General features: G+C 54.4%; 11 protein-coding genes and 1 pseudogene across 59 annotated transcripts; 7 read left to right on the top strand and 5 right to left on the bottom strand.

The window, feature by feature from the left end:
* The first annotated feature begins 3,656 nt into the window (after window positions 1-3,656).
* On the top strand, window positions 3,657-36,177 carry MYO15B (myosin XVB). Its single transcript, XM_089900122.1, has 64 exons — window positions 3,657-5,740; window positions 6,120-6,183; window positions 6,418-6,527; window positions 6,682-6,756; window positions 7,084-7,180; window positions 7,443-7,546; window positions 7,671-7,734; window positions 7,899-8,012; window positions 8,128-8,289; window positions 9,026-9,139; window positions 9,253-9,311; window positions 9,387-9,519; window positions 10,628-10,723; window positions 10,975-11,106; window positions 11,863-11,988; window positions 14,821-14,898; window positions 15,088-15,203; window positions 15,293-15,338; window positions 15,477-15,601; window positions 16,041-16,158; window positions 16,399-16,556; window positions 20,156-20,249; window positions 20,916-20,972; window positions 21,278-21,335; window positions 21,547-21,677; window positions 22,914-23,009; window positions 23,112-23,347; window positions 23,432-23,610; window positions 23,825-23,897; window positions 24,366-24,527; window positions 24,771-24,871; window positions 24,969-25,039; window positions 25,159-25,243; window positions 25,445-25,543; window positions 25,692-25,813; window positions 25,912-26,092; window positions 26,299-26,409; window positions 26,580-26,684; window positions 26,762-27,017; window positions 27,109-27,199; window positions 27,314-27,539; window positions 28,008-28,120; window positions 28,345-28,404; window positions 28,968-29,043; window positions 29,177-29,295; window positions 29,489-29,607; window positions 29,678-29,819; window positions 30,045-30,156; window positions 30,247-30,401; window positions 30,818-30,939; window positions 31,108-31,171; window positions 31,262-31,334; window positions 31,735-31,811; window positions 33,123-33,196; window positions 33,298-33,413; window positions 33,506-33,600; window positions 33,702-33,779; window positions 33,915-34,011; window positions 34,191-34,336; window positions 34,501-34,616; window positions 34,873-35,006; window positions 35,188-35,321; window positions 35,429-35,569; window positions 35,735-36,177. The coding sequence occupies exons 1-64, from the start codon at window positions 3,684-3,686 to the stop codon at window positions 35,792-35,794; spliced, it is 9,105 nt and encodes a 3,034-aa protein (XP_089756248.1). The 5' UTR covers window positions 3,657-3,683; the 3' UTR covers window positions 35,795-36,177.
* On the bottom strand, window positions 36,033-75,029 carry RECQL5 (RecQ like helicase 5). Of its 5 annotated transcripts, XM_022589594.3 has the most exons (20): window positions 74,071-75,029; window positions 73,432-73,568; window positions 72,469-72,590; window positions 70,357-70,875; window positions 69,657-69,762; window positions 69,007-69,118; window positions 67,450-67,612; window positions 58,728-58,807; window positions 40,555-40,773; window positions 40,204-40,303; window positions 40,033-40,069; window positions 39,854-39,912; window positions 39,693-39,766; window positions 39,239-39,332; window positions 38,847-38,981; window positions 37,976-38,517; window positions 37,724-37,817; window positions 37,301-37,519; window positions 37,004-37,073; window positions 36,084-36,915 (listed from the first exon to the last, which is right to left on the bottom strand). In XM_022589594.3, the coding sequence occupies exons 2-20, from the start codon at window positions 73,556-73,558 to the stop codon at window positions 36,815-36,817; spliced, it is 2,973 nt and encodes a 990-aa protein (XP_022445302.2). In that variant the 5' UTR covers window positions 73,559-73,568; window positions 74,071-75,029; the 3' UTR covers window positions 36,084-36,814. The 5 variants fall into 5 exon arrangements, with proteins under 5 accessions (XP_089756205.1, XP_022445302.2, XP_022445305.2 ...); XM_022589597.3 differs by lacking the exon at window positions 40,555-40,773; XM_022589596.3 differs by lacking the exon at window positions 37,301-37,519 and having other exon boundaries at window positions 74,071-75,028.
* On the top strand, window positions 42,890-50,053 carry SMIM5 (small integral membrane protein 5). 2 transcript variants are annotated; one of them, XM_022589605.3, is made up of 4 exons: window positions 42,890-43,199; window positions 46,904-47,744; window positions 48,771-49,005; window positions 49,451-50,053. In XM_022589605.3, the coding sequence occupies exons 2-4, from the start codon at window positions 47,529-47,531 to the stop codon at window positions 49,558-49,560; spliced, it is 561 nt and encodes a 186-aa protein (XP_022445313.1). In that variant the 5' UTR covers window positions 42,890-43,199; window positions 46,904-47,528; the 3' UTR covers window positions 49,561-50,053. The 2 variants fall into 2 exon arrangements, with proteins under 2 accessions (XP_022445313.1, XP_022445312.1); XM_022589604.3 differs by lacking the exon at window positions 42,890-43,199 and having other exon boundaries at window positions 46,412-47,744.
* ERLN (endoregulin) lies at window positions 54,848-56,256 on the top strand. Its single transcript, XM_089900120.1, has 2 exons — window positions 54,848-55,090; window positions 55,955-56,256. Exon 2 carries the CDS (start codon window positions 55,961-55,963, stop codon window positions 56,138-56,140), a length of 180 nt encoding a protein of 59 aa, XP_089756246.1. The 5' UTR covers window positions 54,848-55,090; window positions 55,955-55,960; the 3' UTR covers window positions 56,141-56,256.
* SAP30BP (SAP30 binding protein) lies at window positions 74,366-109,011 on the top strand. Of its 5 annotated transcripts, XM_089900111.1 has the most exons (12): window positions 74,440-74,527; window positions 75,386-75,463; window positions 75,974-76,083; window positions 78,516-78,563; window positions 95,161-95,203; window positions 101,050-101,138; window positions 103,246-103,337; window positions 104,167-104,227; window positions 104,609-104,660; window positions 106,057-106,115; window positions 106,927-107,011; window positions 107,281-109,011. In XM_089900111.1, the coding sequence occupies exons 2-12, from the start codon at window positions 75,454-75,456 to the stop codon at window positions 107,460-107,462; spliced, it is 831 nt and encodes a 276-aa protein (XP_089756237.1). In that variant the 5' UTR covers window positions 74,440-74,527; window positions 75,386-75,453; the 3' UTR covers window positions 107,463-109,011. The 5 variants fall into 5 exon arrangements, with proteins under 5 accessions (XP_022445309.1, XP_022445308.1, XP_089756237.1 ...); XM_022589600.3 differs by lacking the exon at window positions 75,386-75,463 and having other exon boundaries at window positions 74,378-74,527; XM_022589602.3 differs by lacking the exon at window positions 74,440-74,527 and having other exon boundaries at window positions 74,546-75,463.
* Window positions 78,572-83,254, top strand: LOC111182823 (deoxycytidylate deaminase pseudogene; annotated as a pseudogene).
* Window positions 109,012-118,645: 9,634 nt separating the features above from the next.
* Window positions 118,646-149,462, top strand: ITGB4 (integrin subunit beta 4). Of its 10 annotated transcripts, none has more exons than XM_089900046.1 (40): window positions 118,646-118,893; window positions 122,215-122,303; window positions 123,320-123,402; window positions 123,644-123,745; window positions 123,897-124,101; window positions 124,789-124,885; window positions 125,071-125,242; window positions 126,620-126,883; window positions 127,205-127,294; window positions 127,588-127,710; window positions 128,125-128,289; window positions 128,464-128,540; window positions 129,260-129,462; window positions 131,457-131,560; window positions 131,681-131,779; window positions 131,954-132,083; window positions 132,825-132,947; window positions 133,037-133,143; window positions 133,904-133,937; window positions 134,114-134,302; window positions 134,566-134,669; window positions 134,985-135,043; window positions 135,175-135,198; window positions 136,207-136,355; window positions 136,450-136,629; window positions 137,451-137,599; window positions 140,295-140,499; window positions 141,301-141,458; window positions 141,807-141,987; window positions 142,133-142,270; window positions 144,128-144,310; window positions 144,398-144,529; window positions 146,401-146,637; window positions 146,787-146,945; window positions 147,372-147,521; window positions 148,083-148,271; window positions 148,354-148,509; window positions 148,592-148,756; window positions 148,833-148,940; window positions 149,048-149,462. In XM_089900046.1, the coding sequence occupies exons 2-40, from the start codon at window positions 122,225-122,227 to the stop codon at window positions 149,185-149,187; spliced, it is 5,412 nt and encodes a 1,803-aa protein (XP_089756172.1). In that variant the 5' UTR covers window positions 118,646-118,893; window positions 122,215-122,224; the 3' UTR covers window positions 149,188-149,462. The 10 variants fall into 10 exon arrangements, with proteins under 10 accessions (XP_089756172.1, XP_022445294.2, XP_089756170.1 ...); XM_022589586.3 differs by having other exon boundaries at window positions 118,652-118,759; XM_089900052.1 differs by lacking the exons at window positions 118,646-118,893; window positions 146,787-146,945 and adding exons at window positions 145,667-145,885; window positions 146,295-146,306 and having other exon boundaries at window positions 122,173-122,303.
* GALK1 (galactokinase 1) lies at window positions 149,447-163,337 on the bottom strand. 6 transcript variants are annotated; one of them, XM_089900105.1, is made up of 8 exons: window positions 155,450-163,337; window positions 154,401-154,590; window positions 153,845-153,964; window positions 153,506-153,641; window positions 153,213-153,394; window positions 150,079-150,229; window positions 149,810-149,976; window positions 149,447-149,721 (listed from the first exon to the last, which is right to left on the bottom strand). In XM_089900105.1, the coding sequence occupies exons 1-8, from the start codon at window positions 155,726-155,728 to the stop codon at window positions 149,453-149,455; spliced, it is 1,494 nt and encodes a 497-aa protein (XP_089756231.1). In that variant the 5' UTR covers window positions 155,729-163,337; the 3' UTR covers window positions 149,447-149,452. The 6 variants fall into 6 exon arrangements, with proteins under 6 accessions (XP_089756231.1, XP_022445298.1, XP_089756232.1 ...); XM_022589590.3 differs by lacking the exon at window positions 155,450-163,337 and adding an exon at window positions 155,276-155,441; XM_089900107.1 differs by having other exon boundaries at window positions 149,572-149,721; window positions 149,814-149,976.
* Window positions 163,338-164,288: 951 nt separating this feature from the next.
* Window positions 164,289-166,087, bottom strand: H3-3B (H3.3 histone B). The gene is made up of 4 exons (XM_022589585.3): window positions 165,959-166,087; window positions 165,361-165,498; window positions 165,088-165,241; window positions 164,289-164,995 (listed from the first exon to the last, which is right to left on the bottom strand). Exons 2-4 carry the CDS (start codon window positions 165,486-165,488, stop codon window positions 164,867-164,869), a joined length of 411 nt encoding a protein of 136 aa, XP_022445293.1. The 5' UTR covers window positions 165,489-165,498; window positions 165,959-166,087; the 3' UTR covers window positions 164,289-164,866.
* Window positions 166,088-169,406: 3,319 nt separating this feature from the next.
* UNK (unk zinc finger) lies at window positions 169,407-203,612 on the top strand. Of its 13 annotated transcripts, XM_089900083.1 has the most exons (18): window positions 169,909-171,823; window positions 173,877-174,133; window positions 174,423-174,588; window positions 174,714-174,816; window positions 189,324-189,533; window positions 190,597-190,773; window positions 190,914-191,044; window positions 191,618-191,753; window positions 192,303-192,420; window positions 193,423-193,507; window positions 194,719-194,861; window positions 195,272-195,472; window positions 196,046-196,111; window positions 196,571-196,745; window positions 197,638-198,063; window positions 200,240-200,421; window positions 201,044-201,301; window positions 202,135-203,612. In XM_089900083.1, the coding sequence occupies exons 4-18, from the start codon at window positions 174,758-174,760 to the stop codon at window positions 202,288-202,290; spliced, it is 2,523 nt and encodes an 840-aa protein (XP_089756209.1). In that variant the 5' UTR covers window positions 169,909-171,823; window positions 173,877-174,133; window positions 174,423-174,588; window positions 174,714-174,757; the 3' UTR covers window positions 202,291-203,612. The 13 variants fall into 13 exon arrangements, with proteins under 13 accessions (XP_022445289.1, XP_089756215.1, XP_089756217.1 ...); XM_089900084.1 differs by lacking the exon at window positions 174,423-174,588; XM_089900087.1 differs by lacking the exon at window positions 174,714-174,816.
* Window positions 196,702-220,272, bottom strand: UNC13D (unc-13 homolog D). 11 transcript variants are annotated; one of them, XM_089900063.1, is made up of 33 exons: window positions 219,956-220,054; window positions 219,683-219,838; window positions 218,918-218,953; window positions 218,603-218,710; window positions 218,445-218,528; window positions 218,289-218,355; window positions 217,882-218,062; window positions 217,437-217,481; window positions 217,239-217,307; window positions 216,986-217,055; window positions 216,693-216,797; window positions 216,518-216,610; window positions 216,340-216,443; window positions 214,987-215,104; window positions 214,756-214,880; window positions 214,526-214,616; window positions 214,396-214,452; window positions 214,212-214,309; window positions 214,055-214,106; window positions 213,822-213,952; window positions 213,614-213,734; window positions 213,110-213,253; window positions 212,845-212,943; window positions 212,524-212,730; window positions 212,275-212,343; window positions 211,162-211,241; window positions 208,014-208,188; window positions 207,868-207,939; window positions 207,250-207,333; window positions 207,034-207,154; window positions 206,697-206,820; window positions 206,047-206,243; window positions 196,702-199,464 (listed from the first exon to the last, which is right to left on the bottom strand). In XM_089900063.1, exons 2-33 carry the CDS (start codon window positions 219,797-219,799, stop codon window positions 199,451-199,453), a joined length of 3,258 nt encoding a protein of 1,085 aa, XP_089756189.1. In that variant the 5' UTR covers window positions 219,800-219,838; window positions 219,956-220,054; the 3' UTR covers window positions 196,702-199,450. The 11 variants fall into 11 exon arrangements, with proteins under 11 accessions (XP_089756189.1, XP_089756191.1, XP_089756190.1 ...); XM_022589577.3 differs by lacking the exon at window positions 196,702-199,464 and adding an exon at window positions 204,655-205,357 and having other exon boundaries at window positions 208,014-208,119; window positions 218,445-218,504; window positions 219,956-220,272; XM_022589574.3 differs by lacking the exon at window positions 196,702-199,464 and adding an exon at window positions 204,655-205,357.
* An 844-nt stretch (window positions 220,273-221,116) lies between these two features.
* Window positions 221,117-229,048, bottom strand: WBP2 (WW domain binding protein 2). 4 transcript variants are annotated; one of them, XM_022589583.2, is made up of 8 exons: window positions 228,906-229,041; window positions 226,538-226,646; window positions 225,180-225,315; window positions 224,247-224,339; window positions 223,218-223,352; window positions 222,899-223,021; window positions 222,372-222,448; window positions 221,117-222,237 (listed from the first exon to the last, which is right to left on the bottom strand). In XM_022589583.2, the coding sequence occupies exons 1-8, from the start codon at window positions 228,962-228,964 to the stop codon at window positions 222,184-222,186; spliced, it is 786 nt and encodes a 261-aa protein (XP_022445291.1). In that variant the 5' UTR covers window positions 228,965-229,041; the 3' UTR covers window positions 221,117-222,183. The 4 variants fall into 4 exon arrangements, with proteins under 4 accessions (XP_022445291.1, XP_089756238.1, XP_022445292.1 ...); XM_089900112.1 differs by lacking the exon at window positions 228,906-229,041 and adding an exon at window positions 227,808-228,579; XM_022589584.3 differs by lacking the exon at window positions 228,906-229,041 and adding an exon at window positions 227,189-227,750.
* Between the last annotated feature and the right edge of the window lie 4,826 nt (window positions 229,049-233,874).

Below are 233,874 nucleotides of genomic sequence, written 5' to 3'. Positions count from 1 at the left end.
CCCGGGCTTCCCTGGTGGCGCAGTGGTTAAGAATCCACCTGCCAATGCAGGAGATATGGGTTTGAGCCCTGGTTCGGGAAGATCCCACATGCCGTGGAGCAACTGAGCCCGTGCACCACAACTAGTGAGCCTGTGCTCTAGAGCCCGCAAGCCACAACTAGTGAGCCCACATGCCACAACTACTGAAGCCTGCGTGCCTATAGCCCATGCTCTGCACCAAGAGAAGCCACGACAATGAGAAGCCCGCGCACCGCAACGGAAAGTAGCCCCTGCTAGCCACTAGAGAAAGCCCGCGTGCAGCAATGAAGACCCAATGTAGCCAATAAATTAATTAATTAAAGAAAAAGAATAGCGGGACCCTTGAATTGGGTCCCCAATTTCTCACTTACTGGCTGTGTGTCTTTAAGCCACTTACCCTCTCAGAGCCGTTTCCCCATCTGTGAAATGAGACCATATCTCCTTCCTAGGGTTTTGGGGGGTTTGAATGAAATGAAGCTGGGGAAGAGAACTGAGACTCAGAGGATCAGAAGTGGCCACGCCCACGGAGCTGAGTGAGATCCGAGCTCTGTCCTGGATCAACCAGAGGGAGAGGAGGGCAGGGGAGAAGGTAGGAGATTAGAGACAGGTGTGGAGCTCTCCCTCTGCCCCCAGAGCTCACAGGACACATTGTAATGGGCTGGACAAATGGAAGTTCTGTGTGTAGCTGATGGTAGCTCCTCACACATGTTCTTTTGCCAGGTCTTGGGAGCCAGACTGCCTGAGTGGGCACCCCACTTCTTTTTTTTATATATATAATAATATATTTATTTTTGGCCACGCTGTGCAGCTTGTGGGATCTTAGTTCCCCAACCAGGGATTGAACCCAGGCCCTCAGCAGTGAAAGCAGAGAGTCCTAACCACTGGCCTGCCAGGGAATTCCTGGCATTCCAGTTCTGACACTCAGCTGTGTGCCTCAGTCTTATCATCCATAAAATGGGAATCCTTATAGCACCAACCTCTTAGAGTGCTTTCAAGAATTAAGTGAATTCAGGGAATTCCCTGGCGGTCCAGTGGTTAGGACTCCGTGCTTTCACTGCTGAGGGCCTGGGTTCAATCCCTGGCTGGGGAACTAAGATCCCACAGGCCGCAGGGCGTGGCCAAAAGAAAAAAAAAAAATTAAGTGTAGTACTTAGAACAGTACCGAGCACATCATCATTATTATTAGTCCAGGGCAAACCAGTGAGCTCTTTCTCTGTGTTACCTTTTAAATTATAAAACGCATACAGAATAGCACAAGTCATAGGAGTACAACCCGATAAACCTCCACCAACTGAACAAACAGTATCACCCATGGAGGCTCCCTTGTGACCCTTCTAGTCACTACCAACCTCCCACCCCCCACCCCAGGCACCACTCTATAACTAGCTCAGTTTGCTCTTTTCGTACTTTATGTAAATAGAATCATACAGTGACTCTATAGCTCTTTCTGGCTTCTTCACTCACCATTGCGTTTGTGAAATAACCCGTGTGTGTTGCTGACAGTGCTGTGTAATCACCCATGGTGTGAGCACATCACCCCACTTCCTGCTTTCTGCAGGTGAAACGAGCCCTATGAGTCTCATCGCCCTTTGCCTTGGTCAGTATTGGTGGTGGGGAAGCACAGCTTACAGACTTTCACAAAGACACCAGTTTTATGAGCTACATGGTAACTGATGTTACCCATGAGCTTGTGTTCCTTTGGGACAGTTGCTTCCTTCACTAGAAGGCTGCTTCCTTGGCAAAGGCCAAGTCACTTTCAACTCCTTGCTCAAACCAGGCCTCTGGGCTGTGAGTGGCCCTCCTGGGTAACGTGAGTGCTTGCAGCCGCTCCACCCAGGTCTGAGGCTGGCTCCAGGAGATGTGCAGAGAGGTGGGTACAAGGCAGGTACAAGCCAACTGGAGAGCATACCAAGGAAAGGGCCACAATCTGGAATGTTACCTCCCCCACTCTGATTCTGGGCGGGGCTGCTGGTGAGGAGAGGCCAGAGTGAGTGGTCAGCAGGGGCACGGAGCCCTGCGGGGCAGGTCACAGGCCCTGGCTGGAGATCTCATCTGACTCCATCTTGGGTGCCCCGGAGCCCTGGGGCCATCCAAAAAGGGCTCATGAATCCTGCCTGGGTTTAACTACAGTATAACCATCAAGAAACAGATCCGCATCAATACAAAGATGGGTAAAGAATGAGAAAAGACAGGTCTCAGGAAAAAAAAAAAAAAAGGCTGTAAGATGGAGGAAAGCTGCTTATTCTCACAGAGAAATGAATTTAAAAGACACTGAGATTTGTCACGTTTCAGAGTGGCAAAAATGTTAGGTAACACCATGCCTCAGTGCCATGTTAAAATGGGTGGTCTCCTATCTTGTTTGTGGGAGTGTAAATTGATACAGCCTCCATGGAGGAAATTTTGGAGCACTCCAAATTACAAATACACATACCCTATGGCCCAGCAATTCTACTTCTAGGAATTGATTCTGCTTGGACACAGGTGGAGTCAATGTTGTTTGTAACTGAAGCAAAAGCTGAGATGAAGGCATCCTCCGTTTCAGACATAAAAGTCTGTTAGCCTAAAGCAATTTTAAAAAGTCAGTTATTTTACCAGGAAAACAGGTTTATTACAACACAGGATAGCAACTATGGCCAGCAACACGCAACCCTGCTAAAGCAAAGGAGAGGAAGCTTTTTTATAGAGGAGAAGGGGAAGTTGGGAAAGGCTGTTATAAACAAAAAGACCATTGGAGGAAATTGGGAATTTGAAGCACAGTGGCTTTTCATTGTCTTAGTTTGACAGTTTCTCATTGGCTGAGCTGTGCCAGGCAAGGAGAAAATCTTTTTTCCTCCAGCTGGCTGTAGTACAAAGTACATTTCTTTCCCTTGGGATCTGCATTGAGGTGGAGGGGTAAGCGTGTAAGAGCTCCCCCTTCTGGCCTCTGGACTCCATTTTAGTAAGGTTTCCCTTGATTAATTTTCACACTATCAATAAAGAATTGGTTAAACTATGGCACGTTCATTTGCTGGATTATTATGCAGTTGTAAAAAGAAAAGAAGATCATTATGCACTATTATGAAATCTCCAAGTTAATCTGTTAGATTGGAAAAAGCAGAGTGGAGAGCCATGAGCTAGAAAAGCTTCCACCTGTGCTCAAAGGGAAAAAGAATACTTGCTTTTCTGTGCGTGGATAGCTCTTGAAGGCAATACAAGAAATGGGTAACCTGGACTTCCCTGGTGGCGCAGTGGTTAAGAATCCGCCTGCCAATGCAGGGAGGAGGACGGATTCCCCTAGAGACCCCAGGACGAGGAGGACGGTTCTTTTGGCACCCCTTCACGCCCTGCTGAAGAAGCAGTGAGGCGGGAGCAGAGCATGGGCCCCCTTGATTTGGCGTGGTGCCAGGCTGACCTGGCCGGCAGCAACTCCAGGCGGCACGGTTGCCCTGTCCACGGCCTTTGTCCGCAGTTGCAGCTCCTCTTTCCTGGGTGGCCTCCACTCTATTGTTGGCCGAGGAGGTCAGGACCCGCAGCCACCTGCATTATTGATGCTCACGCATAAAGCGGGAGATGCGGGGGCGGGTAGATTGAGCCTGTAGCCGCAACCTGTGATGTGCTGCCGAGGGCACCTGCGGGCAGCCAGCTCCTAGGGAAGAGGACAGGAAGGAGACGCCGGGAAACAAACCATGGTCAGGAGCAAGGGCAAAACGCCCCAGCGGCCGGAGGGACCCGGGAGGCCGACCTCCGGGGAGCAGGAATCCGGGTCGGCCAGCGCGGACAGCGCGCCCAGCCGGGAGCGCCGACAGGGCCGCGGTAAAGCCCACGGGGCAAGACCACTCTTGGATCCCTGCACCGCGGGGGGCCAGGAGACCCCCGGTGGCCGCAGGAAGCCCACCGTAGGGGAGAACGGCGACTGCAGACGGCCAGAGGCTGGGCCGCCACCGGAGGCTGCGGGGAGACGAGGCAGCGCTTGGCGTCGGGGATGCGGGCCTAAGGAGAACCACAAGCCTGGGGACGGCCGTGGGGGGCGCCTGGAGGAGAAGGGTCTCCTCGGAGGAGGAAGGACACGCGGGCGCGACCGCCGCAGGAGAGGAGGAAAAGGGCGGGGACGCTCGGTTCAGCGGGGCCACCAAGAGACCCGCAGCCTCAATGGGGACACGTCTGATGGAGACGGGGCCAGCTCCTGCCCGGACAGCGAAGCCCGCGAGGCCCTGGAGAGCGGCAGCCAGAGCGGTGGGGCCCCAGAGCGGCGGCCCAACTCGGAGCAAACGGACATGGGCTCGGGAAGCACCCAAACCGGTCCGGAGTCAGCGCTGGAGGCGCCGAGAGAACGCCCGAGCAGCGACGGCCTGGGCAGCGACGGCAGAGGCGGTGACAAGCCCCCCGCCGGGCCCCGGAGCCCGGAAAAATCGTCGGGGGCGAGGCCCCAGGGAGAAACCGAGGATTCCGAGACTGACACAGACTTGAGTCTGGAGGGAGCCGGGCCTGGACGGAGCCTACGGGCAGCCCCAGGAACGACAAGCGGGTCCACTGAGGCCGAAGAGGCTGAACCGGCCAGTAAAGCCGCGGCCTCCAGTCCCCTCGAGGGCAGCCGCGCGTGCGTTCCCCGGAGCTCGCGGGCTTCTCGAGATCCCAGGCGGGCCCGGGACGCGAGAAACAGTGGGGTGCAGCCCGAGGCTGAGCTGAGGGGCCCCCAGGCCGTTAGAGCCGAGGCCTCGACCGCCCGGGGTCAGCGTACCCAGGTCGGAGAGGGGGTGGGGAAGGTGCAAGAGGAGGAGGGCGTGAGCGAAGCGGGGGCTGGAGGAGAAGGGTCCAGGGACCCAGCGCCGCTGGTCGCCCTGGTGGCGCCCGGCAGGCTTCGCGCGAGGCCCCCGCCAGGGCCCGCTCCCCAGGCCGCGGGTCCCTGCCGCTCGGGCCTCAAGGACCGGCTCCTGCGGGTGGCACGGGGCCTGGGCCTCCTGCGGTGGCTGCAGCTCCGGCCGCGGGCGGGCGAGGCGCGGGCGGCGGGCGAGGGGCGGGGCCGCGGGCCGGGGCTGAGCCGCGGTCTAGAGCTGAGCCTGGCGGGCGTAGCTGGGCTGGGCGGGCGACCGAGGGCTCCCCCTGGTGGCGGCTCGAGTTCCCCTCAGGTTGCGGAAAGGCCAGCCCCCGACGACCCTTCTGAGGACGCGGACCCGACTCCAGATCCCAAGTTTGCGGTCATGTTCCCCAGGATCCACAGGGCAGGGAGGACCTCGAGCAGCCAGAGCTCAGAGGAAGCGTCCGCGGACGCCCCCGCTGGGGAGGGGCACTTTTCGTCTTGTGCGGGGGCTTCAGGGGACAGTGAGGGGCGCAGGGCGAGTGGAGAAGGGGTGGCCGGGCGCTGCCACGGCTCTCTCGGCCCGACTCCCTCCGACGAGCCCCCACTCGAGAGAGGCTCCAGCAGCGAAGCGGAGCCGGAGACCTTGGGAGCCGAGGCTCCGGTGCACTGGGCACAGGGCGAGGACCCCCGGGAGGACCCTGGGTTTGGCACCGAAGCACTGCTGCCCCGACTCATCTTGGAGACCCGCCTGCGGCGGGAGAGGAGCCCGAGCCCCTGCAGGTTCCTTAGGGATCGATGGGAGCCGGAGGATGAGACCGAGGAGGCGCTGGAGAAGGACCTGGAGCTGAGCCTCGGGCCGGGCCTGGAGGCGCCGCCCTTTCCCGGCGCCGAGGACAGGAGCCTGGGGGAAGGCCTGGAAGACACCGAGGACCTGGCCCGGCTGCGGTGAGCGGGCGCGGTCCCAAACCTGCCATGCCTGGGTCACACTTACTCGTATCCCATCCTACCCCCGTTCTTTTATGAATTGTATCCTTACATGGGATTTTGCCACACAAGGTTGTCTGGTTGGAAGGGGCAGGTGAGGGGTGAGAATCAGGTGCTCCTTCCTTCTCTAATTGGCACAAAGCTTCCCTCTGGGTCAGCAGCCTGGTCCTGCTTGTAGCGCCCACGGCGCTGGTAATTTGCTTAGCAGCCGGACCCCTGTATTATGGACCAGCTCGGAGAGGGTGCATGACTTGGTGGAAGTGTCTCTGCAGCCAGTAGCAGCGCTAACCCAGGATCTTCTGCCCCCAACTCCCTGCTTCTCCACCCTGCTTCCCTACAGGCCGGTGTGCGACAGCTCCGTGCTGCTGTGCCTCAAGAAGAGGTTTTACCTGGGCCGAATCTATGTACGGGAGACCCAAGAGGGGATGGTGGGCTGGGATTCCCTTTCCTCAGGGATCAGAGGGCCCTCCGGGCACCCCTGGAGAGCTTTCCCCTCCATCTTTCTCCTCCCTGGGCTGGGTGCTGAACCCTCTCTGGGGTCCTGCAGAGCGGGGAGGGGCCGGGGGCATCAGAGCTCCACTCTATTTGCATCACCTGCTCCCTCCATGTTCTGATGAGAGCTTCCACTTTCCTCCCAGACCTTTGGGGGGCCCCTCCTGCTCGCTCTGAACCCCCGCCGGCCCCTGCCTCTCTTCTCACCTGAGGTCCTGGCCAGCTACCACCCTAGGAAGACCCCTAACACCACCCCGTACGTGAATTTGCCCCACCAGCCCTCTGCTCACCCCCAGCATGTCCCATTGACTGAGGTCCAGGGCATGGCAGGCACGACCTGCCTACGCCCAGGAGGCCCCAGATGCCCATCTCTGGTAACCTTCTCATCTGCTTCCACCCTCCTCCCCCAGACACATCTTTGCCATCGTGGCAGCAGCCTATAGCCTGTCTCAGAGCACTGGGCAGGGCACCTGCATCCTCCTGGGGTGAGTGGTGGCTGCCCTGCTTGGCTGAACCTTCAGGCCACACTGAAGGCCAGGAGGAAGGGGATGTGAGGTCTGCATTTGAAACTGCCTGTCTGGTCCACTGCTGGGCAACAGCTCTGGACTTCCTAAGACTGTGCCCCTTGAACGAGGCATCTTGGGGACTTTTTTCTGTTTGGTCTCTACGCCCCAGGTCTATGTTTCTGCATTTCTGGGAGTCTCCTTTAGGGCAGGTATCACTTCCAGGTGGGCATATCCCCACTTTCGGGCTCAATGGGATTGTCCTATGTGCCCCTTCCTGGAGACCCTGCCAGCCTGTGCCTCCTGCAGTGGGCACAGTGGCTCTGGGAAGACAGAAGCTTCCAGAAAGATTGTGCAGTTCCTAAGCAGCCTGGAGCAGGGGCAGACAAGGGACAGAGGATGTCAGGTGAGGGGCAGCTCGCCATTTCCCAGGGATCCAAGAGGGACCATGCTACTCCTGTGGGCCAGAAGGGTGGTCTTCAGGCCTCTGGCTTCCCCTCGGGGGCATCCCCAGGCATTGCCTACTGCGGGGGCAGGGAGGGCTGGGGTGACTGACCCCTCCGTGGGCCAACAGAGCTGCCAGGGACATAGTGTCCTCGGCCGGGATGCCTGATCGGTGGGCACCACTGCTGCTACCAGGGGTACTTGAATGCCCCTCCCCCATCCAGCTGGACGACGTGCTGCCCATGCTCAGCAGCTTTGGCCACGCCAAGACAGTCCTCAACGCCAACGCCAGCCGCTTTGGCCAGGTCTTAGGCCTCTGCCTGAAGCAGTGAGTGACGGGGGTCCAGGTGGGCAGGGTCACCCATGATCAGTTTCCCTTACTGGGAAGCTGAGACTGCTGCCCTTGGGCCCAGCCCACGGTGGGTCCCTCACTGAGTGTCCTGTGTCCACAGAGGGGTCATCCTGGGAGCCTCTGTGTCACATTATCTGCTTGAGACCTCGAGGGTGGTGTTTCAGGTATGACCTGGCCCGCTGCTCCCAGAGCGGGAAAGAGGGAGGGGCCGCTGTGAGCGGCTGTGGTCCCTCAGCCCCCAAGCCTGCCTTCCCCAGGACTTGTCCTTGCTCCCCTGGGGCACAGGACCAGGCCGTTGCTCCCCCTAAGCCAGTCCTTCTCCCCTGAGGCCCAGGCTGAGCGGAGCTTCCATGTTTTTTATGAGCTGCTGGCGGGGCTGGACCCCATGGAACGGGAACGGCTCTCCCTACAGGGGCCGGAGACCTACTACTACCTCAACCAGGTGGGGGAAGGCCCCCTCGGTGCTGGACAACGGGGCCTGCCCAGGGGAGGGTCTGAGGAGAGGGAAGCTGCGGGTGGCCAGACTCCTCACCCCTCACCCCTGCTGTGCTCTGCAGGGCCGGGCCTGCAGGCTCCGGGGCAAGGAGGATGCCCAGGACTTCACAGGACTGGTGAAGGCCCTGCAGGTGCTGGGCTTGTGCACCGAGGAGTTGACTGCCGTCTGGGCTGTGCTGGCCTCTGTCCTGCAGCTGGGCAACATCTGCCTCTCCTCTTCAGAGGTGAGCTCCCTCTGAGACACTGGATTGGTGGTGGCTTGTTTGCATCATCACGAGGGCAGAAATAACAATGCCAAACACTTGTGTCTAGGAGACAGTAAGGCCCCGGGCCACCGTCAGGGCCTCACCACTGCCCCAGAAGGCAGATGAACTCCCATCGTACAGATGAGAAAACTGAAACCAGGGTCTTCTGCATCTATACCGATCCTGTCCCACTAAACTGCCACCCTAAGGAGGATGCTTGGCATTAATTGAGCAGCTATTATGTACCTGGCACTGTGTAGATCACTCTACATATATTTTCTTTTTTTTTTTTTTTTCTTTTGGCCACACCGCGCAGCTTGCGGGATCTTAGTTCCCTGACCAGGGATTGAACCCGGGCCCCCGGCAGTGAATGTGCCGAGTCCTATAACCGCTGGACCGCTGAGGAATTCCCTGCATATATTTTCTAATTCATTGCTCCTGAGAACACCATAACATAAAAATTGTTGTTTCGCCTTTAACAATAAGACGGTGGAGACTCGGAGAAGGAAAGAGACTTGTCAGGGCCGCCAGTTAGTGGAGAGGTAAAGTCAGGATTCACACTCAGGCCCTCAGACTCCGGAGCCAGCTCCTACCTGCCCAGATCTACCTTTGGGTAACAGGGCACCTTGCCAGGCAAAGCAAGGCCCTGCCCCTGCCCCATGGGAAACAGCCAGTCCACAAGCAGAGCTCTCCCTGCCCCCTCCCGCCTGTCCAGAGGGAGTCACAGGAGGTGGCTGCCGTGTCCAGCTGGGCTGAGATCCACACAGCAGCCCGGTTGCTGCGGGTGCCGCCCGAGCGCCTGGAGGGGGCTGTCACCAGGAGGGTCATGGTGAGCTCGGGGGTCCTGGGGAGGCGGGGGCCTGACCAGTCCACCCGAAGGCTTGGGGAGCACTAGTGTGGGCCTTGGGCCTGACGTACCACATGCACATCCTCTGCCCTCAGGAGACGCCCTATGGCCGGGTCTCGAGATCCCTGCCCGTGGAAAGTGCCATCAATGCCAGGTGGCCCTGGGGACAGGAGAGAGCTGTGAGCAGGCCTGGCCCCTGCTGCACGAGGCTCACTCCCCATGCCCACAGGGACGCCCTGGCCAAGGCCCTGTACTCGCGGCTCTTCACCTGGCTTCTGAGGAGAACCAATGTGCGGCTGGCACCCCCCGGGGAGGGAGGCAGCGTGGTCACTGTCACTGTCGTCGATGTCTACGGCTTTGAGGTCACCCCTGGGGGCGGGGCCCAGGACGGGGTGCCCACCTCATCCTGGTTATTTCTGGGGACCCCAGCAGCTTCCCTTTGTGGGGGCGCTCGTGCGCTGCTTGCCTTTCTGACCATAAGATGGTCCACGAGACAGCTGCGTGCTCCATAGGTACAGCCATCTGCCCTGTCCAGCCCTGACGTCGGCTCTGGAGAGTTCTGCCTGCTTGGCCTTGCAGAGTCTCACAGGAGCCCTTAAGACAATGAAATACCCTCGGATGGGTCAGCCTCGCCTGCTGTGTACCCAGAGGAGAGGGAAGAGAGGGAATCCCCCAAATCACACTGAGTTTTTCATAAGCTCTTCACCCCTTTCCAGAACATCCTGTTTCCTCAAGGCAGGGAGGAGGGGCGAGAGCAAGAGGAGGTGGCCCCCACCTCAGTCCTTGGATGGGCACTGTGCCCAGTCCCCTGCTCTCTCCTCCTCTCCAGTGTGTCCTTGGTGACTATCCGCTCTCTGAGGAGGGGATGACCGTTGCCCGTGTGTGTGTGTGTGCGCGCGCATGTACGCACATGCGTGCTCTTGTGTGTATTTTAGAACATGTCAAAACTGTGCAAAGCTACACGAAGCGGGGGCTCTGCTGGGCTTACTAGGAAAGTGCTGAGGGGCACAGAGGAAGGAGCCTGTAATTCCAACAGGAGGGATGCTGGAAGGCTTCTTGGAGGCGGCAGCCTGGAGCTCTGCTTACGAGGATGTGGCATTCTGATAGCCAGCGAGTTAGGCTGTAGCAAGAGGTGTCTTCTAGACCACAGGATGGCTATGATCAGAGGCCCGAAGGCTCACAGTGGTGCTAAGGCAGAAGGCAGGGGTGTGGGTTGTTGGAGGGAGGAAGCATGATCGAGGCTGGGACTGGGCTGAGGCGGCCTGCATGCTGTGTCAGGATCTTTGGTCTTGTCCCTGGAGGAGGAAGCATCAGCCCTAGGGCACCACTCCCGCCTAGTGCTGGGGAGAATGGGGGCAGCTGTGGGAGGGGGATGAAGGGAACCAGGCCTGTGTGCTAGACCCCCGACAAGCTGCCCTGTGCCCCCACCTCGTGTGGGTGCCCACCTCACTGCCCACGCGCCCCTCCCAGGCACTGCGGGTCAACGGCCTGGAGCAGCTGTGCAACAATCTCGCCAGCGAGCGCCTGCAGCTCTTCTCTAGCCAGATGCTTCTGGCCCAGGAGGAGGTATGGGGAGCTGGGCATGGAGGTGGCAGGGGGACACCCAGCTGTTTCCCAGAACAGAGGCCATCCCTGGTAAAGAGAAGGTACTACACCGAGAGCTCTGCCCCAAAGCCCCCTTGCTATGGGCCGTCTCAGTCCTTCTGAGGCTCAGTTTACTCATCTGTAAAGTGGGAGGGCCATCCTTGCTCTGGCTCAGATGAGGTCCCCCCATGAACATGGATGGTCTCTGTAAACTAAATGCTGGCTGTTCCCAGGAGGAGTGTCGGAGGGAGTTGTTGCCCTGGGTGCCCATCCCCCAGCCTCCACAGGAGTCCTGCTTGGATCTCCTGGTAGACCAGCCCCACAGCCTCCTGAATATCCTGGATGCCCAGACATGGCTGTCCCAGGTGAGCCCTCAGTGTCGGGGACAAGGAGTGGGGGCCCTGGTGGCCAGGCCAGAGCCAGCAGGAACTCCCAGGGTAGCAATAAAGTGCTGAGGTCCTGGGACCCTGCCCACAGGCCCTCAGCGCAGCTTGGGAAAGCAGTGGCCAAACTGGCTTCAAATCCTGTCTCTGGGTGATCCTGAGTGAGATTCCCGACTTCTCCAAGAGTCCTCCTGCAGAAGGGGGAAAATTGTGCCTGAGGGTTAGGGTGGTGGGGACTGTGCAGGCCCCATGAGGGGCTTGTGAGGGTTTCCCCAAGTATTTGTTGTTATAAGTTCCTTAGCACTATAAAATAATCTCTTACCGGATGGCTTTTTAAAAGTATCTTTGAAAGACTTGTTCAGAAACACATGTAACTGTGAGACCAGACTCCCAGGAATGATTGCTAAATCTGCCTTAAAGTTCCCCTAGCCCCATTTCTTTTAAATGATTTCATCAAGGGTCCTCTAAGCCGCCAAATCTTATTGACTGAGGTATACAAGGCTACTGTGTTTTTTCTCAAATGGGAACCAATTGTTCAAAATAGTCCCTGGGATAGAAGCTGTGCCCTTTATAAGTACTCAGATGTGGAGTGACTCTTCCTGAAAAAGAAGTTTGGGGACCAAAACCAAAGCTCACCTTCTGTTCAGTGCATGTGGTTTTGGGGGGCAGGGAAGGGAAGCACAGTCCCAGCAGGGGAATGGCACCTGCAAAGGCCTGAGAAGCTCTTCCTCTTCTCAGGCCACGGACCACACCTTCCTGCAGAAGTGCCACTACTACCACGGCGACCACCCGCATTACACCAAGCCCCAGCTGCCCCTTCCCATCTTCACTGTGCGTCATTACGCTGGGACCGTCACCTACCAGGTATCAGGGTGAATCAGTGAGGGCAATGTGACCCTGGGGAGTCACCTGACGGGTGAGAGGGGTAGATGTGGGGAGGCCCCTTCCAAGGCTTGGCCATCTGTCCCCACCTGGCCCCTTGGCCTCACCTAGTGCATGACTTACTGAGTTCTGGGTGGGCATTATGGGGTGGGGAGGGTCAAGGCCTTGGGACCCTCCAGTCCAAGAGGGGCAGAGTGTATGCATGGGACGTGGCTCTGATAACCTCAGGCAGTCTACTTCTCCTTCTGAGCCTCCATTTCCTCATCTGTAAAAGGGGAATGGGAGTCCAGCCTATAGCATTGTCCTGAGGATTAATGCAATTACATGGAAATGGCGGGTCAGGTGCCTGGCAGATACTAGGTGCTCACTGAAGGGATTCTCCTCTCCCCTTTATGAGTTTCATGACTACTGCACACCTACCCAGGAGGAGAGCTGCTGAAGGGAGGGGGCCTGGTTTAAAGGCTAGGACCAGGTGACTGGTTTGAGGTGGGGCAAGTCAGGTAAGGCTTCCTGGAGGAGGTGACATGCTCTGGTTGTAGAAGAAAACATACAAACTACACAGGAGTTATCCACACGTGAAACACAAGGAGTATATGTCAATTATACCTCAAAAAAAAATCACATCTAAAAGAAAAAAGGAAGAAACAGAAGGAGATTGACTAAAGAAAACTATAAAATTGTATTGAAGGTCACAAAAGAAGACTTAAAAATGGAGGGAAAAGCCACATTCCTGTTGGGGAGCCCTATAATGTTCACTCTTTCCCAGTTAATCTAGAAAAGTCATGTAATTCCAGACAATACTCCAATGGGGCTTTTATGAGAGAAGGAGAGGTGGATTTTAACAAAATTATTCTGAAGTATTATATGGAAAATAAATGCATAAGAATAGCTAATAAGATATAAAAAGCAAATGATTATGGAGGAATTTGCTCTATGAGATATTAAAACATATTTTAAAGCTCTAGCAATTAAAAGAGTATGGTATTGATAAGGAGCAGACCCATCAATGAGACAGAAGTGAAAACCCAATAAACAGACCCAAAAGTGTAACAAAGAACTGGGTATGTGACAAAGACGGCCTTTAAAAAAATGTGGTAAAGTATACACAACATAAAACTTCCCATTCTAACCATTTTTAAGTGTACATTTCAGTGTCTTTACATTCACAATGTTTTGTAACCTTCACTGCTATCCATTTCCAGTACTTTTTCATTATCCCAAACAGAAACAAGTTACCCATTAAACATTAAGCTGCAATTCCCCCTTCCTCAGACTCTGGCAATATCTAATCTACTTTCTGTATCTATAAATTTGCCTATTCTTATGTAAGTGGAATCAGAACACACACACACACACAATCCTTATGTGTCTGACTCATTGCATTAAGCATAATGCTTCCAAGGTTCATCCATGTTGTAGCATGTGTCAGAATTTCCTTCCTTTTTATGGCTGAATAATATTCCGTTGTATGTATAGACCACATTTTGTTTATCCATTCATCTGCTGATGGACATGAATTGTTTCCACCTTTTTGGCTATTGTGAATAATGCTGCTGTGAACATGGGTGTACAAGTAACTGTTTGAGTCGCTGCTTTCAATTCTTTTAGGTATCTGCCTAAGAGTAGGTTTGCTGGGTCATATGGTAATGCTATGTTTACCTTTTTGAGGAGCCACCAAACTATTCCTCAGTGATTGCACCATTTTATAGTCCCACCAGCAATGTACTGGGGGTTCCAGTTTTTCTACATCCTTGCAAATACTTGTTATTTTCCATTTTTGAAAATTATAGTCATCCTAGTGGGTGTGAAGTGGTATCTCATTGGGTTTTTTTGTTTTTTTTTTCATTGTGGTTTTGATTTGCATTTCTCTAATGACTAACGATGTCAAGCATCTTTTCATGTGCTTCTTGGCCATTTGTGTATCTTTGGAGAAATATCTATTCAAGTCCTTTGCCCATTTTTGAATTGAGTTGGTTTGGGGTTTATTTATTTATTTTTGGCTGCCTTGGGTCTTCGTTGCCACACGCAGGCTTTCTCTAGTTGCAGCGAGCAGGGGGCTACTCTTCATTGCGGTGCACGGCCTTCTCATTTTGGTGGCTTCTCTTGTTGCGGAGCACGGGCTCTAGGTGTGTGGGCTTCAGTAGTTGTGGCATGTGGGCTCAGTAGTTGTGGTGCATGGGCTTAGTTGCTATGCGGCATGTGGGGTCTTCCTGGACCAGGGATCGAACCAGTGCCCCCCGCATTGGCAGGCGGATCCTTAACCACTGTGCCACCAGGGAAGTCCTGAATTGAGTTGTTTTATTTTTTTGTTGTTGTTAAGTTGTAGGAGTTCTTTACATAATCTGCATATTAACCCACTATATGTGATATTTTCTCCCATTTTGTAGGCTGTCTTTTCACCCTCTTAGTACCACAAAAGTTTTTCATTTTAATGAAATCCAGTTTATCTATTTTTCCTTTGTTGCCTGTGCTTTTAGTGTCATATTCAGGAAATCATTGCCAAGTCCAATGTCATGAAGCTTTCTCCCTTTGTTTTCTTCTAAGAGTTTTATAGTTTCAGGTCTTACATCTGGGTCTTTGATCCATTCATTTTGAGTTAATTTTGGTACGTGGTGTGAGATGAGTCCAACTTCAAAGGGGGCCTTTGTAAGACATTTTTTTTTAATGAAGTATAGTTGATTTACAGTGTTGTGTCAAAGGTGGCCTTATAACTCAGAGGGGAGAGGCTGGATTATTTTGCAAAGGGACTGGCTTCCACACCCAGCCTTCTCTCCTTGGCTTCCCCTCCCCCCACCCCCACATTATCTCTTGCAGGTTCACAAGTTTTTAAACAGAAACCAGGATCATCTTGACCCTGCTGTGGTGGAAATGCTTGCCCAGAGCCAGCTCCAGGTGCCCCTGCCAGCCGCCCTGTCCCCCCATTCTGCCCTCTCCACCCTGACAGCCTTGCCCAAGGAGCTGGTCTTCAAGCCCCTGGCAACCTGAACCTTTGGCCGGCCCACCCTGGCTCCCCGGGGGTTGGGGTGAGGGGCAGGCTGGACAGGCCCAGGTGAGCTGGCTTGGCCCCCTCTCACCCCACAGCTGGTGGGTAGCCTGTTCCAGGAAGCAGAGCCCGAGTCTGGGGACGGACCAGGCAAACCCACGCTGACCTCTCGCTTCCAGCATTCCCTGGGGGACCTCCTAGCCCGGCTGGGCAGGTGAGAATAGGGCCCCCCACACTCAACCCCAGGGAGTTTGAATGGAGGGGCCAGTCTGTGCTCAAGTGACCGCCCCTTCCACCCACCAGGAGCCATGTCTATTTCATCCAGTGCCTCAACCCCAACCCGGGAAAGGTGAGCTCTCCCAGCACCTGGCGCCAGAGCCCTCCCACCCCTGCCCGCCCCCCTCAGCCCTCCTCAGCCCTGCCCCACCTTCCCCACAGCTCTGAGCCCCTCAATTCAGCTCTCCTTGGCTCTGCCCCGTGGCCACAGCTTCCGGGCCTCTTTGATGTGGGTCACGTGGCAGAGCAACTGCGCCAGGCGGGCATCCTGGAGGCTGTGTGTACCCGCAGCGCCAACTTCCCCGTTCGCGTGCCTTTCCAGGCCTTCCTGGCCAGGTAGGGGCCCAGGATGCGGGCAGCCCCGGGGCGCAGGCACCTCAGGGCCAGGGCTCACTAGGAAGGCCCCCTGGAGTGGCTGGCGGACCTGGGGCTTTTTCGGGAGCGGGGGATGGACACACTTTCCCAGGGACCCTGGGCCTGACGTCCAACCCGCCCTCCTTCCTTTCTCTCTGTCTCTCCTTCTCTTCCTCCATCTGCGTCTCCTTTCACTGTTCGTCACCCACACACCTCTCCACGGCTCTGTGCATTCACCTGCCCCTTGTCCTCTCAGCAAAACTCTCCTTAGTGCCTGGCACATAGTAGGTGCTTTCCAAATCATTGTTGAATTACTTATAGACTGAATAGACCCCAAGGGATTCAGGGGTCAAATGAGCGTGGAGGGAGGTCCCTGCTGTGCTTGTTCCGACCTCCGCAAGGTTCTCCGTCCTTGGGGCAGGTTCCGGGCCCTGGGGACAGAGGGACAGGAAGAGCTCTCTGACCGGGAAAGATGTGGCGCCATCCTGAACCAGGTGTTTGGGGCTGAGTCGCCCCTCTGTCACCTGGGAGCCACCCAGGTGGGTGGTGTGTATGAGCAGGGAAGCAGCAGGTATGGCTGGAAAGTGGGAGGAACATTTTGGGACCAACTCATGATTTGGTGGTCCTTCTGGGTGGTGGGGAGATGGAGTGGGCCGGGTGTCCCGGGCACCCCAGTAGAATCAATAGTTTGGCAGAAAGGAGGAGGCTGAGGCCTCGGGAGAAGGGCAGGGTGGTCTCCAGCCACCTGGCCTGCCCCCAGCCCAAACCTCTGCCCCCAGGTGCTACTGCGGGAGCTGGGCTGGCAGCAGCTGGAGCGGCACCGGGCCCAGCAGCGCGCCCAGGCCCTGCTCACCCTGCACCGAGGCCTCTGCACCAGCCTCTCCTGTCAACGCCTTCGCCTCCTACCACGGATTCGCGTGCGTGGGCTCCAGGCCAGGTGTGCAGAGTGGGGCGAGACTGTAGGCCTCCTCACGGTGGTGGGGCAGGGTCGGGGGGGCGTAGGGCCTCAAGGCTAGTCTGCCTGCTTCCCATCAGCACCGGACTCTCCTTGCTGGCATCCCCACCATGCCGTCTCTGCTTGAATACCCCCAGCCACGAGAAGCTCATTACCTGATAGGCCAGTCAAACCTGCGGTCTTGACTCCTTGACTGTTCTTTTTTCTAATCTGTTCTCCACTCTGCAGCAAGAATACTCTTTTAAAAGCGTGAATCAGGTTGTGTGAGGCCCTGCCTACTTCTCCAGCCTCGATGTAGGCCGGACTTTTACACTCCAGGCTCTTTGGGCTTCGTGGTCCTATGATGCTCCCCTCACCCTTCTCGCCTCATTAGCTCCATCCCCACTCACCCTTCACTGCCCGTCTTCACTCATCCATCCAACAGCTGTTGGTTGACCATCTTCTCCATCTACCCTGGGCCAGGTGCTGGCAACACAGGGAGGAAGGTGCCAGCATCTTCACACAGGCACAGAGATGGTGCCTTCCAGGCTAGCTGGGGAGTCAAATGCAGACAGTAAACCAGCTTCCAGTCGCCCCAAAGGGGATTGTTTAAGGACTGAGAACAAAATGAAGGCAGTACCATGGACACCAGGGAAGCCTCGGAGAAGGGGGCACCCGTCACCACTATATGTTTCCAAAACGTTTTCATCACCAGCGGGAACTCTATACCCATTCAGCAATGATGCCTCCCTCTCCCTTCCCTCCCGCCCCCGGTAACCTCCAGTATGCTTTCCATTGCTTTGAATTTGCCTATTCTAGATATGCCGTCTAAGTTGACTCATAGAAATTCCTTTTACATTACTGCACTAAGCATAGCGTTTTCAGGGTTCGTCCCTGTCGTAACATGTGTCAGAACTTCATGTCTTTTTTATGGCTGAAAATTGTTCCATTGTGTGGATGGACCGCATTTTGTTTATCCACTTATCTGTCAGTGGGTTGTTTCTACCTTTTGGCTTATTGTGAATAAGGCTGCTATCAACACAAGTGTACAAGTAACTGTTCAAGTTTCTGCTTTTGGTTCTTTTGGGTCTCTATCTGGGAGTGGAAATCCTGAGTTATACAGTAACTCTGTCTTTACCTTTTTGAGGAATTGCCAAACTGTTTTCCACAGCGGCTGAACCATTTTATATTCCTACCAGCAATGTGTGAAGGTCCCAGTTTCTCTGCATCTTTGCCAATACTTGTTATTTTCTGCTTTTTAAATGATAGCCATCCTAGTGGGTGTGAGGTGGTATCTCATTGTGGTTTTGATTTGCATTTCTTTAATGACTAATGATGTTGAGCATCTTTTCATGTACTTCTTGGCCATTTGTGTATCTCTTTGGAGAAATATCTATTCAAGTCCTCTGCCTGCTTTTTTTTTTCTATGGGAATTTATTTATTTATTTATTTTTGGCTGTGTCGAGTCTTCGTTGCTGTGCGTGGGCTTTCTCTAGTTGCGGTGAGCAGGGGCTGCTCTTCGTTGCGGTGCGCGGGCTTCTCATTGCGGTGGCTTCTCTTGTTGCGGAGCACGGGCTCTAGGTGCGTGGGCTTCAGTAGTTGTGGCACACGGTCTCAGTAGTTGTGGCTTGCGGTCTCAGTAGTTGTGGCTTGTGGGCTCTAGAGCGCAGGCTCAGTAGTTGTGGTGCACAGGCTTAGTTGCTCCGCAGCATGTGGGATCTTCCCGGACCAGGGCTCGAACCCTTGTCCCCTGCGTTGGCAGGCGATTTCTTAACCACTATGCCACCAGGGAAGTCCCCCTCTGCCTGCTTTTTAATTGGGTTGTTTTTTTTTTCATTGAGTTGTAGGAGTTCTTTATATGTTCTGGATATTAAACCTTTATCAAATGTGTGATTTGCAAGTAGTCTCCCATTACGTGGGTTGTCTTTTCATTCTCTTTTTTAAATTAAAATTTTAAAATTTATTTAATTTATTATTCATTTTTGGCTGCATTGGGTCTTCGTTGCTGCACATGGGCTTTCTCTAGTTGCGGCAAGCGAGGGCGACTCTTTGTTGTGGTGTGCTGGCTTCTCATTGCGGTGGCTTGTCGTGTTGTGGAGCATGGGCTCTAGGCACGCGGGCTTCAGTGATTGTGGCATGTGGGCTGAGTAGTTTCGGCTCACGGGCTCTAGAGCATAGGCCCAGTAATTGTGGTGCACAGGCTTAGCTGCTCCACAGCATGTGGGATCTTCCCGGACCAGGGCTCGAACCCATGTCCCTTGCATTGGCAAGTGGATTCCCAACCACTGCGTCACCAGGGAAGCCCTCTTTTCATTCTCTTGAAAGTGTCCTTTTATGTACAAAAGCTATAGATTTATTTATGTTTTTATTGAAGTATAGTGATTTACGATGTTTCAGTTGTACAGCAAAATGATTCAGTTACAAATATATACATACATACATAATACATATATATACGCTTTTTCAGATTTTTTTCCATTATAGGTAATTACAAGATATTAAATATAGTTCCCTGTGCTATACAGTAGACCCTTGTTTATCTATGTTATGTCTAGTAGTATATATAGATTTATTTTTAAATATTTATCATGCTCAGGGCTCCTTCATTGAGGAGTCTGGTCTTTCTTATATCTGGAAAATTCTCAAAGATATTGTCTCTTCCGGGATCTCCTGTTAGACTTCCAGTGAATGTTATTTTTTCATTTTTTAGAAGCTCTGCTTCTTAAGTAATAATATGCCAGACTCTATTCATTTCATCTTATCGTGGGGCAGGCATTACAATACTTCTCAATTTAGAGATGATGAAAATAAAACACAGAGGTAAAGTAGGGAATTCCCTGGCGGTCCAGTGGTTAGGACTCAGCGCGCGCTTTCTTTCTTTCTTTTTTTTTTTTTAATAAATTTATTTATTTATTTATTTTTGGCTGTGTTGGGTCTTCCTTGCTGCATGCGGGCTTTCTCTAGCTGCGGCGAGCAGGGGCTACTCTTCCTTGTGGTGTGCAGGCTTCTCATTACGGTGGCTTCTCTTGTCACGGAGCACGGGCTCTAGGCACACGGGCTTCAGTAGTTGTGGCTTGTGGGCTCTAGAGTACAGGCTCAGTAGTTGTGGCGCACAGGCTTAGTTGCTCCGCGGCATGTGGGGTCATCCCGGACTAGGGCTCGAACCTGTGTCCCCCGCATTGGCAGGCGGATTCTTGACCACTGCGCCACTAGGGAAGTCCACGACTCAGCGCTTTCACTGCCAGGGCCGGGTTTGATCCCTGGTTGGGGAACTCAGATTCCACATGCCATGCGGCGTGGCCAAAAAACAAAAGCAGATAAACCCCAGAGAGGTAAAGTAACTTATCCAAGACCGCAGTGACTAAACGGTAGGGGAACGAGCCTGGGTGGTCGGCGCCAGAGTCCCAGATCTTGATCCTCGGACACAGCAGCATCTCAGTTTACCTGCTGGTCTTTCGAAGTGTCGCGTCCTTTCCCTGTTGCTTCCCTTCGGCAGCCGGGGGCTTCACTGGGGTCCGATTTTACATTCATGTCTTGGCTTGGAGGATTCAGGTATCGGCTGTGAGTTTGGACTCCTCACCAACCCCCTTCCCGGCCTCCAGGAAGTGGTACCTCCAGCGGCGGGCAGCTCTGGGGCAGCTGAACACCATCCTGCTGGCGGGCCGGCGCCTGCTCTGGAGACAGCGGAGAGGGCAGGTGAAGCACATGGATGGGTCCTGCCCAGGGCAGCTCAGGGGAGAAGCCAGGCAGCCTTGCCGGCCACGTTGGCCAAATCCCGACAGTGTCCACCCTCCAAGTGTAGCCCCACGAGGACCGAGGCCTCGGAGACCATTGCTGGTGGAGCTCCTTCCATCCCCCTCTGCCTGGCCAGGGTAGCCTGGGGCCTCCAGGAGGCTGTCGCCTTCCTTCATGCCTGCCCACTGCCAGGGCCTGACTCTCCCCTGCTGGCTGGGGGTGCCTCCCATCCCCTCCAGGCCTCCCTTGGACTGTTCCCCTCTTGCCCTGTGACTCCAATCTGAGGGCCATAAAACAGCTCAAAGGTCAATGCCCACGTACTGCCCCACTCTCTGGCCCCTCCCTGGCTGGACTTTGTCCCTTGGGACCATTCCTTCCCTTCTTCCCTCCTCTTCCCGGTGCCCTGGCAGACGGGCAGAGACAGCCACAGCGCTAAGGCTAGTGAGGGCTCTGGAGGGCTGGGGGCAGACAGCTGGCCCCCTGGGTCTGCACCCCTTCCTCCACTGGTGTGGGGTCCTCCTGGGAGGAGGAGGGGGCAGCTGCACTGCTGAGCGGGGGAGGGGCCTCTAGGGAGCTCCTGGTGGCACCTCACGGGGGCATCGTCTCCTCCTGCATCTCCCCCAACAGCTTGGGCATCGGTGCAGCTGGCACAGCGTCGGGGCCTCCAAGAAGGGGCCAAGCATGGTAGGTGGCCTGGAAGCTGGAGGGTGTCTGCCGGGTTGTGAGCCTGCTGAACCTGGCCTGGCTTGAGGGGGAGCGTGGGGTTCCAGGGGTGCCGAGATGGGTCCTGTCCCTCAGGCCCATCCATTGTCCCCCAAGAAGAGGCCTGGGGTGCTCTTGGTTTCCCTCTGGGGGCTTTATTTGTTTGAGTGTCCAGGACTAGAATCCTTGGTCTTTGGAGGGGAAGCTTACAGCCCTGGGGGTGAGGAGGGCCCCTGGGTTCCTATGCCCCTTCCCTTAGTTCCTGGTCAATTGCTCCTCCCTGCTAGGAGCTGGGGCACTTGGAGATCCCGGCTGAGCTGGCTGTCATGCTGAAGACAGCGGAAGGTGAGTCCTGATGGGCGTCGCTCTTGCCATGACCCCCTCCTGGGCGGAGGCTCTGTCCCTGTGGTCCCTCCCTCTGATGCTCTGGGTCCCCCCAGCTCACTGCCCGGCTCCCTCTGCACTGGAGCTGGGGGCTGATGCTGAGAGGTGGAGGCGGCGCCAGAGCCAGGCGCCTTACCTGGGCGTTTCTGGGCTGCCGCCTACGTCATCCCAGGCTGTCAGCACACCCTGGCCGAGAACATCACCGAGGCCATGCCCCCGGAAGTTCCCGCACGGCCCAGCCTGACCCTCCCACCCGACATCGACCAATTCCCCTTCTCCAGCTTCATCTCCATCGGCTTTCAGGTGGGCCCCCAGGCCTTAGCTCTACACAGCTGATGCCCACGTCTGCCCAGACGTTAGCCCCCGTCAGGCAGAAGCTGTGTCTGTCCTTCTGTCTCCAGTCCCCTCCTCCCTCTCCTGTTGCGGGGCTGTGGATGCAACTGCGTTGCTCGGAAACCGTTGAACCTAAACGTGTTGCTGGTTACTTATCTGCAGTGCCACACCTTTGTTACACCTGTGGCACTGCCCTGCCATTGAAGCCATGTCGTTAAAGCATGTTGAATGACAAGGCAAAGTGTCCAGCAAAAGCGGGATTCAAAACTGCACGTAGAGTACGATCCCAATTTTGTAAACAGGGAGGGTGGGGAGATGACGTGTGTACCTACACGTAGAAAGTAAGATTAGAAACAAAGAGGCGAAAATGTTAACTGTGGTTTTATCTGGCAGTGGAATGTTAATGGTGGTTTTTATTCTTCACCCTTTTCCGTGTTTTCTGAGTTTTCCGCATGCACGAGCTTTAGTTTTCTAATCAGAAGGAGTGATTGAGAGGTTTTTTTTCTTAATATTTATTTATTTATTTGGCTGCGCCAGGTCTTAGCTGCGGCACACGGGATCTTCGTTGCCTGTGCAGGATCTTTAGTTGCAGCATGCGGGACCCCTTTTAGTTGTGGCATGCAGGATCTAGTTCCCTGACCAGGGATCAAACCCCAGCCCCCTGCATTGGGAGCGTGGGACTTTTAACCGCTGGACCACCAGGGAAGTCCCAAGATGTATTTTTCTTTTAATAAATTTATTTATTTATTTATTTTTGGCTGCATTGGGTCTTTGTTGCTGCACGCAGCTTTCTCTATTTGCGGTGAGCGGGGGCTACTCTTCGTTGCGGTGTGCGGGCTTCTCATTGCGGTGGCTTCTCTTGTTGCGGAGCACGGGCTCTAGGCACGCGGGCTTCAGTAGTTGTGGCTCGCGGGCTCTAGAGAGCGCAGGCTCAGCAGTTGTGGTGCACAGACTTAGCTGCTCCGCGGCATGTGGGATCTTCCCTGACCACGGCTCGAACCCATGTCTCCTACACTGGCAGGCGAGTTCTTAACCACTGCGCCACCAGGGAAGCCCCCCGAGATGTATTTTTAAGATGGTTTTCCTCACCGGCCCCTCTTCCTCTCGCGGGGCGCGTGCCCCCTTGGGGCTCCCCCGCGGCTGTGTCTGGCAGGTCAGCACACAACAGCCCCTGCTCAGGCACTGTGTCGCCCTCCTTCCCTGCAGGAGCCATCCCTGCCCAGACCTGGGCAGCTGCTGACCAAACCCCTGACCCGGCTGGACAGTGAGAACCCTCAGCATGCCCTGGATATCAACAAGGTGGTGAGTGACACACTGGGGAGGGGCAGGGTGGGCCCGTGCAAGGGGTGCTGGCCGGGCACCGGGAGCCCCCACGCCCTGCCTCCCCTCGCTCTGTGCTTGTAGATGCTGCGGTTCCTGGGGGACGCGTCCCTGGAGCCCTGGCAGGAGCGGACCATGGGCCAGTACCTGGTGCGGCAGGGGCAGCGCCGGCCAGGGCTGCGCAACGAGCTCTTCAGTCAGCTCGCAGCCCAGCTCTGGCACCAGCCGGACGAGCAGCAGAGGCAGCGCGGCTGGGCCCTCCTGGCTGTTCTGCTCGGTGCCTTCCCCCCGGTGTCCACCCTGCAGAAGCCGCTGCTCAAGTAAGGGCCCCGGCAGACGGGGGCCCCATGGGTGTGCTCAGCGGGCCACCCCATACCCACGGCAGCCCTGTGCTGTGCCCGCAGATTCGTGTCCGACCAGGCCCCCGGGGGCATGGCAGCACTGTGCCAGCACAGGCTGCTGGGAGCCCTGCAGCAGACGCAGCGGGCCCCTGGGTCCGAGCGGGCCCACCCACCCACCCAGCTCGAGTGGACGGCCGGATGGAGGCAGGGCCGCATGGCGCTGGATGTCTTCACCTTCACCGGTGACGCCTGCCTCCTCTCGGGCCTCCCCAGGCCCACGCTGCAGCCTGCCCGGCACTCTCGCCCTCCCTCGACCCCCTTCCCTCCTCAGCCCTCCCCATGTGACCCTGACCTCCCTGCTCTCCTGCTTTCGGAACCGCCACGGGACAGTATTCCCTTCCCGTCCGGGTGGACCCTGCTGTCCCTCACTCTTGCCCCTACCCCTCGTCCCTGCAGAGGAGTGCTTCTCGGCCGAGGTGGAGTCCTGGACCACAGGGGAGCAACTCGCCGGGCGGATTCTGCAGAGCAGGTGTGCGGGGCCTGGGATGGGCGAGCGCAGCCCACACTGGCCATTGTCCTGTCCACCTCCTGGTTTTCCTCATGCTCCCAGCCCGCTCTCCCGCCAAGCACCTCCTGCGGCTGCTCCAAGGCCAAAACCTGCTCCCCGGGGGGCGGGATGGGGGCGAGGGGTCGGGGTAGGTGGGCAGGGTCCAGACAGTAGATTCAAGACGGAGAGCAAGTAGAGAGTATACCTGCTGGATCTGGTCCAGATTCTCATCAAATTGAATGAACAAATGCATCAGAGCCACTGTAGAAGTAGAGGGCTGTGAGTTGCAGATAAAGTAGAGGGCTGTGAGTTGCATTGGGTCCTCAGCCAGGTTCCTGTCCCCTTCCACAACCCCCTCCCCCCAGCCCACCCTCAGGTCCTTGTCCCTTCCGGATGGTCGTCCGCCTGCCTGGCTGACCACCCTCTGCTCCATGCCCTTGTCTCACCCAGAGGCCTGGATCCGCCCCCGCGTGGCTGGTCTGTGTCACTGCACTCTAAGGACTCCTGGCAGGACTTGGCTGGCTGCGACTTCGTGTTGGACCTGATCGGCCGGACCGAGGATCTGGGGGACCCGGCCGGTCCCCACAGCTACCCAATCGCCCCCCGTGGCTTGTAGGTGCCACCCACAGCACCCCTGGCCTGCTCCTGTCCCTATCCTGTCGTAGGTGACCCCCTCAGCCACCCTGTCATCCGCGGAGGTTCACAGGTGCTGCCACAGGCCCAGCCCGCCCGCCCGCCCCCAAGCCTCCGCCCACTGCAGGGGGATGACCCCTACAGCAGCTTCTACACCTTGCCTCAACCTGGGAACCCCCCCGGCCAGGCCACCTCCTCAGCTGGGCCCACTGTCTCCTGCAGAGCCGAGGACATCCCCCCGGCCCCTGGCATCCAGGCCCTCTCACTGCCCCCAGGTCCCCCTCCAGGCCCAGCCCCAACTCTGCCCAGCAGGGGTCGCACAGGTAAGGCTGGGAGTGGGCACACTGAGGTTGGCAGAGCGCTGGGAATGGGCGTGCCAGAAGTCCCACGCCCCAGGCAGGTGACAGTAACCCTCCACAGGTGACTCCCGGACCTCAGGGAGTCTGGATGGCTTCCTGGACCACCTCTTGTCCCCGTGCCTCAGCGTGAGTGTCCTGCACGCAGACCCCACCCCACTGCTGCCCCTACGCCCCTGGGGCCTCTGCTGCCCCTCCCATCCCTCCTAGGGCTCTAGCTCTGACCTTGGGACCTGTGACTTTTGTTCCTTCAGGATCTGGAGCAAGGCAGGGCTCTGAGTGGCCGCATGAAGGGAGGGGGCGCCATGGGGCCCATGCAGCAAGGCAGCTATCCCGTGGGTGAGTGTGGGGCTGAGCACCCATCCAGGGCCTCCCTGCCCAGCAACACAGGCAAGCACGGCCTGGGATCCCCACGCAGCTGCAATCAGAGCTCTGGCCAGCACCCTGGTGGCCCGTACTCTTCTCTTTGCCTGGGGCTAAAGGGAGGCTGTCTGTGGGCCCAAGTAGGGACCGACCTGGGGGGGGGCCCTGTTCCCTCAGTGTACTCAGGGATGATGCAGATGCCCGGATACCAGCCAGCCATGATGCCTGCACCCGTGCCCATGATGCCAGCAATGGGGGCGGTCCCTGCCATGCCAGGTAAGGCTGGACTATAGCCACTGTGTCCCTTCTCAGGTAGGGACTAGAGGAGGGAGGGTGTTGCCTGGGGCCTAGAGGGCACAGTGGGCAGAGGGCTGGGAGCTCAGCCATGGCGCTCGTCCACCCTGACTGCCTGCCATACTCGCAGCCGTTGTGGTGCCACCACAGCCGCAGCCACAGCCACAGCCACAGCCCCTGCTTCCCAGCATGGACGCGAGGCAGCTGGCAGTCCAGCAGCAGAACTTCATCAACCAGCAGGCGCTGATCCTGGTGAGGATGGGCAGGGCCCATGGATTGCCTAGTGGTTACAGACCTGTGGGGCGAGGCTAGGCCAGCTCTTACCTGGCACACCACCCTTCCTCCGTCAGGCCCAGCAGATGACCACCCAGGCCATGACCTTGTCCCTTGAGCAGCAGGCAAAGCAGCGCCAGAGCCAGCCCCTGGAGCATCATGCCCAGGCCCAGGCCCCTGGAGCTGCCTCCCTGACTCCACCCCCAGCCATCACCCCCAAGCCCAAGAAGACACCCACCCCCCAGAAGGAGCCAGAGCGTGACCTGGAACTGGTAGGTGCCTGCCTGAGGGTGAAGAGCCGAGGCCAGGCAGGTGGCAGGGCTGGGGTGGGGCAGCAGGCTCCAAGGCCACAGAAGTGGGAGACATGGCGTGGGGTGTGCGGGAAGATGCAGAAAAGATGCTGCCAGGCTCCAGCCCCACGGATCCGGGTGGGTTTGCTCTGTGAGTGGCAACTTGTCTGGCAGGGCAGCTCCTTCTCTTTCCCCTCCTGCCACAGGAGACCTCACAGAAGGCTGAAGACAGGCCCCGGCGGCCCAAGAGCTTCCAGCAGAAACGGGACTATTTCCAGAAGTTGGGTGAGGGCCCTTGGGGTGGCAATTCCACACAAAAACTCAGCCACCGCCCCATCCTGGCCAGGGGACGGCGGGGTGTACTCTGTTCCTCTAGGTCAGTGTGGCCTGTCCAGGAGCCCAGACGGGCGGGCCAGGTGGAGAGTAATAGCGAGGGCCATCTGTGGCATTTACAGGGCAGCAGCAGATCAAGGTGGAGACGATGAGGCCTCCGGCCAAGGTGAAGATCCCCCAGGGGGAGGAGCAGGAGGAGGAGCCGGAAGAAGAGGAACCGAGAGCAGGTGGTGGGGAGCGGGGTGGGGGGGCAGGCTTTGTGGTTCTGCACAGGGTCTCACATCTTTCCTCTCTTTCTGGTCAGTGCCGTCACCTCCTCCTCCCCCAGTAGTGAAAAAGCCACTGACACGAGATGGGGCCAAAGCTGCACAGGAGGCTGAGGCTGAGCCAGCCACAGAGGCAGGGCCTGGCGGTGGTCGCCGGCCGGCAGAGGGCAGAGCCATGGTGCGTAGCTCGGACCCTGAGCCCCGGCAGGCGGAGCCCAGCAGGGAGATCCGCGACATCATCCGCATATGCCAGAGCCGCCCAGGCCCCGTGCCCGTGCCCGCGCAGCCGCCCAGGTGCGCCCCGGCGGTGGGGAGGGGGAGCACGGCCGGGACTGCCCGCTGCCCAGCGTCACCGTGTGGACTCCTGGTCTCTTCCTTCTCTCAGGAAGCCCCCCCAGATCTTCCTGAAGAAAAACAACCCTAAGGATGAGGCTCTGGCTAAGCTGGGGATCAGTGGTGCCTCCTCGCTGCCCTCGGTGAGGCCCCGTCCTGACCAGAGCGCGCTGCTCCGTGCCAGAGCCCTCCTGAGGCTCCCCGGGGGAGACCTGGCCGCTAGTCACAGCCTGGGTGTATTCTCCGTGCCTCCCCAGACGCAGACGCTGTCCCCCAGCCCAGGGAAGGGCACCCCACCAGCTGTGGCCCCTCGACCCGAGGGCCAGCCACGGCGTGTGCCCTCCAACTCCATCAAGGAGAAGCAGGGGCCCCTTCAAGAGCTGTTTGGCCAGAACCCACCCACTGCCCAGAGACCCCCCCCTCCGCCAGCACCTCCACTGCCTCCACCCTTGGACCCAGCGACCCCTCCAGCTGAGCCGCACAGTGAGAAACCCCATATCCCCGGGCGGTGGGCTTTGTGGGGGGCGGGGGCAGGATTCCCAAGGGCCTCTCAGCGCTCACGGTCGAGGTCAGCTGCTCGCACTTCCGGACTTTGGAGCCGTGGGTGAGGAGCCCCAGCTTCCGCGTTCCTGCGGGGGGGGGGGAGGGCGCGGGCACCCCTGGGGCCTGTCTGGCACGGAGGGACCGTCACGGGGCGTGGGCCTCGTCAGGAGTTTAGTGACCCCGTTGACGTAGTCGGGGGGGCCCACGCACGTCAGGGACAGTGGGGAACGTGGGAAGCTGGAGATGGAGGCCGGCGATGGGACGGAGCGGGGGGAGGGAGGCAGCGGAGGTGGACTGAGCTGGGCCACGTGGGGCCCTAGTGGGCCGAGGGTCTTCTCTCTCCGTGCCTGCATCATTCCGGCTTGGGCAGCTCCTCGCCTGATGCCCTTCGGCCCCTCTATCCGCCAGGCTTTGTGGAGCCCATGGGGGACCAGGGGATCTCCACCCAGCTGCTCGTGCCCTCGGGCAGCGTGTGCTTCTCCTACGCCAGCGCCCCCTGGAGGTTGTTCCTGCGCAAGGAGGTGGGCGCGAGGGCGGGCCGCAGCCTGGCCTCCCTGGGTGGGGGACGGGGCGCTGGCTGTAGGGGCGCCAGCCTGGGGCCCCAGCATCTCCTCTCCACACACAGACACTGGGGGCTGCTTCCCCAGCCCCACCTCCTCCGGCCCGGGAGGCAGAGGTGGGGCGGGAGGGGGGCTGGCGGGGGCACTGTCCGGGCGCACTCTCACACGCCCCTGCCCTCGCCCAGGTGTTCTACCCCCGGGAGAACTTCAGCCACCCCTACTGCCTCAGGCTCCTCTGTGAGCAGGTGAGAGCCCAGCCCACCTGGGACCTGTACAGGCAGACCGCCCGCACCCCAGGCAGGAGAGCAGCCCCGCTTGCGGGACGCTGGTGTGTTTCAAGCCCTGCCTTCATTTATTTAATCCTCCCAACATCCCTCAGAATAAGGGCCATTTTTGACTTATGACGAGGATTAAAAATAAAGCATATACAGCACCCAACACAGGCCTGGCACACAGCAGGTGCTCGCTCGTGCTTGTCCCTTTGCCACCTCTAGATGCTCCCAATGCTTGTGTCTGTTCTCCCCGGTTCTACAGTAGCTGCCCCCCCTCCCCCTCCCCCAAGTCCCGTGTTCCTTCAGGGAAGCTTATCTCAGCTGACAGAGGAGCAGCAGCCCGACTAGTGCCGGCAGCTTGGGGGAGGCAGGTGGGAGCTCCGGGTGGACGTGGCCCTGGGCTTGGAAGGCCAGGCATCCCTCCCTGCTCCACCCACGTGCCTATGGGGCTCTCCAGCTTTTCCTCCATGCGTGGCTGCTTCTGGGGTGGGCTGTGGCCTCAGGACCTGGTGGTGACCGCCTGGCTTTGCCCCCAGATCCTGAGGGACACCTTTGCGGAGTCCTGCATCCGGATCTCCCAGGACGAGAGGCACAGGATGAAAGACCTGCTGCGTAGGGTGCAGGGACCCTGGAGTCAGGGAGCCGGAGTGCTGGGGGTTGGGCCTGCCCAGAGGGAGGGAGTAGACTCTGGGGTCCCCGCTGTGAGGGAGCCTGAGGACGGCCTGGGGCCATTTCTGCCCAACAGGAGACCTGGAGGTGGGCCTGGACTCCCTGGACACAGCTGAGGACAGTGTCAAGAAGCGCATCGTGGTGGCCGCCAGGGACAACTGGGCCAATTACTTCTCCCGCATCTTCCCCGTCTCGGTCAGTGAGGCTGGGGATGGCAGCGCCCAGGGCTGGAGGCCAGCTTGGCCTTCCGCAGCAGGATTAGAGCTGGGGGTGGGCTGGGCCCCAGTGGAACCAACGAAGAATAGCACTGGCCTGAGCAGCCCCAGGGTGTCTTGGCCGGCGGCGGGGAGCCCGGAGCCTGTCCGTGAGCCAACCACCTTCCGGGCAGGGCGAGGGTGGCAGCGACGTGCAGCTGCTGGCCGTGTCCCACCGGGGGCTGAGACTGCTCAAGGTGACCCAAGGCCCCAGCTTCCACCCCGACCAGCTGAAGACTCTCCGCTCGTACAGGTGAGCCTGGGCTGGGGTGTGGCGTGGGCCGGCGAGACGGCGCCCAGCTCACGCCCCACCCTCTGCACAGCTTTGCTGAGGTACTGGGTGTGGAGTGCCGGGCTGGCTCCGCCCTGGAGCTGTCACTGAAGAGGGAACAGCTGCTGCTACACACAGTGCGGGCGGGAGCCATCAAGGCCATGGTTGAGCTGCTCCTGAGCGAGCTCAGGAAGGCAAGTGCGGGCCGGCAGGGCGCCGGGCGGGGGGCCTCCAACACCGCTGCGTCGCACCCCGTCTGGTTTGCCTGGACTCGGGGCCGTCAGCCAAGCTCCTTCAAGCTGCCTGGGGTGGGGCTGGAACTTGGGGGCGCTTGGTGGAGAGTGACGCCAACGGGGGAGCAGGTGGGACGGGCAGGACGGAGTCATAAGCAGGCTGGCCGCTCACCCGCCCGCCTGCAGGACTCTGGCTACGTCATTGCCCTGCGAAGCTACCTCACTGACGACCACAGCCTCCTCAGCTTCCAACGGGGGGACCTCATCAAGCTGTTGCCGGTGGCCACTCTGGAACCAGGTATCCCCGGGGCAAGCAGGGCGGCTGGCACCCGGTGGGTGGGCAGAGGGCCCAGGAGGGTGAGGCACCGTCCTTGGATGTTTCCCCCAGGCTGGCAGTTTGGCTCCACCGGGGGCCGATCCGGACTCTTTCCTGCTGACATAGTGCAGCCGGCTGCTGCTCCGGACTTTTCCTTCTCGATGGAGCAGAGGAATGGCTGGCACAAGAGTCAGCTGCAGCACAGAGAGTGGGATAAAGCGTCGGAGGTGAGGAAGACGGGAGACGCCGAGGCGAGGCCTAACTAGGAGTCGAGGAAAGAACGGGCTCGACTGCCCCAGAGCGGCGGAGGGCCACCCCACGCCTGGTGGGCAGCGCTTGGTCTGATGCCGCCTCTCTGCCCGCTCCCGATGTCTTGTCCTGTCTCCCCAGCAGGGCTGGGCAGTCTGCCTCTCGTGTGGCCCTCGTGGTAGCTAGCTCAGCGCCACCTGGAAGGTGCTCAATAAACAGCTCTTGACTGTCCCGGCTTCTGGTGGTGTGCTCACCGCAGCTACTCTGCCTGCTTCTCTTGGGCTGGGCTGGGCTGGGGCGGGGGCTTGGGCAGGGCCGCTGGACAGGCCAGGCGACACTCGGGTGGCGCTAGGTCTCCTGTGCTCCTAAGTTCTCCACCCACCCCTGGAGCCAGGCACACAGTGACAACTTGGCCACCAGCCCGTCCCCGTCTGTGGCCTGCGTCACCCTGCCCACAGACTCCGACTACACCATGCAGGAATTTGCCCTGCGCTACTTCCGGAAGCCCCAGACTCTGTGAGTGCCCTGGGCCTGCCCCATGCCCGCCCATCCTCAGTGTCCCTGAAGTGGGACACTCCCTGCTCAGAGCCACCGGGCCAGGGCTCTTAGCACCCTCCCTACCCAGCCTGGGATGGGGGTGGGAGGGCTGAGCAAGCGGGGCTGTCCTCCCCTCCGCCCCCTCAGGCTGGGCCAGACAGGTGAAGATGCCGAGAGGAAGGCCATGGCCAGCCTGGTGCAGTACAGCAAGGTAAGGGGGACGGTGGGGAGGAGCCGGGACAGCAGACCTGGCCCCTGGCCCCCATGGCCCCAGACCCACAGGCAGCCTCTTTGGCCGCAGGCTCCCATCCAGGCATCACTCATCAGTGTCAGTGACGAGGACGTGAACAGGCGGGCTGTGGGAAGCTTCCAGGGTAAGTAGCCACGGTGTCCTGGGTCGCCATGTCTGCAGTGCCCGGGACCCAGGCACCTGGTCGCCTTCTGTCCTTGAGTTCGCCGACTCGGGGAAGCTCACCGGTGGCTCCTATACCACATGGCCCTCACCCACTTCTACTCATGCCCAGGGGGCTGTGGGTTGTGTGGAGTCTGGGCTGGAAGGCAGCGGTGGGTCTGACTTGCTATGCGCTTGGTGTAGCCCTGGGTGGCCACAGGATCTCTCTGAACCCTGTCTCCTCATCGGTACAGCTGAGACTGCTGCTCCGCCTGGCTCACACGCATTCTGAGAGCAAGGCATGAGATGGCCCTGCACAGCGACAGCACGAGCCGGGGCCAGGCCCCCAGCCCAGCTCACCGTGCTTTTCATCCTGCCCGCAGCTCTGATGCAGTTTATGGGGGACCAGTCCAAGCCCCGGGGCAAGAACGACCTGGATCTCCTCTACGGGCTGCTGAAGGTAGGAAAGTGAGCCGGAAGCTGTGGGGAGTCAGTGAGCCCTGAGGGCCCCTTCCTGTCCTCCTGCCTGGGCCTCCATGGGACCCCCTGTCCCCTGGTCACTATACATTCAACGCATCCAAAATTAGTTATCGAGCACCTACGTGCTGGCGGCAGGGCAGTGAACCAAGCAGGCCGAGTCCCTGCAGAGCTTGCAGCCTGGTTAGAGGAGACACTCGGTAAACCCTGAGGCAACGTGTCCAGTGCAAAGAGTGCTGTGGAGTGATAAAGCAGGGGAGGGGCTGCTTCAGTGCAGAAGGCTTGGTGACAAGGTGACCCTGGAGCAGAGACCTGAAGAAGGCCAGGGAGTGAGGCACGTATGCATGGGGGCAGGGCATGGGGGCACGCACGCAGGCAGAGGCGGGGGTGAGCCTCAGCCCCAGCAGGGCCAGTGTGGCTGGAGCCCAGTGAGCAAGGGGGAGAGTGGAGGCGAGGACCAGGAGGGACAGAGGGTCCGGGTCACGGGAGGCCTTGTGGTCCACTGTCAGGACTTGGATTTTTCGAGATCTGGGAAAACACTGGAGGGTTTTGAGGAGAGACGCGGCTTACATTTCGTGGGGTCGCTCTGGCGGTCGTTTGCGATTCTGGGAGTTTAAGGGCAAGGAGAGGGTTCCTGCCACGATCCCAGGTGAGACGTGGCTGGCCCAGGCCCAGAGGCAGCAGCAGAGGGGAGAAGAAGGACCCCAAGCAGCAGGGCTAGCTGTGAAGTGCACATGGGTGTGAGAGCGAGGGGCCGAGGGGGACACGGGGGCCTAGGCCAGAGCAATGCTGGTCACCACAAGGAAGCCTGAGTGAGGATGGGGCCGGCCTGGTGGAGGAATCTGTTTGGGATGCGTGAAGTCTGAAGTCCCAGTCTGCCAAGTGGAAGGTCTGGGCTTCATGGGAGAAGTCTGGGCTGGAGGCAGGCACCGGGAGTCATCAGCAGACAGAGGCCCAAGGGCACTGCAGCCCTTAGGAGTCAGGGAGATGAGGGGGGTCAGCAGAGAGGACTAAGACAGAGGGACCAGAGAAAGAGGACAGGGCCGAGCACGGCCTGGAAGCGGGGAAAGACGGCGACTTACTGAGTGGCCAGCTGTGCAGATGCTATTAAAAGCCGAGTGAAACCAAGACCGAGAGACGACGGTGGGCTGTCACCCTGACTTGGCCCCCAGCCCACGGCCACTGGCAGGACTTCTCCGACTTCAGATCCCACGCCATCCCTCACTCCACCGCACTGCACTGCACTGCAGCTCTGCCCCCGACCCGCTGCCCCCTGCCCTTCCTCTCCCCACAGCTGTGCCAGGAGGAGAACCTCAGGGATGAGATTTACTGCCAGGCCATGAAGCAGATCACAGGACACCCCCGGCCGTGAGAGTGGGGGACGGGCGGGGGTCGGTCGTGGGCCTCTCGGGGGCGGCCCAAAGTGCTGCTGCCCGGCCGGCCCAAAGCCCAGGCTCTCTGCCCTGCAGGAGACTCTGCGCTCGAGGGTGGACCTTCCTCAGCCTCCTCACAGGCTACTTTCCCCCATCAACCTTGCTGATGCCCTACGTGACCAAGTTTCTGCAGCACTCGGCCCTGAGCCAAGGTGCCAGTGGGAGGGGCTTCCAGGCTGGGGTCTCGGCTGCTTGGGGAGGGGTTTGGGGATGCTCATGACCCCAGCCTGGCTCCTCTCTGCAGAGCTGGCCCGGCGCTGCCAGGGGCACCTCCAGCACACAGTCAAGTACGGGGGTCGCCGGCAGCTGCCCTCCCCAGGCGAAATGCAGGCTTTCCTGGTACAGGGGGTGCAGGCGGCTGGGTGTTCTGGGACTCCCTCTGGGTGGGGGAGCCGGGGCCTCTGCCCACTGGGGGGCTGACCCCGTACCTGCTTTAGCAGAAAGGACAAGTAGTCCACCTGCTCCTAATTCACCTGCCCGGGGGTGTGGAGTACAAGACCAACACCCACACTTTCACGGTGAGCACAGGGACACAGAGGAGGGGCTGGGGAGACCCAGGGAAGCCGTGGGCATCAGTTCTGGGGACATCCCTCCCCTGCTGCAGCCTCCTTCCCTCCCCAGCACCCCCGTCACGGCCCTGTCCGCATGTCCAGGTGGCAGCAGAAGTGCTGGAGGAGATGTGTGGGCAGATGGGCATCACGGACCCCCATGAAGTGCAGGAATTTGCCCTCTTCCTCATCAAAGGGGAAGGTAGGCCACCTGGCCTGGGGAGGAAGCGTGGCCCGGCTGGACTCAGGGACGTGGCCTTGCCTGCCAAGTCCGCTCTTCTGGCCACGGGGGAGGCAGCTCCCACACTGGGGCTGGCAGGGTCGTGGGCGGGGCTGGCCCCGGGCGGCAGGGCAGGCTGTGGACCCAGGCTCCCCGCGCAGGCCAGCTGGTGCGGCCCCTGTGGCCCCGGGAGTACCTCAACAGCGAGGTGGTGGGTCTGGACGTGAGCCTGCACAGCCGGCGGCTCGGCTGGGAGACCCCGCTGCACTTCGATAATCCCACCTACGTCAGCACCCACTACCGCCAGGTCAGCCCCACTCGGCCCCGCGCTGCTGCGCCGCTGGTGGTTGGAACCTAGGCTGCAGCTTGAGGGAGAGTCCCTCCCTGGGTGGGGGGAGGGCTTGAGGCCCAGGAGCCACCCACTAGGTGGGGCTTTGGGGCACAGCTGCCCCCTCACTGCTCCCCCCTCAGGTGCTGCAGGACTACCTGCAGGGGAAGCTGCTGGTCAGCGCCCAGGAAGATGCCCGACTTGCCAGGCTGGCTGCCTTGCAGCACCTCAGCAGGAACCACGAGGAGCCCCCCTCCGAGTGAGTGTGAACACAGCCCTCACGCCTGTCACCCCACCACCCCTACCCCCTCCTCCAAGGTCAAGGCCACTTGTACCCTTTGTGGCCCTAACCAAATGGGGGCTGGGTACACCTGCCCACCCCTCCACGCTCCTCAAGGGCAGAACCCATGCCTCATTCATGTGTCTGGATCCCCGGTCTCACCCACGGTAGCCACTGGTTCATCTACTTAGCACCTGCTGTATGCCCGGCTTTGACTGACCAGGCTGTGTCCTAGGCAAGACCTACTGGCTTACTTGCCGAAGCAGCTGCAATGTCAGATGAACGTGGCCGCTGTGAAGAGGCTGATGGGCCAGGAGCTGTGGCAGTTGCGAGGATGCAGCTCTCAGGAAGCGCAGATCAGCTTCATAGGTGGGTCCGGGGCTAGGGGGCAGCTGGGGCAGAGGCGGGAGCCCCAGCAAGGAAGGGGTGAGGGTGGAGGGGCTGAGGAAGCTCTCCACCTGCCCTGCCCTCTCCTCTGTCCTGGGGGCAAAGTCCGGCAGGTCCCAGGGCCCCAGCGGTCAGAACTCCTGCTCTGCCCCTCCATCCGCAGAGGCCGCGAGTGAGCTGCCCCTCTTTGGCCACACTGTCTACATGGTGCCGAGAGCGAGCAAGCCGGCCCTGCCCAGCCCTGGCCTGCTGGGGCTGAACCGCCAGCACCTCATCCTCGTGGACCCCAGCTCTCAGGTGGGCCAGGCTCCTGGGCCACTTGCCTCCCACCACCTACAGCGACCCCTCCCCCAGAGGGACCAAGCTCCGCTATCTCTCCCCCTGTCCCCCCTCCCCGCCCCCAGGAACTGTGCTACTCCATCGCCCTGAGGGACCTGCAGCGGCTCCGCGTGCTGAGCCCACTGGGGCCTGAGGACTCCCTTGGCCTGGAACTCAACTATGGCTCGGCTGACAACCCCCAGACCATCTGGTTTGAGCTGCCGCAGGTGCGTGGCCTCTGCGCCCTGAGAAGGTGGCAGGCGCCTCACCCAGGCCTGGTGTGCCCGAGAGCGGGCCCAGGCCTCTGCCCACTGCTCCGGCGTGGTGGGGCTGGGGGCAGAGGCAGGGGGCTGGCTGGGGAGCCCTGGCCTCACATGCCTGTGCCCGCACAGGCCCAGGAGCTGAAGCACACCATCACCTTCCTGCTGGACCGCAACTCTCCTTCCACTTAGTGGCCGGCCTTCACCCAAGAGGAGTGGCGGAGGGGCAGAGACGAGGACAGGAAGCCTCTCTGGCCAAGTATCACCCGGACAGTCTCCTTTGGGTGCTGTCAGGCCAGTCTGGCCTGGACTTCACCGCTTGGTTCTGGAACCTGCTGCCGCACAGCCCAGCTGGCCCACGGGGAGGGGCTGCTATAGCGACTTCAACTGGGAGTCATGAGACTCCCTCCGGGGTGGGCCTGGGCCTGAGCCTGGGGTGGGCGCTGCAGGAACTCGGCTTGGGCGTCCGATGTTGCCCAGTCCGGGGGAGATGCCCACCTGGGCCCTGGCCCGACACGAGCATGAGCCCAGCCCTGGGAGCAGCAGTTGCTGAGGAAATAAAACTCCTGAGAGAACAGGGCTGTGTGCGTGTGCATGAGAGCCAACAGGACTTTATTCCCCTGGTAACTGTCGAAGCCCCGCCTGGCCTTCCCGGCCAGGGGCGCTGAGGGAGCAGGGCCTGGCTGCTGCCGGTCTTCCCATGAGCTCTGCACCTGGGCCGGGCTGGAGGCTGGCATCGCGAGGGAAGACGGTGGTGGGGGCGGACCTGGGACCAGCCCAAGCTCTTTCTGAGTAGGCCCCAAGGCCTCGGACTGGTGGGCCTCACCCCCGGCTGAAAACATGCTAAGTACACGAGGTGGAGGGACCTTCCTTCCTTCTGTTCCTCTGGCAGCAGCCACACCACCTGTCACTTTCTGATCTGTGGATCTGGCCCAGAAAACCCAGCCACGAGGGCCGGGGAGGCAGGGAGGCTAGGAGAAAGAGGACCTCAGGCTTCGCGAGCAAAGAGAAAAGTGGGCTGACCTCTGACCTTGATTTGGGAGGTGTCCAGGCCCATTTCCAAAGCAAGGCATGGCTGGAAGGGGGAAGAGCCTGAGAGCAGACGATGTCCCAGCAGCAGCAGGCCGCCCACCTTCCCCGTTACTGAGCGAGGCCCGGGCTGGGCTGCGGTGGAGTCCGGGGAGGACACCGGCCCCGTCGGGCAGCTCTCGGTCATCTCTGCAGGCCACACAGGCCGTGCCAGTCAGCTTCACTCTCGCACCGGGCTCGGCCGTGGAAAAACTGCTTGATGACGTTCTGGGCCTCTTCCTTCACTGGATTCGGGATGGGGGAGCGTGAGAGCCAGTCTCCCCACTACAGGGCCCCCACAAGCACCTCCCGGCCGGTGACGCAGGCACTCACCGCTCCTTCCCGGAGACAGATTCTGGGTCAGCGAGTGTGAGAGGTGGCGGGCAAAGGCTTTAAACAGCTCCTGGGGACAGAGAGTGGAGAGGAGCAGAGAGCACAGAACCTAACCCTGCTCTGAGCGACCCACAGCTGTGACCCAAGAGTGAGGCAGACCCAGGGAGCGGGCAGCGGGCCTCTGGACTGGCCTGCTTCCGCCCTGCTTTTCACTGGGGCTCACGCTCCCTACCCACCCACGCACTGCACCCAAGTGCCCCAGGCTCAGAGAAGAACAGGCCCATGCACCTACCCTACCTTGGACGCAAACTTGCCCTCCTTGTAGAAGGGGGTCAGACACTTGACCACGATGTTCGCAGCCTCCTTCAGCGAGATGCCAGGAGCCAAGAGCTGGCAGGAGCCTTGGGGCTTCAAGCTGCCCTGATCGCTGGCTGAGACGCTGCCCTTGGTCTCAGCTAAGATGGAGACCTTGGCTGAGGGGCATGGCCTCTTCTGAGCCTGGCTCTCTGGGTTCTCCTGGGCAGGGCCACAGTGGAGGGTCGCTCTTGGGCTCCCTGTTACTGGCCCCTCCCCTCCTGGAAGACTGCGCCTCAGCACCTCCTGGCTCCCTCTAGCCCAGCCCATCTGCCCTGGGATGTGGAAAGAAGACATGATTTTCCCAAACCCCTACCCAGAGCAGACACCAGCCTGGTAGACAGGTATCTTCCTCCCTCTCAGTACCTGCTGGGGTCTGGGCCGCTTGCCTCTCTGTGCCTCCTTTGTGGGGGTTGGCTGGCCTTCTGGGGGCCTCTGGTCTCTAAGCAGCAGGCAGGCACTGGCCGGAAGGGAGAGCAGGCGTCAGAGCTCCAGATGCCAGCCGCGCCCTCAGCCCAGGTGGCCCAGTGAAGCCCATCATGGGAACAGGCCCCGAGTTTCAGAGGCCCAGTTAGCAGAGGGGATTCTAGAGGATTCCAGGACTGCCCATGACCTCACCTTGGCCCCTCCTCGGAGCACTCCTCGGTCTGGGGGTGGGCAGCCAAATGTCCCATGGCTCCATCCTCCTCCCCTGTGCACTTCTCTGGGGCCGTCAGGGGTCCCCGCGCCCCGTCACGGGAAGGGCTGGCACCTTCTGCCCCTGGGGCTGAAGTGAGCGGAGGAGAGCTCTCGGTCCTTTGGTAGAAGAAGCGGGCGATGTTCTGGGAGTCCTTGAGGGCTGCTGCGGCCAGGAGTTGCTGCTTCTTGCCAACCCGGGCCTTGGCAGTAGGACTGCCCGGAGAAGGGCCTTTTGCCTTCTTCTCGGGGGAGGGCGCCCCACAATGAGCACCGCTCCCGGGGGCCTCTGCTCTGGGCCTAGGGAGGGGCTCAGCGCGGTCCTCATCCTGGCGGCCACGGGGCTGGCCGGGCGGCTCCTGCTCGCCTCCTTGCACCGGCCGGGGGTCTTGCTCCTTGAGCCGCGTCTTCTCCATCAGCTGAGGGGCCGTCTGGAACGTGCAGGAGCCCTTCGGGAAACCAGCTCCCACCCGCTTGGGTTTGAGCTGTGAGGAGGAGAGAGGCTTCTGACCCCAGGTGCCTCCAGGGCACTCTCTAGAGGGCCCAGGGATGGCCGCATGGGTGGGGCTCCTGGGAGTGGGGGCGGGAAAAGCTGGGCGGGACAAGGCTTGGGGGTTGGGCTGGCGAGGCAGGCGCTGTGGGGGGCTGCAGAGGCGTAGCTGGCAGAGTACGGAAGCGCGAAGGCCTGCCCTGGGGCGCCATAGGGCCAGGGCTGTGATGCCAGGAGAGCAAGGACTATGCCCTCGCTGAGGGCAAGGGGCCGTGGCGCCTTTCCTGGACCCAGGTTTGGGGGGGACACCAGGACGCCACTCACCGAGTACACCTGGGAGGCCGGCCGGATGTCATACTCGGTGGGCTCTGGGGGCTCGGCCTGGGCGCTGCAGCTCCTGGCACCACCTCCCACATCGTAGAGCTGCCCATCCTTGGAGGCTTTGTGGATCTCAGCCACCTGGGGCAGGGACAGGTGGGAACGCCATGGTCGGCACCCCTAGCTCCCAACAGCCCCCAGCCCAGGCTTCTCACGAGTGGGTTCCGCAGCACCTGGGCACTAGACAAGTTCTAGTCCACACGGGGTTGGCTAGAAATACTTCCAGCCGGGAAAGGAGGGAAGTCGGGCTCCCCCGGGAATAAGCGCGCCCTGTGTGGCAGGCTGCCTCTCCCACCCAGAGCCCGGAGCACGCCCCACCCACCCCACCCAGTGCCCACCTTCTTCAGCACGCTGGCCTTGTACAGGTTGGCCACCTTGGCATTTCGGAATGTCTCGTGTTCCAGCTCCACTGCCTTGGCCTGGAGGTCAGATCTGAGGGTAGGAACGAGGTTAAGGTGTCAGGTAGACCTGAGGCCCCCTCCCTGTTAGATCCCCCCTGGGGACCCTGGAGATGGCTTCAGGAACGGCCTGGCAGGAACGGCCTTGGGCACAGGGATTCCGACCTGGACTGTCTGGGCCCCCTGTGGTTTACTGTCCCTCAGCAGCTCCTGGCAGCCCCTCGCTTGTGGCCAAGCCTGCCCCTGGTGAGGCTGTGGAGACTCACACCCCCTGGGAATAAGATGAGTCCCAATTTGGGGAGGGGTGCCCAAATAAGCCAGGGGGGCTGGGGTTCCTGCGGCCTCCAAAGGAACAGGAGCCCGGGGACCGCTCCTTGGCCCTGACGACACTCACCCATCAGTGGAACCTGCGGCCTGGCGGTTGTTGCTCAGAGCCTCCTCCAGGAGCCCCAGGCAGTGCTCACGGGCCTGCACAGGGGAGGGAAGTTGGTCAAACAGTCTCAGGTTGGGGGGGGATCCTGGGGGGGCAGGTGTGACGAGCTGCCCACCTCTTACCTTCACAGTGAGTCTGGGGATCTTCCTACTAGAAGCCTCTTTCAGGGGACAGTCTGCATCTGGGGGGAGCAGAGGCAAGTCCTTCCACTCTACTTTCTGCTCTCTGGCATCCCCAACCCCTCAGTGAGGCATCCTCCACCATACCCCGAGACCAGCCCAGGGGGCATCTCTGTACTGACCTGGAGGTACGAATTCTTCTATCTTGGGGTCTTTGCCCTGGAAGATGACATGAGGGCCCGTAAGGCATCCTGCCCCGCAGCAAGACAGCTCCCAGTCCAGCCCCAGGGAAGGGGCTGAGAGGGTGTGAGCAGGGGGCCACCTGGAGCCCACTGAGCCCCCATCCCCTTCACCTTGCGCAGGCGCATCTGCTTCTGGTAGAAGAGATTCCATTCCCGCTTGTGGGCCTCGTCTCTGCCCTCATCCCCACTGCCTTCAGAACCTTCGTTGTACCTAGGAGACAGGCTGGGCATGAGCAGTCCTGGGTCTGGGCTCTGCCCTCCTGTCACGTGTCTGCTGGGACAGTGATGTCTCTGAGGCCCTGGCAGCTCATGGGCAACATCGAAGTCCTGGCCCCAGTGTGGCCCTCAGGGCCGGGGGGTGGACTACGGCACTGTGTCGCCTCTGGTCTGGCCTTAGCATCAGGGAGAGAATGCCAGACTATTTCCAGTGGGTTGGGGGCCCCTGGCCTCATGGCCCCTCACCTGCTAAAGCCCCCATAACCCCTGCGGCCTCCCTCATACAGCTCAGGGTCAAAGCCGTTCCCCTGGGAGGGCCCAATGGAGGTCTTGCTCCAGCTGCAGCTTTGCTCCAAAGCGTCCAGCTGCTTCCGCACAGCTGCAGGGTTCTGGCAGTGGTCACAGCCTTTGGTGCAGGCGGGGGGCGCATCCCCGAAGTACTTAGCAATGGCAGCGTGGCGGCACCTGGAGCAGGCAGCATAACACAGGCAAGGGGTGAGGGACCCACGTCGGCCAGCGTTCGTTCACCCGATCCCGAAACTCTGGTTGAGCACAGCTACATGTCTGGCACTGTGGTAGGCATCTCATGCGAGTCTCACAAGGCATCGCTGGGGTGCCCATTTTACAGATGAGGGCAGTGAGCTGAGAGCTTTCTCAAAGTCATGGAACACACGTATCCAGAGGAGCCAGGCCACGGACCCCATTCTGTCCTGCTTCCCTATCGAGTGCTCCTCCGGGCCCCAGCCCACTCTCCATCCTTCGGCAATGGGGCACCCTGGAGGAAGCACGGACTCTGGGTGCAGACGCTGACTCTGCTGCTGAGGCTGTGTCCTTGGGGACAGCATCTGACCTCCTGAAGCCTACGCACTCCTGCCTACAAGCCGGTGCAAGAGAAGCACTGGCCCCTTGGGCTGCATAAGGGCCAGGATGACGCTCTGAAGTGAGCTGCACAGTGCCCAGGACACGGCTCTTATTATCACTCTTCACTTTTTTCTGACGGGGAGGGAGGGAGAGAACAGCAGGAAGTGGCCCTACCCCACCTCAGCACTCTGCTCTACTTCTGTCTCCTGGTGACCTCTTCCTTGTTGTCCCCAACAAGCCTGTGTGTACCCAGCCCAGTGTACACAGCCCAGGACCGGGGGGACTGCCTGAGAGCAGGAACTGGGCAGCTCAGGGCCGGCACCGTAGAGCCGGCACTGGTGAGGGCAGCGAGGAGAGGCAGCCGTGGCCGGAGTCTTCCTCGTCGTACCTTCCAGGCTGGAAGAATGAACCCCCCCAGGCTGGGGGCACAGTCGGTCACCGGGGCAGATGCAGAGGCCCGGGGGGCCACAGTTCTATCAGGGCTGTTACAAACAGCCATTCCTGCAGCAGGAATGTGGCACGGGGTGGGGGAACCCGAGGGGAGATGCCAGAGCAGAGGTAGGGCTGTCTAGTCACCACATCCCAAAGACAAGAAGAGTGGGTGTCACTGCTCTAACCAGAACACCTATCAACGTGAGCACTGCCTGGGGCTGCAAGAAACACTCTGAGGAGCCAGGACCCCGAGGGCCAGCCTCCAGGAATGACAACAGGTTGCGACACAGCCCCCAGGAAGCGCGGGCTGGCTGCCTTGTTTAGCTGAGAGAACGGCTGGAGCCGGCAAGGAGGGCATGGAGGCCACCAGAGGGCGCTATTCCCGTCACACCCAAAACCGATGTGTAACTCATTCCATGGCTCAAGCCTGTGCGACCGCACAGTGGCTGCCTGTCCGGCCTCTGGGAGGCTCTGGCATCCAAGTGGTGCGGCCACAAGGCTGGCTTCCTTCCCCCCGCGCCTCCCCCAAGCCCCAACTCACTGGCGTTTTGTGCTCACACTCAAAGGGCTCCATTGACAGCTCGCAGATGCGGGCTGGGGTCGGCTCCTGTCCTGCTCCGGGCACAGCCTGGTCTGCTGGGGTGGCACGACCAGCCAAATGTCAAAGCAGCCAGCCCCTGGGCTCTGGAGCCCGGCCCGGACAGCCGGGCCCGGAGTGTGGAGACAGCCCCAGCCGACACTCTTTGGCAAGAACGAGATCAGCAGTGTCCTCTCTCCTCCTCCCGGGGCCGCCCCCAGGAACAGGCTAAGGCCAGGCCACTCCCAAGTCACTCGGGACTCCCAAGTTCTTCCCCAAGATGCCTCCCCAGAGGGCTGACTGCTTGGGTGGTCCAGCAGCTCCCTCACTATTTACTTTCCTTCCCAGGAGAAAACAGGAACCTGCCAGGGAGTCGCCTGAGGGACAGGTTGGGGGTTGAGGGACATGGGCCCAAAGGTGCTCCTGAGGGCGGGGCGGGAGGCAAAGAACTGGGAGGGGTTCAGGCCCCCTCCCTCGCTCCCTCCCTCCTGACTCCACCACTCAGGTGGAACCTCCCAGGGGTCATCTTTGCCAGGGAACATGAGAGCCGACCTCCTCTTTCATCAGCTCACAGCCCAGGCCCAGCCCACACCCGCCAGGAGGGAGGAGAGAAGAGGAGGAGGAACAGAGGAGGGCCGTGCAGACCTTCGGGGCAGGGAGCAGGCAGGAACCTGCAGCTGCAGGACCAGTTCCCAGCAGGGATTCCCTCGCCTGCGGGGGCAGCGGTGGCACTGGCTCCCTACTTCGGCAGCCGCCCCATGTAATGTGACACTTGAATCTCCAGGACGACCAACAACAAAAAAGCTAAGGCCGAGACAGCAGCTGGCTGTCAGCAGCCAGGAGCTCCGCTGCGCTGAGCAGAGGCACCCGGGGAGCAGCCGCGGGTCAGGAAAGAGGCGTCCGCAAAGGAAGGAAGAGGTGTGAGCCCCGCTGGAGAGGAGGCCGGAGGAGAGGCACGCGGAGGCTGCTGGGCTCCCCAGCGCCTGCGGCTGCCCCCCAACCCCAGCACCTGAGCTCCCAGGTGAGTGGCTCCGCTCACAGATGAGGCGGGGACGAAGGGAAGGGAGCCGCCAGGGTCCCCTGTCTCAAGGGTGGAGGGCCACAATCTACCACAAGCACGGAGAGGAGGGTCCTGGGTGACACGCTTGGTTGTAGTCTCTGGAGAGCCTCCCTTTTGAACTCAAGCTCCCCCTTCTCTTGCTGGGACCCAGCATGGGGCACAGGCCGAGGCTGCAGCCCTCTGCTGGCTTGCTGAGCAGGCAGAGGGGCCTGGAGTGCCTGCTTACTCGGCAAGTTAGTTTAAGCTTTTCCTATGCAGGGGGCTTAAACGAGGGATTTGGCTGGCCTGGCCTAGGGGAGAACCATCGCCTGCCCACTGAGCCTCCCTTTTTCCGGGGATCAAGTCCCTGCTTTCTCCCAGGCAAGGAGGCTCAGGGCAGGGTCTGCCCGGCCACCTCGCACCTCCCAGGATGCGAACCTGTGGCAGCTCCGCCCCTTGTGTCCTGGACAAAGGCAGCAGCCGCTACCTCTTACGGGGGGGGGGGGGGGGGGTCTTGGAGTTCTCAGCTCGGAGCCAGGCCCGGGTGCTCCTCCCTGGGCCCATAGAGATCCCCAGGATCCCCCAAATCTCCCCGAATGCCAGGCCAGAAGCATGAGGGCCCTAAACCCAGGGTGGGGGGGAAGTGAGGCTTGGGGAGGGACTGCCCCGCCCCGTACTTGGCCCTCCGCCGCCATCAGAATGCTGATAGTTCTCGGCGCACTGAGATCAGCTCCCGTGGGCAGGGCCCCGAGAGTCTCGAGTCGAGGCTGGCTGCTTACCCCTCCTGCCTCCCTGTCCTCACACCAGCGTTACAGTCCCCTTCCCCAGCCCCCCAGATGTTCTCCCCAAAGCGAACAAGCTAGTATCTACTTAGAAAAACAACCACCCAGGTTAAAGTGGAAACCAGGGATCAGTCGACGTGTTCTTGGCTCGGCAGAGGCTGTGGGATTTGGTCTGGGTTGGTGGCTGGGGAGACTAAAAGCCCGGCAGCGATGAGCAGTGATGGCACAGAGGGGACAGACGCCGGGTAAGGGAGGGACGCAGTGATGAGCCCATGGCTACCCCTGCCGACTCTTATCTGTAAGACGGCCCAGGCAGGCAGGGATCAGAGTCCCTAGATACAGAGGACACAGGTGGATGGGGACCCCCAAACACAATCCCTGAGCGGGGACAGAAGGGTGATGCCCAGCTTCTGGGGCTGCAGGAGGAATCAGCGGCAGCAGGAAGTGCCTCCTCCTGTCCTGGAGAAGCTAAGGGGCTGCTGAGGGTTCAAGTGTCATTGGACCCCACTGGAAGGCGAGGCCAAGGCAGAAAGCGCAGCGCACAGTGGGCATCTCTGCCTTGCTGGTTAGGCCACCGGACCCCGCAAGACTCCCCCAACCTTCAGTTATGCCTCATTCTAGTTCTTTCTCGAACAAGACGTTGCCCAGGGGGCAGGGGTGGCTGAAACCCACCTTGACAAAATAACAGGGCAAGGCAAGAAGCCCTTGGGCCCTGAGCCATCAACACACCCTTATCAGACAGCACACATCCGCTGCCTGGGCTCTCCCCACGCAGCTGCATCTGGAGTTGGAGTGTCAGTTCTGCAAAGAGGAAACAGGGACGCTTCAGTACCAAGTGGCAGTTGTTGGGCCGGCAAGCGGCCTGCCTGCTCTGTTGCAAGGTTCTCTGTGCCAGGAGATGCCACACAAAGGCATGTTTTCTAGTCCCTCCAGCTCTGCCAGCCTTCCCTTCAGCCCGGCTCACCTTCCCCCTCCACTGGCTGCCACTCCAGCCGGGGAGCACCCTCCGAAGGTGCCGAGAAGGGCCGTGCAGGCAGCCAGGCCAGGGGAAGCCACCAGTTGCTCTGGCTGCTTCTAACCGAGGTGCTACCGAGCATGGGGTTGGGGGAGATCCTCATTCACAGGCAGAAAGTACAGTTTGGGAAGGAGTGTGGTGGAACCGAGATAGAAAGACTGGAAAAATATAGAGATTTACCAGTAGCCCCACTGGGCTTCCCTGCCTTCCGCTCTCCAAACCTGGGAAGGTTAAGAAAACAAGAGGCAGCCAGCTTTAGGATGCCCACCCTCCCTGGGCCACAGCTGGGAACACTCAGGGCTCCCTACAACGCAACAGCTGGGGCACAGGCCTCACGGTCACCTGACGATGGCTGGTTATATCGGGCACCAGGCGTCAGGCACCCCTTGGCCTCGCTTTAAATAGCGTGCTGGAAAGCCCGCCTGGGACCTGCTGGAATGTGCCTCCGCCCTCTTAGGAGAACAGGCCCCTCCCAGCCCCCCACAGTCCCACTCCTTAGGAGCACTAAGGCTCCTCTGCTCAAGGCCAAGCTGGAAATGATAAAATAGCAACTGAAAAGCAAAGGGGGCTTCAGCCTTTGGGGCAGAACAGCCGTGTCCAGCAGCCCCACTCCTGCAGACAGGATGCAGTGAGCAGCCCTGGGGCCAATCCAAGTCCCTAGAGGCCTTGGCTGTCCACGTCCGTGGCCCGCTGGAGTGGACCGACACTCTTCCCAGAGCGGGGCCCGGGTCCCCTGGGCGTGAGTCTGCAGCTTTCAGACTTCCTAACCCTGGAGGACGGCTGACTTTAGAGGCGAAGCTCCGGATCAACAGGCCCCGCCTTTCCGGCACAGCAGTTCAGCCCGGCCCCACCTTCCCCCTCCCTGCTCTGGAGATCACGCCCCAACTGACCAGGGTCTCCACGCAACCTCTCACTCACAAGCGGAGGCGCGACCCTCTGCAATCCCTCCTGGGTCTTTGGGCGTGGGGGGCACAGGTGAAAAAGCCCCCCGCCGACCCGCTCGCCTCCGCCTTCTCTCTGTCTCTGATGGCTACATTAGGCAGTGCAGGCCCTGGGCCAATCAGGCTGAAAAAGCCAGGCCAAGTAGCCGAAGAGGGGAGGGGAAAGCAGCCCAGCTCCTGAGCCCCGGGCAAGCTCCCCCTCGGCTTCGGTCAGCCCACCGGTCCCTCGGTCCCTCCTCCAGGAATGGGACCAGCGGGTGGGCTCCCATCCTCCTGGAAACCCGGGGAGCGAGATGCCCGGAGGCCCCAGAACAAGGGAGGGGACCACCTTCCTGTGCACACCTGCTCCACTGGTCAGTGGGAGGAGGTCTGTTCGGTGTGACCTGAGGAGAGGGGTCTTATGCTCGGGAAGGAGTTCACGAGCCTGAGACAGAAAGACTCGCAAGATCTGCCTTTGGTGACAAGTCACAGGAGGTTCTCAAAGAGCAAGTGTGGCCTGGTGAGTGATGAAAGATGTTTTCCAGACTCCCGTGTGGGGTGGGGCTGATCACGCAGAGCCCTGGTCCCTGTGCTGAGCCCATCGCATGGGCCAGGCCCTCTGTGGGCTGCTCCTGGGCCGACTTATCTTGCCCGTCGAAGAGGAGGCTGCCTGAGACAGGCGCCCATGGAGGGATGGCGGAGGCAGCGCTGCCAGGCCCCACTCCTGCAGTGTGACCGTGAAGTCCCTTCCTCTCTCCGGTCTCAGTGTCCCCATATGCAAAAGAAAGGAGGCAGGAGTGGATGACCCATGGCATTCTAGAATTCTATGCCTCCTAGTACATTGGAAAACTGGGATCCTGATCTCCTTTGTAGCAACGTGCAGACCCTGGGGTGGGGCATGGGAGAAGCTGGGAGGCTCTAATTTCAGGAGCCTCCCCCTTTGACAGGAGACCATCTAATCCTCCACAGAGCCATCACCTGCCTGCTACCCCCCATCATCACTTAAAACATAGCCCCCCCATCTCCAGCCGGCCCCCCACCACTCTCCTTCACCTCACACACCACAAACATCCCAGGCATGAAGGACACAGACAAAACTCCCCAAAGGTGTTGGAGGAAGGTCACTGACAGTGAATGTGTGGGGGTGTGACCACCCCCCAAGGCCGCCTGGCCTCTGCTGCGCTGGCCGGACCCCGCCCAGAGGGGAATCACATGGGCTGGGTACTCCCGGAGCCCGGCCCTGTGCTCAACCCTCCCGACAGCCTCGAGAGACGGGCACCTCATCTTCATGGAAAACGAGAAAAGGAACAGACTCAGAGAGACGGAGCCACTCCCGTGTCACAAAAGCAGGAAGAAGGCTGGCAGTATTCAAACCCAGGATGATTTGAATGCTATTCTATGGGGGCGGCCCCCTGACCCGACGAGGGCAGTTATCCTGTGGGGAAGGAGATGCAGGAGGAATCCGCGCTGGCCGTCCAGGCCCTGGAGGACCGTGAGGCAGAAGAGGGCGGAATTGGCCTGAGTGACCACAGGTGGGACTGACGAGGTCACCAGGCGATCCCATCTTCTAACGATCAGAGCTGCCCAAGAAGGAATGGGCCGGGCTGGGCCGCAGGGGGGCTCCCCACTCGAGCAAAGGCCGCATGCCAGAGGGAGGGCAGGGAGCCAAGTGCGGCGCAGAGGACTCGAGCGGATGACCTTCAAGGCGGCTCTAAGGACGCTACGCTGTGATGGCGGCGCCAGGAGTGACCGGCCTCACAGACCGCAGCCACCTGGGGGCGAATGTGCCTGGCTGAGGGACGAGGCGGAGGTAATGAGAGCTTACAGTCTGGCTCAGGCCCCTGGCCGCCTGCAGCCCTGCCCTGGCTAAGAGCTGCCTCGGGGAACAGGCTGATTCTGGGTTGGCACAGGCTGTCCCTGATCCCTCTCTGAAGAGGCGCTGGCTCCCTCGTGCCCACCGGGGAGACGGAAGGGGAAAGAAGGTCTGTGGCATAATGTGTTCTGACTCACTGACCCGGCCTGGACCTTCACCTTCGGCCCCTTGGGCACGACAGACAGGAGGAGGCTCTCGGTCCTGGGGCCTGTAGGCTCAGTTGCCCCTCACCTGGGGCCAGGGGCAGGGGGTGTTGGGGGGAGGGGGGAGCGGAGGGGACTCTCTTGGTCAGCCAGAGAGGCAGGTCCAAGCCAGCAAGAGAGGGAGGCTAAACGCCCCCTGGGACACCTGGTCCCATCCTGAGAGAGGACCCCTTGGGGAAAACTAGAAGGACACGGTGTCGCCTCCACCTTCTCACAGGAAGACACGGTATGAGTAAAGAAATGAGGCTGGTGGGAGAGGTGGGGGGCCCCAGGGGGGCTCAGACCACTGCCCCCAGTCAGCTCTCAACTACGGCCGACCCCGGCCAGAAGCCCCCATAAGCCTGCTCTCGGAAGAAGCCAACCTTTCTGTCCCCACATATGATGAAAAGCAAGGGTGCCAGGCTGGCATCCTGGAGCCCCATGTCCCCACCAGGGAGGCACTCAGGGGCCGCCAGGGGAGCCATGCCCATCCGAGGCACCCTGGCAACACCTAGGAGTGGCGTCTAAGACAAAGGAGCATGCAGTCTCCTTCACGGTCAGCAACCGTGGCTGACCTCGGCCGGCTGGCAGACCCCTCCTGCGGCAGGGCCTCAGGCTCACTGTCATCCCCAGCTTCCCTCGCCCGAGCAGTGCCAGCTAGGTGGGGGCTGAGAGCCACAGCGGAGCGGTAAGCAAGGGGCCCTGCCGGCTCCCTGCCTCCCTCGTGAGCTGTGAGCCACCAGGGCTGTGAGGGGTGAGACCTGACAAACTCGTTCTGCAGGCTGGGGTAGGTGAGAGGGCAGATTCTCTGGAGGCAGCTCCGTGGGGACTCCAGGTCCTCTCCCTGCTCTGCAGCTCAGGAGGAACCCCGGCAGGGACCCGGCACAACATGGCAGCCTCCAACCTTGCGCTGGAGATGCGCTCCATAGGCGAGAGGCTGCTGTACAAGCTGCAGACACTGCCCCAGGCCGAGCCCGTGGAGATCGTGGCCTTCTCGGTCCTTGTCATTTTCACAGGTAAGCTGCGGCTCCCAGAGTCTCCTCAGCGCCCATGGCTCTTCCTGGCATCCAGGAGAGACGAGACCATGGTACCAGCCACGGGGCTGGCAGAGGTGGCTGGGTGGTCCCCCAGACAGAGGAGAAGCAGATGTCCCCTGGGGGAAGCCAGGGGATCCCCCCTAATCCTGACATGCTGCTCTAGGAAACAGGTGTGCTGGGCACCAGGGCCCAGAGGTGCCTCCGGCACCCCAACCCACAGATGGAGGGAGCAAAGCTCCGGGGGCTGGCATGGGGACTAGTCACACCTCTTCCCAGACTCTCGGGTATTTCTGACCACTAAACCAGGGCTTTGGTGAAGGTCCTCCAGGCCCCCAGAGGGGCCTCTTTGGAAGTATGGCGGGCGTTCTTTTCCTCCTCGCCTCTGAGTTTCCGGCGCTCTCTGCTCTCTCCCCCAACCCCCCAGCCACTGTGCTGCTGCTGCTGCTGATGGCCGTCGGCTACTGTTGCTGCCAGTGCTGCCGCCCTAAGCGGGGAGGCAGGAGGGCCCTGGTGGGACCCACGACCCCACCGTGAGGGCCAGGGCGGCGGCCGAGGAGGAGCCGGAGAGGAGACCGCCAAAGCCATGACCCAGGGCGTCAGCCTGGCCCTGCAGCCCTCAACCCTCAAGACAAAGATCCACGGGCCCAGCCCTGGCCTAGCCCAGGAACCCAGACACTGACTGAGAGCTGGAGCCTCGTCAAGGAAATAAGGGCTGTGCCGGCCACAAAACTCTCACCTGACAGTGAACACAGGGTGCCGAGGAGGACTCGACTGTTTCTAAGACAGAAAACCACCGGGGGTTCTGTGCCTACCTGCGCTTTCTAACAAAACACAGAAGTGGGGTCCCCACACCTGGAGAACAGCCCGCACGTGTGGGGAGCTGGCTCAAGGCTCCCACGCCAAAGAGGAGCAGGCCAATCGGAGAGGGGCTTTGCGCAGCAGCTCCTGAGTCCCAAGCTCCCCCCAGAGCACGGACACGTCTGTGTTCCATTCCAGTATTTGCCTGTTTCTTTCCCAGTAAAAGCTTTCTGGTTATGTGTTTCTGTGGTGCCAGACTCCCTGGGCTGGGTTACGTGCATCAGGTGGGCAGCGTGCCAGAATCCCAGGGACATGGCCAGTGACCGTCCCTGCCAGGCCTCTGCTCTCCCTGTGCTCTCGGAAGCTGGAAAAACATGCAGGCAGGAATGCCACGCGAGAGGGAAGGCTGCAGAACCAGGGGAGGGCTGCGGCGCCGTTCCTGCCGAGCACCAGCTGCTAACAAGCTCCGCCCTCCCCAGACGCCTGCTCGGCAGTGGCGGAGGCTGCGTCTGCCCCAGGCAGGTGCCGGGCTCAGGAATGCCACGCCACAGTCACCACTGCTATTAACCACAGCCAGCACACCCCGTCCTACCAGGCTCAGGCCACTGGGTCTTCCCAAACTTCTGCAATAAGAGAGGTGAGGCCCCTACTATTGTCCATAACCTGCATCCTGACGGCTCCGTCCTTTCCCCAACGTGTGCCGGACTGTCTGCATTCAAATCCTCACGCTCCCACCCCCGCCAGCTACAAAACCGGAGGTCAGTGACTCAACCTCTTCAAGCCATATTTCCTCCCCTGTGAAATGGGGCTAATCCTGGTCCCCACCTCCTGGGCTAAGCCTGTGAGGATAAACTGAGATGACCTTGGCACAGTGCTGGGCATATCCTAAGACCTCCACTGATATGAAGCATCATTATCTGTCCCTCTAAATAGGGCGCCAAGCCAGAGCAATGTGGCCTCATTTCAAAAACTGGGCCTGCTGACATGCAACACTGCCTGGCCTCTTTCCCTTCAGTTTACTTTCTCTCCCACAGAACTTTCCAGGTAGAGCTACAAAGCCAGGAACGAGGGCAGGGGAGGCAGAGGCCCACGCGGTACCCGCCCCGACACACACATACAACCCTGGTCCGCCGGGGCCATAAAGAAGTCTGCGTTTTTTATACGCCTCTGTCATCTTGGCCTATGCAGCCCATGCTCTGCCTGCCTTGAGGCAGAGCTCCATCTACTCAGAAAACAGGGAGTGGAGAGGGGATGCCAGCCCTGCCACTCCCCTGCGGCCCCACCATCTCCAGCTGACAGGCAGGCAGGAGAAGCTCTCTCTCTGGTTGGTTTCACTTCCTGGTGCCCAGGGACTTCTCTGACGGGTTTGGTTTGGGTTGAAGACCCAGAGAAGAGTGCTTCCATAGAAAATAAAAGAAATTCAAGAATCTGTCTGTACTCTCTACCACACCCACCACACCACAAAAGAATGGGACTCGGAAAAATAATGATAACCATAATAATACTTGCAACAATGGTGAGGATAAAGATGTAACTAAAATTCACTGAGGACTCGTCCCCGCTCAGGCAGTGTCTTAAGCATTTTGATGCAGATAAATTCATTTAGTCATGATGACCACCTCAATGCCAAATGTACCATTATTATCACCATTTTAAAGATGAGGAAATAGGTAACTTCCCTAAATTTGACCAGCTGAAAAGTGGCAGAGCCAGCCTCTGGGCACCCCCCACCTGGCTCCAGAGCCCCTGCTCACCACACCCGGGGCCCCAGGCCTCCAGCTGTAGTACTGATAAGGCTCTCACTCCATTACCCACCACCTACAATACCAACCCTAGATCCCAAACAGCCGCACCCCAAACTCTTCTCAAAGTAACCTCCCTATAAGCGGGTGTGCCCTAAGAGTTAAGAGCTGGGGTGGGGCCCAGCTATGTCTCCCACCCAGAAGAAAAACAGAGGGAGGGTGGGAGGATGTGAAGCCCCGCCCTTGCCAGTCCCAGCACCAACAGCTGGAGGGTCCCAAGGAAGCCCTCAGTTCAGGAGAAGCTCCAACGGTGCAGCAGCCTGATCCTCGTGTGACTTTTCCCTACGTGAGTTACATCAGCATCAAGAACATCCTTCCTCAGTGTGGCTGAGGCTGAACATCTTTTCTAGAAAAGATTCAGGCTCCCTGGTCCAGCTGCCAAGAAGTCGGCAGACCTGGGCACCGACAGGTTGACAGGAGGTTCATTCGCGTTCTCCTCCTCCAGGCCAGGCAGTACTTAACTGCTGACCCCAAATAAGATTCTGTCCCTCCCCTTGGAGGGCTTACGGGGGCACGCTGAGCCCCGCCACCAATGGCTCCCCTCCTGAAGTTGTCACGCCAGGTCCCAGGCAGGCTCCAATCCCACTCGGATCAACCAACCAGATCTGCCCCAGCACAAGAGCAGCCTGACGTACTCTGGCCGGTCCTCTGGGAAAGATGGGCATGGAGAGGAGGCAGCAATTCCCCCATCACGGCAAAGAATAAACAGGTACAGCAAGGCAGGTGGTGACCATGGAAGGGGCGGCCATCAGGCCGTCTGAGCCCCAGAGAACATCTGGCTGACTCTGGCCGCCACACCTCTCTGTTCCCACCGCCATGCCACCCTGGAACAAGCTACCAGCAGCGCCTGCCTGCAGTCACTGCCACAGCGTCCCAGCCGGTCTCTCAACTGTGGTCTCTCGGTCCCTCACGAGGGTTTCACTCTACACCTCAGATCTGTGCAGTTTACTGTACATATGTTATGCCTTATTAGAAACTACAGTAAAGCCACCAGTGCAAGAATCTTAATAGCAAAACTTGGCAGAGCAGACAAAACAGTTTTCTCCTGTTTTCCCAAACATTAACATTTGAAAGCAATCTACAGATAACAATCTTCAATACGACATATTTGCTTGTGGGTAATAACAAATTGCAGACCATAAAAAACTGAGGACAGGGTGTTCCCTGGTGGCCTAGTGGTTAGGATTCTGGGCTTCCACTGCCATGCCCCGGGTTCAATCCCTGGTCAGGGAACTGAGATCCCTCAAGCTGCATGGCAATAACAAGATAATAATTAAAAAAATAAAAGTTAAAAAAAAAAACTGAAGACAAATTAATTTTGTCCTTAGGAAAAGTCTCCTCGCTCTCCTTGGGAACCGGTTGCCTACCCTGGAACACTGTCTCCACATTCTAACTCCTACGTCGGCTTCCCATCTCAACTTCAACATCGCTCCTCCCAGGGGAGTCTCCTCAGGCCCCAGGCCAGACTATGCCATGGGCACCAACAGCATTCTCTACCTCTTCACATCACATCATTCCCTTCGTGGTGATCATTTCAGAAGGATTTTCCGATCAGGGCCGGAAGTTAATTGAAAAAGTCAATTAAAGCAACGTTTGTGTACCCGAGACGTACGTTCTCTACACCTCTCATTTGAAATGGAAACATACAGACGCACATTCCTTGGTCAATCTTTTTGATGCAGGGCCGAGGTCTTTTCTCCAAGTGTGGGTTTGCCGACCAGAGTTCCTGAATTGTCTATTTGCTAATTTTGATTTCTTTAAGGCAGAATAAGAACTTGAAGACATCTGCAAGGAAACCTGAGTGTGAAATACTTCTGCATTTTTAGGAAATGTTTACAGTTGCCCTGTCCACATCTATTTTTGACAGGAACAGCTGGGTCTAAACCCCAAAGCAGTAACTTCTTAGCTGTGTGACCTTGGGTAAGTTACTAAACCTCTCTGTGCCTGTTCCCCAGCTGTAAAACTGGGGTTTCAGCTATTATCACCACTTCATTTTTATGTAATGTTAAGTGCAATTATGTAATTACAAGTACAACTGCCACAAAACAGGTTTGGGAACAAGCAGCTGACGCTTAATAAGCATCCAACTAAGCTAATGGAGCGGAAGTCCGAGGGTGTGCTGAGACCAGCCTGCTGGCTCTGAGCATTCAGCAGGCCAAGGACATTAGTCAGAGTGTTTTACAGAAGGAAATGCGAAGCGGCACGTAAGCCAAGGTCAATTAAGCCAGGATAGTTAAGAAGGACTTCAAGGAACTTTCCCATCATCTCCTCCAGCCCCCGGCTGCATGTCAGAATCCCACGATGATGGCTTCCCTGGTGCCGCAGTGGTTAAGAATCCACCTGCCAATGCAGGTGGATTCTCAAACACATGTTTGAGCCCTGGTCCAGGAAGATCCCACCTGCCACGGAGCAACTAAGCCCGTGCACCACAACTACTGAGCCTGAGCTCTAGAGCCTGCGAGCCACAACTACTGAGCCTGCCTATCACAACTGCCGAAGCCTGCGTGCCTAAAGCCCGCACTCCACAACAAGAGAAGCCACCGCAATGAGAAAGCCGCGCACCGCAACGAAGTGTAGCTCCCACTCGCCACTAGAGAAAGCCCGCGCGCAGCAACAAAGACCCAATGCAGCCAAAAATTAAAATAATAAATTAAATAAATTAAAAAAAACACACTAAATTGAAAAAAAAAAGGAGAATCACCCGACAAGGTTTACCAAGCACAGGGCTCTGACATGCCCAGAGGCTGATCTCTGTGCTACCAGGTGGGGCCTGGGCACCGGCATTCAGAAAAGCTCCCGGATGATTGGAACAGGCAGGGTTGAGGACTGGTACCCTATAATGTAACCCCTGGGAGGGCAGGGCCTGCCTCTCTCGCTCACGACTGGACACACAGCACCTGGTGCAGTTCTTGGCCACCGTGGGCACTCGACTCCTGTCTTTCAAGGATGGAATGGCAGCCACCAGGTTCCACGAGAAGGGACACAGGCCCCACTCCTGCTTCCCGGCTGCCCCATCACACCAGGGGGTGGGAACCCACACGAAGCAGCTGCGGCCGGGCCTAAGCGGCACACAAAGACACCAAGGGGGAAGCTGGGCCTCCACAGGAGCCTGGGGCCTCAATGGTGATAAACACGCACATGCTGGTTCCAGGAGGTGCCAGCTGGAGCTGTGGTTAATCATCAACCCGGCGCCACAGGAAGTGAGCGGCCATGCGTGGCAGCCCCAGCCCTGGGGCCTCCCGACCTCTGGGCAGGTCCTTTCAGTAGACGGGTCATCCGGACTGAGAGGAGGGGCAGGACCCAGCCACAGGTGAGGTGGACGGGAGGCCTGGGGCAAGGGCCCCGGATCCAGTCTCTTCCCCCACCCACCCCAAGTCTGACCTCTCTCAGCCAGGACACCTCAACCCACGCCCCTGAGCAGCCCCCCAAAACAGCATCACAAAAGGGCAGAACGCGGCAGAGGGGTAAGTGTGAAAGGCTGAAAGAGAACGCGGTTGCTAGGCAATGGGCCCTAGCCCACCTTTGTTTGCTCTGGTGACAGCAAGCAGGTCTGGTCGGGGGCAGTCAGCAATGCGGCCACCTTTTCCTCCCAAGAGTTGCTTCTCTGAGTCACAGTGCAGCTCTGGTCACCTGGCGGCTTCTTCAGCTCAGGCCCCCAAGGCGTGGGGCCTGAAGGATTACCCTGACCTGCCTGCCCTCGCTTAGGACACAGGAGTACAAACAGCAGACCCCGGTAATGGCTCCTTCCTTCTCCGCCTTTACTCCCTTCAACTGGCTACAGACTCACAGCCTGCCCATCTCAGCTGTGTTTCAAGATTAGTTAGTCCTTCTGTTTTCACCTGCCTCTAAGGAAGCCTACAGAGGCCTCAGCTTGAGACCATCCACTCCTGGGCTCCTGTGCTGATCCCTCAAAATGCTTCCCAAATGTTTGGCAACCGAGGCAGGAAAACCCAGGAAGGGTCTAGAGCGCTGCTTTTTAGATCCTGGCTGAGCAGTTCTCAGGGATGGGAGACAAAGTCCTGCTCACAGCAGGGCTGTTCAGGAAAGGACTGGAGAAGCCAGAGGCAGCCTCCAGGAAGAACTCAAGGGACCCCCCTCTCTTGGTGCCAGTCCCTGCTTTTGCTTCTACACAGGAAGAAAGCCCATTTGTTGCTTGCTGGAGGCATTGAGCCCAATGACCCACCATCCCTTCAATGCCTGCTAGCTACAGAGGTGGCCGCCGTTCTCTGAGATCGCACCAGAGGGTGAAGTTGGGGGCAGGGAGTAGCACCTGGGACAGGGCCTTGGAGAAGCCCCTGCACTCAGGGCCTCTGTCCCCACTTTTCCAGGTTCACATGGACAGACTACTAGCAAAACGCACCTGGAAGGATGAGTTCTGGCAGAACCCCTTCGACCAGGGGGGCCTGGTAGTGATCTGCTTGTTCATCATTACGGTCCTGTTTCTCATCTTGTTTGCTATTGTGTTTGGTTTACTCCCCGCACTCGACAGGGTCAACGAGTATGAAGAGTCGTGACCTGACTTTCTGTGGGCCAAGAAGGGGGCCACTGTTATACACTCTCAAAACGCCATGTACCTTTTCTCCAAAGCCCTTCTAACAGTCTGGAATTATACAGTTTTCATGTGATTATCTGATAAGTGCCTGTCTTCCCCACTGGTCCAAGCAACAAAAAGCAGGGGCTGGGTCTCTTTCTGTTCCCAATTGTACCCCCTTTTCTGATGTGCCCTCGCACAGAGTCAGTATCAATCAATATTTGCTGGTTGAATAAATGAATGAATGAACGAATGAGCAAATGAATGGATAAACAGAGGGATGCTGGGCCATTGGCTCCCCCAGCGTGGAGACCCCAGGAGTTGACAGAGCCCAGTACAATCTAGGCCTAAACCAAAGCTGTTTTTCCCATCTCAGGGTCCAGAGGCCTCTAGGCTGGAGGAAGGTTGCTTTGAACCTAATTACTGTTCCTTTTACACACAAAGATAAATTTGGCCCTGTCATAAATAATCAAATGCATTTCATGGCCACGCTCAGAGAAAGGAGCTGCACGCAAAGAAGAGAGGAAGCCATCTGGACGCCCCACGCTGGCCTCATTCATGTGACCCAAGTGTCTTTTCTCTTGGTCCCAGAGATGCCCAGGTATCCCTCACAGGGTCCCCCAGCCCCCATGCACCCCAGACCCTACAACACAGCCCTTGTAGAAATGTCCCCGCCTCTGCCAAAGCCATCAAGCAGGGCTGTCCCTCGCTGCCAAGTGCCCTCCCTTTGCAAACAGCTGCTTCAACGTCAACCTCAAACCAGGCTATTCTTAGAAAAAGGGCAAGTATCTGGTGAGGAAGGGGCTTTGCCTTCGTGTTATATGCCATTTATGCAATGAAGAAACATTCCTTTCTACTCAAAGAGCAACTTCAAATCCAGCCATACCAGCTGCGTTCACTCCGTCCCAGGGCCTGGAAGTCCTGGAATCTGACGCCCTCATGTGTAGCAAATGAGATAGAAGAGATGAGGCTGCACACGGGGCAACAGGAGGCCCACTGATGCCCAGACCCCTGACACTCTAACAGGCCCCAGCTCTCTGGTATGAGACAGAAAGCAGAGGGCCCTGGGAGGACCTGTCCTCTTGCCGGGTGAGTTGCTGCAGCCCAGAGGGATACAGCAGAGCTAAGCTTCCAGATAGCTCCACAGAGCCTCATACTCACCCCAAACAAGAGTCCAGCCAGGGTGACTTCAAGCAGAGGGGACTCTGACAACTAGCAAGGACATTGAGCCCTTTCATGACAAGCGCTTTACTCAAGGAACCAAAGAAGGCCTAATTTAGCAACTCACTATGTTAGTGCCTGAAAGGGCTCTGGTTGCAATGTCTGTGGGCAAGGGTGCCAATCACCTCTGCTGGGCGTGGTCTTGCCACAGAGGCCAAATGAGACATGGCAGCTTAGAGAAGGAAGTAGCTTCAGCCTAGGAGCCACAGACTTGGTGAATAGGAGGGGGTGGGAATCAGAACACATGGCCCAAATAAGTGCCTCTCTGGTTTCCAGAAGAAAGCCCCAAACATCTGGTGGGCACCACCAGTACCATGCACCTAATCAACTCCATGCTTCAAGAATCCAGTCTTGCAAAAACCAAGATAGCATGTGTGTATGAAAATGTGCATATCGCTGAAAAAACTGGGAAATGGGGGATTAGTGGCATCCATGAAGGATCTTAGTTCCCCGACTAGGGATTGAACCCCGGCCCTCGGCAGTGAAAGCACCGAGTCCTAACCACTGGACCGCCAGGGAACTCCCAACCACGACCTCTCTGGACAGTGGTCTGTTCATCTCTTAAGTCTGAAGCAATCAATTCTGCCTCATCTACCTTACAGGGTTGTCCAACGAGATCTGACCAGTGAGAGCAGAGGAATCAAAGAGGTTTTTCGAGCAAAGGGCTACACAAATGCAAGTGCTCCGAGCTTGTCCAGAATGCTCTGGATGTCCCTCATACAGTGCGCCCACAGCTGCTCGTGCCCAGGGCTCTCCCAGCCACAGTCTGCCTGTCACTGAGCAGCTAGCAGGCTCTTTCATGGCCCCCACCACCAGCAGATTCAGATCAAATAGATAAGTGGGTTCCGAGTAGGCAGGCTGGTGTTATGTTAGAAAAGTTGATTTCTCTCCAAGCACATTACCGCCCCTGCCCTCCCAAGACATAAACTGGGCCACATGTCTCTGCTTGGGTCTGGGATGAGAGTGGCTACTCCACAAGTGAAGCAGTGGTACAGCGCACTGGCACATTATCACCACAATGCCAATGGATCAGAACTGGTCACATCTCTCGGAACTGAGTCACCCATGGTGCCAGCCACTCAGAAGTGGGTGGAGTGGGATGGGTAGATGACCACCCAAAATACTCAACGAATCCTCACAGTGCCAGAGTTTCTGGGGCCTTCCACAGAAAGGTGGGAGGGTACCAACTTCCATGCTCCGACAGGAAATATTCCCACACGATGGCTTTCAGCAGGCAGGGGTCCCTTGGTGGCCCAAGAACTGTCCTATGTTAGCTTGTTAACTAGCAGTGCTGGGAGAGGAAAAGATCTCACTAACACTTGTTTCCACACACAAGATAAGTCACTCACCCCAATTCTTCACAGAAGGCCACCAGGGCATCAAAGGCCAAGACAGCAGCTTTATCGGATGCTTTGTTCCCTCTCTTTTCCTGGAGACAAGAAACGACCATTCAGTAAAAGTCTTACATAGTTGGACTACCCTGTAGCCCAACAAATGGTGAGAGAGAAAAATATCAAATGACACTAATAAAGCCATTCACAAAACAGAGTCCCCACACCTGACCATGCATCGGAATCACCTGGGTAACTTTAAAAGACCTGAGGCCCAATTCAGCAAGACTAATGAATTGAACTTTCTGAACCTGGAGCTCCAGGGAGTTTATATTTTCAAAAAGCTGCTCAGGTGATTCTCATGCAAAGGGCCCGGGGAATGGCATTTGGGAATCACTGTATAATATGACCTAATTTAATAGGGGTTGAATACATACATGAGTGTGTGAAGGAACATACTAACCTGTATGTGTGGAAGGACATGCGCTAAACGCTGACAGTCATTACTTCTGAGTGTTGGGATTATACGTTATTTGCCTCTTGGTACATGGCTATTTGTTAAATTTTCCTTTTAAAAAACTGTGAAGGGACTTCCCTGGCGGTCCAGTGGTTAAGACTTCGCCTTCCAATGCAGGGGTTGCGGGTTCGATCCCTGGTCGGGGAGCTAAGATCCCACATGCCTCGCAACCAAAATAGCAAAACGTAAAACAGAAGCAATATTGTAACAAATTCAATAAAGACTTTAAAAATGGTCCACATCAAAAAAAAAAAATCTTTAAAAAAAATTGTGAAAAAATTTAAAATACAGAAGAGCCAAGAAAATATAGCAGACACTAATACCCAAGACATTCTCTATTCTTTCTGCTTCTGGAAGTTGAATGGTTCCCATCTCCCGAACACACAAATCCACATACTTCCTCTACTTCCATTCTCCCAATATATTTATATCACGATTTCTTATTACATCACAATTTCCCTTAAGGTGATTCTTCAGAGCTAACCGCGTGATTATATTTTTACTATTTCCCATGATCACATATCCTTCAACAACGTTGTTTCTCCTGAAATTAACAGCTGACCTGTTTTTTCATTTCCTTAGATTTCAGTGCATCACGAATACCCCCCCCAAATGTTCTGATGTAATGAAAAATTCACTTCGGGAAGCGGGGGCCAATGATGGCAAGGTCCACTTTTATCTTTGGAAACGTCCTTCCTGGTGCCTTCCATCCCCATGTTCGACCTGGGCCTCTGCTCTCCAGGCCTGGTGCACAGCCGAGACTACCCTTCACTCTCGTCCTAGGACACTCCCTTTGCCTCGCTCCTGGGTCAGGTCTCCATCTTCCTTTCCTAGTTGACAGCCTCTGCAGTGGAGAACATCCTTTAGTAGCTTCTCCAAAGGAGAAAGTTTCTTAAAATCGTCTGTCTGAAAATGTCTTTATCCTACTTTCACACTAACTGATTGGCTGGGTAGGAAATTCTAGATGGGATGGTTTATTTAGCATTTGGAAGCACTGTTTCTCGTTTCGAATATTACAATGGTGAAAACTGGTGCTCTTTGGACTCCCCGTCCTCCATGTAACACCTCTCTGGAAGCTTTCTGGATCACCTCTTTTTTATTTATTTTTTATTAAAAAATTTTTTTTTCACTGCATTGGGTCTTCATTGCCGTGCACAGGCTTTCTCAAGTTGCAGTGAGTGGGGGCTACCCTTCATTGCAGTGCACGGGCTTTTCATTGCGGTGGCTTCTCTTGTTGCAGAGCACAGGCTCCAGGCACATGGGCTTCAGTAGCTGTGGCACGCGGGCTCAGTAGTTGTGGCACACGGGCTTAGTCACTCTGCGGCATGTGGGATCTTCCCGGACCAGGGCTTGAACCCGTGTCCCCTGCATTGGCAGGTGGATTCTTAACCACTGTGCCACCAGGGAAGCCCCTGGATCATCTCTTTATCTCAAATGATCTCAAATGTCTCAATGATGAGCCCAGTGTGAGTTCTTGTAATTCACTGTGTTAGTAAGTTTTAAATAAATACCTTATACGTAATCACCTTACCGAAATCTTTTCCTTGTCTAATTTGAACTTCAGACAAGTTAATCACACTCCCTTAGGTCATGGCAAACTATCATCCTTGGTCCTCGCAAGACCCCTTCATTCCCAATCACTACTTGCATCCACCTTCTCTCCCGTCATTCAAATTTACTCATTTATTCAATAAACACTTATTAAGCACTAAACTACATTCCCAGCACTGAGCTAGGCATTTATTACAGCTACACAGGAAAGGTTCCTGCTGTCATGGAACTTACATTTCAATATAGCAAACCTATAAAGTGAAACAGTAATAAATATGATTTTTATAAAAAGGAAGATACGAGATTTCCTGGGCCCCCAGCTATGCCTATTACCCTATGGGGAGTATTTACTATCATTTCTTCTTCACTCCCTATTACTAGATATTTAGTTTGTTTCCGATTTTCTGTCCTCATGATCAATTCTACCATTCAAGCCCTTGAGCACATAAACTTACGCACTGCCACTTTTATTTACTTATTTATTTTTGGCTGCATTTTTTGGTCTTCTTTGCTGTATGCAGGCTTTCTCGAGTTGCAGCGAGCGGGGGCTACTCTTCATTGCAGTGCGTGGGCTTCTCATTGCGGTGGCTTCTCTTGTTGCGGAGCACAGGCTCTAGGGTGCGTGGGCTCAGTAGCTGTGGCACATGGGCTTAGTTACTCTGTGGCATGTGGGATCTACCCGGACCAGGGACTGAACCCACGTCCCCTGCATTGGCAGGCTGATTCTTAACCACTGCACCCCCAGGCAAGTCCCCACTGCCACTCTTATTTCAGGTGATTTGGTTCCAGAAATAGGATATCGAGGTCAAAGGGTATCTGCATTTTAAAATTTAAATAGATATTGCTAGATTGCTTCCCCACAAAAGACTGTAACCCTGCATTTTTCTCTTGGCGAAGTGTAGGCACTCTTTCCTTCACGTGCCCACTAGCAACAGGAGTTTGAGCTCTTTTACACACGTGTCAAATCATTTTACTTTAATTTGCATTTACCTGATTACTACCTAATTTGAACATCTTTAGACGAGCCATTTGGATGAGCTTTTCTGGGAACTTTCCTTTCATATCCTTTGTTTTTCTTGTCAGTTGGTGAAAACTCTCTATTTATTCTCAACTTTAACCTTTTGTTTGCGTTTTATATTAAATATTTTTCCAGATCTACAGTCTATTTGTTTACGGTATCTTTCACCACGTATATTTTTTCCATAGGTTCAGGATTTATAGAAACTTAAGATTTTTTATATATTCAAATATTTGGTTTTTTAAAAGACAGCTTTCTGGATTTTTAATTTTCATTACAAAAATATCTTCACCATCTCTCCAGCCCTAGGTGGCACACTGGACTAAATTTTGTTTCGTTTTTACATGAGGTCCTTAATCTGTCTTTTATATAAGGTGTCAAATGGGGCACTTTTATTTTATTCCTGCTGTGTCAGCACCAGCTATTAGACAATTCATTCTTTTCCCATTAAACTGAATTATCAGCTTCATCAATATTAAACGATGTATTCTAGGACCTTTCTTTTCTCTTTTGGTTTGTTTGTTCTTTGAATTTATTTTTTATACAGCAGGTTCTTATCTATTTTATACATATTAGTGTATACATGTCAATCCCAATCTCCCAATTCATCCCACCACCATCCCCCCTGCTACTTTCCCCCCTTGGTGTCCATACGTTTGTTCTCTACATCTGTGTCTCTATTTCTGCCTTGCAAACCAGTTCATCTGTACCATTTTTATAATAAAGCGGTGTTGAATTTTGTCAAAAGCTTTTTCTGCATCTATTGAGATGATCATACGGTTATTCTTCAGTTTGTTAATAAGGTGTATCACATTGATTGCTTTGCATATATTGAAGAATCCTTGCATCCCTGAGATAAATCCCACTTGATCATGGTGTACGATTCTTTTAATGTGTTGCTGGATTCTGTTTGCTAGTATTTTGTTGAGAATTTTTGCATCTATGTTCATCAGTGATGCTGGTCTGTAATTTTCTTTTTTTGTGACATCTTTGTCTGGTTTTGGTATCAGGGTGATGGTGGCCTCGTAGAATGAGTTTGGGAGTGTTCCTCTGCAATTTTTGGGAAGAGTTTGAGAAGGATGGGTGTTAGCTCTTCTCTAAATGTTTGAAAGAAATCACCTGTGAAGCCATCCAGTCCTGGACTTTTGTTTGTGGGAAGATTTTTGTTGCTGTTGTTGGAAGATTTTTAATCACAGTTTCAATTTTATTACTTGTGCTTGGTCTGTTCATATTTTCTATTTCTCCCTGGTTCAGTCTTGGAAGGTTATACCTTTCCAAGAATTTGTCCATTTCTTCCAGGTTGTCCATTTTATTGGCATAGAGTTGTAGTAGCCTCTTATGATGCTTTGTATTTCTGCAGTGTCCATTGTAAATTCTCCTTTCTTATTCTAATTTTATCAATTTGAGTCCTCTCCCTCTTTTTCTTGAAGAGTGTGGCTAAAGGTTTATCAATTTTGTTTATCTTCTCAAAAAACCAGCTTTTATTTTTATTTTTTAATTTATTTATTTATTGGCTGTGTTGGGTCTTTCGTTGCTGCAAGCGGGCTTTCTCTAATTGCGGCGAGCGCGGGCTACCCTTCGCTGCGATGCACGGGCTTCTCATTGTGGTGGCTCCTCTCGTTGTGGAGCATGGCTCTTGGCATGCAGGCTTCAGTAGTTGCAGCACATGGGCTCAGTAGTTGTGGCGCATGGGCTTAGTTGCTCCGCGGCACGTGGGATCTTCCTGGACCAGGGCTCGAACCCGTGTCCCCTGCATTGGCAGGCAGATTCCTAACCATTGCGCCACCAGGGAAGCCCCAGCTTTTAGTTTTATTGATCTTTGCTACTGTTTTCTTTGTTTCTATTTCATTTATTTCTGCTCTGATCTTTTGATTTCTTTTCTCCTACTAACTTTGGGTTTTGTTTGTTCCTCTTTCTCTAGTTACTTTAGGTGTAAGGTTAGATTGTTTATTTGAGATTTTTCTTGTTTCTTGAGGTAGGACTGTATTGCTATAAACTTCCCTCTTAGAACTGCTTTTGCTGCATCCCATAGGTTTTTTTTTTTTTTGCGGTACGCGGGCGTCTCACTGTTGTGGCCTCTCCCGTTGTGGAACACAAGCTCCAGACGCACAGGCTCAGCGGCCACGGCTCACGGGCCCAGCCGCTCTGCGGCATGCGGGATCCTCCCGGACCAGGGCACGAACCCGTGTCCCCTGCATCGGCAGGCGGACTCTCAACCACTGCGCCACCAGGGAAGCCCCCATAGGTTTTTGATCATCGTGTTTTCCTTGTCATTTGTTTCTAGGTATTTTCTGATTTCCTCTTTGACTTCTTCAGTGATCTCTTGGTTATTTAGTGACATATTATTTAGCCTCCATGTGTTTGTGTTTTTTACGTTTTTTCCCCTGTAACTGATTTCTAATCTCATAGTGTTGTGGTCAGAAAAGGTGCTTGATACGATTTCAATTTTCTTAAATTTACCGAGGCTTGATTTGTGACCCAAGATGTGATCTATCTTGGAGAATGTTCCGTGTGCACTTGAGAAGAAAGTGTAATCTGCTGTTTTCAGATGGAATGTCCTATAAATATCAATTAAATCTATCTGGTCTATTGTGTCACTTAAAGGTTGTGTTTCCTCATTAATTTTCTGTCTGGATGATCTGTCCACTGGTGTAAGTGAGGTGTTAAAGTCCCCCACTATTATTGTGTTACTGTCAATTTCCTCTTTTACAGCTGTTAGCATTTGCCTTATGAATTGAGGTGCTCCTATGTTGGGTACATATACCTTGATCATTATGCAGTGTCCTTCATTGTCTCTTGTAACATTCTTTAAAGTCTATTTTATCTAATATGAGTATTGGTACTCCAGCTTTCTTTTGATTTCCATTTGCATGGAATATCTTTTTCCATCCCCTCACTTTCAATCTGTATGTGTCCCTAGGTCTGAAGTGGGTCTCTTGTAGACAGCATATATATGGGTCTTGTTTTTGTATCCATTCAGCAAGCCTGTGTCTTTTGTTGAAGCATTTAACCCGTTGACATTTAAGGTAATTATCGATATGTATGTTCCTATTACCATTTTCTTAATTGTTTTGGGTTTGTTTTTGTAGGTCCTTTTCTTCTCTTGTGTTTCCCACTTAGAGAAGTTCCTTTAGCATTTGTTGTAGAGCTGGTTTGGTAGTGCTGAATTCTCTTAGCTTTTGCTTGTCTGTAAAGCTTTTGATTTCTCCATCGAACCTGAATGAGATCCTTGCTGGGTAGAGTAATCTTGGTTGTAGGTTCTTCCCTTTCATTACTTTAAATATATCGTGCCACTCCCTTCTGGCTTGTAGAGTTTCTGCTGAGAAATCAGCTGTTAACCTTATGGGTGTTCCCTTGTATGTTATTTGTTTTCTCTAGGACTTATTTCTAGGACTTATTAATTCTCTCTTATTAATTCTCTCATCTGTTCCAATGACTGTTACTGTATTACATGGATTTGTTCGGGGTAGCAGCACAGCATATTCTGATGCTGGGTTAAGCACACCCCTTTCATCATTCTCCTTTTTCATACTTTTCCTGGCTGTTCTTGAGCACTTATTCTTGCACATAAATTCTAAGATTCTACTTCCCAATAGAAGTCTTTTGGGATTTCAATTGGGACTTCATGAAATACTTATATTAACTTTGAGGAGAAAAGACAGTTTTAAGTCTTCCCAATCACTTTTGTATCTGTACAGAGTTTGTTTTCTTTCAATGAGGTTTTAGTTTTCTCATCTAAATCAGTGGCTCTCATCCCTGGCTGCATATTAACATCAACTGGGGAGGTTTTAAAAAAATTCTCTTGATAAGAACCTGTAACATTTACTTCTAGGTATTTTATAAGTTTTATTCTTGCAAATTAAACATGTTTTCATTTCTATTCCTAGGTATTTACAGTAATGTTTCTCTTATGTTCAGCCATCTTGCCAAGTTTTCTTATGAATCCTAGTAGATTTCTAGTAGAGTCTTTGGGGTTTTCTAGGCAGACATTTGTTAAAATTTCTATCTGCTGGTGTCTTCTCTCCTTGTCCCTGTGAGTTTATATACTTTTCATCCTTTTATCGTCCTTTTGGTGGGGATCAGGAATAAGCCCTCGTGTTCAATCTTTCTTATAAGGAAAAGTTGATGTGCATCCTTTTGCAACGTCACACATTATGTTTTGGGGGGGGTTAATCCATGTTGATTCATGTAGAGTTACTGCTTCATTTTTAACTGCTCTGGACCATTCGACTGTGTGACTAGCCCACTGTTTACTTACCCCACACCCCACAGAGGAAGGGTTTTATTTCCCCACTATGTTGCTGCAGCCAACATCCCTGTATACCCTCGTACAGTCCATCATGTGCACTGACACCCTGTCTACCTAGATGTGGAACTGCTGAGTCGCAGTGCACCAGGCCCCTCCACGTACACGTGTCACCTCGTCTCTCTTCAAAGAAGCCGTTCTAGCTTATAATCCTGACCATGTCATGAGCTGCCCTCTCCCCACATCCTTGCCAACAGTGACTATGAAGATGTTTTACACTTTGGCCAGTCTGATGGGTATAAAATGACAGCTTGTCATCTGATTTGCATTTCTCTGATTCCTAAGTGAGGCTGAGCATCTCTTTGTATGTTTTTTTTTTCTCTTTGTATGTTTATTAGATATTCTGGCTTCCCCTTCTGTGAAATCCATCCTTTTTGCTATGTAGCTGTTTGCCTTTTACTGTTTTACCTGCAGGAGTTCTATACAGCCAGCCAATGATGTCTATCATGATGAAATCCCCAAATGGCTCATTTTTTCACTTTGTTTATGGTGTCTGTCACTATAAAGAAATTTTTAGCTCGAATTTAGTCTCAAACAGATCAAGTCTTCTTTGATGATTTCTGCTTTTAAAAATCTTGACATAGGGACTTCCCTGGTGGTCCAGTGGGTAAGACTCTGTGCTTCCAATGCAGGGGGCCCAGGTTCAATCCCTGGTCAGGGAACTAGATCCTGCACATATGCCACAACTAAGAGCTCACATGCCGCAATGAAGATTCCACATGCTGCAACTAAGACCGGTGCAGCCAAAATAAATAAATTAATTAAAAAAAAAAAATCTTGACATACTCTTCCCTTCCTCAAGGCCATGAAATATTTTCTCCCCAGTTTTACAGTTTTTTGAGGTCTTTAATCCACCTGTAATTCATATGTATATGGCATGGGAGGTAGCGTTCTATTTTATCTTTTTCTAGAATAAATTATTCAACAGTTCGTCGTTTTCCTGTTGATTTCTAATGCCACCTATCATACACCAAGTTCTGTTATATTCCTGAGTCTGTGTCTAGGTTCTCTACAAAGAATATGCAACCAGTTTTTAAAAAGGGCTAAAATCAAAGAACTTACAACAATATGGGAAAATGCTTATGCAACAATGCTAATTTAAATCAAGGCAGGATTGATCTTGACTATGTAAAATAACACACACACAACAGACTGTACGAAGATCAATTAAGTATAAAGAAAAAAGTCTAACCTAGTTATAAGCTATCCACCAACACCCCATTCCCCACCTTGCTATATACCTTCTAGCCTCAGGAGCACCCCTCCAGATTACAGAAGCTCCATCTGGGTTCGGAAATTGCAGAGCGGTGGGTTCGGACAAGAAGGGCTCCTACTGCCCAGGACTTACCTGGAGTTTTGCTACTTCCTTCCTGATCAGGAAGCTGACTTGGTCCCGGTCATTCCTAGAGTAATACAGACGGCACCAGGAAGGCTTTCCGTCTCTGCCCGCCCGGCCAGACTCCTGGTAGTACCCAGCCATAGACTTGGCAATATTCCAGTGGGCGACAAACCTGTAAGATCCAAGGGTCAAGCAGCATGAGATGTGGCAGAAAAGCTGAGGGGAGAAGTGACTCCCAGTCAGCGGAGCAGGGGTCTCCACAGGGACCAGGAGTAGGAGGCTGGCAGGCAGAGAGGCAGAGATAGGCCCCAGAGTAAGCATGGCTAGGACCCTGCAGTCCTTCAGCAGGCCTTCTCGCCATGGAGCAGCTCATGGAAAAACTAGCGGACTTAATGAAACAAGGTTAGGACACTTATGAGCTGGGTAAGTCCTTTATAACATCTTTGAAGTGGAAAAAGGATAATACTTATGAAGTACCTACTATGAGCCAGTGTATATATTTGTCTTGTTAAATCATTACAGTGGGGCTTCCCTGGTGGCGCAGTGGTTGAGAGTCCGCCTGCCGATGCAGGGGACACGGGTTTGTGCCCCGGTCTGGGAAGATCCCACATGCCGCTAGGCCCGTGAGCCATGGCCGCTGAGCCTGCGCGTCCAGAGCCTGTGCTCCGCAACTGGAGAGGCCACAACAGTGACAGGCCCGCGTACCGCAAAAAAAAAAAAAAATCATTACAGTCACCATCATGTGAGGTAGTCTCATTTTATAGACAATGAATGTGGGATTCAGAGAGGTAAATTTGTACAAGGGGACAGCAGAGCTAGGATTTGAGCCTAGGAGTGTCTGACTCCAAAGTTGATCCGTTATAAGACACAGCTGACCCAGGAGTCAAACCCTGATTCCAAAGTCCAAGTTATCTCAAGTATAGTTCACAGTCTAATTCCTACCCTGACCAACTCAGGGTCACTATGAGGCTTAACAAGACCACGTATGCAAAAGTGCTCTGTAAATCACACAAGGCATTACTGTTGGTGTTAATCAGAGCAAAGGGCTTCAGGCTGCAGCCCAAAATGTCTCCGGAAGGTCAAGCATGCCTGGAGGTAAAAGACTTCCCAACAGTGGCCAGTGTGGGGCTAGGAGGCTGGGATGTACCCATCTCTTCTGGACTGTCCAGTAAACAGTAACAAGGAGTGACGGTAACGAGATCTTTGCCTTCAGTTTTGCACAGGGAGCAGTTTTAAGATAGTTCATTCCACCCCCTCACAGGCTCCAGATGCTAAGGTGGGAGTGAGTGGGGCTGTGTTAAAGGGTGAGCCTGATGGTCTGCATGCTGCCCCCTCTTCTGGGGGATGGAAGAACCGTGCTGTGCCATCACCAGGGAGCAGAGGAACTGTGCACAGAACCTGTCAGCGTTTGGACTATGTACCAGGGACTCTATCCTGGGGCCTCCTTCCCCTCTGGCCCTAGAAGGACACACAGACCTGGCTCCCCAGACAGAGCACCAGGAGGCCCACCCCACCCCCCCGGAGCCAGGCCCCAACTGGCAAAGTCAGACAAGAACAAGGGCTCACCTGACATTGGCTTTGTCCACTCCCATTCCAAAACTAATAGTTGCAACAATTACAGGGACCTTCTCCTCCATCCACTCGTTCTGCACCAGCGTTCTTTCAGGAGCCTTCAGTCCTAGAAAAGAGGGGAAGGTGAAGAAGGGAACTTGCATTTCCCTTGGGTTTCCCCTGAGGTCTACCTTGGGTCTGACGCTGTGCTGGGCACAGTACACACACTGAATCCATCACTTACCAGCTGTATGACCTCAGGCCAGGCACTTAACCCACCAAGCCTGAGCCAGTAAACATAGAGACCCAGGCCTGTGTGTGGCACAGAGCACTCCATAAATGTGACAGCCAGGATTCAAACCCAAGTCCATTGGCCTCCAGAGCCTGTGCTCTTTCCATGATACCAGTACCTGGGCTAAAACACTCATCACCTGCTGCTGGGTGGCCACAGGGTGACAATAAGAATTCAGGAGTCACAATTCCCCTTTTAGATCTCATTTGGGTCTAGACTCCTTTCTGTGAATTTAAGTGAATCACTTTAGCTCTGCCTGGGTATCTGGAAAAAGATGACGGACCACCTGATTATCCAGGATTCTTAAGGAACAAAAGACCAGCTAAGAGGCTTCTGAGAGTAAGGAGGGCCACGTGGCCCAGGTGCCCCTTACCTGCGTGGTACGCCTTGGCATTCACGCCCCTGTAACTGAGCTCTATAGCCAGCTGTTCACAGGCCTCCCTGGTCCTGCAGTAGACAATGCCGCAGCCAGACAACAACTGAAAGGGGAGACACGGGAAGAAAATAAGCATTGGGAAGAACAAAACAACCCATCTCACTGCAGCCTGCTCTTTTTATTTATTTATTTATTTATTGGCCGCATCACGCGGCTTGTACGACCTTAGTTCTCTGACCAGGGACTGAACTCACGCCCCAGCAGTGAAAGAGCCAGGTCCCAACCACTGTCCGCCGGGGAAGCCCCTGCTTTAAAAGCAGCTCTAACTCTCTCTCGTCAGGCTCACGGTCTCCTCTGAGGCAGACCACCTAGCACAGCCCTGCTACTTTCTAACAAGGCAGGACCAAAGCAGCTCAAACCCCAACTTTTCTAACCCTTGCCTCCTCCCCACGAGCCTTGGATAGGTCTGCAAAGGCCCCCCCACAGGAGGACTCCAGGACACGGGAACCCCAGTAAGGGGGACAAGGCCAGGAAACCAAAGGGACAACTCTGTGCACGAGTTTTAAGAAGCTATGGCTAGTCCTGGCTGAGGAAGCTAGAAAAGCAAAGAGCTTTGAAATGAGAATCCTTCTCTAGGCCGCACACAGCAGCCCGCCGCCCCTGATGTACCTCAGCCCCCCAACCTCAATGCCCTCACCCCTTTATCAGCCTTCTGTCCGAGAGCCTTAAGGCAGAAGTCCCTCAGGTTCCCGTAGGGATCAGGAAGCAGTTCCTTGAACTGCACATCATAGAAAAGGTTGGCCCGGAAGCAGGGAGTCTTGAAGGTGGCAACTGGCTGCTTCAGCTGCAGGGCGGCAAACACATCCTCTCGGACCTGCGGGGTGGCTGTGGCAGTGAGAGCCACACAGGGGGCGTGGGCCAGGCGGGGGCGCAGGGCTCCCAGACGCAAGTAGTCAGGACGGAAGTCGTGCCCCCACTGGGAAACACAATGAGCTTCATCCACCACGAGGTAGGAGAGCAGGTGGCGAGACGCCAAGGAGTTTAGGGCGGGCTGGAAGGAGGCAGAAGCCGCCATCTCTGGCGTGATGTACAGAAGCTTGGTCCAGGGCTTTTCCTGCTCCAGGTCACAGAGCAGCTCCTTCTTCTGCTGTGCCGAGAGCTTTGAGTTCAGGGTACTCACTTGGACCTTCAGGGCCAGCAAGTGGTCCACTTGGTCCTGAGGGCAGAAGCGGGAGAGGGGACTATAAGTGGCCCTCAGGCCTCAGTGGTAAACGTCACTGTGACTCCCTGGGGTATTTCACAGCCATGAAACATCCTTCTCCTACCCTCTAACGTGTCTTCTCTTTGCATAAAAAGAAGTACAGAAGGTGAAGTGGTTGATGTGTGGAGCCAGGTAGATGTGGATTTAATCCCGGCTCAATTACCACATGCTCTTCAGCTGGTTCTTAACCTTAACCTTTCAATTTTCTCACTCTCATTCTTTCACTTTGCTATAAAAAGAGTAAAACTACCTAATAGGATTGTTTAAAGAATTAAATGAAATTTTATACTTGGAAGGTACGTTAATGCCCCTAAACACTTAGCACAGAGCCTGAGACTAGTACACACTCACTAAGCATTGTTACTGTTGTTCTCTATCCTCTCTCTCTCTCTCTCTCCTTTTCTTCATGGTGGATGGCTCTTAACCAACGGCCACACTTCCTCATTTCTGATTCTATCAGTCCATCTGCAGGCCTTAAATATAGTCAGAAGCACAGAACAGATGTTAACATCATCCCAATAAGTTTCTCATCTTTTTTTCTGTCTCATGGCTGTGCTCTCGCCAGAATAAAGCAGAATATACCAGGGATTCCCCTATATTGATTTATATCTCTCTATCCACCTGCATCTTCTATAACATCAAGAGTGCACATGTGGGCTTCCCTGGTGGCGCAGTGGTTGAGAGTCCGCCTGCCGATGCAGGGGACGATGGGTTCGTGCCCCAGTCGGGGAAGATCCCACATGCCGCGGAGCGGCTGGGCCTGTGAGCCGTGGACGCTGAGCCTGTGCGTCCGGAGCCTGTGCTCCGCAACGGGAGAGGCCACAACAGTGAGAGGCCCGCGTACCACAAAAAGGGGGGAAAAAAAAGTTTATGAAGATTTAAAAAAAAAAAAAAAAGGGTGCACATGTGTACATACGAGAGTGTGTATGTGCATACACATACAGTTCCATATTCCTCCAGGCAAAAAGTTACAAAGGAGGGTGAGAGACCTCAGGCCATCAAAACACAGAAGACTCATTCATAACCCACCAGAGTGATATGCACTAGTGGAGAACCCCACATTTGGGTGATTCAGAAACCCAATACAGAGAGGGATATAGGCAAATCAAAGAAAAATAAGAGGCAAAAGACCAAAGAAGGGTGGATTTCCCTGGTGGTGCAGCGGTTAAAAATCCGCCTGCCAATGCAGGGGACACAGGTTCGATCCCTGGTCGGGGAAGATCCCACATGCTGCGGAGCAACTAAGCCCGTGCACCACAACTAGTGAGCCCATGCGCTAGAGGCCGCAAGCCACAACTACTGAGCCCGCGCGCCTAGAGTCCAAGCACCACAACAAAGAGTAGCCCTCACTTGCTGCAACTAGAGAAAGCCCACGTGCAGCAACAAAGATGCAACACAGCGCAAAATAAAATTAATTAATAAATTAATTTTTTAAAAAAGACCAAAGAAAGGAGAAGTAAAATTTCTAGCTATTAACCACCCCCCCCCAAAAAAAAACACCTTCCTCTAAACTTTCTGGGCTGCCACCTTCATTCCCCTGAGCCTCACCTGAATCAAAGCAATGAGAGGAGAGATCACGATGGTGATGCCTTTAGCCAACAGAGCAGGGAGCTGATAGCAGAGGGATTTTCCTGCCCCTGTGGGCATGCACACAAAGACATCCTTGTCGCCTGCAAAAATACAAGAAGGCAACATCTCAACGCTTCCTGCCTTTTAATCTCTCCCCTTCATCAAGGCTGTTGAAAATTAAACAAGAATGTAGGAAAAACTCCTCGCAGAGTGTCTGGCACGTACAAGGGTCTCAATATAACCTCAATTCTCTTCCCATCCTTTCTACGAAAAGGTAAGCGGTCCAGGGAGATCTGGCAATGCACACAAACCATTTCCAGTAGTGGCAATAACAACTACAAGGGTAAGAAGTCTGAGTCTGCTGGGCTATGGATGATTGAACTGAACATCCATGAAAGCTGAATACTCCTGGATGAGTGGGCATATCTGTATAGACATGGAAACAACATCACTTAGAGGGCTTTTGTTTATAAGTGTTATAATGTAATTAACATGACACTGCTGCTCCCCTCTTGACAACCACCATTTGTCAACATATCTCAGTTTTATAATATTATTACTCCTTCCTTCCCTATTTGGGACCCAGACCACTCAATCTTCAACACAGGAATTACCTAGAAGGTGACTGGCTTCGGCTATTCCTGCCATGCCCCCACCCCACCTCCACCTCACTGCCTACACAAAAAGGAGAATGGAAATTTATGAGCTGTTTTCAAAGACAACCTTAGCTTTGTCTACGAAATATCAGAATCAGAACAGCTGGGTGGTTCTGCCAATAAAACTGCAAGTTTTGGGTGACAGATCTACAAGAGCTCCAAAACCAAATATGGCCCAAGGGTGGGGAGGAAGGAAGGGTCAGAAGGAAGGTGTTCTTCCTTCTGTAGTGGCAGCGCTATGGTATAGCCAGCACAAACATAAATGCAGGTAGTTTGGCAACATTACCTTTCACTACAGCCATGGTTGCCCTCTCCTGCAAAGGCGTCTTAAAAGAGTCAAACCCAAAGACCTTCTTCAACGTGCTCCGGACTCGACGCTCAGGGTCAAAAGGAGAGGAAGAGTTGGTACTCATCTTGACGACAGTGGCCAAAGGTTAAGGCAAAGGTGATGATCATATATGGTTGCAAGGAGAACCCTCTGTTCTGCTTTTCAAAGCCTACTTATTTTTTCTATAAGTTTGCTTTATTACACTCAAACTATATTATTTTCAAATAATATAGCTCCAGGTGAACAGCCTCAAGCAATACATTCCTGGGTAATTATCTCCAATTTTATGCTCGGTGAAAATAAAAACACCCAGCTATCCCAGGCCACGGTCTAGTGCAGAGCTAGAAATCAGATCACGAGAAAAAACACAAATGTCTTCAGAACAGTTTGGAGAAGATGGAATTTTCTTCTAAGATCCACCCCCTGCTCTATAAGCACAGCCATGACGACTATTCTTCCCCCCAGGACCCCGACCCCTTCTCCCCCCCACGACCCCCGCGCCCAGAGGAGAGCTCTTCCCTTTTCCTCCTCTGAACCCTAGATCTGTTCTTTCCTCCCTTCCCCAGCCGAAGCCTCCCTCTCTTCACCCCAAGATATCAGAGCCGGCCGTGGGCCCCAAGGAGCGAGGGGCTCTTGTCGGGCAGTTGCTGCCCGCTGGCTCGGGAACTACTCGAAGACCCCCATAAGCCACAGGTAACTCTCAAAAGCCAAACTGCTGGGAACGCAACGTCAGGTAAACCCTCACAAGCTTGTGTCCGTCGCGCAGTGATGACGTTGCGCAAGCGTTGGCGCGAGGGGCGGAGCCAGACGCAGAAACGGCCGTTTTGATTGGTTCTAGGTCTGAAACGGGCGCGGGGTCTCCTGGGATCCGGAAGTAGTTGCCTTTCCGCCCGGAAGTCGGCTCTTCGGAGTCATAGGAGTGAGCCACGCCGGGGCTGTGGGAACAAGATGGCGGGGAAGAAGAGTGTTCTGTCGTCTCTGGCAGTTTACGCGGAAGATTCAGAGCCCGAGTCTGACGGCGAGGCAGGAGTTGAAACGGCGGGCGGCGCAGCTGGTGAGGCCCGAGTAGGGAGCTGGAAGGGGAGAATCGGATGTCTGCTCGGAATGCTGCTCCCCTAGCAGGCGGGAGGGAAAGAGATGGTCATTGTGCCCCAAGTATCGGGCTCTGGAGCCCCAAAGGGCGTTCAGGGTCCTAGGATAGACGGAGCGTTAGATGCTCTGTAGCAAGAATGGACCGTCTCCTTCTTTTGATTGGATTATTCTTCCGAAACTTACTGAAAGTCTTCTCCCTGCTGGATATTGTGCTGGGCAGAAGGATGGACGAAGGGTGGAGAGGGTCCAAGGCTACTGAACCACCACCTATTTTCTCCGGCCTTGTTGTTTGGTGGGGGAGAGCGAAACTTTTAATTAACAATATGCTTTAGCCATATCTTGGAGCTTTTAAAAATACATCCATCCTGTCTCCACTGCGAGGGAGTCTAATTCAGTAGATCTGGAGAAGGACCTGGGCATTTGTGAGCTTTCCAAGGCTTCTTGGTGATTCCATTACTTTGTGAGTTGTTAAAGCCCATCGGTGATTTTGTTGCTCCACCCTGGTTAAGAATCACAGTGTTAAGAAATGGGAACAGGTCTATATGGGGACGTAGAGAGGCAGCAAGTTACCCAACGTGTCTGGGCCTTGGTTTCCTCATTTGGAAAGTGATGGGGTTCGGGGGGCCTTGGACTGGGTTAGATCCTCTCAGTTTTGTGTGGTCTCTGCCTGTCAGGAAGTTCTCTGGTGGTTTCCCAGTAATTTGTTTTGTTTTGGGGCTTTGTTGTTGTTTTTGTTTTAAACGTAGGAAAAGATTTTGTTTCTCAAGTGGGTATGATTGGGAACCTCTCCAGGTGCCCCCATTTAAGGTCCTGTTCCTAGGGGAGGACACACAAAAACGAGAATGACAGAGTCCTTGTCTTGATGAGAAGACAAGTTCATCGGTGCCTATGATACAAGGTAGACATATGCAGATAAAAATAGATGGGGTTTTTTCTGGAATTTTATTTTATTTTTTATACAGCAGGTTCTTATTAGTTATCTGTTTTATACATATTAGTGTATATATGTCAATCCCAATCTCCCAAGTCATCCCACCCCCTCCACCCACCCCCACCCCACCCCCGCCACTTTCCCCCCTTGGTGTCCATACGTTTGTTCAAAAGAGATGTTTAAACAACATGGTATAATAGTTCAGAGAAGGGAAGGCTTCAGTTGGCATAATAGGCGGATTGGAAGCATTAGAAACGGAATTTAATATTACTCGGTTTTCTTCCCTGTTCTTTTAATGAATTCATGCACTAAATTCTGTGATCTTCCGCAAAGCAGAATCTGGCCCTAAGGTCACTTACATGAGATTTAAGTTTCCTTTTCTCTTCAGAGATAGTCCTGGCAACTCAGATCACTCAGGTGGTTTTTTTTTGCATTCTTTTCCCCATTCATTCATTTTATTTTTCTCTTCTGTTTAAGAGGAGAAAGGCGGATTGGTATCTGAAGCCTATGGAGAGGATGATTTTTCTCGCCTCGGGGGTGATGAAGATGGCTATGAAGAAGAGGAGGATGAGAATAGCAAACAGTCGGTAAGTAAGTCTGTTCCCAAATCCAGAGCTGCTCAGAGGACCATTTATCAGAAACTTTCTGACCTGTACCGACAGTGTTCCATTTCGTGCCTAATTTCATCCCCTCCCCCACTTTTATTTTCTTTAGTATCAGTTGAGGAAACTGGGTTGGATATCAGTAGTTCTATTTGAAAATCAAGTTCGTTTTCACCTGCACCATTTTGTATTAACCTTTGAATTGAAACTTGGGGGAAAAGATAGTGGACAATTTTATTTAACACAGATATCAATGGGTGTTTTATGTTGGTTTTCCCTGTTTAGATAATTTATTCCATTTGTAACCGTGCATTCATCCTAATTGGTGTATCATTTATATCTGCACTCAATTCTGTGTTATTTGTAATCTTGGTTGGGGTTCATTCAAATTTTTCAGTTTATTAGAAAGACGAGGAAGGACAGTTATTTGTGCTTTGATCCTTATTAACTCCTTTCTTGACTTTTTACTTGGCAGTTTTTATCAAAGTGTTCTTGATCACAAATCTTGCCTGATGTTTAGTATGTGCTGACTATCAAAGGAAAGAGAACTTGCATCTTAATTAATCAGAAAGGCTTTAGGTACACTGTCACCTGAGCATCATGGGCCAGAATTTTAAAGTTTGGAGAAAAATAAGGATTCAGGCTGGTGCTTAACACAAAGACATACAAAGTTGAATCTCGATATAAAATCTGGTTATTTAGCAACAGCTCTAATTAAAACGCTCAGTGTTCTGTATTATTTGTTTGAAAATTTTGTTACTCGTTGATACTTAAATGTTAACATTAAAATGCTTCACAGGGAATTGCCTGGCGGTCCAGTGGTTAGGACTCTGTGCTTTCACTGCGAGGGCCCAGGTTCAATCCCTGGTTGGGGAACTAAGATCCCACAAGCCGCGAGGTGCGGCCAAAAAAAGCGGGGGGTGGGGGGAGGGCGGGGATAAAATGCTTTACAAATTAAACAAAAACGCGTTTTGTATTTTCTGTTGTTTTGGAAGACCTTTTTATCCCCTTAGGTCTCCCCACCCCCTTGATTGCTGATAATTCAGAATTGACTAAAATTGTTTAGAAAAGCTTTGTAAGTTATTTCGTTTTTCTGCTTTTCTTAAGTGCATACATAGTGGCTTAACATCCATAACTCTTTTCTTCAGCAAATTTGCACGATGTGTGTTTTTGAAGTGTTATTCTATATTTGCTTTGCATAGAATTTTTACCAGATTTAAGCTTTATTTCAAATTTTAGTAAAATCCTTGCATCCAATCCCAATATAGACATTCTAAAATGTGATTGTACTTGGCTGAGCTACATCTCTGATTATTTGGCCTGATGGGTTTCATTTGGAGGAGATTTTGGAGATTGCGTTTAAAACCTGTGGCTCACTGATGCCTTGCAGGACAATTAAATCTCAAAGCCATCAGTGTAGTTCAAGTCTCTCAGGTGGTGTTTATATTAACATCTGGCAGGCTTTTTAATTTGGGGGTTAAAGTGATTGAAAAAAGCAGTTTCAAATGAAACAGTTTTCTGTTGGATGTTAAATCATGGCTCCCGCGTATTGGGGTGTGCTGGGTAGTGGAACGGATATGGATTATAGCTACCTAACAGGGTAGCTGATCTTTGACCTTCATTAGCATTTAGTGGAATGGTGGGCTAGCTTGGGTGAGGTCAGGGCACACTTTGGAAAATGCCTTGCCCGCATGGTGCTTTGTGTCAGGCAGGCCCTTTGGATAGGGAACAAGGCTGGATGGAACGGGTCACCGGCAGTTCTGTGAGCGCTTGCATGGAGGCAGGGCCCACTCAGCTGGGACCCAGGACAGGCTGGGCGTTGCGCTTCATTCCTGCCTTTCCCAGCTCACTCGCCCTGGTCGTTTGATGCCTACCCTACCTTCCTACTGTTCATGTTGGTGCAGGTGTTGCTGGTTGAAGCGCTGGGGTATAGCGTGTGGGGGTCATGGCACTCCGGGGGCGAACAATGTTATTGGAGCTCTGAGTCTGATGTATTTGTGTACATGAAAGGCAAAGAAGGAAAAAAAGACTCATACCGGGTTTGAAATCACCGATACTTCACTGGAAACGCCATTTCTGTTTTATCCTGTGGCGCCTGATCTTATTCTTTTCTCAAGCATGTTGCCACCTTTCTCCATTTTTGTGTTTGTGGTTTTTAAACTCAGGCATTTTCATTAATATAGGCTATGGCACTGCTGGCATAACAACTTTGAGCTGCCGTTGTCGTCCCCCCCCGCCGCCCCCCCGCAACATCTCTTTTTCCCCTTCTCTTTCTCTAGAGCCTGGGTCATATGGTAGGGGAGGGGTTCTTGGTGGGACAACCCAGGCTGGGTAGGTTTGCTCCAAACCCTGTTATGCATGTGAGAACCTCAGGCCCAGTCCTTTAAGCTTAATCCTCTAAATTCTTTGTCTTGTAGGAAGATGACGATTCAGAGACTGAAAAACCTGAGGCTGATGACCCAAAGGTATTTGGTGTTGGCTGTGGTGGGGTGGCTGGATACGAACAAGGCATTTTTAACAATATGGCTCAGTTCGTGTGTCTAGTCAAGATCTGTCTCACTAACGTACTGTGTAACCATGTGTAAGTTGGGGGAGAGAAGCCCGGAGACTACCCTGGACTGTCCTGAGGCAGCTTAACTTCCAGCCTTGCAGCCAAGGTGAGAGGCTTGGCTAAGTGCAGCAGCCCACCTCTGCTCCGAATCCAGGTGGGCTCTGGGGGGTCACTGCCCCTGCAGGTGGGTTAGGTGTGGGAATGTTTTTAGAATCAGGAAGCCATAAGGGCTGCCTCATGTACCATGGGCTCTCTTTAGTCGTCTAGATGTGAAGAAGGGCCATAGAGAGCCAGACGAAATGAGACCTCTCCCAGCTATGGGGGATGCTGAGCCTAAGCCTTGTTTTTCCAGGCTTGTGCCCTTCCACTCTCGGGTAAACCACACAGAATGGTTTGTTTTGAAACAACATAGTCATTTCTTCTTGTTTCCATCCCAGTAGCAGCTGAGAGTAATTTACATATCCTTGACCCCATCGTGATGAAGGTTAAGGCACACACATATACACACACACACACACACACACACACACACACACATACACATACACACACACACACCCCCACCCCCACCCCATCCCCCCAGTGTTGGGTACTGTGTGCTGGGCATTAATACAAATGTGCCCGTTGAGGAAGCATTCTTTGGGGGACAAACTTTTTTTTTTTTTCAAAGAAAAAGAGTAATTCCATTACTCTGGGCCTGGGGAATAGGGACCAAGTTTTGTGTCTAAAAACTGCTTTAAAACCAGCTGAGGCCTTTAAGGTGTCCTAGTGGAATTTAGGAGAACTATCCCCAATTATAAGGTAAAGCAGGGGTATATCCAAAAATATAGCACGAGCTGTTGCGAATTTGAGCTGATTTTGTGATTGGCCAGAACTGTGCCAACCACTGAAATAAACCCACGAAGAGCTGTGGATGATGCAGTAAGAAATTTTACCGAGAAGGAACGTTTAGGCACCAGCATGCAGGAGGAAAAAGAAATGTTGTCCTACAAGCCACAAATGCCAGCTCCTTTCTGTGCCTAGTGAGGAATGCAGGCTTCAGAACCTGGCCAGGCATTACTAGCAGGAGGGTAGACCCGTGGCCTGCATCAAGGACCGTCCAGCTCTGCTTGGGCTCACAGAAAGAAAATGGTCAGTAGTGTTAGTGTCCATCTTCTGTCTTAGTGTTTGGGGTATTCGGGCCTTGGAGCCTGTGCATAAAATAAGCCTTGGGGGTCGCCAAGTGTCAGGGCTTCAGTTGTAGACGGAAAGGAGGATTTGTGGGACCTGGAGCCTTTATGTGTACAGCTGCCAGCCTTCGCCTGAAGCTGAAGCCTCCTGGGGAAGTTGGCTGGAGAGCAGGGTGCATGCCCTTAACTGTCACCCCTTCTGGAATACAGCAAATCCCCTGGGAATGACATTCCTGTATGAGAGAGGAAGAACGGCCAAGAAAGAGAGGGGGTAGGATGGGGAAGTTGGTTAGTGTCGTTTTGTGTTCAGCCTCCCCCTTCTTGGTCCCACGTGGAGGTTGACTGATGTGCGTTACTGTATTTCATTCAGTCTTTTGAATTTCCAATCTGTGAAATGAAAAGTCCTCAAGGAACAATTTCTGTTCCTGTTAGGGAGCCCTCAGAAATGAGAACACAAAGTCCAGCCCTCTTTCCTTCCTGGGCGGGACGGCGGTGGCAGCGGGGACAGGCACCGGCCTGCAGGTCGCGGGCCGGGAGTGGAGGGGTGGCCGGGGCAGCAGGCGGCCGCGGGGACGCCCCCTCCCGGTCCAACGTGCTGCTGGGGAAGCGGCGTGGGGCCGGCCGCGCTTGGTCAACCTCGCGGGGCGCGCGGTGGCCTCCGGGGCGTCCGAGAGGAGCTGCCACGTGGGCGGCGGGGCCTCGTGGACCCAGCATGAGCGAATTTCCCCGTAAAAAACATGATGACTATTTGGAATGGCCTGAGTATTTCATGGCAGTGGCCTTCTTATCGGCACAGAGGAGCAAAGGTCCAAATTCCCAGGTGGGAGCCTGCATCGTGAATGCAGAAAACAAGATTGTGGGCATTGGGTCCAATGGAATGCCAAATGGATGCAGTGATGACCTCTTGCCTTGGAGGAGGACAGCGGAGAGTATACTGGATACCAAATACCCTTAGGTGTGCCACGCCGAGCTGAATGCCATTATGAACAAAAACTCAGCCGACGTGAAAGGCTGTACCATGTATGTCGCCTTGTAATGAATGTGCTAAGCTCATCATCCAGGCAGGGATAAAAGAAGTTATTTTCGTGTCTGATAAATACCACGACAGCAATGAGACAATAGCCGCGAGGCTCATGTTTGAAATGGCCAGGGTTTCCTTCAGGAAATTCACACCAAAGTGCAGCCAGATTGTCATTGACTTTGATTCAATTAACAGCAGACCAGGTCAGAAGCTCCAGTGACTTACATCTCATTAAATCTCCAGAAGATTGGATTATCCTCTTCTAAGAAGCTGCTAATGCCTTTCATCTTAAAGTTACACATAACTTTTTTTTTTTTTTTTTGCGGTACCCGGGCCTCTCACTGTTGTGGCCTCTCCCGTTGTGGAGCACAGGCTCCAGATGCACAGGCTCAGCGGCCATGGCTCACGGGCCCAGCCGCTCCGCGGCATGTGGGATCTTCCCGGACTGGGGCACGAACCCGCGTCCCCTGCATCGGCAGGCAGACTCTCAACCACTGCGCCACTAGGGAAGCCCAAGAGGAGAGTATTTTGATAGCCCTTCAAGTACTTGTGGATGTTTGATGCTTCATCATAACTCAACAGGTGGTAGTTTCCTAAAGGTTAGTTGCAACGAAAATGTGAATCAATGAACTTTTTGGACTCTGCTTCACTTAAATGCATGGGTCTCTCGCACTTTAAATGGCTCTTTTGCCCATACATGATATTACATCATCAGACACTAGTGATTTGGACAATGTTGGTTCACCGAGTTATGCAGGTCTCCTAAATGTTGACACATTTTGTTCTGTAGTATCCAAAAAAAATCTTATTTGTTAGTGACATTTCTGATCTCATCAAACAAGCCATTAAGTTTCAGAAAGTTGTCATGCTCACAGTGGGAAGTATGTATTTTCCCAGATTCTAATTTTTGCTTGAGGACTTGAATTTTATCGTTGCCAGTAAATACCATGAGAGTTTTCCCTGAAGTTGCGGGCTTTGTTGTTAAGAAAATGCCTGCCAGCTACGTAAGTCTGAATAACCATAGTTTGTCAGTTATTCTTTCAAGTAAAAGTGATATTCCATGAAGAAAGCAGCTAGTTCAGCTTGCAGCTCAGTCACACAAAATGTTAAAATGTACTCAGTGATCAAGGTGAATCATTTTTACTGCTTCATCAAGGATATTCTTAAGTGAAATTTGCTTTTTTTAAACCGAGAGTATGACTACTGCTAAATTTGGTGCCGCTGCTTTGATTTATTCTAAAGGGCCAAGAAGTTTACCCATTGTTGCCCCTGTAAATGTAACACAGCGAAAGGGCAAATAATATCTTAGCATTACACAAATAGTTTTGACCTTGCAGACCCCCCAGGGGTCCACAGATCAACTTCAAGAACTACTGTTCTTCAAAAACAAAACTCTTGGGTTGGTAATATTAATTAACTATTTGATAGCTGCTTTCATTGCCCTGTACCTGTCCATTGAGCTGTTAGCCTTATGGGGTCTTGAGCCATATTGGAGGCAGTAGAGCGTCTGGAGGACACCAAGACCGCATAATCAAATCTGCCTCGTTTGTTTTGTGACGATTCACTGGGTAAATGTAATGAATACTTAGCTTACTGGTGTCTGGCCCGTCTGCATTCAGTAGCGTTAGTTGCGACCAGTGCCCCCTCAGCACGCTTCCCAGGCTGGTCGTACATGTCACTGGGTCTGTTATGGGGTATTGGATTCTGCATTTTAAACCGGACTGTGCTCCAAGGAGAGCAGAGGTGAGGAGACTTAAAGCCACGCCACGTGGGGGAAAGTTAAGGAGCTGGGAGTGGGAAGTTCTGTCTGCTGTTTGAAGGTCTGGTGAGGGAAGGGCGGTGGCAGCCCCACGCAGAACTCAAAGCAACGAGATGTTTGCCTTCGCATAACGAAGAGCTGCCCTTCGTCTCTGGCCAGGATTGAGTCGAGGTGCCACAGGAGGTAGTGAACGCTCTGTTTCTGGCCTTTTCAGGAACGGATGTCCTAAAAGAAATGTGAGGGTGGGGTTGGACTAAGACCCCCAGGGTGTTTCTGGGAAAGGACTTGGCATTGTGGATAAGCAAAGTTGAGTATTCTCCAACTGTATCATCTGTTGACTTTAGGAAGTACAAATGTAGAGTACAAAGACTGGAAATTGCCCTTATTTTTATCACTCTGATGTTTGGGGTTACCTATGAGTGCCAAGTCCCATATTTGGGAATTTGAGGAAGAGATGAGAACTCCAGACCCCCTCTGTAGGGAGCCTTTGGTCCTGATCCATCAGCCCGGGGTGGCAGGGATGGGGCCCTCGGGTTGCTGAGTTTGCCCTAAACTAGGGAAAAGGAGCTGGAGGACGTGGCAGTGTCCCACAGGAAACAGTGCTTCAGCACTTCTGTTCCACCATATCTTGTTCTCTGACTTCAACTTTCTGGTCTCTTCAGTAAGCAGCGCGACTCAGATGTTTCAGTTACTCAGCAGAAGGTGGCACTGCTGTCCTAGAAAAAGTCGGACTAGGAGTGGCAGTCGTCTGTCCAGCTCCTTAGCACAGGGCCAGGGGCCCGAAGTCTCAAGTGTTTCCTCCATGTGTTTGCCCTTGGCCTGTGAGCTTCCCTTTTCACCACTCTCCTTTGTCCTTGTTTTACCTCAGTTGCCCTGGAACTTTTCCCCTTGTTTATTTTTTTCCCCACTCCCACAGTTCCCGTGGATAAAGGTATTTCCACTCACTCACTGTCCCTGACACACTCTTCCTTTGCAAACAAACATGGGCACTGATGAGCTGGCACAGGCAAGCTGGAGCAGCCCATTGCCAAGCTGACTGGGAGGCCCGGCTTCCCGGTGCGGGGTGGGATGGCCGGCCCCCTGAGGCGCTGTGGTCCAGGCTTTGACCCAGGGAAAGAATCCTCTCAGCCCAAGGAGCAAACATCTGTCAAAATAAAAGTGTCTCTGGGTCAGAGAGGTGACATCGGGTGGGGAAAAAATTGTGCCAGCATTTTTTAAAAGGTGTGTACAACCCCAGCTCAAAGAAAACATTTAAAAAATCCTTCGAGCCCAAAAGTAGTGCAGAAATGTGGCGTTCACAACTCAGAGCCGGTCTAGTGGGTTTGGAGTCAGAAGACCTGGGTTGAGCACTGGCTCAGCTGCCCTCCAGCTGTGGCCAACAGGCACATAACTTAAACTGTGCTCAGCTCAGCTGAAGTCCGGGCCGTGATACCCACTGTTCCAGGTGACAGGAGAGAACGTGTAGGAACAAGTTTTTCTCAGCCTAAGATGCAGCTGTGAGCAGTACTCAGCCTTCTCACCCAAACACAGTCTGATTCTACGCCCTCATCCTGGAGGTCAGAAGTTGCCACAGTTTGTCAGTTCACGGCACCCTTGGTATCACAGGAAGTTTTCACAGAACTCCTAGGCCAAAAGAAATGACCTAACAATTCTGTTTATTAAGTAATTTGCTGCCTGCAGTCAGCATCTGTGTCCTCACAATTTAGTAGCCACTTGAAAAAAATAATACATAAATTAGTGTGGTATCTGACAGATGTCAAGTAATGCTGTTTCCCTTGAAATTTTTAAATATCACCGGCACCTTTGTAGGGGGGGCCTGGGGGGCCTTGATGGACAGCTTGGGAACTGCGCTGGTAGATATTCTTAGAGTCCCAGAGCGGTGGGGCTTGGTGAAGTCCTTGCTCAGCGCGGTGAACGGGCCTCTGCCTTCGGTGGCTGCACGTACACACCTGAATTCCCTCAAGAAGGTCAAGCGTCTTCATCGCCATGTGTTGTTAGTTGACTCAGAGTTTAGATGAAGGATTTGCCTCGGGAAGAACTGACTCGGTAATTCCCAAACTTCCTCTCCTCTCCAGCCCTTCCCCACCCCCCTGCCCCGACCCAGCACTATTATTGATCTTTTAAAATGTCAGAATCAAAGATCTGGAGACCGAAAACAGCCCGAGGAGCTTGTTTCAACAACAGGAGTCTGTTGTTGACAACTGATTCTAGGAAGAACTTTCGGGAGCCTGCCAGCCATTCTCTTATTCACCACGAAAGGGGAGAGGCTGCCAGTTTCCGCAGGATCCATGCAGAGCAAAATGTTTTCCTCTTTGGGCTTTGGGTGTGTTTGCTATACCTCCAGGACTCTGGAGTCGGAAAAGGAGATGCTAAGCTTTTCACAGACAAGCAGCATGGGCTCTAGTCATCCTGAAGGCTACTTCAGAGGGCAGATTGTGGGGTGCAGCAGAGGAACCAAGGCCCTTTCCAGCCAGTGGAGATGGGTCGTTGTGTGCCTTTGCTTGGTGAGCTTCTGGGGAACCCTCACTTGAGGAATGTTCTATTGAGAATTATTTTTCAGGATGGGACAGCAAAGGTTATCTTGTTAGAGCTTAAACTTGGACTTTTTCTTAGAGGTCTTTGACATGGAAAGGGTCATATAGCACTTTTCCTAGTGGTTATCTTGTCAGGGTTTTGTTGTTTTTATATTGTGCCTATTTTATTGTCAGCCTATTAGAGAAGCAAGATTGAATATTTAAGAAAAGAAAAAAATCACCTAATTCCATGATCCTAACAGTGCAGCCATTTTCATTCTTCCGTCTTTTTAGGTTTACCTGTATAATAGCATATATATTTTGTATCCAGTTTTGTTCTCATTTGTATTATAAACATCTTCACTGTTGCTATAGTTTGGGTAATTATGTAATAGCATGAGACAGATGAAAAAATAACACTTGAAAATTAAGTGGTGGGTTATATCTCAATAAAACTGCTGTAGGGAAATTTTTTGTGTGATTTTCTAAATACCTCCAAATGGGAAATGACGAAGAAAAGATTGAGATTCACCAGCTTTTGTTCTAGCAGTAATACCAGTGAGTAGCAGCACACTTCTTCACATCACTTCCCTTAGTTCTTCTCATATATTCAGCTATAGCTAAAATAAAATCCAAAAATGGTACATTATAGTAGCAAAATGTGAATATGTTTTTGTAACTGTTATCGAATAAAGTGTTATGTAGGCAGTTTCTTTCCAGTGAGATTCCCTGATGGACAGGAAATGTGCCGTGCTCTTTACACAAGTCAAAAGAAAGAACTCATTCTTTAAAATTTGAGTTCTCATTGGAAGTCTGCAGGATTGTTCACCCAGTAAGGGAGGCTGGCTTCGTAGGATTCGGTTTTGGTAGCATATTTTCTGTAAGCCCCCAGGAAATCTCTAGGCTAAGGACGGGGTGGCAGCACCCACTGTGTATATGATTAAGTCCTCAGGACCTTGTCTTCCGTTCAAGTCAACTCAGACATTACTCGCTGGGGCACCATGGATTCTTGAGCTCTTTCCCCTGATCGTTACAGTTAAAAGGTAATAGATCTGGCCGTCTTCCCCTTAAGTCAAGGGTTTAACACCTGCTTTGCCTGTGATCTGCTATGGAGTCATTCCTGGAGAGGAATTTTTACCTCCTTGGTCTTCGATGTTGGCTTCCCCAGTGGTTGAAACAAGGGCTTCGAAGAAACTGTGACTATTCACAGCCTCCTGGTCTCAAGGGAGGAGGTGAGAAGTTGGGAAGTGGTATCTCTAGGCTTTGGAGTCAGGCTGGAGCTTGAATTCCAACGTTGCCATTTATTGGGCAAGAAACTGCTTCATTGTATTTTGCTTCAGTTTGCTCGTCTGTAAAAGGGAAATAATAAAACCTGCTTCATGGGGTTTTTATGAGACTTGAATAACATATGTTAGCTTTTACTGAGTTCTGTTTAGAGTGTGAATATATGCTTGGTCCCTCCATCTTGGTTTTATTTTCCTATCTGCCCCCCATGTTCCGCACCCCCCATACCCCATGATCCTTTGAGTACTTATTAGAAAAAAAAAAAAAATGACAGCATGACTCACCTAGGACCAGAGAAGGAAATGGCCCTTGACCATTGCTGGCTTGTGAGCCATCCACTCTTTTTTTTTTTTTTTTCGAATTTTGAAAGTACTATATATTTATTGTGATTGAGTTATATGTACATTTACAAAGAGATAACCAACCAGATTACAGGCTACAGAATCCTGGCAACAGCCCAGAAAGCCCCTGGGAACAACTGAGCATTCAGTGGAACATCTTCTCGCCTGTGACTGCTAGACAGCCACTCAATTTAGTGCATATGCGTGTGCAAAATTTATGGAAAAAGCTGCACTCAGCCAATATGCAACAGATGAGCCACATCCACTCTTAACTTCTGGCTATTGTAATTAGGCCTTTGAACTGTTGAAAATGCCCAGGCTTATTTAACATTGGCATTTCCTTGCTCTCACCGCAGTGAATAGGCACGTGGCCTTCTTTAGGCCTGGTCTTTAGCAAGGCGGGGGTTGCCCTTGCAGAGTGAGTGACATAGAATTTCCATGCTGGGGAGAACCCACCCACCCCAGGCTGGGGTCTACAAGTCTGTCTGGGTGGTGATCTGAACTGAGCAGCAGACAGAAAGACAGAGACAGGGCGGGGTGTGGAAGTAGCTGTCTTGTCCAGATTGAAAGAAACCCAAGGTAGGTCCTTTGTCTTGCCACCTCCCGAAGAAGGCCTGGCTAATATCTGTAGCTGAACACCGCTGGGAGAAATGTTGTGATTGCTGGAAGTTGTGGTCTCCTGCAAAGAGCAAGAAGGACCATTATTCTCCCTCTAACCCCTACTCTTGGCTGCACCGCAGCTGCCGTCAGGGCCTTCTTGACTGTACTCGCTCCCAGTCAGCTGAAGCCCCAGAAGCCCCACCCTGCCTCTGTGTGGTTCTCCATCCAAGAAGGAGCTGCTACGTGCCTGGTCCGCCTGCCCATCAGCCGTGCAAGCCCTGACAGACTTCCTTCCCTACGGGACTACATGCCACGGATTACTAACCAAGGCGTGGCTGGGGCCTTCCCCAGTGATGATTTATCTTTTTGAAATTTATGATGCAGAAGGCAAGCTGCCTGTCTTTAGGGATCCAGCACTTCTCACCTTCGTTCTGTGTTTTAATCCATGTCCCTTGAGATGTTACTGTGTGATTTCTGGATTTGACAGGATTTTACTCGTTTGTATTCTTAACATTGGGATACAATTGAAAACTAAATTTTCCCGAAGCAGTGCCTTAAAGATTCTGGCGTTCCCTCTGGCCCTGTAGATAGTTAATCCTCTTCCTACCAGTATGTACGTGAGGACCAGTGTGCATGTCCACACTCCTGGCTTTCTAGCATCTCACTGCTTTTTGCCCCGATGTTAATCTAACATTGCAGCTTGGCAGTTGACCCCCCAGGCAAGATAATGCTTTCGTAATTGGGTGGCGCTGTCGAGGTGTGTCTCAAAAACTTGGCTTTGCCGTCCTCAGCCTCACAAAGCTGTCTTCTTTGTCCTTGTCTGGCTCCAAGCTCTCCAACTCAAAGCATAGAGACGCTATTTTTGTGGAAAACCCTTAAGAAGAAAGTGCAGCCTGGCCTCACCACTGAGGACTTGACTCAAATCCTTGACGTGAGGTAACCTCTCTGCCCAGGCACAGCCCACCTGACACGCTGGGCGGGAGAGAGAGAAATGGAATGGCCCTCTCTGAGCATCTTCTACAGCTTTCAAGAAACTCAGGGTCTTCAGGGGTCTTGAATCAAATCTGTGGTTACGCTTGCTATAGTCAGATAATAAAGTCTCCCCTTCAGAAGTGGCTCCAGCCAGAGCTTTGCCTTCACGTGAATTCTGGTTGGTTCCACGTGACAGAGCATCAGCGCCATGCTGAGCCCTGTGGGCATCACTGGAGGCAGGATTTTCAGAGAGAGACTGTTCCTCTCCCTTTCCCCTCCTTTGCTTCAGTCTTCAAGGCCAGCTCTAGAGCTGGCTTAGTTTGTCTTGGCAGATGCCTGTTTAACGCTTTTCCTGTAGAAACCTCTCTGCTTGGGGAGCTGAGCCTTCCCGGCAGTGAGCTGGGAGTGAAGGCGAGTCCACTGCATCCAAAGTGGCCCCACCGACTTCCGCCCATTTTTGTGATAAGTTGAGTGTTTCCATCCCCAGGCAGGCAGCCTGCCGTGGCAGTGGCCTAATCCTGACCAACAGGATACAGCCGAAGGAAATGTGCGGGTGATGGGCTTTCTCCAGGGCTCTCCTGGGTGTGTGGGTAGAACAACCCACACCAGGCATTTGTGCCACGGGTGGGCTGTCCCCCACGCGGCACTGGGTTCAGTGACTTCCACTAAGTCTTGGGTTACTGCCACTCTCGATCTACGCCCCCAACCGTGTCTGTCAAACGACAGTAATTTTATTCTGGAGCTTGGAGGTATCTCAACAAAAGTTCCAGAGTTGCTGCTTTCTTGGCAACCTGAAGTGACTCACATGTGCCTCAGAAAACCTCGTTTGACCATCAGCTTGAAGCTTTCAGGAGGGCTTCCTAGGCGCACCAGTGGCTTCTGGAGCAGCAGGATTGTCTGCCCACGATTTCATGAGCCTGTTGTGAGAATTAAATGAGATCTTTCACTGAAGTGCTTAGCGTGATACCTAAAATTATCCCCCTAGACTGAATTTTGTTCATTCCACATGCCCAGTATTTGGCCCATTGCCTGGTACATAATAAATGCTTGATAAGTTATTTAAGAACTATACGGTAATTCTTTTTTTGTCTTAAGATTAGGAGCAACAAGGTAGATTTAAGGGTTTTCTTTTGAATTCAGCATTGGTGCCTCCACATGCACACCTTCCTGCTTGTCCCATATCAACCTTTATTGCAGCTCTAGCCCCTTTATTTAGCTCCTCCGCTGGCCTCCCTTTCTTTTCTTTTCTTTCTTTCTTTTTTTTTTTTTTGCGGTATACGGGCCTCTCACTGTTGTGGCCTCTCCCGCTGCGGAGCACAGGCTCCGGACGCGCAGGCCCAGCGGCCATGGCACACGGGCCCAGCCGCTCCGCGGCATGTGGGATCTTCCCGGACCAGGGCACGAACCCGTGTCCCCTGCATCGGCAGGCAGACTCCCAACCACTGTGCCACCAGGGAAGACCCTTTTCTTTTTTTTTTTTTGCGGTACGCGGGCCTCTCACCGTTGTGGTCTCTCCTGTTGCGGAGCACAGACTCCGGACACGCAGGCTCAGTGGCCATGGCTCACGGGCCCAGCCGCTCCACGGCATGTGGGATCTTCCTGGACCGGGGCACGAACCCGTGTCCCCTGCATCGGCAGGCGGACTCTCAAGCACTGCGCCACGAGGGAAGCCCGACAATGGCCTCCATTTCTTATATCGAGTCCACACATTGAAATTAACTGTGGACTTGAACAGGTTTGGAGTCTGGGGGTTAATGCACTACAGATGATGGTGGCTTTGAAACCCTTAACTGGACTGAAGAAAAACTGACCACTGGGCAGTTAACCGATTAGAAAGGAGAGAGAGAGGGAGAAAGTTTGTGTGTCTGTCTGTCTGTCATCAGTGTTTGAGCACCTGTTGTGGGCAGGGCACTGACTATTGCAGGTGCTGGGAACACAGTGGTAAACAAGACAGTGAGAGCACAGAATAGGGCAGATGTCTTGTTGGCCAGTTGTGGGTGTGGTGGAGGAAAGCTTCCTTGAACCAAGGTCTGAAGTCTGAATGGGGCTTACTAGGCAGGAGTGGGGAGGGGGTGATCCAGGGAGCAGCTTTGCCAGGATCCGGGTGGGGGGAGAGTGCTGAAATGGCCGGCAGGGAGCCCCCGGCGCTTCAGGCCACAGTGAGGGTTCATTTTTAAGTGGGTACCCTGCTCATGAAGTGAGATGTCATTAGGGTGTTATAACTCCTGGGGCAGCCCCAGTTCTGAGAGGACAGAAGATTTGGGAGGCTTTGTTTTGCTAATCTGCCTCCCCAGCTGTCCCCTAGCTTTAAGATGCAGGATTACATCATCCAACAGAAAACATAAGTCTGTAGCATTCTTTCCCCTGGAGCAGGGAGAGGCTACCCTTTGCCCTCTGTTCAGAGTGCTTTCTCTGTGCCTAATGCTCCCAGAACTGGGGAGAAAAGGCGACATTGAGGTTTGGCAGAATCCAGCTGCCGGAAGCTACGTTGCTTTGTCTCAAGTTGGACGCTGGACCTTTGAGTGCACTTGGTGGGGCTGGTTCCAGGAAGGGTTGATGAAGCATTGTTGGCTGTAAATAAACCTCCATTCTCGCCACTAGAAGCTGCTTCTCCTGTGCTGAGTAAATCCTCCCAGCTCACATGGCAGCTTGTCCTGCTTCATGGAGCCATATTGTTTTTCCTTCCTTCCTCTGCTCCAGTCATAGTTTTGCCGGTGGCCGGACTTTCATATTCTCTGCAGGGGGAACGACATTTCAGATTCTGTAATTCCTGAGGACAAGGCCCCTGCCATGGCCGTTAGATTCTTCCACATCTCAGGCACGGTTGATTAAGAAGTCAACGGTGTTGGGTTCAGACCACAGTCCTCCAGGGACGACCCCCAGCCCGCAGCAGCCACTCGTGCCCCGGTCGGTGGGACTGAAGTGAAGCCCAGGGAGGTTGGAGGGGTGCAGCCAGTCTGAAGAAGCCTCAGAGCTCTCTTTCCTCCCCTCCCTTTCCCATCTTCTCACTAGGCTTCTTAGGAAGATGTGGATTTTGTTTTGCTTTGTTTTTCCTTGTGTCTTAATTGGACTTGAACTAGAGAGCAGAAACGATTTACCTGGTATTTTCTCCTAGGAACTGCTATGTGAGATGCTCTCCTAGGCAAGAAAAGCGCTCAGCCTGCTGTGTCTGAGGGGCGTGTGCTGTCACGTCCAGGTCTGGCCAGGTCTCTGGGCTGTGGGCTTCATGCCTCCCGGCTGACGCAGACATCCAACCGTCTGGTAAATAGATCTCCAGGCTGAGTTCATTTCTTTGAAGAACTGAATATCCACCTGGAGGCCAGGGAGGGTGGATTCACGCAAGTCAGGACAGGTGTCCTGTGTGCCTTCGGAAACAGCGCTGTGGGGGAAGAAAAGGAAGAGTGGGTTCTTGTTGCTTTTTACTTGTATCCGCTTTGCTGCTCCCTTTCTGCCTCTTTAAGGACATGCTGAGACTCTCTATAGCAGGTTTTGTAAAACCAGTTTCTTGAACTGGCAGTTTAATGGTGTGAACCTTCCATCTCCTTAGCTCTGTCCTTTTAAACACTTCATCCGTTGTTTTTTCTGACACCATGGCTGGCTTCCGAGATAACTATCATGGGGTGCATTGTTCATTTTTGTGCCGAATTCCTGGTATCCGAGGCATGACTGTCTCTCTGGGTCTTTGTCTTGAATGTGGACCACCCCCCTCCTCCCCGCAAGGCTGCTTTCATTGGATGAAACTTGCTTCAATGGACAGTTGAGCATAAATGGTTCTAAAAAGCATCTTTGGGGTATTGGACCCCTGTCTTCCGTGGTCTCACTGGACACCCCGACTCTCCTTCCTTGCTGGGCTTTCGTCAGCATCACTTGAAGTCCTGCACCCAACTCCATTCCAAGAGCATGTGATGCTGTGGCTCAGGCCCTTTGTTGTGGGGCAGAGCCAAGCCCTTCTTCTCGGGGTCAGGGCAGGGGGTGGGGGGGTTAGGCCGCTTTAGGATCCGGAAGTACCGTACCACACCACATGCCCAGGAGCTCAGCAGGCCCACGGCCAGCTTGTTCACGTCAGAGGGCGGAGGAATTCCATTCTAAAGTGTAACGAGGTGTGGCCCCCAGGAGTCACAGAGTCCCATTGTTTGATTCTCCAGGGCCTTAGGAGTCACACGGGTACATGTGACACGAATGGGGGAATCTGAACAGCCACAGATTCCAAAGTCTTTCCAGGAGACCTTTGTGCAGAATTGTATGGCTTCCAGTCTGTGGAGGCTAATTTATACGTTTAGCTTTCAGGAGTCTCTCAAGGCGGGAGAATCTTCTCGCGGTTGGGTCCATGGTCCATCGGTCGATACTTTGCTTGGGGATAGTGTGGAGCTGGATTCCACTGCTGGGAAGGTGGGGTGCGACTTCTTTCTGTGGGTGCTGGGTTTGGGATTGAATAAGAGGCCATAGCCCCAGGGGACTTGGGGTGCACTCTGGGCACTACCCGCCGCCTTCTGTCCGTGTGTCTGTGTGTGTGTCTGTGTGTGTGTGTGCGCCCTGTGAGGGCAGAAAACCAGAGACTAGACTAGTTGGCAGATTGAAACCAACTACCCAGTTAATTTTTTTTGTTTTGTGGCGTGTGTAGAAAGATAAACTTGGGGGGAAATGAGGAGCCGAGCCAGAAAAGGAAAGACTGAAAGCAGTGGAGAGAACTTCCTGTTTGTGACTCTGCCCCATCATTTCTTTTTCTCCCAGAGACGTGACTAAACAGACCTCAGCTAAGCCAGGCGAGGGCCTTGAGAGACGCAGGAATCCCCACCTCTCCCTCCCCCTCCCCCTCCCCCTCCCCCTCCCCCTCCCCCTCCCCCTCCCCCTCCCCCTCCCCCTCCCTTCGCTGGGGCACAGGAGAGCCCCAGGGAGCCTCACACCCTTTAATCTCACCGAGGAGCCCCTGGTGTGAACAAGTACTTTCCCCTTTGAAGAGAAGCTGCCTGTTTGGCGACTAACTTCCTGTGCCTCTGGAGCAGATGTGCTGAATTCCCACGTGGATATCTTGCCTCTTTCCTCGCTGCTCTGCATTTTGGCCACGAAAGGGGCTGGGGCAGTGCTTTGGGAAAGAGCTCTAGGGGGCCTTTGAAGAATTAACGGGTCAGTCCTGTACGACCAGCCAAATGGCCCGGGAGGGGAGGAAGGATGTACCCAACTGATGCTTTCCCACAATTAGCACCCAGAAAGCTGTCCCCTAGAGGGAAAATTTAAGGAACTTTTACAGTCCAACGTTTTGTTACTGCCATGCTCTTTAACATTGGTTCCTCCAGAGTCACAGCTACGAAGGGACTGTTGTGGGACCCGTGGAGACCGGCTCTCTGGAGGGCAGCTGATGGATAACCAGCCTGAATTTGGCACGGCAGCCCTCGGGTGCACCTCTGCTTTGCCCACCTGATCGGCAGGGGGCGGGTGGCTGGAGGAGACGTTTGCTAAGCAACCTGGCCTGGGCATTATGCCCATCCAGGTCGAATGAATAACTGCAGTGTGCCGAAGAATGAGGGGGTTTTGGCCTGTCCCAGAACCAGAAGGGACTTTTTGGAGAAGGGGGCTAAGAACTGCTGCTCTGGTCTTGGCGTGGAGCCCGGGGTGGGAGGGTGGTCTTCCTGCCCCTTCCCTTCTGAGACGTCACCTCAGTGTAACATTGCTTCGTGTCAGCGGAGTGCACAGAGCTCCACGGCCGTTTCCATGTGCCCATCGGGTCCAGAGTTTTTACTGTCTTATCTCCTCCCTCACCAGCCAGAGGCGGGGGTGGCGGGGGGGGGGCGTGAGATCCAACAATCTCATGAGCACAGCTTCTGCCACTGTGATCATTACCGTGTTATGGCACTTGAGACCCCTGACCTAACTGTGTTTGAGGGGCTCGGTTTCCCCAGAAATGGGGAAAACAGGTACGTTCCTGCCATTGTGCATTTGGGGCAGCAGAAGCAAGGAAAGGCCTTCCTGCCCAAGGTGCCCGGGTGTGTGACCACGGCTGGGACGGTGCCTTCTCCAGGCTGATTTGGTTTAGATGAAGCATTTGCTCTGAGCGGTGAAATCCAGAGCAAGTCCAGAGCAGTCCGATGAGAAACCTCTGCTCCTAGGGCTCTGCACGCCGCCAGAACTGAAGGACGTGTGGGAGTGGGTGCTGGGGACTGGGGTTTGCAGGAAGGGTCAGAGAAAGCTTTTCTTTGGCGAGACCGTGAGCCAGCATAAGGAGAGCTGACAGGTGGGCCAGCGAGAGCCAGAGTGAGGCTGCCTCCAAGCCGGGCCTTCCTGGGGCCAGTGCCGTGACTTGTTGAAGGCCCGCTGCCTGCCTGCCCCCGGGTTCCACGAGCTACCCCCTTGCGATAAAGCCTCTCTTTTTTTGCTGAAACTGAGAGTAAGAAAAATCTCTTGGGAGCAGACAGTCTTTTGCGTTTTGGTCTTGCGATTCTCGTGTTATAAAGTAGCCACCTCTTGCTTCCTGGGCACCAGCTGGAGGCGCTGGTGTTCTGGGGCGGCTGGCCGGGCCCGGGGAGAGCAGCGAGCAGGGTCCATCCAGATGGGCAGCTGTCGCATGGCTGGTGTTTGCTCTCCTCAGCGTTAGGGGTACTGGTCACTGCTGGAGGCCGTGGAGGAGAGACTGAAGCAGGTGTGTGGAGCATCCCAGCTGCTCTGATGAAGGAAGAAGGGGTATTCAGAGGTTCAGGGGTCCCAGGATCCCCCAAAGTGTCCGCTCACTCTCGGGGCTCTTTACGGTGCTTTCACCTTTTCTCCTTCCTTAAAAGTCCTGAGTGGTGTCAGTGAGGAGAGTGACTGTGGGTCAGCAGGCCCGGGCTTACTCCTTGTGTTTCTGTTTTTCTTTTGCAGGATAACCCAGAAGTAGAAAAGCGAGATCCCCAGGAATTAGTTGGTGAGTATCCTGGTGCGGGGGGCGGGGAGCCTCACGCAGAGCCAACCGGCTTCCAGCCACGCAGGTGGCTTCTCTCTGCTTCGGCCAAGGCAGCTTCTCTGCTGCTCTCACAGGGCCTTTGGCATTTTCTAAGATGTCTGGGTAAGACGCCCAGGGAACAATTCTTCTTTGACAGATTCACGGAGCGTTTCACTGGGCTCTGGTCGGTTGCCAGTGTTGTCAGGAGGGATTCAGGGCCCCCGTCAGCTGGGAGCTCGTTCCTCTTGTGCCCTGCGTCCGTCCTCCGGCCTTGTCCCCCCACAGCCCCCTCCGCTGGTATATTCACGGGCTCAAGGAGCAAACATGTGGCCTCTGCTGGCACCCTGCTCTGTCCCCAGGAGGGAACAGGCCTCACAGCCCTGGGGTCTGGGGCCCTTTGTGGGACTGGCCAGAGCAGTTACATTTCTGGAAAATGACACACGTGTCATCCCAGTTCTGTGTTAACCTCAGCCTCTTAATCCTTTTAGGAAGCCTCTCAGCCCCTTCAGTTTGGCGGCGGACTTTGTGAGGGGCTCTCCCAGGGCCTGGCCCGGCCTCACGGCGAGGGGATTGGCCCTCCCTCTCTGTGGCGACTGTGCCCGCCTCTCTCCACCTGCTCCACTTGTCTTCACAAAGCAGGTTCCTGCTTCTCAGGCGGCCTGCAGAGCCTGCTCCTCTGCTTCCAGATGGAGCCTTTGAGACATGCTTACTCTGCCCTGGGAAGCCCTGGACTCCGCCTGGAAATGCTGCTTCCTGCAGCCCCTCCAACCTGACCTTTCTCCGGATAGGATCCCTTCACCGGTGATGGGAGATAGGGACCCATTCTGGTTTTCCAGACTGAAAGAACTGAAAATTGTTCATTATATTTGTCTTCTGAGGAAGGATTGGGTAGCAGCATGACCACACTGAGCAGCCCAAGTGCTCAGTGGGATCCTGCCTTTATCTCCGAGTTTTCTGATGAGTGGGGTATGAGTCTTTCCTACCCTATAAAAACCCAAATTTTCCTAAAACCTTAGAGTTTGCTCTTGGAAAATGGCGCTGTAGGGGTGGCCCAGTTGGCTTCACGGGCAGAGAGAACAGAGCACAGCCTCACCAGGCAGCCCGTGGCCTTCTCCAAGTGGGTGATGGACTGGAGCCTCAGCCTCCTCTTGCCTCCAGTCCCTGCTGTTCACCACCAGGACGCTAGGGGTGGAGCGTGGGGTCAGAGGCACCGGCCCAGGAGCCCAACAAGGCAGCGCCCTCCACTCTTGCTGGCGGCGCTTAGCGAGCGGTGGAATGTGTGTGGGCACCAGCCATCTCAGCCCCGACTTCTTCCACAGCCAGCTTTCACTTTTCCTCTCCTTGTCACTTTTTGAAAATAGCTTTGTTGAGGTGTAACTTGCATAGAGTAAGATTCGTCAGCTTTTAGTGTTAACTCCCACCACAGTCGTGACGTAGAGCATTTCCATGACTCCAAAGTGTTCCCCCGTACCCCTCCCCTTGCAGACATTTCCTCCCTCAGCCTCAGTCAAGCAGTGATCTACTTTCTTCACTGTAGTTTTGTCTTTTTTAGGATTTCTTATAAATCAGGATTTGTTGGCCTCGGCACGATTGACATTTCGGGCTGGATAGTTCTTTGCAGTGGGGGCCTGGCCTGTGCACTGTACAGTGTTTTAGCAGCATCCCTGGTCTCTGCCCACTAGGTGCCAATTGCAACCCCCTCGTCCTGCCAGATATGACAACGAAAAATGTTTCCAGACACTGCCAGATGTTGCCTTGGGGGGCAGAATCGCCCCTGGTTGAGAACCATTGATACAAATGGAATCACAGTTTGTTGGGGGGGTTTCTGTTGCTTTTTTGTTTGTTTCCTTGTTTTTTCTAGTTTCTTACACTTCCCATAGTGTTTTGTTTTTTTTTTTTATAAACTTCTTAGACTTTTTTTTTTTTAAGAACTTCACATTACCTTTTTATTTATTTATTTATTTATTTATTTATTTTTGGCTGTGTTTTGGGTCTTCGTTTCTGTGCGAGGGCTTTCTCCAGTTGCGGCGAGCGGGGGCCACTCTTCATCGCGGTGCGCGGGCCTCTCACAGTCACGGCCCCCCGTTGCGGAGCACAGGCTCCAGACACACAGGCTCAGTAGTTGCGGCTCACGAGCCCAGTTGCTCTGCGGCATGTGGGATCCTCCCAGACCAGGGCTTGAACCCACATCCCCTGCATTGGCAGGCAGATTCTCAACCACTGCGCCACCAGGGAAGTCCCTCCCATAGTGTTTTTGAGACCCATCCACGTCCTTGAGAATATCCATAGTTTTTTTTTTTTATTGCTAATATTATCTCGTTGTAGAGTTCCACCACAGTTTCTTGAATCCAGTCACCCACAGAGGACACAGGTGGAGCTCTAAGCCTCAGAGTTCGGATTTCTCTTCCCATTTCTCACTGAGGAGGTAGTAGTTGACCTGTGCAGAGTGCCTTCTGCTCATGGGACCGTGGTTGTCAGCCCCTCTGCCTGAACTCACCTCCTTTTTTTTTTCCTTCCTTTAAATTTTATTTATTTATTTATTTATTTTTGGCTGCATTGGGTCTTCGTTGCTGCTTGCGGGCTCCTCATCACGGTGGTTTCTCTTGTTGCGGATCACGGGTTCTAGGTGCGCGGGCTTCAGTAGTTGTGGCACAAGGCTCAGTAGTTGTGGCTCACGGGTTTAGTTGCTCTGTAGCATGTGGGATCTTCCCGGACCAGGGCTCAAACCCATGTCCCCTGCATTGGCAGGCAGACTCCCAACCACTGCGCCACCAGGGAGGCCCCTCAGCTATTCCTTTTTTTTTTTTTTTTTTCTCCCAGCTCCTTTTATTCATGCCTCTGGCTGTGGGACTTGAGTTGCTCTGCTGGTGTGGGCAGCGTTTTCATATGTATAGACAGCCCCAGGTTTAATGGAGCAAAGGAAAGCAGAGAAGCTGGCCCAGGGCTCCCCAGCGCTGTAGCTGCCTGACAGAGCTGAGTGTGGGCGTCCTGCCATCCCCTCCGGTTGCCCCACTGGTGCCCCGTGGGTGGGCCTGGAACAGTGGCCGTGGGTGGTAAGCCAGTTGGGTCTCTAGTGAGCCAGAGACACTCCGCTGCCTCCTGCTTCCAGCCGCACAATACCCCCAGGCATCCCTTCACTCCTGCCACTACAGAAGCCCAGCTGACTAGCTGCTCCTTCGCAGATTTATACCTGGCAGCTCTGGATACCAGCACTGTTTTGGGACTTGGGCATGCACGCACCTGGGGTGAATCGTGCTGATGGCAGGCTTCTCGGATCCTGAGTATGGCTGCCTGCCGAGAACACCCCAGGCAGACCTGGAGCAGCCGCAGACGCGAGCTGCCCCCATGTGCCTGGATACACATCTCGGTGTGTTTCCAGGGAAAGTGGTTTGAGGCTGGCTGCTCAGTAGCCATATATGTGGGTCTGATGTCTTCTGCTTTCGATTCATTTTGAGACTTAGGAAAGGCAGAATCACAGAAAGATTGCTCCTGAAATCTGTGAGGTAAACTTTTATCACGTTTCCTGAATGTATCTCTTCATTTGCCAGCTACTCCCGAGGAATTTTCTCATTCCTAGCCCAGTTCCAAGCCCACGAGCTCAGGAGGGGCTCTCCCTCTCCCTGTCACACTGTATACCTTTTGAGCCCAAGTGTGGCTGGGTTGCTAATGGCAACAGTGCCACACCCTGTTTTTCCAAAAGGCTCTTTGTCTTCTCTGTCCCATGCGCACACACTCTGCGCCCCAGGGAAGCCTTAACCCTCTTTGCCGCGGCCCAAAGCCTGCCGCAGCCGCAGCCCCCTCGCTCCTGTTGCTGATGCGAGAAATGCGAGAACCAGCACACCCCAGCTGATTCCGCTCTCCGGCCTCTGCAGCCTGCTTGAGCCTCAGGCTTAGACCTCCTGCCTCCCCCAGAGCTGGGAGGAAGGAGGAAGTGAGGATGAGATTGAACTCCTGCCAGATCTGGGTGTCCCTTGCTTCAGGAGACAGGAGACAGGAGGAGGGCGCTGGGCAAAGAGAAGCACATGGTTCTGTGGTGAAAACTGCTCCCGGGCTGCACTGGTGTCTCAGTCCACAGCAGGATATGTCACCCAGTCTCTGTCCTCTTCCCTTCACTCAAAATGGCAGATCTAGTACTCTGTTCCTGGGGCACATCCAGTGAGAATCCACCAACAGTGAGAATCGGCACGTGTATCCAGGTTAGGAGACTGTCCCTGGGCTTGGGCCCCAGCCTCAGTGTTTACAGTGTGTGCAGGCTCCTTGGGCAGCAGCTGAGGCTAGTGAAGCTCGAAGCAGAAATCAAAAGCACCTTATCTGCTAAGAAAATATTAACCCAGCTTTGGGAGAGAAGGGGAAGGCTCGCTAGGCCATCCCCAGGCAGTCCAGGCAGCCACTTGGGGCTTAGAAGTCTTGCCTGGGGCCAGGCACACGGCGGGTACCCAGTCAGTACTTGCCGGGTGTCACTGGTGCTGGATTCTGCATTCTTTGCTTTCATCCTGCCCCACCCCGCTCCGCCTGCTGTTTGCTCACTGTATAGTCCTTTTCATGAGAGAACGTTTTAAAAGCACATACAGAATCTTACAACAAACAGCGCATTGTCTGAGTGATCCAGAGCACAACTCTGCAGTCGCAAGGGTGGCCAGAGGCAGCACGGAGGGGAGTGGAGAGAGAAAGAAGCTTGGGTGGGCAGGGGCAGATCTCCAAGGGAATTGACCCCTGGGAGTTGTGGTTCTTCACTTCAGAATCAGACCTTTTGTTCCCAAGAACGAAGTGGACCAAGAGCAGGTTGATTGGTTTACTATTAAAGGGCCATGGACTGCCCAGGTGGCGCAGTTGTTAAGAATCCGCTGGCCAGTGCAGCGGACACGGGTTCGAGCCCTGGTCCAGGAAGATCCCACATGCCACAGAGCAGCTAAGCCCATGCACCACAACTACTGAGCCTGCGCTCTAGAGCCCACGTGCCACAACTACTGAGCCCGTGCGCCTAGAGCCCAAGCTCCGCAACAAGAGAAGCCACCACAATGAGAAGCCCGCGCACCGGGACGAAGAGTAGCCCCTGCTCGCCACAACTAGAGAAAGCCTGTGCAGCAATGAAGACCCATTGCAGCCAAAAATTAATTAATTAATTAATTTAAGAAAACATTAAAGGGCCCTAAGCTAATAACCAACAGGTCCTTTTGTAAATGTCATTTATGCACAAGGCAGTATTGAGTGCTTTGAGTCCCGAAGCCTAGGGAACCCTGAACTGCTCCTGTAGCCTGGGTAGGAGAGCCTGAGGTGAGAAGGATGGCACCAAGCAACTCTGAGTTTCCGGAATTCTGGGAGGGTGTTTCAGGGGCAGAGCCCCTGGGGGGCTGGAGCTGGTCACGTTATGAGCCAGCGGTGTGCACATCTCTTCCCAGCCTCAAGTTCAGTGACTTCACATTGGTAGCTTGACATTAGCCATGGGGAGAATTTACACCACAGAAATGGGCAGATGCTGCAGGTCGTGGCTGTGCCCCTCCCCACCTCCCAGCTGGGTGTTAAACATCCACCAGCGCACCCCAGGACATAGCCTTTGGCCACACGCCATCTTTATACTCGTGCCCTCTGCCTGACCTTCTCTTCCCCTGGGTTGGCACATGCCGGCTCCTTCTGGTCAATTGATCTCAACTCACATGCACGCCCTCGGAGTGCTACTCCAAACACCCTGTTCTACTGTTTCATAGTGTGTATCCCTCCTCGAAAATGTTTTATCGGCCTTTTTTTTGGGGGGGTGGGTATTGTCCATGTCTGTCCGCCACCCTAACCCTCCCACCCACCCACAGAATTCTTCTCTGTTCTTTCCACAGCCTCCTTTTCTGAAAGAGTCCGGAACATGTCACCTGATGAAATCAAGATCCCGCCCGAGCCCCCCGGCAGATGCTCAAATCACTTACAGGTAAGCACAGCGCTCGGCTGCTGAGGCCCATGAAGCCCAGGAGGCCTGGGACAGGTGTCTGGCTCGGTCTGACTTTAAGAAGCTTCTGGACAGCCCGAGTGGGAAGGAGCCTGCAGTCCTGGTGACCTCCCTTAGGCTGCTCTCAGGAGTTTGCTCTGTACACAACGCCACCCTCTGCTGCTTCAGCTGGGGCCCCTAGCTGCCCTAAGTGATGTCCTAACCAGAGAAAACAACATGCCTCTTCTGGGCAACCCTGAGCCAATGGGACCATCTCGGAAGGAACTTTGCTAAGAAACTGAGGGATTGTTGGAATGTAAAATAAACAAATAGAAGTGCAAAAGCACAAGCACGGATATGCATAAACTTCAGTCCTCGTCACTGGCTTCTTGTTTGACGAAACCTGGTGCAGACCTGACCTGAGGAGATGGAACGTTGAGTGCGGTCACTCCCTTGGGAGCAGGACCTCAGGGGACAGCGGGATTACAGCTCCTGGTCAGCCTCGGTGGTTGTTTCTCCCTGTCCCTCTGCACGTTCCGCTGTGAAGGAGACTTTGTGACAGTAGGGCAGACGTGCACGGCTGCCCCCAGAGTGGTGCCCGGTCCACCTGCTCTACCTTTGATCCTGTAGGTTCTACTGGTGCCTCTGGCCACGCCCCAAGCCCCCGCAGCACGCTGGTGGACGGGTGACTAAAGGGACCTGGGGCTGGAGATGCGGATCACTATGTCTTCTCCTCCCGGAAGTCTCCTGCCTTTGCTGAGGTCGTCCCCCACCACCACCACCTACCACCCGCCCAGCATCGAGTCACCCCTGCGCCAGGCAACAGTCCACAGCCTGTAAGAACTCTCCAGCAGTCCACCAGGCGGAGACAGGCGGCCCAGCCTTCAAGACCAGAGTATTTCTCCTTTTTCGATCCTCCTAGTGGTAGAAACCATGACACTGAGCAAACGTTTTAGTTCACCTGAAACAGGAGGACCCGTCTGACGGCCCGGGAGACACAGAAAAGTCTTGTGTAAAATACAGATCTTCCTCCATCTGCCGAGCCTTCTGGATAGGCTGCCCTCCATCACCCTTAAAGAGATAATGTGGAGGCGTGGTGCACCTGGCTTCTCCCTGCCCTGGTAAATGTGTCACGAACTTCACTCTGCAATTCAGTGCTTCCTCCAGCCATTCTTGGCTTCCGACAAAGGGAATGGGTCACCTCTCCTGATGTGCCCAAAGGGCCTCGCTCAGGCCCTCCCAGCCTGCCCGCCTCCTCTTGCAGGTGAAGAGTGCCCCAAATGTTTTCCTTCTGGACGGTCTGTGTTTAGCTGCCGCTAGTGGGGGAGGCGGCCGAGTGACCCTTACCTGGGCCAGCGCCAGCCTTCCTGGGTAAGACTGCTCCTCAGAGGTGGCTCTGCCCTGAGACCCAGGTTCCTGGGGCCTCTTCACGCGCCAGACAGCCCTGATGCCATCTGTTGTGGACTTCATCTCTGTGGGCCTGGGGACACTTGTGGCACTGGCCCAGATCACTGCCAGGTGGTTCTTCTGTTTCCCATTGAGTCAGGGTAGGGGCCTGGAGGGGAGTTTGGATGAAAAATGACCTCTTGACCCCTGACGGTGCCTCTTGATAGAGTGGTGGGGACCGGCCATCTGTGAGCCGCCCCTCAAAGGACACTGGGGAGGCTTGTGACACCTCTACTCCCGCCTTCCTGGATCTCCTGCTGAGGACTCATGCCCATGGTAAAGTTAAACACCAGCCTTCAGCCCTGCCGCCAGCGCTGAAGCCCGGAACCTCTTCGGGTGATCCAGGAACTGATTAGCCAAGAGGGGATTTGCTCACTGTCTTCTCTGTGGCTTCTCTGCCTTGAGCTTCTTATTCTTCCCTCTGCTAACCACCCAAAGGGGGTCAGAAGAGAGCAAAGCAAAAGCAGACTGGTCTCCATCTATCTTATCTGTGCTCGGTGCTGGTCACAGGCTGGGTGGTGAAAGACCGTATGGCCAGAGCAGGGCTTCACGTGGCTCTGTGGCTCTCCTGGGTCCTCATGTCCACACAGCACATGTGACCACAGACCGGGATCATTAGGCGGTGGGGTTCTGTCATAGTCATCCTTCTGTTTCTCTTCCACAGGACAAGATCCAGAAGCTTTATGAGCGGAAGATAAAGGAGGGAATGGATATGAACTACATCATCCAAAGGAAGAAGGAATTTCGGAATCCCAGGTGAGTTTCCCACGAGCCTGCAGGGTCAGTTGGGTGGTTGATGTTGGACGGGGGACGGGGGTGCCACCATGGAGGTGGCAGGGAGAGGCCCAGCTCAGATCACACCTGAGCCCAAAAGCGCCATCACCCACTCGGCATTACCCTCGCCGAGGCTTACCGTTTACCATGGAGGAGCCAGATTGAACACGTAAAGCAGAGTGGAAGCCGAGAGACCTGGGCTGGGCGGGGGCGCCTGGCTGGGTTCTCATTCCCACTCTGCTCCTAAAGCACGTGGCCTCTCAAGGCCTCAGTGTCCGCTGCTGTTCGATGAGGGGATTGGACCAGATGATCACCCCAGGTCCTTCCACCTCTAGAAAGCGGTTGATTCTGTGCGCAGGTGAGAGTTTTGAGAAACAGAACTGTGTCTGGGTCTTACTCCGTCCAGTGCTCTAGCAAGTGACACACCCAGGAAAGAGCCTCGTGTGCGGGTAGCCGAGACCTGCCCTGGCCCCTGTGGGCCTAAGTGGGGTGGCCCCAACCAAACCACACACACTGAAGGTCAGATGTCTGGTTAAGAACAGACACTGCAGCCCTCACCTCGACACCATATTCTTCCTGGCCGCCGGCCCCAGTCCATCTCTCTGGGAGGCTGGAGGGCCAGAAGTGACTTTTAACGTCAAGCCAGTGGGCATTTCCCCTTCCATCCATAAGCTTGCTTAGAACAGTTCGGCTGGATTTAAAGGCTTCACCTGAGCCCAGGCACCAAATGGTTCTGATCTCCTGAAATCTGGTGCCACACAGGGCCCCGGGTCTCAGGCCTGCTCAGCGCCTTGTGGTTTTCCTCTTTCAGCATCTATGAGAAGCTCATCCAGTTCTGTGCGATTGATGAGCTCGGCACCAACTACCCGAAGGTATGTCCCACCCACAGAGGCTGAGGGTGAGAGAGGGTGCCCAGGGCCCTGTGCTCATCCCGCTGGATCCAGCCTGGCACCGCTGACAGGTCCACACTGCAGCACCGCCAGCTGAGGGGCGCAGTCCCCGTCTCTCTTGTTTGGGTCCCGGGGCCTCTGATTGGCTAGGGCCTGAGCATGGACTCGCTGTGCCCTGTAGAACAGCCTGTGCACAAATGCATCTTTGCCCTCATAATCCTAAGGAGGACTGGCTAGAGACCAGGGATGACAGCTGAGCCCCTGTGCTCTTGAAGGCAGGAGACTCCAGGCCAGGAAGATCCATGGAAAGACTCAGGGAAGGCACTTTAACCTTTACTGCAGCTTTAACCTTTTCTTTTTCAGGATATGTTTGACCCCCATGGCTGGTCCGAAGACTCCTACTATGAGGCATTAGGTGCGTAGCTGTCCGTCTGCCTGCTCACCCATCCGTCTGTATATCCATCCAGTCATCAGGCAGCACAGATATCAGGGTCTCCTCCATGTCCGGCCATGTCTGAGGAGCTGGGTATACAGCCCTGAAAGGCCCAGACCCCACCCCTGACTCATGAGGCTTACAGTACAGCACAGAAGACAGGATTAAAGGAGTGACCCAGCGATGACAGGTGTGGGGATGGTGGGCGTGCAGGCAGGGCCACCTAATTGGGCCAGGGGTGGGGCGGCCTCACTGAGGAAACCAGGCCTGAGGCGAGGTTTGAAGGTGCACAGAGACTGGCCGAGCAGGTGTAGACGGTGTCCCAGGCAGGGGCCAGCGGGAGTGCAGCAATCTCGGAAGGGGCGCATCTGGGAGAACTGAGAGGAATTTCAAAGGGCCCATTTCCTCGGATGCCTGGTCCCAAACCAGCAGCCTGTGAGCCAGATCTGGCCTGTAGGTGTGTTTTGTTTGGCCCATACGAGTTTTGTCTTGCTTTAATTTGAATTAGTTGACAACGTTTTATCTAAAAATCTAGGGACTTCCCTGGCGGTCCAGTGTTTAAGACTCCGAGCTTCCAATGCAGGGGGCGTGGGTTCAATCCCTGGTCAGGAAACTAAGGTCCCATGGGCTGCGTGGCGCAGCAAATAAATACATACATACGTACATTAAAAAATACATTAAGGGACTTCCCTGGTGGCGCGGTGGTTAAGCATCCACCTGCCAATGCAGGGGACACGGGTTCGAGCCCTGGTCTGGGAAGATCCCACATGCTGCGGAGCAACTAAGCCCGTGCGCCACAACTACCCAGCCTGCGCTCTAGAGCCCGCGAGCCACAACTACTGAGCCCACGTGCCACAACTCCTGAAGCCCGCACGCCTAGAGCCCATGCTCCGCAACAAGAGAAGCCACCGCAATGAGAAGTCCGCGCACCACAACAGAGTAGCCCCTGCTCGCCGCAACTAGAGAAAGCCCGTGCGCAGCAACAAAGAACCAACGCAGCCAAAAATACATTAAAAATAAATTTATTTTTTAAAATACATGCATAAAAAATGCATACATTAAAAAATAAAAATCCAAGGTTCCGGCTGCTCTTGGTCGCTGAGAAGGTAGTCACGCTAGGCCAGCACTCCCAGCCAGCCGAAGCTGGGAACGGCTGACCCCTCCGGACGGCCGTGCACAGCCCCAGCCTCGGGGCCTTTGAGGCTGAGGCCCCTGCTTCCTGCTGGCCGGGCGCTGGCGCTTGACTGTGCCCATCACAAAGGGATGCTTCAGACAAGAGCCCCGGGGAAGCAGCAGGTGCTAGTCCTTCGGCCTGAAGTACCTCCTCGTGTGGGAGTTGTTTCGGCTGCTTGTGTAACTGCCCGTCTTGTCTTCATAGCCAAAGCCCAGAAGATTGAAATGGACAAATTGGAAAAGGCCAAAAAGGAGCGAACCAAAGTAAGTGGTGGCCGGCAGTCCTGATGAAGAGAGCAGCTGTTTGGAGTGCACGGGTCCTGCTGGCTAAGCCCTGGGACGTCCAGGCTGCTCTCCCCACAACCACTGGTTCATCGCCTGACGATGCTCTGAGCAGCCTTAGGTGTGCCCTGTGCTGGATTTGAAGGCTCCCTAAGTCAGCTTGAAGACGCTTTCCAGTTGCTTCCGTTTGGTTTCTTGGCATCTTCTATCAGCTGCATTACACACACACACACACACACACGCGTGCGCGCGCGTTACAGCCATAGACCCCTGGGGGCTTTCTCCCTCTGTCGTCATAGGTTAGGTGTTCTTGGCCTGAACGGAGGCAGAGATTTCCTTCCCAGAGCGCTCTGGTCTGTGCCTTTCTTGGCTTCCAGAGCTGACCTCTGCAGCCTGCCTTAGTGCTTCCCTGTAGGTCCCATGTCTCATGGCCCGGCAACCCCTCCTTTTAGGATCCTGAGTACGCTGCTTCCCAAGCAGCACCGCCTCCCACGGAGTGTGAGGGCGGGGGCCTGGGCCTGAGGTGGGGCGGCGGGCAGGGGTGCCTGAGCGCAGAGACACAGTGGTGCTGGGAGGGGCCCGATGTCTGTTGGGGAAGCTCTCTTCAGGGGATTAAACCCCGTTCAAGTGCCTCCCCCGCACCTCTCCTACCCCTGGTCAGTCAGAGCAGAGCTGATTCTCAGTGCCTCCTGTGTGGTGCCAATCTCCTGTCCCCTGGGAGCAGACAGGTGGCAGAACGATATGGAGACACAGCTTTACATGGGTTTTAACCCTTGTCTCTCTCGCCCTCCAGATAGAGTTTGTGACGGGCACCAAGAAAGGGACCACGACCAACGCCGCGGCCGCCACCACCGCCACGGCCAGCACAGCTGTTGCAGGTAGACGGCGGCTCCGCTTCCCGGCTACTCCACAGACGGAGCGAGGGCTTCCCTCCCTTGTTCTGGGGAACAGGGCCTGGCCTCACTGTGGTTTGTGCTGAGCCCGCTTTGGAGCCTGGGGTGGGGTCCCGGTTCACTGGCTGCCCCTTGGCTTTCTGAGGCTAGGGGCCCTGCAGTGTCTGCCCCCTGGGCTCTGACTGCCGGCCTACTGGGAAGGGCCACTGCTTTGTGGTTGGAGTTGATCTGGCTTCTCTCTTGCCTTACCCCAGACGCCCAGAAGAGAAAGAGCAAGTGGGACTCGGCCATCCCGGTGACGACGATAGCCCAGCCCACCATCCTCACCACTACGGCCACCCTGCCCGCTGTCGTCACAGTGACCACCAGTGCCAGTGGCTCCAAGACCACCGTTATCTCTGCTGTGGGCACCATCGTGAAGAAGGCCAAGCAGTGACCTGAGGGACCAGCTCGGGGTGGCTCGGACATTTTCCTTTCCATCAAGGGGAGGAGCCACTCTGGGGCTTGACGAGACTGTGCAGCCCGGTGACCTATGCCCACTGGGAGGCGCCACTTTGTATATTTCAGGACTGGGACCTGCTCCCCGGGTGCCACCCCGAGAGGAGACTCCGTGCAGCCTTCCAGCTGGAAGAGACGTTGCTGCAGCAGAGCGGGGCACTGTGGACAGTGTCCTCTGTGCTGTGGGGTCTGCCGCCCTGTTAAAAGCACCGTATCCTTACATCTCAGCATCTCGGATGCACTGGCCTCTTCTACAGTCTGTTTTCAGGCAAACGTGAAAGCTCAAGTGTCCTCCCCATCTTCTTGGCTGGGATTGTCAGGGTTGACAGTGGGATGACCAAAGCCTGCGGTGCTGCTCAGAGAAGGTGGCCCAGGAAGTCACTGAGGTCATTCCCAGCGAACGCCTCTTGGCGTGGGCGGGCAGGGTCCCGAGAGCAGGGGAGGCCCCAGTTCCCACTGTCTGCTACCCTGACCCTGCAACTCAGCCAGTCCTCAGGCAGGAGCCCAGGCCTCTACTCCCTTGGGCGCAGTTGAGCCCTCCTCAGACCACTTCTTGGACACACCCCGGCTTTTGAAGTCAAGCCAGTGACCAGGAGGGCTGGGGTTGACCCCCAGCCCATGCAGGGAGGGGGCGAGGTGTGAGCAGGCCCAGTGTGGGGAGATGAGTCACCTCCTGGCACGGCTGGGCAGCCACTCATTGTTTACGTGAAACCCGGCTCCTGGGAGGCTCCCGCTACCCCACCCTTCCTGTGCCGGTTATCTCTGCCCCACAGCAGCACCCGGGCAGCGCCAGTGGCCGCCGGGCTCCTTCTGGGGCCAAAACAGATTTCCCAGCCGCTGCCAGGCCTGGAGGCCGAGGCCGAGGCCGGAGAGAACGGGTCTGCCTTGCCTGCGCTTTGGCAGCTCCCTCCTCCAGCGGGAGGTCTTTGTGTTCAGAGAAGGAAGCGGGGCTCTGAAGAGCAGGGTTGCTTCCCTGGGGTGGGCGGGGGGTTAGGTGGTCCCGAGGTTGTGCCCGATACTGTTGCATGACCAGAGGGGTGTGACAACCCTGCCCTGTGGTCCCCAAAATAGAGATCGAGTCACACTCGCCCCCTCCCCACAAACACACACTCGGCACCAGAAGAGGTCGGTTCTCCCCCTCTCCTCCTTTGTGAAGACTTCACAACCCTGAAGAGAGGGGCTGCTGTCCCCTGGGTCAGAAGGGGCTTCCTGCCCTGCAGCCTCCTCCGACAGGGGCCCCTCATTCCACAAGGGCCCCGTGGAGCTTGTGTGGGCGGCAGCGTGGGACCGTGGAGACAGCAGGAGCGGGGTCAGCACCTCTGCTCTAGATCCCAGTTTAAAACGAGTTTGAGTCGTGTCTTGGGCCCTTACTTCTGTAAGCCTTCTTTGTCAGATCACGGTAATAAAGCTTCTTAAGGTGGTTGTGGAGAATCAATGACATGATTTATGCAAAAGTTGTATTAACTATAAAGTACTCTACACATGTCTCTTGTTGGCCAATCCAGTTCCTTCTTGTTTTAGACCAAGGAGGGAAGCAAACTCCCGAGATGATAAAACTGGCCAGGGTCCTGGCCTTTGACTGTGCTCTGGGCACCCCCATCCTGGCCGTCAAGCTGTCCGGTGGGATCAGTAATGACTTTCCCCCACGGGGCCCAGTCGCTGGGGCCCTGGGGAATGAACACAGTCTGGGGTTGGGCAGCCCAGAGTTGGCAGTCGTTCCACTTAGAAGCCTTGTGAGTGGGGTGAAGGTCTTTAATACCGCTGAATTTCAGTTTATCCTGTAAAACAGGATTGGTGCCTGCCCACCTTAGTTCCACTGAGGGTGCCACAGGGGCGGATTATCAGCTTTCTCTGGAGACTGTGTGTCCCCAGCACGCGGGTCCAAAGTCCTCTGTCCCTGCTTGCAAACCGCCTGTCCAAGCTGAACCCTACTCCCACCCACCGATACATCCCCTACCCTCCTCCTATGGTCCTCATCTTGGGTGATGGCATCATGATCATCCAGGGCTCACAGCTGCATCCTGGACCCCTGTGCTCTACCCCACAACCAATGGGTCACTTCAGAAACCCCTCCCCCACCATTGTTATTGCTGCCTCGGTTCACTGATCGCTTCAGCCTCATCTGCTGTCTTTCTCACTCTCCCACTCCCATCCAAGCTCCAGTCCGGCTCTGGGGAGCATCTTCCTGCACCCCAGCTCTGGCCACGTCATGTGCCCTCCCGCTGTCCACAGGAGATTCCACTTCAGCCTGGCAGGCAAGGCCACCAGCATTCTCATCACCTCGCCAGTCTCCCCCCTCCACACCCCTCCCGCCGCTGACCCTGCCCACGCCCCCATCCTTGGCTTCTCCCAACTTTCTCACCATTGCCCTTGTATCACTCCCTACCTGTGCACAGATACCTTCAAGATGCAGCTCAGATTTTCTTAACCCCTTCCTGACTCTCCTGGGCGTTAGTTGCTCCTTTCTCAGGGCTCCCACATCTCTGATAACACTACTGCCTTAACACTTCTGTCCACACATTGGGCTGAGACACGGTTCTCTTATGAGCGGAAACAACACAATCCAACAAAGCTGTGTCCCAAGTGCTTGGTGTGAGATAAGTGCCCAGGTGTTTGGAGGGATGGAGGGAGCAGTGGTCCCTGCCCCCATGGCCACTGGACTGAAAATTCCAAACCCATGTGCCAACCTCACAGCATCCCGCTGCACATTGGCCACATGTTGGCAGTTGATAAGGCTCAGTGATGGGTACTCTCTAATTTTGTGGGTTTGTTTTTTTGTTTTGGAGAGCACACAGAGAAACTTTTTTTAAGACAGAAGCAAGGCAGAGATACACACCCAGAGAGAAAGGGTGTGGGCGTCCTCCCTAATGAGGAGGAGTGCCTTTATGTATGTTTAAAATCTCTATAATAAAAAATTAAAAAAAGTAAGGCCCTTTGAACCATAAAGAATGAGGAAGGGGCTTCCCTGGTGGCTCAGTGGTTGAGAATCTGCCTGCTAATGCAGGGGACACGGGTTTGAGCCCTGGCCCGGGAAGATCCCACATGCCGCGGAGCAACTGGGCCCGTGAGCCACAACCTCCCGACCCCGCAACGGGAGAGGCCGCGACAGTGTGAGGCCCGCACACCGCGATGAAGAGTGGCCCCCACTCGCCGCAACTAGAGAAAGCCCTCGCACAGAAACGAAGACCCAATACAGCAAAAATAAATAAATAAATAAATTAGAAAAAAAAGAATGAGGAAGATCTCTGTGGCCAAATTTGGCGTGATATTCAGGAGAGAGAAAATGAAAAGGGCAAGGTGCCGAACAGTACATAGAATATGCTTCTGCATAAGAAAGGGAAGAAATACAAAACAAAAAATAGAGGAAAGAGACACAAGAAAAATCTTTCATTTTAAATTTGAATTGGAAACATCAGTATGAACTCATGATTCAGGGACGAAGTATCTTGGCAGGAGCTAAGAATCCGCCTGCCAATGCAGGGGACACATGTTCGAGCCCTAGTCTGGGAAGATCCCACATGCCGCGGAGCAACTAAGCCCGTGCACCACAACTGCTGAGCCTACGCGCTAGAGCCTGCGAGCCACAACTACTGAGCCCACATGCCACAACTACTGAAGCCCGCGTGCCTAGAGCCCGTGCTCCGCAACAAGAGAAGCCACCGCAGTGAAAATCCCGTGCACCACAACGAAGAGTAGCCCCCGCTCACCGCAACTAGAGAAAAACCCATGCGCAGCAATGGAGACCCAATGCAGCCAAAAATAAATAAATAAAATAAATATTTTTTTTAAAAAAAGATGATGAACTCACGATTCAAAAATAAGAAAAAAGTCCCAGCTATGTCCTTTGAAAGGACCCAGAAGCAATGGCCCCCAGTAGGAATGAGCACATGTAGCACCCAAATCTTGATATCTAATACCATTCCCCGCTAAAAGGAACCAGGGCTCCTTGGAGAGAAATGGCCTATCTAGAAATCTAAGTGGGACTGGGCCAGTTTGTCCCAGAAAGCAGGGAGGACTGCAAGGAGTGTTTCAAAGGTCAAAGGAGCAGGTTTGAAGCGATCTCCCACAGGCCAGTTATCGTGAAAAAGGAAAAACTCCCTTGCTTCCTATACACTGCTACTCACAACATCATAAAGCGCTCCTGACACCAGATGTATGGGTTTTCCACAACCAAGCAGTTCTGCCACCAGCTGCCTGGAGTTAGCCCAGACCCCACAGGTCTGTCCCACCAGACTGCTCCCTACTCAGGGGCCAACTGCCTGTCTGGGCCTCCCCTGCTCCTGACCAACTGGTTATAAATTGGAGGCTCCCATGACTCCTCCTTGGGCTCAATAATCTGCTAGAATGGCTCCCAGAACTCAGGAAAACCGTTTACTTACTAGATTACTGGTTCATTACAGCAGGATACAACTCAGGATCAGCCAGAAGGAAGAGATGCATAGGGAACAGTATGGGGTAAGGGGTGTGGAGCTTCCGTGCTCTCTCTGGGCACACTACCCTCCTAGCACTCCATGTATTTAGCAATCTGGAAGCAATCTGAACCCACTTTGATTAGGATTTTTATGGAGGCTTCATTACTAGGCATGATTCATTAAATCGTTGGCCATTGGCGATGAAACGCCATCTCTAGCCCATCCCCCTTCTCTGGAGGTGGGTGGAGGTTGGGGTGAGGGTGGGGCGGTGTTGAGGCTGCAAGTTTCAACTCTCTAATCACGTGGTTGGTTCCCCTGACAACCAGTGCCCCCCAACCTTAGTGGCTTTCCAAAAGTCACCTCATTAACATAAACTCTGGTGTGGTTGAAAGGGGCTTGTTATGAATAACAAAGACTCTCCTTTCACCTTTATTGCTCCGGAGCTGTTAGAAAAAACCATGGACGAAGACCAAATAGGTATTACTTATTATATCACAACATCACAATTGTAAACTATTGAATAAATGAAAATCCATGCATGCATCGTATTTGAAAAAAAGAAAGGAAAAAATGTATTTGCCACCATTTGTGTTGAATATATCAACACTTTACTCTGAAATTCATAGTTAAAAAATTAAGCCTTGCGCACTATTGATGGGATTATAAAATTATGCAATTGCTATGGAAAACAGCATGGTGGTCCTCAAAAAATTAAAAATAGGACTGCCGTGTGATCCACCACTTCTGGGTTTATGTCCGATAAAGTTGAAAGCAGGGTCTGGAAGGTATGGTGCACACCCATGTTCATAGCAGCATTATTTACAATAACCAAGAGATGGGAGCTACCCAATGTCCACCAACAGATGAGTGGATAAACAAAATGTGGTCTATACATACAATGAAATATTATTCAGCCTTAAAAAGGAAGGAAATCCTGCCACATGCTACAACACAGACGAACCTTGTGGGCATTATACTAAGTGAAATAAGCCAAACACAAAAAGACATAGTATATGATTCCACTCACATGAGACACCTAGAGTAGCCAAAATCATTGAGACAGAAAATAGAATGCTAATTAATCAGGGGCTGGGGGGAGGGGGAAATGGGGAGCTATTTAATGGGTATAGAGTTTCAGTGTGCAAGATGAAAAACTTCTGGAAATCTGTTGCCCAACAATGTGTACATATTTAACACTATTGAACTATACACTTAAAACAGATTAAGGGAATTCCCTGGTGGTCCAGTGGTTAGGACTCCGCGCTTTCACTGTGGTGGCCTGAGTTCCATCCCTGGTCAGGGAACAAAGATCCCGCAAGCCAAAACATTAAAAAAATTTAAAAAAAAGAAAGAAAGAAAACTAATTAAGATGGTAATATTTATGTAATGGTGGGTTTTTTTGTTTTGTTTTGGGGTTTTTGGCCGTGCCGCTCGGTATGTGGGATCTTAGTTCCTCGACCAGAGGCTGAACCCGCGTACCCTGTGGTGGAAGCACAGAGTTTTAAACACTGGACTGCCAGGGAAGTCCATATGTTATGTTTTTAGCACAATGTAAAAACATTTCTGGGGGTTGCTTTTTTTTTTAAGTTTATTTATTTATTTTTGGCTGTGTTGGGTCTTCATTGCTGCACGCAGGCTTTCTCTAATTGCAGTGAATGGGGGCTACTCTTCATTGCGGTGCGTGGGCTTCTCATTGTGGTGGCTTCTCTTGTTGCGGAGCATGGGCTCTAGGTGTGTGGGCTTCAGTAGTTGTGGCACACGGGCTCAGTAGTTGTGGCTCGCGGGCTCTAGAGCACAGGGTCAGTAGTTATGGAGCACGGGCTTAGTAACTCCGCGGCATGTGGGATCTTCCAGGACCAGGGCTCAAATCTGTGTCCCCTGCACTGGCAGGCGGATTCTTAACCACTGCGCCACCAGGGAAGAAGTTCCTTGGGGTTGCTTTGTAGCAATCATTGTAATTTTTTAAAGTTCTATAACTCAAAAAGAAAAGAAGCATTTACCCTTTGTGTATGTGTATTTTGGAGGCACATAATTCATTCCCAGTTGATGAAGGAAACCTCTATTTTTTTTTTTTGCGGTACGTGGCCCTCTCACTGCTGTGGCCTCTCCTGCTGTGGAGCACAGGCTCCGGACGTGCAGGCTCAGTGGCCATGGCTCACGGGCCCAGCCGCTCCACGGCATGTGGGATCTTCCCGGACCAGGGCACGAACCCGTGTCCCCTGCATCAGCAGGCGGACTCTCAACCACTGCGCCACCAGGGAAGCCCTATTTTTTTTTTTAATTGGAAGGATACCTTCTATTAAACGTAGAAATGGCATATCACTACTCTTCAACCCCCGAAGAATAATTGATTCAAGCAAGGATCAACAATGGATGCTAAAACCCATTCAGTTGAAAGTTTGTTGGGAAATGGGCAGGGTGACAAAATATCATTACCCCCTCTTAATTACTTTTTTTTTTTTTTTTTTTCGGTACGCGGCCCTCTCACTGCTGTGGCCTTTCCTGCTGTGGAGCACAGGCTCCGGACGCACAGGCTCAGCGGCCATGGCTTACGGGCCCAGCTGCTCCGTGGCATGTGGGATCTTCCCGGACCGGGGCACGAACCCGTGTCCCCTGCATCAGCAGGCAGACTCTCAACCACTGCGCCACCAGGGAAGCCCTCTTAATTACTTCTTAATCATAAAGTGAAAATGTATTTTTACAGTGGAGAGAGATGGTGGTCACTTCCTCAATCATCGCTAACAGGGGGCAGCTGACATCACACGCCACCAATGAAACACAGCACCACCTCTGACCATCCTTTTTAAACAAAAAAGTTTAAACTGAATCTAATCAGGCTTTTAGACTTAACTTCCAGTTTACAGGAGGCTAAAAAATCAAGTCCAGGGCTTCCCTGGTGGCACAGTGGTTGAGAGTCCGCCTGCCGATGCAGGGGACATGGGTTCGTGCCCCGGTCCGGGAAGATCCCACATGCTGCAGAGCAATTAAGCCCGTGCGCCACAGCTACTGAGCCTGTGCTCTAGAGCCTGCGAGCCACAACTAGTGAAGCCCGCGTACCTAGAGCCCGTGCTCCGCAACAAAAGAAGCCACCACAATGAGAAGCCCACGCACCGCAATGAAGAGTAGCGCCCGCTCGCCGCAACTAGAGAAAGCCCGCGCGCAGCAATGAAGACTCAACGCAGCCAAAAAAATGAATTATTAATTTTTAAAAAACAAAAATAAAAGGTCAGTTTTTTGGGAGGTGGGTGGGTCAGGGAAAGGCTGTTTTAGGAGTAAGAAAGATAAAACAATCAGATGTAGTGAGGGTTGATACAAGGTCTCTAGACGGGTCACCAAACTGTTCTGGTCACACATCCACTGTCTATTTATCATTTAAGTTGTTTATTTATAGAAATGGGTACCACTCTGCCAATAAGTGATGTACATTGTCAAGCAAAAAATAGTGGATCATGTGGCATATCCCTGGAGAATATGCAGCCCGCTTTGGAGGTCCATGGTTTAAACTGAGCTCCGTGAAGCAAGCAGGTGGTGTGTATCATTCCTCTGGGGATCCCCAGCACCTGGCATAAGAGCTCATTAAATGCTTGTTAAATGAATAAATGATTGAACTAATGAGGGAGCAAGTCTGGCCTGCCAGAGGCCACAGGATGAGACAGGCAGGTAGGAGCTGCAGTCTGAGGTTCTTGGGCTTCTCCATCCTGTTCCAGGAACCTCAGCTATTTGGCAAAGCCTGCAGAAGGAAACTCCACTACATACCGGGCTCACTCTGGCCCTAAGGCTGCAGAATGAGACAATGGGTTTTTTTGTTTTATTTTTTTATAAAATTAATATGTAGTACAATGCTCCTTAACCCTTTGGGGGCCAGTACCTATTTGGGAATTCAGTGTAAGGGAAGGATCCTCTTGCCAGCAAATCCACATTCCGATGTCAGATACACCTTGAGTTTTGCACATGATCTCAAATGGTTCATGGACCCCCAAGGTCCACACACAGTTTCCAGGTAATGAAACTCCAGACTCAAAGAAACCTGAAGAAACTCACAGCTTGGACTTCCCCGGTTGTGCAGTGGTTAAGAATACACCTGCCGGGGCTTCCCTGGTGGTGCAGTGGTTGGGTGTCTGCCTGCTAATGCAGGGGACACGGGTTCGAGCCCTGGTCTGGGAAGATCCCACATGCCGCGGAGCAACTAGGCCCGTGAGCCACAACTACTGAGCCTGTGCGTCTGGAGCCTGTGCTCCGCAATAAGAGAGGCCGCGATAGTGAGAGGCCCGCGCACCACGATGAAGAGTGGCCCCCGCTTGCCACAACTAGAGAAAGCCCTCGCACAGAAACAAAGACCCAACACAGCAAAAATAAATAAATTAATAAACTCCTACCCCCAACATCTTAAAAAAATAAAGAATCCGCCTGCCAATGCAGGGGACACAGGTTTGATCCCTGGTCCGGGAAGATCCCACATGCCGCAGAGCAAGTAAGCCCGTGCGCCACAACTACTGAGCCTGTGCTCTAGAGCCTGCGAGCCACAACTACTGAAGTCCGTGTGCCACAACTACAGAAGCCCACGTGCCTAGAGCCCGTGCTCTGCAACAAGAGAAGCCACTGCAATAAGCCCAAGCACTGCAACAAAGATTAGCCCCTGCTCGCCGCAACTAGAGAAAGCCCACATGTAGCAACAAAGGCTCAACGCAGCCAAAAATAAATCAATTATTTTTTAAAAGGAAGAAAGAAAGAAACTCACAGCTTCTCTTCTATGGGCCTCCCAGGGGTGCATGTCGCATCTCAGCAGATACCAGACTTCAGCCGCCCTAGTCATTTTTTTTTTTAATTAAAAAAAATTTTTTTTAACTTTTCATTTTTTGGCCACACCACACGGGCACGTGGGATCTTAGTTCCCCGACCAGGGATCGAACCCCCAGCATTTGAAGCTTGGAGTCTTAATTACTGGACTGCCAGGGAAGTCTCCCTAGTCATTTTTAAAAGGGTCTGGAATGAGGAGAGGAAGGGGCTTCTGAGCCCAGTGGGGTCTGTGGCATTGCTGCCTCTGGGCCAGGGTCTCCTTCTCTAGGAGGCTGTGTCAGCCGCCCCCCACAGTGGGGTGCATATCCCCTACCCCAGCCTTCTAATGGGTGGTGTCACAGGCTGCTCTCTGAGCCCGTATTCTCCAGCCTGCTGGAGTAACTCAGGTCCATAGGGCACGACCTGGGTACCCCAACCAAACTGGGGCTCCTGCCACAGAGCTCCCGAATCCAGGAGGCAGCCTCTCTGAGCTCCTGGCCCGTGCAGAGCAGATCTCAGATGACTGGGCAAGGTGGTCGAGTGGTGTCTGTGGCTCGCCCAGTTGCAGTGAGCACTTGGTGTCCACAGCTCGTCCACATCCAGTCCCAGCTGCTCCCATGGTCACTCAGAGTTGGTGGTGTGTACGTCTGTTTACAGAGGAGAATGCTGAGGCTCAGGGAGGGGATGTGGCAATCCCATTTGGGTCAGCCACACGTTTATTGAGCACCTGCTACGTGCTAGGCACTGAGGTAGGTGCTGGGGATCAAAAGATGTGCTAGACTGTGTCTGTCCTTGGGGTTCACAGTCCAACGGGGAAGAGACCCCTAAACAGATCATTTCAAATCAATGTGGCAAATTACATGAAAAAAAACATGCCCCAGGGGTACGCATGACATAATCCAGCGTGCTAGGAGGTCAAGGAGGCTCCCTGGAGCATGCGACATCAGCACAATGCCTTCAAGGATAAGGAGGATAAACCAGGCTGGGGTGGGGGTGGGAGGATCCCAAGCAAAGGGACCAGCCTGGTGCAAAACAGCCCCAGGTTGCAAAAAGCATGCTGGCTTGAAGCTGCTTGGTGGCTGGTGGGGGGCTGCCAGCAATCGGGTTTTGTCCAGCATTGTTGGCAGGTGGGGCCAGAGAAATACACCCAGTTGAGGTCAGGGAGCAACTTGAGAGGGTCCAGCTCGAACACACTTAACGAGCAGCACTTGAAAGAGGATTGGAGGGGTTAGACTTGTGAACCAGCTTGTCAAGAACAGCTGTAACGATTCGAGTGCCTACTCCACGTCAGGTGGGTGCTGCATCTTGATGGGTATTATTGACACTTTAAGAAGGTTCAATTAGCTTGCCTGAAGACACTCAGGGAACCAGTCCTTGCTCAGATCTCCCTCTGGGCACACGTGCGTGCGTTGGAGAGTGGGGGGAAGGCCGAGAAGACCCGGTGAATGGCTGACCTGGCTTGGGGCAGCCCCGGGGCCCATCCTTCGCGCTGGCGCAGGGAGGAGCGAAGCGGTGCGCGCACTCGATCGCCGCCGGGCTGTGTGTCTGCGGCTCTAACTAGATGGCTCCCAAGGGCAGTGGGGATGGTTCACAGTCTGGAGGAGAGAGGGCGGCAGTCCGAGAAGGGGGCTAAGAGGCCACCCCCAGCCCGGGGCAGCCCAGCACCCGAGTCTGCAGCCTCGGGTGGGGAGGGGAGGTGCCGCTCCCGGGGCCGGAGAGAAGGGGGTGGCTCCCCCCCGCCCCCGCCGCGGTGGGTCGGGGCGCGGGGCCGGGCTGCGCGGGAGCCGCAGCCTTTTCCGGGGGGCGGTCCGGAGGCGTTAGCGCACGGCTCCTGCCCCGACAGGTGCGCGCCGCGCGCAGGAATGCGGTCTGCCTGACTCATCCGCTCCTCCTTCCTACCTGCCGCCCAGCCCATAAAGCGGTCCCCTCCCCGCCGCCGCCCGCCCTCCCTGCAGCCCGCCCTCTGGACAGTCCCGGCTCGCCCGCGCGCCGCCTCCGGAGCCGCCGAGCGGAGCCCAGCGCGGGGAGGGCGCGAGTCAGCCCCAAGGTAGGTCCATCCTCGGACCGCGGCAGGCGGCCGGGGCACTGGCGCGGGGCGGCCGCACACCGCACGCCCCTCCAGCGCCTCGGGCCGCCGGGGCTGGGCGCTCATTCAGGGACCTCCGAGGGGAGAAGAAGAAAGTGAGCGCGCACCCCAACTGGGAAGACCCGCGGGGAGCTGATTGGTGGGCCGGGTGGCTTTTGTTTCCCCGGCTCTTTCCTTCCTGAAGGCTGGCCGCCCGGCCCTTGGGTGGATATGAGGGAGAAGTGGGCAGGGGCCAGGCAGTGGCTGGCAGGCTTACTGGGCTGGGCCCCTCTGGGGTTCAAAAAGAAGCAGCCACCTAGAGGCAGAGGCCCTCCCGGCTTGGCTGTGTGGTGCCACAGTCCGTCTGGGGTCTGGGGAGTCCCTGACTCTCCTCTTCTCTTGGCCCTCCTCCCAAAGTCAGCTCAGGACACCCTTCCTCCAGGAAGCTCTCCTGACCTCATCCAACACCCCTGGAGGCTGTGCCCACCACTGTAAACTCCTCCAGAGCCAGCCCCCTTTCCCACCCCTTTAGCCCCGGGTGGGCCTCTGGTTGTAGGCGGGGGGGGGGGGGTTGGGGGTTGGGGTGCTCTAGATGGCTCCCAGAGGGCAGCGGCAGGGCTCCTGCTTCTCCCCCATGGTCTTGCCACACCCTGAGCCCAAGTGTGGGCATGGTTGTTGCTGCCTCGGAAGGAGCTGGAAGTGAAGACTAAGGGGCTCCATCCTGGGAGCTGAGTGGGGAGAGGAGAGCCGGAAGGACAGCAGGGAAGGAGTGCCTATCTCCTTGGCCTTGATTTCTGTGGGCAATATGGCAGCAGAAGGGCCAGGAAAGCAGGAAGGGAGAGAACCACGGAGGGCAGGTGCAGACATGCAACAGGGGTCCCGTGGGTGGGAGGGAGGGCGGGTATGGGGAGAGCGCTGAGCCTACGTTCATGTGGGTCACAGTGTGTGTCCAAGAATATGCATGTCCCTGTGCCTGCAAGGCCTGAGTGTGCCACTATGTGATAACACTGGGTGGCAATCACATACTTCCGGGACCCGGGTGGTACATAAAAAGACCCTTGCAGCCTGGGGACCCAGAATAGCCTGGAGAGAACGTTTCCCGAGGGCTCTGCCCAGCCCGCCACGGCCAGCCACCTCTTCCAATAAGCCCACAATCCTAACTTTTATGTGAAACCTTATTATTTTTAACACCGACAACTACTTTTAAAACTTTTTAGGGATTTTCCTTGGTGGTCCAGTGGTTAGGAATCCACGCTTTCACTGCCGGGGCCCGGGTTCAGTCGCTGGTTGGGGAACTAAGATCCCACAAGCTGTGCAGGGAGGCCAAAAAAAACAAAAAACTTTTTAAACACAAGTTGAGTCAAACACAACACTCCTGAGTGCGTAACTAGTCCCCAGCTGCCACTTTAGAGCCTCCGAGTATAAAGTGAAGGCTAAATGGGGGGTGTGCGCTGCCCGGGTCTCACCCGGGATATGGGGACAATGCAATCATCCCCACTGGTTCCTGTACAGATTAAATGGCAATTATGTACATGAAGTGCTGGGCACTAGCCCACTGTGTGCCCAGCCTGGGGGCACAGGAGGGTGAGTAAAAGCTGGGCTGGGCCCTCCAGTGTCTGTACCTGTGTATGTAATGGTGCCCCTGGGAAGCCTGGGTAAGGCAGCCTATATTGTGTAGTGTGTGGGTGTGGTGCCTATGCCCCAAGGCTGCAGGAAATTCATTTCCTCCAAGAAGCACCCCCTTGGCTGGCTCAGAGCTCCCTTACCCCAGGCCCCTCTTAGAGGGTGGCTCCTTCCCAGCAGGCTCTGCCTGCGATGTGTTGGAGCTGCTAGTGCCTCCTGGGAGCCACCTGCCTTGGAGCGACGGAGGCAATGCCTTCCTGCAACGCCCCCCCGCCCCCGGGTCTCCCCAGCCATTTGGGGGCCTCAGTCTCCCAGAGCCTGGGGCTGCCCCTGCCCCACAAGCCAAGGACTGAGCAAAGATCCAAGGAGGGAGGGCCAGTAGGCATGGCATAATCTTGGGCTGCTGGGTGACTCGTTCTAGAGAAAGAGGAGGGGGTCCTAACGTCAACTCTGCAGGCCTGGTGGCTATGGCCAGCCCCTTCTCTTCAGCAGGCTACCCATCTTTTATTTATTTGTTTGCTTTTTTTTTTTTTTTTTTTTGCAGTACGCAGGCCTCTCACTGCTGTGGCCTCTCCCATTGCGGAGCTCAGGCTCCAGACACGCAGCCTCAGCGGCCATGGCTCATGGGCCCAGCCGCTCTGCGGCATGTGGGATCCTCCTGGACCGGGGCACGAACCCGTGTCCCCTGCATCGGCAGGCAGACTCTCAACCACTGCGCCACCAGGGAAGCCCCTAAATTTTTATTGCAGTATAGTTGCTTTATAATGTTGTACTAGTTTCTTGCTGTACATACCCATCTTTTTTTTTCTTTTTTTAAATATTTATTTAGTTGCACCCGGTCTTAGTTGCCACACGTGGGCTCCTTAGTTGAGGCATGCATGTGGAATCTAGTTCCCTGACCAGAGATCGAACCCGGGCCCCCTGCCTTGGGAGTGCAGAGTCTTATCCACTGTGCCACCAGGGAAGTCCCCATACCCATCTTTTAAAAGGCCTCAGGGATGCCGGTGCCTGCCCCGAAGGTCACTAATGAGTTGAGATGGTTTAATGGTGAACCAAAGGCAGATGGGTCTCCTGGGGTGGCTGGCAATGCGTGTGTGTGTGAGCGGGCAGGAGGGGCTTGTAATCTAGCTCCAGGCTAATTTTTGAAAGGGCGATCTGCTCAGGGGCCCCCAAAACTCAACTCTGGGGCAGGCAGAGGTGGGGAGTAGGGTGGAGACCCCTCCTCTGATGGGACAGGCAGCCATTGTAGAACTTAGCTGAGTGCAACAAGCCTCCTCTTTCCTTTCTCAGGCCCCAGATATTGGGAGGGGCCCCCTTCTTCCCGGCTGTACCCTCTCACCAAGAGGCAAGTGGGCCAGGACAGAGAGGGGACAGGAAGGCGGAGCCAGGACCCTCTAGGGTGGCCCTGTCCCTGCCAAGCCTAACCCAGGCCACTGGGGTCTGAAAGGCAAAGGCGGAATAAGCCCTGTTCTGCCCTCGGGGAGATCAGCACAAGAGACCTGGCATTGGGACAGGCTCAGAGCCCAGAGTCCTCAGTGGTGAGAGGGTGGGGGCCTCCCTGGGCAGGGCATAGGCCTGCAGGGCATCTGGCCACTCCAGAGACGACAAGGAAGGGGGCAGTGGAAAAGAGGAGTCAGGGGCCCTGGGCCCTGCCACTTGCAGGCCAGGTGGCCTTGGAACATCACTAAAGTTCTGTAGAGCCTCAGTTTCTACATCTGTGCAATGGGAATGATGGAGCTTAGACAGGGACCCAGTGAGTTGACACGTGGACCAGAGCTGTCAGGCATGGTATGTCGATTGTTGCTGTTATACAGGAGGAAGAGGATGGCAGGGCCGCATCCCAGCTGGTGGACCAGGCTGTTGCTGGCAGCCCTGCTGAGCGCCAGCTTCCCCGGGGACATGGGTGAGTCGGACACACCCCTGCAACACCCGTCTCTGTGGTGGGGGCTCAACTTCCAAGGCACTGCCCTTAAGCGAGGGAGGGGGCTCTCATGGAGTGTCTTACCCAGACACTCACTCAGCCATTCAACAAACAACCACCACCCACTTTGAAGGCTGGGGAGCCATGAGCCTGAGCCGTATGGCCCAAGAACACCCAGGGGAGGAAGGAGACTTGGTCTAGAGGAGGGAGAAGACGTCCACTCAGAGAATGGAGGCGCTCGCAGGATGTACTGAGGCTTGGAAAGCTGAGCTGAAAAGTTTTAGAGGAATTTGGAGGAGAGAAAGGTGATCATTGCCTGCTCTGGGAGCGTCTGCAGTCGGCAAAGGGCTGGAGCCCGCTCCTACTGATGAAATTTTGCCTGTCAGTGGAGGTCATGCTGATAGCTTGAAACAGACCATGGTGGGAACATTTACACCCTGGAAATTGGCAAAGGCTGCAAGTCAGGGCTTCCCCGCCCTCACCGGAGCCCTTGCTAAACATTGACAGTGCACCGTTGCCTGGAGCCCAGGGGACCACCCACTAGTGCACATAATAGGTCCTTACTGTGATTTTAACTGAACAAAACCAAAGGGAATCCCAACCTTTGGAGAAATTGGAGTTTTACCTCATTTATTTACTAACAACTCCCTGTGTGCGGGGCTTGGGCTAGGCACTGGGGACGCAGTGATAAACAAGACAGAATCCCTTTTACCCTGGAGGAGCAGGTGAGGGGGGTGGTTAGGGTGTCCCCGCCAGCGCCTCGGTCTCGGCCCCCACCATCCTTGCCTCCAGACTTGAGTGGAGAGTCCAGGTTTGAGATCTGGCTCTGCGGGTTTCTAGCTGTGCTACCTGGGACTGACCACGTACCTGCTGGCCTCCATTTCCCGCTCTGTAAATCGGGAGAGAATCCCCACCTCTTTCAAATGAGGTTGCACAAGGGAAGGGCTTGGCAGTGGGTGAGGCGCATCTCAGGGGGCACGCCCATCTCTGCTCCCCAGCGAACCGCTGCAAGAAGGCCCAGGTGAAGAGCTGCACGGAGTGCATCCGCGTGGACAGGGACTGCGCCTACTGCACGGACGAGGTGTGATGCCGCTGGGGCCTAGCCTGGGCCACCTTCCCAACCTGCGTGCCCCACCCTGCTACACCCCAGGCCTGGGCTCTGGCCCACACTTGCCCCGCCCTCAGCCCAGCCTCAGGCCAGGCGGTCGTGGGAGAACAGGCAAGGGTCAGGAAGATCGGGGTGGTGGGGTACAGGATAAATCCAGTGTTAGGACAGCCAGGGGAAGGGCACTGCCCTCCTGACTCCATCTCCTTCCGGCCAGATGTTCAAGGAACGGCGCTGCAACACCCAGGCAGAGCTGCTGGCTGCGGGCTGCCGGCAGGAGAGCATGGTGGTCATGGAGAGCAGCTTCGAGATCACAGAGGTGCCCAGAGTGGGGGTCGGGGGGGCTGGGCCCTCCAAGCTCAAGGCTGGCTGTTTGTGGGAGGTTATCGTGTCCCCTGGCTGAGCTGAGAGGTATCTCCATCAGATCTGGAGAGACCCTCCAGCCAGGTGTCCCCCTCCCCTGGACACAGGAAGCGCAGATCGACACCACCCTGCACCGTAGCCAGGTGTCCCCCCAGGGGCTGCGGGTGCGGCTGCGGCCGGGAGAGGAGCAGCGCTTTGAGCTGCAGGTGTTTGAGCCCCTGGAGAGCCCCATGGACCTGTATATCCTCATGGACTTCTCCAACTCCATGTCTGACGATCTGGACAACCTCAAGAAGATGGGGCAGGATCTGGGTACGGCGCGGAAGACAGCAGGGCAGGGCGTGGAGAGAGTGGCCTCCCCCAGCTGGCTGGACACCTGCTCAGGAGGCCAGGGCTCGGGCTAGCTGCACCCACTCCTCAAGGAAGGACAGGACATCTGAGCACCCCAAGAACTCCTTCCCCCCATTCTCAGAGGCGGGTCCTGTGCAGACCCCAATAACCACTCGGGAGTGCAGAGAAGGCCCCAGCCGGGTGGGAACCAGAGCCCTCTGGTCCTTTTTGATTTTTTGGATGTGGTGCGCCTCATGGCTTGCGGGATCTTAGTTCCCCGACCAGGGATTGAACCCGCGCCCCCTGCAGTGGAAGCTCAGAGTCCTAGCTACTGGACTGCCAAGGTAGTCCCTCCTCTGGTGCTGACACGGAGGGCGCCAGCTGCCATGAGGCTGAGGTTAACTCCCAGCTCTGCAGACGGCCGGTCCAGCTCCCTGGCCGCACCCTGCAACTAGCTGCGTGCACAACTCTGGGTCCCCCGAGTCCCATTTCCCTCATCTGTAAATAAGGACAAGGGCTGTCATGTGCGTGAGCGGATGCCCAACATGCAAAGTGTTGACAATAAGTTGTTCTTCCTCTTCCTCCTTCCCAAGCCAGCCCCCGGCCCCTGTGTTGATGTGGGGCTCTTGGGGCTCAGCTGTCCCCTCTTTTTTTGTTGTTGATGCCTAGCCCAGGTCCTGAGGCAGCTCACCAGCGACTACACGATTGGATTTGGCAAGTTCGTGGACAAAGTTAGCGTCCCTCAGACAGACATGAGGCCCGAGAAGTGAGTGACCAAGGGGGCAGGGGTCCTGGCCAGGTGGCCCACGCCCTCTCCACCCAAGCACGTCGAAGTTTTCAGGTTGAAATGAGCCACAGGGGCGGTCCCTAGAGAGGGTGGGCAGGGGGTTGTGGGCGTCTTCTCCCCTGACTTTCTCCCTCCCTGACTCTCTCCTTCCCACCTCCGCCCAGGCTGAAGGAGCCCTGGCCCAACAGTGACCCCCCCTTCTCCTTCAAAAACGTCATCAGCCTGACGGAAGACGTGGAGGAGTTCCGGAACAAGCTAAAGGGAGAGCGGATCTCAGGCAACCTGGACGCCCCCGAAGGAGGTTTCGATGCCATCCTGCAGACGGCCGTGTGCACCGTGAGTGCCGGGGCAGGTCCTGCCGGCCTAGACCCGGCTGTGCTTTTCAACAAGGGCATGAGCTGCCCACTGGCCTGCTCTGGTACCAGGCTGGGGCCTCCATCCCCTAAGACAAGCTCAGACCCACTGGGGGACCCTCAATTCCAATCCAAGTTTAGAGGTATCAGGGCCTGAGCAGTCACAGCCTGGTTTTGTGTTGGCCAGTGAGGCGGACATGAGTCTTGGGATTCTGGAATCTTCAGTGCCCTGAGGCCAGCCTCCCACCCAACCTCCCTGTTAATACCCGTCTCCAACTGTGCTGGAAGAGGGCACTTCTTTTTATGTGCACATCAGTTTTTTCATTTAAAGAATAATGTATCCACAGACAAAAAAGAAAATTCCTTGGCAGTCCAGTGGTTAAGGATTCAGCACTTTCACTGCCGGGGGCCCAGGTTCCACCCCTGGTCGGGGAACTAAGGTCTCTCAAGCCACATGGTGTGGCCAAAAAATAAAACAAAATTAAAACATAAGAAATAAAAATGAAAATAATGTACCCATATTACAGACAATTTGGAAAACAAAGAACAGAAATTGCCCCATAATTTCACCACCATCAGACAGCCGGCCACTGATACCCCACCAGCATATTTTGTTCCCTTTTCCTTATTTTATATAGTTGGAATCAGTGTATGTATAGTTCTGAAACTTGCTTTTTTTTTTTTCACCTAATGCTGTCATAAACATTTTCTCTTGTAATACATGGTTTTCAAAATCATCCCATGTATTTCTTTTTTTTTTTTTTGCGGTACGCGGGCCTCTCACTGCTGTGGCCTCTCCCGTTGCGGAGCACAGGCTCCGGACGCGCAGGCTCAGCGGCCATGGCTCACGGGCCCAGCCGCTCCGCGGCATGTGGGATCTTCCCGGACCGGGGTACGAACCTGTGTCCCTTGCATTGGCAGGCGGACTCCCAACCACCGCGCCACCAGGGAAGCCCCGATCCCATGTATTTCTCAAACGAATTGCCACATGCCGCTTGCTGTACCTATTTTAACTCTTCCGTTAAATGCTGCAGGGTGTACATTTTTCTGTGCAATTGAGATATTCTCGCAGAGTGGTTAAGACCTTGTGGGGACAGCTGCATGAACCTGGTTCACATCTTGCGTGGCGCCCACTGTGGGCACAGCCCCTGCTTCTGTTTCCCACTTCCCATCGCTGGTTTCTGTTTATCCCCGTCATCACTCATGTGCTATCTGTCACGTGCGTCATTCATGGGGTCGTCAGGCTGTTAATCCTGTATCCTCGCTGAGCCCCGTGTCGGGACGTGCTTTCGCTGTCACCGTGCACGACGCTGTGATGAGTGTCCCCTGCTCCACGGGCACCCCTCCTCGCTCTCCCCAGAGGCACATCGGCTGGCGCCCCGACAGCACCCACTTGCTGGTATTCTCTACCGAGTCGGCCTTCCACTACGAGGCGGATGGCGCCAACGTGCTGGCTGGCATCATGAGGCGCAACGACGAGGAGTGCCACCTGGACACCACGGGCACCTACACCCAGTACGGGACACAGGACTACCCGTCGGTGCCCACCTTGGTGCGCCTGCTCGACCGGCACAACATCATCCCCATCTTCGCAGTCACCAACTACTCCTATAGTTACTACGAGGTGCGGGGGCCGGGGCCTCACGGGGCAGGATGGGGGCGGACGGGAGGGTCCGTGGAACTTCTCAGACACCCCCATCTGCCTTCCTCCCTTCCTTCCCGAAACTTGGGATGGGCCCTGGTGGGAAGAGGAGTCCACGTGCCCATTCCCCAGCCCCCCCTCCCAAGCAGGTGGGGGCTGAGAGCACAGGCTCTGGAACGCACAGCAGGCGCCAGGCCTTAGCTTCCCCATCTGCCAGGTGAGCGAACCCCAGAGGTGTTGTCTGGATTCAAAGAGATGACCCTTGTGGGAGGCTGAGCCCCGGCCTGGCATTTTCTCCTGCAGAAGCTATCCTCGTATTTTCCTGTCTCTTCGCTGGGGGTGCTGCAGGAGGACTCTTCCAACATCGTGGATCTGCTGCAGGATGCCTTCAACGTGAGGGCTCTGGAGTCTGAGCCTTTCTGGGGCGGGGCTGGAGAGAAGGCTGAATGGCAGAGGACTGGGAAATAGGACAGGAGGGAGGAAGGGTCTTCTGCAGTCCTTGAGGAGCGCCCCCTGGGCCTGGCCCCAGGTTCCTGCAGACTCTTCTCCCTTGACCCCCACCCCCACCCCCGACCCCCGCCAGCACCCCAGGCCTCCGTGTAGGTGGGAGTGCAGCACAGACAGGCCAGGCCAGGGTGGGTGAGCCCGGGGTACCCCCAGGCCATTGATCGCCTGCTCTCTTTTAGCGTATCCGCTCCAACCTGGACATCCGGGCCCTGGAAAGCCCCCGAGGCCTGCGGACAGAGGTCACCTCCAGGATGTTCCAGAAGACGAACACTGGGTCCTTTCTCATCCGGCGGGGGGAAGTGGTACGCCTCCGTGGGGGTCCCGGGGCAGGGGAGGACGGGCACAGCGCCCTGCGGGGCGGGGTCTACCTGAACAGAGGTCCAGAGCATGGCCTCCGGAGTCAGATCTTGGTTTGAAGCCCTCTGGATCAGCCCCTTGGCGTGTCCTCATCTGTAGAGTGGAGGCCAATCAGCTTGGAGCTCAGGGTTGCTAAGATGAGTGAATGGGCCAAAAGCAACCCTGGTTACTGTTGGTGCTATTGTTACCGTGGCTGTGCCTGGAGGGAGCAAGTTCGCAGCCCTGAGGAAGGGCGGGCAGGGAGCTGGGTGTCAGGGGCCAGACACATCCCTGGAGCTTGAGGGCCTAGAGACTTCAGGCACAACTGCCCCCTGGTGGTCTGTCCAGGCCTGCCTTGCCTGACAGTGGGGTCCCTGCAGGGCACATACCAAGTGCAGCTGCGGGCTATCGAGGACTTGGACGGGACTCACGTGTGCCAGTTGCCAGAAGCGGACCAGAAGGGCAACATCCATCTGAAGCCCTCCTTCTCCAATGGCCTCAAGATGGACGTGGACATCGTCTGTGACGTGTGCTCCTGTGAGCTGGTATGATGCTGCCCCGCCAGGTTGCGGAGGGAGGGAGAGGCTAAGCCGACCACCCCAGGGCCCTGAGTAACACAGCAGAGCATCCTGTGGCCACAACTCCCTTTCGGGGTTCCCTGAGGGGCAGCGTCCAGCATCCCTCACCCCGCCAGCCACCCCACCATGATTTCATTCCAGCAAAAAGAGGAGCGGTCATTTCGCTGCAGCTTCAACGGGGATTTCATGTGCGGACACTGTGTGTGCAATGAGGGCTGGTGAGTGTGGGAGGGTGAAGCCAGCACCCAGGATGCCAGCAGCTCCCAGAGAAGGGGCTGGGCACACCAAGTAGGCTGCTGAGGGTGGGTTGGCAGCTGGGCATAGAAAGGGCTAGGAAAGGGGTATGTCTAGTTGGCAGGTGGATTCGGTTCAAAGCACTTTGAAATTCATGGATATGGGAATTCTCTGGTAGTCCAGTGGTTAGGACTCAGCGGTCTCACTGCTGGGGCTCCGGGTTCAATCCCTGGTCAGGGAACTAAGATCCTGCAAGCTGCATGGCGAGGCCAAAAAATAAAAAGAAATATATGGATATATAGGATTACCGCTGGAAATATGTGTAAGAATCAGGGCAGTGGTGGCCGTTAGGGTGTTGTGGGTCGGACACAGGAGGGAGACGTACTTTACCCTCCATCCCTTTTGGGCCTTTAGTATCTAAGCCATGGGCACCTGTTACCTGAGCAGAAGGGGGTCATAAGAGAATGTTAGTAAGAGTGAGGGCTTTTCAAGCTTCAAGACATTGAATAAGTTTGTCATGACTTGAGGAAGGGATAGGAGGAGGGTCTCAGGGGACTGAGGTTTGAGTCTCAGCTCAGCCCCTGCTGTCTACGTAACTCAGACCCACAGGGGCCCACTTAGAGCCTCAGTTTCCTCATCTGTAAAATGGGATGGTGAAAGCCTTCCTGCTGTGCTGTGCAGAAGTGACTGGCTTCTCCCGCAGGAGCGGCAAGACCTGTAACTGCTCCACTGGCTCCCTGAGCGACCTGGCGCCCTGCCAGCGGGAGGGTGAGGACAAGCTGTGCTCGGGGCAGGGCGAGTGCCAGTGCGGCCACTGCGTGTGCTATGGTGACGGCCGCTATGAGGGTCAATTCTGTGAATACGACAACTTCCAGTGCCCCCGTGCCTCCGGGTTCCTCTGCAACGGTGAGCTACTGGCCCAGGTGGGGTGAAGCCGAGAGGGTGGCCTGGGTGTCCAGCCCCTGCCCGCCGCCTCTGGCTCTGCCATCAGAACCCATGTTGGGAGAGCCTCGCTGGGAGTCGGGACCCCCATGTTCAGGCCCAGCCCTCCTCCAGATTCCCTGAGTGCCTCTCCTAAGTCCAGCCCCAACATGGACCTCTCTCCTCCTCCACAAACTTGATGCCCAAGGCCCCTGCCAGCATGAAATCCCCATTGTGGAATGTCCCCCTGAGGTCCTCCGGCCCGTGCCCACCCGCTTCTCCACTCTCCCATCCCACTAGAGTGGGTACCACCCAGCTCAACCTCAGTGATCGGTGGTATATGGCATGGCGATCTTTCCTCTCTCGGAAGATGCTACATCTCTAGCAGACAGGGCCTGGAGTAATGCATCCTCTGTAGCCCCACAGGGCCTAACACAGTGTGGGCCCAGGCCATGGGTACATAGCCTGGCCAGGGCTTCCGGAGCTGGGCAGGGGTCACAGAACCCACAGGGGTCATATGGAAGTACTGAATGGGTAAATGGAGGAGAATGAATGAAAATCCACTCACCAAATACTTATTAAGCCCCAACTGTATACTTGCCACGGGGCGTCAAGACCCTGCTTTTCTACCCTTTCCTCCGTTCTTGCTTTTGTCTGCCATTTCTTCTCTTCACCTGCGCACCCCAGGGTGTGCTCAGAGAAATGAAGGGAGAACCCAGGACGTCTGGAGAAAGGCAGACATTTGGCACAGGCCAAGCTGAGACAGGAGGGGAGGGAGATGCAGCCAGGAAGGAGGCAGGGCCAGACTGCAAGGGGCTTGGGTTCCAGTCCAGGATGGGTCCAGTTTTAGTGTAGTCCAAACTTTTTCTTAAAAGGCTATACATTAAATATTTTCAGCTTTGTAAGCTATATGGTCTCCGTCACAACTACCCAGCTCTGCCATTGTAGCAGAAAGCAGCTTTAGGCAATACATAGGCAAATGAGTGTGGCTCTGTTCCAATAACACTTTTGCAAAAGCAGGTGGTGAGCTGGATTTGGCCCACAGGCTGTAGTTAATCAACCCCTATTCTAGTAAGGATATTGGACTTCATCCTTTGGGCAAAAGGGAGTCACTGGTGTGTTTCTTTTTTGTGTGTGTGTGTGTGTGTTTTTAATACATTTATTTATTTTTTATTTATTTTTGGCTGCATTGGGACTTCATTGCTGCGTGCGAGCTTTCTCTAGTTGCGGTGAGCGGGGGCTACTCTTCATTGCGGTGCGTGGGCTTCTTGTAGCAGTGGCTTCTCTTGTTGCGGAGCATGGGCTCTAGGCACGTGGGGTTCAGCAGTTGTGGCATGCAGGCTCAGTAGTTGTGGCTCGTGGGCTCTAGAGCGCAGGTTCAGTAGTTGTGGCACACAGGCTTAGTTGCTCTGCAGCATGTGGTATCTTCCTGGACCAGGGCTCAAACCCGTGTCCCCTGCATTGGCAGGCGGATTCTTAACCACTGCGCCACCTGGGAAGTCCTCACTGGTGCTTTTAATTTCATTTTCTAACTCTTTATATGTTAACCTTGTATCCAGCCACCTTGCTAAACTCACTTATGAAATCTAATAACTTATTTATAGATTCTTCTTGCTATTTTGTGGCATGTTTCTGATACTTGTAAATGATGACAGTTTTTCATCTCTTAACTTTCCAAAACTTATGTTTTATTTCTTTTTCTTACCTTGTTGCATTGGCCAGGACTCATTAGAGGTTCTTAAACAGGGGAGACACATGATTGGGTTTGTGTTTTGGGGTGATCACCCCAGCTGCAGAGTGGAAGGTAGAAGGGCACAATAGAGCAGGAGAAATGGAGAGAAGGGAGTTCCAAGAAAGCGACGAAGAGATGGCTCTGCCCCTGGCTGGAGACATCCTAGCTCCCAAGGCAGCTCCAGCCAGTGGGCAGCCTGGACTGCAGGTGCAAGTGTGCCTCTCCTCTCCCCTCCCCTTCTCTGCAGACCGAGGACGCTGCTCCATGGGCCAGTGTGTGTGTGAGCCTGGCTGGACAGGCTTGAGCTGTGACTGTCCTCTCAGCAATGCCACCTGCATCGACAGCAACGGGGTAGGCCTGGGCATGAGGCAGACAGTGGGGGGCGGTAGAGGGGGCCCCAATCAAGATCACCCTCCCTCTCAGGCAGGGGTGGGGGCACAGCTGGCTCACTGGTGCCTCCTCTTGACTCAGGGTATCTGTAATGGGCGTGGCTACTGCGAGTGTGGCCGCTGCCACTGCAACCAACAGTCGCTCTACACAGACACCATCTGCGAAATCAACTACTCAGCGGTGAGGCCAGATTCACTGGGTATGGGCATGGGGACCCCAGGCACGGGGCAAGACGGACAAGAGGGGCTGAGCCTGGTGCCAGAGGAGCCGCCCGAGGGTGTGACGTGGTGGGAGCGGGCCTGGCAGGGGCCGCCGCCCAACACAGTGCCCGTCTGACCCTCTTCACCCACCCAGATCCGCCTGGGCCTCTGTGAGGACCTGCGGTCCTGTGTGCAGTGCCAGGCGTGGGGCACCGGTGAAAAGAAGGGGCACGTGTGTAAGGAGTGCAGCTTCAAGGTCAAGATGGTGGATGAGCTTAAGAAAGGTATGGGGCAGGGAGAGAGGACTAGGCAGGGGGGCTTCCGATGGGGTAGGTGGTGTCTCTCATCCGGGCAGGGCTGTGGAGCTGGGTATGGGGCTCATAATCCAAACTGAGGACATGCAGTCCAGAAAGAGGGGTTCCAGACCTGGGAGTGGTCACAGAACCCAGACAGGTCACACAGACCCAGGTAGGGGCCACACAGTCTGGCCAGGGCACCCAGACCTGGGGAGATGGCTTCTGGCTTGGGCAGGGGGCAAAGAGCTGGGTAGGGCCATGAACACGGCAAAGGCCCATAATTGGGCCGTGGGGGCTCACAGCCTCCTTTCCTCTAGGTCAGAGAAGTGTTCTAGAAGGGACTTCCCTGGCGGGCCAGTGGTTAAGACTCCGCACTCCCGCTGCAGGGGGCGTGGGTTCGATCCCTGGTCGGGGAACTATGATCCCACATGTGGCCAAAAAAAAAAGAAAAGAAAAAAGAAAAACGTTGTAGAAGCCCAGCTCCTGAGCGATGCCCAGGACGGGCACAGATTTGCAGCCTTTGACGCTCCTGGAGGGCAGCCCCCGCCTTGCCCCAGCTGTATGCACAGTTTGCCGGGAACTTGCGTTCTTCCCCAGGAAGGTGCCTCCCACCCTGTGATGGGCGGGCTGGGCCCCAGAGTAGGGCCGTGGTGAGGAGCGGCCACCCCACCAGGCCCTAAGGTGCTCCGGGGTGGGGTTGGGTGCCCTACCGACCGTCTGTGGGTGCAGCGGAGGAGGTGATGGAGTACTGCTCCTTCCGGGACGAGGAGGACGACTGTACATACAGCTACACCGTGGAGGGTGATGGCGCCCCCGGGCCCAACAGCACCGTCCTGGTGCAGAGGAGGAAGGGTGAGCTGGAGGGCCGGCCGGGGGCGTGTGGGTGGCCTGTCGGACCCCGGTGGGGGAAATGGTACCGACTTCCTCTCCTTCCTCCCTAGACTGCCCCCCCGGCACCTTCTGGTGGCTCATTCCCCTGCTCGTGTTCCTCCTGTTGCTCCCGGCACTGCTGCTCCTGCTCTGCTGGAAGTACTGTGCCTGCTGCAAGGTGGGGGCTCCCCCAGGGTCTCCCCCCGCCACCAGGGTCCCTGTAGGTGGCAGAGGCCAAGCGAACCCACATGTTCAGCCCAGCCCTGGTGCCCTCCCCACACCAGCCTCTCACCTCTGCCAACCATCAGTGGCTGGATACCTGGGAGCCCCTGCCCGGGGGTCAGCCACATGCAAAGGGTCCAAGAGCTAACAGGGAAGGAAGGGCTCTGCCCACCAGGAGCTGACAGTCTACTGGGGAGGAAAGACAGGAGACAGGAAAACATGGAGGACGGCATGGCACGGGATACTGAATTGTAGGGAGCAGAGACAACACTGCAGTAACCCCCAGCGTTGTGGGATATTAGTGTGTGTTACAGAGAAAAAGAGTTCTGTGATCAAATACATTTGAGAAAACGGTTTCTTCTCTGCAGGACTTCTCAGAGCCTTTGATCTAGTTGTATGAATAGTGAAACTATAAGGGGAAGGAATTCTGTGCTTCCCAAATGGGTTTGATCACAGAACCTTTACTTTCCAGAGTATACAGCAGGACCAGGGTCCCCTGGCACACATTTGGGGAACCCTCTGCCCCATCACCCTCTGTGTACCCACCTTGTGTGCCACACACCTAGACCCCTGCAGCTGCCTGGATATCCTGGTGTCTGGGAAGGCACCTTTGCCCCCTCTGGACCGTTGGCATGGGTGGCAGTTGGTGGCGGAAGGGGCTTACCTAGGCTGGGGTGGCTGTCTCAGCTTTCATCCTCACCCACCTTGTCTCCTAGGCCTGCCTGGCCCTTCTCCCATGCTGCAACCGAGGTACGGGCCAGCATCAGCAGGGGTGGCGGGCTTCTGCCCGCTCTTCCTTCCAGCTGGGGTGGAGGGGAAGCGGGGGCCAAGTCTGGAACAGAGGCGGGAGGCCCCGGGGTCCCACCTGCAGGGGTGTGGTGGGGAAGGTCTAGGGAGCGGCCCAGTGTGAGGACCCTGTCCCGCAGGTCACATGGTGGGCTTCAAGGAAGACCACTACATGCTGCGGGCGAACCTGATGGCCTCGGATCACCTGGACACGCCCCTGCTGCGCAGCGGGAACCTCAAGGGGCGCGACACGGTCCGCTGGAAGACCGCCAACGTGCAGCGGCCTGGCTCTGCCTCGCGTGCTGCCGGCATCAGCCCCACGGAGCTGGGTGAGGGCCAGGGCCGGGCACCGCAGGTCCTGGTGCTGCCCTTGGGGCCCGGGGCACGTTCACCACTGCTCCCAGGTCCGGGATCACACCATTCCTATTTTCTCTGGGTATTGGGGTGCAGGCACAGGCCTGGCTGCCTTCTATCCTTCCTGATGGTGCTATCAGCCTCAGGTGCTCCCCTATCCAAGCATGGCTCCTAGACGGGGCTTCTGCGGTGCCCACTGTGCAGGGGGCTGACGACACCCCTCCCTGCCTGCCCCTAGCGCCCTACGGGCTGTCCCTGCGCCTTGCCCGCCTTTGCACCGAGAACCTACTGAAGCCTGGCACCCGAGAATGTGACCAGCTGCGCCAGGAAGTGGAGGAGAACGTAAGGGCCAAAGAAACCGATCCCAGGCAGCTGGCATCTCTGGGCTGGGTGTGAGCCAGGTGGCGGGAGAGCAGAGGGAAGCAGCTGGGGAACCTGGATTTTTCCGGGCAGGAAAGAAGGGCTTCCTTGGACATGTGCCTGGCCTGGGATCATCCTGGGATCTGTTCCCTGTAAATGCTTCCAGAAGGGTGGAGGCAATGTGCGTGCCCATGGCCACACCCCCAGCCCACCCCGAGAGGTCCTCTGGGCCTGGATGGCTCTGGGTGGAGAGGCTCCCCCAGGGCCCGAGCCTCACAGCCCTTCCTTGTCTGGCAGCTGCACGAGGTGTACAGGCACATCACAGGCGCGCAGAAGCTCCAGCAGACCAAGTTCCGGTGGGTCCTGGGTGCCCGGTGTTGGGCGAGGGTGCTGCCCATATAGCCAACGCCAGGGGATCTCCCCCAAGCAGCTCGTGCCTCCACCCCAGGGACCACCTGGCTCACGTTCCCCACTTTGTCCTCCACAGGCAGCAGCCCAATGCCGGGAAAAAGTGAGTCGAAGACACACAGGTGGGGTAGTACCAGCCCCAAGTACCTGCCCCCTCTGCCCCCTCCCCCACCCCAATCTCCATCTCCATCTCCATCCCACTGGAAAGGAGGGCTGTCTGTATGTCCTTGGGTAGGACCTTCATTGAGCAAATACCAGTATGAAGCCCTCACCAAAAGCCAGCCCCCGTACTAGAACAGGAAAACCACAGGGAACCAAGCAGACCCAGTCCTTGCCCTCGTGCCGGCGATAGCCCCCTACCCAGTACCCGGGATAGCCCGGTGCCCAGCTGCAGCCCTCCTCCGACGCCAAACGCCTTGATCCTGGAGGCACCGCTGGGTGCCAAGAAGATGGTCCAGTGGGTGACACACCTCCTTCCCAGTTCCTACCCCGAGTCCCAGCCCCCCCAGGGGAAAAGTGGGGGTGGGAACAGCATGCAGAGAGGGCAGAACTGCGTACGCAGTAACAGAATACAGCTCTCACTGAGCACATCACCTTCAGTAAGAACCATTTAGACCAGCATTTTGAGTGCTTACAACGGGCCAGGCCTTGTTCTAAGGGCTTCATGTGTGTGGTTATCTTATCCAAGTAGATACCATTACTATTCCCGTTTTATACTTGAGGAAACCGAGAATCAGAGAGCTTAAGTAGCTTGCCCAAGGTTACCTAGCTGGTAAGATAGAGAGCCAGGATTTGAACCCAGGCAGTCTGGCTTCAGGGCCTATACCCTTCACATCTTTGCTGTCCTCGCTCTACTTTTGCTTCCGCAGCCCTTCCTGGCGAGGTGGGTGGGAGTAGTAGCCTCATTTCACAGATGAGGTTGCTGACGCTGCAGGGTGAGGTGGCCCACCACGCTGGGACCAGCCTGGGCCTCTAGGACTGTCTGGCTCTGATGACTGCTTTTTGCTGCCTAGAATCTTGTCCACTGATGGAGAGAGGACAGGTAGGCGGGGCGGGACAAGTGCCAGCCTCCTGGCCAGGCTGACACCTCCCCACCCAACCCCGCCCCCAGGCAGGACCACACCATTGTGGACACGGTGCTGATGGCGCCCCGCTCGGCCAAGCAGGCCCTGCTGAAGCTGACGGAGAAGCATGTGGAGCAGGGGGCCTTCCACGAGCTCAAGGTGGCCCCTGGCTACTACACCCTCACTGCAGACCAGGGTAGGTGGCCAGGCTCCCTGTGCCCCTCCCTCTCACCTCCCACCCTTGTGCGGCCCCCTGACCCCCATCTGACGGCTCCCCACCGCCCGCCCAGACGCCCGGGGCATGGTGGAGTTCCAGGAGGGTGTGGAGCTGGTGGACGTGCGGGTGCCTCTCTTCATCCGGCCTGAGGACGATGACGAGAAGCAGCTGCTGGTGGAGGCCATCGACGTGCCCGCGGGCACTGCCACCCTCGGCCGCCGCCTGGTCAACATCACCATCATCAAGGAGCAAGGTCGGTCAGGGTGGGGGGAACAAGGGGGCCAAAAGGGAGGCTCTGGGGTCCCTTGCTCCTCCTCAATCCAAGTGGAAGTGGGGCCTGGCCATGTGGCCTAGGCAAGTGACTTAACCTCTGAGCCTTGTTTTCTCCATCTGTAAAATGGGTATCAGGCTCTTGTGAGGAGTGTGTGGCTGTACATCTCTGCACAGTGCCTGGTAGTAAGCACTCAGTGTGGGAGCTTCTCTTATAATCACCAGAGGGTGCTACATCCTCCTGGAGCCATTGCACATCCCCCTCTCCTTGTTCTTCCCCTATGGCCTTTGAACTTGGGAGACTGAATGGGGCCCCCCTAGGATGGCAGGGCATCAGAGCAGGAAGGGGACTGGGGCCTCCCTCTGCCCAAGCCTATCTAGAGGGGTGAGCAATGCGTCACACCACTGTCACCCACGGTGCCTTCCCTGCTGGTTCCTCGGGGAACCTGGACTTGTTGATAACCATCTTTCCAGCGCCCGGAGGGTCTGTTCTGGTCCCTGACCCCTCCTCCCCACCTGCTCCAGGACCCCAGGACTTAGGCCTACCCAGTCTCAGCTCTCGTGTCTGGTCTTGCCCCTGCCCGGCCTCCTTTCTCTGCCCTGACCCTTCCAAGATGTTAGTTGGACACTGTTCCAGCCTTGTCAACTTTTCCTGGAAGACTTTTCCAGCCCCATCCTCTGCCCTTCCCCAGAGAGGGGTGACAAGCAGACTCCTGGAGTCTGGGCCGGGCTGGGCCAGAGGGAGGGTGGGGGCTGAGAAGGGACTGTGGCCAAGACCCCTGACCGGTGCCTGGCTCCTTGCAGCCAGTGGGATCGTGTCCTTTGAGCAGCCCGAGTACTTGGTCAGCCGCGGGGAGCATGTGGCCCGCATCCCCGTCATCCAGCGTATCCTGGACAACGGCAAGTCCCAGGTCTCCTACTGCACGCAGGACAACACAGCGCAGGGCAACCGGGTGAGTCTGCACCACGGGGTCAAGGGCACATCCCAAGGGCCCCGTGCGAGCAGGACATGGCGGCTGCCTGAGTCTCTGGATGCTGGTGGTGCCGCTGGCTGGCCTCCCAAGGACATGTCCACCTGCCAAGCCACCCTGCACTGGCACCAAAAGTGCCAGTGATGCCCTGAGTAAGGTCTCATCATGTCCAGACCATCCATGTCCCCCTCCCAACATCCCAGGATCCACCAGGACAGCCAAACTCTCCACAGAGAAATAGACACCTCCGTCTGCCCCTGTCCAGGGACTCTGGGCTTCTTGACGTGGGATCACAGACCCCATGTCCCTGGGCTGTCATTGCCGGGCAGGCTGTCTCTGGGCCGTGCCACAGGAGCAGCCCTTCAGGGCAGGGAGGGCCGTGTGGTAGGGCAGTGTCCCCTTTATCACTGGGCCCCAGTCTCCGGGAACTGCCCAATCCAGGTGGTGGGTGTGCTTGGATTGGCTTACAGGTCTATTTGTTTTTCTAAATTTATTACCAACATTTTATTATTTTTTATTTTTTTGGCCATGCCGCATGGCTTGTGGAATCTTAGTTCCCCAACCCAGGGATCAAACCCGAACCCAGGCCCATAGCAGTGAAAGTTCAGAGTCCTAACCACTGGACCGTCAGAGAATTCCCTACTACCAACGTTTTTTTAAACTAATTTTTATTGGAGTCTAGTTGATTTACAATGCTGTGTTAGTTTCTGCTGTACAACAAAGGGAATCAGTTATACATATACATACATCCACTCTTTTTTAGATTCTATTCCCATATAGGTCATTACGGAGTATTGAGTAGAGTTCCCTGTGCTATACCGTAGGTTCTTATTAGTTATCCAGTTTACACCTATTACCAACATTTTAAAACTAAAAATATTCACATCAAAACTTCACTCAAAACGTAATAAAGTCTAGTCTCACTGGCCCACAGGCCCAGCCCACTTGGCAATCATGGGAGCAGGTGTGCACTCAGACGTTCCCGACACACACCCTATTCTTTTTATCGATAGGAACAGTTCTCATTACTGCTCCAGTGCTCCCCATAAAATCTCCAAAGAGGAATTTGTATGCCCAGAACTTTTCACTGAATATTATAGAGATTCTGGCTATCCTGTTATGCTTTTATAAAGATCCTTTGGTATTGAACTTTTTTTTTTTTTTTTTTGCGGTACGCCGGCCTCTCACCGCTGTGGTCTCTCCTGTTGCGGAGCACAGGCTCCGGACGCGCAGGCTCAGCGGCCATGGCTCACGGGCCCAGGTGCTCCGCGGCATGTGGGATCCTCCCGGACCGGGGCACAAACCCGCGTCCCCTGCATCGGCAGGCGGACTCTCAACCACTGCGCCACCAGGGAAGCCCCTGAACTATTTTTAAAAACATTTTATTTCTCAACTTTTTGTTTTGAAAAGCTTCAGCCTACAGGAAGATGGAAAGACTAACAAAATTAGCACCCATTTACTCTTTACGTAGATTGACCTTGCTTTCTTTTTCTCTTTCTATATAGATGTATACATGCATGTGTGTGTGTGTATACGTATTTATAGCTCTATAACTGTAGAGAGAAAGGGAGAGAATATATATATGTATCTATAGCTCTATAACTGTAGAAAGAAAGGGAGAGAGAGTGTGTGTGGTTTACTTTTGTTGGCTGAACTATTCAAGGTAAGTTGTAGACATCACATAGACCCTAAACCCTTCTGCAGGCGCCTGCTAAGAACAAGGGCACTCTACATAACTACGACAGAATTACCTGACTTAAGAAATGTCACATTGTCCTCATAATTAATAATTAGTCCATATTCGGATCCCCCCATGTTCACATGTCCCAGTAATGTCCTCTATAGCTTTTTACCCCCGATCCAGGAACCAATCAAGGGTATGGCATTGCATTTTGTCATCATGTGTCTTTAGTCTCCTTTAATCTAGAATAATTCCCCAGCTTTGTCTTTTGTCACCTGGACATTTTTGAAGCATCCCCCCCTGAGGTCAGTTGCCTTGCAGGCAACTCCTGCTTTTCTTTCTGGGTTTTTGTAGCGTTTGAGTTTGTCCCTCTCTGCACAGCGCGGCTGGCTAGCAGTGCCTGGAATTGAATGTTAGTTTGCAGTGCCACCTAGTGGCGTCATGTGACGGGAGCTCAGGAAAGCTCTGGGGCATTGGGGAAAAAAAAAAGCTGGAGATGTTGGAAGCACCCCACCCCGGAGGCAGGGCCTGGGGGCTGTGGGATCCAGACTTCGGAGCCCCAGTGCGGGGTACAGTTCCTCCCTCCCTGTCTGGGGCCTGCAAATCTCAGCTCCCCCGGCTGAGTGCCCGCCTGTATGCGACCCTCCATGTCTGCATCCCTGTCTCTGTGCCTTGGTTCAAATGCTGGTTCCACCACAACTACCTGTGTGAACTTGGGCAAGTTTCTTCACCTCTGTGTGCCTCAGTTTCCTCATTTGTAAAATGGGGACAATAATATCTCTACCTCACACTGCCCTGAGGAGTAAACAAGCTAATATTTGTAATGCGCTTGACGTGCAAGAGGTGTTGTAGAAACATAAGCCATTCCGTGTCCACGTGGGACAGTCTGTGTGTGAGGGTCTCTGCATTATCTGTGAGGTTGGGGTGGGGTGTGTGGCCGTTACTCATTCTCCCAGGCCTGGCCTGACCCTGACCCTGACCCCTTCCCACTCCCAGGACTACATCCCCACAGAAGGCGAACTGCTATTCCAACCTGGGGAGACCTGGAAGGAGCTGCAGGTGAAGCTCCTGGAGCTGCAGGAGATGGACTCCCTCCTGCGGGGCTGCCAGACCCGCCGCTTCTACATCCAACTCAGCAACCCCAAGTTTGGGGCCCGCCTGGGCCAGCCCCAGTCTGCCACTGTTATCATTGGGGACCAAGGTAGGCAGAGTCTGGAGTCAGCTTAAGCAGGGCTGGGGGCTTCTTGACAGTCTTAGCAAGTAAAAATACAGGACGTTCAGTTAAATTTGAATCTCAGGTAAGTAACAACCACATTTGTAGTATAAGTATGTCCCATGCACTATTTGGGATGTACTTATCCGAAAAAAGTGTTTGTTGTTTATCTAAAATTCCAATTTAACTAGGTATCCTGCCTTTATCTGGCAACCCTACTCTCAATCAGAGAGGCTGGGGTCATGTGGCCACCGGCCTGCTGCTGGCTGTGAATCCCACCACTAAGGGCCTTAGCCCTTTGACTTCGGCCTTAATTCCAGCTAAAATGCAGGTGTTTCCAGAAGGGGTGAAACAGTTCTTATGGGTCCTGAGAACTGTATAGTGGGGTCTGTGAGCCCACCCGGAGAGGAGGCTTGCCGAGAAGATGGGGCAGGAGGCGGAGTCTTGGGGTCCAGGAGTGATGGAGGGCGTTGGGAGGAGCCAGATGTTCTCACGTGGGACATACCCTTGGCTGCCAAAGGGAGAGAGCAAACTCGTTCCTCCTTCTCATCCCTCCAGAGACCCTCCTGGGCACCCCCAAGTTTGGCAGGATGCCCTGTGCTTTACTAATGGGGGCACCAGCCCTCTAGAGACCCCCTTTGGCAGGTCTCAGTTGAGGGGGGTGCAGGGAAGGGGCGTTGATGTTTTAACTGGGCTTCTGGCGCCCCCTGGTGGCGACGGTGGGTTCCTGCCCCCCTCAAAAGCGGGGTGTCTCAGCTGGCTACCCTGCCCTGGTTTGACCCACTACAGATGAACTGGACGGGAACTTAATGGGCCAGACCCTATCATCACCCCTACTCCCCCGGGGTGACCTGGGTGCCCCACAGAACCCCAATGCCAAGGCCACTGGGTCCCGGAAGATCCACTTCAACTGGCTGCCCCCTCCTGGCAAGCCAACAGGGTACCGGGTAAGGTGGGGGGCAATGAGGGTGGTGGATGGGGGAGGCTGGGCACATAGTGGGGAGGTGGGCCACCGGGGGGCAGAGGGCCCTTGAGGGAGAGGAGAGGGCATGCTTGGTCTCAGTGGACAGGGGAACCCCCATCTGTGCCCCGGGGGAGAGGCAAGTTCCTGGACTGTGGCCCCACCACCCCAGAAACACCTCTGCCCTGCCCCAGCCCTGCTGTGTGAACCTGGCAGGTCACTCGGTCCTGTCTGTGCGCAAAGGGGGTAAAACAAGGGCAGGGCTCAGTGGAGGGACGATCAGCTCTGCCAGCTGCTCCCCACTGACCACTGACCAGCCCCGCCCCGGGAGCAGGTGAAGTATTGGATCCAGGGTGACTCTGAGTCCGAAGCCCACCTCCTCGACAGCAAGATGCCCTCGGTGGAGCTCACCAACCTGTACCCATACTGCGACTACGAGATGAAGGTGTGCGCCTACGGGGCGCAGGGCGAGGGCCCCTACAGCTCCCTGGTGTCCTGTCGCACTCACCCGGAAGGTGAGGCCTCGCCTTTCTGTCCATCCACCTGTCTGCCCCCCAGCTACCCTGATGCCAGCATGCCCAGCCCTGTCCCCCGACCCCCTAGAACTCTGCCCCCTCTCTGCGGCTGACAGCTCTCTTCCTACATCCCCTCCCCCTCCAGCTCCCAGCGAGCCAGGGCGTCTGGCCTTCAATGTTGTCTCCTCCACCGTGACCCAGCTGAGCTGGGCTGAGCCGGCCGAGACCAACGGCGAGATCACAGCCTATGAGGTCTGCTATGGCCTGGTCAACGAGGACAGCCGTAAGGATCTGGACCTCCCCTTCTGCCCCCAGGGAGGGGCAAAGAGTGGGAGGAGATCACAGCATCCTGGGCAGTGGGTGAGCCCATGTGTCTGGCTGCCTGGGGCATCGTTAGGCTTGTGGTCAGGTTTGGGCTGAGTTGCGTTCCAAAGCCAGGCCCAGAAGCTCCCAGGGCAGGTAGGGATGGAGGGCCTGAGATTATGTATGTGCAGTGGGGTCACAGGTCCAGGGCTGCCTGCCCACGCAGGTAACTAGAATGGCTCGATTCTACACGGTTCTCTTAGGGCCGGAGTAGAGTCGACAGATTTAGCAAATAAAAGCAGAGGACGCCCTGAACTTCTAACAGACAATTTTTCTAGTACATTTCATGCAATATTGTTATCTGGCAGCCCTAGGCCAAAGCACCTGGCAGAACTGTTATTTTTCTCCCAGTCCTGGAAAGGGGAGGGACCACCCCTGCCAGTTGTCAGGATGAGAAACTATTTGAGGGAACTTGGTCCCGCCTCTCGCCTGGTGCGGGGCCCTTCTCCTTGCGCTCTCACCTCCGTTTTGGCCCATCTCAGGGATGGAGAGCTTACCACCCCCAAATAGGACCCGTGGCCCCTAAAGTGAGTCAGGCTTACCACCGCCAGGGTGGCCCAACAGGGCAGAGGGCGGCAGGATTGTTCTGGGTCTCAGGCTCCTTGCCCTTTACTAGCCTGGCTGACCAAGCACAGCCTTCTCAGGAGCTGCACCACATCCTTGGCTCATTCTGAGTTTACAACACCTGGTCCACCCATGGACCACTGTCAGGAAGTGTTTTCTGACCCAGCCTTTAATCCCAGGAATGACTGATGGTTTCAGCCCACGGCCTTAGCCTGCTGAGGCCTCCGCTGTGTCACGAACGTGAGAGGCAGGCCCGAGGGCATCAGCGACTTTGGGGTGGCCCCCTTCCCTTCTCCCCCTGGTGGACAGAGATGAGAGAGGGCGGTTAGAGACTTCCCCCGGCTGACAGCCCAACGTTAGCCCATTCTTGGAGCACAGCTGTTTACTTACCAAACAGCATCAAGGGACTTCCCTGGTGGTCCAGTGGTTAAGAATCCATGCTTCCACTGCAGGGGGCACGAGTTCGATCCCCGGGTTCGGGAATTAAGGTCCCGCAGGCCACGCGGTGGGGCAAACAAACAGCATGAAGCTTAGCAGGTGTTGTTTTTCCAGAGCCCTCCTTTGGACCCCTTGGGAACGGGGACATTTTCTGGTCTCCCAGACGTCTTCCAACATAGAGGGCCCCATCTTGTCACATGGGGGCCTAGGCACCGTAACTTGCTTAGAGCAGCCTGGGGTCTCTTCCTTCTCTCTCCCAGGGCTTGCGTCCACCCTTCTAGGTGTGGTGGAGGAGAGCTGCTTCCCCTCTGCTCTCGCCCTTAGCTCTCACAAGCCTCAGCCTGTCCTCAGGTGCAGGTTCAGGCCTGCCTCTCTCCTCCCGTCCCTGCCCAGGTGACCAGGGCAGCCGTGCATTTGGGGTTTGGTAGTGGACAGGGAGGCACAGGTGCTGAGGGCGCCCAAGCCTCTGGAGCCAGCGTCACGCAGACGCACATGGACGCAGGACCCTTTACCAATTGGTAGAGGTGACAGTGGGGCCGACTTGAGTCTAGTCTGTCTCTGCCACTTAACTTGGCAGAGGCTTCTCTAAGCCAGTCACACCCAGGTTCTCAGGGCTTGGCACGCAGCTGTGTTTCAACAGTTGCTCGCTCCCTGACTTGTTCCCCAAACTCCTGGGTGCAGTTCAGGGGCTGTGCAACAGTCCTGGTGCACCAGAGGCAGGGATGCACCAGGCCAGAAGCTGGATGACCCCTCTGAAGCACTCTCCCTGTCCCAGGACCCATCGGGCCCATGAAGAAGGTGCTGGTGGACAGCCCCAAGAAGCGGACGCTGCTCATTGAGAACCTGCGGGAGTCCCAGCCGTACCGCTACACGGTCAAGGCTCGCAACGGCGCAGGCTGGGGGCCTGAGCGGGAGGCCATCATCAACCTGGCCACCCAGCCCAAGCGGCCCATGTCCAGTGAGTGGCGGGTGGGAGGCACAGGGCAGACAGGGGCGGGCAGGAGGCCGAGGCTGGGGCCCTGGCTCACCCGCTCCCGCCCTGCAGTCCCCATCATCCCGGACATCCCCATCGTGGACGCCCAGAGTGGGGAAGACTACGAAAGCTTCCTCATGTACAGCGATGACGTGCTCCGCTCCCCGACAGGCAGCCAGAGGCCGAGCGTCTCTGAGGACACTGGTGAGTGAGCCTGGGACGCCTGCGAGGAAGGTGGGGGTCCTGGGTAGAGGGTGGGGCCGTCACTGGTGTCCAGAGAGAGCCAAGGGGCCAGTGAGCACTGGGCATGACGGTCACACCAGAAGTCCCCTCTCAGCCCCAGGCGAGCATCTACAAAGCCGATGGTTTGGCAGGCACCACACTGGCTCTGGGTACAGGGGGGACAAAGCCGACGTGGCTCCCGTGAATAGCGTGCACGTCTGTGTGTGAGGACAGGCAGAAAGACGTGTGCTTGGGGCACATGCACACAGGCTCGTGCACATGGGACTGGAAACACAGTTTTGAGACTGGAGGGCTCACCAGCAGTGCCATGGAATCAGGCCACCTCCCAGGGACAGGGCTATGTGGGAGGAGGCAGGCCTGGCTCTGGGGCCCACAAAGCAGTGTCTCCCCACACTGGCCCTGTTCCTCCTCCTTCCTTGATTCCTGTACAGTGTGACGCAAAGAGCCCTCGACTGGGACTCTTGGGGACTCAGTTTTAGCTCTGGCTCCACTGCAGGAATTCAGATGAATCACCCTCTCTGTGCCTGTTTTCTGATCTGAAATGGGATGCCAATCACACGCTACCATTAGTGAAAATCCTTCAGGATTTGTATTTTCTTCCATCCTTGCCTATACCAGGCCTCCATGGTGTCAAGCCTGGGTTTAAGGAACCCAAGCCCAAGGGTCTTGAGAGTTTTGAGGGTCTGAAGTAAAGAGCAGCTGGTGCGCAGCAGGTGCCCCAGCTCAGCTGCAGTACACGTGGCTGCCTGTGACGCACTCCGGCTGCTGGAACTGCCCCTGGGAGGCCGGCAGGGGAGAGCTCACTCCCTCCGTTATCCAGATGGGAAACTGAGGCTCAGAGCAGGGAGTCCTCACAGCTGGCGGCAGAGCCCAGGCTCTGGTCCAGGGGTCTCCCCTCGCCAGCTGCAGCCCGGGCCGCCCTCTTCCACCTCTCGGGCGAGGGCCTCGCCGGCCACCGGGCTCCCCGGCACACACCCGGATCCCAGAGAGCCAGAGGACGGGCTCACGTCACAGCGCCGCCCGCCTCCTCCCCCAGCCCCTCTGCGCAGCCGCCCGCGCCCCCCGGCGGTGCCAACGCGGCCCTTCGTTGTTCCCAAGGCGGCAGCGGCTGGAAGTTCGAGCCCCTGCTAGGGGAGGAGCTGGACCTGCGGCGCGTCACATGGCGGCTGCCCCCGGAGCTCATTCCGCGCCTGTCGGCCAGCAGCCGGCGCTCCTCCGACACCGCCGAGCCGCCCCGCGGGCCCCTGGACGACGGCGCCGCCGATGGGGGCGCGCGGGGTGCCGGCGGGGAGGGAGGTGACCGGCCTGCCCTGACCCGCACCCACCTAGGCTCGCTGGTTTGCTGCCTCTGGGCTCCAGCCAGAGCCCACCGCGGCCAGGCTGCCCGGCTGCCACCCCAGAGCCAAGGGACCCCAGGGCAGGCGCTGGGGCTCTCCCCAAAGCTAGACTGCCTCCAACCTTCCAAGTCTGTTGTGTCCAGGGCAGGCCCTGGTGCCCAAGGAGACCCCTCAGAGGCCTCAGGGGACCCAAGGGCAGGCGTTTGGGCTCTCCCCAGGGCAGGGCCAACTGCAGGGGCAGTGAGTCCCCGGCTGAGGTCAGCGGCCGTCCATAGGGGCGTCCTGCCGGGCCACAGGACCTGAGTTGCAGACGCCTAGGGGGCCCTTGTACTCCTCCAAGGACCTCTGTCCCTGGCGGGCCAAGGGAAGCCGGTTGTTTTTATGCCAAGGGCCCCCAGAGGGTAGGTAATCCAGGGAATTCCCAGGGCCGCAGCCTGCCCCGAGGGGCTCCAGGTCTGGTGCGGGCCGGTCCGGTGACCCTGCTCTACCCCACAGAGCACCTGGTGAACGGGCGGATGGACTTTGCCTTCCCGGGCAGTGCCAACTCCCTGCACAGGATGGCTGTGAGCAACGCCGCCTACAGCACCCACCTGAGCCCACACCTGCCCCACCGCGTGCTGAGCACATCCTCCACCCTCTCGCGGGACTACCACTCGCTGACCCGCCCGGAACACTCGCACTCGTCCACGCTGCCCAGGGACTACTCAACCCTCACCTCCCTCTCCTCCCAGAGTGAGTGCCCGCCACCTCCCCTGCTCTCCCCTAATCCTTCCTCTCTTCCAGCTCCTGGAGGCTTGGGCTGCTGGCCTGCCGTCCCCCTCCTGCCCATCCTCTGACGTGCACACTTCCTGCCCTCTCACTCTTGTTTTGTCCTGCCCTAGGCCTCCCTCCCATCTGGGAACACGGGAGGAGCAGGCTTCCGCTGTCCTGGGCCCTGGGGTCCTGGAGTCGGGCTCAGATGAAGGGGGTCCCCCACTCCGGGGACTCAAGAGACTCTATAATCCTGGCTGGGCAGCCAGCAGCACCCTCTTGGGGCCCAGGTAGTACAGGGGTGGCCATCCTGTGCCTCCACAGCTGTCCTGCACCATCTGTCACCCATCCACCCACCGCCGCCGCTGCCCGTGCCACCTGACCCTCCATTCCATCCACATCAGCGCTGGTGCCTAACGCAGCTTCTGTCCTCTGGGGGTGCTGGGCTGGGGCAGGAGAGGGGCCAGGCCAGCTGAGGAGGGTGGGGGCCGGCTGACTCACGAGCTCACCCCTTCTCGGCACAGGCAGGGCCCGCACCCACGTCCTGCACAGGACATTCAGGAGGTGCTGAGTGGCCTGGACAGGGTGTTGCAGGGCGAGTGGGCCACCTGGCCAGCGGTCCATGCCGGCGCCACAGCCGAGGGCGGTCAGGGCTAGAGCTAGGACTCCTGCCCAGACACCGCCGACACCGGCTGACTGTGGCCTCCTGCCTCCAGGCTCCCGCTTGGCTGCCGGTGTGCCCGACACGCCCACCCGCCTGGTGTTCTCAGCCCTGGGACCCACGTCTCTGAAAGTGAGCTGGCGGGAGCCGCAGTGCGAGCGAGCGCTGCAGGGCTACAGCGTGGAGTACCAGCTGCTGAATGGCGGTGAGGCACGGCTGCCGCCGGGCTGACACACGGGGACACCCGACTGTCAGGAATCCACCCAAGTCCCTTGAACACTAATGCTCCCCCCACCACCCACCTTTCCGAGAGAGTCTCGCTCTTCTAAGACTCCCACTGCCTCTCCTGATGAGACCTCATCCACCTCCCTAGGCCTCTCTCCAAATCATTCCCACGGCTAGGTTTTACCTAACAAGGCCTCACCGGCCTAGGGACCCAGGGCCTCTGCTGGCCTATGAGATGTCTTTTCAGGAGTCGGGAAGTGGCACTTCCGCGGGCAGACACACTCGCGGCAGCATGCCCTGGGCCCATAAACAGCCAACATACACAGATGGGATTTCAGGTTCCACTCATCCCTTGTATAGCGTACAACCTGAACAACCCAACCGTACTATACAAGGCTGACCCCACCTGTACCCAAGCCACAGCTAATGCTGGGTGGGTGGTGGCTAGACCTTGACAGTAGCCTAGGGAAGGGGTGGGATCAGGCTGGGGATAGGAATGAGGAATGCTGCTGCACTGCTACCTGCCTCCATCCCCACCCAGGTGAGCTGCACCAGCTTAACATCCCCAACCCCAGCCAGACTTCGGTGGTGCTGGAAGACCTCCTGCCCAACCACTCCTACGTGTTCCGCGTGCGGGCCCAGAGCCAGGAAGGCTGGGGCCCAGAGCGCGAGGGTGTCATCACTATCGAGTCACAGGTGCACCCACAGAGCCCTCTCTGCCCCCTACCGGGTGAGTTACCCCCCCACCCTGACAGTGGTCCCCCCATCTTGTACCCACAAACCCACCGACACCCTTCCTCTGCTGTCCCCAGGCTCTGCCTTCACTTTGAGCACGCCCAACGCCCCGGGCCCGCTGGTGTTCACCGCCCTGAGCCCGGACTCTCTGCAGTTGAGCTGGGAGCGGCCGCGCAGGCCTGATGGCGACATCCTCGGCTACCTGGTGACTTGTGAGATGGCCCACGGAGGAGGTGCTGCCCGCCCCAGGGTCAGGGGGACCAGGGGAAGGGTGGAGAGGGAGCCACCAAGGCTAAAGGCATCTTCCCTGCCCAGAGCCAGCCACCACGTTCCTGGTGGATGGCGACAGCCCCGAGAGCCGGCTGACGGTGCCAGGCCTCAGCGAGAACGTGCCCTACAAGTTCAAGGTGCAGGCCAAGACCACCCAAGGTTTCGGGCCGGAGCGTGAAGGCATCATCACCATCGAGTCCCAGGCTGGAGGTAGGCTGCTTCACCCCTTCTCTGGCCACACCTTCTCCTGGCACCACGCTCTGACTGGCCCCTCTGCCCACTCCAGGCCCCTTCCCACAGCTGGGCAGCCACTCGGGGCTCTTCCAGCACCCAATGCCAGGAGAGTACAGCATCACCACCACCCACTCCAGCACCACTGAGCCCGTCCTACTGGGTGAGTTGCCCGGCGGGGGCTCCTGGCTCTCCCGGGGGAGCACAGCGCCAACAGAGGAAAGGGGGTTGGGGACCCAGGTGGACCCTTCAACACCTCTTCCCCTACAGACGGATTGACCCTGGGGTCCCCGCACTTGGAAGCCCATGGCTCCCTCACCCGGCAAGTGACACAGGAGTTTGTGAGCCGGACACTGACCACCAGTGGAACCCTCAGCACCCACATGGACCAACAGTTCTTTCAGACCTGAGCCCCCGACCCCCACCTCCTCTCCCTGGCGCTGCCTCAGCTACTCCATCCTTGGACCCCTGGCGACCAGCCCACCCGCATGCTGATCACAGGGCTGGTGCCTCTGGCCACAGAGCAGGGGGTAGGTGTCCTCTGGGAGGCACGAAGTGGTCCCGGAAGGCCCTTCAGCTGCCCTCCTACCCTGGGCCCAAGCCCATTTGTAACCAAAGAGCTAGGACCAGCATGACAAGGTTCCAGCTTTGTTCTGCACTTAATAAAAGATTTTGCTACTGCTGAGCTCTGCCCTGTCCATGTTTCTGGGGCCTGCCCAGAGCAGGGGAGCAGTTCTTATACACACCTTTCTCTGATGCCCAAGCACACATCCACCTCTGGAGACAGGCAGGTATCAGAGCCAGAGGTAATACAAGTTTATTGAGCACCCAGGTTGGAGGGCAGGCCTGCCATGGGCCGGCCTGGGAGGGCCTCACAGGCACAGCACCTGGGCGCCGTCGGCCGCCTGGGAAAGGTAGAAGGTGGCGGTCCCGCTGTACTGCCCCTGTAGGAGGGACGGGTGGGGTGGGGTCTGAGCACAGCACGGCCCTAGGAACCCATCTCTCCTGCTCCCCCCAGTCTCTGGCACCTACCCACCTGGATGTGCTGCATCACTAGGGAAGCGGCAGAGGCCTCCAGCAGGGTCACCGTGCAGCCACCAAAGCCACCGCCTGTCATGCGGCTGCCATAAACCCCGGGCGCAGAGAGCGCAGCCTCCACCAGCTGATCCAGCTCGGGGCAGCTCACCTCATAGTCATCCCTGCAGAGAGGACATGGGGGGAGGCGGGAGGCCTTGAACCAACCCTATCCGGCACAGGGGACAGCCTGTGACCAGGAGGTGCTGGGCACCCGGGGATCTCACCTGAGCGAGTTGTGACTCTCCACCATGAGGCGGCCGAAGGCTCTGTAGTCGCCACGGCTCAGGGCGGCTGCTGCCTGGGCTGTGCGCTGGATCTCGCCCACCACGTGCCGCGCCCGCCGGAAGGCCTCCCCGCTCATCAGCTCCCTGCCAGCTGGGGCGGAAAAGGAGTCAGCAGACCCACCATCCACCGCCTCTGGGCCCCTGTGGACGTGGAGGAGGGGCACGATGGCTCCAGGGCGCTGGCTGGGGGGGGGCGGGGGCATCTCCAGTCTGAGACCTGGTTCTGACCAAGCTGTGGGTAGAACCTCGGGTTGGTGACCAAGGTTTCAGAGCCTCCCCTCCTCGATTAGAAAAGGGGACACCCGCCTCATTTGGCGCACAGGGAAGGCTGAGCAGACACATGGAGTGCCCCCAGCAGGGCGCCTGGCACACAGTGGGGGCTCGATAAACAGCAGTTTGAGCCCCAGACTCAGTGCTTCCATGGTGTGTGGGACACAGTGCTGCCTTCAAGAGGCCAAGACAGAACAGGAAGGAAAAGTCCTGCTGGTGTTTTTGCTGGAGTTAACAGCGAACCCTCCGAGGGCCAGGGCTCCGGAGATGGGATACAGACCTGGTCTCCCTGGGGCACCCCAGGGAACCAGCAAGCTGTCCCACTAACGCTGAAGCCGGCATAGCAAGCTGAGTCGCTAATGGCAGCCCCGAGCGCTTAGGACTTTACAACTTGACTCTGGGCGCCAGAGAGGTTTTGGGAACAGGGGAGGCGTGGAGCTGAGCTCTAGTTGACGAAAGTGACTGCCTTGCGCAGGGGGCCCTGCTGGGAGAAGCCAGCGCCGGGAGATGGCAGCTGTTAAAACAGTCAGAGACCAAGAGAGGCCGGGTGTGGGGAGGAAGGAAAGGCGGGCAGGGAGGACTCAGTGTCCTGAAGTTTCAGACAGCAGCGACAAGGGTGAGGAAATAACAGAAAAGGGGAAGTCAAAAGGAGAGGCGTCCAGGGGCTTCCCTGGTGGCGCAGTGGTTGAGAGTCCGCCTGCCAATGCAGGGGACACAGGTTCAAGCCCTGGTCCTGGAAGGTCCCACATGCCGCGGAGCAACTAAGCCCACGCACCACAATTACTGAGCCTGCGCTCTAGAGCCCGCGAGCCACAACTACTGAGCCTGCACTCCTAGAGACCGTGAGCCACAACTACTGAAGCCCGCATACCTAGATCCTGTGCACCACAACAAGAGACGCCACCGCAGTGAGAAGCCCGAGCACCACAATGAATAGTAGCCCCCACTCACCACAACTGGAGAAAACCTGCGTGCAGCAACGAAGACCCAATGCAGCCAAAAATAAAAACAAACAAACAAACAAAAAAAACAACCCATCACAGGGACTTCCCTGGCGGCGCAGTGGTTAAGAATCCACCTGCCAATGCAGGGGACAAGGGTTTGAGCCCTGGTCCAGGAAGATCCCACATGCCGTGGAGCAACTAAGCCCATGCATCACAACTACTGAGCCTGTGCTCTAGAGCCCGCAAGCCACAATTACTGAGCCTGCACGCCACAACTACTGAAGCCCACACACCTAGAGCCCGTGCTCCACAATGAGAAGCCACCGCAATGAGAAGTACGCACACCGCAACAAAGAGTAGCCCCCGCTCGTCACAACTAGAGAAAGCCTGTGTGCAGCAACAAAGACCCAACGCAGCCAAAAATAAATAAATTTATATAAAAAAAAATCCATCACAGTGTTAGGTACGATTACCAGGAAATGGTTAAGTAAATTACAGTGCACCTAGATGCTGAAATGCTATGTAGCTTTAAAAAGCCATGTTGATGACAGGCCTTTCATGACATAGAGAAGGGCTCTGAGATAATGTTAAGTAAAAAAAAAAAAGGGCAGGTGGCAACACTGCGTATACTCAACCTTGAGAATACAGATGTTGAAACTAACATAACATTGTAAGTCAGGGATATTTCAATTAAAAATTTTAAAACTGGGACTTCCCTGGTGGTACAGTGGTTAAGAATCCACCTGCCAATGCAAGGGACACGGGTTCGAGCCCTGGTCCGGGAAGATCCCACATGCCGCAGAGCAACTAAGTCCGTGCGCCACAACTACTGAGCCTGCGCTCTAGAGCCTGCGAGCCACAACTACTGAAGTCCACGTGCCACAGCTACTGAAGCCTGCACACCTAGAGCCCGCGCTCCACAAGATAAGCCACCGCAATGAGAAGTACGCACACCACAACGAAGAGTAGCTCCCGCTCGCCACAACTACTGAAGCCCATGCACAGCAACGAAGACCCAATGCAGGACTTTCCTGGTGGCACAGTGGTTGAGAGTCCGCCTGCCGATGCAGGGGACACAGGTTCATGCCCCGGTCCGGGAAGATCCCACATGCGGCGGAGCGGCTGTGCCCGTGAGCCATGGCCGCTGAGCCTGCGCGTCCAGAGTCTGTTGCTCCGCAACGGGAGAGGCCACAACAGTGAGAGGCCCGCATACCACACACACACAAAAAATGCAGCCAAAAAGAAAAAAAAAAATGCTAATAGTGGCTATCTCTGGGTAGTGATCTTATAGCTTATTATTTTCTTCTTTGTACTTTTTTTTTTTTTGGCTGCGTCTTCATTGCTGCACACGGGCTTTCTCTAGTTGTGGCGAGCAGGGGCTACTCTTCATTGTGGTGTGCGGGCTCCTCATGGTGGCTTCTCTTGTTGCGGAGCACGGGCTCTGGGCACTCAGGCTTCAGTAGTTGTGGCACATGGGCTCTAGAGCGCAGGCTCAGTAGTTGTGGCTCACAGGCTTAGCTGCTCTGCGGCATGTGGGATCTTCCCGGACCAGGGCTCGAACCCGTGTCCCCTGCATTGGCAGGCGGATTCTTAACCACTGCACCACCAGGAAAGTCCTCTTCTTTGTACTTTTCTGTATTTTCCATGGTGGATACTTAATCCTCACATTAGAAAAAACAATATGGAGATTTCAAGCAGTCCTAAGTCAGCAGTGTTGGGGGAGTGGGCAGAGCTTGGCAGAGGTCCCTGGAGGTGAGGGGATGTACATCCGGGTCAAAGCCACAGCGAGAGCCCAGCAGCGCCCCTCACCCCAGGGTGCCCAGCCACCTCCAGGACACAGCGCACCCAGCCAGCTCTCACCCTCCAGCTCCTCCAGCTGCACCTCACGAAGGCTCTCCTTGCCCAGCGCCCGGGCCACTTCTTCACACTGGCGCCGCCGCAGGGGATACTCGCTGGAGCCCAATGAGTGGCGGATGTTGGAGTTGGTGATGAGCACAGCCAGCTTGGGATCCAACAACGGCACCAGGCTTGTCTCCAGGGACCTGGGATGGAGATGGAGCCAGGAAGATGACAAGGCCAAGTGTCTGTTTGCCGCACATGTTTCATCCAGGAGCTCTCCTACGAGGTGGGAGGGGACAAGGGGAGCCCCTGACCTGCAGTCAATGAGCAGCGCGTGGCCTTTCTGCCCCAGCAGTGCGATGAGCTGGTCCATGATGCCACAGGGCACCCCTGCAAAGCTGTGCTCAGCCCGCTGACACACCTGGGCCCGGGCGGCTATTGTCCCCGAGTCTGCAGCACAGGGCAAGGTGGGAAGGCTGGGGCCCAGGAGGGGGCACTAGGGGTGGGAGGGTGGGAGCAGCCCCCAGTGTGTCCAGTGATACTCCAGGGAGATTCCCCACCCACTCCCCCAAAGCCACAATTGGGGTAGGAAGCTCTGATCACAGGACCTCAGGGAAGGAGGGCTGCGTTGGGAGCTGGTGTCTAGGAGGTACCTGGGCAGAGCTGCTGCAGGAAGGTATACGTGGCCACTTCCAGGGATGCTGAGCTGGACAGCCCACCCCCCAGGGGCACTGAGCTGACCACCACTGCACTGAAGCCAGGGAGGGGGGCAGCTGCAGGAGAAAGAATGGATGACGGTAAGACGGGCCATCTGGGAGGATGAGCACAAGAAGGGCATGTATCCTGGTACAAAGGAGGCAACCGCCTGGCAGCTTCCGGGGAAATGTGTCTCAACTGTCAGAGGCCACCGACCTGTGGGGCCAAGGGGTCCGCCGCCCTGCATCCTCCTACCCTGACGTTCCTGGGACACAGACTCCTAGTTCTCCTGGTTCAGGGCTCTGGAGACCAACGGGCTGGGGTTTGAACCCTGGCTCCTCCAATCATGTCATGGGCAACGCAGGGCAAGTTCTAGAACCTCTGGGGGCATCAGTCCCCTCACCTGTACAATGGGGATGCTCCACGCTGCATGCCTACCCCACAGTGGATTAGATGAGCTAATGAGCTTCGTGGCTGAGAGACAGGAATTTGACCCAGGCCTGGGCCCCATACCTGGGTAGTGCTGAATCACTCCCTTGACGTAGTTGGCCCAGTGGGGGGCCCCAGGCTCCAGTGGCCGCTGGGTTGTGGGCAGGGGAAACTGCAGCCGACGGGGCTCGTCGGCATCCTCAGAGGTGGTGAGGAGGGAGATAAGCCCATCTGCCCGGGGGCTGCCCACCAGCACAGTCCCAAGCTCCAGCGCCTGGCGGAAGAAACAAATAGTATGCAAAACTTCCACTACCAAGGGGCCAGGGACAGACAAGGAGGCGACCTCCAGGCTCAACGTGAAGGGAATGGGGAGTGTCTCAGGGAAGAGCCTGCATGTCCATCTGGCCTTGGGGGGCTTGGGTCCCACCCCATAGGTCTTCAGGGGCAGGGCCAGTGCAGTGGGAGTGCAGACCTGGACTCTGCCCTAAGCGTGGGCTCCTGGCTGTGGGTCAATAGGAAAACAGAATCAGACGAGCTCTTTCTGATGCCTTCCCATTTTGGAAGATGCACAGTGGGATGGACATGGCCCCAGGCTAAGGCAGCTCCACCTCAGCTGTGTGACCTTGAGCAGATCACTAGCCCTCTCTGTGCCTCCATTCCCTCCTCTGCGAACTGAACGGGCTGGACCAGGAGGCTTAGGGCTACTTCGCCTCGGTTTACAGTTGGGCCCCGTTCCGCATCCCCCCACAATCTGAGGTGGCTCCCAAAGAGATGGCGAGGATCAGCGGCCCATAGCCTACTTCCTCGCGGATTCCCCGTTTCCTCCCTTCCAACGTGTGAAATGCCCCGTCCTAGGGTCTCCCACGTGCTCGTCCCCCACACTCGGCTGGAGTAAAAGTTCGGAGCGGCCCGCCCAACAGTGCAAGCGGGGAGATGGCGCCTCCCCCGCAGCCCCTCACCATGGGCAGCACCAGGCCCTGGTTGTAGTCCGTGTGCTCCCCGATGAGGTTGACGCGGCCCGGGGCCGACACGGCCAGCTCGGGCTCGGCCCCGAACTCCTCCAGGAAGGCTCTCCGGGCCTTGGCCAGCAGCTCCCCGGGTTGGCGCTGCTCGGAAGCGGCCATGACACTCACCCTGCGGCTCTGCCGGGCGCAGTCGGGTCGGCTCGGGATGCTCGGGGCGGAGCCGCGCTGCGTCGGCTCACACAGCTGCACGCACCGCCCCAAATCGGGCCGCGCTGGCCCCGCCCCGCCCGCGGTTCCGGCCCAATCCACCAGCTGGGCGCGCGGGGCGGGCTGGCGGCGGGCTTTCCAAAGAAGTGCTGGGCGCCCAGCGGGGCGGGTATTGGCCGGCCCCGGACACCTGAGCTGCTCTTTCCTGGCCCTGGTGCCCCTCTCTGTGTCCACACCCATCCACCCAGCCACCTACCCCAGCCGGAGCAATAGCGCTGGCCTCCAACACCTGGGTTTCCCAAAAGGATCTCCTAGGTCCTAAAGTCCTGCAACCGTGAGAGGTCACCAGCCTCTGATCATAAATCTGTCAGAGGGCCGCCAGACAATCAGTGTAAATAGAAATAAGGAAAGCCAAGTTTGGTGGAGTCACTTTCTACAGGCTTCTTTTCTACAGTGGACCTGCTGGCCCAGCTCCTAGCAATGGAGGAGTAGGGAGGGTGGAGATGGACAGCAGTGGGCCCAGCCCCTCCTGGAAGGACCCACCCAGCTGCCAAGGTAGGTTGGTCTGTTGGCCCCAGCAGGTGCTTTCTCAGCCTGGAACCTTGGTCCCAGGGCCTGGTGCCCAGAGTCTTGACACTAGCCACGTCCTCTCTCACCAGCCTGCATCCTAAACCTTCAAGCTGTCCCCAACTCCTCACTGGATGCCTGTCCACAGTTGGCCACCCCATATGAAATCTTGGAGGGGAAAGGCTGAAATGTAAGCAGACTCTTCGGGATTAGAGTGGGGGTTTTGTGGAGGGTTGCAGCCAGGGTAGCTTGGGGTCTGCTCAGGGGGTTGCCCCAAGAACATTCAAAAGTCAGCTCTGAAAACTCCTAGAAGTAAACATAAGTTTAAACCTTTGGGACCTTGGCTTAGTCAATGGTTTTTTAGATATGACACCAAAAGCACAAGCAACAAAAGAAAAATACGTAAATTGTACTTCATCAAAATAAAATACTTTTGTGCATCTAAGGACCACCCCATCAAGAAAGTGAAAAGACAACCCACAGAATGGAAGAAAATATTTGCAAATCATATTTAAGGGACTTGTATCAAGAATGTATAAAGAGGGCTTCCCTGGTGGCGCAGTGGTTAAGAATCCGCCTGCCAATGCAGGGGACACGGATTCGAGCCCTGGTCCTGGAAGATCCCACATGCCGCGGAGCAACTAAGCCCGTGTGCCACAACTACTGAGCCTGTGCTCTAGCGCCCTCGAGCCACAACTACTGAGCCCACGTGCCACAACTACTGAAGCCCCCGTGCCTAGAGCCTGTGCTCCGCAACAAGAGAAGCCACCGCAGTGAGAAGCCCGCGCACTGCAATGAAGAGTAGCCCCCGCTCGCTGCAACGAGAGAAAAGCAACAAAGCAGCAACAAAGACCCAAAGCAGCCAGAAACAATAAATAAATTTAAAAAAAAAAGAATGTATAAAGAGGGACTTCCCTGGTGGTGCAGTGGCTAAGAATCCGCCCGCCAATGCAGGGGACACGGGTTCAAGTCCTGGTCTGGGAAGATCCCACACACCGCGGAGCAGCTAAGCCCGTGCAGCTAAGCCCTAAATAAATTTTTTAAAAAAGAAAGAAGAACGTATAAAGAGCTCTTACAAGTCAACGGTAAAAAGGACAACTTAAAAATGGGCAGAAAGACTAAATATAAGGCTTGGGGATCAATAAAGAAAAGGCTTAAAAGCTTGAAACAAATGGGCAAAAGATTTGAACATTTTTCCAGAGAAGATATGAAAAGATGCTCAACATCATTAGTCATTAGGAGAATGCAAATCAAAACCACAATGAGGGGCTTTCCTGGTGGTACAGTCGTTAAGAATCCACCTGCCAATGCAGGGGACACGGGTTCGAGCCCTGGTCCAGGAAGATCCCACATGTCATGGAGCAACTAAGCCCATGCGCCACAACTACTGAGCCCATGTGCCACAACTACTGAAGCCCGTGTGCTTAGAGCCTGTGCTCCGCAACAAGAGAAGCCACCACAATGAGAAGCCCACACACTGCAACAAAGGGTAGCCCCCGCTCGCTGCAACTAGAGAAAGCCAGCCAACAAAGACCCAACGCAGCCAAGAAATAAACAAATTAATTAAAAAAAACAACCCACAATGAGGTAGTACTTCACATCCATTAAGATGGCTTAAGTTAAAAAAAAAAAAAAAGACAGAAAATAGCAAGTGTTGGTGAGGATGTGGTGAAATCAAAACCCTCATTCACTGCTGCTGGGAATGTAAAACAATTAAGCAGTTCCACAAAATGTTAACCATAGAGTTATCGTATGACTCAGCAATTCCACTCCTAAATGTACACTCGAGAGAAAAAATATATCCACACAAAAACTTGTACATTAATGTGCATAGCAGCACTATTCACATTAGCCCAAAGGTGGAAGCAATCCAAAAGGGAAAAATGAATAAACAAAATGTGGCCTATACAAGGGAATATTATTCCGCCATAAAAAGAATGAAGTTCTGATACCTGCTACAACATGGATGAGCCTTGAAAACATAGTAAATGAAGGAAGCCAGTCACAAAAGACTACAAATTGTATGATCCTATCCAGATGAAACGTCCAGAATAGGCAAATCTATAAAGATAGAAAGTACATTAGTGGCTGCTTGGGGCTGAGGGCAATGGGAGAATAAAAGGGTGTTAGGAAAGAGTACCAAGTTCCCTTTGTGGTGACGAAAATGTTCTAAAATTGACAGTGGTGATGATTATCCATATCTGTGAATATACTGAAACCACTGAATTACACACTTTAAATGGGCCTTTTGAGCACTCCTCAGTAAAGCATTTTTTGGCACAGGCAAAATAAAACAAGACAAAACGGTGAGTGGCCCTTGGGGCTGGTTGAAATGGAATTAAACTCACAAACCATGCCTCCCCACGAGGCAATGACTGGAGAAGCCTCCCCGACTCTGCGCATCATTTACCCACCTCAGCTTTGATGTCCAACAGCTCTGAGCCCAAATCTTTGCCCTTACTATTGTGTGATCTTGGTCAGATGACTTAACCCCTCTGAGCCTCAGTTTCTCATCTGTAAAGTGGGGCTAGTGTGTTTCCTTCCTAACAGACTGTTTCAAAAGGAAGTGAATGAGGTCATCTTCATAGAGTGCCCAGCCCTGCCTCTGGCACTTGGTAAGCACAGAATAAATGTTTACTATTATTATCAATCATCCATTAATACAACAGACATTGTTGGACTCTCCAGCAGGCAGTGGGCCAGATAAAAAGCCTTGGGCTCTGATAGGGAGGCAGTCTCAATCTGACCCTCGCCCCACCCTGACTGAGATAAATGCTCTGACAAAGGAATAAAGAGCTTTCTGGGAATTCTGATCACTAGGCAGCCCACACCCCTGTTTATTTCCATTGTTTCATTTTGATTGAAAACACCCCCTTTGATCCATCTTCATCGTTTGTATGTTTCAGTTGTTCTTGGAAAACCTGATTTGACCCAAGGGCAGGTGCTCCTGATGGCTCACTCTGGACTCTGAAACACTGATTTCATTTGGGAGACCTGTTTACTCTCAGTGTTTGAATCCCATCTAGCATGTTACATAAAATTTGTTCAGAAGAAAGTCTGCCTCTGACCTTGGACCCTCCATCCCATTTCCTGGCCAGATGTCACAAGACTGGGGGGAAGGTGGCACCTTAAAGGGGACACTGTCACCCAAAGTCTGTCCTCTGATCTGCTGGCCAAAAAAACTTACTTGTATCAGAGGAACCAGAGCCAACTGTCACACAGGACTGAGGTGTCATGATAGAATTCTCAGTAATAGCCCCCACAGGGACAAATTATCCAGTGGTGGGAATACCACCCGTGCCAGCTGAGTGCCCAGTGGCCTAGGCAAGCTGTTTGTCCAGGTCATGGCAAGACCGGGCCCACCACTGAGGACGGGTGTCCCAGAGGCAGCTCTTCTCTCCCAGAGTCCGTGTTTGTCCCCACGCTCAGTTCTTAGCCCTTGGGCCCTCCCTGCTGGACCCAGTCTTTCTTCATGCAGTGAAGGTCTGTGTGCTTCATGCAGCTCTGGCCTCTCCGCTGCAGTTAAAGACTGGTTTCCTGATGGGACTTGGATCCATATCTCCCAAGCTAATATCTACAGTCTCTGAAAATGTTTGCTCTCAGCAGATGGCTCATGCTTTCACTCATTCTGGGAGGTTCTTTTTGTTGTTCCCAGGGGGTTAACCTATCTCCTGATTTGGGCCCCCTTTGCCCTTCTGCTACATTAATGATAACAGCTTCTGTAATATTGATAACACTAATATCAAGCTTGTGGTAAACCCTGGTATCAGGGCTGAGATGCAGCCTGCAGGACAGCACTGGTTGTTCACTACCAGTGCCTGTTCTGATTGGTCAGTGCTCTGGACTTCTGTTTTAAAGGCACCAGACTTTGCACACATGGTTTCATTAAATCCTTACAAGCCTATTGGGTAGACACTGGTTTTATTCCCATTTTACAGATGAGGAAAAGAAGCACAAATGGGTTAAGGAACTCATCCAAGTAGGACAGCTGGGCCTTGAACCTGGGTCTGTCTGACACTGAGATTGGTTGTACTGCAACCACCCTGTCCCCAGGAGCACTCTGACCTGCCGCAGCCTCTGCTTACTGAAGTATTAAAATCCAAAGCTCAGCCTCATAGCAAGGAACAGGAGGGGCAGCTGCTCTCCTGGACCCCTGGAGCCCCAGTTCCTACATGGAACCCTCCCAATTTGGAAGCCAGGCCAGTAACCAAAGCTCCTGGGAACCTGACTGATTCTTTGCCACCCATGCCAGAAGCAGATCCAGCCAGATGCGCTGTGGGGCTGCCAGGGCCTTGGGTTGGCCAGCAAACACGCCTGGAGTCTGTGCTGTGTGCCAGGCACGACTCCAGAGGCAGACCAGTCTCAGGTCTTGCCTTTGGAGCACCGGGAGCTTCTTGTCCATCCCCGGCCTCAGATGCCCCGCTAAGAGGCGCCAGCTGCAGGCCTCGTCTTTATTTGGTACCCCCACTGTGTCCCTGAAGTTCCTGCCCTCTAGGCTGACGACCACCCTGCTGATGGCTAGGCAGGGAGCAAATCCAGACTCACAAGATGCAGCTGCAGCTGTCTCTCCCTGCACCTCGCCCTAGGCACAGCAGCTGGCAGGTCTCCAGCCCACTGTGGGTGGGCAGGAGGACTGAGGCTGGTCAAAGGCAGGGCACTGAGGAGGGAGAGGCCCTCGGACTGTCACAGGACCCTCAGGTTCATGAAGGCTGGGCCTTGGACCCAACCCCATCCCGTCCCCTCTGCTGATGCTCTTGGCTCAATGCCAGGCAGTGAGGCGCGTATGGGAAAGGTCCTGGAGCCTAGTGTGTCCGACAGAGAGGGTGGGAAGGGAGTAGAGGTTAACGGAGCCTGGGCGTCATCTCCCTGTGGACGTGTGCAGTCCCTCACATACCCCTCAGCCAGAGGCGGCCAGCCCGAAGCCTGCAGCCCACCAGCCTCCCTTCCCCAGAGCCCTTCTTGCCACCAGTACTGGTGAATTGGAGATGGCCTTCTTCCTTTCAGCCCACTCTCCCTTCCACTGTGTATATTCCCAGAACTGCAGATCCCTGAAGGGGGGCTGGTAGCTGCCAGAGAGAAGACCCCAGACCCTGACTGCCCAACCACACCCCTCTGCGCCCCTTTCCAGACCCCATGTGGCCTTTTAGCTCCTCCAAGAGTCACGGCCTCACTGAAGAGCTGCCCCGCCGCCCCCCGCCTTGCTTCCCTAGCTGGGGTGTAGGGGAGTGTCTGCGGAACCTCTTAGCTTCTTTCTCAGGAAGGGCAATGAGGTAGGTGGAATGGGGGTGGAGGGTCCCTGGCTGGACACTGGACATAGTGCTCAGGTGAGGACACCAGGACAGGCTGGGGACACATCACACACAAGTCTCATGACTCTGCTTGGAACAATGCTGATTGTCGGGGTGGGATTCCCTCACTGCCAGGGGCAGCTGAGCAGTAGGCAGAACAGGGAGCAGGCACCTCTCCACCCACCCCAGGAGGGAGGACAGCAGCCTCTGATCCCTGCTCACAGCACACCCTCTGTGAATATGCGCAAAGCTGTCCCAGCTGCACCCACCCACCTCGGCCCACAGCCTTGCTCATCCCCCAGACCTGCCGACCCAAAGGGGTCAGGGGGCCAAAAGGCCGGCCACCTGGCCAAAGACATCAGCCTTCTCTCTGAGCAGGCTGCAGGGATTTGGGTTAGCAACCTGAGCAAGGATCAGTTCTTCCTTCCTTCCTTCCTCCAGGCTTGCCTTCAGGAAGGCAGGTGGAAGGCTGCCTGCTTGTGCTGGAGTTGCTGGCCAGATGCCAGGCCCAGCTCGATGGAATGGCCTGGGCTGGTGACACCCCTGAGGAACGCCTACAGAGGCAGGTGTGACCGCCAATGGGTTGAGGGAAGGAAGAGACTGTGGAGCTCAGAGCACATTGAGCTCAGCTGTGTTCTTATATCAGCGCCCAAGGTGGGGCCCAGGGAAATATGCTGTGACTGCTGTGGTGAGGTGACTGTGAAGGGATGGGGAGGTAGGGGTGAGGACTGGATGCCCAGGGTGGAGGCTCAAGGCTCTTGGGCCTAGCCTACCCAGTGAGACGACCGCTACAGAAGGTGTGCTGAAAACTACACCTCCCCCTTCTCCGTGGCAGGGTAGGTTGGCCACAGGCCTGAGGAACTGATCCCTGACCTTCTGCTGTTGCTCCCATAGGCAGGCTGGCCCTTGCCTGCAGAACCTTAAGGGCAAGCCCTGGAGTTTCCTGCTGATCCAATGGCAGACAGCTGACTAGACTGTGTCCACCCTCTGCAGCCCAACCTGAAAGTGTTCCAGAAGGGGCCCGCTTTCCTACTGAGGCAGAGCCCAGCCCCAACACCTGACACCAAGCAAGGAACAGTGCTTGCAAGGAACCAGGGAGGGGGAGCCCCCAGACACAACCATCGGGGAGAGCTGAGGAATGCACTCCCCCCCCACCCCCAACTACCAGCTGAGTCAGAAGGCAAGGCTTCCTGGACATTCCCCCACAAAACTTTGTGAGAGAAAAACATGATCATCCAAATGAAGAGCATTAACAAGATGAGCAAGTCTCAACTTTAAAAACTTTATTTTTGTCTCACCCGTCAACAGCACAGGTTGCCTTCATCAGCTCCAATTTTTGCTTTTCTCCTCAGACTTCTGTTCTACCATCTTAACCCATGGATATTATAACATGTGGGCAGTTCCCTAGAACCAGAAAATATTTCTGCCTGTCGGCTTAAAAATTAAAAGTATGGAAGTGTAAGTTGCACTATTTTAGCAGATTCCAAGCTGCCCAGTAAAATCCTACCTTGGGATGCAGACTTCGTGAGAAAGTCTGTCACCTACTCTAGCTCGAGTGGTAACTCAAGGAGACGCAGCACCATAGCCGTTTCTCTACTTGTGTTTGTAACTCCCACTCCACACCACATTCCACTGGCTAGGATTTCAATGTCCTTCACAAGAACAATGCAAGTAAATCGTCAGAACTGGTTCCAGAACTCGTTATGATGGACCTTCCAGGAAACCAGTTCGTTATACTGTATCAGATTTCGACCCCTCATGAAAAGCCCACTGAACCACCAAGATTCCCAACCCTAATCTGCCTTGCCTCTTCCCAGTCCTAAACCCTCCAACCCTAAACGTGAAACTAGTCCGAAAGACTTCCTACAGCTACCGACTTCAAATTATACAGAATTCTTTTGTCTGATAGGTGCGGTTCTTGTGCCCATGTCCCGCTGATATACTATGCTTCACTGGTGGCCATCATTGGTCGAGAACACTAGTTTCATACTGAAAAGGCGGCTTAGACTAAAGATTCTATACCTGTGGGCTTGTCTTAAAATAACTCACTGTATGAAGAGATCTATAAACGTGCTTCACAAACAGGTTCAGGAACAGACGCCAAATTTGAGTCCTGGAATTTCAAAGAAGTTTACTTTCCTTCACAACAGAGGGGCGGGGGGGAGAATCATATTAATACAATCTTAAGCCCACACTGCATATACAGCTGTCATGGCATTTTTATAGAGCAGAGAGCTGTTTACATGCTTTGTAGAAATATTTCTGCAAATAAATGCTTCCTTTGTCTACCAAGCAAAACCTGAAATAAACTTAAAAGGACCTAGATAAAAGATGTATTAAGCTTTCAACATTCAATTTAGGTTTTTGACACTCAGTTGGATAAACAAGTTTATTTGTAAATTTAGTCAACATACATAATTGACCTAAAAACTTCAATAGAAGAATAAGTTTGAAAACCACTTGGAAAGCATCTCTATGAAGTGATTTTTCCCAGGACCTTATACCAGATGACACCATTTTAACTGGCAGGTTCCATGAGCTGAAGCTGTGTGTCCCTCCCCCACAGCAAGTTTACCCTAAGGGTTATTATAATACAAACTCCACAAGGAAAAGAAGTTCGGTATTGTTCCCTCCTCGCAGAGAAAACCTCACCCTAGTTATGAGACCAACCACAACACAAAGCAAAGCTGCACTATTGTATCACTAACAGATGATGCTGGTGTCAACAGCTCGTATTACAGTCTGGAGCCCTTATAAATAAATCCCCCCGTTAGTGTCTGCATTATCAGCTAGAGGGTTAGTTCACGTGTGGTAGAATGAGGACTTATGCAAGGTATGATGCGCAAAGCATCTTACTACGTACGAAAAACAAGTGCAGTCTAGTTAGGAGAAAACCAACCGGACTCTGTTACACACACCTTAATGACAAGACTCCCCACCACATGTGAATGTAAAACATTTAATTTAAAAATGTTGACACTACAATATATAAAATAGCTATTATAAATGCACATAGTGTATTCTATAGCTGCCAGGTTTACTTTTTTTTTTTTTAATAAGGAAACTGTAAGTTACACTGTGGTTAAGACTTGTATCTTCACCCTTGAAAAAGCCCACATTCTATCACAGTGATGTATGGTCAGACTTAACAGCCCCAATTGTTAAACACTTGGATCAAGTCATAACCAGTTTTATTGCAAAAGGACCCTGTACACATTTATCAATTCTAGTACCTTAATAGCTACCCAACAAGTCATTAACATACAGAAACATGCATCATGAGAAGCAAGAAATATCACCCATCCCTTCTGCATATTAGCAACTTGTCACTCCTGAGCAACAGTGCTCACATCACTGAGGTCTGTGAACAGTCAGTCACTTTTCGCATTCATCCTGAGTGAAAGATGGAATGACTTAAGTACAAATGCAACATATTATAAACAATTTCTTACAAAAAAAGTCACAAATTAAACCAAAGTATTTTACAGAATTTACTACAAAACACCATAAAAACTGCCTTCACTTAAGCTCTCTCTCCCCGTATCCGGCGAGCCAACTGGATGTCTTTGGGCATGATGGTGACTCTCTTAGCGTGGATGGCACACAGATTAGTATCTTCAAATAAACCCACCAGGTACGCTTCACTAGCCTCCTGTTGAGGACAAGAACCACACTATTACTCTCTCCGAGGAGAACCGCGCGCAAGCCCTCCGCCCCTGCTACACGCAGCCTCGGCCGCCTCACCTGAAGCGCACCAATGGCGGCACTCTGGAACCTCAAGTCGGTTTTGAAATCCTGGGCGATCTCCCTCACCAACCTCTGGAAAGGCAGCTTCCGGATCAGAAGCTCGGTGGATTTCTGGTAACGACGGATTTCTCGAAGCGCAACGGTCCCGGGCCTGAAGCGAAGAGGAGGGCGTAAAGGGACACCGGTTAACCAAGAGCGCGGATCAAGCAGCAGGAAGCGTCCCGCTCGCGGCGCGCCGCCGAGTCATTGTTTTCCTGCCGCGCTGCCTACCTGTAGCGATGAGGTTTTTTCACCCCGCCGGTAGAGGGGGCGCTTTTCCTGGCCGCTTTAGTGGCCAGCTGTTTGCGGGGCGCTTTGCCACCCGTGGACTTACGAGCAGTCTGCTTGGTTCGGGCCATTTTCTTTCACCTGCGGAACAAATCCCTGACTCCGGGGCCGCGGCGCTCGCCTCCCGGGCTGCGGGGGGCGGGACGCCCGGCGCCCCTACCCTCCCGCCTCCTCCCACCCCAAGGCGGGCGGCAGATGGCCGAGGGCTGCCGCCTCCTCCCCCTCCCCTAATGACTCAGGCTGCAAGTAGCAGCAGCCTCCCCCGGGAGGGGGAGGGCGGGGAGGAGTCACTTCCCCTCCTCGACGGGCGGAGGCCCGGCTGCCCGGAACCCGGCGTCGGGACCTCTGAATCACCAGCGGGAAAGAGGCGGAGACATGGTTCCGGAACGAAGCCCCAAGGGAAAACCACCCGTCCCCACGCCGGCGCCAGCAAGCAGCCTGGGCAGCCCGCAGCAGCCGGCACTCGGCTCTCAACGGCCGCGGCCCGCGACATCAACGGCTGACAGGGCCTCATGTCACGCGTAAACCCAAGAACACTTACCCAATGCCTAAGTTCTACGCCGCTTCTCCGACAGCCCCGCCGCTCCTGCTGCCCAATGAAGAGCCGCAGTCGCCGAACTAACGGAAGAAGCTCCTCCGACTAACGACCAAACCGCTCTGCGTTCCAGGCCCCCCCTATGCCTCCGTTTTTATACTCACGCTTCACGCTGCGTCTCTGCGTAATAGGACCTTAATTTGCATACACCAACGACTTTTTCTATTGGCTGACGCTTTCGCCGACGCGCTGACATCCCCCGACACAAAGGCCGTGCTTCGGCCCCGTTCGCTGATTGGCGGACATCTAGACCACTGATTGGCTGTTAAAGTGGCCTAATGATTGGATAAATGGAAAGCGGAATGGACGAATCAGAGTTTAGCACTAAGCGGCTCTTCTGATTGGATAAAATGGAGCTATGTTTGGATCCTTCCCTTGGTTTCAAAGCTCTACAATAGAAAGTCAATGCAAATGAATTGCACTGGTCCCTATCAGGACTTAAAGAGTCGGGACGGGAAGGAACCTAACCTTATTTGCATCAAGCTAATACAATGCAGGAGGAGGAGAGGTTTCTTTAACGAAAATTTTGTAAATATTTTCCAATATATAAAAAAAATGTATTCCCTGTGATTACTTTTCAATGAAAAGGGAGTTCTTTTGTTTGGTGGGGAGGGGTAAATAATAGATACAAAAAACAAATGTCGATAAATTATTTTAGAAGTACTGTTTTGTATGTTATTAGACCATCACAAAATACTTTGTGATTTCAAAATGCTTAAACAAGAAGTAACCCACTAAGCAACATATTTTTAAAATTATGTAATTCAACTGAACTAAATGACTACAGCCAGAATGGGAATAGTCAGTTCTAAAACTGTATTTGCATGTCCATAAAGAGCAAACAAAAGACAACTAAATTAAATACGTTCACTTGTATTTAATGGTATATCCTGGAATGTGTTACTTGTGAAGAAACAGGACAAATGTATAAAAATGGTAATCCCTACCTTTGCCTAAATGTCTTGAGTGGATTTTAATATTTAGTTTTGCAGGTGACTCAGTTATATAAAATATCAAAGCAGGCTTAAGGTTAAGACCCGCCAAACAAAGCCCAGAAAATTGAAACAGAGCCTTGGGCATTCTACTCCGCAGTTCTTACTCTGGGTTCACCGAACTGATTTATTTATTCGTTGGCCGTGCCGTGCGGCATGTGGGATCTCAGGCTCCCGGTCAGGGATGGAACCCGCGCCCCCTGCGGTGGAAGTGCGGAGCCCTAACCACTGGAGGGCCAGGGAAGTCCCTCACCGAATATTTTAAATTATTAAAATAAAAAAGCAGCAAAACCAGGTACATATAGATTTCAACTCAGAGAATTATTATACATAAATACAAATACCTCAAAAATTTACTCCTGACACCAGAGTTCCCCCTCTCACCATCAATAGTGAGAAAAAAAATGCAGTTTGAAAAAGCAGCTATGGCAAAAAACACCTTTGACCCAACCTCTATTTCCAAATTCCTCTCGTTATTTCAGCCCTCTCAATCATAACACGCACAGTATGTATTTAATCATTATATATCTAAACTTTTATGTGATAATTCAATCAACTTTAGTTTTCTGCCTTCTGCTCAAAGTTTAGGGTAGGGGAAAAATTAAGCTGTTTCATTCATGCCAGACTGAGAAGACAAACCAAGATGCCCTGTTCTCAGAACCTGGGTAAAGCCGAGAAACAGGGCGCTGGTTACATCTCACATAAGAGGCTGTCAAATGTCCTGGGATGTAACAAGAAAAATACCCTGTCATCTTTTTTTGACTGCTCAGATGGCCTGGAGAAAGAATGGACTCCTGAATTAACACCCATTTTGTGTTCCAAGGCTTTTCTAGGAGATCCAGAACCCTGTCTGTCCCATGCTTTCTACGGGAGAAATAGTCTAGTTATCTGCCGCGCCCCCCCATCCCCGTCCCCAGTTTTGCTAATTACTACAGAGGAACTAAAACTGCTCCAGGAGAAACTAGGTATGAATTTACATGCGTTCATCCATTTAAGGATGATTAGTGGAAACAGTTTGTCCCTCTTACTTGGCCGTCTTATCGCTATGTTCTTCTTTTTCCTAAGTGGACGCAGGAGAGGAAAAGCAACACAGGAAATAGGGAACAACTGAAAATGTTAATACAGTCAAAACAATGCAAAACATGATGCAGCATGTAGGCTACTGTCCTAGTTCCTGTTCTGTCAGACTTGCTGAGTAACTTCGCACAAATTACTTAACCTCTCTGAGTTTTGGTTTCCTCTTCTGTAAATTAAGCAGTTTGGATGGTATCATCTCCCAATTCTACCAGTACACACTTATTCTGAAGCTCATGGTATACCCTTATTTAAAATCTAGCACTCTTAACTATATTTCTTCATTTAAATCACACTTGGGTATTTTGGGGATAACATATATGCCAATTATTTGGATTTAATAATAGGAGTAAAGCAATACACAACTTTTTTATCCTTTTGGAATTTTTCATCTTCAAATGCCCCTAGTGGTTAAACAACTGATTTGACATGTTTAAGAAATACCAGTTTCTCAACTTTGTAGGCTGACAATTTGGATTCTGATGGGAAGTTACTCATAACAAAATAAAATAGATATGTATCAGTCTTAAACATTAACTATTTTCCATTCACCCCACCCTGCTTCACCGGTAAGGTTATTCGTTATTCGGAATGTGTTTCTTTAATGAGATTAACATTAGTTAACGTTATCTAATAAAATGTAAATTAGTCTGTAAAACAATGGTTTTAAATAGATTCAATATGGAAAACAAAGTTAAATAACAAGTGTTAAAATATCTATGAAGAACTTCGCCCAGCTGGCGGGAAGCAGGGAGGAGACATTTTCACCAGTAGAAGCGCTGGCATCCGCCGCAGGGAACTGGAGTGGATTATAAATCGCACTCCCTACTCAAACCCAGGCCCTTCCTCTGGACACTGTGATGCTTCTCGACGCCCCTGCAACTTGCCAGTATACCTGAGACTATGCTAGACGGAGATTAAATTCGTCCTTGGCCCTTAATGTACTGGAAACAAGTTGGTCAAGCCAGGTGTCGAGTTGAGAAGGGACCCAAGTCGTGGAGTTCCAGGTTTCAGGGCTGGTAAAGGTTTACGGAGCGCCTCAGCAAAGGCGCAGGAACAGAGTATTGTGTAGTGTAGCTCTTCGTTAGCAAAGGTTTCTTAAGCTGACTTCCAACGGGCAGACTTTCCTTCACGCCTCTCAGCTTGGTCCCACTACAGGAATGAGGATGTTGGCGGACTCCAAGTGCCTGAAGCTCAAAGGCCCACTGCTCAGGGCCGGCATCAGAACCGAGCCCAGGGTGTGCTAAGTATGGAGGCGAGGTAATTGTTACACTGTTGGCAGTGCAATTACACTTGGAACCGTTTCCCAGCAGTCGTTAGGCCCTCCCTGGCTCTGGGCCTCTTCTACTCCAGGGGCTCCAATTTCAGGGAAAGGCTCCCGACTACGAACCTGGAAAGACGCAGTTAAGAAGAAACGCAGCCGGACTGCAATCCCCAGAAACCGTCGCGGGCCCTCAGCATCCGGGACACCGTCTGCAAGGATCCCTGGGTATTGTGGTCCGTTCCTTCGGCAGCAACCCTCTGCTGACGGTAAAATTCCAGCCGAACCTGGGACCACAACTCCCAGCAACCCTTGCTGCCGTGCGGGGGGTCTTCACGTTCTCGTGGCGCGGCGCAGGCGCACTGGGGCCTCGGCGCGGACCGCGCAGACTGAATAATAAAAGGGGAGCGGCGAAGAGGCAGGAAGACAGGACCATGTCGAAGGGCCCAGGGCCCGGCGGCTCCGCAGCTTCCTCGGCGCCCCCGGCCGCCACCGCTCAGGTGCTGCAGGCACAGCCCGAGAAACCGCAGCACTACACGTACGTAGAGCCCCCCCCGCCGCGCGCGCACGCCTGACGTCAGCGGCCAGCGTGAGTCACGCGCGCAGGGAGAGCGCGAGGCGGCCTCTCCCTCCCCCCTTCTTCCTCCGGCCCGGCCCAGACCGGTTCCAACCTGCTGGGGCCGGTCCCAACTGCCTCCAACTGCCACCAACCTTTGGTCGGCCGAGGGGCGGGAAACCCGGTCCCCGCCGCCGAGTGGGGAAGGCGGGAGCTTGGGATGCGGAGTGCACACATCTTAGGCCGGGCCTTCGAGGCCTAACTGTTCCTCAGACCATAAAACCACAATCCCAGGCACTTTAGGGGCGATAAGAAGTCTAAGACGCTACCAGAATGAGTTCCTAAGGGGCCAGTCCTAGACCCGCTTATAAATGACCGTTAGCGTGAAGTCGTCAGGCGACCCATGTAGTGTGCACAGGGGGCCTTTTGTGTCCGTGAGGTCCGTGTGTTGTCCACAGAGGTCACTCTTGCTTGAATTCACTTAAACAGTTGACCGAGCCCTAGTCAGGGATCCCAAGGGTGATGGGGTCCGAATGTGTCCCCAGGCCCAAGCCAAAGGTGGCATCAGAGGGAGCCCCAAATGCTGATGCTACGAGAGTCCAGTAAGATGGGAAGCCTTTTCCTGGGAATCTGCTTGTGTCTAAATGTAGGTCCTTGTCGTCTTTTTATAATATTGCCTGTCAAGGCGCTTCAAGCAACTGCCTAGTGCTAGATGCTTTGGGAGAAAGAGAAAAAGAGGTAGGCCCTCCTGTTAAGCACAATGTTGGTTTCCATTTTTCCCTGATGCTCTTTGCCCCACATCCCCTTCGTCTCCCAAGTTGTGAGCAAGTTTAGAAGGATCCCCAAGTGTACCTCAGTCTTGCTGGAGATTTTGGAAGTTGGGGGTTGAACAGCCCTTAAGGGGAACACGGTAATGCTGCCTGGTGAACCAAGAGCAAGAAGCATGTGTTGGAGTAGAAGGAAGTAGACAGGAGGAGCGCTTGTTTGTCACTGATGGAAGTGAGACCCGTTGGGAGACTCTTCTGGGATAAGGGAACATCGATTTTAGGAAGTGTATTGGTTTCTTTGTGAGATTCTCTGTTACTGGTTGAAATCATTTGAAACTTTTTGTGGACTTAAGTCTGACTCATGTTAACTATAACTTTTCTAATATGGCCATTTGCATTGCTTTCTTACTGGAGTTCTTTCTGCAGTCCTGCCGCTGGCTTTGGTGAGATGGTCTTATCTCAGAGAATTCAGTGATCAGATGAATGGTGTGGTCAGGCAACAGTAGGGTCTTGATTTGGAAATCTGCAAACTTCACCTTATTGGAACTTATTTATAATCACTGGTTGCTCAGATCACGTTTTTTCAGAAAAATACCAATAACATTTTGAGTAATGTGAATCTTGGTTTCAGCAACCTCTGTTTCTGTGTTGTGTTGTCATTGTCATTGAGTATATTATGGAGTCTATATTAGAAAGGCTTTCTAATCATGTTGGAATTGAGAGATGAAACAAGTCAACAGCTGTGTAAATGTTAATATGAGTCTTTGTCCTCTTGATGCTCATTTGTTTAAAATCTGTCTTTCCGTTCCTCGTGGGGTAAGCACAGAGTAATCAGTCTTGGCTCTTAAAGTGGCTTAGTAGCAGATGAAACGCCCAGGCCTGATTGGGTGGTTGGTGGTTGGAGGTGTTCCCATCTCTTTATTTTCTGTTATCTGTTCGTGTGTGTGTGTGTGTGTGTGTGTGTGTGTGTGTGTGTGTGTGTTTGTGTGTGTGTGTGTGTCCAGAAATCAGAGATAGAAGTCAGTTGTCTTTCTTGGTAGGTTTATGAGCATTCAGAAACCTTGATGATTTGGAAAGCTTCATCCAGGTCTGAGGAGCAGGGAGCATGAGGACACATGATGGCACAAGTACACTTGTTGGCTCTGAATTTATTTATTAAAGGTGAACCCATTTGTTTTCCTTGGGGGTTAGGAGACACGAACATTTTAATTTTGATTTCAATATTTGCTATAAAATTTTGAGCTGCGGAGCATTTTTTTCATTCTCTTTTGTAGCATCAGTTTCCAGAATTCGTTCCAACCTGAATATGACCTTATCTAGTGCACTGATCCCATTGTTGAATACAGATCTAGACTCCTTGTTGTTTTTTGAATGTTTGTATTTTTTTACCTGTCAAATTTTTTTTACATTTTAAAACTTTCTGATATGTTAATTTTGTGTATTTTTTTGTACCTGATGTTATTTGAGATTATGTGAGATGCATTAATTTTGCAGTAATCTAGAAGAGATTTGCATTAAAATTGAATCCCACTCATCATAATGTCAGTCTTGGCAAACACAGTTGAATCCATCAAAAGCAAAAATTGTGTTCCTGTTGGCTTGCTTCTTGCCCTTTATTCTTATACCACAACTAAAGTCCTAGAGTTTGAGCCCTCCTTTTCCCAAACCAAGAGGATTATTCGTAACATAGTTTGAAGGATAAATATTTTGTTGGCTTTTCTTTTTTGTAAGCTGTTGAATATTCTTACTTTAAGGGAAACTTGGAATTAATCCTTTCAGAAAACTGGTGTAGCGGGCACTTGTGCTAGACTTGAGGAATCCATCCCTTTTAGATAACGGTTATATCAGAATTTCCTCTGTTGTACAGTTCCAGGTATTGGATTAGCACTAAGTAAAATGATAATATGCATGTATTAGTACTTTTCAACACAAGAACCATGTGACCTCTTGCTACGTAATTTGTCTATTTTTTTTGACAAAGACTAAATTTAATACAGCTTTATTTAGAACAAGTCCATCATATTTTAGAAGAGTTTTATAAAAACAGACTGAAGAATGGGAAATTTTGGAGCAATTTACATTCTGAAATGTATCTACAAATTTAGCTAACTTTGGGCTTTCTTACTACATAACAATTATATTGTTAAAAGTGTATAGCTGAAAGGTCACAAAAAAACCTGCCATCTTTAATAAAACATCCCAGTTTTGGGACTTCCCTGGCCGTCCAGTGGTTAAGATTCTGCGCTTCCACTGCAGGGGGCACAGGTCCAACCCCCAGTGGGAACTAAGATCCCGCATGCTGCGTGGTATGGTCAAAAAAAATCCCAGTATTGGGAATTCTCTGTCAGTCCATTGGTTAAGACTTGGTGCTTTCACTGCCGTGGCCCAGGTTCAATCCCTGGTCTGGGAACTGAGATTGTGCAAGCCGCGCAGCATGGCCAAAAAAAAAAATTAAGTTTTTGACCTCATTATTTTGACCCTATAAGAGGATATAAACCTCAAAGACATTAAATCATTTTTGGATTCTTTTACCTGCAATTGATTCTCAGACTTCTTAATTCTCTTGTATTAAAGGAAAATGAAATTCTAGTTTATTGACGGTTACTTGGAGGTTTCTGGCCACTGGGTGATTTCTTATAGGTAGACAGAGGATAAGTGCTTTATACTCATCTAGTCAGGTGTCGTTTTAATTTAGGACTGTTTCCTGGGCATCTTTAAAGAAGAATAATGTAGCAGTACTTCCATAGATAAACTACTTTGAGGGAAATTTGTTAGTTTATACATTATGTAAATGTCACGAGCTTCACTTGATTGCATCTGATTGTGTTTTGGAAAATCCCGGCAGTGAACAGTATTTAAATCATTATTGCAGATTGCAATAACTTTGTAAATACATTGCTAGAACACAGCTTGTTGCACAATGGAAGTCATTGGAAGCATTGCTTAGCAGCCTTGGCAAGAATGAGTTAAATTACCAATAAACATTTCTGGATCTTGTTTACTTGTTTATCAAGGAGAACTAATTTCTTGCAGGACAAAAATTGAGAGCTCACTGTGGCCTTCAGGCAAGTCCACAAAATCCCCATTAATAAGTGTTAAGTGCCCATGCTAAGGGTAGACTCAATTTTAGCACCTAGTTGATATTTGCTATAATCTAAATTAATGATTAAAGTGAAGATTTGCTTAATGGTTAAGTTTTTTTGTTTTAATCCAGCTATGTTAGATACTAAAGAAGGCTTCCCCACAATCCATATGCATCTGCTTTGACTGGTGGTTTCTATCAACCTACAAAGACTGTGGCTTATTGGTGAGGGCAGCTGGACAACTCTGAGAGCAACTTAGAGAAATCCATCTTGGGCACACTCTATAAAGGAGCTCCTTCTCTGCAAATAGCACCCCAGATAAGTGCACAAAAGCAAGACACCCTCGTGGACCTACTTCCTCCCGCTTTCAACACCCTGATGCCTGAAGGTGAGGTCTCCTTCCTGTGTGTCTTAGAAGCTGTGAGCTCACTTAGGTAATGAGAGGCCTGCGACAGCCTGAGCACCGCACATCTGCAGGCTTTCCTACCAGACCTTTGCCTAAAGGTTATTTTTCTCATTAGGAGAGACTCTAGGTTAGAAGACTGATAAAAGTAAGGTTGCATTTAAAGCTACATTACTTTAAATAGAGAACTGATCTAGGGATTATTTTCTCAAGTGGGGACAATATTTGCTTAATCATAAAGTTTTTCATTTTGTTTTTTGTTTTTTTGATCCAGCTGTGCTTGATACTAAAGGAGGTTTTCCCACATATGCATCTTCTGTATTTTGAAATTACAACTATGGACAGTTATGGCTAATCATAGTAGATTGTCTTCCCTTCTTTTAACACCTTGGATGAATTTTGGGGCACATTAATGTGTTATGTGAAGATGGATGTTGAATGTAAGTTTCTCTGCCATTCTTAGCCAATATATAAAAATTACAATAGCCTAATTGCTAAAAATGCCAAGGATTTGCGTTCAGTATCTTTCTGGACAATGTAGTTTTCTTGTTTTCTTACCATATAGATACTCTATAGATTCACCCCAGCCAGCCATCTTAAAATACCTGCATGGGCAACAGAGAGATCTACGGAGAAAGTTTGGGTAAAATCATTGCATATGAAAATAGGTATGGGGTTTATTTTGGGGGGATGGAAATGTTCTGGAATCAGACCATGATGATGGTTACACAACATGATGAATATCCTAAAAACTAATGAAATGTACACTTTAAAATGGTGAATTTTTATGTTGTATAAGTTACATCTCAATTTTTTTGGACAAAAGCGTTGTTATAATCAGTGTATATGAGTCCCTCCTACTAGAGAGGCCTTAGACACATGGCCTATCAGGGCTTGGCAGCATCATTCAGCATGGGAAAGCCTGCAGTTTGTGAAGAGCTCTTGGCACCCTTTTCCCAGTCTTCTCAATGGCTTCGTCTCCGTGTATCCATTCTAGGCGAATGCCTCCATGTTGTAAGTCTGAGGAGATTCTTTTAAGAAGTGAATACTCAGCAAGTTTGAGACTCCTAGTTGTTGGTAGTTGTACTTTAAATTGTCTCTGAATTGGTAACCATTATAAAGAACAAGCACACTTTTCCCAATACCTTCATAAAATGAATTGTGTTTACTTCCTAGGGTGGGTGGGATGTAGAAGAAGTTGCTGTTCTGCTAAAATGAATTGATTCTGTTCATCAGGTATTGTGATGATTGTTCTAATGTTCACATGGGCATTTCTGTAAGAATAGGCCATGTGTTTTAGGCATTTAAAGTGATATCAATGGCTATAATATTTTCGTTCAAATAATCTCAACAGACTTTTAATATTTTCTCTATAAAACCCCTCAACTTTCACCCCTTTTTTCTTTGCCAGTGTGTAGAATTTGACAGCAGTATCAAGAGCTGGTGAGGAGGAGAAGATGGAAAGGAGTCTAGCAACTTAAAAATCTCATAGCGTTCTGTGAGGTGACCTTTTTCCTGTTGGTGGCTCAATTTATTTAGGAGACAAAGAAGATACTAAGGCCTGTGATAGTATCGTCATGTCATATCTGAGCTTATTTTCCTCCCTTATTCTTTACATCACAGTTTGCTTTTTGTGTTCATAAGTTGACTCATTTGTTTCCTATTAGTATTTGGAACACCATATGGTCACCATAAGTCCTAACAAAATGACTTCTAGTGAGGAGGGGAAGACCCATGTTCCCACCTTCCTATGAAATTTTGGCCTATTCACAAAACTACCCCATTGAAGAGAGATAGTTATGCTTAGGAAGGAAGAGGTTGATAAAAACATTTGGCATGGTGTTTTATGACTTAAAAATTTTAAGTTGTAGTTTTTATATCTAAGCTTTTATTAATTTTGGTAAGAACATTACTATATCGTTTTTATTTCACTTTTAGTGCTAAGAGGTGCCAAGCATCTGGTAGCCTGCCAGTTTAGGATGTGTGTAAGTCAAACAACATAAATTAGAAACTTGTACTTATATTTTCTTATTTAAAACCAAACAGAACAGATTTTACTATTGAACTTTTATAATGAGCACATAAAATGAATATTAAATATCCAATAGAGTACATTGAAGTTAACATTTCTGTTTTTGTTTTTAGTAACTTATTGTATTGTAATTATGGCCTGTCAGAAACTCCCAGACATACTTTCAACAGCTTCTAGAGAGCCACTTATTCTTATTTGTTACTACTCTTGTTTTTCCTGTAGCTCAGTTAAGAAAAGCATAGTTAACAGCATGGTGTTTAAGACTAGCAACTCTAGGACCAGACTGTCCGGGTTTGAAGCCCAACTCTGCCGCTTACTAGCTGTGGGACCTTGGGCAAGTGACTTCCCTCTTTGTGTGTCAGTTTCCTGATGATACCAATAATAACCTGTGCCAAGGGGTAGTTATGAGGATTCAGTGAATTAATGTATATAAAGTGCTTAAAACCGTGCCTGGCACTTAGCACAGTGTAAGTACTATTCTTATCAATGTCTGAACAGTGCTCAGGTTACTGCTTTCAGCTGCACTGCTACCTCCTTCAACAGCCTGTGGGTCCGTGTTGTCTTCAGAGCACTCTCCTCTCTTCCCTGTCCATTCGAATTGCACTTCAGTCGCGGTTCTTATAGCCTCCATCAGCCTGGTTATATCTCAGACAATGAATTTGTGTTCTCAACGGAACTACTCTTTCAGGGATCAAGACTGTTGTACAGAAGTGTTCAAAATAACACATCAGTTAAAACCTTTATACTAAAATGTTTGTCAAATTGGAAGCTTTTGAGGCCAGCTGTTTACAGGAAAACTTTGAACCAAAGCAAGGTGTTATCTAATTTAGGGAATGAACCAGGGTTTTCAGTACCCCTCACAGATTCTCCAGAATCAGTGACGTTGAGTCACTGATTACATGAACTTTCCTCAGTTTTACCACTTCCAGGATCCTTAGGGCAAGGAGAAAATTATAGACAGAAGGAACCAGGAACACCAACGTTGCACCGTTCATGGTTCTTGTTAGTTCTTGGGGCCGGGACATGTCACAGATATCAGCTTTTTCCCCGTGAGAATGGGCTGAAATCATTTGCTGGTGAGTGACTCCACCCCACCTTAAAGTGTTTGCTTGCTTAAGTGCCTGTGATGCTTGTACTGTGGGTTCCTGTGTATGTAACTGTGTGCTAAGATAGTTTCATTGTATCTGGGAGGTTGGTACTGGCCCCAAGGTCTTTGGCTAAAACCCGGTTATAGGATTAAAGCCTGTCTTAAAGATTTAGACACATGCAGAAATTCCCTAGATGCTTATTTTGTTTGCCTGAATAATACTATCTGGGCTTGCTTTTTCTGCTAGAGAGAGTGTTCTAAACCAGGATCACTTCAGAAGATAGCACGTTATCTTATTTATCTTTTTTTTTTTTTTTTTTTTTTGCGGTAAGCGGGCCTCTCACCGATGTGGGATGTGGCCTCTCCGTTGCGGAGCGCAGGCTCCAGACAAGCAGGCTCAGCGGCCATGGCTCACGGGCCCAGCCGCTCCGCGGCATGTGGGATCTTCCCGGACCGGGGCACAAACCCGCATACCCTGCATCGGCAGGTGGACTCTCAACCACTGCCCCTCCAGGGAAGCCCACGTTATCTTATCTTAAATAAAGATTTGGACAAATAATTGTCCAAATATTTACCAATAACTAATTTTAGCTTTATTTGGCGTTGATTTTTTAAAAAGCCATTTTTTTTTTGTAACTCTTACTGGTGTGGTTATTGTCATAAAGTTGTACGGTTTCTGGGTTATGTTTGGTGTCAAAACAGAATGTGTATGTATATCCTTACAAACATTGAATCCAGAACTAATAGTTTACCTAAAGCTCTTCAAAAATGAGGAAAGGTTTTTCAGCAAATTGTAAGAAATATTTATTTTTACACACACACACACACACACACACACACACACACACACGGATAAGTAATTTAGGATTCTTAATCTACTGCTTATCTGCTCTTACAATATTCTCCTTGAAGTTAAAAAAGATTTTATTCTCAAACTTAAAAAATGAAGAATCTTTGGTAAGTCATGAACTATGAGCTCTGTGACTAAATTTCTTTATAGGAGTTATGTATGGGGAAAATAAAGTAGCCAGTAGGGTTAATATAAATATGGAAAACAGATTATAGATAAGTGTCATTTGAGCCTTTGGACACCACAGTGTTGTCTTCGACAGTGACTGGAATTTTTTTGGGTTTTTTGGTTGTTTTGTTTTTTCTTTCCTTTGCTAGTTTCAGAATCCTATCACATTGTGGCTAGATTTCATTAAGCAATATTTAAGAACAGGACCATTTCTTGCATTTTAAGATTCTGTTTCCGTGATAAAGCTTGATTATTGCTTGAAATAGATGAAATTCGGATTTAATAAGACTAGCTGTAATAAAGATGAACAGTGGTGGCTTATTAGGGATATGGGTACATCTGTCACGTTGCCAGATCTCTGCTACCCGTGTGTGAGTCTCATGAGCAGTGACCACTGACTAGCCAGGAGAGCGGCTGGCTCCCCAGGAGCAGAGCTATGACCTTCAGTCTGCGAGGTGTCAGGGGTGGGTTTCTACTGTCAGCTCTGTCTGTTGCCCCCTTTTTGTTGGGCTCACAGATTGCTGTTCACTGTGCACATTGGGATCGAGTCCCAAGCACACACCATCTCTTCCTGTTGCTTCTCCAGAGGCCATCATTGTCTTGCCTATGTGCCTTTTTATTCAAATCTGACCATTTTACATACGGATCCAATCAGACTTTACAAATCATAAGCAGGATGACATTCTAATAGTCATTTGTTTTACAAAAAGATTTAGCACAGTTCACTTTTAACTTAAAAGAACTCTTCTGACTTATTAGCATCATATATCTTTCATTTAATTTTGGAAAAGCCACGATAACCACTAAAATCAATAATACTGGGTGTAGTTCTCTTTCCAGTTTTTCTTTCTGCATATAGTTTACCTAATTGTCCAGTTATATATATATATTTTTTTCTTTCACTTAATATATCTCTAGTTTGTACCTAGCTTTTGCCAAATAGTCATCATAATACCTTTTAGTTGTTTGAGGAAACAGAAAAAGGAATTTAATACATCTCTGTTTATCTCTGCACATTCTCAGCAGCAATTACAGAGTGAGCCATCCCACTGGTTGCTTTTCTAGTCTGCATGTGAAGCTGAAGATCTTAAATTTAGTGTTGAGGGTGAGGAACAAGGCTGTGCAGACTTTGTGGGCAAAGTAGCTAGAGAAGTTACTGATTTCTTAATTGCCAGGAGAAGCATCTAAGTTGCTTGTCTGTGTTTTGCTGGGTTAGTGCATAGCTGCTGTGGACCAGGCTTGTACCACTTGGGTTGCTTTAACACTTTTGCTTTTTCTTGGACAAACATGTCCTGAACACCTGCTACAAGCTGGCTTTGTGCACGGGTGCAAAGATGAATAGACCTGGCTGTATACAAAGCAGTTGAAATCAACTGTGGTGGGGCCATACCTGCTGTATTCACACAGTATGGTGGAAACGTGGAAGAGAGGGCAATTAATACCACTGGGCAGGGCAGGAAGCTCTTATGCAGAGAGAAGCCAGAAGGGCGATCCAGACACAGGAGCAACATGATTGAAAGTATGGAGGTAAAAAATGAGGGGAGGCTATGGTGTGTTGAGCAGAGGTCAATAAACTGTGGCTCATACGACAAATCTAGCCTGCTACCTGCTTTTGTATGGCCCGTGTACTAAGAATAGTTTTTGCATTTTTAATGGTTGAAAAAGAATATTTCATGGCACATGAAAATTATATGAAATTTAATTTTCGGGACTTCCCTGGCAGTCCGGTGGTTAAGACTCTGTGCTTCAAATGCAGGAAGTGTGGGTTCGATCCCTGGTTGGGGAATTAAGATCCCACATGCCGTGTGGCCCCCCAAAAAAAAAAAAAAGAAATTTAATTTTCAGCATCCATAAATACAGCTTTATTGGAAGCCACGCTCATTGGTTTAGATATTGTCTATGGCTGCTTTTGCAGTTTAACCACAGAGTTCAGTAGTTCTGATGGAGACCAGACTGTTGCTCTGCATTGCTCTTCAGTGCGCTACAAATCAGGGTGACACAGTTACAACTTGACAGTGTTTGCAGCGCCATGTGTGTTAGCATACCACAATGTTTTATTTATTCTTTATTACCAGTGCCTAAGTATCACGTCAAAACGAGAAGAATGGACTTGGAGTGTCGTGTTTTTAGGGCACAGGGGAGTGTGGATTTTCTTGTCACTGAATTAGTTGGCAAAGCTATCTGTAATTAAAAAGCTGTGCTGAAAGAATCCATTAACATTACCAGACTATGTAGTTGTCACAATATTCCCAACTCCTAGGAAGGCAACGGTCAGAAAAATTAGAAAATTCTAAAGAGACTGTTTCATTACAGCAGAATTTCTTCACAAAAATGAAAACGAAAAAAAAATAAAAAAATGAAAACGAGGCTACAACTGAAGTAAGTTTCCGAGTGGCTCATGTGTTAGCCAAGCAAGGAAAGCCATTTACGGATAGAGAATTAATTAAATTATGTTTGAGGGAAGAAGCTGAAGAAACATGTCCAGAGAAAACAAACTTGTTTAAGAGCATTAGCCTTTCAGCAAGAACAGTTTCTCAAAATGTTGAGGTCAATGGGAAACACATCAGTGGTCAATTAGAAAACAAGGCAAATGATTTTGTGTGGTTTTTCTTGGCTCTTGATGTGTCAACAGAAGTTACTGTTTTATTCATGAAGTCAGTGCCGCGTATGAAGTGACTGAAGAAGTAGCTTCTATGAATAGTCTACTTAAAACTACAGCTGAGGATATTTTCCTTTCAAAGACATTAAGAAAACACTTAATTCACTACGGCCTGAAGTATAATCTGATATCTGTTACAACTGATGATGGTAGGAATATGTGTGGAGCAGAAAAAGATCTAATTGGACAAATTTACAAAGCTTACGAAAACAGAAGGTGTTTAAAGCCTGTGGTTATTCATTGTATTAATCGGCAGGGACTCTGTGGAAAGTATTCGAATCTGTCATGAGTTCTTGAACTGCTAGGATCAGTGATGAGCTTCACTCCCTCTTGTGGACTTAACAATCCTCAATTCCATGAATTTTTATCAAAAATAAAAGCTGAATATTCTGGCATGCCCTACTACACAACTAGATAGCTTAGCAGTGGTGAAGTTTTCTTGTAAGTTTTTTGAGTTCAGGGCTGAGATTGAAATTTTTCTGAAAGAAGAATCATTCTCAACCACTATTACCGAATGCTGAATGGCTTTGGAAGTTAGCTTTTGCTGCAGGCTTGATAATGTTTCTTAATGAATTCACCCTAAAATTACAAGACAAAACATCACTTATACGCAAACCTTATGTTGCAGTAAAGTCATTTTGACAACTAACGTTTGAAACATGTCATGTCAAACTACCTTACACACTTCCTCTGCTGCCAGAAGTTAAAACAAAGGGGAGATCTCTATCCCTACACAAATTTACCATGGATATGATTTCATTGATTGATTGATTGATGCGTCGGGTCTTTGTTGTGGTGCTCAGGCTCAGTGCCACACAGCATGTGGGATCTTAGTTCCCTGACCAGGGATCGAACCTGCGTACCCGCACTGGAAGGCAGATTCTTAACCACTGGACCACCAGGGAAGTCCCTACCATGGATATGATTTCTGAACACAAATTATAGTTTGAGCAGTGATTTTGCATCTTGATAGGAATACAAAGGAAATTTCCATATTTCAAAATCCATCTACCTTTGCAAATGAGTTTATGCCAAACCTTCAATTGGAAGTAGCATCATATGGGGGGATATATGTATACTTACAGCTGATTCACTTTGTTATACAACAGAAACTAACACAACATTGTAAAGCAATTATACTCCAATAAAGATATTAAAAAAAAGTATCAAGACATTAATAGAATTCTATAAATGTATTCTAAGACCAATATGCTCAATTAAAATCATGCTTGTAGAATGATAACAACATTTGTCAGTACCTATCTATGTGAAAAGACATTTTCAAAGGTGAAATAAGTAAAATCTTATTACCGAATCAGCATTAACAGATGAACATTCGTAACCAATTTTGGTGAAAGGGACCCCCAACTTTGCAAATGTTATTCCTGCCACCCTAAGTCCATTCTTATTAGTAGACCTGTGTTACCAAAAATTATAGCCAATTATTATTTTCACCAATAAAAAATCTGTGGAAATTTGTTTTTTCTCTTGTTACGTAAGTACGTACGTAATATCCTCAGTTTGGCCTTTTAGCCCTCAAAGTCTGAAATACTTACTCTATGGTCCTTTACAGAAAAAGGTTTGCTGACCCTGCTGTAGAGTTTAGCTTGCTGTTGGCGAGAGGAGCAGGTCAGTGGCAGCAGGGGAGGTAGAGTCAGAGTGAGGCCATGCTAAGCACGATTCTAGAAGCAGGGGGGAGCTAGATAGATATGGATTAAAACGTCAGCTACGTCCTCCCCATTGCTTCTAAATTTACGTGGTTTGGGGACTTCCCTGGCGGTCCAGTGGTTAAGACTTCGCCTTCCAGCACAGGGGGTGCGGGGTCAATCCCTGGCCAGGGAGCTAAGATCCCACATGCATTGCGGCCAAAGAACCGAAACAGAAAACAGAAGCAATACTGTAACAAATTCAATAAAGACTTAAATTGGTCCATGTCAAAAAAAAAAAAAAATCTTGGAAAAAAATTGAAAAAGGACTTCCCTGGTGGCACAGTGGTTAAGAATCCACCTGCCAGTGCAGGGGACACATGTTCAATCCCTGGTCTGGGAAGATCCCACATGCCGAGGAGCAACTAAGCCCGCAAGCCACAACTACCGAGCCTGCACTCTAGAGCCCGCGAGCCGCAACTACGGAGCCTGTGTTCCACAACTACTGAAGCCCGTGCACCTAGCGCCTGTGCTCTGCAATGAAGAGGAGCCCCGGCTCCCCGCAACTAGAGAAAGCCCACGTGCAGCAACGAGGACCCAATGCAGCCAAAAATAAATAATTAAAAAAATAAATTTATGTAGTTTTTCTAACAGTCATCTCTAATACTTTTCTGTTTATTCAGTTTATTCAAATTCTGCTCACCCTCCTACCCAGGGGAGAGTGAAACACCCAAACAGATAAAGCTATTAAGTGAGACAATTTAGAATAGGATTTAAAGTTTAGCTGGAGGGAATTCCCTGCGGTTATAGGACTCTGTGTGCTGCCAAGGGCGTGGGTTCCATCCCTGGTCCTCAGAGGACTAAGATCCCGCAAGCTGAGCGTACAGCCCCAAAAATAAAGTTTAGCCGGAAATTGAGCTGGTAGCAGTTCACACTTGATTTAACACCTTAAGAGTGATGTAGGGACTTCCCTGGCGGTCCAGTGGTTAAGACTTCACCATTCAATGCAGGGGGTGCGGGTTCGATCCCTGGTCAATCCCTGGTCAGGGAGCTAAGATCCCACATGCCTCTTGCGGCCAAAAAACTAAAACAGAACAGAAGCAACATTGTAACAAATTCAATAAAGACTTTAAATATGGTCCACATCAAAAAAATCTTAGAAAAAGAAAAAGTGATGTAATTTACTGAATATATTGTTAATCCCTTATGTTATCACTGTTGGTTTAATGGGGCAAGTGATTGAATTTTGATTTCAAGTAGCCTGATTTTTGCTGTTTTAGAATTTTGGAAAGTAAAGATAATCCAGTAAATATTGAAAGTATCACCTGATTTTTTTTAAATGTTTGCATGTATTTGATTTTAAAAGTTTTTTAGGGAGAGGTATTAGTTTTATAAAGCAGTTCAGTAATATGATACCTTATGATTATATTTGTGTAAAAGTACTGGGAGAAAATTAACCAGAAGTCTAGCATTATTCGTGGTGGGATTAAGGGTGATTTCGCCCTTTTTTAAAAAAAAAATATTTTTTTTAATTTATTTTTGTTTGGCTGCATTGGGTCTTTATTTCTGCACGCGGGCTTTCTCTAGTTGCAGTGAGCGGGGGCTACTCTTCGTCCCGTTGCGCGGGCTTCTCATTGCGGTGGCTTCTTTTGTTTTGGAGCACCGGCTCTAGGCACGCGGGCTCAGTAGTTGTGGCTCGTGGGCTCTAGAGTACAGGCTCAGTAGTTGTGGCTCACGGGCTTAGTTGCTCTGCGGCATGTGGGACCTTCCCGGACCAGCGCTTGAACCCATGTCCCCTGCGTTGGCAGGTAGATTCTTAACCACTGCGCCACCAGGGAAGTCCCCCCTTTTCTACATTTAAAAACTTTTTGTAAGTGGGCATGTTACTTGCACAATGATCCTTTACATTTACAGATAAACCATTAATGGGATAATTAATATGATGTCCTAAAAAGGAGTGAAAGATAACTTTGAAAGTCAGCCCCTGTTGGGACAAACATGCGGGTGCTGCTCCTTAGTCAAGGTGAGACTCTGAGCAACCTCAGTGTTCCTCCAGCCTTCGTTGATCCTTCTCCTGGGAAGGAAGAAGATGTGGCTTTTTCCATCAACTCTTACTGATTCAGGGCCTGAGTGGTTTCTTGACTCATCCTGGCCACAGTAGGTCACTGAGGCCTTGCAATTTGAAGCTAGTCCACATTTATTGTCTTTTATCCTTGAGTGCGGGTATTCCTGGGAGATGGAGGTGTGAAGAATTGAGCTCTGTGGCCCTGTGCGCCCCCCAGATCTTGGAGTGGGGCAGGGGTGGTTGGCGAGTCTTCTCTCCTAACCAGGGATTCCAGGACTTCTTGGTTTTCCTGAGAGCTGGTTGAATTGGAATGAGTAAGTTTCAGCCTATTTTCTTAGATCTTATGCTTTCAGACCTTTAAAATGGAAAGATCGGTTGGAGCTTAATGGAGACAGTTGTTCATTTCCACTGAAAATTTGTTTCTTTTCAATCCATGAAAGTAGAAAAGAGTGATTTCTAAGTGCGTTTCTCCTTGCTGTCTGGGCAGTGTGTTGCTGGTTAGCACAAGGTTAGAGGGGGACAGGGAGAGTGGGAAGTTCTGACTAAACATTTTGGTTCCCAGGTGGAGGATGGCACAGTTCTGTTAATGGCTTAAGCAGAAGGTTAGACATTTCTCTCATTGATTATTGTTGGTTGAAAGTGGGTATTCTGCCGGCCTAGACTCAGTCATTTGGCCCCTTCTCTCGTGAGAGGCTTTTCTGCAGGACAGTCCGCCCTGTCTGCAGAGTTACAAATTTCCTGCACTGTAGTGCTTTTCACCAGGGAATAGGATTGAGCTTCCAGCTCTCAATGTCTGCCTGTGCGCGGCATCATAAAATTGTTAATATCTTTGTAGACTTTGCCTCTTGTGTGACTTCTTGTTACATTCATTCAGCAAACTGTCACTGTACTGGATTATTACATGCTTGCTGTCAAGGACTTTATAATCTAGTAATAGAGGAAAACGTACACATTATTAATATGCAGTGCAGGATAAGGACTATAAGAAATGTCCAGAGAAAGTGCTGTAAAAGCTTAGAGATGATAACTTAGCTGGAGACAAGGGCAGGAGGGGGAGGATAGGTAGAGGTCAAGGAAAACTTCATGGAAGTGATGGCATCAGAAGATTAATTACCATTGAATTCAGCCTTGAAAGATTTCTACAGGTGAGGAAGGGGACATGAGCAAAGGCAGGGAAGCTCAAGATCTCTTTGCAAGACACCAAGGACTCCAGTGTTACTGGATTCAAGAGAAATGAGGCTGGAAGAGTTCCTTGGACCAGATGTGTAGGGCTTGAAATGCCAGGCCGAATAGTTGGTCTTTATCCGTGGCTACTCGTGGAAGCTAAAGGCTTTTAAGAAAGTGAAAATTACATTTGGGTTCTGGGAAAAATGATGAGTACTGTGCAACATAAACTGGACAGGGGAGAGGCCGGATACAAGGAGACCGGTTTATTAAGAGGTACCAAGTGCCTGACCCATGGTGGTGGGAATGGAGATGAAGAGGCTTAGAATGAGGTAATTTGTTGCTTCCATGTCTTTCCTCTGTGACACCTCTGCCAGCTGGAGCCCTTTGGAGCCGTGGCATCTGTAGGTAACACTGTGGACATGGCTGCCCCAGAGAAGCAGGCTTGCCAGGAACTCTCTCCGAGAGGACAGACTGTGTCCACAGTCACTTCTCTGGACTGCCTCCCTGGGTTTTTACTGAGGCATTGATACTAAGCAGGCAGATGCCACTCTTAGGGTTGCTAGATTTAGCAAACAAAAATAGAGGATGCCAGGGACTTCCCTGGTGGTCCAGTGGTTAAGACTCCGTGCTCCCAATGCAGGGGGCCTGGGTTCAGTTCCTGGTCAGGGAACTAGATCGCACACGCATGCCTCAACTAAAGATCCTGCACGTGGCAATGGAGATCCCGTGTGCTGCAACTAGGACCCAGCGCAGCCAAATAAATAAAAGAAGAAACCCAAGCTATGCTTTAAAAAAAAAAAAGAGGATGCCAGTTAGATTGAAATTTCAGATAATGGATAATTTTTTAGTATAAGCATGTCCCACAAAATATTTGATTTATCTGATATTCCAGTTTAACTGGATGTCCTGTATTTAGTCTGTCAGTCCTAACTATCAATACTTCTCATTCTTCCCTGGCCCTGGGATCAGCTTCATCCGCTCCCATTTCCTACCTGTTACCTCCTGAATTAGTCTCCTGTGGGTCAGGAGTCAGAGTATGTACAGGAGAGATCAGTCTAGCAGTTTGGGGGGTTGGTGTCCCAACTCAGTGCCAGGGTTTGATACTGCCACATACTGTACCTGTGTACAGTATGCAGGGCAGATTTCTGTCTATAACCAGACAGAGAGGGAGACAGGAAGACCTTACGTTCCAATGTCAAAGGGGCTGTGAGAGGCTCTACGGAGCCTTCCAGGTTTCAACCCAGTGTCTCAGAATATATCTGCAGCCTGGAGATGATATCCCTGAAATGTGGCTCCTCCCACACCTCACCTCATCCTCATTTCCCTTTTCCAGTTCTACCCCACTCACATTCCACAAAGGCGCTCGGAGCTCTTTGACTTAGGCATACTGTTGCTAAGCTCGTACTGTTCCCTTTGCCTAAAACACCCTTCCCACATTCTTCACCCACAAGTACCTCTCCTTCCCTTCCCCCTTCCTCTGTGCCAGCCTGGGTCAAGGATCCTTCCTCTGGGTTCCCAAAGAGCCCTCTGCAAACCTTCCTCATAACCTTTTCCACAGTTGATTGATTCCACCTGTTACGGTGTGTCTCCCATGAAAATATGGGCTTCCTAAGGATAAGGACCTGCTACGTCAGTGTCCTCAGCGCTCACCACCATGCTTGCATCTAGTAAGTGCTCAGTAAATAGGTGCTGAATGAATAGGATGCTATCTGGAAGCTTCACTGTCCCTTAAACCCCCTATCTGTGTTCTTTAGGGAGCACCCAGCTCCAGCTTCCCCCTGCCCAGTACATACGCCTGGACATTTCTCCACACTTCAGGGCTGGGAGGGTTTGGGGTTTTTTGGCCACGCCACATGGCTTGTGGGATCTTAGTTTCCCCGACCAGGGATTGAACCCGGGCCCTTGGCAATGAAAGCACGGAGTCCTAACCACTGGACTGCCAGGCAATTCCCCTTGTCTGGGAGGATTTTACAGCACTCTCAGCGTTAAAGAAAACCTGTCTGGAAAGTCTCAGCCCTGGACCTACCTGTCCCCACACCTTCCATATGCCCAGACTGATGAGGCCCTGCATATCCTGGCATGAGCCAAAGACATGGGCTGGACCCTCTCGCCTGTTTCCCAGGCATTCCAGCTCCAGGTGGCTGCTCTCTCCACCCTCCCTTCTGCACACAACCTTCTGTGCCTTCTAGAACCATCCTCCTCACTGGCATCAAATGTCTTCTATCAAGCCATTTGTTGCCTTCATTGCTAGGGCTTGAAGGAATGAATATAGGGAACTGGGCTGCCTGCTTGTGCCCACCGTGTGTCTGTGTGTGTGTGTGTGTGTGTGTGTGTGTGTGTGTCGGGGGTGGGGGGGCAGTGGCGGTAAATCTAAGAAACCCTCCACCTGGACACAAAGTGAATGAAAACACAGATGGATGGTATGGTTCTGTAAGGGGGTAAGTGGGTCAGGCCCTCCACTGGGTGGTGTGGGGGGAGGAGCTTCGGGTCGTCTTGGTTTGTTTTTTTTTTTTGCGGTACGCGGGCCTCTCACTGTTGTGGCCTCTCCCGTTGCGGAGCACAGGCTCTGGACGCGCAGGCTCAGCAGCCATGGCTCACGGGCCCAGCCGCTCCGCGGCATGTGGGATCTTCCCAGACCGGGGCACGAACCCGCATCCCCTGCACTGGCAGGCAGACTCCCAACCACTGCGCCACCAGGGAAGCCCTGTCTTGGTTTTTAGATGCAGAGTAAAGGAGAGAGATGCAGGTTGGGAGGAGGCTGGGAGGACAGACAGAGCCCCCAACCCCAGGTTAGGACGGAAATAGAATACCTCAGCTGCTGCAGGTACTCATTTGCAAGACTGTTGTGGGAGGCAAGGCTGAGAGGGAGTCTCTTCAGATGCTTCCAACATGAGCTTCACGAACAGACTTGGGTAATGCTAGGAAGTGTCTCTGGAAGGAGGTCAGCGGACAGGACAGTGATGACCTGTGTCAGTGGTCCGGAAGGACACCTTGTGACCTGGGCTCTCAGCTCTAGAGCAGCAGCTGTCCTGGCCCTCGGCCTTGTGCCCCAGCCCTGCTCCTGAGACAAGTGAGGCCTCCAGGAATTGGCAGGCAGATTGGGCAGCAGAGACGCTTGCAGGAAGTTTAGGAGAGGCTCCTCAAGCTCTGGTTTGCAGCCTTTTCCCTGTGGTCAGTGGTTTGGCCTGGGAAACCTCGGGGAGCGCTCAGAGAACAAGCCGCTGACGAAGCGCTCCTCTGGTCACCATGGCAGAGGCAGCTGACCACTGAGGGCCCTTGTGGTCTATGGTTCCTGCCCTTCAGGCTGGCTGGGGACCTGCGTATTAGGAAGGATCCTGATGCTGAGGGCCTGCCTTAGCTCTGGGTCTTTTCTGGTGTCTCAGTTGAACTAGCCCCCCCAGAGTAGGGCCCTTGGGGGACTTGGTGGCCAACTTCTTGCTGGGAAACAAGGGACTTAACTCTCTGCTCCTGGCCCACCCTACTCGGGGGCTCTCCCTGCAGGTACCTGAAGGAATTCCGCACTGAGCAGTGCCCGCTCTTTGTGCAACACAAATGTACTCAGCATCGGCCCTACACCTGCTTCCACTGGCATTTCGTGAACCAGCGACGCCGCCGGTCCATCCGCCGCCGGGACGGCACCTTCAACTATAGCCCCGACGTCTACTGCACCAAGTACGACGAGGCCACAGGCCTCTGCCCGGAGGGCGACGAGTGAGTGCTGCCCAGCCTGCCCTCAGAGGAGCCCCCTGCCTCCTGGATCAGATGCCCTCACAATAGTCCAGTCAGAGTCCAAGAAGCCAGCCAGAGCCTGCCTTTGGGGACCTGCTGCAGCCTGGCCCACTGTCCTATCGTTTGGACCTGGGTTCAGACCCCACCATCATCTGGGGGAGACCCCTTCTCCTTTCCCTACTTTTGGGAAGCCCTACACAGGCCTTTCTTCTGCTAAGCCTAAGGGCCACATCTGAACCAAAGTGGCTTCCTGGGCCTTCTTTCCTGGTCCCTTGCAGGTCACAAGGACCCTCTCCCGAGCCCGTACTACCCACTCCATCCCATGCAGTGCCCACCAAGGCTGTTTAGTGACACGCAGCCTCTCTAGTGCCCTTTTTTTTTTTTTTCTATTTTTTTTTTTTTTCTAGTTCCCTTTTTGCTGACCCTAAATATTTTGCCACAAAGCTCTGTGAAGAGACAGGGCATAACACATGACAAACATGAGGTGGCAAACCTGGGAACGTCACTGAGGGAGCACTTACTGACCCTGCCTAACAAGTGTCTCAGCCGTGCGGAGGTGGTGATGGAGGCACTGCGGGGTGTTCTGTGGGTGCACCTCACTGAACCACCCCACACCAGCTCTTCCGTTTCTCCCAGGGGTCAAAGGCTTGCTCACCCCTCCACCCAGCTTCATGAAGTACCCAGGGCCCGAGGGCGTTTGCTTCTCTGAAGACCCCTGACCTAGGCAGTGTTTGTTCTCCCAAGAGTGCCCCCCTCTGGAGCTTCTCTTCAGGACAGCCCAGGGCACTGGCTGAGTAGTCTTTGAGAAGCTGAAGTGGGAATGCCAGGCCTTTCAGGCCCCACTTTGGGCTACAGCACCCACCGGCAGTGGGAGGGTGGCTCTGTTACCTCAGCAGGACTCGTCACTTGCTTGCCTCTTTGACCCACCATCAGTACACCCGCTGGGTCATGAGAAAGCCTTCAACGGGAAGGGAAGGGCACGGCTGGTAGCCCAGGCTGCAGGGGGCGAAGGTGAGTGACCCCCACCCCTGCTGCTGTGTTTCAGGTGCCCATTCCTGCACAGGACCACAGGGGACACTGAGCGCAGGTACCACCTGCGCTACTATAAGACTGGAATCTGCATCCACGAGACAGACTCAAAAGGCAACTGCACCAAAAACGGCCTGCACTGCGCTTTTGCTCATGGGCCCCATGACCTCCGCTCCCCTGTCTATGACATCAGGTGGGCTGATGGCTGAGGGCCGGGGTGGGGGCCTGGCTGCAGACGCAGTGAGTACCACCGATGAAGTGCAGGGCTGGCACTCTGGTTCCTTCCTCCTCATGCCCTCTCCCCGCTCTCTCTGTCCTCTCCTCTCTTCCCAGGGAGCTCCAGGCAATGGAGGCCTTGCAGAACGGTCAGACCACAGTAGAGGGCAGCATAGAGGGCCAGTCGGCTGGGGCCGCAAGCCACGCCATGATAGAAAAAATCCTCAGTGAGGAGCCTCGGTGGCAAGGTAAAGGTGGCCACACAAATGGCCATGCCCCCTCCCACCAGCTGTCTGTCCTCCCCCCTCTCCTCCCCATGGCTGCTCTGAGGACATGGCTCACCACCACCTATTGCCTTCTCCAGCCCAAGCCACCACCTCTGCTGGGAGGCACTTGCCCCCTCATCCCACCTCACATCCCGCCAACTGCAGCCCTGGCATCCGGGGGCACTTCTGGGGGAGTCTCCCCAGACACACCTTGCCCTGCTCCCGTCACCCCAGGTGCTCCCTAAATTCCGTCAGGAGGCTTTCACACATACACAGTCGTACACGTATATGAGTACACATAGGTGCATTCTCAACCCTCCTGCGGACGCCCTTTTAACTCTGTGAGCTGTGAGTATCTCCAGTGAGGGACGGTGGCATCCTCCTTACCTCTCTCCCGGGTCTCAGTCTTGGCATTGGCCCACGAGGAGGTGGCCCTGCTCATACCTCTCACAAAAGCCTCGGCTCCTAGACTCCTTCCTAGTGGCTTCTCCTTCCCCTCCCCGCGCCCCGCCCCTGCCTCATCCACCTGACCCCTGCCTCTGGCCCCCTGTGCAGAGACCGCTTATGTGCTGGGGAACTATAAGACGGAGCCGTGCAAGAAGCCCCCACGGCTGTGCCGCCAGGGTTACGCCTGTCCCTACTACCACAACAGCAAGGACCGGCGGCGGAGTCCCCGGAAACACAAATACAGGTGCTTTGGCCCAAGCAGGCCAGCCGTGGGAGGGAGGGTGGCAGGGAAGGGATCACGGCAGGGGCTGCTTGCACTGTGCTCTCAGGGAGGCCAGCCCTGGGGATCACAGAATCACAGCACCCAGGTACGAGGGGAGAGAATGGTCAGGATAGCTGAACGATAGGGGGCCTTCCTGGATCCTCCTTTGGCATGAAATGAGGATCTTGGGTTAGAAGCCCCTCTGGTTCGGATGCTGAGGGGCGTTTGCCAGGGCCCAGCTGTGGTGTGGTTGTAGCCTGGCTGTCCTTGGGCTGCCCAGTGCTCGGGGGGAGGACTTGGCTAAAGCGAGCAAAACAGTGTCCTTCTTGGTGATGCAGCCAGGTTGGGCCAGAGAAGCAAAGCCAGGCTTCTGGCCCCAGTAAGGCCCTCACTCTGCAACTGATGTTTCCTACTTCTGAGCCTGGCTGTGCAAAGCCAGGAGACCAGAGAGGGGCCCTGAACAGCAGCGATCTCACTGGCTCCCCCAGATCCGCTCTGCGTCCATCTGACCCCACCCTCTTATTTAACCAGGTCATCTCCATGTCCGAACGTAAAACACGGGGACGAGTGGGGTGACCCTGGCAAGTGTGAGAACGGAGACTCCTGCCAGTACTGCCACACCCGCACGGAGCAGCAGTTCCACCCAGAGGTGGGCCTTGGAGCTGGCGCCCGAGCTGTGGCCCTTCGAGGGTTGGGGGTAGCTTAACATATCCTCTTTGGAAAGCAAGGAGAAAGGAAAGGAGGGTCCGGGCTGATGCTGGCAGAATCCATCCTGACACCATCCTGGGAGGGATCTGTAGCCACAGGCTCCCCCCCGGGCAGTACGTAAAGGAGCCCCACACCCTGATCCGGCAGCTTTCCTTGTCTGAGCCCACACTCACCGAGCAGCCCTTGGCCCCCGGTTTTGTTTCCCCGAGCCCCCCTGATAGGGAGAGCACGCACTGGGCATGGTGACTTGGCCGTTCTGGGCTTTGCACCACTTGTGGTACTTAACGTAGCATCAAGATTTAAAAAATAAGAAATCCCCTTACCGTTGTCCTGTACCATATGAGGGCCTAGGGACCAGCAACTTCCCTGATGCAGCCCCTAGCCCCACGGTGTGGCCTGGGCTCTGTCAGTGTGCCACAATCTCACATATGGTATGTAGAGGCATGTGCTGTCCCTTCCCTTGCTTCCATGGAGGTCAGGACACCCTGAGATAGACACACGGACGGAAACTACGTTATGTGGGCTACAGACAGCAGGGTAGAAAGTTAGGCCCAGCGTAGATCCCAACCCAGAGTGCTCCAGGGTGGATGGGTGTTGCCTGTGAACTTGGCTCCCTTAATGCCCAGAGTTACATTGGAAGGTCACAGCCCTGGCCAAGATCATGAGTTGAGAGTAGCATGGAGAAGATCCCTTTGTGAGAGCTGGGTCAGGGCTGGTTGGGCCTGTGACCACAGGAGGGGGGTGGTCCCTGGCATGCGGGCGGCAGTGTCTGCTCACTCTGGCTTGAGTAAGCAGTTGGCAGGGAGAGACTTAGGGAAGCAGCATCGGGTGGGGAGGAGAAAGGAGAGATTTCTAAGCTAACCCAGCCATGCTGAAGGCACCCCTGGCTGCCTTTCTCTCTCTGCCCAAGCCTGACCCACCTCTGTTCTGCTCTGCCCTCCAGATCTATAAATCTACCAAGTGCAACGACATGCAGCAGTCGGGCAGCTGTCCCCGAGGACCCTTCTGCGCCTTCGCCCACGTAGACCGTATGCTGTTCCCATTGCCCTGGGGCAGTGCCCTCTCCACCCTCCCCTCCCGTCCCCCCTCCCCCTAAGTTCAGTGTCAGCCAGCAGTGGGCCCCTGTCCCCCCTGGAAGTTCCATTCCCCCACCCCCCCCGCCCCACCTCTCTGGAACTGGTCTCAAAACCCTGGAGCTTCCAAGGTCATGAGACAGCAGGGACTGTGCCCCTGGTTGCACACTCACAGGCCCAGGCAGGGTGAGGCACCCTCCCCGAGCCAACTAGGCAAATCCCAGCAGCCACCCCGTGCCCCACCCATGGCAGACATCACTAACTGAACACAGCACTCTGCCCTGCTGAGAGCAGAGCTGTCCAATCAAAATTTAATGCAACCCCCCTTATGTCATTTTAGATATTTTAGTAACCACATCTAAAAAGAAGAAAAAGAAATAGGTCAATTTTTAATAATATATTTTTATTTAACCCAACATAAAATAATATCATTTAAAATACAGTCAACATAAAATCAAGATATTTTCCCTTTTTTTCTTCAAACCAAGTCTTTGAAAGCTGGCGTGTACTTGAATGGCTGTGGCACGTTCCAGTGCAGACTAGGCGCGTGCCGGGTGCTCAGCAGCTGCGTGCGGTCCTGGGCTGCGGTGCCGCTCGGTGCCGCTCCAGACCACCACTGCCAGTCTCAGAGACGGGTCTGAGTTACAACCTGTGTCTGCCCCAGGCCACTGCTCTGTTTGTCCTTAACTTCTTTCTAGCCTTAGGCCTTATCTCTGGGATTAGGGTGAAAAATAAACTGAGGCCGTCCGTCCGTAGGGAGGGGGAAGCACACATGTGGCTCAGAGGTGGGCCCAGCCAAGGCAGCACAGAGAAGCAATGAATGGCCCCAGCTTTGGAGGCGTGTGGATTGGGGTTCAAATCCCAGCTCTTCTGTTTCCTAGCTCAGCCCCCTTGGGAGATATACCTTACCTCTCTGAGCCTCAGTTTCCTTATCTGTAAAGTGGAGACCATGGTATCACTTCTGTCTTCCAGTCATTGTGAAGATTTACGATTAATACAAATTGCCTGGCACGTAGTAAGTGCACAGCACGTGATATTAATAGAAACAGAAGCCTTCCCTTCATACGCAGGGGGATGCGTGTGCTCCTTTAAGAGACCCAGATGCATTTTTGGAGGGACAGAGCTGGCTCAGGAGCCTGCTGACACCCTGCCCCTGTCTCTTGCAGAGCCACCCCTCAGTGACGACCTGCAGCCTTCCTCTGCTGTGTCCAGCCCCACCCAGCCAGGTCCCGTCTTGTACATGCCGTCTGCTGCCGGAGACTCGGTGCCCGTGAGCCCTTCCAGCCCGCATGCCCCTGACCTCAGCGCTGTACGTGCCTGTCCAGGGGGTGGGGTGGGCACCATGCCTGCCCAGAGCCAACACCTGCCTCTCGTGCCCTGTGCTTGGGGAGGAGGCCTCCGCCCAAGGGTGCTGCCCTTTCTGCCCCAGGGTTCTTCTCTCCGGCAAAAGCTGATAGTGGCTGGAGTGGTGTCCCCGGAGCCCTGCGATCAGCCTGGGTAGAGCTGATCACAGGTAGTAGAAGGGACAAAACCTGTCTGCCCCCCAACACACAGCTTCCACGTGGGGTGCTGGGTCCTGGGTGGTGGTTGCTGCCCCCCGGCCAGTTAAAAAGGAGCCGAGCCCCTTGGTGCAGGGTCCCCCTCCCACGCAGGGACGGAGAATGGGCCATGCCCCAGCCTGCACTTTGCCCACCAGCCTACTCTCTTCCTTCTCTGCAGCTCCTCTGTAGAAACAGCAGCCTCGGCAGCCCATCTAACCTCTGTGGCTCCCCACCGGGCTCCATCAGGAAGCCCCCGAATCTGGAAGGCATTGTCTTTCCTGGGGAGTCTGGCCTCGCCCCTGGCAGTTATAAGAAGGCTCCTGGCTTCGAGAGGGAAGACCAGGTGGGAGCCGAGTACCTGAAAACTTTGAAATGCCAGGTAAGGGATGAGGGGGCAGCCCAGTGAGGTTAGCATGGGCTAACCTTCTGCATGCGGCAAGAGAAGACCTGGAGGGTTGTCCTGGCCCAGCTATGGGGAATGTGACTGGGAGCTAGGAAGCCCCTGTTCCCAGCCTCTTCAAGACTGAGCAGAGCGGGTGAGGCCATCCCATTTTACAGATGAAGACAGGCAGGTTAGAGGCTGAGCACCTCACCCAGTGTCAGAGCGAGTTAATAGAGGGGAAAGGGTTACTATTCAGTCTTCTGACCCCACGTCGGGACTTTGCCCTGCCCTGTGCTGCCTTGATGGGACAGCAGGGCCTTGGGGAGCAGGACAAGGGGTGTGGAACTGGCTTATCTGTGACTTGGAGTCACAGGGAGGAGAGGAGCAGCTCCCCGGGTTCCCAGGGTAGGGAAGGAGGGTGCATGTGTGTGAAGGGGGACTGTACAACAGGTGTCTGGTGCCTCCTTCCCCCTCAGTGAGCCATGGCAAGTTGATGCTTAGGAGGACTCATGGGCTCAGGGTCCCTCCCTAGCACCACATTCATCTCCTGCTCCCTGACTTTTCTCTCAGGCCAAGTTAAAACCCCACTCACTAGAGCCCAGGAGTCAAGAGCAGCCTCTGCTTCAGCCCAAACAGGTATAGAGCCCTCAGCCCCCTTTCTCCCCTTCTGGCACCTGCTGTGGACAGGACAGGCCCAGAACCCCAGGAGGCTTCTTCGGGGAGCACGGGGCACCGCTTTCTCTACAAACTGAGGGCAGGATTACAGTGGGGCCTCAGCCCCAAATTCAGAGAGGGTGGGAGTCAGGCCCTTGAGCCCCTCATCTCCGGACTCACTCATTAGCCAGTCAAAAAAAAATCAAACATCTGTCCTTGCGCTGAACGTGCTTCCCCTCCCCCACCGCAGAGCCTTAGGGGTGAGTAGGCCCTGCAGCCTCCAAGCCACACTGTCCAACTCCAGCCTCCCAACAAGGTGTTCAGGGCAACCAGGCGAGAGCTGGGATGCACCCTTCCCTTCTGCCCTAGCCAGCCCCCGCCTCCAGCCCCCATCCGTGGGCAGTCATCCCACTATGTCTCTTCTTCACTCTCTCGTTGCAGGATATGCTGGGCATCCTCCCTGTGGGCAGCCCCCTGACCTCAAGCATCTCTTCTAGTATCACCTCCAGCCTAGCAGCTACTCCCCCTAGCCCCGCCGGCACCAGCAGTGTTCCTGGCATGAATGCAAATGCTCTGCCCTTCTACCCCACCAGCGACACGGTAGAGTCGGTCATAGGTAATTGGGCCATTTCTGTTGCTAAGTCTAGGAGCAGGTCTGGAGTCGGAGATACTAGGTCTCTGGAGTGAGACTCAAACCAGCATACTGATCACTTTAGACATCTGTCTTGGGAGAGTCAGAGGGTGGGCATTCTGAGCCCTTTGACCTAAATGGAACATGAGCCCAAGGTGTAGAGCCAAGACTAGCCTTTATAGCCAATTAGCCCTCCAGTTTGCTCTTCTGTGCAGATTAGAAAGAGATGCCTCTTCCCATGGGTCTGTGCAGTCTCATTCCACGACATACGTCATTCAACCCCAGCTAGGTATCCTTGTGAAAAACCTGCACAGCTGTCCTTAGAGTTCTTGGTCGTTAGAAGCTACTGCCCTTCTCTTTCAGCAGTCATTTATGGGTGCCACTTTGTGCTAGGTCCTCCTGCAGGCACTGGGGTGACAGAGATGAAGACATGCTGCTCCTGCCCTCCCAGTCCAGTTCCTCAGAGCGCAGTGGACATTTGTTGGGCAACTACTGTGCACTAGCCACTGAGGGTCCAGAGACCTGCCTGCCCTCAGTGAGCTCAGGGGTGAGACACACAAGCTGTAACGCCAGGGGCCAAGACCTCCGTCAGCTGGATTAGAACTCATTTCCCCCGGGCGTATCGAAGAAGGCTTCTGAAAGGAGAGCCATTTGAGCGGGACTTGGCTAGGGGATCGGTGTTGGCAGAGGGACAGCCCAGGCACAAGCAGAGGCTTGAGCGAGCACAGCTCCAGTGGGACTGAGCTCGAAGATGAGGCAGGGGCAAGAGTAGAGGCAGTAAAGGGCAGGTGGGTCCAGGAGGTGAGGCCTGGAACCTCGGGACTGTGTGGGCCCTCGGGAGGCTGGGAGGCTCACACTCCAGTCACTCTGTCTCTAGAGTCTGCCCTGGATGACCTGGACCTGAACGAGTTTGGGGTAGCTGCCCTAGAGAAGACTTTCGATAACAGCACGGTGCCCCACCCAGGCAGCATCACAATCGGTACTGGGCATGGGTGGGCAGGATGGCTTGGGAGGGCCCCTGGGGTCCAGCCTGGCCCGGGGGTGGGCAGACGAGCCACGCCCCTCACTCGGCCACGCCCCCTCACTCGGCCACGCTCCTGGGCCTCTCTTGCAGGCGGCAGTTTGCTGCAGAGCTCCGCACCCGTGAACATCCCTGGCTCCTTGAGCAGCTCTGCTTCCTTCCACTCAGCATCCCCGTCCCCTCCTGTCAGCCTCTCCTCGCATTTCCTGCAGCAGCCCCAGGGCCACCTGAGCCAGTCAGAAAACACATTTTTGGGGACGTCAGCATCACATGGATCTTTGGGTAAGAGGGGGTATGGCTCTCTAAGGCCTGGGGCAGGAATCTGGGCTTGTGGAAAGTGCCTTTGGCCATTTTGTCCACGGCTAGAGGCAGTGCAGAGTGGAGGTTAGAGTAGGGGCTCCGGGCACGGAGGCGAGTCAGGCCCTGGTTCCACGGTTCTCTGAGGTGTGTGAACCTGGACAAGTGACTTAGCCTCTCTGTCTTAGTTTCCTCTGTGAAATGGGTATAATGGCAGCACCCACCTCGTGTGGTGGTTGTGAGGCTTAAAGGAAATAACATGAGTGAAGTGCTAGGCCCTGGGCCAGTGCACAGTGAGAAGTGTGGCCTCAGAGTTGCCAGGGCCTAGGTCTGCTCTCCGTGCCAGTGTGGCGGCTCTGCCTAGTCACCCAGAGCTCCTCGGGGCCAAGGGAGAAGTCTGAACAGGCTCAGCCCTGGCGCAGGGCGGCCTCCCTGTCCAGCAGAAACACCAAGCAGACCCAGCTGTAGCTCCAAAGGCTGTTGGCTGAACCCAGCGTTAGAACTGTGTGGACCAGGGGCTCTGGAGGGCACGTCAGAGCAGAGGGTCCAGAAGCGCGGGTGGAGACCTGCGTGTGTGCGTGGGGCCAGTGCGAACGTCTGCTGAAGTAACAGACATCCAACCTGCTGCCTCTCGTTCAGCAGCACCTGCTGCTCCTACTGCCCCCTCCCCCGGCAGCTGTTCAAGGAGATCAGAAACACCCTCCCTGAGGGGGCTGGGCATCCTGGTCACACTGAGCCTGAGCCTCTGAGCTGCCCTTTGACATTCTGAGCAGCTTTGGGTCCTTCCCTAATGTCTCTGAAGATGGGTGCAGCACCTTCACCGCGGGTGTTGCTGCTGTCGGCGCAGGTGCACCTTCACCGCTGGTGTTGCTGCTGTCGGCGCAGGTGCTTGCTGTTAGGTTTGTCGGCTTGCCCATATTCTGGAGGTATCTTGACTGCAGCCCTATTACTGGCCGCGCATTCCTTCCTTCCGCACATAGTTACAGATACAGGGTGAGCTCAGCAGTCCCGGCTGGCATGGAGCCACGGTCTCTCGGGAGAGGCAGAGGCGCCCAGGCATTACATCATACTTAGAGACCATCACTGTCGTGTGGAGGCAACAGGCTGGGTGCTGCGATTCAGAATAATAGAGGGACCTAACCTGGGTGGGGCTCCCCGAGGAAGTGGCTCCTCTCCACGAGAGGAAATGCCACCCGAGCGGGAGGAGAAGCACAGGTGGAGCTTGCCGCTGGCCAGGGTTGCCTCAGCAGGGATCCCAAGTTCTCGCCTCCAGGACAGGGCAGAGAGCCTCGTATCTCCATACAGGACGACGTTGGTCATGTAGGTGCACTTGTGGTGCTTGGAGGACAGACTCTTTTAAATCCGTTTGGTTCTAGAACACCCTGGCTGGATTAGTGGGAAAGGGAGCAAGAAAGAAGTCATTAGAATGATGTGTGTGGGCAGACTGAGGCCAGAGGTGGATATAGGTCTCCCTCAGAAGACAGGGGCCGTCCTGGGGGCCACAGAGCCAGGGGCACGTGGTGTTAGTTAAACACCTGCTGAATGAGTGGGTGAAGGGGGCGGTGGATGAGCACACAGCTTAGCTGTTTGCAAAGAGTAGGCCTTTGGAGCCAGACGCCCTGGCTGTGTCCTGGCTCTACCATGTAACTGTTTTTGTGATTCCTGGCAACATGTTTTATGTCCGTTTCCTCACTGTAAACAAGGGGGATGGACCAAGGGCTCCCTGTGCTCTTCCGGCTCCAGCTCTGCCATCATCTGAGGCTCTTGACCCAAGTCTTTTTTCCTGAATCTCCTCCTGGGCCTCACATCAGGGTGCAAGAAGGCTCCCCTTTCTCTAGGCTGAAAGTGAAGTTGGGCTCGCAAATTGCCACATTCCCAGACTGCTCTCCCTACAGCACTTCCCAAGGCCCCTGACTCACCTCGTGAGGCAGGTGACGGGAGCCCCACTTTACGGACGGGGATGCTGAGACTCGAAAGTCAAATAGCAGCTCATGAGTAACAGGTGGCGCCTGCGCATCCCTGTGAAATTCCCCAGCCTGACATTGCCGGAGCCTTGCACAGCCAGCCTCTGGAGGCCCCCAGGCAGGGCTGGACAGGGCGGGGGCCAGGCCCAAGCCCAAAGCTCTTCGGAGCTCTGATGTTCCTCGCCTTCCTGGGGCAGGTCTGAATGGGATGAATAGCAGCATCTGGGAGCATTTTGCCTCTGGAAACTTCTCCCCGGGCACTTCCCCTGCCTTCCTGTCAGGGCCCGGGGCTGCCGAGCTGGCCCGGCTTCGGCAAGAGCTAGATGAAGCCAACGGCACCATCAAGCAGTGGGAGGAGTCCTGGAAGCAGGCAAGACAGGTACTGGCCCCGCCCACCCGCCTTTCCCGGGGCCTGTGGCATCTAGCCCAAGCCCATCCATCTTACACAGAGTGGGTACGGGGGCTGGGGGAGGCCAGGGGTCCTGGAGAACAGAGCAGAAACTCCGTTCGGCTTATTCTCTCCCCCTGTGGAAAAACTTGCCTTGCCGGTCAAGACCCTGGGGTGGCTGGTATCCCAGGCCTGGAATTCCCTCTGTGAGCTGCTTATTTGGTCTGGGCCCATAGCACTGCTTGCTTCTGCCCAGAAGCCCTGACTCTCCAGGGCTCTAGGTCCAGGGTTCTAGGTTCTGAGATGGGCCTTATGTCCAGCCACAGCATGGCTGCCCCTGGAGGTGCTGGCCAGCTCTGCCTGGTGCTCCCCTGCTGTGCTGGGCTCAGCCCCTTTCCCTGCCCACAGAGGGTCTCTTGCAGGTCCTGAAACCTCTCCTCTCTGCAGGCAGCATCAGCCCTCCTCCCTGCCCCACTTGCCAGACACCTGACCCAGCTCCCCCGCAGGCCCCGCAGCCACAGTGGCCCACACGGGCTCCCAGAGATGCACTCTTGGGGTGGGGGGCAAGGGCAGGGGGGCCATCATGACAAGGTGCTGCGTGTTGGGCCCATAGGCTTGTGATGCCTGGAAGAAGGAGGCAGAGGAGGCCGGGGAGCGGGCCAGCGCGGCAGGCGCTGAGTGCGAGCTGGCCCGGGAGCAGCGAGATGCACTGGAGGTGCAGGTGAAGAAACTACAGGAGGAGTTGGAGCGGCTGCACTCGGCCTCCGACCCGCAGGCCCTGCCCACCTTCCCCGACCTGGAAGCCCTCTCACTCTCCACCCTCTACTCTCTGCAGAAGCAGCTGCGGGCTCACTTGGAGCAAGTGGACAAGGTCAGCTTAGGAGGTTGGGAAGCACAGGGTGGGGAGGTACAGTGGGCTCAGCCAGTGCTTGGACTTGGATGGGTCCCTGCTGTTCCAGGGATGCCCACCCTCCTAAGAGCCTCTGTCCCCGCTGAGCTCACACAAAATGCCAGCCTGCTGGAGAGGAGCTCGGAATAGAAAGTCACTCACTGGGGAGGTGGGAAACCTGGAGGTAGATGGGCACCAGGGCCCACCCCTGGCACTTTCGAGGGCAGGCACTGAGCTGAGCTGCATTAGTACGCCTGGGCCCTAAGTTTCATCCTGACCACTTCTCTTCCTGTGAGCTCTGCACACGCCAGCGGACATTCCAGAATGGTTAGGTCCCCAGGGCTACTGTCTGCATTCCTCGGTGCCCTTCTGGGTCCCCAGGGGAGTGCGGCACAGTGGGAAGAGTATACTTCCCTTCGTTGGGCAGCCGTGTCACCTCGGGCCCGTCACTACCTCTCCAGACCCCACAGTTCTCACTGGGGACCTAGGGTCATTATAAGGTCAAACGAGACAAGAGGCAGAAGCCTTTGTGCGAGGGAAAGCCTGTCCGGCTGGGAGCTGTAGAGCGGCCCTGGCCCTCCCCGCTCCCACACGCACAGCTCCGACTCAGCCCCACTCGGCCTTGCAGCTGAAAGCAGAGATGAGGCGCCTTGAGGTGATCAGCCAGCCCCCTGGCCCTGCCCTCCTCCTTATCAGCTGGGGCCTGTAAGCACACTGTCGAGTTTCCTCACCCCAAGGGGCTACAGTGAGAGTTGGGGGAGCTCTTTGTCCGACGTGGGGCTGGGCCAGTGACCGTGATGTCCCTTTCCCCGCAGGCCGTGTTCCACATGCAGTCGGTGAAATGCCTTAAGTGTCAGGAGCAGAACCGAGCGGTGCTGCCGTGCCAACACGCCGTGCTGTGTGAGCTCTGTGCCGAGGGCAGTGAGTGCCCCGTCTGCCAGCCAGGCCGGGCCCACGCCCTCCAGTCGTGACCCTGCAGGCCTGGCCCCGGCCTGGCTCAGATCTTCTCCCCTAGGACTTTTTAAAGTATATATATGTATGTATGTATGTATGTATGTATGTATGTATGTATATGTATATGATTATGTATACATTTCTGTATGTGTGTAGGTGTGCGTGGGCGGCCAGTGTGTGAACAGTGTCTGTGTGTATATCTATACGTGGATATAGACACACACTTTAAACAGACTCACCAAGCACTTTTTAAGAGAAAAAACTATTTTGCAGTCCTCCCTCTGCCCGCTCCCTACCTTTCCCACTGCAGAGACAGAGTCCCCTCTTCTCCCACCAGCCTTTTGGCAGGGAATCTGTTTCAGCCTCTTTTTTATGTAGGAACTAACTATTTTTAACTTCTTCCTGGGGCCTGAGCAGGGAAGGGTGGAAAGCTAGAAGGGGCCAAGGGGGGGGGGGGGCAAGCCTTCAGGGCAGGCCCTGCTCACCCCACTTCCCCAGGCCAGGGCGAGAGCCAGGGGTGTGGAGGACCTGGGCCCAGACCTGGTTCCCAGCTGTGAGGCTTGAGCGTGGGGGATCCAAGCCCGCCGAGCTCTAGGGTTACCAAGCGTGTGTTTAGTCCAGGCTGGTGGGCCAAAGCCGTGGGGCCAGCCCCACTCCCAACCCTGGGCTCTTGCAGCTCCTCGAGGGGCAAAGCCCAGGCCTTTTACCCCTCAGGTACCTGAGGCCGGGGGTGTACCCCAGTCCTCCCCCCACCCCCGGGCTCCTAGAGCAGCCTCCCTGGCCCCAGGGCGACCTACCAGGCTGGCACTGCCCTCTCCATCACCCCCCAGCTGCCCTCAGCTGTCTCCCCTCTGCACAGCCCTCCGTGCTGTCCACCCCTCCCTCTGGCAGCTAGCAGGGCAATAGGTGGGGAGGAGCTGCGGACTGTGAGGACCAAGGTGGGGCTCAGGCCCCGCCCTCCTCCCCAGGAGGGGCTCCGTATGCATTCCTTGGTGCTCTCTGAGTGCAGCTGACGTCCTGCCCGTTTGGAGCAGACGCCTGTGTGCATGTGTGTGCGTGCCTGTCCGATGTATATTGTGTCTTAGCTTCCATTTTTAAAATTGTTCTGTACAGAGAGATGCAGCAGGGGGTGGGAGGGCAGAGTGGGCAGAGGGAAGCCACCCCACTCCCAGCACTGGGGGTCTGGGGTGGGAGCAAGAGGGCTGCAAAGGGTCTGGCCCGGCCCAGGCGCCCCCTTGGGCTCAGCACGAAAGGGCTTTCAACGAATTAAGTGAAAACTTTTTTACAAAAACGCAAAAATCAAAGCTCCAAACGTATTGGAAATAAAATATGAACTTGCGGTGGTAGCTTGTTTATGTCTGGGTGAGGGACAGTTGGGCCCTAAAGGAGGGCCTCTGGCCCAGCTCAGCCAGCCCAGCCCAGGTTTCAGCCATGGGAAAGGCTCGTGCCTGACCCCTGAGGTGTGGCTAGATAGCTGAAGAGGCCTTGAGGCACTCTGGGCCCATCCAGGCCCAAAGGCTGCTCCGGGCTCCTAGACAGAGCTTGAGTGTTCCGACGCAGGCCTGCTGGGGTTGATGGGATGGGGACCTTAAGCCCTGGACCCAGAGACCTCCCAGGCCCTAGGGCTCTTCAGAGCTCTATCGTCAGATGCAACTGGTATACTTAATGTTTTCCAAAAGACAACAAGGCCCCTAGTAGCTTCTCAGAGGAACAGACAGTGCCTACTCATAAAAGCATCGAAAGAAAGGTGGGCCTGCCCCCTGAGGGAGCCTTTGAGCCACCTCCCCTCCCCTGCTTTTAGCTGGCCTGTTAGGTGGGTGGGAAAACACACACCTTGTGGGCTTTCTGTATGGGTCTCAGAGGAGCAGAGCTGAAAGAAGCCTTGGACATGGTCTTATCTGACCTCCCCCCATTCATCATACTTGTGCAGGCTCAGAGAGGTTAGGTGACTCAACCACAGTCACACTGGAATGAGAAGTGAGCCTCAGGCTCTGACTCCCAGCATATGGGCCACTCCCCCAGGCAGGTCTGGGGCCCCATTCCTCTAAGCCCTGCTGTTCAGAGCAGCCCCTCAGCCTCAGCCTGCACCCCTGGGAGGCCCCCCCCCACTCATGGGGTGCCCCCATGAGTGCCAGGCTTCTGTGTTGGGCAGTGGCGACAGAACCTGATACGTCTGGTGGTGTTTTGTTCGAAGGCTTTGCTGCTGCGTCAGTTACCTCCACATCTACCCCACTGCTCTGTAACGGGGAGTGCGCGGTGGGCTGGGGCCCAGAGTCGGGGGCAGCCCAGGCTCTCCTGAGGGCTGAGGAGGGGTTTGTGATGGCTTGGCTGTAACCTAGGCCCCGCTGCAAGCCAACAGTATGTTTAGTAAGAGGACGATGTATTGTTAATTTTTTTATTTTCGCTAAGAAAATTTCTAGGTACTGTCCCAAGGAGGAGCGGTCCTCAGCAGACACAGATAGCCAAACTGTGCCAGCCCCACTGCCCACCAGTTCTCACCCCTTCAGGGCTCTAGGCTCCTTAGCCTGGGTGCTGGCAGCTCCCTCAGGAGAGGACCCAGGCTCCCTCCATTATGGCTGCTGAAGAATAGGGCCCAAGGCACCTGGCCCCCCACTTCAGTGGCTGGAACAGGCCTGCCAGGAGAGGAAGGGCTGAGCCCCTCCTCTGCCAGAGCAGCTTTTCCCTACGAGGGGAGCAGGGGGAAGGGGTGCAGACAGCTGTCTCCGCTCCCCCAGGGGCTGGATTTGGCAGAGAACGCTGAGGCTGGGGCTGAGGGGAGGAAGCAGGGGGTATAAATACTGCGAATGGGGCCCCCATCACTGCGGGCCCCGGCTCTGGCAGCGGGAACCCCGCACACTGGGGCTCCCCCGACCTGCAGGGCCCTCCTGGAGTGTTAGGCCAGGTGGGAGGGCTGCGCTGTGGTGGGGGGAACACAGGCCTCCCAGGGACCCAAGCCCCGCTGCTACCGCCCTGGCCACGGGGCGTGCTGGGAGGCCTGCTTGGCTCGCTGCCGCCGCAGCCGCACAAACACCTGGGCCTCGCGGTCCCCCTTCCGGCTCTCTAACAGCTGCAGGATTGGATCCCCTGCAAAGAGAGGCATTTGGGGGGTCAGACTCGGGGAGTGGCAGGGGCTACAGCACTGCCCTATTCTCCAGAAATTAGCCATGGGCCCACACCAGCCAAGCTCGCAAGACAGCCTGACAGGTGAGGCAGGAAACGCGTTTGCCACGCCTGGGCAGCGGGGCGCACCTGCGGCGCGAGAGGCTGACGTGCCTGTTCCTTTTCATACAAGAACCTTGGGCCGGTCCACCAATCCGTGCCTCAGTTTACTCATCCGGAGAGTAGCGATAACACCTGACTCACTGAGTGGTTGTAAGGACTGAGGGTTAACATATGTCCAGTGCTTAGAAATGACCCATCGTGAGCGCTCCAACACAAGACCTACCCCTCTTATCAAGCTTGGGGACTGCTCTGCAAGAACGTGCCCCCTGGGCACAGAAATGGCCCCTCTCCCCAGGCAAACTTGTTGGTGACCTTATCCCACCAGAGAGAGTCGCACACACTTGGCCTAAATTAACCTTCCACTGGTCCTTGACCAGGCGCGAGATCTCAGCAACACAAGCCACCAGGCTGGCTCCACAGGCTTCCGCCTCCAAGGAGGCTTTCCTCTGACCCCAACTCGGCCTCTGGGGGCCCCTGAGCCTTTCACGGCTGCCCCTCCCCTGTATTCCCAGTGCTGGGCCAGGGCCCACACTCACAGGGCTCAGGCCTACCGTTGGGTGCAGGGTAGGTGAGGGGCAGGCGGGTCTGAGGCACGTCGCCGGGCTCCACAGTCCCCGTCAGGCCCGGCACCGAGCACAGCGGCAGGAAGGCCTCCCCTTCAAGGTCATCAGCCCCCAGCGTGTCGTGATCCAGCACCGTGAGCAGAAGGCACGCCCCATCCTTCTGGCACGGCTCAGCAGGCACCAGGCTGGGCGGGGGTCAGAGCCGGGCTCAGCTGCCTGCCCCACGTGCTGCCGTGGCCACACAGCCCCCGACGCGGGCTCACCCAGACGCGTGGGATTAGGGTTGAGAGCTCTCAGCCTGGTGTACCTTGGGCCACACGCCATGATGCCTGCTCTGACTGTGGGCCGATGCTTTAAACCAGGGGCCCCTGTGTACCCAGGCCCGCCTGACTGGTGGAACAGAGGACCTCAGGGGCAGCACCCTTCCCTGAAAGCAACTGGACTCAGACTGGGAGGAGTCTCCCCAGCAGCCTCACTCCACCTGCAGGGGAGCAGGTCTGAGGCCTGTGCCAGCAAACACTTGTCCCAAGTGCTCCCTCCCTGGGACTCAAGCCCAGTCCTCTGAGGGGAGCCCCTCGGCCCGCCTCAGCTGGGAGGAGCAGGCCTGAGGCGGGTCCAGGGCTAGTGGGACCACTCACAATTCAAAGGTCTCATCGAACAGTGGGTGAAGGTCCTTCTTGTGCTTTTGGGTCTCTCGGAGGGCCAGCTCAGGGAACTCGTGCCTGGGCTCCAAGGTTAGCTGGACAAAGGGGTCGCTGGAGCCTGGCAAGTGGCCGGGGAGGGGACGTTGGCCGAGGATATCCCAGCCCCGCCTCCGGTGCCCACGCCAGCAGCTGTGCCCCGCTCAGCAGCACTGCCCCCTCCTGGTAATCCATCAGAAATGCACCCAGTGCTCAGGCTGGACGAGCAGAGCCCCCGGGGACTCGGGGGACCAGAGTGGGGACACGGAGAGTGGCTGGGGCAGCCTCCACTCACCATTGGAGTCCAGGGGCAGCAGGCTGGAGGCGCTGAGCAGCTCCACGTGCAGCTTCTGCTCGGAGGCGCGGTAGGAGGCCTTGACTGTGACGGCCCCGAGCTCCTCGTAGGTGGTCTCTGCCTGGGGGCGGGGCGCAGGGGCAGCGTCAGCAGGGGCTGAGCGGGCGAGGCGGGGCTCCAGGCGCGCAGCGCGCGCGGCGGAGGAGGGGCACTCACCTGCTGCTGGATGCGGCTGCAAAAGTACTTCTGGATGAGTTCCCGGCTGGAGGCCGCCTGCAGCTCCAGGTCCCTCTGCAGAGCCTGGGGATGGGGCACAGCTGAGGAGTCACTTGAACTGTCACACAGTCGCAGCCCAGTGCTGCCCTTCAGAAGCTTGCAGCCAACGGGAGACGACAACGTGAAGTGGAAAGCACTGGGCGCTGGGGGACCACAGGCAGGGTTGCCCTGGCAACAGCCAGAGGCACCGACAGGGTGGGCTCCACAGGTGTGTCTCAAAGCCGCCCCCGCCCCAACCGTGTTTAGAAGAACTTCACACGTGGAGGGGTTTTTTGTTGGTTCGGTGGGGGGGGCGTTTGTTTGTTTTCGGTTTTTGCTGTGCCACGAAGCATGTAGAATCTTAGTTCCCGGACCAGGGATGGAACCTGCTCCCCCTGCATTGGAAGCGCGGAGTCTTAACCACTGGGCCGCCAGAGAGGTGCCCTCAATTATGTTTTTTTAAAGGGGCCCACATTTTCATTTTGTGCTGAGCCCTGTAAATCACGTAGCTGGTCCTGGACACAGGTGAGCACAGGAAGGCAGGCTCCCCACACCACCAGCTAACCAAAAGGCCCCTACCTGGAAGGTGGCCGTGCGCAGGGCCTCGGGCGGCAGGCCACAGCCCTCTGCGTAGAAGCAGATCTCCAGGTTCTAGGGGGCGAGACATCAGAGGTGACCCCCAGGCACTCTCCCACCAGGGATTTTATTGTCACTGGTGTTATTACCTGTAGTGCGATCTTCAGCCTGCTAGAAGCCAGAGGGCAGCTCCGCTGGGAAGCGGCCACTTCCGCCAGCACCGTGAGCGTGTGGGTCCACAGCAAGGTCAGAAGGCTGGGGTGCCCGTGCAGAGGGATGCCGGACACAGGACAGAAGGACAGAGGAGGAGGAAGCGGAGATGCTCTTGAGAAAGAAGAGGCCTCGTGGGACCCAGGCCCACCCCCGTTCGCCAGTGCCTCCCCACCCCCACCCTCCACCTGCCTCACTGGTGGGACTGGGGCCCAGGCTGCGGGCAGGGGAGGGAGGGAGGGCTGGTCTGCTGAGGGAAGGAGGGCAGGGGGCGGGGCAGACAGGCCTAGTCCTATCCAACATGTCTCGGAAGCTAGTGAAGGATCCTTCTCACTAGGATTAACAAACCCCAACAAAAAAAGGAGCAGGAGGGTGGTCCCCCAATGACAGAATCATGAGTCAAGATGGGAGTGACCAAAATGAATAGGATCTCAGCACACAGCATGGGTAAGCATGTACTACCTGCGGCGAGAAAAAAATAGCAACCAAGCCACAGTCCATCCTAATAACCTGAAATAACTGAAATTTCACTTGTCAAAGTAGAGTCAGGCAGATAAGCACAAAAAATGTGTAATTAAGAACGGGGGTGGGGCGCTTCCACGGTGGCACAGTGGTTAAGAATCCGCCTGCCAATGCAGGACATGGGTTCAAGCCCTGGTCCGGGAAGATACCACATGCCACGGAGCAACTAAGCCCGTGAGCCACAACTACTGAGCCTGTGCTCTAGAGCCCACGAGCCACAACTACTGAGCCCTTGTGCTGCAACTACTGAAGCCCGTGCACCTAGAGCCTGTGCTCTGCAACAAGAGAAGCCACCGCAATGAGAAGCCCTCGCACCACAACGAAGAGCAGCCCCCGCTCGCCGCCACTAGAGAAAGCCCGCGTGCAGCAATGAATACCCAACACAACCATAAATAAATAAATTAAAAAAAAAAAAAAAGAATGGGGGTGCAGGAGACTTCCCTGGTGGTGCAGTGGTTAAGAATCCGCCTGCCAATGCAGGGGACACGTGTTCAATCCCTGGTCCGGGAAGATCCCACATGCCACGGAGCAACTAAGCCCGTGCATCACAACTACCAGGCCCACACGCCGCAACTACTGAAGCCCGCATGCCGAGAGCCCGTGCTCTGCAACAAAGAAACCACTGCAATGAAAAACCCGCACACTGCAATGAAGAGTAGCCCCCGCTTGCCGCAACTAGAGGAAGCCTGTGCGCAGCAACGGAGACCCAACTCAGCCAAAGATAAATTAAAAAAAAGAAAAAAATGAATGGGGGGATGGGACTTCCCTGGTGGTCCAGGTCCAGTGGGTAGGACTCCATGCTCCCAGTGCAGGGGGCCCAGGTTCGATCCCTGGTTGGGAAACTAAGATCCCTCACGCGTGCTGCAGCCAAGAGTCCGCATGCCACAACTAAGAAGTTCACATAACGCAACTAAGAAGCCCGCATGCTGCAATGAAGACCCGGCACAGCCAAGATAAATAAATAAATAAATAAGTAAATAAAAATAAATATTAAAAGAATGAAAGAATGGGGCTTCCCTGGTGGCGCAGTGGTTGAGAGTCCGCCTGCAGTTGCAGGGGACACGGGTTCGTGCCCCGATCCAGGAAGATCCCACATGCCGCGGAGCGGCTGGGCCCGTGAGCCATGGCTGCTGAGCCTGCGCGTCCGGAGCCTGTGCTCTGCAACGGGAGAGGCCACAACAGTGAGAGGCCCGCGTACTGCAAAAAAAAAAAAAAAAAAAAAAAAAAAGAAAGAATGGAGGAGGTCTAGGGATTTCCCTGGTGGTCCAGTGGTTAAGACTCCACGCTTCCACTGCAAGGGGGCGTGGGCTCGATCCCTGGTTGGGGAACCAAGATCCTGTAAGCTGCGCAGTGTGGCCAAAAAAAGAAAAAGAAAAAAAGAATGGGGGAGGTCTAAAAATTTTTTAAAGTTTAGAAAAAAATTGGGTGGTCCATACTAAAAGTAGTTAATTTGGAGACTTGCCCCCTGGTGGCGCAGTGCTTAAGAATCTGCCTGCCAATGCAGGGGACATGGGTTCGAGCCCTGGTCCGGGAAGGTCCCACATGCCACAGAGCAACTAAGCCCTCGTGCCACAACGACTGAAGCCCGGCGCCTAGAGCCCGTGCTCCGCAACAAGAGAAGCCACCGCAGTGAGAAGCCCGCGCACCGCAACAAAGGGTAGCCCCCGCTCACTGCAACTAGAGAAAGCCTACTCACAGCAACGAAGATCCAACGCAGCCAAAAATAAGTAAAATAAATTAATAAAAAAAAATAAAAGTAGTTAATTTAGTCCCCATACTTAAGTGTTCATTATGCACAGACTCCGTTCTAAATGTTCTGAGGCAGTGAGTGGTACGTTAAACTCCTGTCTTAGTGGAGATTAAACTCTATTTTGTGTGAAGATTAGAGCTGAACTAATGGCATTCTCTGGCCTAGGAAATAAAGAAGGTGGGTGTCTGAGGCCCCGCTGCCCCGCCAGGAGCAGAACTCTGGGGGCCAGCAGCCCCACGTGGAGGACCTGTCATCATCACCGTCACCGTCGTCACAGCAGCTCAGTCATCAACCACTTCCTTTGTTGCAGGCACTGCTCTCAGCGCTTCACATGACTCATTTAGTCCTCAGTAGAGGCCAGAACCATGACCATCTGCACAGAAAACTTGAGTAATCTGCTCAAGGCCACCCACCAAGCAGCAGTGAAACTGGAGTATGAATCCAGGTCGTCCAGAGCCCATGCCCCCTTGACCTCTACCCACTGCTGCCCAGTGTGCTCGGCCCTGTTTTGAGAGAGACCCTAACGAGAAGTTCCCCTGGAACACCAGCTGCCTGTAACGTTAGGGAGGGTAGAGCTGCAGCCTCCCGCAGACGCAGCCCAGGGCTAAGGGAGAGAGGACAGACAGGTTTCAGCTCAGCCTAAGGTGAAATGGATAGCACTGTGCGGCCATGAGCGCCCTGACCCTTGGAGCAAGCATTTAAGAGAGTCTGGTTGCACCCTCCCCTGAGGATGGATGCTGAGGCCGGGAAGGAGGGGCGGGTGGGAGGAGAGGTGGAGGTGAGGGGGCGCCACAGGGCAGGCGGCGGCTGCAGACCTGTTGAAGTTCTCCTGAACCAAGTTGGTGTTCATGTAGCAGAGCTTCACCTCCAGGAACTTCATCAGGGGCAGAACGGCCTGGGGAGGGGAGGCAGCACATCTGGTTCTGGCCCATTCTGGTCCCACCCCCATGCCTTTGCCCTGGCCCGGAAAGGAAACGGGGCTAGGAGCGTTCCTGCGCATCTGTGGAATGTGTGCAGAGCCAGCCCCTGACCACAGTCGGCTCCAGCCACACTGGAGACAGTATAGCCTTTTCTATAGCCCTGAACCTGCCAGACCTGGTCCTGCCTCAGGGCCTTTGCCCATGCTGTTCTCTCCCATAGAAATCCTCATGGCTCCTTCTCTTCCTTCCTTTAGGTCTTGACTCAGCTGTCACCCTCCAAGTAAGGCCTCCTCTGGCCACTATCTTAAAATACAGTCCTGTGACGCTTTCCATTCCCTTGTGTGCTTTATTTTTCTCTTGAGGGGTTATCATTAACTAACATATGATATGTGTGTGTATACATATATATATGTTTACACACACACACATATATGTATAGTTCTAATAATAGCTATAGCTATAGTTATCTACTTAGCTCTTTTTTCACCTCCTCTACTAGAATGAAAACTCTAGGAAGGCAGGGATTTTTGTCACACTGTTTATTGATATATATCCCCAGTGCCTAAATCAATACCTGGGACAAAGTGGGTGCTTAAATAGTTGATGAATTAATGAGTAGCATGCTCCCAAGCAATCACACGTGTAATTATTATCCCCGCTGACAGATGACGAGCCTGAGGTCAGCTGACCTATATAAATAGAACAGCTCCGCTAGTAGGCAGCTAAGAAGGAGTCATGCCCAGGGCTGTTTGGCTGCAAAGTCTAAAGCCTCCCCCACTGCAGCTCCCACATTGACTGTCAGTGCTGGGAGAGCCCGTGGAATGACCCAACCCCACCGTCTTAGCATCTAAGGGGGAAACCGAGGCCAGGAGGGAGCATTCCTTGCCCAAGTCTGGGGGACTTATCTCTGACACCCCATGGCCTTCAGCCCCTTGCCCACCCTAAGCCCCTTTGCAATCCCTGACCCACATTGCTGGCAAAGGTCAGCAAGCAGGGAGGGCCACTCACATCCTCAGGCAGGACGGATTCCTTGATGCCCACGAGTTTCTGGATGTGCTTGGCAATGCCCACCTCCAGCTGGAGACACAAAACGGTAGGAGGGAGGCCAGGGTGTGAGTCGGGGGTCAGGAGAGGTTGCTTGGGGCCCGAGTTTAGGTTCAGGAAGGGAAGGGGGCTGGACATTGGCCCAAGTCCTGCTGGAGGGTACTTCAGGCTGAGGATGGGTGGGGTGGGGTCACTGCGGGTCAAACAAATTACCTGCTCGGCCAAGGTGCGGACGCCAGTGCGGATCTCATGGCCCAGCCCAGCCAGGGCGCCCTGCAGCTGGGCATGCAGCGTGTTCTGCAGCTGCCCCTGCTCCAGCACGGCCCCTACCCGCTGCTCCAGTGCCTCCCATGCCAGCTGGGTGGGCAGCTTGCCGATCACCAGCCGCAGCTGCTCCATGTCATTCACCACCACGCACAGCTGCAGGCAGGCGTGGGCACAGGGATGCCAAGCTTCCTGAATAGTGCCAGGACTGGCAGGCTCCACCCCTACCCCGGCCCAGCCTCAGCCTCAGCCTCCAGCTCTGGCCCTTACCATGTTGGCTGCCTGGCCCTGGTCCTTCTGGCCGGCAGACAGCTCACGGGCCCGGGCCTTTATAAGGCTGCAGTACACCAGGGCCAGCCGACAGGTGTCCTGGGGTGAGGCGGGCGTGATCAATGGGGGTGGGGAGTGCCGAGGAGAGGCAGATGCGGGGGGAGGCAAAGGAATTTCAGTGACTTGGGGGATTTAGGACATAGGCTTTTGGAGGCTGCTAGGATGAGAACTTGGGAGAAATCGTGGGGTGGGAATGAGGCTGCACCTCCACAAACTTGACGGTGATCATGAAGGCCTCCTCTGGGTCAGGCCAGTCCAGCTGCTGGGCAGTGTGGCTGATCTGGGCAAAGCAGGTGGACAGGTCCACAGCCGATGTGCTGTGCTTGGTCAGTTCACCCAGGGGCACCAGCTAGGAGACGGGGGAGTGTGTAGAAAGGAGGGCTCAAGGCTGGCCAAATCCATGCTCTCCCTCCCCACTTGCACTTGCAAGCATCCAGGGCTCATAGAGCCACAGCAAGCACAGAGCTGGGCCGGGGGCTGCAAGGTGAACAAGCAGGGCTCTGCCCAGACCCCCCAGGCTGCGGGGATCAGCATGTAAACCAAGTCCCCCCCACCCAATATAACAGGAGGCAGGATTTTGCACTCAGCTGGCCTCGAGAGCACCGCTCAAAGCTGGTTAACCACTTCCGCACGTGCCACACGGTTGGCAGAGCTGCGAGCCACACCCCGAAATGTGGGACTCTGCCCCTAGTCCAGGCCCCAACCCCACCTCGTCCATCTGCACAGAGCGCTGCACCCGCTCCAGGGCCACGCTGTACGTCTTCTGCAGCCAGGAGGGGATGGCCGGCTGGAACCAGTGGTGGAAGCCATCCAGGGCCAGGACGCCATCCCTGGGGAGAGCCAGGGTCAGCCTGGGGAAAGCCGGGGCCATTGCGGGCTTCGGGCCCTCCTCTCCCTGCAGCCAGTCTGCTGCCCACCTCTCCGAGAGGACCGGGCCCAGCTGGTAGAGCTCCTTGAGGCTGACGTAGAGCTGGAACAGACTTTCGCCCATCTCCGGGGTCATGGCACCGCTCACCACAGCAATGTGGTCCTGCACCCTCTTGGCCACCTGCGAAGGGAAGGCGTGGTGGGCGGAGCTCCAGAGCCAGGGCAGAGGGCTGTGGCCTTGGGACGCGATGGGTGGATGGGGCGGGGGGCTGGTGGGGCTCACCAGCCATTGCAGCTCCAGGAAAGCCATGGAGAAGAGGTCGATCTTGAGGACACTGGAGGAAAGGCAGCAGGTGTGACCTGGTGGCACACAGCGGGGTCCCTCTGGTCCCCATTCTGAGCCCCTGCTGCACTGCCTCCCAGCCCGGCCGCCTGCTCACTTATGGAAGATCTTGCTCCAGGTGCGCTGGCACTGGTGCAGGTCGCCAATGATGTCTTGTACCAGGTTCAGTAAGGCCTTGCCCGCCTCCAGCATGCCCTGGCAGGGGCAGAGGTGAGCCAAGCAGGGCTCTGAGGGGCAAGCATCCTGTCCCACCACCCACCTCCTCACCCGAGCCCCCTCACCTGCACCATGGGCTGATACTGCTGCTGCTTCAGGTGGAACCATTCAGTGGTGCCAGTCTGTGGGCAGAGAGACAGTGAGCAGGGAGGGCTGCTGGGCCCAGGCACCGCACCTACAGGGTGGGCACCATACCTGCAGTGCCTCGGTCACCAGGCGGGGCAGGGGGCCTCTTTCGGGGCACAGTTCTCCAAAGGCTTTCATCTTGCACATCTGTACCAGGACCCTGTGGGGAGAGAGAGCCGTGTGCAAGATGCCCGTTGCCCCGTAGCCCCCACTCACTCCGCCGGCAGGCTTCCCCACCCCAGAGGTGCCCCAGCTGTTCCCCGTCCCCGACTCCACTGAAGCGGGGGGTAACCACTGACCTGAGGAGAGACTGCAGCCGGGCTGGGGAGTCGGAGACGGAGAGGGGGAAGACAGAACGGAACCTTCGGATGAGGGAGAGGCCATAGGCCAGCAGGGAGCTGAATGAGGCGGCCAGCTCCTCCAGCTGCAGGGCCAGGACGGTGCTGTGAGGCGGGGGCTGCTTTATGGGGCCCGGGGAGCCGCTCCCTGAGCCCTGCCTGCCCAACACCACTCGCCCCGCCCCAGCCCACCTGCTCTGCCTTGAGCCGGCCCTGGATCCACTGGTACTCGATGCTGGTGATGGGGTACAGGAGGCAGCTGCTGGGGAACTCCAGGCTCTGGTAGAGACGGCTGTAGGCCAGCCACTGCCTGTGGCAGACAGGAAGCCCTCAGCCTGGCCAAGTGGGGCACGTTCCTTCTCACAGCTCACCTGGCCTGGCCTGGAGGGGGTGGGGGTGGGGTAGGGGCTGGTGGTGCGGCGTTATCCCCACCCCACCCCCACCCCAAAGCCTCCTGGGGATCCCCATCGACCCGCAGAGGCTGAAAACCAGTGGCTGAAGGTAACCCACAGGATTGTTTTTGTTCCCATTAGTGCTTTTCAAACATGTAAATGAATTGTCCATCTCTTAAATTAGAATATTTGTGATTTTAAAATTCAGGACTTCTTGCTTCTTTTGAGAAATCAGATTTGGAGACTCGAGCCTTCAAGTACACGTAAAACTTCAGCTAGAGCATCCCTTCAGAGAGTCGAGGGGAGACTTCACAGAGGTGACCGAACTGAGACAAGAGGGAAGGCGAAGGAGGCTGGGGCAGAAGAGCAGCCCAGGGACAGGCCTCCGCCAGGCGGGGATACAGCGCCGCACTCCCTGCTGAGGCCCTGCAGGCAAGTGAGGCCCTCACCCTCGGTGCCTGCTCCAGTCTCCAGCCTCACCTGCATTCCCCACAGCCATCCAGGAATACCCACCTGCCCCTGGTCCTAGAAGCTGCCCTTCTCCGCCAGCCTCCTTCTGATCCCCTACTGAATGCCAAGTGTCAGCTCCCACTCTCAGTCCTCCTCCTGGCAGCACCCGGGCTGTGCCCCTACTCCTCTCGTGCATGGAAAAATCTACAAACTCCTGTGTGTCCTTCCTGGCATTCCCGTAATCTAACAAGGCTCAGGGGAGGTGACAGGCCCTCAACACGGATCCAGGAGCATCAGCACACAGATCTGTTCAATGGCCCTGGGGTCTGGGCCCAGGGTGGCAAACTCAACTGTCCAGAAGGACTCAGGTGGTGTCAGGGGACGAAGCGCCCAGATGGCAACTGTGATGGATGGGGGAGGACACGCTACTCTGCTCTGACCACGTGCAGCCCAGCAAAGCGACAGCCCTGCGATTCCAGCACGAAGCTTTCACGGGAAACTGGTGATGTGAATCCGCACAGCAAATCTCCAGAGTTTTAAAAGTCGGCAACTGACTCAAAACTTAAAATACAATTTGGGCCCCAAACAGAAATCTCCTGAGGGTTAGACTTCGGGCTGTCAGCCTGCAGGAGGGCACGCAGGGAGGGAGAGGGTGGTGCGGCACAGACGGCCCTCGGGCACTCGGGCTCGGAAGGGCACTCACGCCATGGACTGGTGGAAGTCGGACAGGTCCTTCTGCGTGGAGTGGAGGAAGAGGACGGTGGCAGCCTGGGGGCTCAGCAACCCATTCCAGGAGGTGCTGCCCGCCTGAGGGGACAGGTGGAGGGTGTCAGGACCTGACAGGCAGACCCTGGCCCTGCCCAGCCCCAGGAGGGCAGTACCTGGTGCTGGGTGACCTCGTGGGACACGAGCTGCTGCAGCAGGCGGAGGTGCACTGTGTAGCTGGGCTGCGAGCGGCTGGCCACGGTGTCTCTCTGCAGGGCAGCCGGCGCGGCCGTGAGCAGAGGACCCCACGCCCAGTGCAGCCCTTCCTCCCCACCCAGCCGGGCCACCTACCCGCTTGTGAATGAACTGGAACTGGAGGTGACACTGACCACGGTCCGGGTAGGTCTCCGTGCAAGGCTCTAGCGGGTACCACTGATCCTCCCGGCAGTGCAGGTCCTGGCAGGCCGGGCAGGCAGGGGATGCCCATGCCTGTGAGCCGCAGGAGCCTCACCCGGTCGGGGGCAGGGGAGGCGATGGGAGGCAGACCCCAGGCTCCGCTTGGTGCAGGCCTGGAACCCCTCCCTTGATCCCCTCGTCACCCCCTCTCTGCCTCTCTCCTGGGAACCTTTTCCCACTCCACTCACCTGTAGTCTCAGAACCACGTTCCCCAGAAAGTCATCCTGGCCTTTGTCCTTCCGGACCTCCTTAAAGATCCTGTTCCAGGCAGGGTGCCGTGAGGGAGAGGGGCCAGGAGCCTGACCGGGTCAGGCTGGAATCTGCTCCCTACCTGCAGCCACCTGGGCCCAGGTGAGAGCCTGCAGCCCAACAACCAGTATGCATGTGGAGGCAGGGCAGAAGGAGCCCCGACTCCTTCCCCGGGAAACCCACGGCCCTCACCTTCGCAGCCCGTGCAGATCTGTGAGCTCCCCGAGCTTCTGTCTGACGGACTCCACGGTGTCCATGTCCCTGGTGGGGTGAGGTTTGAGCAGAGGCGGAGAGGGTGTCCTGGGAGCCCCCAACCCCTTTCTGCCACCCTCACCTCCAGGCCCCCTTCTCTTCCCAACCCCTACATGGGGGGGGGGACATGCTCCTCACCACATGTCCAGACGAAAGCTGGCATTGCTTATGTCCTCAAACTCCCTGCAGTGAGAAAAGAGCATGGCTGAGGGTCTTGGAGGGATAGACCCCTGACCAGGCCACAGGCTACCTCAGCCCCGAGCCTGCCCCCCCAAACTGCCATCCAGTATCACCCACTGCCAAGTCTTAGTCCCTCCCTGCAAATTCTCCTCCCCTCCCAACTGCATCTCTCTCTCCTTTAAAGTAAGGCTTCAGGCTACCCCCCAGATCAACCCAGATGTGTCTGACCCTCCGCCGCCCACCAGCACGTGGCATTTAAGCCATTGCTGTGTCCTGCTTGGCCTCCTGTCAGTCTTGCCTGCCTCGGGAGCAGGCTCCTCCTCCAGTCAAACCAAGCTCCCTCCCCCGAGCCAGGAAGTGCTGCTGGCCCAGAGCGGGTAGGAACTGGGGCAGGGCCACGTACAGGATGAAGGTCTCGTCCCAGACGGGGTTGAGTGTCTGGGTGATGACCTGGGTGCGGTGGATCTGCTCCTCTGGGATGGTGTGCCTCACCACGGCCTTCTGCCGCTGCTGGAGTCCAGGGCTGTCCCCCGGCACACCCACCCCCTGCTCGATGCCCAGCAGGCAATAGGGGTCACTGAACCCTGGGGAGGAAGGGGAGGGGTGTTGGCTAGGCTCCCAGGGAGAGTCCTTAACACCCCCTACCCCTCTCCATCCCAGGCTCCAAGGACAAGGGGCCAGCAACACCAAAGTGAGCCCCAGGGGATGTTTGGGAGATGGGAATTTGCACCACAAGCTCTGGGACAGGCTGTGATGGGGAGAGGAAGGAGCCAGAAAGAAGGCCCTCAGGGCCCCCCATCGCCTACTCACCACTGACATCCTTGCCCAGAATGCCCTTGGCTTGTTTCACCGTGGCCTTCAGACAGAATATTGGTTTCTGGAGCGACAGGAGGTGGGGCCTGAGTCCCAGAGGGAGCTGGGCTTCCCGGCCCCTGTGTTTGCTCAGGACAGCCCTGGCAGGCTTACCTCGAGCTCCTGGACCTGCTGCAGCATCTGCTCGTGCTCCCTGGGCTCCATACGGAAGGCCTGGTGGTGTAGGAGTGTGGGAAGCTTGGGGCACGGGGTGGGAGTGGGGGGACACGGCCAGGCTGCAGGGAGGCAGGTGGAGTGGGGGCTGGCCTCACCTCCTGTAGGTATCGCAGCAGCTCAGAGGACTCCCCGACATGGGTGGGCTCGGGCTGACCCAGGCGGTACAGGACCGTGTAGAGAGCTTCCTCGTAGAGCAGGGCCCGCTGAGACACAGCAGGGTCACCTTGGGAACCCCCGTCCACCCACCACAAGGTCTGAGCCCCACCAGCCACCCCTGGCACTCACGGCACATGCCCAAGGTGGGGACCAGGCGTCCACACGCGCAGCGGAGGGGAGGGGGGGGGTGTTTGGGAGGATGCAGGGCTGCTTCCCAGCACCCCTCTGCGCCCCGGAAACACTCCGATTCTTACCTCCTCAGGGGACAAGTGGTGGGATGTTGGCTCGATCTGGGGAGCGAGGTGGAAAGACAAGGTGTCCCAGAGGCCTGGACCAGGGCTCGGACGCGGGAACGGCTCCTCACAGAGCAGGCCCAGCCCCAAGAGCTGAGGGGGCCCCAGCACCTGGCCTCCAGCCCCACCAGTGCCGCACACCTGTTCCCACAGCAGGGCTCCCGGGGGTCCGGCACCCGGGCCACCTTCCTCATCCCCTGGCCCGCCGTGGCTCGGGTCCATTGGCGCTCAGCTGTGCCAGCTCAGCTGCGCCAGCAGGCGCCCGTGGCCTCAACCTCCCCCAACCTCCCTTCCTTCCCCAGAGGAAACAGCGCTGCTTATCGGGCGGCTCCGCTCCGCACCCCGGCGGCGGAAGTGAGGCCCAGCAGCAGAGGTGGGAGACTGGGGGCTCATGCCAAGCAGGCCTGGGGGCTGCTCAGCTGGTCCCCGAAGGCCCAGCCCCCAGCGGACACTCCCTGCCTAGTGGAGTGGGTGTCTTTGGGACTGGAGGAGCAGAGGATGGCTGGGGTTGGGGCGCGAGAGGGAGGGGCCTCCGAAAGGCTCAGATCCCAGACCTGAGGCCCAGGCTGGCCCAGAGAACACATGGCAGACCCTCTTCTGCAGACCCCAAAGGCTCTGCCAGAGGCTAGGGTGGGCAGGAGAGGGGCACACATCCTCAGCCACTGCCCACAGGAGGTGGGACCCCCCACCCAGGCCTGCTCTTCTCCCCACTGAGGTCCCTCCTACCTCCTGAGCCCTGTGGGGCAGGGCCTCCTGCAGATCTCTGACTCTGCGGCGTCTTATCTTGATGGCCTGGCGCAAAAGGGGAGGGCGCCGCTGGGTCTGGGAGAAGAGCGTCGCCATGGTGGCCAGCCCTGCCCTTCCCCTCCGCGGTGCCGCTGCCTTGGGTGAAGATAGGGAAGCCACAGGGTTATGCAAAGAGCCCAGGGCTGCCACCCGGTGCCAAGGGAAGGGGAAGGAAGGGCGGGTCACGGGAGGGTCAGGTCGGGGTTTCACCACCTTGGGGTTGGGGGGCCACGGCTCCCAGGCCCCTGCACCTTCCTTCCTCCCTCCCGCTGGCTGGGATCCTGGGAGGAACTCAGCTGGGCTGGAGGCAGAGGTAGACCAGGTGGGCGGGTCCGCCCCACCCCACCTTCCCACAGGGGCCCTGGGGAGGGTCCAGCGCCGTGGGCAGCGGGCATGAGGGCAGGGGGGCAGCGGGCCTGCCGCATCCAGGTGACTGGGGGACGCTCCCCTGGCCGGTGGGGTTCTCAACCTCAGGTCTCCCTGAACCGGCCGCAGACCCGGAGTAGGGGTGGGCAGGGCACAGGGTGGAGGCTCCGGAGAGGCGTCTCCCCAGCTGTCAGCCAACCACTCAACCTGCTCTGCTCCCCAGGTGACATTCCACCGAGGTGACAGGGCCAGGCTGCGTGGGGCGGGGATGGCCCCACGGCCCCGGCCCCCATAAGGATGGTCGGGCAGCTGCTCCCTTCAAACGCCCTTGTAGGGGGCTCAGCCAACCCGAGGAGCTGCTGGGCGGGGCTGCAGAAGGAACAGGCTGGAGAGGCTACTGCTTAGCCTCTCCTGACAGGGCAACTTGGCCCAGAAGGGACAGGAAAATGGACGCTTCGGTGCTGCGCTGAGCTCCACCACAGGGTTCCAGGGCCACCCTCCAGGCCAGGGTCCAGGGAGTGCAGGCCTGGGCATGGACGGTGGCCGTTTCCCACCCGCCCCGGCCCCAGGGTTCACAAGGAGGGTGGCACCAGAGCCCACACTGCAGGGGCCAGTCTTGAATGCCTGGCCTTCACTGACGTGCCCTCTAACTCCCACGAGGCAAGGCGGTGAGCACAGCAGCCAGGGACGCAGGAACTCCGGTCCAGCCTGGGCCCTCCTGCCAACGCCTCCCACCCAGAGTAGCTGCTGGGCTGTGCCAGGCCCCAGGGGACTCAGCGGGTGGGCACAGTTGCTGAGCAACTGCCACAGAATGGACACAGGAGAGGCCTTAGCATCCTGGCCCCAAATAGGCCAAGAGAACAAGGGACTCTCACACGGGAGGGAACACTGCCTCCCCCGGCCCCGAGCAGCCAGATGGCTCTCCTTCCCAAGAGCCACGTCACCACACGCAGAGCCAGGCAGGGTCCAGTCACTCATTTTTACAAGTTCACATTTTCAGCAGACAAATCAAGGTGCAAACAGGGTTTATTTCACATTAATATATTAACTGAATTTTTTTGTCAAATAAATAGGGAATTCTCTTTAAATAACCATCTCCTCTCTTCACAGCCAGTCCAGGAGCAAATGGGAGCAAATTTTAGTGCATCCAGGGGGCATATCACCAACCAGGCAAGAAGCTTAAAGGGAAGAGGGAAGGCTAAGGGGCTGGCGAGAGGTCATGGTCAGCGCCCAGGCCAGGCCCCAGGGGCTGGCGAGAGGTCATGGTCAGCGCCCAGGCCAGGCCCCAGGGGTCTGTTCCCAGCCCTCCCGGCAGCCCCCAAGTGGACATGCATTCTGCAGTTCCAGTCCAAGAAGCCCCTTCTAGAGGGAAAAGAGAGAAGGCAAAGGGAAACAAATTCCAGAAAAACTAGCAGGGAAGCAGAGGGGCTCCCTCCCCAGCTGCAGCAGCCTGGCCCTCACGCCACCCACCCCCTGGTGGCTCGTGGGAAAGCTCCAAAAGTCAAAAGCAGTGGCAACAGGATGACCAAGGACAGGGAAGGGAAGGCGAGCGTGACGGGGGCTGAGGCTGGCTGGGAATGGAACGTAGGCTGACAGTCCGGCAGACAGGTGGCCTTCCACAGCCAGGTACAGACCAGAGTGGATGGAATGTGAGTAGGGCCTGGCAGGGGTCCCTGGGGAGGGCAAAGCTCGTGAGGATAAAGTGGCTACAAAACGAGAGAGCTGGACTGCGGCGGAGGAGGTGGCCAGAGAGTCCCTCCGTGGGTAGAAGCTATGAGAGCAGGACAGGAACGAGGGGGATGCCCCCCGGGGATGCTGAGAGGGAAGCGCTGTGGGCTCTGGGCTCACGTGGGAAGCTGGGAGGCACCGCTCCCCGCACCCCTCAAGGCTAGGTCCTGGCGCCTGCTTTATATTCATCCAAGTCAAGGGGCCCTCCCCCTGCCAGGCTAGTTTCTGGTGACTGCTTTATAATCAGACCTGGAGAAAGGACGAGGCCCGCCCCCCACCCCAGACTCAGCCCCAAGGGGAGGGGAGGAGAGAGCAAAGAATGGCGGGAGGAGGGGGGTGTGAGCGGTCTACTGGGTCTTCTTATCTTCTGGGGGGTAGTAAGGAGGCGGCGGAGGCTGGCTCTGAGGAAGAAAGGAAAGATCACGTTGGAAGGGTCGGAATAAGCCGAGGTCTCTCCTGCCCCTAAATCCCAGCAAACTGGGGCTGCGGGGGTCCCGCCAGTGCCACGGCCCCCCCGCTCACCAGCCGTGCTCACCGTGGGCATGTAGACATTGTGTGGGTTGCCTGGGTTGTAATAGGCGCTGGCGGCTGCTTCGGCGGCCTTGGCTTCAGCTGTGAGAACATACAAACTGGGGAAGAGCCCCGGGGACAAGCCCTCCCCGCCTCCTCCGCTGCCCCCACGGCCCCGGCCCCCTGGTGCTCGGGGCGGCTGGTGCTGAGGACGCAGTTCCATCACTAAAACAGTGGAGAACCCTTCCTGAGCACTTACCGCGTGCCACACCGTCCCATCTGGTCCCTCTACACCTCCTGCCCCCCCCATCTTCACCACAAGCCCCCCAGGTGGTGCCGTTGGCACGTTTTGTGGATGAGAAGACTGCGGTGCAGAGGGGGACCTTCCTGGGCCCAGGGCACGTGGCCAGCTAAAGGACAGAGTGGGGGCTGGACTCTACCCCTTCGCCACCAGGCCACCGCGCTGCCGGTCCCCTGGGATCGTCCCTAGGCCAGTGGTCATTCGTTATCTGGGACTTCCGTGCAACCACGGGGAGCAGCCAGGGCCCTCACCTGCAGGAGTGGAGGGGACATCGGGGCCGCTGACTGGAGGCTCCATGGGCCCAGGGTAGGGCGGCGGCGGGGGCTGCATGTACCCCATGGCCCCGTCCATCATGGGAGGTCCCGGATAGAACTCTGCTCGGCAAGAGAGTGACGGGGACCCAGTGAGCAGCCCAGCCCCAGCTCCTGTAGCTGGCACCCTCCCAGGCCCCTCCAGCTGCTCTGTCAGTCCTGAAGCAGGCCAAAGAACAAGTCTCCCCTCTACAATCCCCTGGCCTGGGTGAGGGTGGTCAGTGCAGGGGGAGGCGTGGGCAGCAAAGGACACACTCACCAGCTGGGGGCAGTGGACAGGGGTAGCCAGGAGGGCAGGGGTACATTCCATTGGCGACTGGTGGGGGGAAGACATAGGCCCCGCTGGGCATGTAAGAGTAACCATAGGCTCCGTTGGGGGCTTCACCTCGGGAGGCTATAGCACAAGGGGAGAGAGAAATGAGTGTCGCGGGCCTTGGGTACTGGGGAGAGGGCGCTCCCACCGCCTGCCGAGGGGAGCCGCAGGGTCCCAGGAATGTGCACAGCAGACACGCCTCACCCCTCCCCAGTGGAGTCCGCCTCGGTCAGGAATGAGGCGAGGGGTCTGGATGGGGAGAGAGGTCAGAGCTGGGATGGAGGAGGTCCAGGACAGGGGCGGAGGGATGGATGGAGGGAAGGAGGAGGCTAGAGGCGGGGTAGAGAATGGGGCTGGGTGAGGCTGGGGACGGGGTGAGGATGGAGGGATGGATGGAGGGAAGGAGGAGGCTAGAGGCGGGGTAGAGAATGGGGCTGGGTGAGGCTGGGGACGGGGTGAGGATGGAGGGATGGATGGAGGGAAGGAGGAGGCTAGAGGCAGGGTAGAGAATGGGGCTGGGTGAGGCTGGGGACGGGGTGAGGATGGAGGGAGGGATGGATGGAGGGAAGGAGGAGGCTAGAGGCGGGGTAGAGAATGGGGCTGGGTGAGGCTGGGGACGGGGTGAGGAGGTCTGCTGAACACACCCCCTGGGGACTTGAAATGGTTGCCTGATGGTAGCTTAATGGTTGAGCTTTTGTTTGTTTCTATGAGGCCACAGTAAAATGTCCTTGAGTCCAAACAGCTTTGTTAAAATGTCCTATACCTGCTCCAGGCAGGGGAAACCCAGCCTTTGAGGTACAGGACGGTGATTTTATTACAGGCTTCCTTCCCAACTCCCAGCCCTGGGCAGCCTGGGGCCCAGAAACTCATCTCCTGACTGCTTAAAAAACAAAACAAAAAGTAAACAAACCCAAATGAGCAAATAGCACACACATTCAATGCGTCCTTGGCCCCTGATTTTTAGAGCCTTGATACCTTGAGATGCCACCTGTAGCATCCGCTGTCCAAATTCGATGGCGCCCCCTGCCACAAAGGTAAACTTGTACGACGCAGAGCCTTCCCAGCCACCTGAGAAGGGAACAGTGCATCAACAGCTCCGGAAAAGAACTTAAGTTACGTCTGAAGAGATGGCTCTTCGTCGTCTCCAGGCCCCATCCAATGGCCAGGAGGCTCACCACCCACATCGCACACCAGCGCTGACCGGCCACCTCCTGCCCACTTACTGCGCAGCCCTGTAAGCACATCTGCACTCAGGCCTCCCACCCCCAGTAAAGCAGCTTCTCAGCAACAAGCACGCCCAGCAACAACTGACACTCAAGTTCAGAGCAGATCTCTCATCCCGAGGGGGCCTGAGGACGAACCCCAGGCCCCTCCAGCCTGGCTTCTGTCCAAAGGGGAACTGTGAGCTCAACAGCAAGGCTCGGGCCAGGCTGAACGTGAGCGGGAAGGCGAGTTCGACGCAGGGGTCTCTGGGGTCTGCAAAGAGCCCGCCACCAAGCAGGGCCTCTCCGGGCGTTACAGAGGGGCAGCGGGTTCTGCCTGGCTCTAGGGGAAAGACCCTTCCCAAGAACCTGATACAGCTCCCTCCCACACCTAACATCTGAACACACTCCCCAGCTCACAATAAGCATTTTCACTTGGTTTACAGTCATTCTGCTGACTTCCCTCTCTGAAAAGGTGACCTGAGCTGTCATCTTTAACGTTAGCACTTTCCAGCTCTTGGCAACTTCCCCCTGCTGAACAGCTGGCAGCCCAAGTGTTGGTCTTGGAAGCTAATCCAGAGCCAGGAAGAAGACACGGCTAGGGTGATGGGGTCCAAAGAGGACGTCTCCAGGGGAGCAGTCAGAGATGCCCCAGAGCACCTCTCTGGAAGCCCCGTCAGTGTCCCCAAGCTCCCTTGTCACCTACCTCCTGCTTCAGCCTTCACTGTTCCCTTGATGTAGTTTGCTCCAAACACAGGCTGCTTGATCTCACAGTCCTTCATCAGATAAAACGGCATCATGAAGGACTGCATGGCATCCTTCCCCTTGGACAGAAAGATGACCTGCAGGGAGAGAGGACAAGGGCCATCCCCACCCGAACCATGGCCTGCCCGGCCATCACCTCCTATGTGTGGGAAGCCATCACCTCCCAGGGCCGGGGTGGGTGGCCCGAGCCAGCACCCGGCAGCCCCAGGGCGCTCTCTGCACCAGCCAGCCCCGGAGAGCGCTTTTTAGAGTAAAAGGCCTCAGATGCAGCCGGGCTGGAGAGGCCAGACATGTGAATTCACAAGAAAAATGTGTGGCTCAGACAGCACGTGTGAGCAGGACAAACTGCTCTGCCACTGAGACGTGGTGGTGAGGAGACGGCGGATGTGGAGCCTAAGTGGAGCCTGCAAGGCCAGGGCAGAGAGGCAGGGCCGAAGCAGGGAAGGGCTCCTGAAGGGAGAGTTCAGCCTGAGCTTCACAGAACTGAGAAGAGGGAACGGCAACGGGTGGCAGATCCCAGGAGAAGGGATGATCCTAACCTTTCTGCAGACTCTGCCCAACAGCCAGCGTCTCCCACCCTGCACGTGGAGAACATTCTGCTTTACCCCCATGACTTCAATCTGTGACTGAAGATGCCAGCTTGATCCCCCAGAGATAGGGTTTTGAGACGCCCCCCCACCCTGGTCTCCGCTAAAGCCTGTGCTCCTCTTCCTCTAACGATCCTTAAGTCTAACTCTGGGATAGCTGCAGGCAGCGATCCTCTCCCAAGAATATCCATCTGTGTTTCTCTGGAAGTCTCTCAGAGTCTGCTTGGGGAACTCTCAGGCAAGGCCCATTCTGCAGTCTGGCATTTCTCGCTTTGCAGGCTTTTGCTGGTCTCTCTGCCTACTCCCGAGGCTGTGGCCAGGCTACTGCATCCTGTTGACCACATTTATCACTCTGGATGTGCACAAAGGCCTCACGGGTTACTCCTACAGAAATCAAAGTAACAATAGCCTTTCCCCTCCAGGCCCAGGTCATCCCAGCAGCTGCATCCAGCTACAGAGAGATTTTGCAGCAGCAGCTCTGGAACTTACACGGATTCACTGTCCAGCCATCCGTTCTGCTGTGCGAAGAGGCTGGTGGTTCTAGAACCAGGAGCATGTGACAGAAACACGCTAACATTCACCAGGGTTCAGCGGCCACCAGACTCACGAGGCTGCGGCTGACCGAAGACTCACATCAGCCTCCAGGAGGTGATGTGAGTTGGTCTCCAAACCAACTGACTCGCCAAACCAACCGTCCCGCTGTACAACGTACCCGGTACGGGGTAAGGTAGACGGTGCCTTTCTTGGTCCCTTTGAAGGCCTCTGGCACATTCCTCATGTCACTGAACGTAAGTTCTACATGGTCATAGGACATCAGGATGCTGTGATAAGAAAAGAGGAAATGCCCTGATGAGACAGTTGGAGTCACAATCTGTCACCCCCAGGGACTGGCCCCTCCTGGGTAGCAGTTGCTTATTAGTAGTTGCCAGCAAGTCATCCGCTTCAACACTGACGTGAGAAAACTACTAACACAGCCATGGAAGAGATAAGCAAGCTGGGGGTCCATAGAATTTCCCCCAAACCCCACACACACAGCCCCTAAGTGACCAGTGCAGGGACTTCCCTGGCAGTCCAGTGGTTAGGACTCCAGGCTCTCACTGCCGAGGGCCAGAGTTCAATCCCTGGTCAGGGAACAAAAAATCCCACAAGCCAAGAGGCACAGCCAAAAAAAAAAAAAAAAGTGACCAGTGCCATAGAAGAGCCACAGGGCTCTGGAGACGCCATAATCCCTCAAATCAGGTTAGATTATCTGGGTTAACTCTTCTATTCTCTTCTAGGTCCTTGTGACAGGTGTTCTGTTTTTGTTGGCTTACTTTTTTAAGTCTGATATACGAACATTTTAATACATGACTCTACACATTACCAAAGGGCTCACTTCAGGGTTCCTTTAAACCTGGGGTTCTGAAGCTGGGTCTGCAGGGGTATCAGTCCACTAGCCCTTGAGATGATCACGTACGTGCTTTTTCCTGGGAGAGACCACAGTTTTCATCACTCTCAAAGGGATTCATGATTTGAAGAATAAGGTTCACTATTTTACATATCAAGTTTTAAATGCTGAATGTGGACTTCAATTACTGTTTACACATTTTTTTCAGAAATGAGGCTGAAGCAGTTTCTGAAACAAGGCACATCATTATTTAGCAGCAATGAGTCCTAAACCGGGTAGGAGCCCCAGCAGGATAGATACATTCTTGGCCCAGAAAAGTCTCACTGAGAGAGAAAGAAATAGTCCCAGGAGATGTTACCAATGGCATCAAAAGGGTTTGTCCGGGTCCAGGACTGGCTTGCACACAGAGCAGCTACACACTAAGGGCAATGTGAAGTTTCTCTGATTACAAGACAACAAGCTCCAAGCTCACATGGTTCCATTTGTCTCCTTTCGCCTCCCAGATATCACAACTTCCTTCACTGGGGAGGGGTAAGTGGGAAAGAGGACCAGTACCAGAAAAGAAAAATACAGCTCAGAGAAAAGAGGTCATTACCAGGAACAGGCTGGGACGGCCAGTCGCTGAGCAGGTTAAGATGGAGGAAGAGTCAATATTCTGAGGTCTGGGCTCCCTGGGTGCTCTCCTCTGACTCATCAAGCATTCCCGGATGACAGCCCTGGGCTGGGTGCTGGCCTTAATCAGCTACCAGACTTTGATCCCACCAAGTCTCCTGTGGGGACTCAGATTCCTCCTATGCTCCTTCAAAAAATGTTTTCAGGTCAGCATAGCTCAAGCAGGGCTGGTTGGCCTGATTCTCAGCGCCCAAGGAGCAAGAGAAGAGAAGTCATCCAAGGAGCCCAGAGGTGGAGGAGAGACAGAATTGACCGGGGGTGGGTAGGAAGAACCTTGAAGCTGGGAGACCTCTGCTCTGGGAAGTGATCCAAGCCAACAGGAATTCAAGGGAAAGAGGCAAAGACAGACCTTTACAGAAAACGTGTCAAACATGTGACAAACGTTAGCTATGTAATTTCACCTCTGGGCCTCAGTTTTTCATCTGGAAACAGCAGTTCTGGAATATACTGGAAGGCTACATACTGGGAATTAAGGCTACTGACTTTGGAATCCAGACTCCTTTTCTGTTACAGCTCTGTGATCTCATGCAAGTTACTTAAGCTCTGTGCCTCAGTTTCCCTACGTGTAAAAATGTGGATAGTAATAGTATCTGCCGCACAGGATTTACATATTGAAAAAAGCAAAAGAGGTGTAGTCCCTAACACATAGTAAAAGCCCAATAAATGGCAATTATTTTTGTCTAAAGCTCTTCCCAATTCTTAAAGTCACCTACTCTGGGACAGGGGCTCAAGAACTACCCACAGGTTCCGCCTGTCTCTCCAAACCCCCACCCGTCTCTCCAAACCCCTACCCTATCCAGCCGCCCCACCCCCATCCCACAGCTGCAACATCCCGGTCCTTCCCTCACGCCTCACCCACCTTCCTTCAGCCCCGCCCCCAGCCGTTACCCCACCCCCCACCCCCCCATCAGTTTCCCCTCTTCACGGGTTTATTCTCCACCGCCCACTCACCCACCACCCACTATCCACACCCTCGACGCCCGCCCTTCAGTCCTCCAGGATCCTTCCGTAGTGTTTTCACCTCTCGGTATTGTTGACGATCACTCCGCCGCCCTCCGAGTGATTCTTGTTGAGCGCCATAGTCTCTCGGAAAAGGGTCCCGAGACTGGGAACGCAGTGCGCTTGCGCCCTTCCTCGGCCCACCCCTAGTGGCGTCGTTCGTATTAGAGTCAGCCAATCAGCTCTTGCGCGGAGGCTGGCCCTACCACCTGATCCCTGGCGTCACGTGCTAATAGTTTACTCCCTCTCCCCCTCCCCCCTAGTTTCGCTCGCAACACAAACAAACTCAAGACTGTAATTCCCAGAAGGCAATGCTCCCTCAACCTCGACCTCTCACTACGCTAACGGAAGGCTGCATCCTGGAACTTGTAGTCTCCAAGACCATAGGCCCGGATTGACTCCGCTTGTTGCATAACTAATCCCCACCTTCCTCCACCCGGTCCTCCGAGGGACCGGCGTAAATAGTTGGGCGCGTCACAGGGAAGTTCGTCGTAAAGGCCCTGGACGCAAAAGTTCATACGCACGGAATGGGGACTATAACCTACACCTGCTGTGGGAGCGTTGTACAGTTACTGGGGCATCTTCATTCAGTCCGCAAACGTATGGGGAGCACTTCCTATATGACTTTGCTCCCCCGCCACACACTTGGGTAGTCACTGAGCTAGAGAGATGAGTCCAAGAATCAGTCTCTGTTCTGGGAGAGAAGAGTCAAGAAAAACTGCCATCCCTCCCTTGAAATCAAACCCACACCCTCCGAAGTGGGCGGTGAGAATCTCCGTGCGGGGAGGAGAACCTTGGCCCACCTCCGGCACCTGACCGCCGCCTCCACCACAGCTGGCCTCGAGGTGGCGCTGCTCGCTCTAGAACGCTCTGGCTCTGCAGTCCCGCCCTCCCAGCGTTTAACAGGCTGGAAGATTTAAACCGGACGTGGAGGAGCTGAATGGAACTGGGCACAATTGTGACACCCGGAGCTTGCAGAATGGGGATGACTCATTGAGATCCAGCACTTGGGCGGCCTCCGGTAGTTTTGTAAACTCCCGCACCTCCGAGGTGGAGCTTTACCCGCAATTGTGGGGGTGCGGGGGACGGGTCTCACTCCCCACGGGGCGGCGCAGGTGCAACATTAATCTTAAGGGATCGGAGTTTGATTTTTAAGCAAACAGCTGATTTCCTGACACGTGGTGGCCAACTTTGGGATCCACCTGCTTGACTTGACTTTTGAGTGAGATTTCCTAGGTGAAGGATCAAAAACTAGAAAATATTATGAAACAGGTAACAGCCTTCTGTGAGGTCTTGCGCAAAACCACCTGGAAGTTGCAGGACAAGTGCAGTGAAGTAGTGCGTCATGGACGGGATGAAGTCGGCCCTAATGTGTTAGGGTAAATTCCACACATACAGTCTATGTAGCGGTTGAAAAGAATGAAGTCATATTCTATGTGCTGATGTGGAAAGATTGCTAAGGTTTGTCTGTACAACTGGTGTATAAATATACTTCTGTTTGTATAAAAAATAGGATAGGATCTAGATCTAGATATTTTCTTGAACGATCCACCAGACACTGTTTTGGGCATTATCCCTTTGAAGCTCAGCTCTGGGAACTGGGGTTGGCAGGTGACTTACTGTGCATTGCATGCTCTTTTGTACTGTTTGTTTACTGTGTGCATTTTAAATATTAATAATGCATTTCAAAAAGAAAGAGAAAACCCACCCAGTAATGGGTGTGCAAGAATGGCTGCTACAAGGACCCTAAGAGGGAAGGTGGGACAACAGCGCAGTCCTGCCCTGACCCCTTTGCGACCCCGGTTGGTGGCAGAGGCAGAGGCGGGTTTTGTGGGGCCTGAAGCCTCTCCAACGTTGGAGGCCCTGTTTTAGAAGTAAGATACACGATTATGAACACACAGTGCTGTGGCCACACTGAGGCCTCCTAGCAGGAGGGGAAACGTGATGAAGAGGAAGTCTGAGTGAAGCGAGATAGCAGGCTTAACCGATTCTGGCTTAAGTGTCCAAATTTTGCAAATTTTATAAAACCATGTGATCATGTGAATGCCTTGTGAGGACTGCTCCCAGGCGGTGGAGAGGTCAGGTGCTTTCCAGGACCCACACTGAGGGGCTCAAGGGCAGTTCATTGCTGAACCAAGTCGGTAGCAAAAGGCCCTGTTTGGGCCCAGGTCTCGGAACTCAGATCACTCCTGCCTTCTAGTGCACACAGGCTCTGGCTGTTTCCAGAAATGATTGCTTTTTGCTGAGCTGTAATTGCTCCTGTTCTGCAGACTGGAGCTCCTTGAGTGCTTTGGGCTTGCCTGGGATATTGTGCCCATCACCACAGAACAGCCAGGCAGGGTCCAGGGTGACCCTGTTCCAGTCACCTCTTAAGCTCCAAGAAGCTTCATTTATTTGCCCCAGTGAGTTGGACAAGTATCATTTGTGCTAAACAAATAATCATTTTCTATGTGTGTCCTGATGTTGAAAAGACTAGGGAGCAGTTTATCAGATGGTGGCTTTCCTTTTTTTTTTTTAATGTTGACCCACAGTAAGAAGTACATTTTATATCAAGACCCAATAAGGGAATTCCCTGGCAGTCCAGTGGTCAGGACCCTGCGCTTTCACTGCCGAGGGCACGGGTTCAATCCCTGGTTGGGGAACTAAGATCCTGAAAGCCGCACGGTGACTCAAAAAAAAAAAAAAAAAAAAGACCCAATAAGCCCAGAAATAAACCCACACACCTACAGTCACTTAATCTTTGACAAAGAAGGCAAGAATATACAATGAAAAAAATACAGTCTCTTCAGCAAGTGGTGTTGGGAAAGCTGTACAGCCATATATGTAAATCAATGAAGTTAGAACACACCCTCACACCATATACAAAAATAACATGGCTTAAAGACTTAACTATAAGACATGACACCATAAAACTCCTAGTAGAGAACATATACAAAACGTTCTCTGACATAAATCGTACCAATATTTTCTTAGGTCAGTCTCCCAAGGCAATAAAAATAAAAGCAAAAATAAACAAATTGTGGGACCTAGTCAACTTACAAGCTTCTGTACAGCAAAGGAAACCATAAACAAAACGAAAAGACAACCTACAGACTCGGAGAAAATATTTGCAAATAATGTGGCTGACAAGGGCTTAATTTTGGAAATATACAAACAGCTCATACAACATCAAAAAATCAAACAACCCAATTGAAAAATGGGCAGAAGACCTAAATAGACATTTCTCCAAAGAAGACGTACAGATGGCCAACAGGCACATGAAAATATGCTCAACATCACTAATTATTAGAGAAATGCAAATCAAAACTACAATGAGGTACCACCTCACACCAGTCAGAATGGCCATGATTAAAAGGCTACAAATGACAAATGCTGGAAAGGGCGCGGAGAATAGGGAACCCTCCTACGCTGTTGGTGGGAATGTAAGTTGGTGCAGCCACTATTGAAATCAGTATGGAGGTTCCTCAAAAAAGTAAAAATAGAGTTACCGTCTGATCCAGCAATCCCACTCCTGGGCATATATCTGGAGAAAACTGTAATTCAAAAGGATACATGCACCTATATGTTTATAGCAGCACTATTCACAATAGCCGAGACGTCGAAACAACCTAAATGTCCATCGACAGCTGAATGGATAAAGAAGATGTGGTATATATATACAATGGAGTACTATACAGCCATAAAGAAGAATGAAATAATGCCATTTGCAGCAACATGGATGGACCTAGAGATTGACATACCTAAGCGAAGTAAGTCAGAAAGACAAAGACAAATACCATATGATATCACGCATATGTGGAATCTAAAATACAACACAAATGAACTTACCTACAAAACAGAAACAGACTCACAGAGACACGGACAAAGCCTGCAGCAGAGCCAGCAGGAAACCTGATTTCTCCCAGAGTCAGCAGCAGTCATAAGAGGGAACGACACCCCTCTCTCTCAGCAACTGCTGCTTTCCTACCAGTGATACCCCTAGACAAGCTTTGCAATTCCCAACTATTGGCGGGGGTGCCTCAATACTAAACCATTCACCTCGTGATGGCCCCCAGTCCCTAGTTAATCCCCAGTGCTTCTAATCCCCACTCAGAAACCGCACCCACTCCAGAACTGGTCCTTGCTTCCCATAGACTCTCCTCAGAATCTTTTAGAAGATAAACCTGAGCTTTGTCTTCTAAAGAGCTTCCCTCTTCCCGCTCATGGATGGCTGGGCATCTTGGGGCAACCCTGGAGGCTGTGCCCCCGGTGGCTGGCTGCAGAGGCTTTACCGAAACAACTTTCCTGAAACGATATCTACCCTACTACATGTTGCTGAAGAACACTATTAGTTATGAGTTAGTTATGAGTGCATAGAAAAACTCTTATTGCAACATTGCACGCAAAGGAAAAGCTCCCTTGAGGGTCAATTCAGAGGTTCCCTCTTAGAAGGGACAATTTATAGGAGTATGGTCAGAGAGCCACTGCTTGGCCAGAGGTCACTGGGTTTCTGATTGAAGACAACCAGGTAGGTGGGAGAGGTAACTAAGTTCCCAGAGCAAATTCTTTTTTTTTTTTTTAAGATTTATTTATTATTTATTTATTTTATTTTTGGCTGCGTTGGGTCTTAGTTGTGGCATGTGGGATCTTCATTGTGGTGCACGGGCTGCTCTCTAGTTGTGGTGTGTGGGTTTTCTCTTCTCTAGTTGTGGCATGCAGGCTCCAGGGCGCGTGGACTCTGTAGTTGTGGCGCGCGCGTTCCAGGGCACGTGGGCTCTGTAGTTTGCTGCATGTGGGCTCTAGTTGAGGCGCTCAAGCTCAGTAGTTGCGGCATGTGGGCTTAGTTGCCCCACGGCATGTGGGATCTTAGTTCCCTGACCAGGGATCGAGCCCGCATCCCCTGCATTGCAAGGTGGATTCTTTACCACTGGACCACCAGGGAAGTCCCCCAGAATAAATCTTAATGCCATTAAAATTTATCTAAAAATTGCTTAATGGCGGAGAGGGAGATA

This window comes from Delphinapterus leucas, chromosome 19 (assembly GCF_059928025.1).
Source record: "Delphinapterus leucas isolate spDelLeu-1000000601 "Yukka" chromosome 19, BTC_Dleu_Yukka2, whole genome shotgun sequence".
NCBI lineage: Eukaryota > Metazoa > Chordata > Mammalia > Artiodactyla > Monodontidae > Delphinapterus > Delphinapterus leucas.
Note: the sequence above shows the minus strand (reverse complement) of the source record. Positions and strands in the feature narration are given on the sequence as shown.

Bases quoted from the DNA above. Each gene is read 5' to 3' on its own strand.
- WBP2 (XM_022589583.2), bottom strand. From the start codon at position 228,964: ATGGCGCTCAACAAGAATCACTCGGAGGGCGGCGGAGTGATCGTCAAC. The intron at 225,316-226,537 runs GTACGTTGTACA...CTCTCCCTGCAG, and splicing joins TCTACCTTACCCCGTACCGG to GTCATCTTTCTGTCCAAGGG. The intron at 223,022-223,217 runs GTGAGTGTGTCC...CTTGCCGAGCAG, and splicing joins CTGTCCACTGCCCCCAGCTG to AGTTCTATCCGGGACCTCCC.
- H3-3B (XM_022589585.3), bottom strand. From the start codon at position 165,488: ATGGCCCGAACCAAGCAGACTGCTCGTAAGTCCACGGGTGGCAAAGCG. The intron at 165,242-165,360 runs GTAGGCAGCGCG...TCTTCGCTTCAG, and splicing joins AAAAAACCTCATCGCTACAG to GCCCGGGACCGTTGCGCTTC. The intron at 164,996-165,087 runs GTGAGGCGGCCG...TGTCCTCAACAG, and splicing joins CCGCCATTGGTGCGCTTCAG to GAGGCTAGTGAAGCGTACCT.
- RECQL5 (XM_022589594.3), bottom strand. From the start codon at position 73,558: ATGAGTACCAACTCTTCCTCTCCTTTTGACCCTGAGCGTCGAGTCCGG. The intron at 67,613-69,006 runs GTGAGCCCTTGT...TGGATCTTACAG, and splicing joins GTGGACAAAGCCAATGTCAG to GTTTGTCGCCCACTGGAATA. The intron at 37,074-37,300 runs GTAGGGTAGGTG...CTCTGTCCCCAG, and splicing joins AGGGCAAGTTTGCGTCCAAG to GAGCTGTTTAAAGCCTTTGC.
- UNC13D (XM_022589574.3), bottom strand. From the start codon at position 219,799: ATGGCGACGCTCTTCTCCCAGACCCAGCGGCGCCCTCCCCTTTTGCGC. The intron at 214,453-214,525 runs GTATGGTGCCCA...CTCTGCCCACAG, and splicing joins TGGTGACCGAGGCACTGCAG to ACTGGCACCACTGAATGGTT. The intron at 212,944-213,109 runs GTGCAGCCTCAT...GCCTCACCCCAG, and splicing joins TCACCGTCAAGTTTGTGGAG to GACACCTGTCGGCTGGCCCT.
- SMIM5 (XM_022589605.3), top strand. From the start codon at position 47,529: ATGGGCCGGGCTGGGCCGCAGGGGGGCTCCCCACTCGAGCAAAGGCCG. The intron at 47,745-48,770 runs GTAATGAGAGCT...CTCGTTCTGCAG, and splicing joins GGCTGAGGGACGAGGCGGAG to GCTGGGGTAGGTGAGAGGGC. The intron at 49,006-49,450 runs GTAAGCTGCGGC...CCAACCCCCCAG, and splicing joins GGTCCTTGTCATTTTCACAG to CCACTGTGCTGCTGCTGCTG.
- MYO15B (XM_089900122.1), top strand. From the start codon at position 3,684: ATGGTCAGGAGCAAGGGCAAAACGCCCCAGCGGCCGGAGGGACCCGGG. The intron at 15,204-15,292 runs GTGAGAATAGGG...TCCACCCACCAG, and splicing joins CTCCTAGCCCGGCTGGGCAG to GAGCCATGTCTATTTCATCC. The intron at 31,335-31,734 runs GTAAGTAGCCAC...TCCTGCCCGCAG, and splicing joins GGCTGTGGGAAGCTTCCAGG to CTCTGATGCAGTTTATGGGG.
- GALK1 (XM_089900105.1), bottom strand. From the start codon at position 155,728: ATGGGTGTGGACACAGAGAGGGGCACCAGGGCCAGGAAAGAGCAGCTC. The intron at 153,642-153,844 runs GTACCTCCTAGA...CCTGTGCTGCAG, and splicing joins CCTGCAGCAGCTCTGCCCAG to ACTCGGGGACAATAGCCGCC. The intron at 149,722-149,809 runs GTAGGTGCCAGA...TCCCTCCTACAG, and splicing joins GATGCAGCACATCCAGGTGG to GGGCAGTACAGCGGGACCGC.
- ITGB4 (XM_089900052.1), top strand. From the start codon at position 122,186: ATGGTATGTCGATTGTTGCTGTTATACAGGAGGAAGAGGATGGCAGGG. The intron at 136,630-137,450 runs GTCGGTCAGGGT...GGCTCCTTGCAG, and splicing joins CACCATCATCAAGGAGCAAG to CCAGTGGGATCGTGTCCTTT. The intron at 141,988-142,132 runs GTGAGGCCTCGC...CTCCCCCTCCAG, and splicing joins CTGTCGCACTCACCCGGAAG to CTCCCAGCGAGCCAGGGCGT.
- SAP30BP (XM_022589600.3), top strand. From the start codon at position 74,422: ATGGCGGGGAAGAAGAGTGTTCTGTCGTCTCTGGCAGTTTACGCGGAA. The intron at 104,661-106,056 runs GTGCGTAGCTGT...TTGTCTTCATAG, and splicing joins CTCCTACTATGAGGCATTAG to CCAAAGCCCAGAAGATTGAA. The intron at 106,116-106,926 runs GTAAGTGGTGGC...CTCGCCCTCCAG, and splicing joins CCAAAAAGGAGCGAACCAAA to ATAGAGTTTGTGACGGGCAC.
- ERLN (XM_089900120.1), top strand. From the start codon at position 55,961: ATGGACAGACTACTAGCAAAACGCACCTGGAAGGATGAGTTCTGGCAG.
- UNK (XM_089900080.1), top strand. From the start codon at position 174,649: ATGCCAAGGATTTGCGTTCAGTATCTTTCTGGACAATGTAGTTTTCTT. The intron at 191,045-191,617 runs GTAAAGGTGGCC...CCCCCTGTGCAG, and splicing joins TGAGGAGCCTCGGTGGCAAG to AGACCGCTTATGTGCTGGGG. The intron at 194,862-195,271 runs GTACGTGCCTGT...CCTTCTCTGCAG, and splicing joins ATGCCCCTGACCTCAGCGCT to CTCCTCTGTAGAAACAGCAG.